The 288,358-nt window shown below is 33.0% G+C and overlaps 8 protein-coding genes across 8 annotated transcripts; all 8 read left to right on the top strand.

Moving 5' to 3' along the window:
- The first annotated feature begins 6,532 nt into the window (after window positions 1–6,532).
- Window positions 6,533–7,272, top strand: LOC145284061 (uncharacterized). Its single transcript, XM_080133136.1, has 2 exons — window positions 6,533–6,773; window positions 7,016–7,272. Exons 1-2 carry the CDS (start codon window positions 6,552–6,554, stop codon window positions 7,226–7,228), a joined length of 435 nt encoding a protein of 144 aa, XP_079989262.1. The 5' UTR covers window positions 6,533–6,551; the 3' UTR covers window positions 7,229–7,272.
- Window positions 7,273–14,746: 7,474 nt separating this feature from the next.
- LOC145284059 (uncharacterized) lies at window positions 14,747–15,486 on the top strand. Its single transcript, XM_080133135.1, has 2 exons — window positions 14,747–14,987; window positions 15,230–15,486. Exons 1-2 carry the CDS (start codon window positions 14,766–14,768, stop codon window positions 15,440–15,442), a joined length of 435 nt encoding a protein of 144 aa, XP_079989261.1. The 5' UTR covers window positions 14,747–14,765; the 3' UTR covers window positions 15,443–15,486.
- A 20,524-nt stretch (window positions 15,487–36,010) lies between these two features.
- Window positions 36,011–36,750, top strand: LOC145283697 (uncharacterized). The gene is made up of 2 exons (XM_080132722.1): window positions 36,011–36,251; window positions 36,494–36,750. Exons 1-2 carry the CDS (start codon window positions 36,030–36,032, stop codon window positions 36,704–36,706), a joined length of 435 nt encoding a protein of 144 aa, XP_079988848.1. The 5' UTR covers window positions 36,011–36,029; the 3' UTR covers window positions 36,707–36,750.
- A 13,041-nt stretch (window positions 36,751–49,791) lies between these two features.
- On the top strand, window positions 49,792–50,531 carry LOC145283696 (uncharacterized). The gene is made up of 2 exons (XM_080132721.1): window positions 49,792–50,032; window positions 50,275–50,531. The coding sequence occupies exons 1-2, from the start codon at window positions 49,811–49,813 to the stop codon at window positions 50,485–50,487; spliced, it is 435 nt and encodes a 144-aa protein (XP_079988847.1). The 5' UTR covers window positions 49,792–49,810; the 3' UTR covers window positions 50,488–50,531.
- An 18,098-nt stretch (window positions 50,532–68,629) lies between these two features.
- On the top strand, window positions 68,630–69,369 carry LOC145283695 (uncharacterized). Its single transcript, XM_080132720.1, has 2 exons — window positions 68,630–68,870; window positions 69,113–69,369. The coding sequence occupies exons 1-2, from the start codon at window positions 68,649–68,651 to the stop codon at window positions 69,323–69,325; spliced, it is 435 nt and encodes a 144-aa protein (XP_079988846.1). The 5' UTR covers window positions 68,630–68,648; the 3' UTR covers window positions 69,326–69,369.
- Window positions 69,370–87,456: 18,087 nt separating this feature from the next.
- LOC145284058 (uncharacterized) lies at window positions 87,457–88,196 on the top strand. The gene is made up of 2 exons (XM_080133134.1): window positions 87,457–87,697; window positions 87,940–88,196. The coding sequence occupies exons 1-2, from the start codon at window positions 87,476–87,478 to the stop codon at window positions 88,150–88,152; spliced, it is 435 nt and encodes a 144-aa protein (XP_079989260.1). The 5' UTR covers window positions 87,457–87,475; the 3' UTR covers window positions 88,153–88,196.
- A 5,127-nt stretch (window positions 88,197–93,323) lies between these two features.
- LOC145283927 (uncharacterized) lies at window positions 93,324–263,563 on the top strand. The gene is made up of 49 exons (XM_080133027.1): window positions 93,324–93,516; window positions 94,629–94,754; window positions 95,656–95,900; window positions 96,143–96,347; window positions 98,369–98,536; window positions 99,374–99,499; window positions 100,398–100,642; window positions 100,885–101,089; window positions 116,267–116,368; window positions 116,715–116,959; window positions 119,920–120,124; window positions 133,302–133,400; window positions 158,617–158,760; window positions 161,614–161,876; window positions 167,359–167,482; window positions 173,895–173,969; window positions 176,901–177,166; window positions 179,596–179,722; window positions 187,936–188,007; window positions 189,675–189,940; window positions 191,846–191,972; window positions 194,840–195,013; window positions 196,170–196,432; window positions 201,448–201,574; window positions 207,210–207,287; window positions 208,593–208,855; window positions 210,123–210,252; window positions 211,654–211,725; window positions 214,681–214,940; window positions 218,763–218,889; window positions 222,847–223,263; window positions 226,884–226,928; window positions 229,323–229,494; window positions 231,094–231,140; window positions 231,237–231,395; window positions 232,616–232,786; window positions 235,247–235,496; window positions 236,575–236,621; window positions 236,999–237,074; window positions 238,576–238,725; window positions 240,104–240,153; window positions 242,045–242,215; window positions 243,718–243,870; window positions 246,124–246,279; window positions 254,497–254,705; window positions 257,147–257,251; window positions 258,535–258,595; window positions 259,470–259,775; window positions 263,475–263,563. Exons 1-48 carry the CDS (start codon window positions 93,324–93,326, stop codon window positions 259,772–259,774), a joined length of 7,866 nt encoding a protein of 2,621 aa, XP_079989153.1. The 3' UTR covers window position 259,775; window positions 263,475–263,563.
- On the top strand, window positions 135,572–151,717 carry LOC145284071 (uncharacterized). The gene is made up of 5 exons (XM_080133142.1): window positions 135,572–139,033; window positions 139,877–140,389; window positions 141,182–141,856; window positions 143,957–144,652; window positions 146,753–151,717. Exons 1-5 carry the CDS (start codon window positions 135,773–135,775, stop codon window positions 151,715–151,717), a joined length of 10,110 nt encoding a protein of 3,369 aa, XP_079989268.1. The 5' UTR covers window positions 135,572–135,772.
- Window positions 263,564–288,358: the final 24,795 nt, after the last annotated feature.

The raw sequence follows: 288,358 nt of genomic DNA, 5'->3' as shown, positions 1-288,358 counted from the left end.
GGTGCAACCACACAACCACCAGGTATATATTTCAATTCCTATGTTTCTGCACACATGTCTCTCTCTGTATATGCCTAAACATCTATTTCGTTTGTTGCCTATAATTTACCTGTTTTTGCCACTGATGCAAATGTATATGTTAATTTCATAAACTCTAAAGGAATCTAACTTTGCAATTTTAGAAATTAATATTCATTTTTTTAATAATTGCACTAAAAAAAAAAAAAATTCTTCGTTTCTTTTTCTCTCTTAGTTTCCCCTCTCTGTCCTGCTCTAAGTAAATCTGTCGACCTAGTCCACAAATTCCAAAATTTCATCATGACAAGTTTCAAGAAAAAATACACAATTAAACCCGGTTCTCCAACTTCCAACGTAGACCCCTACTACCATGTCTCCTTCTCCAACATCAGGGGTCTACGTTCTAACCTTCCAGAGGTTGAAACCCAATTACAGGAGACTAAACCAGACCTTTTATTTTTAAGTGAAACTGGCATTGGACAGGCTATTTCCCTAGATGAGTTTGCAATTACAGGATACTCTAACTTAACTTCTAAATCTGACCCCCAAGATTGCCATGGGCATGGAATATGTGCCTATATTAAAGATAGCTTTCCATGTGGGAGGGACATCTCCAGGGAAGATCCTAACTTACCCTATATGTGCTTCCGGGTTGCTTTAGCTCACACTACTGCATTTATATTTACTCTCTATCGCCCCCACAACAGCGGAGTTACTATCTTTCAAAGCATATCTGAGAAAATTGACCAAGTCCTTTCTACTTATCCTTCAGCTAACATTCACGTATGTGGAGACTTCAATGTTCACAACGTCGAATGGTTGACCCACTCAAACAAGACCGATGATGAGGGGAGATTCTGTCATGATTTCTCCATTGCCTATGACCTCACTCAGATTGTTCAGGAACCTACCCGTGTGCCCGATAATGACGGCCAGTATGCGAGCCTACTAGACCTTTTTCTCACAACTTGCCCTGAACTATGTTCAGTTTCTGTTCTGTCGCCTCTTGGATCTTCCGACCACTCTGTTGTATCAATTAAGATAAAAATGAAATGTAATAAGTCCCCAGACGTACCACTTCATCGTACAGTATATCGATACACTAAGGCTGACTGGGATAGCTTCCGTACATTTATATCTGATCTACCTCTGCATTCCATGTTTAAAAAGGATGTGTCCTCTATAGTATTAGACCTAACTGAATGGTTAATTGTAGGTATTGACCATTTCATACCCTCTAAAAAGTTTCAGCAAAAACCTAACAGCCAGCCATGGTTCTCTCCAGAATGTGCTGCTGCCATTGCGCACAGAAATCACTTTTTCCACTGCTTCAAACGTAATAGATGCATGGAAACTAAAGCCGTTTTCAGGACTGCCAGCAACCATTGTAAGAAAGTAATAAGGAACGCAAGAGAGTTGTATGCTCAATCTGTTAAGTCCAAAGTAGCTGAGCAGCGGCTTGGTTCCCACCAGTTTTGGCAAATAGCAAACAGAATCCTGAACAGAAGCGTGTGCTCCATCCCAACTATTATCAATGGACCTGAGGTAATCTCGTCAGCATCAGACAAAGCCAAACTCTTTGTCAAGAACTTTGCAGCTAATTCTACCCTTTGCGACCAAGACCGCCAACCCCCAATATTTCCTCCTGTATCAGAAAACACGCTATGTGATATACGTATATCTGTACGTGATGTTGCCAAGCTAATCAAAAACCTTGATTCCAGTAAAGCAACTGGCCCTGATGGTATTCCAATTATAGTACTCAAAAAACTTCAACCTGAACTAGCGCCCATACTTACAAAACTGTTTAAACGTTGTCTTAAGGAGAATAGTTTCCCATCTCCCTGGAAAATCTCATCAGTATGCCCTGTATTTAAGAATTCAGGTGATCGCTCATCCCCCTCTCAGTACAGGCCAATAAGTCTCCTGTGCGTCATGAGTAAGTTGCTAGAATCTGTGTTAAATACAGAAGTAATCAAACATCTCAACAAAAATAACCTTCTTAGTGACACTCAATATGGTTTCCGTTCTGCTAGATCTACAGCAGATGTCCTTACAGTTATATCGCATAGGATTAGCAAATCTCTCGACGGTGGCAATCTTTCTAGGGCAATTGCTCTTGACATATCTAAAGCCTTTGATAGGGTATGGCATAAAGGTTTACTTCATAAGATCGCTAGCTATGGTATAGCTGGAAAAGTCTTCTCAATTATTAAATCATTTCTTTCTGATAGGTTCATAAGAGTAGTAGTTGAGGGGCAAAAATCAGAAGCTCACAGTATTAATGCCGGTGTCCCTCAGGGATCCATTCTGGGCCCAACTCTTTTCCTGATCTACATTAATGATCTTCCAAATCATATCCTTACATCATTTGTAGACATTTATGCTGACGACACTACCATTTATGGTACCACATCTAAGACAGTAAACGAGCAAGTACTCTCCAATTCTCTCTCCTCTGATCTTGAGCATGTAGTACAATGGGGAAAGGAGTGGCTGGTTACTTTTAATGCATCTAAAACCAAGCTTCTCTCTTTACATCATCAACATTTTAATCCACATTTGTCATCAATTGAAATGAATGGCTCTCGTCTTCAGGAGGCCTCAAGTTTTGACAAGCTTCTGGGCTTGACCATTACTCCTGATCTTAAATGGAACACGTATATCAAATTTGTTGCCAAGGCCGCTGGAAAAATGGTGGGATCTTTCTATCGATCCAGTAGATATCTCACTGCTGATGCTATTCTCTATCTATATAAGAGCCAGGTACGTCCAAGGATGGAATACTGTTGCCACATCTGGGCAGGAGCTGCTAGAAAGGACTTGTCCTGCCTTGATAGAGTTCAAAATAGACTTCGTAGCCTCGTAGGAGATGTCCTTTTCTCCTCCTTACAACCTCTATCTCACAGAAGAGATGTTGCGAGTTTGTCTCTGATGTATCGTTATTTTCATGGAAAGTGTTCAACTGAGCTTCAATCTATGGTCCCCCCTCGCCAAACTTTCACAAGAAACACTCGTCTAGCTGTAAACACTATCAATAATTTCCCCCACTCTTTATCTGTGCCTAAACCTAAACATAGATTCCATGAACAAAGCTTCTTTCTTAGAACTGCACGCCTGTGGAATTGTCTTCCGTTTTCCTGCTTTCCGGCTGACTACAATATGGTTGTGTTCAAGTCTAAGGTAAATAAGTTCTTGATGAGCCGTTCCATATAAGTTATTAAATTTACCAAATTTTCATTACTAATGATTACTATATTGACCAACTTCTACTGTACACTCTTTAACCCTTATCCTTGAGTGGCCTCTGGGCCTTGATAATGTGGTGATGCCTTTATAAAAAAAAAAAAAAAAAAAAAAATTAAATCAAAAGAATATGCTTGTTGCTATGTGGAACTGTAAATAACTACGTTTATTTTACAAAAATTGAACACTAAATTAGATGACTATTTAAATATATATTTCTTTTTAAATTTTCTTCAATATTCCCTAGCATATATCACAGCAGATTTTTATATTTGAGGGTAATATAAAGATACTAATGAAATTCCTGAGAGCAATAACTTTACACTTCAAACTGTGTATAATGATAAACCATGTATATATTAAACTCATTAATTTACATTTCAGTGTTATCTTTATATTTTTTTTAATATACCAAACTAAATACCTTTGAACTATTTATAATTTGAATTTCCAAAATCTTCTGGATTCTCATATGCATAGATATTGATATTTACATATGCATATACATATGCTGTATACATTTGTGCATTTTCCATGAATCGTTATTAAGTAATTAATTATTATATAATTTGAAATAAGTTGCAAGGCATAAGTTTCTGTAATGAATTTAAGCGTTAGTTCAATCGAATTTTGTGAAAAGCAAAAAATAATGCAAGGATGTCATTATTTAAATGTGGATATCTGTGATTTTTGTCAGATTTTAACAATAAGGATTAGACATGAATAATAAATATTTATTTAGGAGTATATTAAGGAAGTATACAGATACATGTAGCTATACGTTCACTTTGTAAATTCATATATTCTACACCTGCATTTGATTTCTATTTTAGTCATGAGACACTAATTACATATTTCTCTGAGGTTCAATTTCTTGTTAAGATGACTTCAGCATAAGCTATTAATTGACTTTTCTAATAAGAATAACTGTTAATATGCTTAATATAAAAATATTTTGCAGCTATATCAACACCAGGACCAGGTGTAACTACATCAGTACCAGCAAGGTCAACACCAGCACCAGGTGCCACAACGACAGCTGAAGGTATGCCAACGCCACCTTCTATGTCAACAATAAAACCTCCAGTTTTCACAACGCCAGCTCCTGGTGCAACCACACAACCACCAGGTATATATTTCAATTCCTATGTTTCTGCACACATTTCTCTCTGTTTATATGCATAAACATCTATTTCGTTTCTAGCCTATAATTTACCTGTTTTTGCCACGGAAGCCAAAGCATACGTTAATTTCATAAAATCTAAAAGGATCTAACTTTGCAATTTTAGAAATTTATCTTCATTTTTTGGATAATTTCACTAAATTAAATCAAAAGAATATGCTTGTTGCTATATAGAAGTGAAAATAACTACGTTTATCTTATAAAAATTTAACACTACATTAGATGAATATTTAAATATATATATTTTTTTTAATTTTCTTCAATATTCCCTAGGATATATCACAGCAGATTTTTATATTTGAGGGTAATATAAAGATACTAATGAAATTCCTCAGAGCAACAGCTTTTAATTTCAAACTGTGTATATTGATAAACCATATATATATATATTAAACACATTAATTTACATTTCAGTGTTATATTTTTTTTAATATAACGAACTTTAAACTTTTGCAGTATTTATAAGTTGAATTTCCAAAATCTCATGGATTCTCATATGCATAGATATTGATATTTACATATGCATACATCTGTGTACATTTGTGCATTTTCCATGAATCGTTATTAAGAAATTAGTCATTATATAATTTGAAATAAGTTTCAAGTCATAAGTTTCTGCAATGAATTTAACCGTTAGTTCAATCGAATTTTGTGTAAAGCACAAAAGAAAAGGCAAGGATGTCATTGTTTAAATTTGGATATCTGTGATTTTTGTCAGATTTTACCAATAAGGATTAGACATCAATAATAAATATTTTCCAAATTTCAGTTTTTTTTCAGATTTAACAATAATGATTAGACATCAATAATAAATGTTTGCCAAATTTAATTTTATTTAGGAGTATTTTAAGAAAGTATACAGATACATGTAACTATACCTTCACTTTGTAAATTCATATATTCTACACCTGCATTTGATTTCTTTTTTAGTCATGAGACACTAATTACAAGTTTCTCTAAGGTTCAATTTCTTGTTAAGATGACTTCAGCATAAGCCGTCAATTGACTTTTCTAATAAGAATCACTGTTAATATGCTTAATATAAAAATATTTTGCAGCTATATCAACACCAGGACCAGGTGTAACTACATCAGTACCAGCAAGGTCAACACCAGCACCAGGTGCTACAACGACAACTGCAGGTGTTCCACCACCATCTCCTACGGTAACAACACAACCACCAGGTATATATTCCAATTTCCTATGTCTCTACACACATGTCTCTCTGTTTATATGCATAAACATCTATTTCGTTTTTAGCCTATAATTTATCTGTTTTTGCCACTGATGCTAAAGTATATGTCACTGTCATAAACTCTAAAAGGATCTAAATTTGCAATTTTAGAAATTAATCTTCATTTTTATTAATAATTTCACTAAATTAAATCAAAAGAATATGCTAGTTGCTATGTAGAACTGGAAATAACTATGTTTATCTTACAAAAATTGAACACTAAATTAGATGAATATTTAAATGTAATTATTTTGAAATTTTCTTAAATATACCCTAGCATATATCACAGCAGATTTTTATATTTGAGGGTAATATAAAGATACTAATGAAATTCCTGAGAGCAATAACTTTTCACTTCAAACTGTGTATATTGATAAACCATGTATATATTAAACTCATATAATTTACATTTCAATATTATATGTTTATTTTTTTGAATATACCAAACTTAATACAACCACACAACCACCATATATATATTTTGAATAATATATTTCTGCACACATACATCTCTATTTTCTAGGCATAAACATCTATTTCTTTTTTTAGCTCATAATTTATCTGTTATCTAAAGCACAAATATATGTTATTTTCATAAAGTCTAAAAGGCCCTAACTTTGCAATTTTAGAAAAATTTTTCAGTTTGTAATAAGTTCACTAAATTAAATCAAAAGTATATACTTGTTGATATAATCAAATATATTCTCACAGCTTATACGGCATTTTTCAAGTTTCTCTTATCTATTTTTCTCAATGTGCATGTTCCAAGTCAAAATTCTCAATAGACAAATTGACAAAACTACCAGCTTTTGACGATTTTAATTTTTGCTTAACTCTTTCCTCATAGTGACGTGTACACTTTTGGAAGGGATGGATGATGATATTGTATTGCCTGATAGTGCTATTACATTGGAACCGAGTGGAAATCCCGGAGACATCAGACCAAGTGGTACTGGATGGTTAACATATACACAACAAGACAGAGTGGTCACAATCACGGTTGGAGATTCGATGACAGGTGGCGGTGTAATTCAGCTTATCGATACAGATAATGTTCAAAAATACCTTGTTGAATTTCTGACAACTACACAGGTAAATTTTTACATCTCCTAACGTACATAGCACATTTATTACGTTCTTAGTTTAACGCAAGTATGGCATGAAAAATTCTGTTACCTTATTGTTTTTTAGTTTACTCAATGTCACGTCAAACGTGTATTTCACTTGGCTGATTGAAACCGAAAGTAAACGCTATTTTACATCGTCACCTGTGTTTTACTTTATATTTTATATTGACTTCTTATAATTGTACATTATTACTGTGTTTTCTACAGAAAGTGACTACAGGTGTACCTCTGGCAGAAACTACTCCAGCAAGATTAATACCTACACCAACTAAGGTCACAGCAAATTATAACAAACCTGTCAACATTCCAGCTGGTACAGATGAAACAGTACTGAGAATTACAATTATTCCTAGAAATCCTCAGTTTCCTGTTGTAGTGAAAACTTCTGTTAAACTTTGTATCAAAGAAACAAGTGAGTAATAACGTTTCCTTTATTAAACACAAATCCCTCATTGTGTTGGATTTAAAATGCAGAGTATTATCAGCCCAATATAACCCGATAGTTTGCTGCTGGAGGGTAAGCTTGGTATGTTCTTGATATTTCTACTGATGTTACGCCCAGCTCCCTACATTTATCACTTAAAGTTGATAGGCACATCATCTTTAATCAAAATCATTTACATTATGCCACCTGCGTTTTGTTGGGATTTTTCTGAGGTCTCTGTTTTCGTTATTTCTAAAATGCCAAATCTTCTGTCATCAAATGCTATATAAAATGAGCAACATACATTTTCTTATATATTTAGAAATTTTTTTAAGCATGTAAGAACGATTATTTACTCTGAGCTCGAACTTTGTGCTTAGCTAGTGACCACACCATCACGAGGTGCATCTAAACGCTAACTAATTTACAATTCTTCACTTTTAGGCAAAACACGACCGAGATAGAGAAAGATAGAAAGAGGGAGGGAGAGAACGGAGTATCATATTTAAGCCCAAGTGATTGAAATATTTTTCTTTCAAATCCTGATTTTCCCATTTGAAATATCTAACCACTATCTGGCCCAGAACTATCACTCTCCATCAACTGGAGTCGCTTACATTTTGAGATTAAAACAGCACTGCCTGGATTTTTTGTGTCTCCTTTTGAACAAAAAATACAGGTAAAAGGCTTTAAAATGTGTGGCATGCAAGAGTCCCTACCTATATGACTCTTTATTATTTTGACACAATAAGTCAACGATGCAAGTGTGCATTATTTCTTCAATTTCAATGTAAATTCCTAATTGTCAAAACAAATCTGTCACGTCAGAATGAATATTACTACATTACCTTTTTTTAAAATTAAACGCAAATTTTAACAAATATTAAAATTTAATTATTTCTGAAGTTTGCTCCAACATTCTCTTGCATATAATCACTTCACTTTTATTATATTTGAAGATGGTACAAAATACTAAGTAATTTTATGAAAGCAATAACCTAAAACATTTAACTGTGCATATTGATTAAGTATTTTTTCAGGGTAACAGTTGAAATTATTTAAACTTAAACTATGTAGAATCATTTCTCCTAGCGAATTTCCCAGGTATCTTAGCACTATGTGAAACTAACCTTTTTTATCTGATTTTTCACCCCAAATATGCACAGTACCACTAAGACATAAGGGGCTACTATTTGGGACGAAATTTGCACGGACACACTGTAGGGAGTTGGGTAGCGAAATGTCTATTCACATTACACTTGAACTTCTACATATCAATAGAGTCAGGGAAGCAGGGGCCTGGGAGGGAAATAAGTCTAGCAGTTTGAAAGAAGCTATTTGAGTAGAAGGAGTTCTGGCATCTAGGAATCTTTACAATGTTGGGGTGGGATTTTGCTGTTTGTTGCACTATTTATAAGTTGAATTTCCAGTTGGGTTTGTCGCAGGCATTTATGCTGAGGAGACCCAGTAATTTGAGTCTGTCTGAACACTTTCCATTAAAGTACTTGTAAAACAGGCACAGGGATGCCATATTTCTCTGAGATTTCCAGATTTGCTGATGACACCATGCTCTGTAACAGACATGACGGGAAAACAAATGTACACATATCTAAGGAAATGGCTGAAACTTAAGAGGAAGCCATCCAGTCTGTGGTGGACCAAAGTCATAAATGGATGGTAACATTCAATGCTGCTAAGACTAAGCTTATTTCCTTTAATAATTACAAGAAATCTTTTCAGCCACTTATAGCCATGACTAATGATGCGCTACCTGAAATCTTTTCATTCAAATTCCTTGGTTAAATGTTCACAGGGAACATGAATTAGAGCACATATATTGAGGGCATTGCCAAGCTGCTGGGAAGAAGATGAGCTCTCTCTATCATGCTAGAAAATTACTCATGTCCGAGAGTATCCTGTACTTCTACAAGGCCACCATTCGCTTATGCATGGAGTATTGTTGTCACATCTGGGATAGTTAATCTGCTACTATTTTCTCACTCCTATACAGGGTTCAAAATAGAGTCGCCAACCTAATAGGTCCTGCACTGTCAACCAAATTCTAACCTCTGTCCCACTGCCTCAATATTGCCTCCATGTGCCTATTTTACAAGTATTTTAATAGAAAATGCTCTGGCAAACTGCAAGCATATTTAGCAATCGATGTAAATACTCTTGACTAACCCAACAAGCAGAAAAATCCCACTCTTAAACTATAAACATTCATAGATGCTAAAAAGCCTTCTACTCAAATAATTTCTTTTCCCAAACGGTTATATTTGGAAATTCCCTCTCGAGTTCCTGCTATCCTGACTGTAATGACATGCAGAAGTTCAAATGTAATATGAACAGACATTCTGCTGCTCAACTCCCTATTTAGTATCATTGCAAATTTGATCCTACATAGTAGCCCGTTAGGCCCAAGTGGTATTGTGCCTCGTTTAGGGTGAAAAAGCAGTATAAAAAAAGTTATTTGAAAAATAAAAAAAGTTTGAAGGTTTTGCAGTATATATCTTGTATTTCCAAATTCTCATATATTTGTATATGCATAGATGTTGATATTTAAATATGCATATGTCTGTGTATATTTGTATGCTTTTCTATGCATGTCCATAGAAGAATTCCGTTTAAACATTGTATTTGCTGCATAATAATGTTCGATACTAATAAAAAATTATCTTTTCATCGTTATCATATGCCAAACATAATATTATTTACTTTAATTTATCATATTATATAGCAATCGCGACTAAGTTTACCCATTGCATTTCAGTGACATACTGATATTCTCTTTGACATAAGATTAAGCATAACATATTCAGTTATTGTTGTACACAAGAAGGGTCATAAAGAAAGACACAATTTTAGATTTACTTGAAACAAAATATACTAAACAGGAAAATAAATAAAACAAATAAAAAGAATGGTTATACATCAGTCCAACTGCCATGTATGCGTACTTTGTGCATAACGCTGTAAGGTAAGTTCTTCACGTCTTTATAGTAATAGGAAGCATTCATTATTATTTGTAAGATGAGCACTACAACAACCTCCCTCCCAGACCTTAACTTTGCAGGAGTCTCGGTATCATTTTCTCTTTGGGTTGATCCTGATAAGGTCTAACAACTTTTGTTTTTCTTTAGGAGTGTTGCTCTTCTGGGGCTGTTTTAAATATTTCCAGGTCTAAGGTGTCATAAATGGCATCTATTGCTACATGTTCCTGTAACGTACTGTAAGTTTCATCTAAGAGCTGCTTTCTAATTTGATTACTGAGAGCCTCAGATTATGTAGACTATATTTCCGATATTCTTTTCTATAGTAACATATACTCAAAAGAATGTATTGTTTTACATATCTTAAAAAACATCTTTTCACCTGGAATGTACTGATTCTTTGGTACTTTAGATGTTCGCCCATGTTTTGTTTAGGCAGCAATTTTTTAAAATACTGATCTTCATTTTTCGAGCAAACACCAATTCTGCTGGATATAATGAAGATTTATCTTTGTGCTTAGTATCATCCTATACACTCATAAAAATTGCTTTAAGGCCTTTTCTCTAGGCGTGCCGCAATGTTTTAGGAGTTTTTTTAGGGTGTCGATCAAAACGCTTTGCCTGGCCGTTTTAACAGGGATGGTACAGAGAGGTGCTAATGTGTTTTATTTGGAAATTGTTACACAGCACTTCAAAATCAGTCAACGTTAATTGAGTTCTGTTATCAATCATTGATCAAACCCCAAATCAGACCAACAATTCATGCCAGAGGTTTATCATTTCCTATGTAATGTTTTCCATACATCTAAATCATTCTAGCAATTTTATGTAACTATCTACTATAATAAGATAGCAGAACTCTTCTTACGGTCCATCAAAGTTCACATGTATTCTTGAACAATGAGTGTCAATTTCCAACCCTTATTTTTATAAAGTTTTTCAGTAAAAGATGGAGAACTGTGTGGAATAAATGCTTGGTAATAATTTTCTAATCTCAGGAAACTCTTCATAGACGTAACCTTTTAATAGATGACATCTCTTTAATTGTAGTGGTCCATTCAGAATCTGGCCACCTGTCGTCTTTATCTATGATATGACCCAGATATTTGAGTTCTTTCATGAAGAAATCACATTCTTCTTATTTTTATTTTGAGCCCATAGTCCCATATTTGTGAAAACACACTTTGGGCATGTTTCCAGCGTTTCAATACTTTTACTATTTATTAAGATTTCATGTCAGTAAGCGATCGTAAAAATGAAGTTCCTCCAACAAAGTGTCCATAACTTGCTGGAAAATTGTTGGTGCGACTTTGATAGGAAAAGCAAAGATTTCAAACTTTTGTAATCAGCAGCCTGATTACCAAGTGTGCATGACTTGTGCATAATACTGAAAGGTTTAATGTTCCGGTCTTTATAATAAGAGTTTATTTTTCTCCATAAGGCGTACACTACAACAGTTGTTTATAACGTCAAGAGGCACATTCTCCCAGTCTTTATAGTAGGAAGAGTCCATTATTGACCAACAGATAAGCCCCTACAACAGTTAACCATGTTAATTTCCCATCCAAATGATTTTTGCAGATGTGATGATTCAATTTAATCATTCTGGGTTTATCCAACATATAAAGTTGCATTGTCGGATTTTTAAAGTCAGACTCGACTATAATTTATGAAGCAAATGTTGACTTACCTTTTCATTGATAATTTTCATGCTTATTGTTTTTCATGTCCGGGGCAATAAAATAACGTACATAGCTATTTGAAAACTTACTTATACAGATCATACAAATGATTATATAAAATGTTAGCTTATCAATAGCAAATATGAATTAAGAAACGGAAAAAGTATTTTCTAAAATTGAAAAATTAAATAGAATCTGTTTACTTCCAATTTAGATATTTGCAAACAAACTAAAAGTTAAAATAATGCAACTAAATCCCGGACAACACCATAAAGATACCGTTAGTAATTATTAAAGAAGCATTTTATATAACAAAAATTAATTTACTTGAATATTGTCACATATATAAAATATATGTTTCTCTACTATTATATAAAATCAACTTTATCTGTGTCTGGATCGATTTTTATGAAATTTCACACAAATTCACTTTATGTATTCGGCAGTGTTCTTAGATAGTGTTCAGCATAAGCTATTAATTGACTTTTCTAATAAGAATAACTGTTAATATGCTTAATATAAAAATATTTTTCAGCTATATCAACACCAGGACCAGGTGTAACTACATCAGTACCAGCAAGGTCAACACCAGCACCAGGTGCCACAACGACAGCTGAAGGTATGCCAACGCCACCTTCTATGTCAACAATAAAACCTCCAGTTTTCACAACGCCAGCTCCTGGTGCAACCACACAACCACCAGGTATATATTTCAATTCCTATGTTTCTGCACACATTTCTCTCTGTTTATATGCATAAACATCTATTTCGTTTCTAGCCTATAATTTACCTGTTTTTTCCACGGAAGCCAAAGCATATGTTAATTTCATAAAATCTAAAAGGATCTAACTTTGCAATTTTAGAAATTTATCTTCATTTTTTGGATAATTTCACTAAATTAAATCAAAAGAATATGCTTGTTGCTATATAGAAGTGAAAATAACTACGTTTATCTTATAAAAATTTAACACTACATTAGATGAATATTTAAATATATATTTTTTTTTAATTTTCTTCAATATTCCCTAGGATATATCACAGCAGATTTTTATATTTGAGGGTAATATAAAGATACTAATGAAATTCCTCAGAGCAACAGCTTTTAATTTCAAACTGTGTATATTGATAAACCATATATATATATTAAACACATTAATTTACATTTCAGTGTTATATTTTTTTTAATATAACGAACTTTAAACTTTTGCAGTATTTATAAGTTGAATTTCCAAAATCTCATGGATTCTCATATGCATAAATATTGATATTTACATATGCATACATCTGTGTACATTTGTGCATTTTCCATGAATCGTTATTAAGAAATTAGTCATTATATAATTTGAAATACGTTTCAAGTCATAAGTTTCTGCAATGAATTTAACCGTTAGTTCAATCGAATTTTGTGTAAAGCACAAAAGAAAAGGCAAGGATGTCATTGTTTAAATTTGGATATCTGTGATTTTTGTCAGATTTTACCAATAAGGATTAGACATCAATAATAAATATTTTCCAAATTTCAGTTTTTTTTCAGATTTAACAATAATGATTAGACATCAATAATAAATGTTTGCCAAATTTAATTTTATTTAGGAGTATTTTAAGAAAGTATACAGATACATGTAACTATACCTTCACTTTGTAAATTCATATATTCTACACCTGCATTTGATTTCTTTTTTAGTCATGAGACACTAATTACAAGTTTCTCTAAGGTTCAATTTCTTGTTAAGATGACTTCAGCATAAGCCGTCAATTGACTTTTCTAATAAGAATCACTGTTAATATGCTTAATATAAAAATATTTTGCAGCTATATCAACACCAGGACCAGGTGTAACTACATCAGTACCAGCAAGGTCAACACCAGCACCAGGTGCCACAACGACAACTGCAGGTGTTCCACCACCATCTCCTACGGTAACAACACAACCACCAGGTATATATTCCAATTCCTATGTCTCTACACACATGTCTCTCTGTTTATATGCATAAACATCTATTTCGTTTTTAGCCTATAATTTATCTGTTTTTGCCACTGATGCTAAAGTATATGTCACTTTCATAAACTCTAAAAGGATCTAAATTTGCAATTTTAGAAATTAATCTTCATTTTTATTAATAATCTCACTAAATTAAATCAAAAAAATATGCTAGTTGCTATGTAGAACTGGAAATATCTATGTTTATCTTACAAAAATTGAACACTAAATTAGATGAATATTTAAATGTAATTATTTTGAAATTTTCTTAAATATACCCTAGCATATATCACAGCAGATTTTTATATTTGAGGGTAATATAAAGATACTAATGAAATTCCTGAGAGCAATAACTTTTCACTTCAAACTGTGTATATTGATAAACCATGTATATATTAAACTCATATAATTTACATTTCAATATTATATGTTTATTTTTTTGAATATACCAAACTTAATACAACCACACAACCACCATATATATATTTTGAATAATATATTTCTGCACACATACATCTCTATTTTCTAGGCATAAACATCTATTTCTTTTTTTAGCTCATAATTTATCTGTTATCTAAAGCACAAATATATGTTATTTTCATAAAGTCTAAAAGGACCTAACTTTGCAATTTTAGAAAAATTTTTTCAGTTTCTAATAAGTTCACTAAATTAAATCAAAAGTATATACTTGTTGATATAATCAAATATATTCTCACAGCTTATACGGCATTTTTCAAGTTTCTCTTATCTATTTTTCTCAATGTGCATGTTCCAAGTCAAAATTCTCAATAGACAAATTGACAAAACTACCAGCTTTTGACGATTTTAATTTTTGCTTAACTCTTTCCTCATAGTGACGTGTACACTTTTGGAAGGGATGGATGATGATATTGTATTGCCTGATAGTGCTATTACATTGGAACCGAGTGGAAATCCCGGAGACATCAGACCAAGTGGTACTGGATGGTTAACATATACACAACAAGACAGAGTGGTCACAATCACGGTTGGAGATTCGATGACAGGTGGCGGTGTAATTCAGCTTATCGATACAGATAATGTTCAAAAATACCTTGTTGAATTTCTGACAACTACACAGGTAAATTTTTACATCTCCTAACGTACATAGCACATTTATTACGTTCTTAGTTTAACGCAAGTATGGCATGAAAAATTCTGTTACCTTATTGTTTTTTAGTTTACTCAATGTCACGTCAAACGTGTATTTCACTTGGCTGATTGAAACCGAAAGTAAACGCTATTTTACATCGTCACCTGTGTTTTACTTTATATTTTATATTGACTTCTTATAATTGTACATTATTACTGTGTTTTCTACAGAAAGTGACTACAGGTGTACCTCTGGCAGAAACTACTCCAGCAAGATTAATACCTACACCAACTAAGGTCACAGCAAATTATAACAAACCTGTCAACATTCCAGCTGGTACAGATGAAACAGTACTGAGAATTACAATTATTCCTAGAAATCCTCAGTTTCCTGTTGTAGTGAAAACTTCTGTTAAACTTTGTATCAAAGAAACAAGTGAGTAATAACGTTTCCTTTATTAAACACAAATCCCTCATTGTGTTGGATTTAAAATGCAGAGTATTATCAGCCCAATATAACCCGATAGTTTGCTGCTGGAGGGTAAGCTTGGTATGTTCTTGATATTTCTACTGATGTTACGCCCAGCTCCCTACATTTATCACTTAAAGTTGATAGGCACATCATCTTTAATCAAAATCATTTACATTATGCCACCTGCGTTTTGTTGGGATTTTTCTGAGGTCTCTGTTTTCGTTATTTCTAAAATGCCAAATCTTCTGTCATCAAATGCTATATAAAATGAGCAACATACATTTTCTTATATATTTAGAAATTTTTTTAAGCATGTAAGAACGATTATTTACTCTGAGCTCGAACTTTGTGCTTAGCTAGTGACCACACCATCACGAGGTGCATCTAAACGCTAACTAATTTACAATTCTTCACTTTTAGGCAAAACACGACCGAGATAGAGAAAGATAGAAAGAGGGAGGGAGAGAACGGAGTATCATATTTAAGCCCAAGTGATTGAAATATTTTTCTTTCAAATCCTGATTTTCCCATTTGAAATATCTAACCACTATCTGGCCCAGAACTATCACTCTCCATCAACTGGAGTCGCTTACATTTTGAGATTAAAACAGCACTGCCTGGATTTTTTGTGTCTCCTTTTGAACAAAAAATACAGGTAAAAGGCTTTAAAATGTGTGGCATGCAAGAGTCCCTACCTATATGACTCTTTATTATTTTGACACAATAAGTCAACGATGCAAGTGTGCATTATTTCTTCAATTTCAATGTAAATTCCTAATTGTCAAAACAAATCTGTCACGTCAGAATGAATATTACTACATTACCTTTTTTTAAAATTAAACGCAAATTTTAACAAATATTAAAATTTAATTATTTCTGAAGTTTGCTCCAACATTCTCTTGCATATAATCACTTCACTTTTATTATATTTGAAGATGGTACAAAATACTAAGTAATTTTATGAAAGCAATAACCTAAAACATTTAACTGTGCATATTGATTCAGTATTTTTTCAGGGTAACAGTTGAAATTATTTAAACTTAAACTATGTAGAATCATTTCTCCTAGCGAATTTCCCAGGTATCTTAGCACTATGTGAAACTAACCTTTTTTATCTGATTTTTCACCCCAAATATGCACAGTACCACTAAGACATAAGGGGCTACTATTTGGGACGAAATTTGCACGGACACACTGTAGGGAGTTGGGTAGCGAAATGTCTATTCACATTACACTTGAACTTCTACATATCAATAGAGTCAGGGAAGCAGGGGCCTGGGAGGGAAATAAGTCTAGCAGTTTGAAAGAAGCTATTTGAGTAGAAGGAGTTCTGGCATCTAGGAATCTTTACAATGTTGGGGTGGGATTTTGCTGTTTGTTGCACTATTTATAAGTTGAATTTCCAGTTGGGTTTGTCGCAGGCATTTATGCTGAGGAGACCCAGTAATTTGAGTCTGTCTGAACACTTTCCATTAAAGTACTTGTAAAACAGGCACAGGGATGCCATATTTCTCTGAGATTTCCATATTTGCTGATGACACCATGCTCTGTAACAGACATGACGGGAAAACAAATGTACACATATCTAAGGAAATGGCTGAAACTTAAGAGGAAGCCATCCAGTCTGTGGTGGACCAAAGTCATAAATGGATGGTAACATTCAATGCTGCTAAGACTAAGCTTATTTCCTTTAATAATTACAAGAAATCTTTTCAGCCACTTATAGCCATGACTAATGATGCGCTACCTGAAATCTTTTCATTCAAATTCCTTGGTTAAATGTTCACAGGGAACATGAATTAGAGCACATATATTGAGGGCATTGCCAAGCTGCTGGGAAGAAGATGAGCTCTCTCTATCATGCTAGAAAATTACTCATGTCCGAGAGTATCCTGTACTTCTACAAGGCCACCATTCGCTTATGCATGGAGTATTGTTGTCACATCTGCTACTATTTTCTCACTCCTATACAGGGTTCAAAATAGAGTCGCCAACCTAATAGGTCCTGCACTGTCAACCAAATTCTAACCTCTGTCCCACTGCCTCAATATTGCCTCCATGTGCCTATTTTACAAGTATTTTAATAGAAAATGCTCTGGCAAACTGCAAGCATATTTAGCAATCGATGTAAATACTCTTGACTAACCCAACAAGCAGAAAAATCCCACTCTTAAACTATAAACATTCATAGATGCTAAAAAGCCTTCTACTCAAATAATTTCTTTTCCCAAACGGTTATATTTGGAAATTCCCTCTCGAGTTCCTGCTATCCTGACTGTAATGACATGCAGAAGTTCAAATGTAATATGAACAGACATTCTGCTGCTCAACTCCCTATTTAGTATCATTGCAAATTTGATCCTACATAGTAGCCCGTTAGGCCCAAGTGGTATTGTGCCTCGTTTAGGGTGAAAAAGCAGTATAAAAAAAGTTATTTGAAAAATAAAAAAAGTTTGAAGGTTTTGCAGTATATATCTTGTATTTCCAAATTCTCATATATTTGTATATGCATAGATGTTGATATTTAAATATGCATATGTCTGTGTATATTTGTATGCTTTTCTATGCATGTCCATAGAAGAATTCCGTTTAAACATTGTATTTGCTGCATAATAATGTTCGATACTAATAAAAAATTATCTTTTCATCGTTATCATATGCCAAACATAATATTATTTACTTTAATTTATCATATTATATAGCAATCGCGACTAAGTTTACCCATTGCATTTCAGTGACATACTGATATTCTCTTTGACATAAGATTAAGCATAACATATTCAGTTATTGTTGTACACAAGAAGGGTCATAAAGAAAGACACAATTTTAGATTTACTTGAAACAAAATATACTGAACAGGAAAATAAATAAAACAAATAAAAAGAATGGTTATACATCAGTCCAACTGCCATGTATGCGTACTTTGTGCATAACGCTGTAAGGTAAGTTCTTCACGTCTTTATAGTAATAGGAAGCATTCATTATTATTTGTAAGATGAGCACTACAACAACCTCCCTCCCAGACCTTAACTTTGCAGGAGTCTCGGTATCATTTTCTCTTTGGGTTGATCCTGATAAGGTCTAACAACTTTTGTTTTTCTTTAGGAGTGTTGCTCTTCTGGGGCTGTTTTAAATATTTCCAGGTCTAAGGTGTCATAAATGGCATCTATTGCTACATGTTCCTGTAACGTACTGTAAGTTTCATCTAAGAGCTGCTTTCTAATTTGATTACTGAGAGCCTCAGATTATGTAGACTATATTTCCGATATTCTTTTCTATAGTAACATATACTCAAAAGAATGTATTGTTTTACATATCTTAAAAAACATCTTTTCACCTGGAATGTACTGATTCTTTGGTACTTTAGATGTTCGCCCATGCTTTGTTTAGGCAGCAATTTTTTAAAATACTGATCTTCATTTTTCGAGCAAACACCAATTCTGCTGGATATAATGAAGATTTATCTTTGTGCTTAGTATCATCCTATACACTCATAAAAATTGCTTTAAGGCCTTTTCTCTAGGCGTGCCGCAATGTTTTAGGAGTTTTTTTAGGGTGTCGATCAAAACGCTTTGCCTGGCCGTTTTAACAGGGATGGTACAGAGAGGTGCTAATGTGTTTTATTTGGAAATTGTTACACAGCACTTCAAAATCAGTCAACGTTAATTGAGTTCTGTTATCAATCATTGATCAAACCCCAAATCAGACCAACAATTCATGCCAGAGGTTTATCATTTCCTATGTAATGTTTTCCATACATCTAAATCATTCTAGCAATTTTATGTAACTATCTACTATAATAAGATAGCAGAACTCTTCTTACGGTCCATCAAAGTTCACATGTATTCTTGAACAATGAGTGTCAATTTCCAACCCTTATTTTTATAAAGTTTTTCAGTAAAAGATGGAGAACTGTGTGGAATAAATGCTTGGTAATAATTTTCTAATCTCAGGAAACTCTTCATAGACGTAACCTTTTAATAGATGACATCTCTTTAATTGTAGTGGTCCATTCAGAATCTGGCCACCTGTCGTCTTTATCTATGATATGACCCAGATATTTGAGTTCTTTCATGAAGAAATCACATTCTTCTTATTTTTATTTTGAGCCCATAGTCCCATATTTGTGAAAACACACTTTGGGCATGTTTCCAGCGTTTCAATACTTTTACTATTTATTAAGATTTCATGTCAGTAAGCGATCGTAAAAATGAAGTTCCTCCAACAAAGTGTCCATAACTTGCTGGAAAATTGTTGGTGCGACTTTGATAGGAAAAGCAAAGATTTCAAACTTTTGTAATCAGCAGCCTGATTACCAAGTGTGCATGACTTGTGCATAATACTGAAAGGTTTAATGTTCCGGTCTTTATAATAAGAGTTTATTTTTCTCCATAAGGCGTACACTACAACAGTTGTTTATAACGTCAAGAGGCACATTCTCCCAGTCTTTATAGTAGGAAGAGTCCATTATTGACCAACAGATAAGCCCCTACAACAGTTAACCATGTTAATTTCCCATCCAAATGATTTTTGCAGATGTGATGATTCAATTTAATCATTCTGGGTTTATCCAATATATAAAGTTGCATTGTCGGATTTTTAAAGTCAGACTCGACTATAATTTATGAAGCAAATGTTGACTTACCTTTTCATTGATAATTTTCATGCTTATTGTTTTTCATGTCCGGGGCAATAAAATAACGTACATAGCTATTTGAAAACTTACTTATACAGATCATACAAATGATTATATAAAATGTTAGCTTATCAATAGCAAATATGAATTAAGAAACGGAAAAAGTATTTTCTAAAATTGAAAAATTAAATAGAATCTGTTTACTTCCAATTTAGATATTTGCAAACAAACTAAAAGTTAAAATAATGCAACTAAATCTCGGACAACACCATAAAGATACCGTTAGTAATTATTAAAGAAGCATTTTATATAACAAAAATTAATTTACTTGAATATTATCACATATATAAAATATATGTTTCTCTACTATTATATAAAATCAACTTTATCTGTGTCTGGATCGATTTTTATGAAATTTCACACAAATTCACTTTATGTATTCGGCAGTGTTCTTAGATAGTGTTCAGCATAAGCTATTAATTGACTTTTCTAATAAGAATAACTGTTAATATGCTTAATATAAAAATATTTTTCAGCTATATCAACACCAGGACCAGGTGTAACTACATCAGTACCAGCAAGGTCAACACCAGCACCAGGTGCCACAACGACAGCTGAAGGTATGCCAACGCCACCTTCTATGTCAACAATAAAACCTCCAGTTTTCACAACGCCAGCTCCTGGTGCAACCACACAACCACCAGGTATATATTTCAATTCCTATGTTTCTGCACACATTTCTCTCTGTTTATATGCATAAACATCTATTTCGTTTCTAGCCTATAATTTACCTGTTTTTACCACGGAAGCCAAAGCATACGTTAATATCATAAAATCTAAAAGGATCTAACTTTGCAATTTTAGAAATTTATCTTCATTTTTTGGATAATTTCACTAAATTAAATCAAAAGAATATGCTTGTTGCTATATAGAAGTGAAAATAACTACGTTTATCTTATAAAAATTTAACACAACATTAGATGAATATTTAAATATATATTTTTTTTAAATTTTCTTCAATATCTCCTAGGATGTATCACAGCAGATTTTTATATTTGAGGGTAATATAAAGATACTAATGAAATTCCTCAGAGCAACAGCTTTTAATTTCAAACTGTGTATATTGATAAACCATATATATATATAAACACATTAATTTACATTTCAGTGTTATATTTTTTTTAATATAACGAACTTTAAACTTTTGCAGTATTTATAAGTTGAATTTCCAAAATCTCATGGATTCTCATATGCATAGATATTGATATTTACATATGCATACATCTGTGTACATTTGTGCATTTTCCATGAATCGTTATTAAGAAATTAGTCATTATATAATTTGAAATAAGTTTCAAGTCATAAGTTTCTGCAATGAATTTAACCGTTAGTTCAATCGAATTTTGTGTAAAGCACAAAAGAAAAGGCAAGGATGTCATTGTTTAAATTTGGATATCTGTGATTTTTGTCAGATTTTACCAATAAGGATTAGACATCAATAATAAATGTTTGCCAAATTTCATTTTATTTGGGAGTATTTTAAGGAAGTACACAGACACAAGTAGCTATACCTTCAATTTGTAAATTCATATATTCTACACCTGCATTTGATTTCTTTTTTTGTCATTAGACACTAATTACAAGTTTCTCTGAGTTTCAATTTCTTGTGAAGACCACTTCAGCATAAGCCATCAATTCACTTTTCTAATAAGAATCACTGTTAATATGCTTAATATAAAAATATCTTTCAGCTATATCAACACCAGGACCAGGTGTAACTACATCAGTACCAGCAAGGTCAACACCAGCACCAGGTGCCACAAGGACAACTGCAGGTGTTCCACCACCATCTCCTAGCGTAACAACACAACCTCCAGGTATCTCAACGTCAGCTCCTGGTGCAACCACACAACCACCAGGTATATATTTCAATTCCTATGTTTCTGCACACATGTCTCTCTCTGTATATGCCTAAACATCTATTTCGTTTGTTGCCTATAATTTACCTGTTTTTGCCACTGATGCAAATGTATATGTTAATTTCATAAACTCTAAAGGGATCTAACTTTGCAATTTTAGAAATTAATATTCATTTTTTTAATAATTGCACTAAATTAAATCAAAAGAATATGCTTGTTGCTATGTGGAACTGTAAATAACTACGTTTATTTTACAAAAATTGAACACTAAATTAGATGACTATTTAAATATATATTTCTTTTTAAATTTTCTTCAATATTCCCTAGCATATATCACAGCAGATTTTTATATTTGAGGGTAATATAAAGATACTAATGAAATTCCTGAGAGCAATAACTTTACACTTCAAACTGTGTATATTGATAAACCATGTATATATTAAACTCATTAATTTACATTTCAGTGTTATCTTTATATTTTTTTTAATATACCAAACTAAATACCTTTGAACTATTTATAAGTTGAATTTCCAAAATCTTCTGGATTCTCATATGCATAGATATTGATATTTACATATGCATATACATATGCTGTATACATTTGTGCATTTTCCATGAATCGTTATTAAGTAATTAATTATTATATAATTTGAAATAAGTTGCAAGGCATAAGTTTCTGTAATGAATTTAAGCGTTAGTTCAATCGAATTTTGTGAAAAGCAAAAAATAATGCAAGGATGTCATTATTTAAATGTGGATATCTGTGATTTTTGTCAGATTTTAACAATAAGGATTAGACATGAATAATAAATATTTATTTAGGAGTATATTAAGGAAGTATACAGATACATGTAGCTATACGTTCACTTTGTAAATTCATATATTCTACACCTGCATTTGATTTCTATTTTAGTCATGAGACACTAATTACATATTTCTCTGAGGTTCAATTTCTTGTTAAGATGACTTCAGCATAAGCTATTAATTGACTTTTCTAATAAGAATCACTGTTAATATGCTTAATATAAAAATATTTTTCAGCTATTTCAACACCAGGACCAGGTGTAACTACATCAGTACCAGCAAGGTCAACACCAGCACCAGGTGCCACAACGACAGCTGAAGGTATGCCAACGCCACCTTCTATGTCAACAATAAAACCTCCAGTTTTCACAACGCCAGCTCCTGGTGCAACCACACAACCACCAGGTATATATTTCAATTCCTATGTTTCTGCACACATTTCTCTCTGTTTATATGCATAAACATCTATTTCGTTTCTAGCCTATAATTTACCTGTTTTTGCCACGGAAGCCAAAGCATACGTTAATTTCATAAAATCTAAAAGGATCTAACTTTGCAATTTTAGAAATTTATCTTCATTTTTTGGATAATTTCACTAAATTAAATCAAAAGAATATGCTTGTTGCTATATAGAAGTGAAAATAACTACGTTTATCTTATAAAAATTTAACACTACATTAGATGAATATTTAAATATATATTTTTTTTTAATTTTCTTCAATATTCCCTAGGATATATCACAGCAGATTTTTATATTTGAGGGTAATATAAAGATACTAATGAAATTCCTCAGAGCAACAGCTTTTAATTTCAAACTGTGTATATTGATAAACCATATATATATATTAAACACATTAATTTACATTTCAGTGTTATATTTTTTTTAATATAACGAACTTTAAACTTTTGCAGTATTTATAAGTTGAATTTCCAAAATCTCATGGATTCTCATATGCATAGATATTGATATTTACATATGCATACATCTGTGTACATTTGTGCATTTTCCATGAATCGTTATTAAGAAATTAGTCATTATATAATTTGAAATACGTTTCAAGTCATAAGTTTCTGCAATGAATTTAACCGTTAGTTCAATCGAATTTTGTGTAAAGCACAAAAGAAAAGGCAAGGATGTCATTGTTTAAATTTGGATATCTGTGATTTTTGTCAGATTTTACCAATAAGGATTAGACATCAATAATAAATATTTTCAAAATTTCAGTTTTTTTTTCAGATTTAACAATAATGATTAGACATCAATAATAAATGTTTACCAAATTTAATTTTATTTAGGAGTATTTTAAGAAAGTATACAGATACATGTAACTATACCTTCACTTTGTAAATTCATATATTCTACACCTGCATTTGATTTCTTTTTTAGTCATGAGACACTAATTACAAGTTTCTCTAAGGTTCAATTTCTTGTTAAGATGACTTCAGCATAAGCCGTCAATTGACTTTTCTAATAAGAATCACTGTTAATATGCTTAATATAAAAATATCTTTCAGCTATATCAACACCAGGACCAGGTGTAACTACATCAGTACCAGCAAGGTCAACACCAGCACCAGGTGCCACAACGACAACTGCAGGTGTTCCACCACCATCTCCTACGGTAACAACACAACCACCAGGTATATATTCCAATTCCTATGTCTCTACACACATGTCTCTCTGTTTATATGCATAAACATCTATTTCGTTTTTAGCCTATAATTTATCTGTTTTTGCCACTGATGCTAAAGTATATGTCACTTTCATAAACTCTAAAAGGATCTAAATTTGCAATTTTAGAAATTAATCTTCATTTTTATTAATAATCTCACTAAATTAAATCAAAAGAATATGCTAGTTGCTATGTAGAACTGGAAATAACTATGTTTATCTTACAAAAATTGAACACTAAATTAGATGAATATTTAAATGTAATTATTTTGAAATTTTCTTAAATATACCCTAGCATATATCACAGCAGATTTTTATATTTGAGGGTAATATAAAGATACTAATGAAATTCCTGAGAGCAATAACTTTTCACTTCAAACTGTGTATATTGATAAACCATGTATATATTAAACTCATATAATTTACATTTCAATATTATATGTTTATTTTTTTGAATATACCAAACTTAATACAACCACACAACCACCATATATATATTTTGAATAATATATTTCTGCACACATACATCTCTATTTTCTAGGCATAAACATCTATTTCTTTTTTTAGCTCATAATTTATCTGTTATCTAAAGCACAAATATATGTTATTTTCATAAAGTCTAAAAGGACCTAACTTTGCAATTTTAGAAAAATTTTTCAGTTTGTAATAAGTTCACTAAATTAAATCAAAAGTATATACTTGTTGATATAATCAAATATATTCTCACAGCTTATACGGCATTTTTCAAGTTTCTCTTATCTATTTTTCTCAATGTGCATGTTCCAAGTCAAAATTCTCAATAGACAAATTGACAAAACTACCAGCTTTTGACGATTTTAATTTTTGCTTAACTCTTTCCTCATAGTGACGTGTACACTTTTGGAAGGGATGGATGATGATATTGTATTGCCTGATAGTGCTATTACATTGGAACCGAGTGGAAATCCCGGAGACATCAGACCAAGTGGTACTGGATGGTTAACATATACACAACAAGACAGAGTGGTCACAATCACGGTTGGAGATTCGATGACAGGTGGCGGTGTAATTCAGCTTATCGATACAGATAATGTTCAAAAATACCTTGTTGAATTTCTGACAACTACACAGGTAAATTTTTACATCTCCTAACGTACATAGCACATTTATTACGTTCTTAGTTTAACGCAAGTATGGCATGAAAAATTCTGTTACCTTATTGTTTTTTAGTTTACTCAATGTCACGTCAAACGTGTATTTCACTTGGCTGATTGAAACCGAAAGTAAACGCTATTTTACATCGTCACCTGTGTTTTACTTTATATTTTATATTGACTTCTTATAATTGTACATTATTACTGTGTTTTCTACAGAAAGTGACTACAGGTGTACCTCTGGCAGAAACTACTCCAGCAAGATTAATACCTACACCAACTAAGGTCACAGCAAATTATAACAAACCTGTCAACATTCCAGCTGGTACAGATGAAACAGTACTGAGAATTACAATTATTCCTAGAAATCCTCAGTTTCCTGTTGTAGTGAAAACTTCTGTTAAACTTTGTATCAAAGAAACAAGTGAGTAATAACGTTTCCTTTATTAAACACAAATCCCTCATTGTGTTGGATTTAAAATGCAGAGTATTATCAGCCCAATATAACCCGATAGTTTGCTGCTGGAGGGTAAGCTTGGTATGTTCTTGATATTTCTACTGATGTTACGCCCAGCTCCCTACATTTATCACTTAAAGTTGATAGGCACATCATCTTTAATCAAAATCATTTACATTATGCCACCTGCGTTTTGTTGGGATTTTTCTGAGGTCTCTGTTTTCGTTATTTCTAAAATGCCAAATCTTCTGTCATCAAATACTATATAAAATGAGCAACATACATTTTCTTATATATTTAGAAATTTTTTTAAGCATGTAAGAACGATTATTTACTCTGAGCTCGAACTTTGTGCTTAGCTAGTGACCACACCATCACGAGGTGCATCTAAACGCTAACTAATTTACAATTCTTCACTTTTAGGCAAAACACGACCGAGATAGAGAAAGATAGAAAGAGGGAGGGAGAGAACGGAGTATCATATTTAAGCCCAAGTGATTGAAATATTTTTCTTTCAAATCCTGATTTTCCCATTTGAAATATCTAACCACTATCTGGCCCAGAACTATCACTCTCCATCAACTGGAGTCGCTTACATTTTGAGATTAAAACAGCACTGCCTGGATTTTTTGTGTCTCCTTTTGAACAAAAAATACAGGTAAAAGGCTTTAAAATGTGTGGCATGCAAGAGTCCCTACCTATATGACTCTTTATTATTTTGACACAATAAGTCAACGATGCAAGTGTGCATTATTTCTTCAATTTCAATGTAAATTCCTAATTGTCAAAACAAATCTGTCACGTCAGAATGAATATTACTACATTACCTTTTTTTAAAATTAAACGCAAATTTTAACAAATATTAAAATTTAATTATTTCTGAAGTTTGCTCCAACATTCTCTTGCATATAATCACTTCACTTTTATTATATTTGAAGATGGTACAAAATACTAAGTAATTTTATGAAAGCAATAACCTAAAACATTTAACTGTGCATATTGATTCAGTATTTTTTCAGGGTAACAGTTGAAATTATTTAAACTTAAACTATGTAGAATCATTTCTCCTAGCGAATTTCCCAGGTATCTTAGCACTATGTGAAACTAACCTTTTTTATCTGATTTTTCACCCCAAATATGCACAGTACCACTAAGACATAAGGGGCTACTATTTGGGACGAAATTTGCACGGACACACTGTAGGGAGTTGGGTAGCGAAATGTCTATTCACATTACACTTGAACTTCTACATATCAATAGAGTCAGGGAAGCAGGGGCCTGGGAGGGAAATAAGTCTAGCAGTTTGAAAGAAGCTATTTGAGTAGAAGGAGTTCTGGCATCTAGGAATCTTTACAATGTTGGGGTGGGATTTTGCTGTTTGTTGCACTATTTATAAGTTGAATTTCCAGTTGGGTTTGTCGCAGGCATTTATGCTGAGGAGACCCAGTAATTTGAGTCTGTCTGAACACTTTCCATTAAAGTACTTGTAAAACAGGCACAGGGATGCCATATTTCTCTGAGATTTCCATATTTGCTGATGACACCATGCTCTGTAACAGACATGACGGGAAAACAAATGTACACATATCTAAGGAAATGGCTGAAACTTAAGAGGAAGCCATCCAGTCTGTGGTGGACCAAAGTCATAAATGGATGGTAACATTCAATGCTGCTAAGACTAAGCTTATTTCCTTTAATAATTACAAGAAATCTTTTCAGCCACTTATAGCCATGACTAATGATGCGCTACCTGAAATCTTTTCATTCAAATTCCTTGGTTAAATGTTCACAGGGAACATGAATTAGAGCACATATATTGAGGGCATTGCCAAGCTGCTGGGAAGAAGATGAGCTCTCTCTATCATGCTAGAAAATTACTCATGTCCGAGAGTATCCTGTACTTCTACAAGGCCACCATTCGCTTATGCATGGAGTATTGTTGTCACATCTGGGATAGTTAATCTGCTACTATTTTCTCACTCCTATACAGGGTTCAAAATAGAGTCGCCAACCTAATAGGTCCTGCACTGTCAACCAAATTCTAACCTCTGTCTCACTGCCTCAATATTGCCTCCATGTGCCTATTTTACAAGTATTTTAATAGAAAATGCTCTGGCAAACTGCAAGCATATTTAGCAATCGATGTAAATACTCTTGACTAACCCAACAAGCAGAAAAATCCCACTCTTAAACTATAAACATTCATAGATGCTAAAAAGCCTTCTACTCAAATAATTTCTTTTCCCAAACGGTTATATTTGGAAATTCCCTCTCGAGTTCCTGCTATCCTGACTGTAATGACATGCAGAAGTTCAAATGTAATATGAACAGACATTCTGCTGCTCAACTCCCTATTTAGTATCCTTGCAAATTTGATCCTACATAGTAGCCCGTTAGGCCCAAGTGGTATTGTGCCTCGTTTAGGGTGAAAAAGCAGTATAAAAAAAGTTATTTGAAAAATAAAAAAAGTTTGAAGGTTTTGCAGTATATATCTTGTATTTCCAAATTCTCATATATTTGTATATGCATAGATGTTGATATTTAAATATGCATATGTCTGTGTATATTTGTATGCTTTTCTATGCATGTCCATAGAAGAATTCCGTTTAAACATTGTATTTGCTGCATAATAATGTTCGATACTAATAAAAAATTATCTTTTCATCGTTATCATATGCCAAACATAATATTATTTACTTTAATTTATCATATTATATAGCAATCGCGACTAAGTTTACCCATTGCATTTCAGTGACATACTGATATTCTCTTTGACATAAGATTAAGCATAACATATTCAGTTATTGTTGTACACAAGAAGGGTCATAAAGAAAGACACAATTTTAGATTTACTTGAAACAAAATATACTAAACAGGAAAATAAATAAAACAAATAAAAAGAATGGTTATACATCAGTCCAACTGCCATGTATGCGTACTTTGTGCATAACGCTGTAAGGTAAGTTCTTCACGTCTTTATAGTAATAGGAAGCATTCATTATTATTTGTAAGATGAGCACTACAACAACCTCCCTCCCAGACCTTAACTTTGCAGGAGTCTCGGTATCATTTTCTCTTTGGGTTGATCCTGATAAGGTCTAACAACTTTTGTTTTTCTTTAGGAGTGTTGCTCTTCTGGGGCTGTTTTAAATATTTCCAGGTCTAAGGTGTCATAAATGGCATCTATTGCTACATGTTCCTGTAACGTACTGTAAGTTTCATCTAAGAGCTGCTTTCTAATTTGATTACTGAGAGCCTCAGATTATGTAGACTATATTTCCGATATTCTTTTCTATAGTAACATATACTCAAAAGAATGTATTGTTTTACATATCTTAAAAAACATCTTTTCACCTGGAATGTACTGATTCTTTGGTACTTTAGATGTTCGCCCATGTTTTGTTTAGGCAGCAATTTTTTAAAATACTGATCTTCATTTTTCGAGCAAACACCAATTCTGCTGGATATAATGAAGATTTATCTTTGTGCTTAGTATCATCCTATACACTCATAAAAATTGCTTTAAGGCCTTTTCTCTAGGCGTGCCGCAATGTTTTAGGAGTTTTTTTAGGGTGTCGATCAAAACGCTTTGCCTGGCCGTTTTAACAGGGATGGTACAGAGAGGTGCTAATGTGTTTTATTTGGAAATTGTTACACAGCACTTCAAAATCAGTCAACGTTAATTGAGTTCTGTTATCAATCATTGATCAAACCCCAAATCAGACCAACAATTCATGCCAGAGGTTTATCATTTCCTATGTAATGTTTTCCATACATCTAAATCATTCTAGCAATTTTATGTAACTATCTACTATAATAAGATAGCAGAACTCTTCTTACGGTCCATCAAAGTTCACATGTATTCTTGAACAATGAGTGTCAATTTCCAACCCTTATTTTTATAAAGTTTTTCAGTAAAAGATGGAGAACTGTGTGGAATAAATGCTTGGTAATAATTTTCTAATCTCAGGAAACTCTTCATAGACGTAACCTTTTAATAGATGACATCTCTTTAATTGTAGTGGTCCATTCAGAATCTGGCCACCTGTCGTCTTTATCTATGATATGACCCAGATATTTGAGTTCTTTCATGAAGAAATCACATTCTTCTTATTTTTATTTTGAGCCCATAGTCCCATATTTGTGAAAACACACTTTGGGCATGTTTCCAGCGTTTCAATACTTTTACTATTTATTAAGATTTCATGTCAGTAAGCGATCGTAAAAATGAAGTTCCTCCAACAAAGTGTCCATAACTTGCTGGAAAATTGTTGGTGCGACTTTGATAGGAAAAGCAAAGATTTCAAACTTTTGTAATCAGCAGCCTGATTACCAAGTGTGCATGACTTGTGCATAATACTGAAAGGTTTAATGTTCCGGTCTTTATAATAAGAGTTTATTTTTCTCCATAAGGCGTACACTACAACAGTTGTTTATAACGTCAAGAGGCACATTCTCCCAGTCTTTATAGTAGGAAGAGTCCATTATTGACCAACAGATAAGCCCCTACAACAGTTAACCATGTTAATTTCCCATCCAAATGATTTTTGCAGATGTGATGATTCAATTTAATCATTCTGGGTTTATCCAACATATAAAGTTGCATTGTCGGATTTTTAAAGTCAGACTCGACTATAATTTATGAAGCAAATGTTGACTTACCTTTTCATTGATAATTTTCATGCTTATTGTTTTTCATGTCCGGGGCAATAAAATAACGTACATAGCTATTTGAAAACTTACTTATACAGATCATACAAATGATTATATAAAATGTTAGCTTATCAATAGCAAATATGAATTAAGAAACGGAAAAAGTATTTTCTAAAATTGAAAAATTAAATAGAATCTGTTTACTTCCAATTTAGATATTTGCAAACAAACTAAAAGTTAAAATAATGCAACTAAATCTCGGACAACACCATAAAGATACCGTTAGTAATTATTAAAGAAGCATTTTATATAACAAAAATTAATTTACTTGAATATTGTCACATATATAAAATATATGTTTCTCTACTATTATATAAAATCAACTTTATCTGTGTCAGGATCGATTTTTATGAAATTTCACACAAATTCACTTTATGTATTCGGCAGTGTTCTTAGATAGTGTTCAGCATAAGCTGTTAATTGATTTTCTAATAAGAATCACTGTTAATATGCTTAATATAAAAATATTTTTCAGCTATATCAACACCAGGACCAGGTGTAACTACATCAGTACCAGCAAGGTCAACACCAGCACCAGGTGCCACAACGACAGCTGAAGGTATGCCAACGCCACCTTCTATGTCAACAATAAAACCTCCAGTTTTCACAACGCCAGCTCCTGGTGCAACCACACAACCACCAGGTATATATTTCAATTCCTATGTTTCTGCACACATTTCTCTCTGTTTATATGCATAAACATCTATTTCGTTTCTAGCCTATAATTTACCTGTTTTTGCCACGGAAGCCAAAGCATACGTTAATTTCATAAAATCTAAAAGGATCTAACTTTGCAATTTTAGAAATTTATCTTCATTTTTTGGATAATTTCACTAAATTAAATCAAAAGAATATGCTTGTTGCTATATAGAAGTGAAAATAACTACGTTTATCTTATAAAAATTTAACACAACATTAGATGAATATTTAAATATATATTTTTTTTTAATTTTCTTCAATATCTCCTAGGATATATCACAGCAGATTTTTATATTTGAGGGTAATATAAAGATACTAATGAAATTCCTCAGAGCAACAGCTTTTAATTTCAAACTGTGTATATTGATAAACCATATATATATATAAAGATATTAATTTACATTTCAGTGTTATATTTTTTTTAATATAACGAACTTTAAACTTTTGCAGTATTTATAAGTTGAATTTCCAAAATCTCATGGATTCTCATATGCATAGATATTGATATTTACATATGCATACATCTGTTTACATTTGTACATTTTCCATGAATCGTTATTAAGAAATTAGTCATTATATAATTTGAAATAAGTTTCAAGTCATAAGTTTCTGCAATGAATTTAACCGTTAGTTCAATCGAATTTTGTGTAAAGCACAAAAGAAAAGGCAAGGATGTCATTGTTTAAATTTGGATATCTGTGATTTTTGTCAGATTTTACCAATAAGGATTAGACATCAATAATCAATGTTTGCCAAATTTCATTTTATTTGGGAGTATTTTCAGGAAGTACACAGACACAAGTAGCTATACCTTCAATTTGTAAATTCATATATTCTACACCTGCATTTGATTTCTTTTTTTGTCATTAGACACTAATTACAAGTTTCTCTGAGTTTCAATTTCTTGTGAAGACCACTTCAGCATAAGCCATCAATTAACTTTTCTAATAAGAATCACTGTTAATATGCTTAATATAAAAATATCTTTCAGCTATATCAACACCAGGACCAGGTGTAACTACATCAGTACCAGCAAGGTCAACACCAGCACCAGGTGCCACAAGGACAACTGCAGGTGTTCCACCACCATCTCCTAGCGTAACAACACAACCTCCAGGTATCTCAACGTCAGCTCCTGGTGCAACCACACAACCACCAGGTATATATTTCAATTCCTATGTTTCTGCACACATGTCTCTCTCTCTGTATATGCCTAAACATCTATTTCGTTTGTTGCCTATAATTTACCTGTTTTTGCCACTGATGCAAATGTATATGTTAATTTCATAAACTCTAAAGGGATCTAACTTTGCAATTTTAGAAATTAATATTCATTTTTTTAATAATTGCACTAAATTAAATCAAAAGAATATGCTTGTTGCTATGTGGAACTGTAAATAACTACGTTTATTTTACAAAAATTGAACACTAAATTAGATGACTATTTAAATATATATTTCTTTTAAAATTTTCTTCAATATTCCCTAGCATATATCACAGCAGATTTTTATATTTGAGGGTAATATAAAGATACTAATGAAATTCCTGAGAGCAATAACTTTACACTTCAAACTGTGTATATTGATAAACCATGTATATATTAAACTCATTAATTTACATTTCAGTGTTATCTTTATATTTTTTTTAATATACCAAACTAAATACCTTTGAACTATTTATAATTTGAATTTCCAAAATCTTCTGGATTCTCATATGCATAGATATTGATATTTACATATGCATATACATATGATGTATACATTTGTGCATTTTCCATGAATCGTTATTAAGTAATTAATTATTATATAATTTGAAATAAGTTGCAAGGCATAAGTTTCTGTAATGAATTTAAGCGTTAGTTCAATCGAATTTTGTGAAAAGCAAAAAATAATGCAAGGATGTCATTATTTAAATGTGGATATCTGTGATTTTTGTCAGATTTTAACAATAAGGATTAGACATGAATAATAAATATTTATTTAGGAGTATATTAAGGAAGTATACAGATACATGTAGCTATACGTTCACTTTGTAAATTCATATATTCTACACCTGCATTTGATTTCTATTTTAGTCATGAGACACTAATTACATATTTCTCTGAGGTTCAATTTCTTGTTAAGATGACTGCAGCATAAGCTATTAATTGACTTTTCTAATAAGAATCACTGTTAATATGCTTAATATAAAAATATTTTTCAGCTATATCAACACCAGGACCAGGTGTAACTACATCAGTACCAGCAAGGTCAACACCAGCACCAGGTGCCACAACGACAGCTGAAGGTATGCCAACGCCACCTTCTATGTCAACAATAAAACCTCCAGTTTTCACAACGCCAGCTCCTGGTGCAACCACACAACCACCAGGTATATATTTCAATTCCTATGTTTCTGCACACATTTCTCTCTGTTTATATGCATAAACATCTATTTCGTTTCTAGCCTATAATTTACCTGTTTTTTCCACGGAAGCCAAAGCATACGTTAATTTCATAAAATCTAAAAGGATCTAACTTTGCAATTTTAGAAATTTATCTTCATTTTTTGGATAATTTCACTAAATTAAATCAAAAGAATATGCTTGTTGCTATATAGAAGTGAAAATAACTACGTTTATCTTATAAAAATTTAACACTACATTAGATGAATATTTAAATATATATATTTTTTTTAATTTTCTTCAATATTCCCTAGGATATATCACAGCAGATTTTTATATTTGAGGGTAATATAAAGATACTAATGAAATTCCTCACAGCAACAGCTTTTAATTTCAAACTGTGTATATTGATAAACCATATATATATATTAAACATATTAATTTACATTTCAGTGTTATATTTTTTTTAATATAACGAACTTTAAACTTTTGCAGTATTTATAAGTTGAATTTCCAAAATCTCATGGATTCTCATATGCATAGATATTGATATTTACATATGCATACATCTGTGTACATTTGTGCATTTTCCATGAATCGTTATTAAGAAATTAGTCATTATATAATTTGAAATAAGTTTCAAGTCATAAGTTTCTGCAATGAATTTAACCGTTAGTTCAATCGAATTTTGTGTAAAGCACAAAAGAAAAGGCAAGGATGTCATTGTTTAAATTTGGATATCTGTGATTTTTGTCAGATTTTACCAATAAGGATTAGACATCAATAATAAATATTTTCCAAATTTCAGTTTTTTTTCAGATTTAACAATAATGATTAGACATCAATAATAAATGTTTGCCAAATTTAATTTTATTTAGGAGTATTTTAAGAAAGTATACAGATACATGTAACTATACCTTCACTTTGTAAATTCATATATTCTACACCTGCATTTGATTTCTTTTTTAGTCATGAGACACTAATTACAAGTTTCTCTAAGGTTCAATTTCTTGTTAAGATGACTTCAGCATAAGCCGTCAATTGACTTTTCTAATAAGAATCACTGTTAATATGCTTAATATAAAAATATTTTGCAGCTATATCAACACCAGGACCAGGTGTAACTACATCAGTACCAGCAAGGTCAACACCAGCACCAGGTGCTACAACGACAACTGCAGGTGTTCCACCACCATCTCCTACGGTAACAACACAACCACCAGGTATATATTCCAATTTCCTATGTCTCTACACACATGTCTCTCTGTTTATATGCATAAACATCTATTTCGTTTTTAGCCTATAATTTATCTGTTTTTGCCACTGATGCTAAAGTATATGTCACTGTCATAAACTCTAAAAGGATCTAAATTTGCAATTTTAGAAATTAATCTTCATTTTTATTAATAATTTCACTAAATTAAATCAAAAGAATATGCTAGTTGCTATGTAGAACTGGAAATAACTATGTTTATCTTACAAAAATTGAACACTAAATTAGATGAATATTTAAATGTAATTATTTTGAAATTTTCTTAAATATACCCTAGCATATATCACAGCAGATTTTTATATTTGAGGGTAATATAAAGATACTAATGAAATTCCTGAGAGCAATAACTTTTCACTTCAAACTGTGTATATTGATAAACCATGTATATATTAAACTCATATAATTTACATTTCAATATTATATGTTTATTTTTTTGAATATACCAAACTTAATACAACCACACAACCACCATATATATATTTTGAATAATATATTTCTGCACACATACATCTCTATTTTCTAGGCATAAACATCTATTTCTTTTTTTAGCTCATAATTTATCTGTTATCTAAAGCACAAATATATGTTATTTTCATAAAGTCTAAAAGGACCTAACTTTGCAATTTTAGAAAAATTTTTCAGTTTGTAATAAGTTCACTAAATTAAATCAAAAGTATATACTTGTTGATATAATCAAATATATTCTCACAGCTTATACGGCATTTTTCAAGTTTCTCTTATCTATTTTTCTCAATGTGCATGTTCCAAGTCAAAATTCTCAATAGACAAATTGACAAAACTACCAGCTTTTGACGATTTTAATTTTTGCTTAACTCTTTCCTCATAGTGACGTGTACACTTTTGGAAGGGATGGATGATGATATTGTATTGCCTGATAGTGCTATTACATTGGAACCGAGTGGAAATCCCGGAGACATCAGACCAAGTGGTACTGGATGGTTAACATATACACAACAAGACAGAGTGGTCACAATCACGGTTGGAGATTCGATGACAGGTGGCGGTGTAATTCAGCTTATCGATACAGATAATGTTCAAAAATACCTTGTTGAATTTCTGACAACTACACAGGTAAATTTTTACATCTCCTAACGTACATAGCACATTTATTACGTTCTTAGTTTAACGCAAGTATGGCATGAAAAATTCTGTTACCTTATTGTTTTTTAGTTTACTCAATGTCACGTCAAACGTGTATTTCACTTGGCTGATTGAAACCGAAAGTAAACGCTATTTTACATCGTCACCTGTGTTTTACTTTATATTTTATATTGACTTCTTATAATTGTACATTATTACTGTGTTTTCTACAGAAAGTGACTACAGGTGTACCTCTGGCAGAAACTACTCCAGCAAGATTAATACCTACACCAACTAAGGTCACAGCAAATTATAACAAACCTGTCAACATTCCAGCTGGTACAGATGAAACAGTACTGAGAATTACAATTATTCCTAGAAATCCTCAGTTTCCTGTTGTAGTGAAAACTTCTGTTAAACTTTGTATCAAAGAAACAAGTGAGTAATAACGTTTCCTTTATTAAACACAAATCCCTCATTGTGTTGGATTTAAAATGCAGAGTATTATCAGCCCAATATAACCCGATAGTTTGCTGCTGGAGGGTAAGCTTGGTATGTTCTTGATATTTCTACTGATGTTACGCCCAGCTCCCTACATTTATCACTTAAAGTTGATAGGCACATCATCTTTAATCAAAATCATTTACATTATGCCACCTGCGTTTTGTTGGGATTTTTCTGAGGTCTCTGTTTTCGTTATTTCTAAAATGCCAAATCTTCTGTCATCAAATGCTATATAAAATGAGCAACATACATTTTCTTATATATTTAGAAATTTTTTTAAGCATGTAAGAACGATTATTTACTCTGAGCTCGAACTTTGTGCTTAGCTAGTGACCACACCATCACGAGGTGCATCTAAACGCTAACTAATTTACAATTCTTCACTTTTAGGCAAAACACGACCGAGATAGAGAAAGATAGAAAGAGGGAGGGAGAGAACGGAGTATCATATTTAAGCCCAAGTGATTGAAATATTTTTCTTTCAAATCCTGATTTTCCCATTTGAAATATCTAACCACTATCTGGCCCAGAACTATCACTCTCCATCAACTGGAGTCGCTTACATTTTGAGATTAAAACAGCACTGCCTGGATTTTTTGTGTCTCCTTTTGAACAAAAAATACAGGTAAAAGGCTTTAAAATGTGTGGCATGCAAGAGTCCCTACCTATATGACTCTTTATTATTTTGACACAATAAGTCAACGATGCAAGTGTGCATTATTTCTTCAATTTCAATGTAAATTCCTAATTGTCAAAACAAATCTGTCACGTCAGAATGAATATTACTACATTACCTTTTTTTAAAATTAAACGCAAATTTTAACAAATATTAAAATTTAATTATTTCTGAAGTTTGCTCCAACATTCTCTTGCATATAATCACTTCACTTTTATTATATTTGAAGATGGTACAAAATACTAAGTAATTTTATGAAAGCAATAACCTAAAACATTTAACTGTGCATATTGATTCAGTATTTTTTCAGGGTAACAGTTGAAATTATTTAAACTTAAACTATGTAGAATCATTTCTCCTAGCGAATTTCCCAGGTATCTTAGCACTATGTGAAACTAACCTTTTTTATCTGATTTTTCACCCCAAATATGCACAGTACCACTAAGACATAAGGGGCTACTATTTGGGACGAAATTTGCACGGACACACTGTAGGGAGTTGGGTAGCGAAATGTCTATTCACATTACACTTGAACTTCTACATATCAATAGAGTCATGGAAGCAGGGGCCTGGGAGGGAAATAAGTCTAGCAGTTTGAAAGAAGCTATTTGAGTAGAAGGAGTTCTGGCATCTAGGAATCTTTACAATGTTGGGGTGGGATTTTGCTGTTTGTTGCACTATTTATAAGTTGAATTTCCAGTTGGGTTTGTCGCAGGCATTTATGCTGAGGAGACCCAGTAATTTGAGTCTGTCTGAACACTTTCCATTAAAGTACTTGTAAAACAGGCACAGGGATGCCATATTTCTCTGAGATTTCCATATTTGCTGATGACACCATGCTCTGTAACAGACATGACGGGAAAACAAATGTACACATATCTAAGGAAATGGCTGAAACTTAAGAGGAAGCCATCCAGTCTGTGGTGGACCAAAGTCATAAATGGATGGTAACATTCAATGCTGCTAAGACTAAGCTTATTTCCTTTAATAATTACAAGAAATCTTTTCAGCCACTTATAGCCATGACTAATGATGCGCTACCTGAAATCTTTTCATTCAAATTCCTTGGTTAAATGTTCACAGGGAACATGAATTAGAGCACATATATTGAGGGCATTGCCAAGCTGCTGGGAAGAAGATGAGCTCTCTCTATCATGCTAGAAAATTACTCATGTCCGAGAGTATCCTGTACTTCTACAAGGCCACCATTCGCTTATGCATGGAGTATTGTTGTCACATCTGGGATAGTTAATCTGCTACTATTTTCTCACTCCTATACAGGGTTCAAAATAGAGTCGCCAACCTAATAGGTCCTGCACTGTCAACCAAATTCTAACCTCTGTCCCACTGCCTCAATATTGCCTCCATGTGCATATTTTACAAGTATTTTAATAGAAAATGCTCTGGCAAACTGCAAGCATATTTAGCAATCGATGTAAATACTCTTGACTAACCCAACAAGCAGAAAAATCCCACTCTTAAACTATAAACATTCATAGATGCTAAAAAGCCTTCTACTCAAATAATTTCTTTTCCCAAACGGTTATATTTGGAAATTCCCTCTCGAGTTCCTGCTATCCTGACTGTAATGACATGCAGAAGTTCAAATGTAATATGAACAGACATTCTGCTGCTCAACTCCCTATTTAGTATCATTGCAAATTTGATCCTACATAGTAGCCCGTTAGGCCCAAGTGGTATTGTGCCTCGTTTAGGGTGAAAAAGCAGTATAAAAAAAGTTATTTGAAAAATAAAAAAAGTTTGAAGGTTTTGCAGTATATATCTTGTATTTCCAAATTCTCATATATTTGTATATGCATAGATGTTGATATTTAAATATGCATATGTCTGTGTATATTTGTATGCTTTTCTATGCATGTCCATAGAAGAATTCCGTTTAAACATTGTATTTGCTGCATAATAATGTTCGATACTAATAAAAAATTATCTTTTCATCGTTATCATATGCCAAACATAATATTATTTACTTTAATTTATCATATTATATAGCAATCGCGACTAAGTTTACCCATTGCATTTCAGTGACATACTGATATTCTCTTTGACATAAGATTAAGCATAACATATTCAGTTATTGTTGTACACAAGAAGGGTCATAAAGAAAGACACAATTTTAGATTTACTTGAAACAAAATATACTAAACAGGAAAATAAATAAAACAAATAAAAAGAATGGTTATACATCAGTCCAACTGCCATGTATGCGTACTTTGTGCATAACGCTGTAAGGTAAGTAATAGGAAGCATTCATTATTATTTGTAAGATGAGCACTACAACAACCTCCCTCCCAGACCTTAACTTTGCAGGAGTCTCGGTATCATTTTCTCTTTGGGTTGATCCTGATAAGGTCTAACAACTTTTGTTTTTCTTTAGGAGTGTTGCTCTTCTGGGGCTGTTTTAAATATTTCCAGGTCTAAGGTGTCATAAATGGCATCTATTGCTACATGTTCCTGTAACGTACTGTAAGTTTCATCTAAGAGCTGCTTTCTAATTTGATTACTGAGAGCCTCAGATTATGTAGACTATATTTCCGATATTCTTTTCTATAGTAACATATACTCAAAAGAATGTATTGTTTTACATATCTTAAAAAACATCTTTTCACCTGGAATGTACTGATTCTTTGGTACTTTAGATGTTCGCCCATGTTTTGTTTAGGCAGCAATTTTTTAAAATACTGATCTTCATTTTTCGAGCAAACACCAATTCTGCTGGATATAATGAAGATTTATCTTTGTGCTTAGTATCATCCTATACACTCATAAAAATTGCTTTAAGGCCTTTTCTCTAGGCGTGCCGCAATGTTTTAGGAGTTTTTTTAGGGTGTCGATCAAAACGCTTTGCCTGGCCGTTTTAACAGGGATGGTACAGAGAGGTGCTAATGTGTTTTATTTGGAAATTGTTACACAGCACTTCAAAATCAGTCAACGTTAATTGAGTTCTGTTATCAATCATTGATCAAACCCCAAATCAGACCAACAATTCATGCCAGAGGTTTATCATTTCCTATGTAATGTTTTCCATACATCTAAATCATTCTAGCAATTTTATGTAACTATCTACTATAATAAGATAGCAGAACTCTTCTTACGGTCCATCAAAGTTCACATGTATTCTTGAACAATGAGTGTCAATTTCCAACCCTTATTTTTATAAAGTTTTTCAGTAAAAGATGGAGAACTGTGTGGAATAAATGCTTGGTAATAATTTTCTAATCTCAGGAAACTCTTCATAGACGTAACCTTTTAATAGATGACATCTCTTTAATTGTAGTGGTCCATTCAGAATCTGGCCACCTGTCGTCTTTATCTATGATATGACCCAGATATTTGAGTTCTTTCATGAAGAAATCACATTCTTCTTATTTTTATTTTGAGCCCATAGTCCCATATTTGTGAAAACACACTTTGGGCATGTTTCCAGCGTTTCAATACTTTTACTATTTATTAAGATTTCATGTCAGTAAGCGATCGTAAAAATGAAGTTCCTCCAGCAAAGTGTCCATAACTTGCTGGAAAATTGTTGGTGCGACTTTGATAGGAAAAGCAAAGATTTCAAACTTTTGTAATCAGCAGCCTGATTACCAAGTGTGCATGACTTGTGCATAATACTGAAAGGTTTAATATTCCGGTCTTTATAATAAGAGTTTATTTTTCTCCATAAGGCGTACACTACAACAGTTGTTTATAACGTCAAGAGGCACATTTCCCCAGTCTTTATAGTAGGAAGAGTCCATTATTGACCAACAGATAAGCCCCTACAACAGTTAACCATGTTAATTTCCCATCCAAATGATTTTTGCAGATGTGATGATTCAATTTAATCATTCTGGGTTTATCCAACATATAAAGTTGCATTGTCGGATTTTTAAAGTCAGACTCGACTATAATTTATGAAGCAAATGTTGACTTACCTTTTCATTGATAATTTTCATGCTTATTGTTTTTCATGTCCGGGGCAATAAAATAACGTACATAGCTATTTGAAAACTTACTTATACAGATCATACAAATGATTATATAAAATGTTAGCTTATCAATAGCAAATATGAATTAAGAAACGGAAAAAGTATTTTCTAAAATTGAAAAATTAAATAGAATCTGTTTACTTCCAATTTAGATATTTGCAAACAAACTAAAAGTTAAAATAATGCAACTAAATCTCGGACAACACCATAAAGATACCGTTAGTAATTATTAAAGAAGCATTTTATATAACAAAAATTAATTTACTTGAATATTGTCACATATATAAAATATATGTTTCTCTACTATTATATAAAATCAACTTTATCTGTGTCAGGATCGATTTTTATGAAATTTCACACAAATTCACTTTATGTATTCGGCAGTGTTCTTAGATAGTGTTCAGCATAAGCTATTAATTGACTTTTCTAATAAGAATCACTGTTAATATGCTTAATATAAAAATATTTTTCAGCTATATCAACACCAGGACCAGGTGTAACTACATCAGTACCAGCAAGGTCAACACCAGCACCAGGTGCCACAACGACAGCTGAAGGTATGCCAACGCCACCTTCTATGTCAACAATAAAACCTCCAGTTTTCACAACGCCAGCTCCTGGTGCAACCACACAACCACCAGGTATATATTTCAATTCCTATGTTTCTGCACACATTTCTCTCTGTTTATATGCATAAACATCTATTTCGTTTCTAGCCTATAATTTACCTGTTTTTGCCACGGAAGCCAAAGCATACGTTAATATCATAAAATCTAAAAGGATCTAACTTTGCAATTTTAGAAATTTATCTTCATTTTTTGGATAATTTCACTAAATTAAATCAAAAGAATATGCTTGTTGCTATATAGAAGTGAAAATAACTACGTTTATCTTATAAAAATTTAACACTACATTAGATGAATATTTAAATATATAGTTTTTTTAAATTTTCTTCAATATCTCCTAGGATATATCACAGCAGATTTTTATATTTGAGGGTAATATAAAGATACTAATGAAATTCCTCAGAGCAACAGCTTTTAATTTCAAACTGTGTATATTGATAAACCATATATATATATAAACACATTAATTTACATTTCAGTGTTATATTTTTTTTAATATAACGAACTTTAAACTTTTGCAGTATTTATAAGTTGAATTTCCAAAATCTCATGGATTCTCATATGCATAGATATTGATATTTACATATGCATACATCTGTGTACATTTGTGCATTTTCCATGAATCGTTATTAAGAAATTAGTCATTATATAATTTGAAATAAGTTTCAAGTCATAAGTTTCTGCAATGAATTTAACCGTTAGTTCAATCGAATTTTGTGTAAAGCACAAAAGAAAAGGCAAGGATGTCATTGTTTAAATTTGGATATCTGTGATTTTTGTCAGATTTTACCAATAAGGATTAGACATCAATAATAAATGTTTGCCAAATTTCATTTTATTTGGGAGTATTTTAAGGAAGTACACAGACACAAGTAGCTATACCTTCAATTTGTAAATTCATATATTCTACACCTGCATTTGATTTCTTTTTTTGTCATTAGACACTAATTACAAGTTTCTCTGAGTTTCAATTTCTTGTGAAGACCACTTCAGCATAAGCCATCAATTCACTTTTCTAATAAGAATCACTGTTAATATGCTTAATATAAAAATATCTTTCAGCTATATCAACACCAGGACCAGGTGTAACTACATCAGTACCAGCAAGGTCAACACCAGCACCAGGTGCCACAAGGACAACTGCAGGTGTTCCACCACCATCTCCTAGCGTAACAACACAACCTCCAGGTATCTCAACGTCAGCTCCTGGTGCAACCACACAACCACCAGGTATATATTTCAATTCCTATGTTTCTGCACACATGTCTCTCTCTGTATATGCCTAAACATCTATTTCGTTTGTTGCCTATAATTTACCTGTTTTTGCCACTGATGCAAATGTATATGTTAATTTCATAAACTCTAAAGGGATCTAACTTTGCAATTTTAGAAATTAATATTCATTTTTTTAATAATTGCACTAAAAAAAAAAAAAATTCTTCGTTTCTTTTTCTCTCTTAGTTTCCCCTCTCTGTCCTGCTCTAAGTAAATCTGTCGACCTAGTCCACAAATTCCAAAATTTCATCATGACAAGTTTCAAGAAAAAATACACAATTAAACCCGGTTCTCCAACTTCCAACGTAGACCCCTACTACCATGTCTCCTTCTCCAACATCAGGGGTCTACGTTCTAACCTTCCAGAGGTTGAAACCCAATTACAGGAGACTAAACCAGACCTTTTATTTTTAAGTGAAACTGGCATTGGACAGGCTATTTCCCTAGATGAGTTTGCAATTACAGGATACTCTAACTTAACTTCTAAATCTGACCCCCAAGATTGCCATGGGCATGGAATATGTGCCTATATTAAAGATAGCTTTCCATGTGGGAGGGACATCTCCAGGGAAGATCCTAACTTACCCTATATGTGCTTCTGGGTTGCTTTAGCTCACACTACTGCATTTATATTTACTCTCTATCGCCCCCACAACAGCGGAGTTACTATCTTTCAAAACATATCTGAGAAAATTGACCAAGTCCTTTCTACTTATCCTTCAGCTAACATTCACGTATGTGGAGACTTCAATGTTCACAACGTCGAATGGTTGACCCACTCAAACAAGACCGATGATGAGGGGAGATTCTGTCATGATTTCTCCATTGCCTATGACCTCACTCAGATTGTTCAGGAACCTACCCGTGTGCCCGATAATGACGGCCAGTATGCGAGCCTACTAGACCTTTTTCTCACAACTTGCCCTGAACTATGTTCAGTTTCTGTTCTGTCGCCTCTTGGATCTTCCGACCACTCTGTTGTATCAATTAAGATAAAAATGAAATGTAATAAGTCCCCAGACGTACCACTTCATCGTACAGTATATCGATACACTAAGGCTGACTGGGATAGCTTCCGTACATTTATATCTGATCTACCTCTGCATTCCATGTTTAAAAAGGATGTGTCCTCTATAGTATTAGACCTAACTGAATGGTTAATTGTAGGTATTGACCATTTCATACCCTCTAAAAAGTTTCAGCAAAAACCTAACAGCCAGCCATGGTTCTCTCCAGAATGTGCTGCTGCCATTGCGCACAGAAATCACTTTTTCCACTGCTTCAAACGTAATAGATGCATGGAAACTAAAGCCGTTTTCAGGACTGCCAGCAACCATTGTAAGAAAGTAATAAGGAACGCAAGAGAGTTGTATGCTCAATCTGTTAAGTCCAAAGTAGCTGAGCAGCGGCTTGGTTCCCACCAGTTTTGGCAAATAGCAAACAGAATCCTGAACAGAAGCGTGTGCTCCATCCCAACTATTATCAATGGACCTGAGGTAATCTCGTCAGCATCAGACAAAGCCAAACTCTTTGTCAAGAACTTTGCAGCTAATTCTACCCTTTGCGACCAAGACCGCCAACCCCCAATATTTCCTCCTGTATCAGAAAACACGCTATGTGATATACGTATATCTGTACGTGATGTTGCCAAGCTAATCAAAAACCTTGATTCCAGTAAAGCAACTGGCCCTGATGGTATTCCAATTATAGTACTCAAAAAACTTCAACCTGAACTAGCGCCCATACTTACAAAACTGTTTAAACGTTGTCTTAAGGAGAATAGTTTCCCATCTCCCTGGAAAATCTCATCAGTATGCCCTGTATTTAAGAATTCAGGTGATCGCTCATCCCCCTCTCAGTACAGGCCAATAAGTCTCCTGTGCGTCATGAGTAAGTTGCTAGAATCTGTGTTAAATACAGAAGTAATCAAACATCTCAACAAAAATAACCTTCTTAGTGACACTCAATATGGTTTCCGTTCTGCTAGATCTACAGCAGATGTCCTTACAGTTATATCGCATAGGATTAGCAAATCTCTCGACGGTGGCAATCTTTCTAGGGCAATTGCTCTTGACATATCTAAAGCCTTTGATAGGGTATGGCATAAAGTTTTACTTCATAAGATCGCTAGCTATGGTATAGCTGGAAAAGTCTTCTCAATTATTAAATCATTTCTTTCTGATAGGTTCATAAGAGTAGTAGTTGAGGGGCAAAAATCAGAAGCTCACAGTATTAATGCCGGTGTCCCTCAGGGATCCATTCTGGGCCCAACTCTTTTCCTGATCTACATTAATGATCTTCCAAATCATATCCTTACATCATTTGTAGACATTTATGCTGACGACACTACCATTTATGGTACCACATCTAAGACAGTAAACGAGCAAGTACTCTCCAATTCTCTCTCCTCTGATCTTGAGCATGTAGTACAATGGGGAAAGGAGTGGCTGGTTACTTTTAATGCATCTAAAACCAAGCTTCTCTCTTTACATCATCAACATTTTAATCCACATTTGTCATCAATTGAAATGAATGGCTCTCGTCTTCAGGAGGCCTCAAGTTTTGACAAGCTTCTGGGCTTGACCATTACTCCTGATCTTAAATGGAACACGTATATCAAATTTGTTGCCAAGGCCGCTGGAAAAATGGTGGGATCTTTCTATCGATCCAGTAGATATCTCACTGCTGATGCTATTCTCTATCTATATAAGAGCCAGGTACGTCCAAGGATGGAATACTGTTGCCACATCTGGGCAGGAGCTGCTAGAAAGGACTTGTCCTGCCTTGATAGAGTTCAAAATAGACTTCGTAGCCTCGTAGGAGATGTCCTTTTCTCCTCCTTACAACCTCTATCTCACAGAAGAGATGTTGCGAGTTTGTCTCTGATGTATCGTTATTTTCATGGAAAGTGTTCAACTGAGCTTCAATCTATGGTCCCCCCTCGCCAAACTTTCACAAGAAACACTCGTCTAGCTGTAAACACTATCAATAATTTCCCCCACTCTTTATCTGTGCCTAAACCTAAACATAGATTCCATGAACAAAGCTTCTTTCTTAGAACTGCACGCCTGTGGAATTGTCTTCCGTTTTCCTGCTTTCCGGCTGACTACAATATGGTTGTGTTCAAGTCTAAGGTAAATAAGTTCTTGATGAGCCGTTCCATATAAGTTATTAAATTTACCAAATTTTCATTACTAATGATTACTATATTGACCAACTTCTACTGTACACTCTTTAACCCTTATCCTTGAGTGGCCTCTGGGCCTTGATAATGTGGTGATCCCTTTATAAAAAAAAAAAAAAAAAAATTAAATCAAAAGAATATGCTTGTTGCTATGTGGAACTGTAAATAACTACGTTTATTTTACAAAAATTGAACACTAAATTAGATGACTATTTAAATATATATTTCTTTTTAAATTTTCTTCAATATTCCCTAGCATATATCACAGCAGATTTTTATATTTGAGGGTAATATAAAGATACTAATGAAATTCCTGAGAGCAATAACTTTACACTTCAAACTGTGTATATTGATAAACCATGTATATATTAAACTCATTAATTTACATTTCAGTGTTATCTTTATATTTTTTTTAATATACCAAACTAAATACCTTTGAACTATTTATAATTTGAATTTCCAAAATCTTCTGGATTCTCATATGCATAGATATTGATATTTACATATGCATATACATATGCTGTATACATTTGTGCATTTTCCATGAATCGTTATTAAGTAATTAATTATTATATAATTTGAAATAAGTTGCAAGGCATAAGTTTCTGTAATGAATTTAAGCGTTAGTTCAATCGAATTTTGTGAAAAGCAAAAAATAATGCAAGGATGTCATTATTTAAATGTGGATATCTGTGATTTTTGTCAGATTTTAACAATAAGGATTAGACATGAATAATAAATATTTATTTAGGAGTATATTAAGGAAGTATACAGATACATGTAGCTATACGTTCACTTTGTAAATTCATATATTCTACACCTGCATTTGATTTCTATTTTAGTCATGAGACACTAATTACATATTTCTCTGAGGTTCAATTTCTTGTTAAGATGACTTCAGCATAAGCTATTAATTGACTTTTCTAATAAGAATCACTGTTAATATGCTTAATATGAAAATATTTTTCAGCTATATCAACACCAGGACCAGGTGTAACTACATCAGTACCAGCAAGGTCAACACCAGCACCAGGTGCCACAACGACAGCTGAAGGTATGCCAACGCCACCTTCTATGTCAACAATAAAACCTCCAGTTTTCACAACGCCAGCTCCTGGTGCAACCACACAACCACCAGGTATATATTTCAATTCCTATGTTTCTGCACACATTTCTCTCTGTTTATATGCATAAACATCTATTTCGTTTCTAGCCTATAATTTACCTGTTTTTGCCACGGAAGCCAAAGCATACGTTAATTTCATAAAATCTAAAAGGATCTAACTTTGCAATTTTAGAAATTTATCTTCATTTTTTGGATAATTTCACTAAATTAAATCAAAAGAATATGCTTGTTGCTATATAGAAGTGAAAATAACTACGTTTATCTTATAAAAATTTAACACTACATTAGATGAATATTTAAATATATATATTTTTTTTAATTTTCTTCAATATTCCCTAGGATATATCACAGCAGATTTTTATATTTGAGGGTAATATAAAGATACTAATGAAATTCCTCAGAGCAACAGCTTTTAATTTCAAACTGTGTATATTGATAAACCATATATATATATATTAAACACATTAATTTACATTTCAGTGTTATATTTTTTTTAATATAACGAACTTTAAACTTTTGCAGTATTTATAAGTTGAATTTCCAAAATCTCATGGATTCTCATATGCATAGATATTGATATTTACATATGCATACATCTGTGTACATTTGTGCATTTTCCATGAATCGTTATTAAGAAATTAGTCATTATATAATTTGAAATAAGTTTCAAGTCATAAGTTTCTGCAATGAATTTAACCGTTAGTTCAATCGAATTTTGTGTAAAGCACAAAAGAAAAGGCAAGGATGTCATTGTTTAAATTTGGATATCTGTGATTTTTGTCAGATTTTACCAATAAGGATTAGACATCAATAATAAATATTTTCCAAATTTCAGTTTTTTTCAGATTAAACAATAATGATTAGACATCAATAATAAATGTTTGCCAAATTTAATTTTATTTAGGAGTATTTTAAGAAAGTATACAGATACATGTAACTATACCTTCACTTTGTAAATTCATATATTCTACACCTGCATTTGATTTCTTTTTTAGTCATGAGACACTAATTACAAGTTTCTCTAAGGTTCAATTTCTTGTTAAGATGACTTCAGCATAAGCCGTCAATTGACTTTTCTAATAAGAATCACTGTTAATATGCTTAATATAAAAATATTTTGCAGCTATATCAACACCAGGACCAGGTGTAACTACATCAGTACCAGCAAGGTCAACACCAGCACCAGGTGCCACAACGACAACTGCAGGTGTTCCACCACCATCTCCTACGGTAACAACACAACCACCAGGTATATATTCCAATTCCTATGTCTCTACACACATGTCTCTCTGTTTATATGCATAAACATCTATTTCGTTTTTAGCCTATAATTTATCTGTTTTTGCCACTGATGCTAAAGTATATGTCACTTTCATAAACTCTAAAAGGATCTAAATTTGCAATTTTAGAAATTAATCTTCATTTTTATTAATAATTTCACTAAATTAAATCAAAAGAATATGCTAGTTGCTATGTAGAACTGGAAATAACTATGTTTATCTTACAAAAATTGAACACTAAATTAGATGAATATTTAAATGTAATTATTTTGAAATTTTCTTAAATATACTCTAGCATATATCACAGCAGATTTTTATATTTGAGGGTAATATAAAGATACTAATGAAATTCCTGAGAGCAATAACTTTTCACTTCAAACTGTGTATATTGATAAACCACGTATATATTAAACTCATATAATTTACATTTCAATATTATATTTTTATTTTTTTGAATATACCAAACTTAATACAACCACACAACCACCATATATATATATTTTGAATAATATATTTCTGCACACATACATCTCTATTTTCTAGGCATAAATATCTATTTCTTTTTTTAGCTCATAATTTATCTGTTATCTAAAGCACAAATATATGTTATTTTCATAAAGTCTAAAAGGACCTAACTTTGCAATTTTAGAAAAATTTTTCAGTTTGTAATAAGTTCACTAAATTAAATCAAAAGTATATACTTGTTGATATAATCGAATATATTCTCACAGCTTATACGGCATTTTTCAAGTTTCTCTTATCTATTTTTCTCAATGTGCATGTTCCAAGTCAAAATTCTCAATAGACAAATTGACAAAACTACCAGCTTTTGACGATTTTAATTTTTGCTTAACTCTTTCCTCATAGTGACGTGTACACTTTTGGAAGGGATGGATGATGATATTGTATTGCCTGATAGTGCTATTACATTGGAACCGAGTGGAAATCCCGGAGACATCAGACCAAGTGGTACTGGATGGTTAACATATACACAACAAGACAGAGTGGTCACAATCACGGTTGGAGATTCGATGACAGGTGGCGGTGTAATTCAGCTTATCGATACAGATAATGTTCAAAAATACCTTGTTGAATTTCTGACAACTACACAGGTAAATTTTTACATCTCCTAACGTACATAGCACATTTATTACGTTCTTAGTTTAACGCAAGTATGGCATGAAAAATTCTGTTACCTTATTGTTTTTTAGTTTACTCAATGTCACGTCAAACGTGTATTTCACTTGGCTGATTGAAACCGAAAGTAAACGCTATTTTACATCGTCACCTGTGTTTTACTTTATATTTTATATTGACTTCTTATAATTGTACATTATTACTGTGTTTTCTACAGAAAGTGACTACAGGTGTACCTCTGGCAGAAACTACTCCAGCAAGATTAATACCTACACCAACTAAGGTCACAGCAAATTATAACAAACCTGTCAACATTCCAGCTGGTACAGATGAAACAGTACTGAGAATTACAATTATTCCTAGAAATCCTCAGTTTCCTGTTGTAGTGAAAACTTCTGTTAAACTTTGTATCAAAGAAACAAGTGAGTAATAACGTTTCCTTTATTAAACACAAATCCCTCATTGTGTTGGATTTAAAATGCAGAGTATTATCAGCCCAATATAACCCGATAGTTTGCTGCTGGAGGGTAAGCTTGGTATGTTCTTGATATTTCTACTGATGTTACGCCCAGCTCCCTACATTTATCACTTAAAGTTGATAGGCACATCATCTTTAATCAAAATCATTTACATTATGCCACCTGCGTTTTGTTGGGATTTTTCTGAGGTCTCTGTTTTCGTTATTTCTAAAATGCCAAATCTTCTGTCATCAAATGCTATATAAAATGAGCAACATACATTTTCTTATATATTTAGAAATTTTTTTAAGCATGTAAGAACGATTATTTACTCTGAGCTCGAACTTTGTGCTTAGCTAGTGACCACACCATCACGAGGTGCATCTAAACGCTAACTAATTTACAATTCTTCACTTTTAGGCAAAACACGACCGAGATAGAGAAAGATAGAAAGAGGGAGGGAGAGAACGGAGTATCATATTTAAGCCCAAGTGATTGAAATATTTTTCTTTCAAATCCTGATTTTCCCATTTGAAATATCTAACCACTATCTGGCCCAGAACTATCACTCTCCATCAACTGGAGTCGCTTACATTTTGAGATTAAAACAGCACTGCCTGGATTTTTTGTGTCTCCTTTTGAACAAAAAATACAGGTAAAAGGCTTTAAAATGTGTGGCATGCAAGAGTCCCTACCTATATGACTCTTTATTATTTTGACACAATAAGTCAACGATGCAAGTGTGCATTATTTCTTCAATTTCAATGTAAATTCCTAATTGTCAAAACAAATCTGTCACGTCAGAATGAATATTACTACATTACCTTTTTTAAAATTAAACACAAATTTTAACAAATATTAAAATTTAATTATTTCTGAAGTTTGCTCCAACATTCTCTTGCATATAATCACTTCACTTTTATTATATTTGAAGATGGTACAAAATACTAAGTAATTTTATGAAAGCAATAACCTAAAACATTTAACTGTGCATATTGATTCAGTATTTTTTCAGGGTAACAGTTGAAATTATTTAAACTTAAACTATGTAGAATCATTTCTCCTAGCGAATTTCCCAGGTATCTTAGCACTATGTGAAACTAACCTTTTTTATCTGATTTTTCACCCCAAATATGCACAGTACCACTAAGACATAAGGGGCTACTATTTGGGACGAAATTTGCACGGACACACTGTAGGGAGTTGGGTAGCGAAATGTCTATTCACATTACACTTGAACTTCTACATATCAATAGAGTCAGGGAAGCAGGGGCCTGGGAGGGAAATAAGTCTAGCAGTTTGAAAGAAGCTATTTGAGTAGAAGGAGTTCTGGCATCTAGGAATCTTTACAATGTGGGGGTGGGATTTTGCTGTTTGTTGCACTATTTATAAGTTGAATTTCCAGTTGGGTTTGTCGCAGGCATTTATGCTGAGGAGACCCAGTAATTTGAGTCTGTCTGAACACTTTCCATTAAAGTACTTGTAAAACAGGCACAGGGATGCCATATTTCTCTGAGATTTCCATATTTGCTGATGACACCATGCTCTGTAACAGACATGACGGGAAAACAAATGTACACATATCTAAGGAAATGGCTGAAACTTAAGAGGAAGCCATCCAGTCTGTGGTGGACCAAAGTCATAAATGGATGGTAACATTCAATGCTGCTAAGACTAAGCTTATTTCCTTTAATAATTACAAGAAATCTTTTCAGCCACTTATAGCCATGACTAATGATGCGCTACCTGAAATCTTTTCATTCAAATTCCTTGGTTAAATGTTCACAGGGAACATGAATTAGAGCACATATATTGAGGGCATTGCCAAGCTGCTGGGAAGAAGATGAGCTCTCTCTATCATGCTAGAAAATTACTCATGTCCGAGAGTATCCTGTACTTCTACAAGGCCACCATTCGCTTATGCATGGAGTATTGTTGTCACATCTGGGATAGTTAATCTGCTACTATTTTCTCACTCCTATACAGGGTTCAAAATAGAGTCGCCAACCTAATAGTTCCTGCACTGTCAACCAAATTCTAACCTCTGTCCCACTGCCTCAATATTGCCTCCATGTGCCTATTTTACAAGTATTTTAATAGAAAATGCTCTGGCAAACTGCAAGCATATTTAGCAATCGATGTAAATACTCTTGACTAACCCAACAAGCAGAAAAATCCCACTCTTAAACTATAAACATTCATAGATGCTAAAAAGCCTTCTACTCAAATAATTTCTTTTCCCAAACGGTTATATTTTGAAATTCCCTCTCGAGTTCCTGCTATCCTGACTGTAATGACATGCAGAAGTTCAAATGTAATATGAACAGACATTCTGCTGCTCAACTCCCTATTTAGTATCATTGCTAATTTGATCCTACATAGTAGCCCGTTAGGCCCAAGTGGTATTGTGCCTCGTTTAGGGTGAAAAAGCAGTATAAAAAAAGTTATTTGAAAAATAAAAAAAGTTTGAAGGTTTTGCAGTATATATCTTGTATTTCCAAATTCTCATATATTTGTATATGCATAGATGTTGATATTTAAATATGCATATGTCTGTGTATATTTGTATGCTTTTCTATGCATGTCCATAGAAGAATTCCGTTTAAACATTGTATTTGCTGCATAATAATGTTCGATACTAATAAAAAATTATCTTTTCATCGTTATCATATGCCAAACATAATATTATTTACTTTAATTTATCATATTATATAGCAATCGCGACTAAGTTTACCCATTGCATTTCAGTGACATACTGATATTCTCTTTGACATAAGATTAAGCATAACATATTCAGTTATTGTTGTACACAAGAAGGGTCATAAAGAAAGACACAATTTTAGATTTACTTGAAACAAAATATACTGAACAGGAAAATAAATAAAACAAATAAAAAGAATGGTTATACATCAGTCCAACTGCCATGTATGCGTACTTTGTGCATAACGCTGTAAGGTAAGTAATAGGAAGCATTCATTATTATTTGTAAGATGAGCACTACAACAACCTCCCTCCCAGACCTTAACTTTGCAGGAGTCTCGGTATCATTTTCTCTTTGGGTTGATCCTGATAAGGTCTAACAACTTTTGTTTTTCTTTAGGAGTGTTGCTCTTCTGGGGCTGTTTTAAATATTTCCAGGTCTAAGGTGTCATAAATGGCATCTATTGCTACATGTTCCTGTAACGTACTGTAAGTTTCATCTAAGAGCTGCTTTCTAATTTGATTACTGAGAGCCTCAGATTATGTAGACTATATTTCCGATATTCTTTTCTATAGTAACATATACTCAAAAGAATGTATTGTTTTACATATCTTAAAAAACATCTTTTCACCTGGAATGTACTGATTCTTTGGTACTTTAGATGTTCGCCCATGTTTTGTTTAGGCAGCAATTTTTTAAAATACTGATCTTCATTTTTCGAGCAAACACCAATTCTGCTGGATATAATGAAGATTTATCTTTGTGCTTAGTATCATCCTATACACTCATAAAAATTGCTTTAAGGCCTTTTCTCTAGGCGTGCCGCAATGTTTTAGGAGTTTTTTTAGGGTGTCGATCAAAACGCTTTGCCTGGCCGTTTTAACAGGGATGGTACAGAGAGGTGCTAATGTGTTTTATTTGGAAATTGTTACACAGCACTTCAAAATCAGTCAACGTTAATTGAGTTCTGTTATCAATCATTGATCAAACCCCAAATCAGACCAACAATTCATGCCAGAGGTTTATCATTTCCTATGTAATGTTTTCCATACATCTAAATCATTCTAGCAATTTTATGTAACTATCTACTATAATAAGATAGCAGAACTCTTCTTACGGTCCATCAAAGTTCACATGTATTCTTGAACAATGAGTGTCAATTTCCAAACCTTATTTTTATAAAGTTTTTCAGTAAAAGATGGAGAACTGTGTGCAATAAATGCTTGGTAATAATTTTCTAATCTCAGGAAACTCTTCATAGACGTAACCTTTTAATAGATGACATCTCTTTAATTGTAGTGGTCCATTCAGAATCTGGCCACCTGTCGTCTTTATCTATGATATGACCCAGATATTTGAGTTCTTTCATGAAGAAATCACATTCTTCTTATTTTTATTTTGAGCCTATAGTCCCATATTTGTGAAAATACACTTTGGGCATGTTTCCAGCGTTTCAATACTTTTACTATTTATTAAGATTTCATGTCAGTAAGCGATCGTAAAAATGAAGTTCCTCCAACAAAGTGTCCATAACTTGCTGGAAAATTGTTGGTGCGACTTTGATAGGAAAAGCAAAGATTTCAAACTTTTGTAATCAGCAGCCTGATTACCAAGTGTGCATGACTTGTGCATAATACTGAAAGGTTTAATATTCCGGTCTTTATAATAAGAGTTTATTTTTCTCCATAAGGCGTACACTACAACAGTTGTTTATAACGTCAAGAGGCACATTCTCCCAGTCTTTATAGTAGGAAGAGTCCATTATTGACCAACAGATAAGCCCTTACAACAGTTAACCATGTTAATTTCCCATCCAAATGATTTTTGCAGATGTGATGATTCAATTTAATCATTCTGGGTTTATCCAACATATAAAGTTGCATTGTCGGATTTTTAAAGTCAGACTCGACTATAATTTATGAAGCAAATGTTGACTTACCTTTTCATTGATAATTTTCATGCTTATTGTTTTTCATGTCCGGGGCAATAAAATAACGTACATAGCTATTTGAAAACTTACTTATACAGATCATACAAATGATTATATAAAATGTTAGCTTATCAATAGCAAATATGAATTAAGAAACGGAAAAAGTATTTTCTAAAATTGAAAAATTAAATAGAATCTGTTTACTTCCAATTTAGATATTTGCAAACAAACTAAAAGTTAAAATAATGCAACTAAATCTCGGACAACACCATAAAGATACCGTTAGTAATTATTGAAGAAGCATTTTATATAACAAAAATTAATTTACTTGAATATTGTCACATATATAAAATATATGTTTCTCTACTATTATATAAAATCAACTTTATCTGTGTCTGGATCGATTTTTATGAAATTTCACACAAATTCACTTTATGTATTCGGCAGTGTTCTTAGATAGTGTTCAGCATAAGCTATTAATTGACTTTTCTAATAAGAATAACTGTTAATATGCTTAATATAAAAATATTTTTCAGCTATATCAACACCAGGACCAGGTGTAACTACATCAGTACCAGCAAGGTCAACACCAGCACCAGGTGCCACAACGACAGCTGAAGGTATGCCAACGCCACCTTCTATGTCAACAATAAAACCTCCAGTTTTCACAACGCCAGCTCCTGGTGCAACCACACAACCACCAGGTATATATTTCAATTCCTATGTTTCTGCACACATTTCTCTCTGTTTATATGCATAAACATCTATTTCGTTTCTAGCCTATAATTTACCTGTTTTTGCCACGGAAGCCAAAGCATACGTTAATATCATAAAATCTAAAAGGATCTAACTTTGCAATTTTAGAAATTTATCTTCATTTTTTGGATAATTTCACTAAATTAAATCAAAAGAATATGCTTGTTGCTATATAGAAGTGAAAATAACTACGTTTATCTTATAAAAATTTAACACAACATTAGATGAATATTTAAATATATAGTTTTTTTTAATTTTCTTCAATATCTCCTAGGATATATCACAGCAGATTTTTATATTTGAGGGTAATATAAAGATACTAATGAAATTCCTCAGAGCAACAGCTTTTAATTTCAAACTGTGTATATTGATAAACCATATATATATATAAACACATTAATTTACATTTCAGTGTTATATTTTTTTTAATATAACGAACTTTAAACTTTTGCAGTATTTATAAGTTGAATTTCCAAAATCTCATGGATTCTCATATGCATAGATATTGATATTTACATATGCATACATCTGTGTACATTTGTGCATTTTCCATGAATCGTTATTAAGAAATTAGTCATTATATAATTTGAAATAAGTTTCAAGTCATAAGTTTCTGCAATGAATTTAACCGTTAGTTCAATCGAATTTTGTGTAAAGCACAAAAGAAAAGGCAAGGATGTCATTGTTTAAATTTGGATATCTGTGATTTTTGTCAGATTTTACCAATAAGGATTAGACATCAATAATAAATGTTTGCCAAATTTCATTTTATTTGGGAGTATTTTAAGGAAGTACACAGACACAAGTAGCTATACCTTCAATTTGTAAATTCATATATTCTACACCTGCATTTGATTTCTTTTTTTGTCATTAGACACTAATTACAAGTTTCTCTGAGTTTCAATTTCTTGTGAAGACCACTTCAGCATAAGCCATCAATTCACTTTTCTAATAAGAATCACTGTTAATATGCTTAATATAAAAATATCTTTCAGCTATATCAACACCAGGACCAGGTGTAACTACATCAGTACCAGCAAGGTCAACACCAGCACCAGGTGCCACAAGGACAACTGCAGGTGTTCCACCACCATCTCCTAGCGTAACAACACAACCTCCAGGTATCTCAACGTCAGCTCCTGGTGCAACCACACAACCACCAGGTATATATTTCAATTCCTATGTTTCTGCACACATGTCTCTCTCTGTATATGCCTAAACATCTATTTCGTTTGTTGCCTATAATTTACCTGTTTTTGCCACTGATGCAAATGTATATGTTAATTTCATAAACTCTAAAGGGATCTAACTTTGCAATTTTAGAAATTAATATTCATTTTTTTAATAATTGCACTAAATTAAATCAAAAGAATATGCTTGTTGCTATGTGGAACTGTAAATAACTACGTTTATTTTACAAAAATTGAACACTAAATTAGATGACTATTTAAATATATATTTCTTTTTAAATTTTCTTCAATATTCCCTAGCATATATCACAGCAGATTTTTATATTTGAGGGTAATATAAAGATACTAATGAAATTCCTGAGAGCAATAACTTTACACTTCAAACTGTGTATATTGATAAACCATGTATATATTAAACTCATTAATTTACATTTCAGTGTTATCTTTATATTTTTTTTAATATACCAAACTAAATACCTTTGAACTATTTATAAGTTGAATTTCCAAAATCTTCTGGATTCTCATATGCATAGATATTGATATTTACATATGCATATACATATGCTGTATACATTTGTGCATTTTCCATGAATCGTTATTAAGTAATTAATTATTATATAATTTGAAATAAGTTGCAAGGCATAAGTTTCTGTAATGAATTTAAGCGTTAGTTCAATCGAATTTTGTGAAAAGCAAAAAATAATGCAAGGATGTCATTATTTAAATGTGGATATCTGTGATTTTTGTCAGATTTTAACAATAAGGATTAGACATGAATAATAAATATTTATTTAGGAGTATATTAAGGAAGTATACAGATACATGTAGCTATACGTTCACTTTGTAAATTCATATATTCTACACCTGCATTTGATTTCTATTTTAGTCATGAGACACTAATTACATATTTCTCTGAGGTTCAATTTCTTGTTAAGATGACTTCAGCATAAGCTATTAATTGACTTTTCTAATAAGAATCACTGTTAATATGCTTAATATAAAAATATTTTTCAGCTATATCAACACCAGGACCAGGTGTAACTACATCAGTACCAGCAAGGTCAACACCAGCACCAGGTGCCACAACGACAGCTGAAGGTATGCCAACGCCACCTTCTATGTCAACAATAAAACCTCCAGTTTTCACAACGCCAGCTCCTGGTGCAACCACACAACCACCAGGTATATATTTCAATTCCTATGTTTCTGCACACATTTCTCTCTGTTTATATGCATAAACATCTATTTCGTTTCTAGCCTATAATTTACCTGTTTTTGCCACGGAAGCCAAAGCATACGTTAATTTCATAAAATCTAAAAGGATCTAACTTTGCAATTTTAGAAATTTATCTTCATTTTTTGGATAATTTCACTAAATTAAATCAAAAGAATATGCTTGTGGCTATATAGAAGTGAAAATAACTACGTTTATCTTATAAAAATTTAACACTACATTAGATGAATATTTAAATATATATTTTTTTTTAATTTTCTTCAATATTCCCTAGGATATATCACAGCAGATTTTTATATTTGAGGGTAATATAAAGATACTAATGAAATTCCTCAGAGCAACAGCTTTTAATTTCAAACTGTGTATATTGATAAACCGTATATATATATTAAACACATTAATTTACATTTCAGTGTTATATTTTTTTTAATATAACGAACTTTAAACTTTTGCAGTATTTATAAGTTGAATTTCCAAAATCTCATGGATTCTCATATGCATAGATATTGATATTTACATATGCATACATCTGTGTACATTTGTGCATTTTCCATGAATCGTTATTAAGAAATTAGTCATTATATAATTTGAAATACGTTTCAAGTCATAAGTTTCTGCAATGAATTTAACCGTTAGTTCAATCGAATTTTGTGTAAAGCACAAAAGAAAAGGCAAGGATGTCATTGTTTAAATTTGGATATCTGTGATTTTTGTCAGATTTTACCAATAAGGATTAGACATCAATAATAAATATTTTCAAAATTTCAGTTTTTTTTTCAGATTTAACAATAATGATTAGACATCAATAATAAATGTTTGCCAAATTTAATTTTATTTAGGAGTATTTTAAGAAAGTATACAGATACATGTAACTATACCTTCACTTTGTAAATTCATATATTCTACACCTGCATTTGATTTCTTTTTTAGTCATGAGACACTAATTACAAGTTTCTCTAAGGTTCAATTTCTTGTTAAGATGACTTCAGCATAAGCCGTCAATTGACTTTTCTAATAAGAATCACTGTTAATATGCTTAATATAAAAATATTTTGCAGCTATATCAACACCAGGACCAGGTGTAACTACATCAGTACCAGCAAGGTCAACACCAGCACCAGGTGCCACAACGACAACTGCAGGTGTTCCACCACCATCTCCTACGGTAACAACACAACCACCAGGTATATATTCCAATTCCTATGTCTCTACACACATGTCTCTCTGTTTATATGCATAAACATCTATTTCGTTTTTAGCCTATAATTTATCTGTTTTTGCCACTGATGCTAAAGTATATGTCACTTTCATAAACTCTAAAAGGATCTAAATTTGCAATTTTAGAAATTAATCTTCATTTTTATTAATAATTTCACTAAATTAAATCAAAAGAATATGCTAGTTGCTATGTAGAACTGGAAATAACTATGTTTATCTTACAAAAATTGAACACTAAATTAGATGAATATTTAAATGTAATTATTTTGAAATTTTCTTAAATATACCCTAGCATATATCACAGCAGATTTTTATATTTGAGGGTAATATAAAGATACTAATGAAATTCCTGAGAGCAATAACTTTTCACTTCAAACTGTGTATATTGATAAACCATGTATATATTAAACTCATATAATTTACATTTCAATATTATATGTTTATTTTTTTGAATATACCAAACTTAATACAACCACACAACCACCATATATATATTTTGAATAATATATTTCTGCACACATACATCTCTATTTTCTAGGCATAAACATCTATTTCTTTTTTTAGCTCATAATTTATCTGTGTTGGCCACTAAAGCACAAATATATGTTATTTTCATAAAGTCTAAAAGGACCTAACTTTGCAATTTTAGAAAAATTTTTCAGTTTGTAATAAGTTCACTAAATTAAATCAAAAGTATATACTTGTTGATATAATCAAATATATTCTCACAGCTTATACGGCATTTTTCAAGTTTCTCTTATCTATTTTTCTCAATGTGCATGTTCCAAGTCAAAATTCTCAATAGACAAATTGACAAAACTACCAGCTTTTGACGATTTTAATTTTTGCTTAACTCTTTCCTCATAGTGACGTGTACACTTTTGGAAGGGATGGATGATGATATTGTATTGCCTGATAGTGCTATTACATTGGAACCGAGTGGAAATCCCGGAGACATCAGACCAAGTGGTACTGGATGGTTAACATATACACAACAAGACAGAGTGGTCACAATCACGGTTGGAGATTCGATGACAGGTGGCGGTGTAATTCAGCTTATCGATACAGATAATGTTCAAAAATACCTTGTTGAATTTCTGACAACTACACAGGTAAATTTTTACATCTCCTAACGTACATAGCACATTTATTACGTTCTTAGTTTAACGCAAGTATGGCATGAAAAATTCTGTTACCTTATTGTTTTTTAGTTTACTCAATGTCACGTCAAACGTGTATTTCACTTGGCTGATTGAAACCGAAAGTAAACGCTATTTTACATCGTCACCTGTGTTTTACTTTATATTTTATATTGACTTCTTATAATTGTACATTATTACTGTGTTTTCTACAGAAAGTGACTACAGGTGTACCTCTGGCAGAAACTACTCCAGCAAGATTAATACCTACACCAACTAAGGTCACAGCAAATTATAACAAACCTGTCAACATTCCAGCTGGTACAGATGAAACAGTACTGAGAATTACAATTATTCCTAGAAATCCTCAGTTTCCTGTTGTAGTGAAAACTTCTGTTAAACTTTGTATCAAAGAAACAAGTGAGTAATAACGTTTCCTTTATTAAACACAAATCCCTCATTGTGTTGGATTTAAAATGCAGAGTATTATCAGCCCAATATAACCCGATAGTTTGCTGCTGGAGGGTAAGCTTGGTATGTTCTTGATATTTCTACTGATGTTACGCCCAGCTCCTTACATTTATCACTTAAAGTTGATAGGCACATCATCTTTAATCAAAATCATTTACATTATGCCACCTGCGTTTTGTTGGGATTTTTCTGAGGTCTCTGTTTTCGTTATTTCTAAAATGCCAAATCTTCTGTCATCAAATGCTATATAAAATGAGCAACATACATTTTCTTATATATTTAGAAATTTTTTTAAGCATGTAAGAACGATTATTTACTCTGAGCTCGAACTTTGTGCTTAGCTAGTGACCACACCATCACGAGGTGCATCTAAACGCTAACTAATTTACAATTCTTCACTTTTAGGCAAAACACGACCGAGATAGAGAAAGATAGAAAGAGGGAGGGAGAGAACGGAGTATCATATTTAAGCCCAAGTGATTGAAATATTTTTCTTTCAAATCCTGATTTTCCCATTTGAAATATCTAACCACTATCTGGCCCAGAACTATCACTCTCCATCAACTGGAGTCGCTTACATTTTGAGATTAAAACAGCACTGCCTGGATTTTTTGTGTCTCCTTTTGAACAAAAAATACAGGTAAAAGGCTTTAAAATGTGTGGCATGCAAGAGTCCCTACCTATATGACTCTTTATTATTTTGACACAATAAGTCAACGATGCAAGTGTGCATTATTTCTTCAATTTCAATGTAAATTCCTAATTGTCAAAACAAATCTGTCACGTCAGAATGAATATTACTACATTACCTTTTTTTAAAATTAAACGCAAATTTTAACAAATATTAAAATTTAATTATTTCTGAAGTTTGCTCCAACATTCTCTTGCATATAATCACTTCACTTTTATTATATTTGAAGATGGTACAAAATACTAAGTAATTTTATGAAAGCAATAACCTAAAACATTTAACTGTGCATATTGATTCAGTATTTTTTCAGAGTAACAGTTGAAATTATTTAAACTTAAACTATGTAGAATCATTTCTCCTAGCGAATTTCCCAGGTATCTTAGCACTATGTGAAACTAACCTTTTTTATCTGATTTTTCACCCCAAATATGCACAGTACCACTAAGACATAAGGGGCTACTATTTGGGACGAAATTTGCACGGACACACTGTAGGGAGTTGGGTAGCGAAATGTCTATTCACATTACACTTGAACTTCTACATATCAATAGAGTCAGGGAAGCAGGGGCCTGGGAGGGAAATAAGTCTAGCAGTTTGAAAGAAGCTATTTGAGTAGAAGGAGTTCTGGCATCTAGGAATCTTTACAATGTTGGGGTGGGATTTTGCTGTTTGTTGCACTATTTATAAGTTGAATTTCCAGTTGGGTTTGTCGCAGGCATTTATGCTGAGGAGACCCAGTAATTTGAGTCTGTCTGAACACTTTCCATTAAAGTACTTGTAAAACAGGCACAGGGATGCCATATTTCTCTGAGATTTCCATATTTGCTGATGACACCATGCTCTGTAACAGACATGACGGGAAAACAAATGTACACATATCTAAGGAAATGGCTGAAACTTAAGAGGAAGCCATCCAGTCTGTGGTGGACCAAAGTCATAAATGGATGGTAACATTCAATGCTGCTAAGACTAAGCTTATTTCCTTTAATAATTACAAGAAATCTTTTCAGCCACTTATAGCCATGACTAATGATGCGCTACCTGAAATCTTTTCATTCAAATTCCTTGGTTAAATGTTCACAGGGAACATGAATTAGAGCACATATATTGAGGGCATTGCCAAGCTGCTGGGAAGAAGATGAGCTCTCTCTATCATGCTAGAAAATTACTCATGTCCGAGAGTATCCTGTACTTCTACAAGGCCACCATTCGCTTATGCATGGAGTATTGTTGTCACATCTGGGATAGTTAATCTGCTACTATTTTCTCACTCCTATACAGGGTTCAAAATAGAGTCGCCAACCTAATAGGTCCTGCACTGTCAACCAAATTCTAACCTCTGTCCCACTGCCTCAATATTGCCTCCATGTGCCTATTTTACAAGTATTTTAATAGAAAATGCTCTGGCAAACTGCAAGCATATTTAGCAATCGATGTAAATACTCTTGACTAACCCAACAAGCAGAAAAATCCCACTCTTAAACTATAAACATTCATAGATGCTAAAAAGCCTTCTACTCAAATAATTTCTTTTCCCAAACGGTTATATTTGGAAATTCCCTCTCGAGTTCCTGCTATCCTGACTGTAATGACATGCAGAAGTTCAAATGTAATATGAACAGACATTCTGCTGCTCAACTCCCTATTTAGTATCATTGCAAATTTGATCCTACATAGTAGCCCGTTAGGCCCAAGTGGTATTGTGCCTCGTTTAGGGTGAAAAAGCAGTATAAAAAAAGTTATTTGAAAAATAAAAAAAGTTTGAAGGTTTTGCAGTATATATCTTGTATTTCCAAATTCTCATATATTTGTATATGCATAGATGTTGATATTTAAATATGCATATGTCTGTGTATATTTGTATGCTTTTCTATGCATGTCCATAGAAGAATTCCGTTTAAACATTGTATTTGCTGCATAATAATGTTCGATACTAATAAAAAATTATCTTTTCATCGTTATCATATGCCAAACATAATATTATTTACTTTAATTTATCATATTATATAGCAATCGCGACTAAGTTTACCCATTGCATTTCAGTGACATACTGATATTCTCTTTGACATAAGATTAAGCATAACATATTCAGTTATTGTTGTACACAAGAAGGGTCATAAAGAAAGACACAATTTTAGATTTACTTGAAACAAAATATACTAAACAGGAAAATAAATAAAACAAATAAAAAGAATGGTTATACATCAGTCCAACTGCCATGTATGCGTACTTTGTGCATAACGCTGTAAGGTAAGTTCTTCACGTCTTTATAGTAATAGGAAGCATTCATTATTATTTGTAAGATGAGCACTACAACAACCTCCCTCCCAGACCTTAACTTTGCAGAAGTCTCGGTATCATTTTCTCTTTGGGTTGATCCTGATAAGGTCTAACAACTTTTGTTTTTCTTTAGGAGTGTTGCTCTTCTGGGGCTGTTTTAAATATTTCCAGGTCTAAGGTGTCATAAATGGCATCTATTGCTACATGTTCCTGTAACGTACTGTAAGTTTCATCTAAGAGCTGCTTTCTAATTTGATTACTGAGAGCCTCAGATTATGTAGACTATATTTCCGATATTCTTTTCTATAGTAACATATACTCAAAAGAATGTATTGTTTTACATATCTTAAAAAACATCTTTTCACCTGGAATGTACTGATTCTTTGGTACTTTAGATGTTCGCCCATGTTTTGTTTAGGCAGCAATTTTTTAAAATACTGATCTTCATTTTTCGAGCAAACACCAATTCTGCTGGATATAATGAAGATTTATCTTTGTGCTTAGTATCATCCTATACACTCATAAAAATTGCTTTAAGGCCTTTTCTCTAGGCGTGCCGCAATGTTTTAGGAGTTTTTTTAGGGTGTCGATCAAAACGCTTTGCCTGGCCGTTTTAACAGGGATGGTACAGAGAGGTGCTAATGTGTTTTATTTGGAAATTGTTACACAGCACTTCAAAATCAGTCAACGTTAATTGAGTTCTGTTATCAATCATTGATCAAACCCCAAATCAGACCAACAATTCATGCCAGAGGTTTATCATTTCCTATGTAATGTTTTCCATACATCTAAATCATTCTAGCAATTTTATGTAACTATCTACTATAATAAGATAGCAGAACTCTTCTTACGGTCCATCAAAGTTCACATGTATTCTTGAACAATGAGTGTCAATTTCCAACCCTTATTTTTATAAAGTTTTTCAGTAAAAGATGGAGAACTGTGTGGAATAAATGCTTGGTAATAATTTTCTAATCTCAGGAAACTCTTCATAGACGTAACCTTTTAATAGATGACATCTCTTTAATTGTAGTGGTCCATTCAGAATCTGGCCACCTGTCGTCTTTATCTATGATATGACCCAGATATTTGAGTTCTTTCATGAAGAAATCACATTCTTCTTATTTTTATTTTGAGCCCATAGTCCCATATTTGTGAAAACACACTTTGGGCATGTTTCCAGCGTTTCAATACTTTTACTATTTATTAAGATTTCATGTCAGTAAGCGATCGTAAAAATGAAGTTCCTCCAACAAAGTGTCCATAACTTGCTGGAAAATTGTTGGTGCGACTTTGATAGGAAAAGCAAAGATTTCAAACTTTTGTAATCAGCAGCCTGATTACCAAGTGTGCATGACTTGTGCATAATACTGAAAGGTTTAATATTCCAGTCTTTATAATAAGAGTTTATTTTTCTCCATAAGGCGTACACTACAACAGTTGTTTATAACGTCAAGAGGCACATTCTCCCAGTCTTTATAGTAGGAAGAGTCCATTATTGACCAACAGATAAGCCCCTACAACAGTTAACCATGTTAATTTCCCATCCAAATGATTTTTGCAGATGTGATGATTCAATTTAATCATTCTGGGTTTATCCAACATATAAAGTTGCATTGTCGGATTTTTAAAGTCAGACTCGACTATAATTTATGAAGCAAATGTTGACTTACCTTTTCATTGATAATTTTCATGCTTATTGTTTTTCATGTCCGGGGCAATAAAATAACGTACATAGCTATTTGAAAACTTACTTATACAGATCATACAAATGATTATATAAAATGTTAGCTTATCAATAGCAAATATGAATTAAGAAACGGAAAAAGTATTTTCTAAAATTGAAAAATTAAATAGAATCTGTTTACTTCCAATTTAGATATTTGCAAACAAACTAAAAGTTAAAATAATGCAACTAAATCTCGGACAACACCATAAAGATACCGTTAGTAATTATTAAAGAAGCATTTTATATAACAAAAATTAATTTACTTGAATATTGTCACATATATAAAATATATGTTTCTCTACTATTATATAAAATCAACTTTATCTGTGTCTGGATCGATTTTTATGAAATTTCACACAAATTCACTTTATGTATTCGGCAGTGTTCTTAGATAGTGTTCAGCATAAGCTATTAATTGACTTTTCTAATAAGAATAACTGTTAATATGCTTAATATAAAAATATTTTTCAGCTATATCAACACCAGGACCAGGTGTAACTACATCAGTACCAGCAAGGTCAACACCAGCACCAGGTGCCACAACGACAGCTGAAGGTATGCCAACGCCACCTTCTATGTCAACAATAAAACCTCCAGTTTTCACAACGCCAGCTCCTGGTGCAACCACACAACCACCAGGTATATATTTCAATTCCTATGTTTCTGCACACATTTCTCTCTGTTTATATGCATAAACATCTATTTCGTTTCTAGCCTATAATTTACCTGTTTTTGCCACGGAAGCCAAAGCATACGTTAATTTCATAAAATCTAAAAGGATCTAACTTTGCAATTTTAGAAATTTATCTTCATTTTTTGGATAATTTCACTAAATTAAATCAAAAGAATATGCTTGTTGCTATATAGAAGTGAAAATAACTACGTTTATCTTATAAAAATTTAACACAACATTAGATGAATATTTAAATATATATTTCTTTTTAATTTTCTTCAATATTCCCTAGGATATATCACAGCAGATTTTTATATTTGAGGGTAATATAAAGATACTAATGAAATTCCTCAGAGCAACAGCTTTTAATTTCAAACTGTGTATATTGATAAACCATATATATATATTAAACACATTAATTTACATTTCAGTGTTATATTTTTTTTAATATAACGAACTTTAAACTTTTGCAGTATTTATAAGTTGAATTTCCAAAATCTCATGGATTCTCATATGCATAGATATTGATATTTACATATGCATACATCTGTGTACATTTGTGCATTTTCCATGAATCGTTATTAAGAAATTAGTCATTATATAATTTGAAATACGTTTCAAGTCATAAGTTTCTGCAATGAATTTAACCGTTAGTTCAATCGAATTTTGTGTAAAGCACAAAAGAAAAGGCAAGGATGTCATTGTTTAAATTTGGATATCTGTGATTTTTGTCAGATTTTACCAATAAGGATTAGACATCAATAATAAATATTTTCAAAATTTCAGTTTTTTTTTCAGATTTAACAATAATGATTAGACATCAATAATAAATGTTTGCCAAATTTAATTTTATTTAGGAGTATTTTAAGAAAGTATACAGATACATGTAACTATACCTTCACTTTGTAAATTCATATATTCTACACCTGCATTTGATTTCTTTTTTAGTCATGAGACACTAATTACAAGTTTCTCTAAGGTTCAATTTCTTGTTAAGATGACTTCAGCATAAGCCGTCAATTGACTTTTCTAATAAGAATCACTGTTAATATGCTTAATATAAAAATATTTTGCAGCTATATCAACACCAGGACCAGGTGTAACTACATCAGTACCAGCAAGGTCAACACCAGCACCAGGTGCCACAACGACAACTGCAGGTGTTCCACCACCATCTCCTACGGTAACAACACAACCACCAGGTATATATTCCAATTCCTATGTCTCTACACACATGTCTCTCTGTTTATATGCATAAACATCTATTTCGTTTTTAGCCTATAATTTATCTGTTTTTGCCACTGATGCTAAAGTATATGTCACTTTCATAAACTCTAAAAGGATCTAAATTTGCAATTTTAGAAATTAATCTTCATTTTTATTAATAATTTCACTAAATTAAATCAAAAGAATATGCTAGTTGCTATGTAGAACTGGAAATAACTATGTTTATCTTACAAAAATTGAACACTAAATTAGATGAATATTTAAATGTAATTATTTTGAAATTTTCTTAAATATACCCTAGCATATATCACAGCAGATTTTTATATTTGAGGGTAATATAAAGATACTAATGAAATTCCTGTGAGCAATAACTTTTCACTTCAAACTGTGTATATTGATAAACCATGTATATATTAAACTCATATAATTTACATTTCAATATTATATGTTTATTTTTTTGAATATACCAAACTTAATACAACCACACAACCACCATATATATATTTTGAATAATATATTTCTGCACACATACATCTCTATTTTCTAGGCATAAACATCTATTTCTTTTTTTAGCTCATAATTTATCTGTTATCTAAAGCACAAATATATGTTATTTTCATAAAGTCTAAAAGGACCTAACTTTGCAATTTTAGAAAAATTTTTCAGTTTGTTATAAGTTCACTAAATTAAATCAAAAGTATATACTTGTTGATATAATCAAATATATTCTAACAGCTTATACGGTATTTTTCAAGTTTCTCTTATCTATTTTTCTCAATGTGCATGTTCCAAGTCAAAATTCTCAATAGACAAATTGACAAAACTACCAGCTTTTGACGATTTTAATTTTTGCTTAACTCTTTCCTCATAGTGACGTGTACACTTTTGGAAGGGATGGATGATGATATTGTATTGCCTGATAGTGCTATTACATTGGAACCGAGTGGAAATCCCGGAGACATCAGACCAAGTGGTACTGGATGGTTAACATATACACAACAAGACAGAGTGGTCACAATCACGGTTGGAGATTCGATGACAGGTGGCGGTGTAATTCAGCTTATCGATACAGATAATGTTCAAAAATACCTTGTTGAATTTCTGACAACTACACAGGTAAATTTTTACATCTCCTAACGTACATAGCACATTTATTACGTTCTTAGTTTAACGCAAGTATGGCATGAAAAATTCTGTTACCTTATTGTTTTTTAGTTTACTCAATGTCACGTCAAACGTGTATTTCACTTGGCTGATTGAAACCGAAAGTAAACGCTATTTTACATCGTCACCTGTGTTTTACTTTATATTTTATATTGACTTCTTATAATTGTACATTATTACTGTGTTTTCTACAGAAAGTGACTACAGGTGTACCTCTGGCAGAAACTACTCCAGCAAGATTAATACCTACACCAACTAAGGTCACAGCAAATTATAACAAACCTGTCAACATTCCAGCTGGTACAGATGAAACAGTACTGAGAATTACAATTATTCCTAGAAATCCTCAGTTTCCTGTTGTAGTGAAAACTTCTGTTAAACTTTGTATCAAAGAAACAAGTGAGTAATAACGTTTCCTTTATTAAACACAAATCCCTCATTGTGTTGGATTTAAAATGCAGAGTATTATCAGCCCAATATAACCCGATAGTTTGCTGCTGGAGGGTAAGCTTGGTATGTTCTTGATATTTCTACTGATGTTACGCCCAGCTCCCTACATTTATCACTTAAAGTTGATAGGCACATCATCTTTAATCAAAATCATTTACATTATGCCACCTGCGTTTTGTTGGGATTTTTCTGAGGTCTCTGTTTTCGTTATTTCTAAAATGCCAAATCTTCTGTCATCAAATGCTATATAAAATGAGCAACATACATTTTCTTATATATTTAGAAATTTTTTTAAGCATGTAAGAACGATTATTTACTCTGAGCTCGAACTTTGTGCTTAGCTAGTGACCACACCATCACGAGGTGCATCTAAACGCTAACTAATTTACAATTCTTCACTTTTAGGCAAAACACGACCGAGATAGAGAAAGATAGAAAGAGGGAGGGAGAGAACGGAGTATCATATTTAAGCCCAAGTGATTGAAATATTTTTCTTTCAAATCCTGATTTTCCCATTTGAAATATCTAACCACTATCTGGCCCAGAACTATCACTCTCCATCAACTGGAGTCGCTTACATTTTGAGATTAAAACAGCACTGCCTGGATTTTTTGTGTCTCCTTTTGAACAAAAAATACAGGTAAAAGGCTTTAAAATGTGTGGCATGCAAGAGTCCCTACCTATATGACTCTTTATTATTTTGACACAATAAGTCAACGATGCAAGTGTGCATTATTTCTTCAATTTCAATGTAAATTCCTAATTGTCAAAACAAATCTGTCACGTCAGAATGAATATTACTACATTACCTTTTTTTAAAATTAAACGCAAATTTTAACAAATATTAAAATTTAATTATTTCTGAAGTTTGCTCCAACATTCTCTTGCATATAATCACTTCACTTTTATTATATTTGAAGATGGTACAAAATACTAAGTAATTTTATGAAAGCAATAACCTAAAACATTTAACTGTGCATATTGATTCAGTATTTTTTCAGGGTAACAGTTGAAATTATTTAAACTTAAACTATGTAGAATCATTTCTCCTAGCGAATTTCCCAGGTATCTTAGCACTATGTGAAACTAACCTTTTTTATCTGATTTTTCACCCCAAATATGCACAGTACCACTAAGACATAAGGGGCTACTATTTGGGACGAAATTTGCACGGACACACTGTAGGGAGTTGGGTAGCGAAATGTCTATTCACATTACACTTGAACTTCTACATATCAATAGAGTCAGGGAAGCAGGGGCCTGGGAGGGAAATAAGTCTAGCAGTTTGAAAGAAGCTATTTGAGTAGAAGGAGTTCTGGCATCTAGGAATCTTTACAATGTTGGGGTGGGATTTTGCTGTTTGTTGCACTATTTATAAGTTGAATTTCCAGTTGGGTTTGTCGCAGGCATTTATGCTGAGGAGACCCAGTAATTTGAGTCTGTCTGAACACTTTCCATTAAAGTACTTGTAAAACAGGCACAGGGATGCCATATTTCTCTGAGATTTCCATATTTGCTGATGACACCATGCTCTGTAACAGACATGACGGGAAAACAAATGTACACATATCTAAGGAAATGGCTGAAACTTAAGAGGAAGCCATCCAGTCTGTGGTGGACCAAAGTCATAAATGGATGGTAACATTCAATGCTGGTAAGACTAAGCTTATTTCCTTTTATAATTACAAGAAATCTTTTCAGCCACTTATAGCCATGACTAATGATGCGCTACCTGAAATCTTTTCATTCAAATTCCTTGGTTAAATGTTCACAGGGAACATGAATTAGAGCACATATATTGAGGGCATTGCCAAGCTGCTGGGAAGAAGATGAGCTCTCTCTATCATGCTAGAAAATTACTCATGTCCGAGAGTATCCTGTACTTCTACAAGGCCACCATTCGCTTATGCATGGAGTATTGTTGTCACATCTGGGATAGTTAATCTGCTACTATTTTCTCACTCCTATACAGGGTTCAAAATAGAGTCGCCAACCTAATAGGTCCTGCACTGTCAACCAAATTCTAACCTCTGTCCCACTGCCTCAATATTGCCTCCATGTGCCTATTTTACAAGTATTTTAATAGAAAATGCTCTGGCAAACTGCAAGCATATTTAGCAATCGATGTAAATACTCTTGACTAACCCAACAAGCAGAAAAATCCCACTCTTAAACTATAAACATTCATAGATGCTAAAAAGCCTTCTACTCAAATAATTTCTTTTCCCAAACGGTTATATTTGGAAATTCCCTCTCGAGTTCCTGCTATCCTGACTGTAATGACATGCAGAAGTTCAAATGTAATATGAACAGACATTCTGCTGCTCAACTCCCTATTTAGTATCATTGCAAATTTGATCCTACATAGTAGCCCGTTAGGCCCAAGTGGTATTGTGCCTCGTTTAGGGTGAAAAAGCAGTATAAAAAAAGTTATTTGAAAAATAAAAAAAGTTTGAAGGTTTTGCAGTATATATCTTGTATTTCCAAATTCTCATATATTTGTATATGCATAGATGTTGATATTTAAATATGCATATGTCTGTGTATATTTGTATGCTTTTCTATGCATGTCCATAGAAGAATTCCGTTTAAACATTGTATTTGCTGCATAATAATGTTCGATACTAATAAAAAATTATCTTTTCATCGTTATCATATGCCAAACATAATATTATTTACTTTAATTTATCATATTATATAGCAATCGCGACTAAGTTTACCCATTGCATTTCAGTGACATACTGATATTCTCTTTGACATAAGATTAAGCATAACATATTCAGTTATTGTTGTACACAAGAAGGGTCATAAAGAAAGACACAATTTTAGATTTACTTGAAACAAAATATACTAAACAGGAAAATAAATAAAACAAATAAAAAGAATGGTTATACATCAGTCCAACTGCCATGTATGCGTACTTTGTGCATAACGCTGTAAGGTAAGTTCTTCACGTCTTTATAGTAATAGGAAGCATTCATTATTATTTGTAAGATGAGCACTACAACAACCTCCCTCCCAGACCTTAACTTTGCAGGAGTCTCGGTATCATTTTCTCTTTGGGTTGATCCTGATAAGGTCTAACAACTTTTGTTTTTCTTTAGGAGTGTTGCTCTTCTGGGGCTGTTTTAAATATTTCCAGGTCTAAGGTGTCATAAATGGCATCTATTGCTACATGTTCCTGTAACGTACTGTAAGTTTCATCTAAGAGCTGATTTCTAATTTGATTACTGAGAGCCTCAGATTATGTAGACTATATTTCCGATATTCTTTTCTATAGTAACATATACTCAAAAGAATGTATTGTTTTACATATCTTAAAAAACATCTTTTCACCTGGAATGTACTGATTCTTTGGTACTTTAGATGTTCGCCCATGCTTTGTTTAGGCAGCAATTTTTTAAAATACTGATCTTCATTTTTCGAGCAAACACCAATTCTGCTGGATATAATGAAGATTTATCTTTGTGCTTAGTATCATCCTATACACTCATAAAAATTGCTTTAAGGCCTTTTCTCTAGGCGTGCCGCAATGTTTTAGGAGTTTTTTTAGGGTGTCGATCAAAACGCTTTGCCTGGCCGTTTTAACAGGGATGGTACAGAGAGGTGCTAATGTGTTTTATTTGGAAATTGTTACACAGCACTTCAAAATCAGTCAACGTTAATTGAGTTCTGTTATCAATCATTGATCAAACCCCAAATCAGACCAACAATTCATGCCAGAGGTTTATCATTTCCTATGTAATGTTTTCCATACATCTAAATATTCTAGCAATTTTATGTAACTATCTACTATAATAAGATAGCAGAACTCTTCTTACGGTCCATCAAATGTCACATGTATTCTTGAACAATGAGTGTCAATTTCCAAACCTTATTTTTATAAAGTTTTTCAGTAAAAGATGGAGAACTGTGTGCAATAAATGCTTGGTAATAATTTTCTAATCTCAGGAAACTCTTCATAGACGTAACCTTTTAATAGATGACATCTCTTTAATTGTAGTGGTCCATTCAGAATCTGGCCACCTGTCGTCTTTATCTATGATATGACCCAGATATTTGAGTTCTTTCATGAAGAAATCACATTCTTCTTATTTTTATTTTGAGCCCATAGTCCCATATTTGTGAAAACACACTTTGGGCATGTTTCCAGCGTTTCAATACTTTTACTATTTATTAAGATTTCATGTCAGTAAGCGATCGTAAAAATGAAGTTCCTCCAACAAAGTGTCCATAACTTGCTGGAAAATTGTTGGTGCGACTTTGATAGGAAAAGCAAAGATTTCAAACTTTTGTAATCAGCAGCCTGATCACCAAGTGTGCATGACTTGTGCATAATACTGAAAGGTTTAATATTCCGGTCTTTATAATAAGAGTTTATTTTTCTCCATAAGGCGTACACTACAACAGTTGTTTATAACGTCAAGAGGCACATTCTCCCAGTCTTTATAGTAGGAAGAGTCCATTATTGACCAACAGATAAGCCCCTACAACAGTTAACCATGTTAATTTCCCATCCAAATGATTTTTGCAGATGTGATGATTCAATTTAATCATTCTGGGTTTATCCAACATATAAAGTTGCATTGTCGGATTTTTAAAGTCAGACTCGACTATAATTTATGAAGCAAATGTTGACTTACCTTTTCATTGATAATTTTCATGCTTATTGTTTTTCATGTCCGGGGCAATAAAATAACGTACATAGCTATTTGAAAACTTACTTATACAGATCATACAAATGATTATATAAAATGTTAGCTTATCAATAGCAAATATGAATTAAGAAACGGAAAAAGTATTTTCTAAAATTGAAAAATTAAATAGAATCTGTTTACTTCCAATTTAGATATTTGCAAACAAACTAAAAGTTAAAATAATGCAACTAAATCTCGGACAACACCATAAAGATACCGTTAGTAATTATTAAAGAAGCATTTTATATAACAAAAATTAATTTACTTGAATATTGTCACATATATAAAATATATGTTTCTCTACTATTATATAAAATCAACTTTATCTGTGTCAGGATCGATTTTTATGAAATTTCACACAAATTCACTTTATGTATTCGGCAGTGTTCTTAGATAGTGTTCAGCATAAGCTGTTAATTGACTTTTCTAATAAGAATCACTGTTAATATGCTTAATATAAAAATATTTTTCAGCTATATCAACACCAGGACCAGGTGTAACTACATCAGTACCAGCAAGGTCAACACCAGCACCAGGTGCCACAACGACAGCTGAAGGTATGCCAACGCCACCTTCTATGTCAACAATAAAACCTCCAGTTTTCACAACGCCAGCTCCTGGTGCAACCACACAACCACCAGGTATATATTTCAATTCCTATGTTTCTGCACACATTTCTCTCTGTTTATATGCATAAACATCTATTTCGTTTCTAGCCTATAATTTACCTGTTTTTGCCACGGAAGCCAAAGCATACGTTAATTTCATAAAATCTAAAAGGATCTAACTTTGCAATTTTAGAAATTTATCTTCATTTTTTGGATAATTTCACTAAATTAAATCAAAAGAATATGCTTGTTGCTATATAGAAGTGAAAATAACTACGTTTATCTTATAAAAATTTAACACAACATTAGATGAATATTTAAATATATATTTTTTTTAATTTTCTTCAATATTCCCTAGGATATATCACAGCAGATTTTTATATTTGAGGGTAATATAAAGATACTAATGAAATTCTTCAGAGCAACAGCTTTTAATTTCAAACTGTGTATATTGATAAACCATATATATATATTAAACACATTAATTTACATTTCAGTGTTATATTTTTTTTAATATAACGAACTTTAAACTTTTGCAGTATTTATAAGTTGAATTTCCAAAATCTCATGGATTCTCATATGCATAGATATTGATATTTACATATGCATACATCTGTGTACATTTGTGCATTTTCCATGAATCGTTATTAAGAAATTAGTCATTATATAATTTGAAATAAGTTTCAAGTCATAAGTTTCTGCAATGAATTTAACCGTTAGTTCAATCGAATTTTGTGTAAAGCACAAAAGAAAAGGCAAGGATGTCATTGTTTAAATTTGGATATCTGTGATTTTTGTCAGATTTTACCAATAAGGATTAGACATCAATAATAAATATTTTCAAAATTTCAGTTTTTTTTTCAGATTTAACAATAATGATTAGACATCAATAATAAATGTTTGCCAAATTTAATTTTATTTAGGAGTATTTTAAGAAAGTATACAGATACATGTAACTATACCTTCACTTTGTAAATTCATATATTCTACACCTGCATTTGATTTCTTTTTTAGTCATGAGACACTAATTACAAGTTTCTCTAAGGTTCAATTTCTTGTTAAGATGACTTCAGCATAAGCCGTCAATTGACTTTTCTAATAAGAATCACTGTTAATATGCTTAATATAAAAATATTTTGCAGCTATATCAACACCAGGACCAGGTGTAACTACATCAGTACCAGCAAGGTCAACACCAGCACCAGGTGCCACAACGACAACTGCAGGTGTTCCACCACCATCTCCTACGGTAACAACACAACCACCAGGTATATATTCCAATTCCTATGTCTCTACACACATGTCTCTCTGTTTATATGCATAAACATCTATTTCGTTTTTAGCCTATAATTTACCTGTTTTTGCCACTGATGCAAAAGTATATGTTACTTTCGTAAACTCTAAAAGGATATAACTTTGCAATTTTAGAAATTAATCTTCATTTTTTTAATAATTTCACTAAATTTAATCAAAAGAATATGCTAGTTGCTATGTAGAACTGGAAATAACTATGTTTATCTTACAAAAATTGAACACTAAATTAGATGAATATTTAAATGTAATTATTTTGAAATTTTCTTAAATATACCCTAGCATATATCACAGCAGATTTTTATATTTGAGGGTAATATAAAGATACTAATGAAATTCCTTAGAGCAATAACTTTTCACTTCAAAATGTGTATATTGATAAACCATGTATATATTAAACTCATATAATTTACATTTCAATATTATATGTTTATTTTTTTGAATATACCAAACTTAATACAACCACACAACCACCATATATATATTTTAAATAATATATTTCTGCACACATACATCTCTATTTTCTAGGCATACACATCTATTTCTTTTTTTAGCTCATAATTTGTCTGTGTTGGCCACTAAAGCACAAATATATGTTATTTTCATGTAGTCTAAAAGGACCTAACTTTGCAATTTTAGAAAATAATTTTCAGTTTGTTATAAGTTCACTAAATTAAATCAAAAGTATATACTTGTTGATATAATCAAATATATTCTCACAGCTTATACGGCATTTTTCAAGTTTCTCTTATCTATTTTTCTCAATGTGCATGTTCCAAGTCCAAATTCTCAACAGACAAATTGACAAAACTACCAGCTTTTGACGATTTTAATTTTTTCTTAACTCTTTCCTCATAGTGACGTGTACACTTTTGGAAGGGATGGATGATGATATTGTATTGCCTGATAGTGCTATTACATTGGAACCGAGTGGAAATCCCGGAGACATCAGACCAAGTGGTACTGGATGGTTAACATATACACAACAAGACAGAGTGGTCACAATCACGGTTGGAGATTCGATGACAGGTGGCGGTGTAATTCAGCTTATCGATACAGATAATGTTCAAAAATACCTTGTTGAATTTCTGACAACTACACAGGTAAATTTTTACATCTCCTAACGTACATAGCACATTTATTACGTTCTTAGTTTAACGCAAGTATGGCATGAAAAATTCTGTTACCCTATTGTTTTTTAGTTTACTCAATGTCACGTCAAACGTGTATTTCACTTGGCTGATTGAAACCGAAAGTAAACGCTATTTTACATCGTCACCTGTGTTTTACTTTATATTTTATATTGACTTCTTATAATTGTACATTATTACTGTGTTTTCTACAGAAAGTGACTACAGGTGTACCTCTGGCAGAAACTACTCCAGCAAGATTAATACCTACACCAACTAAGGTCACAGCAAATTATAACAAACCTGTCAACATTCCAGCTGGTACAGATGAAACAGTACTGAGAATTACAATTATTCCTAGAAATCCTCAGTTTCCTGTTGAAGTGAAAACTTCTGTTAAACTTTGTATCAAAGAAACAAGTGAGTAATAACGTTTCATTTATTAAACACAAATCCCTCATTGTGTTGGATTTAAAATGCAGAGTATTATCAACCCAATATAACCCGATAGTTTGCTGCTGGAGGGTAAGCTTGGTATGTTCTTGATATTTCTACTGATGTTACGCCCAGCTCCCTACATTTATCACTTAAAGTTGATAGGCACATCATCTTTAATCAAAATCATTTACATTATGCCACCTGCGTTTTGTTGGGATTTTTCTGAGGTCTCTGTTTTCGTTATTTCTGGAATGCCAAATCTTCTGTCATCAAATGCTATATAAAATGAGCAACATACATTTTCTTATATATTTAGAAATTTTTTTAAGCATGTAAGAACGATTATTTACTCTGAGCTCGAACTTTGTGCTTAGCTAGTGACCACACCATCACGAGGTGCATCTAAACGCTAACTAATTTACAATTCTTCACTTTTAGGCAAAACACGACCGAGATAGAGAAAGATAGAAAGAGGGAGGGAGAGAACGGAGTATCATATTTAAGCCCAAGTGATTGAAATATTTTTCTTTCAAATCCTGATTTTCCCATTTGAAATTTCTAACCACTATCTGGCCCAGAACTATCACTCTCCGTCAACTGGAGTCGCTTATATTTTGAGATTAAAACAGCACTGCCTGGATTTTTTGTGTCTCCTTTTGAACAAAAAATACAGGTAAAAGGCTTTAAAATGTGTGGCATGCAAGAGTCCCTACCTATATGACTCTTTATTATTTTGACACAATAAGTCAACGATGCAAGTGTGCATTATTTCTTCAATTTCAATGTAAATTCCTAATTGTCAAAACAAATCTGTCACGTCAGAATGAATATTACTACATTACCTTTTTTTTTTAAATTAAACGCAAATTTTTACAAATATTAAAATTTAATTATTTCTGAAGTTTGCTCAGACATTCTCTTGCATATATACACTTCACTTTTATTATATTTGAAGATGGTACAAAATACTAATTAGTTTTATGAAAGCAACAACCTAAAACATTTAACTGTGCATATTGATTCAGTATTTTTTCAGGGTAACAGTTGAAATTATTTAAACTTAAACTATGTAGAATCATTTCTCCTAGCAAATTTCCCAGGTATCTTAGCACTATGTGAAACTAACCTTTTTTATCTGATTTTTCACCCCAAATATGCACAGTACCACTAAGACGTAAGGGGCTACTATTTGGGACGAAATTTGCACGGACCCAGTGTAGGGAGTTGGGTAGCAAAATGTCTATTCACATTACACTTGAACTTCTACATATCAATAGAGCCAGGGAAGCAGGGGCCTGGGAGGGAAATAAGTCTAGCAGTTTGAAAGCAGCTATTTGAGTAGAAGGCGTTCCGGCATCTAGGAATCTTTACAATGTGGGGGTGGGATTTTGCTGTTTGTTGGGTTTGTCGCAGGCATTTATGCTGAGGGGACCCAGTAATTTGAGTCTGTCTGAACACTTTCCATTAAAGTACTTGTAAAACAGGCACAGGGATGCCATATTTCTCTGAGATTTCCATATTTGCTGATGACACCATGCTCTGTAACAGACATGACGGGAAAACAAATGTACACATATCTAAGGAAATGGCTGAAACTTTAGAGGAAGCCATCCAGTCTGTGGTGGACCAAAGTCATAAATGGATGGTAACATTCAATGCTGCTAAGACTAGGCTTTTTTTCTTTAATAATTACAAGAAATCTTTTCAGCCACTTATAGCCATGACTAATGATGCGCTACCTGAAATCTTTTCATTCAAATTCCTTGGTTAAATGTTCACAGGGAACATTAATTAGAGCACATATATTGAGGGCATTGCCAAGCTGCTGGGAAGAAGATGAGCTCTCTCTATCATGCTAGAAAATTACTCATGTCCGAGAGTATCCTGTACTTCTACAAGGCCACCATTCGCTTATGCATGGAGTATTGTTGTCACATCTGGGATAGTTAATCTGCTACTATTTTCTCACTCCTATACAGGGTTCAAAATAGAGTCGCCAACCTAATAGGTCCTGCACTGTCAGCCAAATTCTAACCTCTGTCCCACTGCCTCAATATTGCCTCCCTGTGCCTATTTTACAAGTATTTTAATAGAAAATGCTCTGGCAAACTGCAAGCATATTTAGCAATCGATGTAAATACTCTTGACTAACCCAACAAGCAGAAAAATCCCACTCTTAAACTATAAACATTCCTAGATGCTAAAAAGCCTTCTACTCAAATAATTTCTTTTCCCAAACGGTTATATTTGGAAATTCCCTCTCGAGTTCCTGCTATCCTGACTGTAATGACATGCAGAAGTTCAAATGTAATATGAACAGACATTCTGCTGCTCAACTCCCTATTTAGTATCATTGCAAATTTGATCCTACATAGTAGCCCGTTAGGCCCAAGTGGTATTGTGCCTCGTTTAGGGTGAAAAAGCAGTATAAAAAAAGTTATTTGAAAAATAAAAAAAGTTTGAAGGTTTTGCAGTATATATCTTGTATTTCCAAATTCTCATATATTTGTATATGCATAGATGTTGATATTTAAATATGCATATGTCTGTGTATATTTGTATGCTTTTCTATGCATGTCCATAGAAGAATTCCGTTTAAATATTGTATTTGCTGCATAATAATGTTCGATACTAATAAAAAATTATCTTTTCATCGTTATCATATGCCAAACATAATATTATTTACTTTAATTTATCATATTATATAGCAATCGCGACTAAGTTTACCCATTGCATTTCAGTGACATACTGATATTCTCTTTGACATAAGATTAAGCATAACATATTCAGTTATTGTTGTACACAAGAAGGGTCATAAAGAAAGACACAATTTTAGATTTACTTGAAACAAAATATACTGAACAGGAAAATAAATAAAACAAATAAAAAGAATGGGTATACATCAGTCCAACTGCCATGTATGCGTACTTTGTGCATAACGCTGTAAGGTAAGTTCTTCACGTCTTTATAGTAATAGGAAGCATTCATTATTATTTGTAAGATGAGCACTACAACAACCTCCCTCCCAGACCTTAACTTTGCAGGAGTCTCGGTATCATTTTCTCTTTGGGTTGATCCTGATAAGGTCTAACAACTTTTGTTTTTCTTTAGGAGTGTTGCTCTTCTGGGGCTGTTTTAAATATTTCCAGGTCTAAGGTGTCATAAATGGCATCTATTGCTACATGTTCCTGTAACGTACTGTAAGTTTCATCTAAGAGCTGCTTTCTAATTTGATTACTGAGAGCCTCAGATTATGTAGACTATATTTCCGATATTCTTTTCTATAGTAACATATACTCAAAAGAATGTATTGTTTTACATATCTTAAAAAAACATCTTTTCACCTGGAATGTACTGATTCTTTGGTACTTTAGATGTTCGCCCATGCTTTGTTTAGGCAGCAATTTTTTAAAATACTGATCTTCATTTTTCGAGCAAACACCAATTCTGCTGGATATAATGAAGATTTATCTTTGTGCTTAGTATCATCCTATACACTCATAAAAATTGCTTTAAGGCCTTTTCTCTAGGCGTGCCGCAATGTTTTAGGAGTTTTTTTAGGGTGTCGATCAAAACGCTTTGCCTGGCCGTTTTAACAGGGATGGTACAGAGAGGTGCTAATGTGTTTTATTTGGAAATTGTTACACAGCACTTCAAAATCAGTCAACGTTAATTGAGTTCTGTTATCAATCATTGATCAAACCCCAAATCAGACCAACAATTCATGCCAGAGGTTTATCATTTCCTATGTAATGTTTTCCATACATCTAAATCATTCTAGCAATTTTATGTAACTATCTACTATAATAAGATAGCAGAACTCTTCTTACGGTCCATCAAAGTTCACATGTATTCTTGAACAATGAGTGTCAATTTCCAACCCTTATTTTTATAAAGTTTTTCAGTAAAAGATGGAGAACTGTGTGGAATAAATGCTTGGTAATAATTTTCTAATCTCAGGAAACTCTTCATAGACGTAACCTTTTAATAGATGACATCTCTTTAATTGTAGTGGTCCATTCAGAATCTGGCCACCTGTCGTCTTTATCTATGATATGACCCAGATATTTGAGTTCTTTCATGAAGAAATCACATTCTTCTTATTTTTATTTTGAGCCCATAGTCCCATATTTGTGAAAACACACTTTGGGCATGTTTCCAGCGTTTCAATACTTTTACTATTTATTAAGATTTCATGTCAGTAAGCGATCGTAAAAATGAAGTTCCTCCAACAAAGTGTCCATAACTTGCTGGAAAATTGTTGGTGCGACTTTGATAGGAAAAGCAAAGATTTCAAACTTTTGTAATCAGCAGCCTGATTACCAAGTGTGCATGACTTGTGCATAATACTGAAAGGTTTAATATTCCGGTCTTTATAATAAGAGTTTATTTTTCTCCATAAGGCGTACACTACAACAGTTGTTTATAACGTCAAGAGGCACATTCTCCCAGTCTTTATAGTAGGAAGAGTCCATTATTGACCAACAGATAAGCCCCTACAACAGTTAACCATGTTAATTTCCCATCCAAATGATTTTTGCAGATGTGATGATTCAATTTAATCATTCTGGGTTTATCCAACATATAAAGTTGCATTGTCGGATTTTTAAAGTCAGACTCGACTATAATTTATGAAGCAAATGTTGACTTACCTTTTCATTGATAATTTTCATGCTTATTGTTTTTCATGTCCGGGGCAATAAAATAACGTACATAGCTATTTGAAAACTTACTTATACAGATCATACAAATGATTATATAAAATGTTAGCTTATCAATAGCAAATATGAATTAAGAAACGGAAAAAGTATTTTCTAAAATTGAAAAATTAAATAGAATCTGTTTACTTCCAATTTAGATATTTGCAAACAAACTAAAAGTTAAAATAATGCAACTAAATCTCGGACAACACCATAAAGATACCGTTAGTAATTATTAAAGAAGCATTTTATATAACAAAAATTAATTTACTTGAATATTGTCACATATATAAAATATATGTTTCTCTACTATTATATAAAATCAACTTTATCTGTGTCTGGATCGATTTTTATGAAATTTCACACAAATTCACTTTATGTATTCGGCAGTGTTCTTAGATAGTGTTCAGCATAAGCTATTAATTGACTTTTCTAATAAGAATAACTGTTAATATGCTTAATATAAAAATATTTTTCAGCTATATCAACACCAGGACCAGGTGTAACTACATCAGTACCAGCAAGGTCAACACCAGCACCAGGTGCCACAACGACAGCTGAAGGTATGCCAACGCCACCTTCTATGTCAACAATAAAACCTCCAGTTTTCACAACGCCAGCTCCTGGTGCAACCACACAACCACCAGGTATATATTTCAATTCCTATGTTTCTGCACACATTTCTCTCTGTTTATATGCATAAACATCTATTTCGTTTCTAGCCTATAATTTACCTGTTTTTGCCACGGAAGCCAAAGCATACGTTAATATCATAAAATCTAAAAGGATCTAACTTTGCAATTTTAGAAATTTATCTTCATTTTTTGGATAATTTCACTAAATTAAATCAAAAGAATATGCTTGTTGCTATATAGAAGTGAAAATAACTACGTTTATCTTATAAAAATTTAACACTACATTAGATGAATATTTAAATATATATTTTTTTTTAACTTTCTTCAATATCTCCTAGGATATATCACAGCAGATTTTTATATTTGAGGGTAATATAAAGATACTAATGAAATTCCTCAGAGCAACAGCTTTTAATTTCAAACTGTGTATATTGATAAACCATATATATATATAAACACATTAATTTACATTTCAGTGTTATATTTTTTTTAATATAACGAACTTTAAACTTTTGCAGTATTTATAAGTTGAATTTCCAAAATCTCATGGATTCTCATATGCATAGATATTGATATTTACATATGCATACATCTGTGTACATTTGTGCATTTTCCATGAATCGTTATTAAGAAATTAGTCATTATATAATTTGAAATAAGTTTCAAGTCATAAGTTTCTGCAATGAATTTAACCGTTAGTTCAATCGAATTTTGTGTAAAGCACAAAAGAAAAGGCAAGGATGTCATTGTTTAAATTTGGATATCTGTGATTTTTGTCAGATTTTACCAATAAGGATTAGACATCAATAATAAATGTTTGCCAAATTTCATTTTATTTGGGAGTATTTTAAGGAAGTACACAGACACAAGTAGCTATACCTTCAATTTGTAAATTCATATATTCTACACCTGCATTTGATTTCTTTTTTTGTCATTAGACACTAATTACAAGTTTCTCTGAGTTTCAATTTCTTGTGAAGACCACTTTAGCATAAGCCATCAATTCACTTTTCTAATAAGAATCACTGTTAATATGCTTAATATAAAAATATCTTTCAGCTATATCAACACCAGGACCAGGTGTAACTACATCAGTACCAGCAAGGTCAACACCAGCACCAGGTGCCACAAGGACAACTGCAGGTGTTCCACCACCATCTCCTAGCGTAACAACACAACCTCCAGGTATCTCAACGTCAGCTCCTGGTGCAACCACACAACCACCAGGTATATATTTCAATTCCTATGTTTCTGCACACATGTCTCTCTCTGTATATGCCTAAACATCTATTTCGTTTGTTGCCTATAATTTACCTGTTTTTGCCACTGATGCAAATGTATATGTTAATTTCATAAACTCTAAAGGGATCTAACTTTGCAATTTTAGAAATTAATATTCATTTTTTTAATAATTGCACTAAATTAAATCAAAAGAATATGCTTGTTGCTATGTGGAACTGTAAATAACTATGTTTATTTTACAAAAATTGAACACTAAATTAGATGACTATTTAAATATATATTTCTTTTTAAATTTTCTTCAATATTCCCTAGCATATATCACAGCAGATTTTTATATTTGAGGGTAATATAAAGATACTAATGAAATTCCTGAGAGCAATAACATTACACTTCAAACTGTGTATATTGATAAACCATGTATATATTAAACTCATTAATTTACATTTCAGTGTTATCTTTATATTTTTTTTAATATACCAAACTAAATACCTTTGAACTATTTATAAGTTGAATTTCCAAAATCTCATGGATTCTCATATGCATAGATATTGATATTTACATATGCATATACATATGCTGTATACATTTGTGCATTTTCCATGAATCGTTATTAAGTAATTAATTATTATATAATTTGAAATAAGTTGCAAGGCATAAGTTTCTGTAATGAATTTAAGCGTTAGTTCAATCGAATTTTGTGAAAAGCAAAAAATAATGCAAGGATGTCATTATTTAAATGTGGATATCTGTGATTTTTGTCAGATTTTAACAATAAGGATTAGACATGAATAATAAATATTTATTTAAGAGTATATTAAGGAAGTATACAGATACATGTAGCTATACGTTCACTTTGTAAATTCATATATTCTACACCTGCATTTGATTTCTATTTTAGTCATGAGACACTAATTACAAGTTTCTCTAAGGTTCAATTTCTTGTTAAGATGACTTCAGCATAAGCTATTAATTGACTTTTCTAATAAGAATCACTGTTAATATGCTTAATATAAAAATATTTTGCAGCTATATCAACACCAGGACCAGGTGTAACTACATCAGTACCAGCAAGGTCAACACCAGCACCAGGTGCCACAACGACAGCTGAAGGTATGCCAACGCCACCTTCTATGTCAACAATAAAACCTCCAGTTTTCACAACGCCAGCTCCTGGTGCAACCACACAACCACCAGGTATATATTTCAATTCCTATGTTTCTGCACACATTTCTCTCTGTTTATATGCATAAACATCTATTTCGTTTCTAGCCTATAATTTACCTGTTTTTGCCACGGAAGCCAAAGCATACGTTAATTTCATAAAATCTAAAAGGATCTAACTTTGCAATTTTAGAAATTTATCTTCATTTTTTGGATAATTTCACTAAATTAAATCAAAAGAATATGCTTGTTGCTATATAGAAGTGAAAATAACTACGTTTATCTTATAAAAATTTAACACAACATTAGATGAATATTTAAATATATATTTTTTTTAAATTTTCTTCAATATCTCCTAGGATATATCACAGCAGATTTTTATATTTGAGGGTAATATAAAGATACTAATGAAATTCCTCAGAGCAACAGCTTTTAATTTCAAACTGTGTATATTGATAAACCATATATATATATTAAACACATTAATTTACATTTCAGTGTTATATTTTTTTTAATATAACGAACTTTAAACTTTTGCAGTATTTATAAGTTGAATTTCCAAAATCTCATGGATTCTCATATGCATAGATATTGATATTTACATATGCATACATCTGTGTACATTTGTGCATTTTCCATGAATCGTTATTAAGAAATTAGTCATTATATAATTTGAAATAAGTTTCAAGTCATAAGTTTCTGCAATGAATTTAACCGTTAGTTCAATCGAATTTTGTGTAAAGCACAAAAGAAAAGGCAAGGATGTCATTGTTTAAATTTGGATATCTGTGATTTTTGTCAGATTTTACCAATAAGGATTAGACATCAATAATAAATATTTTCCAAATTTCAGTTTTTTTTCAGATTTAACAATAATGATTAGACATCAATAATAAATGTTTGCCAAATTTAATTTTATTTAGGAGTATTTTAAGAAAGTATACAGATACATGTAACTATACCTTCACTTTGTAAATTCATATATTCTACACCTGCATTTGATTTCTTTTTTAGTCATGAGACACTAATTACAAGTTTCTCTAAGGTTCAATTTCTTGTTAAGATGACTTCAGCATAAGCCGTCAATTGACTTTTCTAATAAGAATCACTGTTAATATGCTTAATATAAAAATATTTTGCAGCTATATCAACACCAGGACCAGGTGTAACTACATCAGTACCAGCAAGGTCAACACCAGCACCAGGTGCCACAACGACAACTGCAGGTGTTCCACCACCATCTCCTACGGTAACAACACAACCACCAGGTATATATTCCAATTCCTATGTCTCTACACACATGTCTCTCTATTTATATGCATAAACATCTATTTCGTTTTTAGCCTATAATTTATCTGTTTTTGCCACTGATGCTAAAGTATATGTCACTTTCATAAACTCTAAAAGGATCTAAATTTGCAATTTTAGAAATTAATCTTCATTTTTATTAATAATTTCACTAAATTAAATCAAAAGAATATGCTAGTTGCTATGTAGAACTGGAAATAACTATGTTTATCTTACAAAAATTGAACACTAAATTAGATGAATATTTAAATGTAATTATTTTGAAATTTTCTTAAATATACCCTAGCATATATCACAGCAGATTTTTATATTTGAGGGTAATATAAAGATACTAATGAAATTCCTGAGAGCAATAACTTTTCACTTCAAACTGTGTATATTGATAAACCATGTATATATTAAACTCATATAATTTACATTTCAATATTATGTTTATTTTTTTGAATATACCAAACTTAATACAACCACACAACCACCATATATATATTTTGAATAATATATTTCTGCACACATACATCTCTATTTTCTAGGCATAAACATCTATTTCTTTTTTTAGCTCATAATTTATCTGTTATCTAAAGCACAAATATATGTTATTTTCATAAAGTCTAAAAGGACCTAACTTTGCAATTTTAGAAAAATTTTTCAGTTTGTAATAAGTTCACTAAATTAAATCAAAAGTATATACTTGTTGATATAATCAAATATATTCTCACAGCTTATACGGCATTTTTCAAGTTTCTCTTATCTATTTTTCTCAATGTGCATGTTCCAAGTCAAAATTCTCAATAGACAAATTGACAAAACTACCAGCTTTTGACGATTTTAATTTTTGCTTAACTCTTTCCTCATAGTGACGTGTACACTTTTGGAAGGGATGGATGATGATATTGTATTGCCTGATAGTGCTATTACATTGGAACCGAGTGGAAATCCCGGAGACATCAGACCAAGTGGTACTGGATGGTTAACATATACACAACAAGACAGAGTGGTCACAATCACGGTTGGAGATTCGATGACAGGTGGCGGTGTAATTCAGCTTATCGATACAGATAATGTTCAAAAATACCTTGTTGAATTTCTGACAACTACACAGGTAAATTTTTACATCTCCTAACGTACATAGCACATTTATTACGTTCTTAGTTTAACGCAAGTATGGCATGAAAAATTCTGTTACCTTATTGTTTTTTAGTTTACTCAATGTCACGTCAAACGTGTATTTCACTTGGCTGATTGAAACCGAAAGTAAACGCTATTTTACATCGTCACCTGTGTTTTACTTTATATTTTATATTGACTTCTTATAATTGTACATTATTACTGTGTTTTCTACAGAAAGTGACTACAGGTGTACCTCTGGCAGAAACTACTCCAGCAAGATTAATACCTACACCAACTAAGGTCACAGCAAATTATAACAAACCTGTCAACATTCCAGCTGGTACAGATGAAACAGTACTGAGAATTACAATTATTCCTAGAAATCCTCAGTTTCCTGTTGTAGTGAAAACTTCTGTTAAACTTTGTATCAAAGAAACAAGTGAGTAATAACGTTTCCTTTATTAAACACAAATCCCTCATTGTGTTGGATTTAAAATGCAGAGTATTATCAGCCCAATATAACCCGATAGTTTGCTGCTGGAGGGTAAGCTTGGTATGTTCTTGATATTTCTACTGATGTTACGCCCAGCTCCCTACATTTATCACTTAAAGTTGATAGGCACATCATCTTTAATCAAAATCATTTACATTATGCCACCTGCGTTTTGTTGGGATTTTTCTGAGGTCTCTGTTTTCGTTATTTCTAAAATGCCAAATCTTCTGTCATCAAATGCTATATAAAATGAGCAACATACATTTTCTTATATATTTAGAAATTTTTTTAAGCATGTAAGAACGATTATTTACTCTGAGCTCGAACTTTGTGCTTAGCTAGTGACCACACCATCACGAGGTGCATCTAAACGCTAACTAATTTACAATTCTTCACTTTTAGGCAAAACACGACCGAGATAGAGAAAGATAGAAAGAGGGAGGGAGAGAACGGAGTATCATATTTAAGCCCAAGTGATTGAAATATTTTTCTTTCAAATCCTGATTTTCCCATTTGAAATATCTAACCACTATCTGGCCCAGAACTATCACTCTCCATCAACTGGAGTCGCTTACATTTTGAGATTAAAACAGCACTGCCTGGATTTTTTGTGTCTCCTTTTGAACAAAAAATACAGGTAAAAGGCTTTAAAATGTGTGGCATGCAAGAGTCCCTACCTATATGACTCTTTATTATTTTGACACAATAAGTCAACGATGCAAGTGTGCATTATTTCTTCAATTTCAATGTAAATTCCTAATTGTCAAAACAAATCTGTCACGTCAGAATGAATATTACTACATTACCTTTTTTTAAAATTAAACGCAAATTTTAACAAATATTAAAATTTAATTATTTCTGAAGTTTGCTCCAACATTCTCTTGCATATAATCACTTCACTTTTATTATATTTGAAGATGGTACAAAATACTAAGTAATTTTATGAAAGCAATAACCTAAAACATTTAACTGTGCATATTGATTCAGTATTTTTTCAGGGTAACAGTTGAAATTATTTAAACTTAAACTATGTAGAATCATTTCTCCTAGCGAATTTCCCAGGTATCTTAGCACTATGTGAAACTAACCTTTTTTATCTGATTTTTCACCCCAAATATGCACAGTACCACTAAGACATAAGGGGCTACTATTTGGGACGAAATTTGCACGGACACACTGTAGGGAGTTGGGTAGCGAAATGTCTATTCACATTACACTTGAACTTCTACATATCAATAGAGTCATGGAAGCAGGGGCCTGGGAGGGAAATAAGTCTAGCAGTTTGAAAGAAGCTATTTGAGTAGAAGGAGTTCTGGCATCTAGGAATCTTTACAATGTTGGGGTGGGATTTTGCTGTTTGTTGCACTATTTATAAGTTGAATTTCCAGTTGGGTTTGTCGCAGGCATTTATGCTGAGGAGACCCAGTAATTTGAGTCTGTCTGAACACTTTCCATTAAAGTACTTGTAAAACAGGCACAGGGATGCCATATTTCTCTGAGATTTCCATATTTGCTGATGACACCATGCTCTGTAACAGACATGACGGGAAAACAAATGTACACATATCTAAGGAAATGGCTGAAACTTAAGAGGAAGCCATCCAGTCTGTGGTGGACCAAAGTCATAAATGGATGGTAACATTCAATGCTGCTAAGACTAAGCTTATTTCCTTTAATAATTACAAGAAATCTTTTCAGCCACTTATAGCCATGACTAATGATGCGCTACCTGAAATCTTTTCATTCAAATTCCTTGGTTAAATGTTCACAGGGAACATGAATTAGAGCACATATATTGAGGGCATTGCCAAGCTGCTGGGAAGAAGATGAGCTCTCTCTATCATGCTAGAAAATTACTCATGTCCGAGAGTATCCTGTACTTCTACAAGGCCACCATTCGCTTATGCATGGAGTATTGTTGTCACATCTGGGATAGTTAATCTGCTACTATTTTCTCACTCCTATACAGGGTTCAAAATAGAGTCGCCAACCTAATAGGTCCTGCACTGTCAACCAAATTCTAACCTCTGTCCCACTGCCTCAATATTGCCTCCATGTGCATATTTTACAAGTATTTTAATAGAAAATGCTCTGGCAAACTGCAAGCATATTTAGCAATCGATGTAAATACTCTTGACTAACCCAACAAGCAGAAAAATCCCACTCTTAAACTATAAACATTCATAGATGCTAAAAAGCCTTCTACTCAAATAATTTCTTTTCCCAAACGGTTATATTTGGAAATTCCCTCTCGAGTTCCTGCTATCCTGACTGTAATGACATGCAGAAGTTCAAATGTAATATGAACAGACATTCTGCTGCTCAACTCCCTATTTAGTATCATTGCAAATTTGATCCTACATAGTAGCCCGTTAGGCCCAAGTGGTATTGTGCCTCGTTTAGGGTGAAAAAGCAGTATAAAAAAAGTTATTTGAAAAATAAAAAAAGTTTGAAGGTTTTGCAGTATATATCTTGTATTTCCAAATTCTCATATATTTGTATATGCATAGATGTTGATATTTAAATATGCATATGTCTGTGTATATTTGTATGCTTTTCTATGCATGTCCATAGAAGAATTCCGTTTAAACATTGTATTTGCTGCATAATAATGTTCGATACTAATAAAAAATTATCTTTTCATCGTTATCATATGCCAAACATAATATTATTTACTTTAATTTATCATATTATATAGCAATCGCGACTAAGTTTACCCATTGCATTTCAGTGACATACTGATATTCTCTTTGACATAAGATTAAGCATAACATATTCAGTTATTGTTGTACACAAGAAGGGTCATAAAGAAAGACACAATTTTAGATTTACTTGAAACAAAATATACTGAACAGGAAAATAAATAAAACAAATAAAAAGAATGGTTATACATCAGTCCAACTGCCATGTATGCGTACTTTGTGCATAACGCTGTAAGGTAAGTAATAGGAAGCATTCATTATTATTTGTAAGATGAGCACTACAACAACCTCCCTCCCAGACCTTAACTTTGCAGGAGTCTCGGTATCATTTTCTCTTTGGGTTGATCCTGATAAGGTCTAACAACTTTTGTTTTTCTTTAGGAGTGTTGCTCTTCTGGGGCTGTTTTAAATATTTCCAGGTCTAAGGTGTCATAAATGGCATCTATTGCTACATGTTCCTGTAACGTACTGTAAGTTTCATCTAAGAGCTGCTTTCTAATTTGATTACTGAGAGCCTCAGATTATGTAGACTATATTTCCGATATTCTTTTCTATAGTAACATATACTCAAAAGAATGTATTGTTTTACATATCTTAAAAAAACATCTTTTCACCTGGAATGTACTGATTCTTTGGTACTTTAGATGTTCGCCCATGCTTTGTTTAGGCAGCAATTTTTTAAAATACTGATCTTCATTTTTCGAGCAAACACCAATTCTGCTGGATATAATGAAGATTTATCTTTGTGCTTAGTATCATCCTATACACTCATAAAAATTGCTTTAAGGCCTTTTCTCTAGGCGTGCCGCAATGTTTTAGGAGTTTTTTTAGGGTGTCGATCAAAACGCTTTGCCTGGCCGTTTTAACAGGGATGGTACAGAGAGGTGCTAATGTGTTTTATTTGGAAATTGTTACACAGCACTTCAAAATCAGTCAACGTTAATTGAGTTCTGTTATCAATCATTGATCAAACCCCAAATCAGACCAACAATTCATGCCAGAGGTTTATCATTTCCTATGTAATGTTTTCCATACATCTAAATCATTCTAGCAATTTTATGTAACTATCTACTATAATAAGATAGCAGAACTCTTCTTACGGTCCATCAAAGTTCACATGTATTCTTGAACAATGAGTGTCAATTTCCAAACCTTATTTTTATAAAGTTTTTCAGTAAAAGATGGAGAACTGTGTGCAATAAATGCTTGGTAATAATTTTCTAATCTCAGGAAACTCTTCATAGACGTAACCTTTTAATAGATGACATCTCTTTAATTGTAGTGGTCCATTCAGAATCTGGCCACCTGTCGTCTTTATCTATGATATGACCCAGATATTTGAGTTCTTTCATGAAGAAATCACATTCTTCTTATTTTTATTTTGAGCCCATAGTCCCATATTTGTGAAAACACACTTTGGGCATGTTTCCAGCGTTTCAATACTTTTACTATTTATTAAGATTTCATGTCAGTAAGCGATCGTAAAAATGAAGTTCCTCCAACAAAGTGTCCATAACTTGCTGGAAAATTGTTGGTGCGACTTTGATAGGAAAAGCAAAGATTTCAAACTTTTGTAATCAGCAGCCTGATTACCAAGTGTGCATGACTTGTGCATAATACTGAAAGGTTTAATATTCCGGTCTTTATAATAAGAGTTTATTTTTCTCCATAAGGCGTACACTACAACAGTTGTTTATAACGTCAAGAGGCACATTCTCCCAGTCTTTATAGTAGGAAGAGTCCATTATTGACCAACAGATAAGCCCCTACAACAGTTAACCATGTTAATTTCCCATCCAAATGATTTTTGCAGATGTGATGATTCAATTTAATCATTCTGGGTTTATCCAACATATAAAGTTGCATTGTCGGATTTTTAAAGTCAGACTCGACTATAATTTATGAAGCAAATGTTGACTTACCTTTTCATTGATAATTTTCATGCTTATTGTTTTTCATGTCCGGGGCAATAAAATAACGTACATAGCTATTTGAAAACTTACTTATACAGATCATACAAATGATTATATAAAATGTTAGCTTATCAATAGCAAATATGAATTAAGAAACGGAAAAAGTATTTTCTAAAATTGAAAAATTAAATAGAATCTGTTTACTTCCAATTTAGATATTTGCAAACAAACTAAAAGTTAAAATAATGCAACTAAATCTCGGACAACACCATAAAGATACCGTTAGTAATTATTAAAGAAGCATTTTATATAACAAAAATTAATTTACTTGAATATTGTCACATATATAAAATATATGTTTCTCTACTATTATATAAAATCAACTTTATCTGTGTCTGGATCGATTTTTATGAAATTTCACACAAATTCACTTTATGTATTCGGCAGTGTTCTTAGATAGTGTTCAGCATAAGCTATTAATTGACTTTTCTAATAAGAATAACTGTTAATATGCTTAATATAAAAAATTTTTCAGCTATATCAACACCAGGACCAGGTGTAACTACATCAGTACCAGCAAGGTCAACACCAGCACCAGGTGCCACAACGACAGCTGAAGGTATGCCAACGCCACCTTCTATGTCAACAATAAAACCTCCAGTTTTCACAACGCCAGCTCCTGGTGCAACCACACAACCACCAGGTATATATTTCAATTCCTATGTTTCTGCACACATTTCTCTCTGTTTATATGCATAAACATCTATTTCGTTTCTAGCCTATAATTTACCTGTTTTTGCCACGGAAGCCAAAGCATACGTTAATTTCATAAAATCTAAAAGGATCTAACTTTGCAATTTTAGAAATTTATCTTCATTTTTTGGATAATTTCACTAAATTAAATCAAAAGAATATGCTTGTTGCTATATAGAAGTGAAAATAACTACGTTTATCTTATAAAAATTTAACACAACATTAGATGAATATTTAAATATATATATTTTTTTTAATTTTCTTCAATATTCCCTAGGATATATCACAGCAGATTTTTATATTTGAGGGTAATATAAAGATACTAATGAAATTCCTCAGAGCAACAGCTTTTAATTTCAAACTGTGTATATTGATAAACCATATATATATATTAAACACATTAATTTACATTTCAGTGTTATATTTTTTTTAATATAACGAACTTTAAACTTTTGCAGTATTTATAAGTTGAATTTCCAAAATCTCATGGATTCTCATATGCATAGATATTGATATTTACATATGCATACATCTGTGTACATTTGTGCATTTTCCATGAATCGTTATTAAGAAATTAGTCATTATATAATTTGAAATAAGTTTCAAGTCATAAGTTTCTGCAATGAATTTAACCGTTAGTTCAATCGAATTTTGTGTAAAGCACAAAAGAAAAGGCAAGGATGTCATTGTTTAAATTTGGATATCTGTGATTTTTGTCAGATTTTACCAATAAGGATTAGACATCAATAATAAATATTTTCCAAATTTCAGTTTTTTTTTTCAGATTTAACAATAATGATTAGACATCAATAATAAATGTTTGCCAAATTTAATTTTATTTAGGAGTATTTTAAGAAAGTATACAGATACATGTAACTATACCTTCACTTTGTAAATTCATATATTCTACACCTGCATTTGATTTCTTTTTTAGTCATGAGACACTAATTACAAGTTTCTCTAAGGTTCAATTTCTTGTTAAGATGACTTCAGCATAAGCCGTCAATTGACTTTTCTAATAAGAATCACTGTTAATATGCTTAATATAAAAATATTTTGCAGCTATATCAACACCAGGACCAGGTGTAACTACATCAGTACCAGCAAGGTCAACACCAGCACCAGGTGCCACAACGACAACTGCAGGTGTTCCACCACCATCTCCTACGGTAACAACACAACCACCAGGTATATATTCCAATTCCTATGTCTCTACACACATGTCTCTCTGTTTATATGCATAAACATCTATTTCGTTTTTAGCCTATAATTTATCTGTTTTTGCCACTGATGCTAAAGTATATGTCACTTTCATAAACTCTAAAAGGATCTAAATTTGCAATTTTAGAAATTAATCTTCATTTTTATTAATAATTTCACTAAATTAAATCAAAAGAATATGCTAGTTGCTATGTAGAACTGGAAATAACTATGTTTATCTTACAAAAATTGAACACTAAATTAGATGAATATTTAAATGTAATTATTTTGAAATTTTCTTAAATATACCCTAGCATATATCACAGCAGATTTTTATATTTGAGGGTAATATAAAGATACTAATGAAATTCCTGAGAGCAATAACTTTTCACTTCAAACTGTGTATATTGATAAACCATGTATATATTAAACTCATATAATTTACATTTCAATATTATATTTTTATTTTTTTGAATATACCAAACTTAATACAACCGCACAACCACCATATATATATTTTGAATAATATATTTCTGCACACATACATCTCTATTTTCTAGGCATAAACATCTATTTCTTTTTTTAGCTCATAATTTATCTGTGTTGGCCACTAAAGCACAAATATATGTTATTTTCATAAAGTCTAAAAGGACCTAACTTTGCAATTTTAGAAAAATTTTTCAGTTTGTAATAAGTTCACTAAATTAAATCAAAAGTATATACTTGTTGATATAATCAAATATATTCTCACAGCTTATACGGCATTTTTCAAGTTTCTCTTATCTATTTTTCTCAATGTGCATGTTCCAAGTCCAAATTCTCAACAGACAAATTGACAAAACTACCAGCTTTTGACGATTTTAATTTTTGCTTAACTCTTTCCTCATAGTGACGTGTACACTTTTGGAAGGGATGGATGATGATATTGTATTGCCTGATAGTGCTATTACATTGGAACCGAGTGGAAATCCCGGAGACATCAGACCAAGTGGTCCTGGATGGTTAACATATACACAACAAGACAGAGTGGTCACAATCACGGTTGGAGATTCGATGACAGGTGGCGGTGTAATTCAGCTTATCGATACAGATAATGTTCAAAAATACCTTGTTGAATTTCTGACAACTACACAGGTAAATTTTTACATCTCCTAACGTACATAGCACATTTATTACGTTCTTAGTTTAACGCAAGTATGGCATGAAAAATTCTGTTACCCTATTGTTTTTTAGTTTACTCAATGTCACGTCAAACGTGTATTTCACTTGGCTGATTGAAACCGAAAGTAAACGCTATTTTACATCGTCACCTGTGTTTTACTTTATATTTTATATTGACTTCTTATAATTGTACATTATTACTGTGTTTTCTACAGAAAGTGACTACAGGTGTACCTCTGGCAGAAACTACTCCAGCAAGATTAATACCTACACCAACTAAGGTCACAGCAAATTATAACAAACCTGTCAACATTCCAGCTGGTACAGATGAAACAGTACTGAGAATTACAATTATTCCTAGAAATCCTCAGTTTCCTGTTGAAGTGAAAACTTCTGTTAAACTTTGTATCAAAGAAACAAGTGAGTAATAACGTTTCCTTTATTAAACACAAATCCCTCATTGTGTTGGATTTAAAATGCAGAGTATTATCAGCCCAATATAACCCGATAGTTTGCTGCTGGAGGGTAAGCTTGGTATGTTCTTGATATTTCTACTGATGTTACGCCCAGCTCCCTACATTTATTACTTAAAGTTGATAGGCACATCATCTTTAATCAAAATCATTTACATTATGCCACCTGCGTTTTGTTGGGATTTTTCTGAGGTCTCTGTTTTCGTTATTTCTGGAATGCCAAATCTTCTGTCATCAAATGCTATATAAAATGAGCAACATACATTTTCTTATATATTTAGAAAAATTTTTAAGCATGTAAGAACGATTATTTACTCTGAGCTCGAACTTTGTGCTTAGCTAGTGACCACACCATCACGAGGTGCATCTAAACGCTAACTAATTTACAATTCTTCACTTTTAGGCAAAACACGACCGAGATAGAGAAAGATATAAAGAGGGAGGGAGAGAACGGAGTATCATATTTAAGCCCAAGTGATTGAAATATTTTTCTTTCAAATCCTGATTTTCCCATTTGAAATTTCTAACCACTATCTGGCCCAGAACTATCACTCTCCGTCAACTGGAGTCGCTTACATTTTGAGATTAAAACAGCACTGCCTGGATTTTTTGTGTCTCCTTTTGAACAAAAAATACAGGTAAAAGGCTTTAAAATGTGTGGCATGCAAGAGTCCCTACCTATATGACTCTTTATTATTTTGACACAATAAGTCAACGATGCAAGTGTGCATTATTTCTTCAGTTTCAATGTAAATTCCTAATTGTCAAAACAAATCTGTCACGTCAGAATGAATATTACTACATTAACTTTTTTTTTAAATTAAACGCAAATTTTTACAAATATTAAAATTTAATTATTTCTGAAGTTTGCTCCAACATTCTCTTGCATATAATCACTTCACTTTTATTATATTTGAAGATGGTACAAAATACTAATTAGTTTTATGAAAGCAATAACCTAAAACATTTAACTGTGCATATTGATTCAGTATTTTTTCAGGGTAACAGTTGAAATTATTTAAACTTAAACTATGTAGAATCATTTCTCCTAGCAAATTTCCCAGGTATCTTAGCACTATGTGAAACTAACCTTTTTTATCTGATTTTTCACCCCAAATATGCACAGTACCACTAAGACGTAAGGGGCTACTATTTGGGACGAAATTTGCACGGACACAGTGTAGGGAGTTGGGTAGCAAAATATCTATTCACATTACACTTGAACTTCTACATATCAATAGAGCCAGGGAAGCAGGGGCCTGGGAGGGAAATAAGTCTAGCAGTTTGAAAGCAGCTATTTGAGTAGAAGGCGTTCCGGCATCTAGGAGTCTTTATAATGTGGGGGTGGGATTTTGCTGTTTGTTGCACTATTTATAAGTTGAATTTCCAAAATCTCATGGATTCTCATATGCATAGATATTGATATTTACATATGCTTACATCTGTGTACATTTGTGCATTTTCCATGAATCGTTATTAAGAAATTAATCATTATATAATATGAAACAAGTTGCAAGGCATAAGTTTCTGTAATGAATTTAACCGTTAGTCCAATCGAATTGTATGTAAAGCAAAAAAGAAATGCAAGGATGTTATTGTTTAAATGTAGATATCTGTGATTTTTGTCAGATTTTAATAATAAGGATTAGACATCAATAATAAATATTTTCCAAATTTCAGTTTTTTTCAGATTTAACAATAATGATTAGACATCAATAATAAATGTTTGCCAAATTTAATTTTATTTAGGAGTATTTTAAGAAAGTATACAGATACATGTAACTATACCTTCACTTTGTAAATTCATATATTCTACACCTGCATTTGATTTCTTTTTTAGTCATGAGACACTAATTACAAGTTTCTCTAAGGTTCAATTTCTTGTTAAGATGACTTCAGCATAAGCCGTCAATTGACTTTTCTAATAAGAATCACTGTTAATATGCTTAATATAAAAATATTTTGCAGCTATATCAACACAAGGACCAGGTGTAACTACATCAGTACCAGCAAGGTCAACACCAGCACCAGGTGCAACAACGACATCTGGAGGTATCCCAATGCCAACTCCTATGTCAACAATAAAACTTCCAGTTTTCACAACGCCACCTCCTGGTGCAACCACACAACCACCAGGTATATATTTCAAATAACTATGTTTATCTTACAAAAATTGAACACTAAATTAGATGAATATTTAAATGTAATTATTTTGTAAATTTTCTTCAATATTCCCTAGCATATACCACAGCAGATTTTTTTATTTGAGGGTAATATAAAGATACTAATGAAATTCCCAAGAGCAATTACTTTACACTTCAAACTGTGTATATTGATAAACCATGTATATATTAAACTCATTAAGTTACATTTCAGTGTTATATTTATATTTTTTGAATATACCAAACTAAATACCTTTGCGCTATTTATAAGTTGAATTTCAAAAATCTCATGGATTCTCATATGCATAGATATTAATATTTACATATGCATACATCTGTGTAAATTTGTGCATTTTCCATGAATCGTTATTAAGAAATTAATCATTATATAATTTGAAAAAATTTGCAAGTCATAAGTTTCTGCAATGAATTTAACCGTTAGTTCAATCGAATTTTGTGTAAAGCAAAAAAAAAAAGAAAAAAAAGGCAAGGATGTCATTGTTTAAATGTGGATATCTGTGATTTTTGTCAGATTTTAACAATAAGAATTAGACATCAATAATAAATGTTTGAAAAATTTCATTTTATTTAGGAGTATTTTAAGACAGTATACAGACACAAGTAGCTCAGCCTTCAATTTGTAAATTGATGTATTCTACACCTGCATTTGAATTCTTTTTTAGTCATGAGACACGAATTACAAGTTTCTCTGAGTTTCAATTTCTTGTTAAGATGACTTCTGCGTAAGCCGTCAATTGACTTTTCTAATAAGAATCACTGTTAATATGCTTAATATAAAAATATTTTTCAGCTATATCAACACCAGGACCAGGTGTAACTACATCAGTACCAGCAAGGTCAACACCAGCACCAGGTGCCACAACGACAACTGCAGGTGTTCCACCACCATCTCCTACGGTAACAACACAACCTCCAGGTATATATTTCAATCCCTATGTCTCTACACACATGTCTCTCTGTTTATATGCATAAACATCTATTTCGTTTTTAGCCTATAATTTACCTGTTTTTGCCACTGATGCAAAAGTATATGTTACTTTCATAAACTCTAAAAGGATCTAACTTTGCAATTTTAGAAATTAATCTTCATTTTTTTAATAATTTCACTAAATTAAATCAAAAGAATATGCTTGTTGCTATGTAGAACTGGAAATAACTATGTTTATCTTACAAAAATTGAACACTAAATTAGATGAATATTTAAATATTATTATATTGAAATTTTCTTAAATATACCCTAGCATATATCACAGCAGATTTTTATATTTGAGGGTAATATAAAGATACTAATGAAATTCCTGAGAGCAATAACTTTACACTTCAAACTGTGTTTATTGATAAACCATGTATATATTAAACTAATATAATTTACATTTCAATATATTTTTTTTTTGAATATACCAAACGTAATACAACCACACAACAACCATATATATATATTTTAAATAATATATTTCTGCACACATACATCTCTATTTTCTAGGCATAAACATCTATTTCTTTTTTTAGCTCATAATTTATCTGTGTTGGCCACTAAAGCACAAATATATGTTATTTTCATAAAGTCTAAAAGGACCTAACTTTGCAATTTTAGAAAAGTTTTTTCCGTTTGTTATAAGTTCACTAAATTAAATCAAAAGTATATACTTGTTGATATAATCAAATATATTCTCACAGCTTATACGGCATTTTTTCAAGTTTCTCTTATCTATTTTTCTCAATGTGCATGTTCCAAGTCAAAATTCTCAACAGACAAATTGACAAAACTACCAGCTTTTGACGATTTTAATTTTTGCTTAACTCTTTCCTCATAGTGACGTGTACACTTTTGGAAGGGATGGATGATGATGTTGTATTGCCTGATAGTGCTATTACATTGGAACCGAGTGGAAATCCCGGAGACATCAGACCAAGTGGTCCTGGATGGTTAACATATACACAACAAGACAGAGTGGTCACAATCACGGTTGGAGATTCGATGACAGGTGGCGGTGTAATTCAGCTTATCGATACAGATAATGTTCAAAAATACCTTGTTGAATTTCTGACAACTACACAGGTAAATTTTTACATCTCCTAACGTACATAGCACATTTATTACGTTCTTAGTTTAACGCAAGTATGGCATGAAAAATTCTGTTACCTTATTGTTTTTTAGTTTACTCAATGTCACGTCAAACGTGTATTTCACTTGGCTGATTGAAACCGAAAGTAAACGCTATTTTACATCGTCACCTGTGTTTTACTTTATATTTTATATTGACTTCTTATAATTGTACATTATTACTGTGTTTTCTACAGAAAGTGACTACAGGTGTACCTCTGGCAGAAACTACTCCAGCAAGATTAATACCTACACCAACTAAGGTCACAGCAAATTATAACAAACCTGTCAACATTCCAGCTGGTACAGATGAAACAGTACTGAGAATTACAATTATTCCTAGAAATCCTCAGTTTCCTGTTGAAGTGAAAACTTCTGTTAAACTTTGTATCAAAGAAACAAGTGAGTAATAACGTTTCATTTATTAAACACAAATCCCTCATTGTGTTGGATTTAAAATGCAGAGTATTATCAACCCAATATAACTCGATAGTTTGCTGCTGGAGGGTAAGCTTGGTATGTTCTTGATATTTCTACTGATGTTACGCCCAGCTCCCTACATTTATTACTTAAAGTTGATAAGCACATCATCTTTAATCAAAATCATTTACATTATGCCACCTGCGTTTTGTTGGGATTTTTCTGAGGTCTCTGTTTTCGTTATTTCTAAAATGCCAAATCTTCTATCATCAAATGCTATATAAAATGAGCAACATACATTTTCTTATATATTTAGAAATTTTTTTAAGCATGTAAGAACGATTATTTACTCTGAGCTCGAACTTTGTGCTTAGCTAGTGACCACACCATCACGAGGTGCATCTAAACGCTAACTAATTTACAATTCTTCACTTTTAGGCAAAACACGACCGAGATAGAGAAAGATAGAAAGAGGGAGGGAGAGAACGGAGTATCATATTTAAGCCCAAGTGATTGAAATATTTTTCTTTCAAATCCTGATTTTCCCATTTGAAATATCTAACCACTATCTGGCCCAGAACTATCACTCTCCATCAACTGGAGTCGCTTACATTTTGAGATTAAAACAGCACTGCCTGGATTTTTTGTGTCTCCTTTTGAACAAAAAATACAGGTAAAAGGCTTTAAAATGTGTGGCATGCAAGAGTCCCTACCTATATGACTCTTTATTATTTTGACACAATAAGTCAACGATGCAAGTGTGCATTATTTCTTCAATTTCAATGTAAATTCCTAATTGTCAAAACAAATCTGTCACGTCAGAATGAATATTACTACATTACCTTTTTTTAAAATTAAACACAAATTTTAACAAATATTAAAATTTAATTATTTCTGAAGTTTGCTCCAACATTCTCTTGCATATAATCACTTCACTTTTATTATATTTGAAGATGGTACAAAATACTAAGTAATTTTATGAAAGCAATAACCTAAAACATTTAACTGTGCATATTGATTCAGTATTTTTTCAGGGTAACAGTTGAAATTATTTAAACTTAAACTATGTAGAATCATTTCTCCTAGCAAATTTCCCAGGTATCTTAGCACTATGTGAAACTAACCTTTTTTATCTGATTTTTCACCCCAAATATGCACAGTACCACTAAGACGTAAGGGGCTACTATTTGGGACGAAATTTGCACGGACACAGTGTAGGGAGTTGGGTAGCAAAATGTCTATTCACATTACACTTGAACTTCTACATATCAATAGAGCCAGGGAAGCAGGGGCCTGGGAGGGAAATAAGTCTAGCAGTTTGAAAGCAGCTATTTGAGTAGAAGGCGTTCCGGCATCTAGGAATCTTTATAATGTGGGGGTGGGATTTTGCTGTTTGTTGCACTATTTATAAGTTGAATTTCCAGTTGGGTTTGTCGCAGGCATTTATGCTGAGGAGACCCAGTAATTTGAGTCTGTCTGAACACTTTCCATTAAAGTACTTGTAAAACAGGCACAGGGATGCCATATTTCTCTGAGATTTCCATATTTGCTGATGACACCATGCTCTGTAACAGACATGACGGGAAAACAAATGTACACATATCTAAGGAAATGGCTGAAACTTAAGAGGAAGCCATCCAGTCTGTGGTGGACCAAAGTCATAAATGGATGGTAACATTCAATGCTGCTAAGACTAAGCTTATTTCCTTTAATAATTACAAGAAATCTTTTCAGCCACTTATAGCCATGACTAATGATGCGCTACCTGAAATCTTTTCATTCAAATTCCTTGGTTAAATGTTCACAGGGAACATGAATTAGAGCACATATATTGAGGGCATTGCCAAGCTGCTGGGAAGAAGATGAGCTCTCTCTATCATGCTAGAAAATTACTCATGTCCGAGAGTATCCTGTACTTCTACAAGGCCACCATTCGCTTATGCATGGAGTATTGTTGTCACATCTGGGATAGTTAATCTGCTACTATTTTCTCACTCCTATACAGGGTTCAAAATAGAGTCGCCAACCTAATAGGTCCTGCACTGTCAACCAAATTCTAACCTCTGTCCCACTGCCTCAATATTGCCTCCATGTGCCTATTTTACAAGTATTTTAATAGAAAATGCTCTGGCAAACTGCAAGCATATTTAGCAATCGATGTAAATACTCTTGACTAACCCAACAAGCAGAAAAATCCCACTCTTAAACTATAAACATTCCTAGATGCTTAAAAGCCTTCTACTCAAATAATTTATTTTCCCAAACGGTTATATTTTGAAATTTCCTCTCGAGTTCCTGCTATCCTGACTGTAATGACATGCAGAAGTTCAAATGTAATATGAACAGACATTCTGCTGCTCAACTCCCTATTTAGTATCCTTGCAAATTTGATCCTACATAGTAGCCCGTTAGGCCCAAGTGGTATTGTGCCTCGTTTAGGGTGAAAAAGCAGTATAAAAAAAGTTATTTGAAAAATAAAAAAAGTTTGAAGGTTTTGCAGTATATATCTTGTATTTCCAAATTCTCATATATTTGTATATGCATAGATGTTGATATTTAAATATGCATATGTCTGTGTATATTTGTATGCTTTTCTATGCATGTCCATAGAAGAATTCCGTTTAAACATTGTATTTGCTGCATAATAATGTTCGATACTAATAAAAAATTATCTTTTCATCGTTGTCATATGCCAAACATAATATTATTTACTTTAATTTATCATATTATATAGCAATCGCGATTAAGTTTACCCATTGCATTTCAGTGACATACTGATATTCTCTTTGACATAAGATTAAGCATAACATATTCAGTTATTGTTGTACACAAGAAGGGTCATAAAGAAAGACACAATTTTAGATTTACTTGAAACAAAATATACTAAACAGGAAAATAAATAAAACAAATAAAAAGAATGGTTATACATCAGTCCAACTGCCATGTATGCGTACTTTGTGCATAACGCTGTAAGGTAAGTTCTTCATGTCTTTATAGTAATAGGAAGCATTCATTATTATTTGTAAGATGAGCACTACAACAACCTCCCTCCCAGACCTTAACTTTGCAGGAGTCTCGGTATCATTTTCTCTTTGGGTTGATCCTGATAAGGTCTAACAACTTTTGTTTTCTTTAGGAGTGTTGCTCTTCTGGGGCTGTTTTAAATACTTCCAGGTCTAAGGTGTCATAAATGGCATCTATTGCTACATGTTCCTGTAACGTACTGTAAGTTTCATCTAAGGGCTGCTTTCTAATTTGATTACTGAGAGCCTCAGATTATGTAGACTATATTTCCGATATTCTTTTCTATAGTAACATATACTCAAAAGAATGTATTGTTTTACATATCTTAAAAAACATCTTTTCACCTGAAATGTACTGATTCTTTGGTACTTTAGATGTTCGCCCATGTTTTGTTTAGGCAGCAATTTTTTAAAAATACTGATCTTCATTTTTCGAGCAAACACCAATTCTGCTGGATATAATGAAGAGTTATCTTTGTGCTTAGTATCATCCTATACACTCATAAAAATTGCTTTAAGGCCTTTTCTCTAGGCGTGCCGCGATGTTTTAGGAGTTTTTTAGGGTGTCGATCAAAACACTTTGCCTGGCCGTTTTAACAGGGATGGTACAGAGAGGTGCTAATGTGTTTTATTTGGAAATTGTTACACAGCACTTCAAAATCAGTCAACGTTAATTGAGTTCTGTTATCAATCATTGATCAAACCCCAAATCAGACCAACAATTCATGCCAGAGGTTTATCATTTCCTATGTAATGTTTTCCATACATCTAAATCATTCTAGCAATTTTATGTAACTATCTACTATAATAAGATAGCAGAACTCTTCTTACGGTCCATCAAAGTTCACATGTATTCTTGAACAATGAGTGTCAATTTCCAAACCTTATTTTTATAAAGTTTTTCAGTAAAAGATGGAGAACTGTGTGCAATAAATGCTTGGTAATAATTTTCTAATCTCAGGAAACTCTTCATAGACGTAACCTTTTAATAGATGACATCTCTTTAATTGTAGTGGTCCATTCAGAATCTGGCCACCTGTCGTCTTTATCTATGATATGACCCAGATATTTGAGTTCTTTCATGAAGAAATCACATTCTTCTTATTTTTATTTTGAGCCCATAGTCCCATATTTGTGAAAACACACTTTGGGCATGTTTCCAGCGTTTCAATACTTTTACTATTTATTAAGATTTCATGTCAGTAAGCGATCGTAAAAATGAAGTTCCTCCAGCAAAGTGTCCATAACTTGCTGGAAAATTGTTGGTGCGACTTTGATAGGAAAAGTAAAGATTTCAAACTTTTGTAATCAGCAGCCTGATTACCAAGTGTGCATAACTTGTGAATAATGCTGAAAGGTTTAATATTAGTGTCTTTATAATAAGAGTTTATTTTTCTCCATAAGGCTACACTACAACAGTTGTTTATAACGTCAAGAGGCACATTCTCCCAGTCTTTATAGTAGGAAGAGTCCATTATTAACAAACAGATAAGCCCCTACAACAGTTAACCATGTTAATTTCCCATTCAAATGATTTTTGCAGATATGATAATTCAATTTAATCATTCTGGGTTTATCCAACATATAAAGTTGCATTGTCGGATTTTTAAAGTCAGACTCGACTATAATTTATGAAGCAAATGTTGACTTACCTTTTCATTGATAATTTTCATGCTTATTGTTTTTCATGTCCCGAGCAATAAAATAACGTACATAGCTATTTGAAAACTTACTTATACAGTCCATACGAATGATTATATAAAATGTTAGCTTATCAACAGCAAATATGAATTAAGAAACGGAAAAAGTATTTTCTAAAATTGAAAAATTAAATAGAATCTGTTTACTTCCAATTTAGATATTTGCAAACAAACTAAAAGTTAAAATAATGCAACTAAATCTCGGACAACACCATAAAGATACCGTTAGTAATTATTAAAGAAGCATTTTATATAACAAAAATTAATTTACTTGAATATTGTCACATATATAAAATATATGTTTCTCTACTATTATATAAAATCAACTTTATCTGTGTCTGGATCGATTTTTATGAAATTTCACACAAATTCACTTTATGTATTCGGCAGTGTTCTTAGATACATTTTACATCTGAATGTCTTCAATAAGTATCGATAATCGAAAAAAATCCAATGGAAAAAAAGAACAGGCGATTTTGACCAAAGTTAACATTTTATACAGCCTAACAACACAAGGGCAATTGAGAAGTTTTATTAGCACACAAACAGAAACACCCAACATATAAAGTCAATAGTAGGTTCTTTGATATGACAGAAGCACGTTCGCAATGAATGTTTCTTCTTAATGCACAATTGAACAATGATACTTGACATTTTTATTTTAAACTTCCATTATAAAATTAACAGTAGATTCTTTGGTATGACAGTGGCGCATTCAAATCAATGTTTGTGTTAAGAGCACATTGAACCATGATACTTGACTTTTGCATTTTAAACTTTAATTCAAGACGTTATATATAAAAATAATTTTATAAAATAAACAGTAGGTTCTCTACAATGCAATGTAGCCTACAATATATTTTGGACTAAGTCACTGTGGGAAAGCATGTGAAGGTTTCTCCTGGTACACAATATTCCCCAACTTTCAGTTTATTTGGAGTATGTTAAAAGAGTTTAGCAGACACCGATGGAAATAACCTGTGATTTGAATATTCATATATTTAAGAATTTCATGAAATTTTATCCATGGTCATAAGACACCAATCAAGCAAGATTCTCTGGGTTCAATTTCTTCTTAAAGACACCTTAAGCTTAAGCAATAAGTTCTAGACATTTTGAAACATTTCAATTCTTTAATTGAGTTTGACCAAAATTGGAATAAGGATTCTATACATAAGGTTTATTGTCATAATACATTGATTTTAATCTTTGTGAGGAAACATCAAGGCAGGGAAAAATGGTTCTGTTTGGAAAATGAATTTTACCTGTCTTAGGATGCCTATTTATCTAGTAATTTTACTAATCTGCAGAATGGATTGAAATATTTTACAATAACTTAGTAGAGTGAGTGTCTAAAATGTGTTGGTTGCATGAATACAAATCACATCTTATACATAAATATGTTATCATCTGAATCACTTGATCGCTATCAAACAAGAATTTAAAGCACAAAATATATCAGTAAATTAAAATCAACAATTATCAATTGATATACATTTATTTGATTTAGAAATGAGGCAGTTCACAATCTACACACTATCCTAGAAAATGTACAATTCAAGACACAAATACAGTTTTAATAATAGTTTCTTTTAATACTAGTACTTTATCATCACATTTCTAATCAGATTAACTATTAATATGATTGAAATAAAATATTTTTCAGCTGTAACAGCACAAGTATCAGGTTTAACTACACCAGCCCTAACAAAGACAACAACGCCGCCTGCAGGTGTCCCAACAACAGCTCCTCAACAAACAACACAACCTTCAGGTATTCCAATACCAGTACTTGATGCAAAAACTCAGCATCCAGGTGTCCCAACCCCAGCTCCTGGAGCACCAACACAAGCTCCAGGTGCTCCAATCCCAGCTCCTCATGCAACAACACGACTTTCAGTTATCCCAACATCAGCTTCTAGTGCAACAACAAAACCTAAAGATATCCCAACACCAGCTCCTAGACTAACAAAGCATTCAGCTATCCCAACCCAAGCATATAGTGTAACAACAGAATATCCAGGTATCCAAACATCAGCTCCTAATGCAAGAGAACAACCTCCAGGTGTCCCAACACCAGCTCTTGGTGAAAAAACACAACCTCCAGGTGTTTTGACACCAGCTTCTGCTTCAATAACACAACCTCCAAGTATCCCAACATCAGTTTCCTGTGCTACAACACAACTTCTAGGTGTCAAAACCTCAGCTCCTGTTTTAAAAACACAATCTCCATGGGTCCCAACACCATCTCCTAGTGCAACAACACAACATCAAGGTGTATTAACTCAAGCTCCAGGTGTAACAGCACAACCACCAGGTTTCCCAACCCCAGCTGTCAATATAACAATACAAGCTCTTGGTATGCCAACTAAAGTTTCTATTGCAACAAAACAACGTTCAGGTATCCCAACAACTGCTCCCTGTTCAACAGTACAACTTCCAGGTATGCCAACATTAGCTCTTGGTGCAACAACACAGGCTCAAGGTGTGCAAAGACCAACACCTGGTGTAATAACTTTACCCCTGGGTGTCCCAAGTCCAGCTCCTGGTTCAACAACACACCCTCAAGCTGACCCAACACACACTCCTAATGCACTAAAACAACTTTCAGATGAGTCAACATCAACTCTAAGTGCAACACTTCAACCTGCATCTCTCCCAACCATAGTCTTCCATGCAACAACACAACTTCCGGGTATGCAAACGCCAGTTCCTAGAGTAAGAACACAACCCCCAGGTGTCTCAACACAACCCCCAGGTGTCTCAACACGAGCACCTAATGTAAAAACACAGCTTTCAGGTGTGCCAACACCAGCTCCTGTTGCAACAATACAACCTGTAGGAGCACCAACACCAGCAACAATACAAACTTCAGGTATCATAAGACCAACTTCTGGTGCAACAGCACACATTCCAAGTATCCTAACATCAGTTTCTTGTGCAACAACACTATCTCTAGGTGTCAAAACTCTAGCTCCTGCTTCAAAAACACAACCTCTATGGGTCCCAACCCCAGCTCCTAAGGCAACAACACAACATCGAGGTGTCCTAATCCAAGCTCCAGGTGTAACAGTACAATCACCAGGTTTCCCAACACTAGCTGCTGGTGTAACAACACAAGCTCTTGGTATCCTAACACCAGCTCCTGGTTCAACAGCACAACCTCCAGGTATGACAACATCAGCTCATAGTGCAACAACAGAAGTTCTAGGTGTCACAACCCCAGCTCCTAATTCAAAACCACAACCTCCAGATGTCCCACCACTAGTTTCTCATATAAGACAACCTATACATATTTCAACACCAGCTCCTACTTCAGCAACACAAACTCCACGGGTCAGAACCCTGGCTCTTGGTTCAATAAAAAAACCTCCAGATATGCTAACACCAACACTTCCAGGTGTGCCAACACCAGCTCCAGGTGCAATAACTCAACCTCTAACTGTCTCAACCTTAATTCCCCATGCAACTACACAGCCTTCAGATATGCAAACACTAACTTCCAGTGTAACAATTGAACTATCAGTTGTCCCAACTCAAGTTCATAGACTAAAAGTACAATCTCCAGGTGTCCCAACACAAGCACCTGGTGTTAAAACACAATCTTCAGACGTGCCAATACCAGCTTCTAGTTCAACAACACAACTCACAATTATCCCCACATCAGTTTCTTGTGCTACAACAAAACCTCTAGGTGTTAAAATCCTAAATTCTGCTTCAAAAACACAACCTCCATTAATCCCAACGTCAGCTCCTAGTGCCACAAAACAACATCAAGGTGTATTAAGCCAAGCTTCAGATGTAACATCACAACCACCAGGTTTCCCAGCCTCAACTACTGCTGTTATAACACAATCTCTTGGTATCCCAACATCAATTACTCCTGCAACAAAACAACTTCCAGATATCCCAACACCAGTTCCTGGTTCAATAGTACAACCTCCTGATATGCCAACATCAGCTATTAGTGCAACAACACAAGCTCTAAGTGCCCCTAGCCTAGTTCGTGGTTTAACAAAACTACCTCCAGGTGTGCCAACACCTGCACCTGGTGCAATGACACGACCTCCAGGTGTTCTAAACCTAGCTCCTGGTACAAAAACACAATCTCCAGGTGTCCCAACACATGCACCTCATGCAACAAAACAGATTCTAGGTGTGCCAACGCTACTTCCAGGTGCAACAACTCAACTTCCACCTATCCCAACCCTAGCTCTCCATACAACAACACATCCATCGAGTATGCATAGGCCAGCTTCCGATGAAACAACACAACCTCCAGGTGTCCCAACACCAACTACTAGTGTAAGAAAACTAACTCCTGCTAAGCTAATGCCAGGTTCTCGTGCACCAACTGAATGTACATCTGTCTCAACTCCAGCTTCCAAAGTTACAACGCAACCTCCACGAGTCCCAACACTAGCTCCTGGTGCAACAACACAACCTCCAGCTGTTCCAACACATGCACGTCAGGCAACAAAACAGATCTCAGATGTGCTAACAACTCCAGGTGCAACAACTCAACTTTCACTTATCCCAACTCCAGTTCTCTATGCAACAACATTTCCACAAAGTATGCAAATGCCAGCTTCCGATGAACCAACACAACTTCCAGGTGTCTCAATCCCACCTACTCTTGTAAGAAAACCAACTCCTGGGAGTATAATGCCAGGTTCTGGTACATCAACTGAATGTACAGCTGTCTCAAGTCCAGTTTCTAGAGTCACAATGCAACATCCACATGCTCCAACACCAGCTTCTGATACAAAAATACAATCTCAGACTATCCCAACACCAGCTTCTGATACAATAATACAACCTCCAGCTATCCCAACACCAGCTTCTGATACAATAATACAACCTCCAGCTATCCCAACACCAGATTCTGATACAATAATACAACCTCCAGCTATCCCAACACCAGCTTCTGATACAATAATACAACCTCCAGCTATCCAAACACCAGATTCTGATACAATAATACAACCTCCAGCTATCCCAACACCAGCTTCTGATACAATAATACAACCTCCAGCTATCCCAACACCAGCTTCTGATACAATAATACAACCTCCAGCTATCCCAACACCAGCTTCTGATACAATAATACAACCTCCAGCTATCCCAACACCAGCTTCTGATACAATAATACAACCTCCAGCTATCCCAACACCAGCTTCTGATACAATAATACAACCTCCAGCTATCACAACACCAGTGTATGATAAGATAATACAACCTCCAGCTATCCCAACACCAGCTTCTGATACAATAATACAACCTCCAGCTATCCCAACACAAGTTTCTGATACAATAATACAACCTCCAGCTATCCCAACACCAGCGTCTGATAAAATAATACAACCTCCAGCTATCCCAACACCAGCGTCTGATAAAATAATACAACCTCCAGCTATCCCAACACCAGCTTCTGATACAATAATACAATCTCCAGCTATCCCAACACCAGATTCTGATACAATAATACAACCTCCAGCTATCCCAACACCTGATTCTGATAAAATAATACAACCTCCAGCTATCCCAACACCAGCTTCTGATACAATAACACAACCTCCAGCTATCCCAACACCAGCTTCTGATACAATAACACAACCTCCAGCTATCCCAACACCAGCTTCTGATACAATAATACAATCTCCAGCTATCCCAACACCAGATTCTGATACAATAATACAACCTCCAGCTATCCCAACACCAGATTCTGATACAATAATACAACCTCCAGCTATCCCAACACCAGATTCTGATACAATAATACAACCTCCAGCTATCCCAACACCAGCTTCTGATACAATAATACAACCTCCAGCTATCCCAACACCAGCATCTGATAAAATAATACAACCTCCAGCTATCCAAACACCAGCTTCTGATACAATAATACAACCTCCAGGTATCCAAACACCAGCTTCTGATACAATAATACAACCTCCAGCTATCCCAACACCAGCATCTGATAAAATAATACAACCTCCAGCTATCCAAACACCAGCTTCTGATACAATAATACAACCTCCAGCTATCCCAACACCAGCTTCTGATAAGATAATACAACCTCCAGCTATCCCAACACCAGCTTCTGATATAATAATACAACCTCCAGCTATCCCAACACCAGCTTCTGATAAAATAATACAACCTCCAGCTATCCCAACACCAGCTTCTGATAAAATAATACAACCTCCAGCTATCCCAACACCAGCTTCTGATATAATAATACAACCTCCAGCTATCCCAACACCAGCTTCTGATACAATAATACAACCTCCAGCTATCCCAACACCAGCTTCTGATACAATAATACAACCTCCAGCTATCCCAACACCAGATTCTGATACAATAATACAACCTCCAGCTATCCAAACACCAGCTTCTGATACAATAATACAACCTCCAGCTATCACAACACCAGGGTCTGATAAAATAATACAACCTCCAGCTATCCCAACACCAGCGTCTGATAAAATAATACAACCTCCAGCTATCCAAACACCAGCTTCTGATACAATAATACAACCTCCAGCTATCCCAACACCAGCGTCTGATAAAATAATACAACCTCCAGCTATCCCAACACCAGCGTCTGATAAAATAATACAACCTCCAGCTATCCCAACACCAGCGTCTGATAAAATAATGCAACATCCAGCTATCCCAACACCAGCTTCTGATATAATAATACAACCTCCAGCTATCCCAACACCAGCGTCTGATAAAATAATACAACCTCCAGCTATCCCAACACCAGCTTCTGATACAATAATACAACCTCCAGCTATCCCAACACCAGCTTCTGATACAATAATACAACCTCCAGCTATCCCAACACCAGCTTCTGATACAATAACACAACCTCCAGCTATCACAACATCAGCTTCGTATGCAATAATACAACCTCCAGTTATCTCAACATCAGTTTCTGGTGTATCAATTCATACTCCAAGTGTCCCAACCCCAGCCCCTAGAGCTAAACTACAACCTGCAGGTGTCCCAACACCAGGACTTGGTGCAAAAACACAACTTCCAAGTATGCCAACACAAGCTCCTAGTGCAAAGTCGCAACTTGCAGGTGTCCCAATACTATCTTATCGGACAACAACACAACCTCCAAGTATTTTAACACCAACTTCTGGTGCAACAATAATACCTCCATATATCTCCACCCCAGCTCTTGTTTCAAAAACAAAATCTCTATTTATCCCAACACCAAATCTTGGTGTAACAACTCCAGGTGTCCCAGCACAAACTCCTTGTGCAACAGCACAAACTCCAGATATCCGAATTTCAGTTAATGGTGCAACAACACAACTTCCAAGTACCCTAACACCAACTACTGGTATAACAAAATCAACTCCTGATAGATCAATGCTAAGTTCTGGTGCATCAACTGAACATACAGTTGTAACAACTCCAGCATCTGGAGTCACAACGCAACCTCCACATATGCCAACACCAGCTTCTGGTGCAACAACACAACCTCCAGCTATCCCAACACGAGCTTCTGATGCAATAATACAACTCCCAGTTATCTCAACACCTGTTTCTGGTGTAACAAGACAATCTCCAGGTATTTCGACACTAGCTATTGGTGCAACAACACAATCTTCAGCTTTCCCAACATTAGCTCCTGGTCCTACAATACAACATCCAGGTATCGCAACATCAGCTACTGCTATTACAACACAACCTCTAGATGTTTCAACACCACCTCCTGTAGTAGCAACACCACATCCAGGTATTCCAACCCCAGGTCCTGGTTCAACAACACAGCCTCAAAGTGTCCCAACCCAAGCTCCTAGTGCAACACCAGTTCATAGTGCAACAAAACAACCTTCAGCTATCCCAACACCAGCTCCATCATTAGCAACACAACGTGTAGGCATCCCTACGATTGGTCCTGATTCAGCAACACAACCTCCAGCTCTCCGAACACGAGCTCCTGGTGCAACAACACAATATCCAGGTATCCCAAAGGAAGCTCCTGTAGTTACAATACTAGCACCATGTTTATATCTATTTACATATATTTGTGTATTTATTCGTTTATGTTCCAACATTTATTCATCATGTTATAACTTTGTTGTTACTTGTTCTGGCCTGAAACAATAAGCTTATATTTATAGTACAATGATAGTTGCTTTCACTCATCTTTTGAATTTTTTCGTTCGTTTTATAATTATTTATATATTATAATTGTTATTAGGCAAGTTCTTATACACCTTCAACTGTGCTGTTTCATGACAATCTATTTCCACCGAAGTCCATGACATTTCTGTAACACATATTTATTTTTATTTCACAGTACTTTATCAGACGTATTTATGCAAAAATATAAAAACATTGTACCCCACAGAAAGATCTGATTGTCACAGTCGACAGAAGTCTCTTATTGTTGATTATTACAACATATGGATCCCTATGGCATCCTGCGAATGTTCGCCTTTCTCATCTCAACGTAACAGATTACGCTAAAAATAAACGTTAGCACAAATCAAAAGCAGTGGAGGAAACGGACTATAAATAAATAAGGCTAATAATGGCGTGTTATATAATAAAGCCACCGACACACAAAGAAACTCTTACACATAGAAAATTATCTTGAAGTCATGCCATCAATTTTTCAATCACACTATATACGTAAATGCTTGCGCGTTATACACCAAGATACATATGTTTAAATGTTTTCTCCGAGTCATTTATTGTTACCATATAAGAACCATGTGTATCTGTTAGTTTGTGAAAGTTTGTCTGACGAAATGGCTTATTTGACCTTATTAGTAACAATTACTGTTCACTTAATCTATGCTATTTCTTAAACGTTTTTTAAACTAAGTTATTCTGCATATATGATAGTTAAATTTAATTCTTCTCATTTTATAAACGTTATCATTTTTTTTAATTTATTATTTACTAGTCGTAAAATACGCTTAAATACGCTTGTCATATAGAATTTTAAAATTTTATATCAGGAAATGCCAATCAATACTTTCAAAATATTTCATGTCAATTAAACTAACAAACTTTTAAATGGACATTAGACATTAAATTGAATTCACAATAAAATATTACACACCATTTACAAAGACTTCTATAACGGAAATGGCTGTTAGTTTATTAAGATCATCTTATTCATCTTACTCTTGCATAATTTGACCCGGATTCTCGGGAATTCCCGTCCAGCATGGATTGGGAGAGACCGGCAATCATCGGTTTAAATCGAGCGTTGTTCAAATGTTGAAATACTAAATCGACTTTTTATTTTATTTTAATTTTTTTTTTTTTACGTCACCGATAAGAGTTCTTTTTTTGGTGACCGTACTAAATCGCAATGTCGAACCCCTCCTTCCAATTATAAGCAAATACATTCTGCCAGGGACTACAGTCGTATATCCGACTGTTGGAAGGGCCTATAACAAAGTAGGAGGAGAAGGATTCCACCAACCATCTGGCAGTGAATCATAAGTATGCATTTTGTTGACCCCGCGATGAAGGTAACAGCGAGCCACGCCGAAATGTGGGAAGGAAGCAAAACAGTGAAACAAGCAAGAATGCGAGACCATCTTCTGGGTACATATTTACTTGAATTTATGTGGAGACAAAAAATTCGGAAACGATTCTTTTGTCTCCATCATAAATCACATTTCTAAAAGCTACTCGATTCTTGGGGAGCCTCCTTCCATTTCCTCTACTCCATCTCCCTCTCTCTTTGACATCGATGGGCGTTTCAACAGTCGACCGAAGTAAAAGATTCCTAAGGAAATATCCTCATTTCGAGAAAATCCTTCCGCCGGCAATGAACAGCCGTAAAAAAAATGAAATAAAAAATAATAAAAATATTAAGTTTTCTTGAAAAAAAAATTTTTTTTCCTGTACTTTCATCTAACAATTTACGCTTTTTGTAAACATATTTTTATGTATTTTTAAAACAATATATATAAAAAATTTCTGTGGACCCCCCCCCCAAAAAAAATATGACTGAACATAAAGTCTTGAAAAAAAAAACTTGTACATACACCTAACAATTTACGCTTAAAAAATAAAACTTTCATCTTTTCTTGAAGGGAAAAGAAAAAAGCTTTTCATTGATAAATATTTTGCAAAAAAAAATTTTTTTTAAATAAAGAAAATAAGCATATTTTCAGTCCTTTAAAGGTGGGTTTTTATTTTTTTTTATTGTTTGCATTGATATTTTTCCGGTTTGTTTGTTTTTAAATTAGTCTGTGTCTGTTACAACGCTCGGCTTAAACCGGTCTCACCCGATCCATGCTTGATGGGAATCCCCGAGAATCTGGATCAAATTAAGCTAGAGTACCGCATGTTCTAATCTGAAAATTTCGCATTGTAACACATTTGATATTATGTTTAACAACATTATGTTTTGTATAATGTTAACTTTTTATTTTTATTAATAGGTACGCCACCGACAGAGCAACCAATCTCAAAAGTAACAATTTCTTGGACTTCACCCAAAGAAATAACTACATCTGTACCATCTCTGTCAACCACATTAAAACGTATGCTTTTTTTAATCAGAAAGTCGCTGAATTATTTTTTTTCTAAGCCGAAAAGTTTATTGAAAAGTAATACAGTGTGTGATAGATATTTTCAAAGTTTTTGAACATATCTTACTTTTAAATTAGATAAGATTTGTAGTTAAACACATTAAACACTCGAATAACATTATAAAAGTTTTCCTATTAAATGTTTCGCTTCTTTTACAGAAGTTTATAATGTCATATTAAATATTGTATTTACGAAATTCGAGACGTACAATTTTTATTTAATAGGAAAATTAAATCAATTGAAAGACGGTGTCGCTTACAAATTGTCAGGTCTGCAATTCTGCTTATTTCTTTCCAGCGACATGTCAACTAATGGAAAGTATGGGCGATGAGACAGTATTGCCAGATGATTCTATTACACTGAAACCAAGTGGAATTCCAGGAGATATCAGACCAAATGGTTCTGGATGGAGAACAGATACACAAGACGACAGGGTGGTTACAATTACTGTTGGAGATTTGATGAAAGATGGAGGTGTAATTGCGCTGGTCGATGCAACTAATGTCCAAGAATACGTTGTTGAGTTTCTTACAACTGCACAGGTAAATTGTTACTGCTCTTCGTATACATAGTAATGAGATTTTAGTTTCGTCATCTAAATCTGTCTTTTAGTAACAATAAATGAAAAAAGGGAAACAACAAAGGAGCAATAAAAAGGGAGAAACAACAAACTAGACCCAGAAAGTAATTAAGTCCAATTATGTTAAAAAGAAATAAAACACGTTGTTTTATTTTCCAAGGGACGGTTAACAAAGTTAAGTAACAATTAATAAACACAGAAAACATAAAATGCATAAAAAGGGAGTTTCTAAATAAGAGACAATTCTTGAATGAATTATCGCCCAGAACGACAAAAATTGAGGAAAACGAGATTTAATTTCGTTTTTCTACCGAAAAACTAATGACTCCCCCCCCCGCAAAAAACCAACAATATTGGTCTGAAGGCTGAAAATAAAGAACACGCAATAAAAATTTAATATAAAACTGTTTTTCATAAAATGTATTTATAAAAGTCTTTCTTTTCAGTCTTTTCGCTCCAATATTTACTTTTTTTTAAGTAAATCAGTTCTAACTAAATTCTTTTGCTGATTGTAATCGTTAAATATTCATCTTTTTCTCTTCTGATTAAGGTTATTCACTCTTTAAATCATTTCGGGTTTGATTATCTCGTTTTGATTTTCCTTCTTTCTTGAACATAGTATTCTTTTCAATAGATTTCCTATTAATGGCCGATGACCTCGTAAGGCTAGTCGGTCGAATCTTCTGGTTAACCGGTTTAAGTAAATTTAAAATACATTAGGGTTTACTCGCCCTAATATTCTTTTCTTTATTATCTCCTTTTAAAGCTTTTCTTGGGGGGGTTACTTTAAGGAGAGAGTAAAATACGTTGACGAATCGAGTAGACCTACAAACTGAGCCCCAAACCTATCCTATCTACAAGAACAATCTTCTGGAACTGATTTGAAAATGTGCACGAAAGAAATACAAAGGACTTCAATCCCCAAACAACCAACCAACCGTCAGCCTTCTCCTTTTCCCTGGCTGACTACTACAGTGCCTGTAAAACAGCTGGTGAATCAGAGGACAGCCAAGCCCCCACGTGGCGCAAAAAAGGCAGACATTTTGTAACAAAGCCGCTAACACTGCGTTAGCGGTAGCAGCCATATGCAAATGACCAAGCCTCCTGCGCAATGTGACGTCACAACAGAGATAAAAAGGACGCACGTTCAGAGAAGCACGTATTTGAGACGTAGAGGATTTGAGACGTGTTCGAGGCGTAGGAAAACAGAAAAGGATTTGTTCGAGACATAAGTATTCAGAGAAGAGGGATTCGAGACGTGGATGGCGTCAGAGTAGGGACGAAAAGTCATACGCACCGGAAAAGGAGAAATGAACTGTTTAAATATTTAGAAAAAAATGCGTTGGTGGAAACGCTAGATATAAAGGTTTTTGTAAAGAAAAAAAAAAAAAAAAAAAAAAAGAAAGTGCTTCGAGTTTATCCTTTCTTCTGTTTCCTCACGACAGAGTCTACAACGTGTTGGGTCCGTTAACATATAACGACACCGTTCAAAAATAGATGTACAACTTTACACTCCCATTATCATCCTTCACTGCTTAATGGCTTATCAGTCAAGAGTTATCAGTTAAGAAATAAAATTCTCAAATTAGCACCTAATATAAAGTGGTTGTTTCACCCTTACCTTAAGGAAAGCATCGCATTCAATAGATTTTGACTTGAAAGAATAACTTCTTTAATCAATGTCTCATAAAAGGTATATGTAATTATAATAGTCTTGCTTTGTAATATCCGCAACACCCCTCCACTCTACTGCCACAAAAACAAAACACAAAATGTGTATGAATCATTGTCATTATGACAATATAGTTATTATAGTTACGACATACATGTGAACACGATTGCATTTCTGTCCACCGTAAAACTAAAATAAATAAATTATATAAGTTTTTGATACTTATGCAGAACAAGGGCCATGCTATCGTCAGATTTTTCTGAGCAGTCTACATAAAACGCCGAAAAGATTCTGAAAGGTGTCGAAAGGTGTAAAAAGGCTGAGGCAATGAAATCGCAACAGCCAACGTCATTTAAGCAAATACTTATTTTCTCTCATCGGTTATATATATATATATATATATATATATATATATATATATATATATATATATATATATATATAATATTTATCTTCATCTGAACAAAAAATTCCTATTAAAAAAAATAAATCTGTTTGTTCTCTGCTGTTTGTTATTCAAAAAATAAATGTTTATTCATTAAACTTACCTTACAATGATAGTTTTTTGTTTAATTTGAATTGGAATTTTCTTAAATTTTCATAAAAAAATTGTCTAATAATTATGTATTGTGTTTTTTCGTAACAACAAAAAGAATATTGCTTTCATTTTTCAATTAATATTTCATTGATACGTAATGTCAGAAATAATACATTTTTCATTTTTAAAAATTGGCCATCCGTTCGGCACTCTCCGGCGTTTTATGTTAATTGCCAGGAAAATTCCGACGATAACACAGTCCTCAACTACCAAGTTTATTTGTTTGTTTTTTTTTTTTTTTAATATCAAACATGTAAACAAAATATTTCTTCTTTCTGTTAAAATTGTTACTTCAGGTATTTACTATTGTATATTATTCCATTTTGTTAGATGCATTTTTATGCAATAGATTTTATTTTGTCTCCAGAGAATGCTCTAACATATGTTTATTAATGAAAATGTGTTGTTCTGCATGTTTCAAGATTTAAACTGCAAACAAAATTTTAATGATTATATTTGTTTTTTAAACACTAACTGTGATAAGAATAATTCCATTTGTAAAATGGGTAATATATATATATATATTTATAATACTACGCTTTTTCTGTTGTATTTTTGGCTCATAAAATGTAATAGATGTGTTTACCTGAGTTGTATTAATCATTAGATTTGGAATTTGTTTATATTATTTGTCATTTCTGTATTTTCATAGGCAACCACTACAGGTGTACCTGGAGTAGAAACTACTCCAGCAGGACTTCCATTCACACCAACTAAAGTGTCAGTAAAACCTAATAGACTTGTCAACATTCCACCTGATACAGATGCGACAGTATTAAGAATTACAATCGTTCCTAAAAATCCTAATAAACCCGTTGAAGTGAAAACCTCTGTTAAGCTTTGTATCAAAGAAACAAGTGAGTAGCAATGTTTCATTTATTTAAAGACAATTTCCTCATTATTGATGTAAAATTCAGAACATAGTCAAAAGAAAGTTGTCATTTAAGACTGCATACTTATCCTCAGTTCCAATACGAATTATTTCTCCTCTCCTGTTCCAAATTAAACACAGATTCTTACAAATACCGAAATTTAATTAGTTCTGAGATTTCCTTAAATATATCGTTTCACTTCTATGATATTTAAGGTGCTTTAAACAATAATGAATTTCACAGGCATTAATTTTCACATTCAAATCGTATGTATTGCTGAATTATATATATTTTAAAACATTCTCAACAAATACTCGTCTAACTACAACAACTGTCAAGAATTTCCCTTACTCTCTATCTGTATTTAAAACTAAACAAAAATTTTATGAGCAAGGTTCCTTTCCTTGAACTGTCCATCTGTAGAACATAATACCGTGGGGCTGCTTCCCAGCTTACTATAACATGGTCGTTTTAAGTCTAATGTGAATGTACTTGTTGTTGTTATCTTAAATAATTAAACCCTACCGAAATTCCACCATTACTGATCATTATGGGCGAGTAATAAAAAAATTATGTAGTTTCTTTCAGAGGTTAATATTATGAAGTTATTTGAAAATAAAATTTGAAAAATTACTGTTCCACAGCAATTGTACGAGTATTTCTATACGTTCGCATACATTCACCTATGCATATATATTGATATCTAAATATATAAATATACATATTTTTGCGTTTGCTTATGATTGAACATCGATTTAGACAGTTGAAACGTTGCCTTTGCTGAGTGATAGTGTTTTTCATACAAAACATAATCTTTAGAATTCATGAGATTTTTTATGTAGCATATTGTTTATTGCTCCTATTTGTATAACAATCGATATTAACTTAGCCCATAGTATTTCTGAGACATGCAGTTCTTCTCTTCTGCATAAAATTAGGTCAAACAGATTTAGCAGAATATGCTATTTTCCCACCAAATGACTTTTGCAGTTGTTATAAGTTCATTTACTCATTCTAGTTCTATTTACCATATAAAGTTACCTTGTCAGATTTTCAAATTCAGACCAAATATCATTTTCACTGCTTCTGTTTAGCACATTTTCATTTTCTAATGTTGCATCATGTTCTAGACAATATAATAACATTCTTATTGATAATTTATTTAATTAATTACTCATTTCTGGCCAAAGGATCGATAATATTAAGAATTTAAAAATAAAATAATTACCTAAAAATAAAAATTTATCAGGAAATAACGCAGTATGAATTTAACGGTGCAATAGGAGCTGTCTAGTTCAAATTTTAAGAAGTGCAAAGAAATAAAGATTAAAAACTGAAATAACTTCGTTACATCCCGGGAAATGCCGAGTAGGTTCAGCTAGTAATTATTAAAGAATAATTTTGCATAATAAGCATAAATGTGGCTGCATATTTTCACATTGAAAAATATTTTTTTATGAAATGGTAAAATAAATTTTAATATTTCACAACAAATGATGTGGTGTGTTTGTGATATCTGTCAGTTGCACAAATGCAAATGAAATCCTTTCAACCAAAATGTTTTCGTTTGAATCAATCAGCCGGCATCGGACTACAAAACTACACAAAGGACTATGCAAAATGTTTACAAGATATTAGTTAGCTGAGATCATGAATGTTATACATTTGAAATTTTACTGCGAACATTAAGCAGAAAGTGTTCAATGAATGCATCATGTCTCTTATGACATATGCTAGCGAAACATGTTTAGTTGATAATGCAGCAATAGAAACGCTAAAAGCGGCACAATGTAAAATCGAATGCATTGTTGCTCGGCATTAGGCTACGTGAAAGAAAAAAAATACTCGTACCAGACAACGCAAGTAAACAACATTACCACCAGTTTAACAGCAAAATATAAATGGTCAGGTCAGTTTTCGAGATATACTAACAACAGCTGAACGTACGGAGTAACAGAATGGAAAACAATTAGAGGAAGGCCAAAAACTCAATTGGTAGAGGGTCTTGAGAGTCACCTAAGCTCTACTTAACCATACCTAGATAGAGATAGAACAAGGTGGAAAGGGATTCCTCCTCCAAGAGTTATTGAAAACGTTTTTATTATTATTATTATTATTATTATTATTATTATTATTATTATTATTACTACTACTACTACTGCTACTACTACTACTACTATTACTACTATTATTATTATTATTATTATTATTATTATTATTATTATTATTATTATTATTATTCTTCAGCGTTTATTTTATTTAGTAATAGTGCAGCTGTCAATGTACACATTCACCCGGGAAATGTAAAATTAGAGATGCAAATAGACTTATTGATTATATATTAACACCAATATATACCTTTTACTTTCTAAAACAACTACTTCTCTTAATCCCTTGGATCACAACCATTACAATTATTTAATCCATTTTGACTTCATTTTTTACATTTAAATTAGCAATTTTTTTTAGTAATTTTTCCTAACGAGGCCATCCTTAAATATTTTCCTCATTTGTATCATCGGGCATTATTTCTTTATAAAGATAGGCGTTTAGTTTCGCCTATGGGTATAACGAAACTATTTCTGCCTTGATATTAGGGGAGGAGGAAAAGTAATTGAATTTATCCGAAAAAAATCTTTATATTATATAATAAAATAAATACTTCAAATTCGAAGTAATTTATTAATTAATTAATAAATACTGAAATTTTCATTAAGAGCGGAGAATTCTCTGATTTTGATTTTAAAGCAAATTACTTTTAATTCTCATTGCACGTCTTTAGATGTATCAATTCTTCTTGCATAACTAAAATATATCTTTTCTTCTATATTATTTCTGTAATATAAAAGAGAAGAGACGTAATCTTTTTCTAACTAATTTGAAAACAATTTTTTTTCAAATAAACTGCATATATAAACTGGAGAGAAAATCGCTTATACTCTTTAGTGCTCGCTTATACTCTTAGTTGATCTAATGAGAAAGAATAAGATAAATAGACTGTTAAGTGATATACTGATGACTTGTCCAGCTAATTATAATTTGCAGCTAATTATGAGGAATAATATAGATTTATATTCAAATATAACTCAATCCCAAAACTAATGTATATTTTTGTGTATAGTTTCATAAACTCAGCTTAAATGCAATAATAGGCTAATCATTAAAAATGTTTTCAATTAAAATATCTTTTCAACAATTTCAACATCAGCACTAAGTGAAACAACACTTCAAACTGCTAGACCAACTTCTAAAGTAACAATAACAACTCCTGAAGTAACAACACCAGCACCAGTATTCATTATAAATTTTCTTAGCGACCATTTACATTATATGAATTCTTAATAAAGTTATATTTATATTTAAATATATTTGAGTATATTAATTAAGTATTTAAATTTTTGAATTAAGAAAAATATAGCCGTATATCTTAAAATTTTAGGAACTGTTTTATAAAATGTTAGCATTAATTTAAATATTTTAAATGCATGTTTACTGCATGCTTCGTGACACCCTTTTCAGACACTAGATCTAGAGTAATGTACTACCAATATATTAATCCAAAATACAAATAAATAATCATCATAATGGCTGAAAAAGGTGGGACAATTAAAATAATAAACAATAAAAATACCACTAAAGCAGAACTACAATTCCAAGGTTCTTACAAATAAAACAACCTTCCACTCTCTATATATATAGTCTTGGAAGTTTTTTAACCTTTAAAACTATATAAAAAAAATTTATTTAATGTTTATATTTTTATCATTCGTTAGAAAACTATTTAGTCAGTAAGTAATTAAGTCACCTGCAATCAATGTATCAACTTTCTCTCTCGAATTTACTACATTCCTAATATTAATTTAAGAGGTCATCAGTTGTTTACCATAAAACACTGTTTCAGGGATTTAAAAACAAAAGATTAAATTAATCCATGGCTCCTCAGCAGTGTTGATCAAACACCACCTCCCTTAATTACAAGAACAAAAAAAAATGTTACAGATATTAGATCTACTTTCCTACTCGTTATTAATTTAATTAGACTATTTATGTTAATTCAACATGGATATATTTTTTAATTTACCAGTCTTGTATTTATAAGATTAGGATTAATCTATTTTACTACTTATCACCCCCTACTATGATTAGTATTATATATATTTATATTCTTATTTATTTAAAATTAAAAATATATAAAAGTTAAAAATATTCATATATATATATACATTTTTTTTTTTAATAATAGATTTTATACATTACTAATATAGTTTTGGATTTCCTTTATTAATATATTCTGGTTAATTCTATACGATTCAATATATATATATATATATATATATAGATATATATATATATATATATATACCAAACAGATTATATATACCAAACAGATTATATATATACCAAACAGAACTAATCCAATACAAAAACTTTGTCCTCACTAAAAAAATCACTAATTATCTCACTCCTATTCATCAGATAATATTTTATAATACCTCTAAATTACACAAACTTTCAAAACTCACATATGAAAAAATCATCTATACTAAAACTAACCATAACTGCACAAATTACATCTACAAACTCTTAAAATCCTTCCGTTAAAATCCATCCAATTAAAATTGCAGTATCCAAAAGTCGTCAAACTCACAGGATCGATATTGATAACATAAACATTCTATTTACATATATCCGAGTTCATATTCAAGATACCAACCATTTCTTCAACACACTAAAACAAATACTTACACTCCCAGAAGAAGCACATTTAGTTATCATTGATGTATATGTCTTTCTATACAGACATCCTGCATAAGGAAAGTATCCAAGCTTGTACAGAATTCTTACATGCAAGCATTTCCTGAATTAACAAATACGGAACATTTTAGTATTATCATATGCATCAAATTTATTTGCTCGTACTTCCATGATTATATCTATGAAAAATTGACGCAACAAGTCTACTCACTGGACTTCATTAAATCAATCTTAAAAAAGACATAATCCATATGTAGACAATAACTCTTTAAAGAGACGAATTAAACTAAAAAATGACTGCAATGCATGATTTTTCACACATGACGAACATACGAACTTACTCATGCTCTAACTAAAATTATACAATTCTTTAATTAGATGCTAAAAACATTCCCATCTTAAGAAACCACCTATCAATACAAAAAGACAATCTACAAATATATTTGCAATATTCAACATGCAGCATAAGCTTTAAACAGTGTACAGATACAAAATATAAAATTAAAGCGGAGTAGCAAACGACATAAAATATAGCGGATGTGAGTGATAAATAGTAGTTTAATAATAGATAGTTCATTTGTTGACTTAATTGAACATTGCTGCTTATTAGAACGATTAAAATGAAAGTTTATCAAACATAACCCATCTGGCATCAATTGAAATGGATGGCTCTCGTTTAGGAGAAGCCCCGTGTTTTGACAAGCTTCTGGGTTTGACCTTTACTTCTGATCTGAAATGGAACACGTACATCAAGTCTGTTGCCAAGGTCGCTGGAAAGATGGTGGGATCCTTCTACCGCTCCAGAAAATATCTCACTACTGATGCAATTCTCTATCTATATAAAAGCCAAGTACGTCCAAGGATGGAATACTGCTGCCATATCTGGGCAGGAGCTGCTAAAAACAGCCTATCCTGCCTTGACAGAGTACAAAATAGACTTTGTGGCTTAGTGGGGGGGGGGCCCTTTTCTCTACCCTGCAACCTCTCTCCCACAGAAGAGACGTTGCGAGCCTATCCTTGTTTTATCGTTATTTCCATGGCAGGTGCTCGTCTGAACTCCAATCTCTGGTCCCCCCTCGCCAATCTTTCACGAAAAACACCCGTCTAGCTGAATCCACTGTGAAAAATTTCCCCCACTCTTTATCCGTGCCTAAATCAAAAGGTGGATTCAATGAACAAAGCTTCTTTCTTAGAACTGCACGCCTGTTGAACTCTGTTCCGTCTGCCTGCTTCCCACCTGACTACAACTTGGATGTGTTCAAGTCCAACATTAACAAATCCCTAATGAACCGCCCTCTTAAGTAAACACTTCATTAAATCTCCACACTAACGTACTGTACTTGCAATAACCATTATCCCTGAGTGGCTTCCGGGCCTTGATAAGTGGTGACCACCGTGTAAAAAAAAAATTTAAAAAATAACTGAATCTCAAAAGTGATAAATATTTTAGCATATATTTTTTGTGTCATTAAGATAAATATCTACAATAAAACAAGATTTTTAATTTATCAATATTAGTGATATATTTCTTTTTTACAGTTTCAAATACACTCATCCAAATACAATCACCATGCATTACTTATGATATTCCCTAACGATATTTATTATATTTTTGCACTAAATGTGCATTACATGTGTGAGACAAAATTATCTGTTAGATTTAGTAATATACAGTTTACAATAGCCACAAACTTAGTATTAAGTTAGAAACATACTATTCCTAAATTATAAAACAGTTCAACTACAGAACCTACTCTGTTGTATCGTTATTTTTGTGACAGGTGCTCGACTGAGCTTCGATCTATGCCCTCCCCAGTAAAATGTTAGAACAAACACTCGTCTAGCTATAATCACTATCAACAATTTTTCTTACTCTGTATCTGTGTGTAAAACTAAACGAAAATTCCATAAATAAAGTTTCTTTCCTAGAACTTCCAGTCTGTAGAATATAATATTGTATGGCTACTTCTCAACTGATTACAATATGGTCATTTTCAAGTTTATGTAAACAAGTTCTTGTTAAGCCGTCCTCTTTAATAATCAGACCGTACCCAATTTCCATCATTACCAATTATCACTGAGATGTCTAACTATTATCCTCGAGTAGCATCTGAACCTTGATAAGCAGTGACACTCTAATAATAATAATAATAATAATAATAATAATAATAATTCTAGAGAACATCAAATGCGTTTTCATAGACACCACATTTCCTTCCACATATGCATACAGACATAAAGTAAAAAAAATATATTTTACAACTAAACACACAATCAGGTATATTTTGACACGAATGAATTATTACAAACTCTACTCCCTTAGGATCGAAAGATCACGGTTACATAACATCAAAAGAAAAAAAAAATTTTTTGTTCTTGGGTTCCATACATACATGTCCAACAGGAGGAAAAGAGGAAACTCTTCCAGACCTGTAAAATGTGAAGTAGACAGACAACTGTTGCAGCAGGCTGATAGGTGAGGTACCAATCGACCGTACAACTAAGATGAAAAATATAGATGCATAGTTACAGACAATAGAAATCGTGTATTTTATTTACCACAGAAAAAACAATAAATCGTAAGGCAACAAAAACCGTGTATCTGGATCGTTTCAGAGCGAAGATGGGCGCCTCACTAGATTGAAGCTCAGGCGTCCCTAAAGTATGATGACGTGCCTCAAGTTGGTACAAGTCGTATAGATGGGATCTGATGTTGGAATAGGTAGCTGGACCTCAACAGGGTACTGGACGTCGACAGGCACCGAAACTGGCAGCTGGACGTCAGTGGGCACTGGAACAGGTAGCTGGACATCAGTGGGCACTGCAACAAGGAGGTAGACGTCGATGAGCACTGGAGCAAGGAGGCGCACATCGATAGGTAGCTGGAACCACTGGATCTGGTGTTGCAGGAACTGGAGTTACAGGCTGAGAGGGAAGTTTCAGAAGGCAGATAGCAGTAGAATGACGTGTGTATCACATTCAGATCACTTGAATCGTCCTTAAAAAAACGATTTGCATCCCATAGATAGTTTGGTACTTAGTTCTGAAAAGGATCGTCTAGGTACTGCTGCCAGTAATTATGATGATTCCCTAGGCTACTGGGCTTGACAACTTGACAAGAGCGCATCTGTCAAGATTGGGAATCTCCTTGAACTCCCTGGCTGAATTGCTAATTGCTAATAAGTCGCTGGCTTTAAGAAAATGCAAGTTAAAGAGTTCTTTTTTTTCTTTCAGCACACAGAGGTTGTTATAAAACTCGGCTTTTTAAGCGTCATGAAAGAATTTTGACTTTCTTTCAAGAATTTTTGTCACTATCGATTATCGTCCTGCCCCCCCCCTCCACTATTAATACATGGTCAATTTTTGGTGGAGTGTCAACATCATTAATAGATTCATCACTGCTATAGATGTTGTCTATCTCAACATCTAGAAAAGTCCAGCTTTTCTTCAGTTAACATTTCATTACAACGTAGATAGGTTTCGCCATCTTTCCATTTATTCAAGGTCGATCCTAATATGTCATGCCACGCAGTGAGACTGCTGTGGGGTTTTCTTTATTTATTCTCTCGATGTGTTCAGAACTAGTAGCTACTCTTAATTCGACTGAGTCGTGTGCTATTTTGGGGTCAAGGGAACTGGTATAACTTGTGACGATCATGTGCAGAAGCGCACAAGAATTGTGTGCCAGTGTATGAGTCAGGTCTACCTGCAGTAAAAAGCGAACCCGGGACCTTTAGATTGCAAATCAAAAGTCTGCTAATAAGCTACATCCATCTTACCCTAAATGGACGATTGAGTTTCACCCAATAACTATCAAAAAACGGGCTGATGTGTCATTCGGAGGCAATTGAAAAATAATACTCTAATAACGTATTTTGTGTTACTGTATTTCATACCATCGTGTGTCGATTTGACGAAATTTTTCAGTGGTGTATTGATTCGACAAGATTGTTTGGTGGTGTGTCATGTCGGTCGATGGTGTTGCTCGAGAACATGGCATGTCGATTCAATGATATTGTTCGGTGGCATAGCGTGTCGATTCGACGGTATTGCATGGACAAATTTGTTCAGGAGAGTGCCCTCATGTGTGATATAATTATATTTTTTGGCACTCTCTCTTCTCTCATGAAGCAACAAGCTAGTTCGGCCATCATGACCTGTATTTGATGGCAGTGAATCCAGACAGTCAATAGTGGAGTGGTTGGTGACGACGATGACGATGCTTTCGTTCAATCTCAAGAGACAAAGGATACCCCCTGTAAGGGCAATTGTGCATATAATTGTGTGGCAGAGATTGTGCAATTCCCAACCATACCTCTCCTGAATCAACACTATTTGAGTCCAGTGGCAAGGACAAGTTCAGGACGACTGGAAACAATGCCGAGATAAGTAGAGAGTGGTTGGCGAAAGCTAAACTAATATGCCAGCTGAGTGGAGTGAAGTGCATCGAGTGCATTATTCCGATGTGCTTGTCAGGCTGTGCATATGCTGTGTACCAGCAACTAAGTGAGGAAAAGCAGGCTGATTTTGAGTGTATAAAGAAAACACTGTACATAGTCTTTGCTATAGATCCTTTCGCTGCATGGAAGCAGTTTTTGCAGCATGCTGCCTCCAACTAGGTAAAACAGTTGACATATTTTTAGCAGAACTACACAGGTTTGCAATCCTTTTTGGGGGTGTATTGGATCATCGCCTGCAATATGCATTCATTGCTAGATTGCCAAAATATGCGACAGAATTGTTATGAGCATGCTCCCAGATGGATAACCTAGACCTATCACATGTGCTGGCGCACGCTCGTGCCATTTTAAAGAACTGCACAGGAGTTCTAAATCAAGTTGCATTAGCTGCACAATTGACACAAATTACACCTAAAGAGAAGGACACTTCACAGCGTTGTTACAAGTGCAATGGACTCAATTGTAGAGCAAGCGATTGCCTGCTGGCTAGTGTGACAGGAAGAGATATTGGTGTCAAGCCTCGAAAACCTATCACATACTATTGATGTCAGCGGTGAGGGCACATAGCTTGATTTTGTCCAGGACATGAGCAAGGGGGGGGCGAGAATTCAGCGCCAATCTCATCCCCCAAACTGGTGTAAAAGGTGCATTGCCAGTTATCACTGTTCACATCAATGGACTATCACGTACAGCTCTAGTAGATACTGGATGTACACAGTCACTGGTCCGCAAGTCGTGTTGCAAGGAATGGATGAGGAAAACGACCCCAGTGCCCACAGCAGATAAAGCACACTTAGCTGCTCTGGAATAGGAATGGTGCAAGTGAACCTTGATGCAATGCAGAGCATTAGAATAGTTGTGGATGGATACTTACTGAGATTTAAGTTATCACTTGGACTGGGTGCAATCAAGTGACTGGGAGGAGTAGCTGTGTCTAGTGCAGGTGAAGTGACTTTTCCACATTTCAGCAAGACCAATTTTGCTGCTATCACCATTACCAAGCCTGACTTCTCCGCAGAGTATGAACAGAACACTTGAAGGTAGACTACGTCGTGGAAATGGGCTGGCGACCAACCTCCACTTATGTTGAGAAATAGACTTGCAGAATATCCAGCCCCAACACCAATTCGTAACACCAGTTCGATCATGAACTGCAAGTGTGGATCGATACACACTGTTTGAAATAAGATTAACTTACTCATTTGATTGTTAGCATTCTAATATTCTCATCTGGCAGCAGTGGCGTATTGAGTTGTTGTGATTCCCTGGTGATTCGCGGGGCCAACTCTTTCATTTTATGCCCCAAACACTCATTACAAGTCGTAGTACTAATAAATATTATGAGAAAAAGAGGTATGCCTCTCAAAAATGATACGTTCCCGGGGCCACCCTCTATCACCAACCCTCTGCACACCACACCACTGCCTTGTTGACTTGTTTGAGCTGAATAATAAAATGTATACAAATACACGTAATATAAATATAATTAATATGAAAACCAATAACGCTTAGAAAAATTACACTAACAACAAAATTAATAAATATATATACGTGTATGTACGTATGTATGTATGTATGCGTATGTATATGGGCACATGCGCATTAATGTGTTACGTATTGTCTCCCTTTAACCATTTCAAAAAGCTGTTTCTTTTTTAATAAAATCGCAGAAAATAAATTAAATACGTAAACAAATGAGAATCAATTATAAATACAAGAAAAATAAAGATAAAATATTAAAAATAAAATTTTTTAAATAATATTCTTTATCAACACAAATATGGTACATTATAAAGTATTAAAATAAGTTAATATAATAGATTTAAGATAAATAAATTAATTTCCAATTTTTGCGGAATTTTCTCATTTTACAATAACGATATTGTGCACGTTTAAAAATCGAACAGATGCTTGACAAAGAGATACGAAATATTTCAACATGAATTCTCTACTGAATCATGCTGATGCAAGTAAGAACACAATACATGTAAAATATAAATAAATATACGTATATATATATATATATATATATATATATATATATATATATATATATACATAACTCAAATGACCTTGTAATGAGTGATGTAACCCACTTTCCGGTTTACAACATCCGGTTGCGCAAATCGCTTCTTTTGCAGATTTTGACCAGCGCACTGAAATAACGTTATTATTTCGAAATTAGTTGCAAAACACCCCCATTCTTCCCATGTTAAATAAACATGAGAAGAATGGGGGTGTTTTGCAACTATTCTTTATTACAACTATACTGTCGCTGTTTTCTTAAAACTAAACAACTTTAACCCGTTGACAAAACATAAAAACAATTGTAGTAAAGCCAAGACTACTACTACTACTACTCTCTATTGGTCCCTTTTCCTTCCTTCCTTCCTTCCTTCCTTCCTTATTTTTTGTTTACATTTCTAGATACAAAATAGTTGTGAGAAAACGGTGAATATGTTGACACATTTACTAATCTGTTTCAATATTAGTTTTATTTTATTTATTTAGGTTTTATTTTTTTGCTTCAGGTTTTATTAATTTTTTTGTTTTTTAGATTTTAAGTTTCTATAACTTGGTTAAAGGATTCCAATATGGGTTTTTCATTCTTATATTTCTCATCGGTAGGTTCATGTGCGTTTTTGCTGCTAAATGACTTTCGTCGGCGTACAAAAATCATGTTTAATTTTCGATTTTTAGCGATTATTCGGAAAAATAGGTAACTTTACACGAATGGAGAGGATTTTTTTCATGTTTGAGCGATCTGTCCGTGATTTTTCATTTCAATATACTTTCATAGAAATGTTTCTGTTATGTCAAAAAAAAACTATTTTCTTTACGTCACAAGTGTCACGCTCATACATGAATTCCATAGCTAATATAACATACTGACACAACGGGTCACAGGTAGTCTAGTATATATATATATATATATATATATATATATATATATATATATATATATATATATATATATATATATATATTACGCACATTTTATCTTTCTTTTAATAATATTATTGGAATTCTTTCCCCTTTTTCTTGTACCTATTTGTGAATTATTCCACGGATTTCTGCCTTTTGGATTATTTTGCCCATCTTCCAATTACGCGATTCCCTTGGATTTTACTTGTGCGAATGGAAATTTAACTAACTTTCTTGGATTTGCAGTAAACTACATTAATCTCTTAAAATGTTTCCTGCTATGAATAAAAGTTTTCAAGTGGAACTCTTTTTAATATGAATGTATTTCCTTTGGCGCTGTTTAACAATTTGTCATTATATCTCTCTTTTACTAAGAGATTCGTTCATTTTTTCATCTCATAATTTAGGACGCTAATAAATACTGTCAGTAAATTTACACGAGCGGTTTACAAAACATAATGTTTTTTTTTTGGGGGGGGGGGGTATTCAATCATAAAACTTGTATAGTTTTTTTAACAGGTGCATATGCAGTTTAATTGACAGTTTTTCTGTAAGTAACGCGCCGACAAGCCGAAAAGAAGAACCGTTTAATATTTCACAAACATTCTATTTACTAAGGGCGGTGTAGGGGCGTCAGGAAGTATGGTGCCCCCCCCCCCCATGTAAGAAGAATGTTTGTGAAATATTAAACAGTTCTTCTGCTCGGTTAATGTCGGCGCGTTACTTACGGAAAAACGGTTAATTAAACTGCAGAAGCAAGCACCTGTTAAAAAACTATATAATTTCTATAATTGAATGTACCCCTCCAAAAAATAAAAAAGCATAAAAGTATGTTTTTGTAAACCGCTCGTGTAAACTTACTAACAGCATTATTAGCGTCCTAAATTATGAGGTGAACAAATGAACGAGTTGTCTCCCTCAGAACAATGACAAATTGTAAAACAGCGCCTTTCTTTTTGTATTCTGGAATAAATAAAAAAGAACAGTATAATATAATTTTTAATGCTGTGTACGTATTTCAGTGACATCTGGATGGACAACATCTACCCTGGCTTTACCTACAACAACAACAAAAGGTCCACCAACTACAAGTCCTTTCTTCATGACTACTCCACCTGAAAGTAAGATTTATTTTAATGGTGCATTTACGATTAATTTGTTCATTTTTCTCTTACATCATTTTTCTAAAATATATAAAATAGTACAGCTGTTCATATTCAGACAACTGTATATTTGTTAACAGCACAATTAAAATTGTTCAAAAACTAATATATATATATATATATATATATATATATATATATATATATATATATATATATATATATATATATATATTCAAACATGGCGTAACAAATGGAAAAGTAATTGCAACTTCTCTTCCAATTTCGAGTTATGCAATCGTGGCCATATTCCTTTATTTTCTTTTAAAATTGATAAGTTATTTTTTCTTTTGATGAGTTAAGCGCGGAATAAATTTGAAAATTGACATAATAATTACATGAATGATCCTGCGCTACGAAACAGATGCTGTCAAGAATAACACATTTCAATGTACTTAAAGAAATAAGCGGTAAAATGGTCAACATCTTGAAATTTGGAATATAGAGATTTACCTTATATATATATATATATATATATATATATATTAGTGTTGGCCCGATTAATCCGAATCTAGAATCGGAATAATCGGAACTTTGGAGGGGGGAGGTCAGAAAAATGTGTGTCTATTCTTTACCTTTTTGCTTTTTTGTTTAGCTTCTGTCAAAAAAATATTTTTCCATTGCTGATATTAATGATAAACCAATAAATATTGGTTTTAAATTCCCAATAAAATTAGCATCTATAGTTCCCTCCCTCTCCCAGTGAAGTGCATTTTTTGTGTTTGAGAATGGGACGATTAATCGGAATCGGAATCAGGAATCGGAAAAATTGGAACGTTTAGGGTTATCAGAAAAATTGATTTTCCACTGTCACTAAAATTAAAATCTATAGATCTAAAATGTAATTTTTATGTTGGCGAAAATGTATGCATAATTTTTTACGTTAATCTGACAAGAAAACATTATTATTATTATTATTATTATTATTATTATTATTATTATTATTATTATTAATAATAATAATAATAATAATAATAATAATAATAATAATAATAAATAAATAAATAAATAAATAAAACAACTTTACAACTACATATTATGGAATTTTAAAATAATCCAAATCGGTGATTGTATCTGAATCAGGAATTTAAAAAAGAATCTGTAATTGTATCGGATTCGAGAAAATTTTTGGGAGCGTTTCATTATATAATTTTTACGGTAATACAAAAAATTAAAAAAAAAAAAAAAAAAAAAAGAAAAGCAGAATGGGTAAGTAATCAAACCATGTTCTTTTCATTCTCTTTCTTTTGTACTTGTCGAAGGCAATTTTTCTTGTTCAGTGAAAATATCTGCCCAATGTTAAAGGCTCAAGATTAAAAGTCCGTTTGTGATGTACGTTGGCTGCGATTAGAGATTAAAATATAGTTCCACTTTTTAAAATTCTTTTAAATTTAGAAACCTAACAACGAAGTGTTATTTTTCTTAAAAATAAACATATATATATATATATATATATATATATATATATATATATATATATATATATATATATATAAAGTAGTAATAAAATATGGTCAGTAAACTGTTCAGAATGTTTGTTTTACAATCCTTTGGAAAATCAACAGGCCAGTTGCATGGATTTCAGTTTATTTGACGATTATTTTTATAATCAAACAATGCTTGCTCTAGCTACTATTACGCAGAGTTGTTGGTTTTGGTTTTATTACGCCCCAGTATCTATTTATTTCGATCAGCCAAGTTATATCACTTACTATGTTTGAAACCGATTTTATACGTATATACGTGTATGTATCCTCGGAATTTTAAATCGTATAGAATAAACATCATACCATATCCTTAAATTGTATGTGTTCGTTTGATTTTTGGCGTTCTGTGTTTTAGTCCTTCATTTCCCATATAGAATCCCTTGTTATAAATTGAGTCAGACCAGTATATATAAGAAGTATTATAAAAGGTTATCGTTTTCAGCATCATGTGTATACTTTTGTCATGTAACTGTTTTTAATGCTTTCACTCTAGGAATTAATTATGGTTAAACCAGAATATGTTTTCTGTTTTTACTTAAAAGTACATTTCCTACCATGAGAATTTCGAAATTATCTGACGTTAATATATTAAATGCATTGCAATACAAAATTAAAATAAATAATATATTATTTCATGATAAAGTAATATGAAAATAAGGAGGTAAGTGTTATCTCAATTGAACATTCTTTAACTCAGGTACAGAGTTAAGTGTTCCAACAACAAGAGTAGATGAACCAACTGAAACATCGTTTGCGGGTAAGGTAGTGACAAGATCAAGAGCTTTATCATTTTCAACAACATTATTACCACCGTTGAGAACATCAAATGTACACTCAGTTACAATGATGAAAATACCAGGAAAAACACCTGTACCAGGAATGAGATTGCTCTCAGAAGAAAAACCTGCACGGACAAGGACAACATTTGCAGGAAAAAAATCATCAACACAGGAAATAATAACAAGACCAAAAACAATACTAGGGACAACGCTAGTACTAGAAAAAACATCAACACCAGTAACGACACAAGGAGTAACAAGAACAACACTAAAACCAGAAACAACAATGGTGCATATAACAACTCAATCACCGAGAATAACATCGGCAGCAGAAACAACAAGAGAACAAAAGACAATACTAGCACCAGAAGCAACTCAAGCACCAGTAACATCACCAAAACAAAGGACAGCACCAGGAACAGCATTAGCCCCAAAGACAACACAAACAACACCCAAAACAACATTAGCACTAGAAACAATCTCATCACCAAAAACAACACAAGCATCAGGAACTACATCATCACTAGGAACAACACAAGCACCAGGAACAACTTCAGCCTCAAAAACAACACAAGCACTAGGAACAACAACAGCCCCTGAAACAATTGCACAAGAAAAAGCAAAAACAACAATAGTACTAGATACAACAAGGACACAAAATATATCATCATCACCAGAAACAACAACAACAGCACCAGCAACAATTTTGAAACCAGTAACAAAACAAGTATCAGAAACAACCTCAGCACCAGAAATTACACAAGCACCAGGAACAACATCAGTGCCGGCAACAATAAGAACAACAACAACGCAAGAAACAACAAAAGCACCAGAGGCAACAGTACAAAGAAAAACATCATCAAAAGAAACAATAACAGCATCTGAAACAGCACAAAAACCGGGAGCAACACCAACAACAGTAACTACACAAGCAGCAGGAACAACTTCAGCACCAGAAACAAGAACAAGACAAAAAATAATAACAGTACCAGAGACAACGACAGTGCAAGCAACAAGATCAACACAAGTAACAATAACAGAAAAAAAAACAACAAAAGTACTGGAGACAACACAAACACCAGAAACAACAAAAGCACAGGAAACAACAGCAACACAAGAAACAACAACAGCACCAGTGACCGCAATGGTAAGAAAAAACCCATCATCACCAGAAACAACACAAAAACCAGGGACAACACCAGAACTAGAAACAACACAAGTACCAAGAACAACCTCAGCACCAGAAATTACACAAGGTCCTGGGACAACACCAGTACCACAAACAACAAAAGCTCAAGATGCAGCAAAAACATCAAAGACAACAACAATACAAAGAACATTATCATCATCTGAAATAATAACAACATGTAAAACAACACATGAACTAGAAACGACACAAGCACAAGAAACAACACAAGTTAAAGGACCAACACAAGCACAAAAAACAAAAACAATACTTGAAACAACACAGAAACCACGAACAACACAAGCACCAGGAACAACACTAGCGCAGGAAACAACAACAATGCTCAAACACATGAGAACAGCAGTACAAATGATACTATCATCACCCAAAACATCAACAGCAGCAGAAACAACACAGAAATCAAGAAAAACACCAGCATCTGAAATAATACTAGCACTAGCAACAACAGCACAAGAAACAAAAAAAACACCAGAAACATCTCAGAGACCACAAACAACACTGGCACCAAAAACATCACAGGTAGCAGTAACAACCTTAACCCTAGAAACAACACAAGCATCTGAAACAACAATAGCCAAAGTAACAACAACAAAATCAACAATGGCACATAGAACAACCCTATCACGAAAATCAACAACAGCAGCAGAAATAACACCAGCACCAGTAACCACACAAGCACCAGGAACAAGACTGGCACCGGAAACAACAACAAAAGAATCTATGACAAAACCCGAGACAACAGCATTACAAAGAACAACAAAAACAGTACAAGTAACAACACAGAAACCAAGGACATCGTCACCAGAAAAGACAGCACGAAAAACAACTGCAACACTAGAGACAACAACACTAAAAAGAACAACACTAACACCAGAAACGACTATACCAACAGAAACAACACCAGCACCAGAGACAAGAAGAGCACCAGCAACAACACTAGTGCCGAAAACAACCACAGCACAAAAGTCAACAACAGTAAAAACAATAACATCACCAGAAACAACACCAGCACAAGTAACAACACAGAATGTGGGAACAAAATCAACACCAGAAACAATACAAACACCAGGAACAACACCAGCACCAGAAACAGCAGAACCATTGAAAACACCAGCACGAGAAAGAACAACAAAAACAGAGGACACACATGAACCAGTATCATCATCACCAGAAACGACAGAACCAGAAACAATAATAGCACCAAAGGCAAGTACAATGCCAAGCTCATCATCACCAGAAATGACATACAAACAAGGAACAACAAAAAGACAAGTAACAACAACAGCAAACAAGTCCACAACAATAGCACCAGTCACAACACAAGCACCTGGAACAACATTGGTGCCTAAATCCACAGAAGAACATAAAACAACAAGAGCACAAAAGACAACAACGCTACAAAAAACATCATTATCAGAAACAAAAACAGCTCATAAAAAAACCACAGAACCAGAGACAACAACAGAACCGCAAACAACATATGGACCAACAACAATTCTTGCACCAGAAATAACACAAGCACAAAGAACCAGAACAACCTCAATACCAGAAACAACACAACCACCTGGAACAACATCAGCAACTGAATTCACAACAGCAGAAGAAACAACAACAGCACTTAAATTAACAACAGCAGAAGAAACAACAACAGCACCAGAAACAACAATGCTACAAACAATAATATCATCACCAGAAACAACAACAGCTCAACAAACAACAACAGAACCACAAACAACACAGGTACAAACAACATCACTGGCACCAGAAATAACACACGCACCAGAAACAACCTCAATACCAGAAACAACACAACAACCTGGGACAACATCAGCAACTGAATTCACAACAGCAGAAGAAACAACAACAGCACTTAAATTTACAACAGAAGAAAAAACAACACCAGCACCAGAAACAACAATGCTACAAACAACAATATCATCACCAGAAACAACAACAGTTCAACAAACAACAACAGAACCACAAACAACACGGGTTCTAACAACAACACTTGCACCAGAAACAACACTTGCACCAGAAACAACCTCAATACCAGAAACAACACAACCACCTGGGACAACATCAGCAACTGAATTAACAACAGCAGAAGAAACAACAACAGCACTTAAATTTACAACAGCAGAAGAAACAACAACAGCACCAGAGACAACAATGCTACAAACAACAATATCATCACCAGAAACAACGACAGCACTTAAATTTACAACAGCAGAAGAAACAACAACAGCACTTAAATTTACAACAGCAGAAGAAACAACAACAGCACCAGAGACAACAATGCTACAAACAACAATATCATCAGCAGAAACAACGACAGCTCAACAAACAACAGAACCCCAAACCACACAGGTACTAACAACAACAACAACAACACTATCACCAGAAACAACACTTGCACCAGTAACAACCTCAATACCAGAAACAACACAACCACCTGAGACAACATCAGCAACTGAATTCACAACAGCAGAAGAAACAACAACAGCACTTACATTAACAACAGCAGAAGAAACAACAACAGCACCAGAAACAACAATGCTACAAACAACAATATCATCACCAGAAACAACAACAGCTCAACAAACAACAACAGAACCACAAACAACACAGGTACTAACAACAACACTTGCACCAGAAACAACACTTGTACCAGAAATCACCTCAATGCCAGAAACAACACAACCACCTGAGACAACATCAGCAACTGAATTCACAACAGCAGAAGAAACAACAACAGCACTTAAATTAACAACAGCAGAAGAAACAACAACAGCACCAGAAACAACAATGCTACAAACAAAAATATCATCACCAGAAACAACAACAGCTCAACAAACAACAACAGAACCACAAACAACACGGGTTCTAACGACAACATATGCACCAGAAACCACACACGCACCAGAAACAACCTCGATACCAGAAACAACACAACCACCTGAGACAACATCAGCAACTGAATTCACAACAGCAGAAGAAACTACAACAGCCCTTAAATTTACAACAGAAGACGAAACAACAACAGCACCAGAAACAACAATGCTACAAAAAACAATATCATCTCCAGAAACAACAACAGCTCAACAAACAACAACCGAATCACAAACAACACAGGTACTTACAACAACACTTGCACCAGAAACAACACTTGCACCAGAAACAACTTCAATACCAGAAACTACAGAACCACCTGAGACAACATCAGCAACTGAATTCACAACAGCAGAAGAAACAACAACAGCACTAAAATTAACAACACCAGGAGAAACAACAACAGCACCAGAAACAACAATGCTACAAACAACAATATTATCACCAGAAACAACAACATCTCAACAAACAACAACACAACCACAAACCACACACGTACTAACAACAACACTTGCACCAGAAACAACACTTGCACCAGAAACAACCTCAATACCAGAAACAACACAACCACCTGAGACAACATCAGCAACTGAATTCACAACAGCAGAAGAAACAACAACAGCACTTAAATTTACAACAGCAGAAGAAACAACAACAGCACCAGAAATAACAATGCTACAAACAACAATATCATCACCAGAAACAACAACAGCTCAACAAACAACAACAGAACCACAAACAACACAGGTACTAACAACAGCAACACTATCACCAGAAACAACACACGCACCAGAAACAACCTCAATAGCAGAAACAACACAACCACCTGAGACAACATCAGCAACTGAATTCACAACAGCAGAAGAAACAACAACAGCACTTAAATTTACAACAGCAGAAGAAACAACAACAGCACCAGAAACAACAATGCTACAAACAACAATATCATCACCAGAAACAACAACAGCTCAACAAACAACAACAGAACCACAAACAACACGGGTTCTAACGACAACATATGCACCAGAAACAACACTTGCACCAGAAACAACCTCAATACCAGAAACAACACAACCACCTGGGACAACATCAGTTACTGAATTTACAACAGCAGAAGAAACAACAACAGCACTTAAATTTACAACAGCAGAAGAAACAACAACAGCACCAGAGACAACAATGCTACAAACAACAATATCATCACCAGAAACAACGACAGCACTTAAATTTACAACAGCAGAAGAAACAACAACAGCACTTAAATTTACAACAGCAGAAGAAACAACAACAGCACCAGAGACAACAACGCTACAAAAAACAATATCATCACCAGAAACAACGACAGCTCAACAAACAACAGAACCCCAAACCACACAGGTACTAACAACAACAACAACAACACTATCACCAGAAACAACACTTGCACCAGTAACAACCTCAATACCAGAAACAACACAACCACCTGAGACAACATCAGCAACTGAATTCACAACAGCAGAAGAAACAACAACAGCACTTACATTAACAACAGCAGAAGAAACAACAACAGCACCAGAAACAACAATGCTACAAACAACAATATCATCACCTGAAACAACAACAGCTCAACAAACAACAACAGAACCACAAACAACACAGGTACTAACAACAACACTTGCACCAGAAACAACACTTGTACCAGAAATCACCTCAATGCCAGAAACAACACAACCACCTGAGACAACATCAGCAACTGAATTCACAACAGCAGAAGAAACTACAACAGCCCTTAAATTTACAACAGAAGACGAAACAACAACAGCACCAGAAACAACAATGCTACAAACAAAAATATCATCTCCAGAAACAACAACAGCTCAACAAACAACAACCGAATCACAAACAACACAGGTACTAACAACAACACTTGCACCAGAAACAACACTTGCACAAGAAACAACTTCAATACCAGAAACTACAGAACCACCTGAGACAACATCAGCAACTGAATTCACAACAGCAGAAGAAACAACAACAGCACTAAAATTAACAACACCAGGAGAAACAACAACAGCACCAGAAACGACAATGCTACAAACAACAATATCATCACCAGAAACAACAACAGCTCAACAAACAACAACACAACCACAAACCACACACGTACTAACAACAGCACTTGCACCAGAAACAACACTTGCACCAGAAACAACCTCAATACCAGAAACAACACAACAACCTGAGACAACATCAGCAACTGAATTCACAACAGCAGAAGAAACAACAACAGCACTTAAATTTACAACAGCAGAAGAAACAACAACAGCACCAGAAATAACAATGCTACAAACAACAATATCGTCACCAGAAACAACAACAGCTCAACAAACAACAACAGAACCACAAACAACACAGGTACTAACAACAACAACACTATCACCAGAAACAACACACGCACCAGAAACAACCTCAATACCAGAAACAACACAACCACCTGAGACAACATCAGCAACTGAATTCACAACAGCAGAAGAAACAACAACAGCACTTAAATTTACAACAGCAGAAGAAACAACAACAGCACCAGAAACAACAATGCTACAAACAACAATATCATCACCAGAAACAACAACAGCTCAACAAACAACAACAGAACCTCAAACAACACGGTTTCTAACAACAAAACTTGCACCAGAAACAACCTTAATACCAGAAACAACACAACCACCTGGAACAACATCAGCAACTGAATTCATAACAGCAGAAGAAACAACAACTGCACTTAAATTAACAACAGCAGAAGAAACAACAACAGCACCAAAAACAACAATGCTACAAACAACAATATCATCACCAGAAACAACAACAGCTCAACAAACAACAACAGAACCACAAACAACACAGGTACTAACAACAACACTTGCACCAGAAACAACCTCAATACCAGAAACAACACAACCACCTGAGACAACATCAGCAACTGAATTCACAACAGCAGAAGAAACAACAACAGCACTTACATTAACAACAGCAGAAGAAACAACAACAGCACCAGAAACAACAATGCTACAAACAACAATATCATCACCAGAAACAACAACAGCTCAACAAACAACAACAGAACCACAAACAACACAGGTACTAACAACAACACTTGCACCAGAAACAACACTTGTACCAGAAATCACCTCAATGCCAGAAACAACACAACCACCTGAGACAACATCAGCAACTGAATTCACAACAGCAGAAGAAACAACAACAGCACTTAAATTAACAACAGCAGAAGAAACAACAACAGCACCAGAAACAACAATGCTACAAACAAAAATATCATCACCAGAAACAACAACAGCTCAACAAACAACAACAGAACCACAAACAACACGGGTTCTAACGACAACATATGCATCAGAAACAACACACGCACCAGAAGCAACCTCGATACCAGAAACAACACAACCACCTGAGACAACATCAGCAACTGAATTCACAACAGCAGAAGAAACAACAACAGCACTTAAATTAACAACAGCAGAAGAAACAACAACAGCACCAGAAACAACAATGCTACAAACAACAATATCATCAACAGAAACAACAACAGCTCAACAAACAACAACAGAACCACAAACAACACGGGTTCTAACGACAACATATGCACCAGATACCACACACGCACCAGAAACAACCTCGATACCAGAAACAACACAACCACCTGAGACAACATCAGCAACTGAATTCACAACAGCAGAAGAAACTACAACAGCCCTTAAATTTACAACAGAAGACGAAACAAAAGCAGCACCAGAAACAACAATGCTACAAACAACAATATCATCTCCAGAAACAACAACAGCTCAACAAACAACAACCGAATCCCAAACAACACAGGTACTAACAACAACACTTGCACCAGAAACAACACATGCACCAGAAACAACTTCAATACCAGAAACAACACAACCACCTGAGACAACATCAGCAACTGAATTCACAACAGCAGAAGAAACAACAACAGCACCAGAAACAACAATGCTACAAACAACAATATCCTCACCAGAAACAACAACAGCTCAACAAACAACAACAGAACCACAAACAACACAAGTACAAACTACAACACTTGCACCAGAAACAACCTCAATACCAGAAACAACACAACCACCTGAGACAACATCAGCAACTGAATTCACAACAGCAGAAGAAACAATAACAGCACTTAAACTAACAACAGCTCAACAAACAACAACAGCACCAGAAACAACAATGCTACAAACAACAATATCATCACCAGAAACAACAACAGCTCAACAAACAACAACACAACCACAAACAACAAAGCTACTAACAACAACAACACTTGCACCAGAAACAACACAATCACCAGAAACAACCTCAATACCAGAAACAACACAACAACCTGAGACAACATCAGCAACTGAATTCACAACAGCAGAAGAAACAACAACAGCACTTAAATTTACAACAGCAGAAGAAACAACAACAGCACCAGAAACAACAATGCTACAAACAACAATATCATCACCAGAAACAACAACAGCTCAACAAACAACAACAGAATCCCAAACAACACAGGTACTAACAACAACACTTGCACCAGAAACAACACATACACCAGAAACAACACATACACCAGAAACAACCCCAATACCAGAAACAACACAACCACCTGAGACAACATCAGCAACTGAATTCACAACAGCAGAAGAAACAACAACGGCACAAGAAACAACAATTCTACAAACAACAATATCATCACCAGAAACAACAATGCTACAAACAACAATATCATCACCAGAAACAACAACAGCTCAACAAACAAACACAGAACCACAAACAACACAGGTACTAACAACAACAACAGTTGCACCAGAAACAACACACGCACCAGAAACAACCTCAATACCAGAAACAACAGAACTACCTGAGACAACATCAGCAACTGAATTCACAACAGCAGAAGAAACAACAACAGCACTTAAATTAACAACAGCAGAAGAAACAACAACAGCACCAGTAACAACAATGCTACAAACAACAATATCATCACCAAAAACAACAACAGTTCAACAAACAACAACAGAACCAAAAACAACACAGGTACTAACAACAACAACACTTGCACCAGAAACAACACACGCACCAGAAACAACCTCAATACCAGAAACAACAGAACTACTGGAGACAACATCAGCAACTGAATTCACAACAGCAGAAGAAACAACAACAGCACTTAAATTAACAACAGAAGAAAAAACGATAACAGAACCAGAAACAACAATGCTACAAACAACAATATCATCACCAGAAATAACAACAGCTCAACAAACAACAACAGAACCACACACAACACACATAACCACAACAACACTTGCACCTGAAACAACACTTGCACCAGAAACAACCTCAATACCAGAAACAACACAACCACCTGGGACAACATCAGCAACTGAATTCACAACAGCAGAAGAAACAACAACAGCACCAGAAACAACAATGCTACAAACAACAATATCATCACCAGAAACAACAACAGCTCAACAAACAATAATAGACCTACAAACCACACAGGTACTTACAACAACACTTGCACCAGAAACAACACTTGCACCAGAAACAACCTCAATACCAGAAACAACACAACAAGCTGAGACAACATCAGCAACTGAATTCACAACAGCAAAAGAAAAAACAACAACACTTAAATTAACAGCAGAAGAAAAAACAACAACAGTACCAGAAACAACAATGCTACAAACAACAATATCATCACCAGAAACAACAACAGCTATACAATCAACAACAGAACCACAAACAACACACATAATCACAACAACACTTGCACCTGAAACAACACTTGCACCAGAAACAACCTCAATACCAGAAACAACACAACCACCTGGGACAACATCAGCAGCTGAATTCACAACAGCAGAGGAAACAACAACAGCACCAGAAATAACAATGCTACAAACAACAATATCATCACCAGAAACAACAACAGCTCAACAAACAACAACAGAACCACAAACAACACAGGTACTAACAACAATTACAGTTGCACCAGAAACAACACACGTACCAGAAACAACCTCAACACCAGAAACAACAGAACTACCTGAGACAACATCAGCAACTGAATTCACAACAGCAGAAGAAACAACAACAGCACTTAAATTAACAACAGCAGAAGAAACAACAACAGCACCAGAAACAACAATGCTACAAACAACAATATCATCACCAGAAACAACAACAGCTCAACAAACAACAACAGAACCAAAAACAACACAGGTACAAACAACAACACTTACACCAGAAACAACATATGCACCAGAAACAACCTCAATACCAGAAACAACACAACCACCTGGGACAACATCAGCAACTAAATTCACAACAGCAGAAGAAACAACAACAGCACCAGAAACAACAATGCTACAAACAACAATATCATCACCAGAAACAACAATGCTACAAACAACAATATCATCACCAGAAACAACAACAGCTCAACAAACAACAACAGAACCACAAACAACACAGGTACTTACAACAACAACACTTGCACGAGAAACAACACACACACCAGAAACAACCTCAATACCAGAAACAACAGAACTACCTGAGACAACATCAGCAACTGAATTCACAACAGCAGAAGAAACAACAACGGCACTTAAACTAACAACAGCTCAACAATCAACAACAGAACCCCACACAACACACATACTCACAACAACACTTGCACCTGAAACAACACTTGCACCAGAAACAACCTCAATACCAGAAACAACACAACCACCTGGGACAACATCAGCAACTGAATTCACAACAGCAGAAGAAACAACAACAGCACCAGAAACAACAATGCTACAAACAACAATATCATCACCAGAAACAACAACAGCTAAACAAACAACAACAGAACAACAAACAACACAGGTACTAACAACAACAACACTTGAACCAGAAACAACACATGCACCTGAAACAACCTCAATACCAGAAACAACAGAACTACCTGAGACAACATCAGCAACTGAATTCACAACAGCAGAAGAAACAACAACAGCACCAGAAACAACTATGCTACATACAACAATATCATCACCAGAAACAACAACATCTCAACAAACAACAACAGAACCAAAAACAACACAGGTACTAACAACAACAACACTTGCACCAGAAACAACACATGCACCAGAAACAACCTCAATACCAGAAACAACAGAACTACCGGAGACAACATCAGCAACTGAATTAACAACAGCAGACGAAACAACAACAGCACCAGAAACAACTATGCTACATACAACAATAGCATCACCAGAAACAACAACAGCTCAACAAACAACAACAGAACCAAAAACAACACAGGTACTAACAACAACACTTGCACCAGAAACAACACTTGCACCAGAAACAACCTCAATACCAGAAACAACAGAACTACCTCAGACAACATCAGCAACTGAATTCACAACAGCAGAAGAAACAACAGCAGCACTTACATTAACAACAGCAGAGGAAACAACAACAGCACCAGAAACAACAATGCTACAAACAACAATATCATCACCAGAAACAACAACAGCTCAACAAACAACAACAGAACCAAAAACAACACGGGTACTAACAACAACACTTGCACCAGAAACAACACACGCACCAGAAATAACCTCAATACCAGAAACAACACAATTACCTGAGACAACATCAGCAACTGAATTCACAACAGCAGAAGAAACAACAACAACACTTAAATCAACAACAGCAGAAAAAACAACAGCAGCACCAGAAACAACAATGCTACAAACAACAATATCATCACCAGAAACAACAACAGCTCAACAAACAACAACAGAACCACAAACAACACACATACGTACAACAACACTTGCACCTGAAACAACAAACGCACCAGAAACAACCTCAATACCAGAAACAACACAACCACCTGGGACAACATCAGCAACTGAATTCACAACAGCAGAAGAAACAACAACAGCACTTGAATTAATAACAGCAGAAGAAACTACAACAGCACCAGGAACAACAATGCTACAAACAACAATATCATCACCAGAAACAACAACAGCTCAACAAACAACAACACAACCACAAACAACACAGGTACTAACAACAACACTTACACCAGAAACAACAAACGCAGCAGAAATAACCTCAATACCAGAAACAACACAACCACCTGAGACAACATCAGCAACTGAATTCACAACAGCAGAAGAAACAACAACAGCACCAGAAACAACAATGCTACAAACAACAATATCATCTCCAGAAACAACAACAGCTCAACAAACAATAACAGAACCTCAAACAACACAGATACTAACAACAACATTTGCACCAGAAACAACAAACGCACCAGAAACAACCTCAATACCAGAAATAACACAACCACCTGGGACAACATCAGCAACTGAATTCACAACAGCAGAAGAAACACCAACAGCACTTAAATTAACAACAGCATCAGAAACAACAATGCTACAAACAACAATACCATCACCAGAAACAACAACAGCTCAACAAACAACAACAGAATCCCAAACAACACAGGTACTAACAACATCACTTGCACCAGAACCAACCTCGATACCAGAAACAACACAACCACCTCGGACAATATCAGCAACTGAATTCACAACAGCAGAAGAAACAACAACAACACTTAAATTAACAACAGCAGAAGAAACAACAACAGCACCAGGAACAACAATGCTACAAACAACAATATCATCACCAGAAACAACAACAGCTCAACAAACAACAACAGAACCCCAAACAACGCAGGTACTAACAACAACACTGACACCAGAAACAACACAAGCACGTGGAACAGCATCATTTCCAGAAATTACAACAACTCTACAAATAACCAAAGAACCAGAGACAACAGTTTTTTTAACCACACAGGAATCAACAACACTTTCACCAAAAACAACAAAACCAACAGGTACAATGTCCGTGCCAGAAACCTCCGAATCACCTGAAACAAGATCAGCACCAGAAACAACAACAGCTAAACAAACAACTACAGAACCAAACATAACAACAGCACCCCAAACAATACAAGTGCACACAACAACTCTTGCACCAGAAACTACACAAGCATCTGGAACAACATCATTACCAGAAATAACAACAGCACCAAAAACAACAATAACAGCTCAACAAACAACAACAGAACCAGAGACAACAACAGTACATCTACTAGCACAGGAACCAACGACAACACGTTCACCAGAAACAACTAAATCACCAGGTACAACGTCAGCACTAGAAACCTCACTAGAACTTGAAACATCTTCAGCAACAGAAACCACAACAGCAGCAATGATAACAACATCACTAGAAACAAAAATAACTCAACAAACAACAACAGAACCAGAGACAACAACCACACTTGCACTAGAAACAACAAAAGTGCTTGAAACAACAACAAAACCCGAGACAACAGCTGTACAAATAACAACATCATCACCAACAGCAATCCAAACAACACAGGAACCAATGACAAGATTGGCGCCAGAAACCACAAAAGCATCAGGAGAAACCTCAGAACCAGAAACAAAAATGGAACCAGAAACAACAGCATCACTAGAAACAACAACTACTCAAAAAACAATAAAAAAAACAAAGACATCAGCACCCCAAACAACACAGGAAACAACTACAATACTTGTGCCAGAAACCTCAAAAACACCAGGAACAACATTAGCACCAGAAACAGCACAAGAACCTGAAACAACATCAACACCAGAAACAACAAAAGCTGAAGAGTCAACATCAGAATCAAAGACATCAATAGCACCTCAAACAACACAGGAACCAGAGACAACAACAGCACCTCAAACAACATGGAAACCAGCAACAACACTTGCACCAGAAACCACAAAAATATCTGGAACAACATCAGTACCAGAAACAAAAGCAAAACTAAAAACAACAACAACACAAGAAACAGCAACAGCTCAAGAAACAATAACAGAACTGGAGACAACAATAGCACCCCAAATAACACAGGAAACACTAACAACAGTTGTACGAAACCCCACAAAAGCACCAGGAATAATCTTAGCACCAGAAAAAACACAAATACCTGGAACAACATCAGCACCAGACACAACAATAGCACTACAGAAAACAACAGTACAAAAAACATCATCACCTGAGACAACAACACTTCTAGAAACAACAACAGAACCAGAAACACCAACAGCGTCTCCAACAACACTGGAACCAACAACAACCCTTGTACAAGAAACAACACAAGGACCTGAAATAACAATGGTACAAAGAACAACATCATCACCAGAAACAACAACAGTTAAAAAAACAACCGTAGCACCAGAGACAACCACAGCACCTCAAACAACATGGGAAGCAACAACAATACTTGCCCCAGAAACAACACATGCACCTGAAACAACATTAGCATTTAAATCAACCACATCAGCAGAAACAATAACAGTACCAGATACAACAACAGTCCAAAAAACAATATCGTATCAAGAAACGACAAGAGCTCAAGAAATAACAGAACTTCAGATAACAATACTTCAAACAATACAGGAACCAACAACAACATTTGCACCAAAACCCACACAGGAACCAGCAAAAACCTTACCACCAGAAACAACAACAGCACCTGGAATGACATCAGCACCAGAAACAATGATAAAACCAGAAACAACAACATCACAGGAAACAACAACAGCTCAAAAAGCAACAGAACCAGAGACAATGACAGCACCCCAACCAACAACAATGCTAGCAACAATAACAGCACCAATAACAACTACCATACAAAGAATGACATCATCTCCAGAAACAACAACAGCTCAAGGAACAACAACTGAACCGGAGACAACAACAGCACCTCAAACAACACAGCAACTAATAACACATGCACCAAAAACTACACAAGCACCAGAAATTACACAAGCACCTGGAACAACATCAGTACCCAAATCAACAACAGTACAAGTTACAAAAACAGAACCAGAGACAACATCAGTACAAAGAACATCATCATCAACAGAAACAACAGCTACAGAAACCACAGCAGCACCAAAGACAACAACAGCACATCAAACAACACAGAAACTAACAACAACATTTGCACCAGAAATAACACAACCACCAGGTTCAACATCAGCACCAAGAACCACACAAGTTTTTGGAACAGCATTACCACCTGAATCAACAATGGCACAAGAAACAATAACAACATCAGAAACAACAATGCTACAAAAAACAGCATATTCACCAGAAACAACAACGGCTCAAGAAACAACAACAGAACCAGAGACAACAACAGCATCTCAAACAACACAGGAACCAACGACCACACTTGTACTAGAAACCACACAACTTGTACTAAAAACAACGCAATCATCAGGAACAACACCAGCACCAGAAGCAACAACATTACAAGAGACAACAACACTAGAGTCAACCAAGGTACCAAGATCAACATCACTACCAGAAACAACTATGCTAGAAACAATACAAGAACCAGCAATAACACTAGCTCATGAAATAACACCAGAACTGAGACAAACACCAGCTTCCAAAACAATACCAGCCTTAACAATGCCATTATCAGGAATTAAATCAACAGAAATATTACCTGAATTCAACACAACATTAGCATTCGAAATAACATCAGTTCCAAGAACACTAGCACAAGAAACAACACCATCACCCGCAATAATTCCTAAACCAGAAGCAACTCTAGCGACGGAAATTCATTTTGTACTTTGGGCATCGACAACACCTGAGAGAACATCATTTTTAAGTACAACTCGACCTCATGTCACACAATTTATTTCAGGTAGAATATTAGTTCATAGTTGCCACAACTTGGTGTGGTAAATCACTATGAGGATACATTTGGTACTATAATATTTCCTACTATAACATACACCTTATAGATAAACCTTACTTCCTCTAATTAAAGGTTTCTGTATAATTCCGTCTGCAACACAAATTATTAATCTTATATTGTGAAATTTAATCCACATTTTATATACCATTTCTTTGAATTATGAAAAAAATATTAAACATGTTACTAATATAATAATGATTAAATTAGTATCTATTACAAAAACAGTTATTTATTAAAATTATCAAAAGCTATCATAAGACTAGCAATTCCTACAATGGAGTATTATAACACTCCATGTTTTAACGAATATGCAAAAAATCAAAAGTAGAGAAAACATAAAAATATAGACACTACTTTTTCTCACCATGCTATCTTTGAAATTGTTTCAGTGACAGGCATATGATTAGCTTCATTATATACCATATTTCATCTTGCTACAAAACGAATAGCAAATAAAAAAGTGAAGCATGCATGGTCCTCCGTAAGTGCACAGTGAACGAGGCATAAAAAAATGACTAAGTTCAGCATTTGCACCCACCCCCCGTCATTTAACTCCAATAGTCCTTAGGGGACGTCAAATCCTGGTGAAAATGAACAAACGGTGCAGTTTTAAGCCTTAACATATGTAAATTTGAGTTTTTCACCATGCAAAAAAAGAAATGACTAAGTCCATAATTTGCCCCTCCACCATTTAGCCCAAGAATCCCCAAGATTAATCAAACTACTGTTATCTATCAGCCATGACTGGTTAAAAGTTTTAATTCGTAATTATATTTTTAGTATCCTCCATAAGATTGTCACTTAAAACTGATTATTGCTTAACATGTACATCTGTTGGCTGACAGAATTAGAGCAAGCTGCCACCATGGATTAAGTAGTGTTCCATTCGAAATTCCATACTGATTCCCGAGTTCAACACAACATTCTAGAGTTTGGCGAGATGCACCTGAAAAAGGCTGATGGTTTCACCTGTTAAAATGTTGTGAGAATAATATTCAAGATGAGAACAGTATTCTGAATAATCCAAATAATATTAGAATAGCTATTACAGAAAACTTAGTTCATCATGAGATACCATCTCTTTGTACAAACCTAACTTTTATAACAACATCATCATAGTTTTGAGATCCACATTGTAGACCGCCGCATAAGAATTGTTGTTGTTTTTTTTTTTGTTGTTTTATTTTGTTTTTCTGGGGGGAGGGGTACAAGGAACCCTAATAAAGCGGCTATGTCATCTGTTTTCCCTGTTTAGTTAAATTTAAACGTTGATATTGTTGATCGCATCTTTCTGGTTGGAACAACTCAAAAGGATTTTTGTTGTACAATTTGCTTAGGTTAGATAGAAATACCCTAATTTTGATAGGATTTACCGTGAAGCTGCAGTGGCTATTGTTATTAGTTCCTGTTATGTATTATTATAAAGGCTACGACAACAGCATATTCTTTTCATTGTTTTGACTCTCAAGTGTGTATCCGGTGATATCTTATATACTGTTATATAGAGTGATGTGGTTCTCGGTTGATTAACTGTATCTAACTGTGTTGGATATATAATCGAGAGTCAAAACAATGAAAAGAATATGCTGTTGTCGTAGCCCTGATTATTATTGATTTATATATGCGAGTTTATTATGAAGCAAATAAAAAAGAGACACGCTCTAATTTAACATATTTGTAGGTATGTAGATACTACGGAGCGCTTATTCTCTTCCCCTTTATATTTTATAGTCTTTGTTCGCTCTTGGCAACGAGGCACTTAAAATGTTTTTTATCTTGGTGTTTTAAATCTTGGGGAAAAGGCTACCTTTTCCTTTTGTAAAAGAGTGATGATATCACAATAAAACACTGGTTTTTGATCAGCTGCATAACCAATTTTAGGGTGTACTTTTCATCAGCCAGCCCAATAATCTCTTCCCTTCCTATTTAACACTTGAAGGATTTTTTTTAGCCAGCTTGTTTGAAGTTCATGGTGGTCTTTTTCAAGCTTGGTTTGTCTTGAAGTGATTCTACCTGTTTCTCTCTTTTTATTATCATGACTTCTATAAATCCTCACAACAATCACCTTACTATTTCTTATACTAACATCGGATGTCCGAGGACGAACTTTCCCAATGTTTAGTCTTTTCTCTTTAGCAAATCTCATCTTTGTGATTCAAATCAAATTTTTTCTATTGACAACAACTTCGATGTGGATGATTATTTGCCTCTTGTCTGCCTAGACTCTTCCACACATCTACATAGCCTTGGTCTTTTTCTTCACAAGAATATCCCCATTTCACGTGTTCTCAGCCTTGAATCTCATGGGTGTCCTTTTATCTGTCTTATATCTTTGATACACTCCACTTCATATTAATTCTTTATGTATGGTTCACCTTCTGAGAATGACTGCTCAATTGTTGATATTATATTCATAATGCATTGCAACTTCATTCATAAATCTCCATCTTTGTTTATTGGTGACTATAATGTCTATCATTCTCTCTGTCTCCTCCACTCTAATCACACAGATGTAGCTATTGAAATCTGTTTTAACTTTTCTTTGTTTCATGGCTTGTCTCAAATTGGCACCTTCCCTCTACTCTTTCCTGATAATGATCATCATCAACCATCCTTATTTGATCTTTTGTTCCTGAATCATATTCTATTCTGTTTTTCTTCCATTGGGTTCTTCTGATCATTCTGTTATTGATTTGAGACTGATTTTTGTGAAGTTTTTTTTATTGATATTGGGATGGACTTTGCAGCTTCCTATGTGGCGTTCCATGTGGTCATATTTTTTGTATGTCTCTGAATGCTGCTGCTAAATAGATTATTGACTTGTTTCTTGTTGGAATTGACACTTTCATTTCTAATCTAAAGGTTCACTCCAAACCTCATTCTCCTCCCTAATTTTCATCTGTTTGTGCTTTTGCCATTACCCATTGTGATCATTAATTCAGTCAGTATTGTCAGGATGGTTTTGAAGCTACTAGACAATCTTACAGAAGAGCTAGCAATAAGTGAAAGAGGGCAATTTCTAGGGCTAAGTCTATCTATTCTCAAAGGATTCATGGTTCTACCTCATCTTAAAACGTTTGGTCTGGTGACTTTCGAAGAATCTACAATAGTGTGGTTAATTGTGACAAGTCTGCTGTTCCTTCTCTATTTAATGATCTTCAGGTTATTTCAATTTGTAAGGGCAAAACTGATCACTTTGCTTGTCTTTTTGATGACAGTTCTTCTATTCTCGTTCTGATTTTCCTTTGAAATCTGATAAATTTCCTGTATTCTGTAATTATCACTCAGAAGATAATTGCTAGGGTTCTTGCTGATATTGACCAGCCTAAGGCTTCCGATCCTGCTTCAATTACTGTTGTCATTCTTATACGTTATGTTCCTGTACTTTTTTCAATCTTCTCAAAGTTATGTTTCTCTTCATGTTGGAAGGGTCCTCTGTTGTTCCTATCTTTACAAATGCTGGTGATCAGTCTGACTCAATTAAGTATCGTCCTGTTAGTCTCTCCTCTGTTATTAGCAAAGTTTTTGAAAAGTCAGTCAACGACAAGCTTGTTAGTGTTCTGGAAAATCTTAATCTCTTTAGTGATGTTCAGTATTGCTTTTATGGTTTCCCTTCAACTGCTGATTTTTTAACTATTGTAACTGAGTACATCCGTCGGTTTATGGATCATTCAGGAAAGTGTAGGACTATTGCACTTGACATTTCGAAAGCATTCGACAGAGTGTGGCATTCTGGTCTTCTACATAAATTTTAGGGTTATAGTATCAGTGGTGATGTTCTTGGCATCATTAGGTCTTTTCTTTCCGATCGAAGCTCGCAAATAACTCTGAATGGTATCTCTTCACTCTCTTTTCCTATCAATGTTTATGTTCCTCAGGTCTCTATTCTAGATCCAACTCTGTTTCTTTTCTATATCAATGATCTTCCATAGAATATTATTCAGAAGATTAACGTCTCTGCTGATACCACTCTCTATTCTGATGTTGCTTCTCAACCATTTTCCTCCGATCAATTAAAATATGCAGCTAGTCTAGAAGTTGACTTGGATTTATGTTGTAGATTGGGGTGTGAAATAGCTTGTTTGGTTTAATTTTGTTAAGATTCAGCTTTTGTCTTTTAATCATAGATATGTCCCTTTTCTTCTTGAGACTCTCATGGATGGCTTTGCTCTTGGGGAGAAATCAACTCTGAAACTTCTTGTTCTTTCTTTCTTATCAAATCTTTTTTGGATTTCATATCCATTGCTCTTTTTGCATCTCTCAAAGTAAGTTCTCTCTATCGTTCTAAAAACTTTCTCTCTATCGTTCTAAAAACTTTCTCTTTATCGTTCTAAAAACTTTCTCACACCTCTATCCCTACAAATCTGCTATGAAACCATGCATGGAGTATTGTTGTTATATTTGTGCTGGTGAGTCTCTGCCCCATTTAAAGGTTCTTGAAAAGGTGCAGAAACGTATTTACAATTTTATTAGCTCTACCTTTTCTTCTTTTCAACCTCTTTCTCACAGATATGATGTTGGTAGCCTCAATAATATATAAATACTCTTATGGCATGTGTCCTTCAGAATTGTCTGATATATTCCCTGCGTCTTTTGTTCTAGCTCGTTTGACTCGCTGGTCTAGTGGTCACAATTAATTTGCTGTTCTGATACCTCATTGTAATACAGGTTCTTATTCCAGTAATTTCTTTCCAAGAATTGCAAGCTTGTGGAACTCTCTTGCGACTGACTGTTTTTCTCCTACATTTAACCTCGATCTTTTCAAGACTCATGTCAATATGCATCTTCTCTCTTTGCAATAATCATCTTTTGTTCTTGTTAGCTCTTTACATTAATTAGTTTCGCGTCTTTTCTGAAGCGATTTCTATAAAAAATAAAAAGTAATCAAACGAAATACATATCTTTGATTGATGCTGGTACTCTCATATTATTCTCTAATGATAATCATGTCGTTTTTTTTTACCCTTATCCTCAGGTGGATTTCTCTTGGTTTTGATAATTGATGACAAAATTTTAATAAACATTTCTTACCAACATGTTATATAGGATGTTTTGAAACTTAAAGATTATATTCTGTATATGTACATAGATCCAGAAACGCGTGATTAATCAGTTATAAACAATTGAAACAAATACTACTCAACATTATTTATTGCAAACATCCAATGTATACGATGTGTATGGTAGTTCAATGTTATTTTTACATATGGGATAGGTAAACAGTATTCTCATGAAAGGATCATAAGAAAAATAAGACTGGCCTTAGTGTAAGTACCCGATGTCTTTCTAGAAAGAATTCTAACGAATGCCAACTGGTTTATTCGAAATGAATGATGTTCAAAAAAAAACAGCACAAGAAACAGCATGAGTTACCAAGAACTACACCAGGACTCAAAACAACACCAGGACTCAAAATGACACCATGACAAAGAACAACACCAGGACTCAAAATAACACCATGACAAAGAACAACACCAGGACTCAAAACAACACCATGACAAAGAACAACACCAGGACTCAAAATAACACCATGACAAAGAACAACACCAGGACTCAAAATGACACCATGACAAAGAACAACACCAGGACTCAAAACAACACCATGACAAAGAACAACACCAGGACTCAAAATAACACCATGACAAAGAACAACACCAGGACTCAAAACAACACCATGACAAAGAACAACACACGGACTCAAAATAACACCATAACCAAGAACAACACCAGGACTCAAAACAACACTATGTGAAAATGGCACCAAACAAATCATGTACAAATGACATCAAAGAAATATTTAAGCTGTGAGACTCGAAAGGAAGATTTGAGCATCATAATTGTCAAGGGTTCCTTTGATAGCCAACATGGGGAACCTTATCAGCATCCTAAAAATGTTGGCCTTTCTTATTTAAATTAGCAGAATAAAACAATAACAGTAAATAAATATGATCAGCACAAAAGAAGGATCACACAGAGGCAAAAACGGACTGCAATGGAAATCACATTAATAATGAGGTGCTATTATAAAATCAACTCCCATACAAGGAGGCTCCGTTATATATCCATTTAATTTCTCTCTCTCTCTCTCTCTCTCTCTCTCTCTCTCTATATATATATATATATATATATATATATATATATATATATATATATATATATATATATATATATATATAATGCAAAATTATCCGTATGTGTTGTTGCGGCATCACAGTGTGACGATTGATCTCAGAGCTACACTAACAGCAGATTTGGAATCAGTACTTTCAATCTGATGTCCTTATCAAGTTCTTGTAACTTGTTTGCAAATCTTATTATCCAGAATTGAAAGCACATAAAAATATTAGAAACACATGTCTAGACATATTAGCGTTTTCTTTTAGCCGGCTACGTATTGTTTATTTTGAAGAGGAAGCATTTATCTTTTTTTTTATTATTAGAAATGAATAAAATATATTTAATAAATGTTCACTAATAGATTTTTACTTTATTAAGACATTTTTCCTATTTTATATTTACGTTTATTTATGTCTATTTATTTTGGGCAGTCGAACTATTTTAGATCCATGTTGAGTGATATCTACTCTGAATTCATAAACACTATAAGAAGGTTAAAAAGACAAAATATTTCGTCCGTTTGGTTGCCGGATGGATAAATCGTTTACCTTGTTATTTGCAATTGTCATAATGTCTAACTAATAAATCTTCCTATGAACTTGAAGAAATAGCGATGATGGCACATGCTATTGACCCACGTGTATAACCTAATTTATACATAGCGCAGACTACTGATATGTGACCCATTTACTAGAATCGGTTTATTTTGTTTGATTTTGTTTGTATTTTTTAACCAGTTCAGCTTTTTCTTTTCTTTTCTTTTAATCAGCACCAGAAACAACACCAGCACCAGAAACAACAACAGTACCAGAAACAACAACAGTACCAGAAACAACAACAATACCAGAAACAACACCAGTACCAGAAACAACACCAGCACCAGAAACAACACCAGTACCAGAAACAACACCAGGTAAAATACTAGTTTATACTTAGCATAGCTTCGTCTGAAGAGATCATATATGAATACCGTTTTTACTACAGCATCTCCTAATATATTTATTTATCTCCTCTTTGCCACGTTAGACAAAAGATTAGGTAGGGTTTTGAAAATTCAGTGCATTAGATAAATTTCACTCTCGCCTATGAAAAGCGTCTGAGTAGCTGCATCGCCATTCCCGGTGATTAATCATAGAAAAACTAAAATCTTGAGGATGTACCTTCTAGAATTGAACAGAATCTTATCTCAGCCCAACAGCAACAAAGCCATAAGCATTTCCCAGTAGTATGAGGTTAGAGTCATGCAACTTAAACCTTACTCCCACTACTTTAGTTTCCAACACAATTAGAACTTTCAACACAATGTATTAATGCAAGATAAGTTATATACAGTAGCGTCCAAAACTAAGGGACAAAATTTTTAAACCTAATATTTCTAATAACAACTGTGAAAAGCTGAAATTTTGACAACTGGTAGTCGTTATCATTCATAATAACATGCTAAAATTTGAATCATTTGCAAAGGATAGAAAAAGAATTATAACAATTATTTATTTATTTTCAAAATAGGAATGTCCAAAAGTAAGGGACAAAATTGAGAAAAAATAATGTAAAACAGTATGTTATATTCAATTTTTTTGATTTCCTCTAAAGAATAAATCTTACTTAGTCATTTGTAAACGTTGCATCAGCCGGCACCATGGTGAAACACCAAAAACTTGATTACTCTGTGAGACAAGTTATTTTGGAGCTACACAATGAAAACCACACCATTAGAGAGATTTCAGAGAAAGTGAAACGTTCCAAGAGTGTTGTAGGCAAGGTTGTTAAATCCTACAATGATACTGGCAAAACAGTTGCTTTTAAAAGCGGTAAACCCCCGTAAAACTTTGGCAAGAGAAGATTGAATAATGCAGCGTATGTCATTAAAGGACCGTTTTAAGTCTTGCACAGAAATTAAAAGGGTTAAGAATATAACCTCATGTGTAAATGTGTCAAGACAAACTGTTTCTAGACGACTGCAAGAAACAGGGCTTTTTAATCGAACTCCAGGGAAGAAACCACTTGTTAGTTTGAAGAATAAGAAGAGATTAGAGTTTGCAAACACGTATGTAATTTGGACATATGAAAATTGGGCAAAAGTATTTTTCAATGATGAAAGTAAGTTTAATTTATTTGGAAATGATGGAAAAAAACAATGTAAAGAGACATATTGGTGAAAGATCAAGTGCAAAGTGTACTAAGAAAACTGTCAAGTTTGGAAGCGGAAGCGTCATGGTATTTGGAATGTTTTCTAGCCTCTTGTCCGGTTACAAACTCATGTAAACGCGCAGATCTATAAAAACATTTTCAAAATCATGTTGTGCGAACAATACAGAATTCAGGTTTCGATAGGGCTACCTTTGTGCAAGATAATGCCCCATGTCACAAGGCGAAAGTAGTAATGAGTTACCTTAGCAAGCAAGATTTTGAAATTATAGATTGGCTACCAACAAAGTTCTGACTTAAATCGAATAGAAAATCTTTGGAAGACTTAGGAGTGAAAGTTATGGAAAGAAATCCCACTAACACGGAGGATTTGTGGGTGAAGCTTCAAGAAGAATGGTCTAAAATTAGTATCGAGGATTGTCAAGAACTGATTCGTTCTTGTAGTTGAAGATGTGCAGCTGTCATTGAGAGCAAGGGCTCATTTACTAATTATTGATTGTACATGTATTTTTATTGTTTGTTTTTTGTTTACATTGTTTTTCTCAATTTTGTCCCTTACTTTTGGACGTTCCTATTTTGAAAATAAATAAATAATTGTCATAATTCTTTTTCTATCCTTTGCAAATGATTCAAATTTTAGTATGTTATTATGGATGATAACGACTACCAGTTGTCAAAATTTCAGCTTTTAACAAATATTAGGTTTTAAAATTTTGTCCCTTAATTTTGGACGCCACTATATATCATTCGTTTTTACTAATTTGAAACCAAAGACAGTCATCAGCAATGGCATTCAGATCGATGACAGCCATACCATCCCTGCTGGTTGCCCCATGGGCCTCATTTGTGTTGTAGGACTTGCTTATAAAATAATAATAATAATAATAACAATAACAACAATAATATTAATAAATTTCTTAACATCGGACGAGAAATATGGAAATGGTTATGAAATAGAACTGAGAAATAAAATCCAATCCAAAATAAAAAAAAAATCAGAACCAAGATAAAAAAGGATGAAGGATAATCATAATAACTGATAATTCTTATCATTATAATAATAACTCCAGCCATGGATCAAAAGGAAGTAAAACATCAAGATGACACAGAATTAATCAGAGATATCGAAAAAGAGGTATTCTCTAGAATAGAGCTACAAATTAATATAAGAGTCACTATTTAGATGTTGAAGGCGAACGTTGAGGAACTTGCAAATTGAAAAGTGACTGGATCTGAGAGAATCCAGTGATACTGGTTTTAAAACTTTCCATCTCTTCTTACAGCAACACTAAATGACTGACGACAGGTAGCTTACAAAGGGCATTACATTTTTGATCATGAAAGATGGGACAAAAGAGGTTGAAGTAAAAAACTTTAGACCAATCACTTGCTTCTCAGCTATGTGGAAGCTTTTCGCTAGCATATTCTCTGAAAGTATCGGGTTAGGGTTAGGGTTATTCTCTGAAAGTATCTATGATCATTTGGACCAAAACACGTTAGTATTAGTTGGTGTGTATAGTTACATTTATTCACGTCGTTGACCACTGCATATCTGTTTATTTTGTTTGATTGATTTTTGATTATATTTTTAACCAGTTCAACTTTTTCTTTTCACCAGTACCTTGTACCCTTGTCGATGGCATGTTAGATGAAACTCTTATCCCGAATAGTGCGATCTTACTCGTCCCTCCGATTGGCGATACTAATGATATTCGTCCCGGCAACAAAGGATGGGTCACCTCAATCGATGGTGTTCGCAAGATTATCATAGAAGTTGATGATAAGTTGCAGAACGGTGGTCTTCTCAAACTCATTGAACCTTTCAATGTGAAGAATTTTACTGCAGAATTATCTATTCCTTCGGCACCAATCAAGTTAAAGGTAAACAAGCCAATGTTATTAATGGGTTAAACATATTATAAGTTATTGTTTTAATACTCTTAAATTATTTAATTTTGGTGATCCAAATTCTGGGGTGAGACATAATAGTCACTTGGAAGAAGGATGGTAGTTACGACAGGTATTTTAAAATATTGTTACTGGTTTGAAAGGAGATATTGTTGATTCCAAGTTTAGGGGCCTTGGTATAGATGGCTTCAAGTATTGTTAACTTTTTAAAATTTGTTTTATGTTTGCCTTACAATTATGTTTTTTGGTAGATGTTGATAGAATGCACTGAAATCTACAGTATGCATGGTGAGATGGTATGATAAGGTGGTGGTTGATTTACCAATGTAACTATTTGTTTCAAAGTTGTTATAAGAGTTAATTATAAATAACTGAGCAAATTTAAAGGTAATTTTAACTTATGGATAACATTACTTATTTCTAATGATTTTAGGGTTGGGAAAATATTGTTGTTTTTGGATGGGCAATTTCTTATAGTAAATAATGGGTCTAATTTTATTGTTATTGTCAATTGGGGATATAAATCTGCATAAAATATTTTTAATAGTTTTTTTCTAATTTAAAGTTTTGTTGCATTTAATTGCAGTAGAATATGTTAATAGTGTTTGTAGTAGATGATTTGACGGCAGATCAAAAACGTTCATGAGACATTTTATTTCCAAACGAAAATGATAATAAGAAAACTTGAAAAAATAAAATATTATAATTAAACATAAGCTCTCTGTTATTTTTAATAGTTGTTGATATATATATATATATATATATATATATATATATATATATATATATATATACTAGCAAAAGTATCTGTCGTTGACTGGGTTCGAAATCAACCTACAGAAAATGCACTCTGATTTATGAAAGTATGATAGGTTATGAAAAGGAAGGGTTCGAATTTGGGGGTATCAAAACCAAAGCAAAATATGATGAAAGTAAAAATAAAATAAAATAGATAAACCCCATAATTTATTATACCATACCTGTTCACATATTCTATATTAAAAAACATTGTTAAACTTTGTGACATATTTCCATTCTATGGAGGTCAGGTGCGAATGAACACCCCATAATTTTATTATGCCATATTTCTTCAAGCTCAAACATAATTATCAAAGTATACTTACGCAGATAGATATGAAAAGTCTTTATAAAAGTTTGTGCCTATTTCTATTCCATGGAGGCCAGGCGCGAACGCAGACCCCACAATTTTATTATACCATCCCTGTTTAAGTTAAAACATACTTATCAAAATATTCTTATGTACATCTATATCAAAAACACTTGTAAACGTTTTCTTTTTAATTTTTAATTTTTTTATTTCCATACTTTGTGGACCAGGCGCGAACGCAGACCCCACAATTTTAATGAACCACCGTTCTGCCAGATCAAACATACCCATTCCTGTGTCTCGATACATATTCTATCATTATATGTAATCAGTTTTTAAAATAGTCAACCATATAGGAGCCTATTCGTGACCACATACACACGCGCATGCGCGCGCACACACAGACATTCAGCTTTATATATATATATATATATATATATATATATATATATATATATATATATATATATATATATATATATATTGCATGTGTGTTTAGGCAGCATGTTTTTCATTTACGCAAACATTGTTAAAAACAGAGAGTTTCTATATAAGTATACAATTTTAACATTTTTTGGATTTTCTCATCTTTTTTTGATTAAAAGATTAATGTAAATTCAGTTAGTGTCACAAACGTTTTTGAGTCTTCATCGAATCATGAAAAAGGCAACAAATATATATATATATATATATATATATATAATTTGAGGTTGCTATTTTCCTAAAGTAGGGTAACCAGTGAAATATAACGAGGTTCATACAAGAGTGCTCAATACAGAAGTAGAGCAGGTTACATTTGTCTTTACATAAGCAGTAGTTTGTTGCTACACAGTCATGAGCATGTTTCGGTCTACTAGTATTTACTAACTAGAGACTTCATCAGGCAACAACCCTTATTTCCGAAAACGGAATTCTAAAAGGTTTTAGAATTCCGTTTTCGAAAATAAGGGTTGTTGCCTGATGAAGTCTCTAGTTAGTAAATACTAGTAGACAAAAACATACTCATGACTGTGTAGCAACAAACTACTGCTTATGTAAAGACAAATATATATATATATATATATATATATATATATATATATCTGTGGTAATATTTTTTATTCACTTATATTTCCTTTTTATAAATACCGATCCTTATTTAAGAAGCTTAATGTAATTCATTCTCATCTATCAAAAGCGTTTAAGCAGCTGCATTGCCACTCCCGGCGATTCACAATAAAGAATCAGAAGAAAAGAAGAAAAGATCAGAACAGTCAATTATAAATAAAAGAGAATATCACCAGCGGAGTAATATTATTTAACCCATAAGAAGTTTAAAACGTAGCTCAATCAGTCACATTTTTTTCTACCAGACATGCATATATAAAAATAAATTATTTTCGATTTCGACAATTCCATATTGCTTAAACTAATTGTTTATTTTAGTCCTAAAATCATTTAACCCTTTTTTTTTTTTTTACTCTTTTGACAAACTTTTGAATTTTACCTCAACTCCTGAAATGGAACATGTACTTCAAATCCGTTGCCAAGACTGCTGGAAAAATGGTGGGATCGTTCTACCGCTCCAGTAGATATCTAACTACTGATGCAATTCTTTACATGTATAAGAGCCAAGTACACCCAACATGGAGTACTGTTACCACATCTGGACAGGAGTTGCTAGAAGACTTATCCTGCTTTGAAAGAGTTCAAAATAGACTTTGTAGTCTAGTGGGAGGTGTGTTTTTCTCTTCCCTGCAACCTTTTTCCCACAGAAGAGACGTTGTATGTCTGTGCTTTATCGTTATGTTCATGGCAAGTGCTCATCTGAGCTTTAATCTATTGATTCCCCTGGCCTGACTTTCAGGAAAAACACTTGTCTGGCTAAAACCACTATCAATATTTTCCGCACACTCTTTATCTGTGTCTAAACCTAAACGTAAATTCCATGAACAAAGCTTATTTCTTAGAACTGCACGCCTGTGGAACTCTCTCCGATTTTCCTACTTTTAACTGACTACAATATGGTCATCTTCAGTTCACTGTGAACAAGTTCTTGATGAGCCATCCCCTTCGGTAATCCAATTTACCGAATTTCCACTATTAACGATTATTACGATATTTTCCCATTGACTACCATACACTCATTAACCTTTATCCTCGCGTGACCTCCAAACCTTGATAGGTGGTGACTCCTTTATATAAAAAAGGGGAATTTCAAAGTCTAGCAATCCCAAGGAAGACATTATTAGAATAGAAGGTTTTCCAGCACCTAGGGACCTCAATAATGAAGGAGTGGGATTGTGCTGCTTGTAGGGAGTATGTACGTCGTTGGAAAGAACTATATAATCATACAGAGTCTGTATTTTACTGTTCACACAGGTTGTTGTTTCTACACTGCGTGTCAAATCATTAACAAGATAACATTTCTTTACCAGTTTCAGAAACTTACCAGTAGTTTCGTATCAAAAGCTTTGGAAACGTTAGAAATGCTGAACTGCGCGTACTGTGAAATTTTCGTACTGTTCTGCACAATGTAAACAACTTGCTATCGTAATTGTTGAATGCACAGTACTTGATGTGTGTCAAATTATTAACAAGGCAATTTGTTTCGTCAATAAAATGGGTCGTAAAAGTTGTTTGTGTAGCTCTGAAAAGAGTACTATTACAGAACAGCTAGCAAAAGGTAAAACTACCCTCGAAATATCGAAAATGATAGAAAGGTACTATCAAACTGTGAAGAACTTTGTCAAGGACCCTACAAAGGTACGTAAAATAGCTGATAAAGGTAAATCAAGAGTTGTTTCACGCTGTTCTCTACTCCAAATTAAAGGTGAAATTGTTAAGAATCCTGGGCAGACAAGTCGAGAAGTCTTTGACCAAGCCGGATTGAAGAATGTCTCAAAAAGTACTCGATATCGCCTTCTGAAAAAAGTGGCAAAGTCTGTTGAAATGGGCAGAGGACAACATGAAAACGATTTTTTCAAAGTTTTGTTCACGGATGAAGTGCATGTCATTCTTGATGGCCCAGATGGCTGGAGCAAAGGATGGGTCCTAGATGAACGACATCATCATCAGCTTTTAAGGCGCCAACAAAGTGGTGGTGGGATAATGATTTGGGCAGGGATTATCGCAGGTACTTTATTTGGCCCATGGAGAGTCCCAAAATGTGTAAAAATGATATCAAATGCTTACATAGCTTTTCTGAAGGAGTACTTTGAACCATGGTTGAAGAAGCAAAGGTTGACGTTCAGAAGAAGCATTATGCTCCCTCGTGTGTAGCAAACAAAAGCAAAGTGTATTTGCAACAACTGGGGTTCTCTGAGCTACAGAAGATGGAGTGGCCTGCGAATTCACCAGATTTGAACCCAATTGAGAACCTTTGGAGTATCATGAAGCGACGCCTCCATGCACGTGGACGCCAAATTAAGAGCGAAAGTAAATTGTGGGATGCTCTCCAAGAGGTATCACGAGGAATAACTGTTGACGAAATCACAAATTTGACAAATTCTGTGGACCAACGTCTTTTACAAGTCATTCATAAAAAAGGATCGCATATCCATTACTAATTATGTCAACGTAGAAATTGTTATGTAGTTATTGTGTTCTAAGCATTTTTCCTAGTTCATTTAATGTTTGAAAATTATTTCAATAAACAAGTTATGGGTATATTATGTTTTTTTCTCAACCTGGTTAATAACTTGACACACAGAAATCAACAGATATTCCTATCTTCTGCCATAGTTTCGCTAATACTGCTTTAAATACTTTTATTTTCTGACTGCAGTAGCTGAATAGTACTGTAAGCACTTTCTCAAAGTTTCATGGATTTTTAGGCACTCGTTCCTTAAATATTTAAAACAATGTAAACTCATTAATAATTTGGTACGCAGTGTATATGACAAGTCAATACTATCCATTTTTCTTAACTGTATAAAATTCAAAGTCTGTCAATTTATATAGTCGTTTTCAAGATGAAATGGTTGTAAAACGAAAATAAGCGATTACTTTGATACAGTTTGGAATTGGCGAAACTCCTTAGTGGATGAATCAAAATGTTTAACTTTAATTCTTGGAACTAAAATTTACAAATCTGAGCTTACCTTGATTGAAATTTGATTATATAATATATACAAGATGTTTAAAAAATGTACTCAAACTTCGAACGACAATGAAACCTTTATGAACAAAGAGTAAAATTGAATAACTTTGAATAAAGAAAACAAATGTAAATGAAGAATTGTGTTTACAAATATTCAAATTGATGACCATTATTGTCCGGATAACACTGATAACGCACACAAAGGGATTTGCAAACATCATGAAGCAGGTCATTATATATTTTTTTTTTCTTTCTTTTCTTTTCAGTCTTCACCTTCTGATGGAACCATAGTTATCCCAGCCAATTCACAGACGACTTTAACAATACTGATTGCACCTAAGAATCCCAAACAAGATGTCATTATCACTATTTCTCTCAAAGTGTGTCTTCGTAAGTAAAATTTCTCTTGTCTTTTATTCCAACAAAGAATAAATCTATGCACGCCTCAGTCACCTCGTAAGATTGTCCTTTTCACCTAAAACAATTTTCCTTCAGATTTTCTATCATTTTCACCCTTTGGAGTTACAGTTATTTTTGTACTTTTAAACTTTCTTGACTAGAGCATTTTTATCATGGTTAATTTAGGTTTTCATATTACCTATTACTATGATGTTAACATTATTTTTCTTTACCTTTAAAAAATGATGTTGTAGCCAAGAAAGATTTTCTGTGTATTTGTAGATTAAAACCGTTGACTGAATCATCCTCACCTCCTGCCTCGAAAAATAATGTATTTGAAATAGTTTTAAAATAATTTATTGGAATGATTTGAAAAAAAGAATTTATTGGAATTATTTAGAAAAATATTTTATTGGAATGGTTTAAAAAATAATTTATTGGACTTGTTTAGAAAAAAAAAAGAAAAGATTTTTAGAATGGTTTAAAAATAATTTATTGTAGAGAAAAATGTTTTGAAAATAATTAGTGGGAAAAAAATTCAAAAAATTATTTGTAAAATGATATTGAAATGCAGTTATATTACTGCAAATTTAATCGAAATTATCTTATCTTTATGATTTTGTCACACACAAAAAATCACTAAGAGTCTAGCATCTGTGATGGAATGCCATGCTGATTTTTTATATATATTTTCATATAAATCATCATCATCATCATCATCATCATCATCATCATCATCATCATCATTGACTTAACATCCATTTTATATGCAGGAAAGTATTGGACGATTTTAGAAATTGATTTCTAAACTAACCTATATCTGTCCAGGGTTTTATTTATCACTCTGTCTCACAAGACCACCCTTATCATTTCCTCCTATGTTTACTTTTGTCTTTTGCTGTGGACTGATTTTTCTATCTCAATTGTTATGCGTCATCTAACACAGAGATTCTCATCCATTCTTTCAATATGGCCATGCTAGTGAAGTCTACTGTTTTGCAAGCATCTCCCTATGCTGTCCAGATTTAATCTTCCTTTGAGCTCATCAAATATGAGCCCGTTTTCAGGTTCACATTATGCATTCATCGTATCATTCATATCATCTTTCTGCATGCAATTCATAATTAAAAAAATAAGAAGAACAAAAACGCCCAGTAAGAAAGAATTTAAAATATCTGAAAGAGTTAATATTAGGCACAAAATTGACTTACCATCCGTAAGAAGAAACAATACACAACAGAGAATAACTGAACCTAGATTGCACCAATCAAGAAAGTTCAGTAACACTGTGATTTTAATTTATATGGATAAGGTTTAGGAATATTTATCTCCATCTCACAGCAGAAAGATATCACTCAAATGTCAGGAAAGTGGGATTTTAAGCCAGCGCTCTTGAGGAAAAGCACTTTGCTGAACAAAAATTGCTTTGGCAGCCCCACCGGCATTCCATGCCTCAGACAATTAGCAATAAACTAACCCTTTATTAAAGGGTAAGAAGGTAAGACCTAGGAGTGTTGACGTCCTAGAACTGCACAACACCATACCAACAGTGAGCCAGGTCATTACCTACATGACCCAAACTGTGTGAGATCTTTATGAACCGTGTAAATGTAAGTTTATACCTCTGATAAATCTTTTTGAACAGTAAAATACACACTCTTTATGTTTGTACAGTTTTTTCCAAGAACATACATACTCCCTATAAGAACCAAAATTCCACTCCTTCATTATTGAGGTCTCTAGATCGAAGTTGTATTTATTATAATCTGTTTAAATGATTTATTGACATTTTTTCATCAGATGAGAACATACTTGATCTTTGCATGTTTCCTATTTAGAAATATTTCTTCAGTTTTACAAATCTCAGTTTTAACATTATTTTTGTTTTAATTTTCTAATAATTTTGCTTTAGCTGGGGATGGTGCATTCTGCCGGGTGCCAGACATTCACCCGCTATCTCAGATATTCTAACCGAATTTTAATGAACCACCGTTCTGCCAGATCAAACATACCCATTCCTGTGTCTCGATACATCTTATATCATTATATGTAATCAGTTTTTTAAAATAGTCAACCATATAGGAGCCTATTCGTGACCAGACACACACACACACACACACACACACACACACACACACACACACACACAAACACACACACACATTCAGTTTTATATTATAGAAGATATATATATATATATATATATATATATATATATATATAGCTCTTATGCGTAGATCATCGTATAACGATTAGATCACTCTCTGACTGATGTAAATGAACATTTAAAGTTAAAATGTTTAAAATTCAACGTTATTTCAAGCGGTTAACGGTAGCCGAATGGATTAGGTTTCCGCTAATCGAGCCAGAGATATCTCGTGATACGGGGTTCGAATCGTTCGACTGGTATTAATCGTGACACCCTGCACTGAAGATTCCCGAAAGGATGAAACACTAGTGTCTGTAGGTATTTAATTATTATAGTAGAAAATAATTAATAAAAAAAATAATAAATAAATAAATATATATATATATATATATATATATATATATATATATATATATATATATATAAACGACATTATTTTTGCCCCAACCTTATAGTTTTTTAAATTCTTTTTCATGAGTCTGCTTGCTCCTGTAAATACTTGAATGAAGGAGATCATCCTTAGATTCCAGCATCACTGAAGATACTAAGTTCTACTAGGATTGCGATGTAACACAATTAGTATACAACTCTAGGATACAGTAAATACAAATAAATGACAAATTGCAGCAACAATAAAGTTTATTAAATAAATTATAAAAAACTGATAGATAGATAGATAGATAGATAGATAGATAGATAACTCTGGATTTAGATTTAGCATATAGATCAGTGTGTTTATAGTGCCTACTTTTATTTCTCCAATAATGCAATGCTGCAAAAGAAAGTTTGATATATCAAGGGATATAACTTTTAAAGCTTAAGGTTGAAAAAAGAGTTGTCTTCCGTTCCTGGTTTATTCAGTTTTCCTAACTTGTAAAACGTCTAATATCAACCAAAACATTTCGTAAATTATAAACTTTACCAACATATATGTATTATTTAATTGGAATTTATTATTGAGATGAGTATTATTCATTAATTTATTTATTGCGGACTATTATTCTCATCTTTTTAGTTGTTGTTTCACAACCTTTTGGCCAACTAGTCCTCTGGCCTTCGTCAGGTGGTAACCGCAACAGGATAGGAACTCTGAATCTCCTAACTGGCTTCTCAGCAATTACTGCCATCCATAGTTGTTGTCGTTTCACTACGTTTTGGGCCAAGTAAGCATCTGGCCGGCTTTGAGTAGGATTGAAACTGCTATCTTCGGACAGTTCTCACTTGGAATCATAGAGATTCAATGTCTCTATCTTCTGCGCTACGGGCCCCAATGCCGGCCAGAGGTTTACTTGGCCAAAAACGGAGTGAGACGACAACAACTATGGATGGCAGTAATTGCTGAGAAGGCAGTTAGGAGATTCGGAGTTCCTATCCTGTTGTGGTTACCACCTGACGAAGGCCAGAGGAATAGTTGGCTGAAATATCGTGAAACAGCAACTAAAAAGATAAGGATAATAGTCCACAATAAATAAAATTAATTCATCAACATAACACTAATTTTCTATAAAATTACTTAATTTTAATAATTTTGACATAATCTCTTTTAAAAAATTAAACTTTATTTTTAAAACCAAGTAAAATTGAATTCCTTAACGAAATATTCATGTCTCTAGAATACCGAAATGAACCGAAAAAAAAAACGGGATAGTATTTGCAAATTAATTCTTCTTTGTCAAATTCTTGAGCAATTCATACTGTTCATCAAGGAGTTTTTATTCACACCCACACACACAAAAAAAATCTCAACTCAGATGAAAAAAAATTAACATAATTAACCAATATCACATGCCTATTATATAAAATGTAAACAGAACGAAAGCAGATAGTTGTTGTATCAGTTTATTATTTATTTTTCCTTTACTGGCAAGGCAAAATATCTTGTGAACCAATGTATTAGCTGTGAAAATATAATTTTCAGAGCAAGGTAAGTGAAGGACCAAACTAGGCACGGCCAAAAAATTGAAAAATAAACAAATAGTTGGTTTTTTTTTAAACGAATTAAAATCTATTAAAATCCATTATTCTTGAGCAATTTTTTTCCAGAAATATAAATACATGAATTTTATCATATAAAAAGCAGAATAATATAAAACTTTTTCTACTATTTTTAATGGAATTTTAAATTAAAATATTTCCAAAACCTCACCATTCACTACCATTTTTGTCTCGATCGATTAAACATTTAAATATTTTTTTAAGGTTTTTGAACCAATTATTTTTTTTTTTTACCAATTAATTTTTTTTTGTCTAAATAGGATTTAAGATGATTTGCTATAAGAATATACAAAAATATTATAAGTGCCTGAATTTCAAATAATTCCAACTTTTTATATCACTCACTCGATTTGTGTCACGAAATTAAAAAAGCAAAATTTAATGATAGTTTAAAATAAATTACAGAGGACTGGATAGGGTTAAATAAACTTCATTTAGCCATGAACGTTTGATTTGATGATTAAGTAATGGGTTTAATTCTTCTTTAATAAGATATATATATATATATATATATATATATATATATATATATATATATATATATCGTATGTGTTAAAAACAACTTCTGCATCTCGTATCACACTTGGTCCACCATACGTGAATTAACAAGAAATTGCCGAAAGAAATGATCGTATTTTTAGCAAAATGCACAGTTATTTATTTATCGATTTTTTCTTTTTTCGTATGGATTCTTCAAAGCATTTCCTATTTAATGGTATATTAGCACTATTGGGCTCACTAAAAGAAAATTATTAACTTATTTTTCAAAGATTTAAAATAGCGTTTTTCGCAAAAATAATGAAAAATATAATTTACTTTCCTAATCTGAAAGATAATAATTACTATTTACATATTCAACGAATTTCACACTTGATACACAAAAGATGAAAAATTAAAAACATTCAAAATTCAGATTATCAGCCTTAAAATCTGCTACGTGCGCAGTCGTTTGTTTGTTTGTTTGTTTGTTTGTTTGTTTTATATACAATCTCACCATTCCCACAATACAATATATTTTGTTCAGTTTCGGCTGATTATTTAAGCATATTCGTACCCACAAATAAAGAAGCGAGGTTGTAGGCACAAAATTTATACATAAATATCGATTATGAAAAAAAAAAATACACCATTATAAAGTTCATTCATCACTTAATAATCGGTGAAAAATTCGTATTAATTGGATAATTACTTGATTTTGGTAGATTTTTAAAGAGAGACTCTATTAAAAAATACTTACTCCTTCCTTCCGTTTGGCCGTGTCTAGACTATACATATGGGCCAGGAACTATGGAAAAGATCCTGATTCTATTTATTTGCACAAAAAGTACAAGAATAATAATACAGAAGAAAAATTAAACCTGGTAATAGGACCATGAACCACGAAAACGACTGATGTAGACTATGCATGCACCTTTTACTGAATGAGTCACTTAATACATGAATCAGTCACATACTGATCCTGTCTATTGCCAAGTGAGAGCGATTTCACACTAGTGTGATATAGATATGACTAAATATATTCCTATTTATCTTTTTTCAATAAGATAATAGGTAAGATATAATCATTTCTCTATTACAATATTACAATAACTACGAATATATTGTTTATGTTTAGTAATATTACGCATATGAAATTAAATTTTAAAAAGTTAAGAGGGTATTAGCTTATCTCATCTCACTTATTCTTGCAAAGCCCTTCGGGATCTTTTTCTGTAGCTTAGAGTTCCAAGGAACCTGGGTTGAGAAATGTTGGTCCAGATTGATGGCTTCTAAAATGAACCAATCAAAATAAATGTATATTTTTCTGGTTATTTTAACATCTTAAATTTTTATTTGATATAAAATTATTGTTATTAAAATATTCTATTGTTGCAGGACCGATCATTGATGATCGGCCTTAAGATTAAGATTTGAAATGCAGGAAAAAAAAAGGTAACAGCAATGGTAACAAAGATATGAAAAACGTATATGAATGGTGTAAAAGATAGAGATCATATTTATTTGTACCAAAGGAACAAGAGTAATAACAGGCAAAATAAAAAAAAGGTTTAATGACGTTACTGGAACCTACATAGCAAGGGAAGGTTTGGTGACATCTCTGGAACCTGGATAGCAGAGAGGACGTCTCTGGAACCTAGACAGCGAGAGTAGGTTTAGTGACGTTTTGAATCTGGACAACAATGATCGGTCCTACAACACTATGTTGAAGTAACTGAATATTTTGTAGTTCAGTTTAAAGTATTTTCTCTTTCCTTTCAGTCCCTTCCACAAGTGAAGCAACAACAGAAGAAATCAGCACAGTTCAACTACCAACCATTTCAAGCATATTACCACGTAAGATTTTAAAATAAAATCGTTTTCTTTTTGTTTCACTCTCTTAGTTCTCCAAATTATCATTTCTTTTTAGAAAACAAAAGTTGGTGGAGATATTTTTGACCACTAATAAGGAATTCCTTCAAAGCCGTTTCTTTATGTTTGTATCATATTTCATTTTTTGCCAGCTTACATTCCAACCTTCCTCAAGCGTCTGTAATTCTCAAGAAATGTTCTGTTAAATGCTCTTTTTAATCAATGTTCTGACGCAATGGCTGTTCTTATTGCATAAAGTTATTTTCTACTACGCATGTTTGTACTGACTACTCAAATAGTAGTAGCAGGCCTCACTCGTTCAGGGTCAACCATGGGTGATGAATCTGTTGCCTACATTGTAGGCTGAGGGTTTGTTGAGTGTTGTTGAATGCTAGCCTGGGTGGTGTCATATGGAGAATAGACTGTTGCTCACATAGCATATCCCTCTTCTCCACGTCGCTTCTGCATTCAAAGGAACACTAAGTTGTTACACTTTGGCCTAAATGCCATCGCAGTAGCTGGTAGAACAAAGTTGTAGGCTCCACGCTGAATGTTTCCTCGGAGTTTTTTCCTGAAACCTTTTCCTATGGTGTGGATATTCCACAAGGCAATGGAGGTTTCAAATCAAGGTTTTATCTTCTTCCCCTAAATTGACTGCCTTCCAAGGCTGACGAGTTTTTCCTGAAGCAACTCAAATACCAGTAAGAGAATCAACGCGAATCTCAGTTAACTAACAGATTAAATTTACTACTTTTAGATGACAATAGAAAAAATGTTATCTGTTTGGTCACTCATGGGTAGTTTCAATTCCCGTAAAATCGTTTAATGTTCTTTCTATATTCTTTGTTTTATTTCTGTTTTAACTTGCCTGTAGTTGTTAGATGTTAGCTGGTTATATCGTTTGGTTTCCACTCTCAAAGATTTTCTTAATATTTTTCAGCTGTTTTCATCAATGCCGTGCATTATTATCCTCCCTTATTACTATTTATTTACTAGTTTTCACCTGATATTCAATAGTCAAGTTACCATTAATTATTTACACATTGTTTTATAATCATTCACCACATATCAAAGTTAAAAGCGACTTGAGGATAAGGGTCAATTGAATGATGAAAAATATTATTAAAGGATTGAAAATGATGAATAGAATGAACAAAGTTTGATTACTTATGAGAATAATGGATCAGTTAGAATACTTTGTTACTTCCAATCTATAATCAAAGATGGCAGCATACTCCTTCATCTTTGCTACTAAGACAAATCTCATTTCCTTTAACAATTATAAGAAACTATTTCAACCACCGATTGTCATGGCTAATAGCACCGTATCTGAGAGCTCAGCATCCAAACTAATCGGCCTGACATTTACAGACAACACGAATTCAAACAAATACATAGAAGACACTGCCAAGGCTGTTGCAAGACAGATGTACTCTCTGCCGAGCTAGAAAACTTATCACACTTACCAGTATCCTATGTATCTACAAAATCACATGCGTAAAGTACTGTTGTCATATCTGACCTGGTGCATTAAGCACTAAGCTCTACTTTTTGGATATGGTCTAACACAGAGTCTATAATTTAATATGTCGCACACTATCTAAGAATCTCCAGTCTCTGTTCTGTCACCGTAATGCTGCATTCTTGTGCTTGATTTACAAGTACTTTGATGGAATGTGCTCTGATGAGTGTGCTACACTCGTGCCCCTTTATATGAATACCCCTGATCGATGCGTCAGTAAGAAAGATCCCACCCAGTCACTGTAGAGGTCCCCAGGTACCGGAAGATGTTCTTCTCTAATAATTTCCTTCCTAGAACTGCTAGCTTTTGGAATTCCCTCCTGATTACTTTTCGCTGCTGTACTAACACACAGAAGTTTAAATATAATGTAAACAAGCATTTAACAGCATAAATCTCCTTTAGAATGCCGCTATTTCACAATATCCCTTTATGCCTTGGTGTGCATTAAGGTGAACAAAATTTTAAATAAATAAAAAATAATAATAATAAATTGTGATACAATCTTTCATCCTATTATAATGTAGAATACTTGTGCAGTTTACGAACCATGCTGAAATAATAACCTTATTATTCAAAAAGACATTTTATACATGGGAAGAATGAGGGTTTTTCAACTATTTTGTACTTTCATCTAACAATTTAATAAATAAAAATAAATAAACATTGAATTTAACTTGAAAATCCTATCCAAAATATAGCAGGCTCCATAAACTGCACATGCACCTAAGGTACATTTAATGTGCATCTATAACCAAAAATATGTCAGGATTCTCAAAGATGATACACCCTATTGTCAAAGATATTTTAAAATGTATAATTAACCTTGATAACTTCTGCTTCATTTCAGTTATCTACGTACACAACATATTTTTTTAAATTAATTTTACTAAGTTTTTGAAAAGAAACTATGCTAATGGAAATGATAGGCATACGGAAAAAGAAAGTTTTTCTTCATTGTAGTAAGAAGACGAGTTCTTGCTGTGGATTTTTTTTATGAGGAGGAACCAGAGACTAGTGCTTAGTTGAATGCTTTCCGGGGAAATAATGATAGAATAGAGAAAGACTAACAACGGTTCTTCTATGAGAAAGAAGCTGCATAAAAGAGGAAATTACAAAGTCGATTTTGTACTTTGTTAAAGTAAGAAAGAGTATCCTGAAAGGCACCTCCTCAGAAGTGGCAACAGTACTTCGTCTTAGGACTTATCTGAATCTTATATAAACAGAGGATTGGATCAAGAGTCAGGTACTTTAAGGAGCAGCAGAATGAGCTTACCATTTTTCTCGCGACTTCAATGATCAGATAAATATTTTGTTGTTTGTTTGTTTGTTTGTATGTTTGTTTGTTTGTTTTTTTGCTGTACTTTTTTTTACATTTTTTTCTTATTGTTTTTTAGCCGTCTGTAATTCATGGGATGACGGTATGTTGGATGAGACTATCATTCCTGACACAGCAATTTTGTTGGTTCCACCCGGAGACGATTCTGATGCCATTCGACCTGGAAACAGCTGGGCAACATCAACAACTAAAAATCGAGAAATAACTTTACAAGTTGGAGACGATCTCAACCGTGGGGGGTTTGTGGCGCTTATAGAAAAATACAACGTTAAAACGTTTACAGTGATTTTGTCAAATCCTACAGGTGACGAGAAAACATTCCCGGTAATTAATTTGTTTCTTTTACTTTTATTCCACAAATGAAATTTGCCCATTGATTGCATGAGCATTCTAACCAATATATCTTAAATATGCCTTATATAGGTAGTTTTAAAAAAATGTATACCCATTTTGAACATTTACACAATAAAAAAAGACATGTTGTTTTGTTAGAACACTACCAATGTAATTCATTTTTAATAGAATAATTTGAATCCCGGTTTTAATGATAGCAGAATGACGAAACTTTAAAGATATTAGATCCCTCTTTTTCTTTTTGCAATCTAACCAAGCAGGTAAATTGGAAGAAGGGGTTTTATTGAATACTGTCCATACCCACCTAACCTAAAAACTCTGGGCTTTTTTAATACACACATCTAAATGTTGGTAATTGTCTGTATTTTTGAGATGAGGTGTTTTCATTGATTGAGATTGTCGGACTGACTTCCTCATCTTGGTTGTTATTGTCACAAGACTCTTAACAAACGGTTCCCCAGTTCGATATAAAACACCTGACGAAGGCCGGAGGGCAAAACGGCCAAAACGTTGTGACAATAACAATCAAGATGAGGAAGTCAGTCCGACAATCTCAATCACATCTAAAAGTTGTTTTGTGTTATAAAATTTGAGACGGTCACCGAACTAAAGACATTAATTGGATGTGAATATGTGTAAATAACAAAAGAATTATTCAACATTGTATGCGATTCCATTGCTTCATCGTGGCAGCAGTGCTTGGATCATTACGGACTCCATTTTGAGGACATAAGGTTATAATACAAAATTGTGATTTACTACATTTTGAAACTTAAATTAATTTTAGCAAATATCTACTTTATAACAACTCAAAATGTGTATATCTGTTTTTGAGACATTCTATATTTATCATACGCTGCTATAATCTGTACACTCATTGACGCACTGATTATACTAATTGTCAGCTTCTTAACTAGCTGATTCAGTTATAAGATGAACAGTACATACAAGTTCTAAATTCATTTTTTTTTATCCACAAGATTTTATTTGTAAAACTGGATCAATTTTACCATTCTGTAGTGCTTAAATAATGTCAAATTATTTAGAAAATTTTCAAAACATGCTATTACGACAAATCCCGGTTCTATTCTAGAATAGCGATGGTTGAGAAGAAAGAAAATTCACCGATCACTGACTATCGATCCAAAGTGGAAAAAATATTTACAAACTATTTTGCAGAGCAAAGAGAAGGGTGTTGTGGGGACTCACCGATGCATAAGAGGCGAACTCTTCTGAACTGTATGAGTAAACCAAGAGGTACGACTCTCGGAGTAGCCTGTGTACTTTGTAGTTTGCCGTCCTGGTAGTACGTGCTACAACTGTTGCTCTTTGTGTATTCTGTTCTGTTCAACATATTTTACCTTTCTAACCCATATCCGTGTCCGTGTTTTTCCTTAATGACCTTCCCAGGCCACAACACACATCAAGTGGTTTTTGCATATCAAATTGTTGAAAATATGTAATTACTTTTTTGAACAAGTGAAACATTTTGCATTACAAAATAAATTAACGTTCATAGAATGTGCTAATAACATGACCCAGACCAAGGGCTATCTCTTATATATTGTTCACTGCTGAGCTCTGATATCATCCAAGGGAAACAGAAAAAAGATAATAAAAAAGGATGCATCTGATTAGATAAATTAAATAACATAGAATCTCTTTAAGAATAAATTCTGGTTGTTAGGAAATATTCTGTTGTCACAAGAAAATGTACATGCGTATTATCTGATAAAACAAACATCTTCATTAACCACAACTGAATAGAAAAGAAAATACAGCAGCAAAACTTGGCATCATCATACCAACCAAATCTGAGAGACAACTTTTAAAAACAATGACCTGCACAAAACAGAAAGCAAGACGGTGACAAAGTATAAAGCCCCCATATATGATACAAAAAGAAAATCATCATCATTCCAATTATATAATAGGAGCCAAATGTTTCATAATGACGAATTTAGAAAGTATTCCGGGAGAACCAGGTGATAAAGAACCCCAAATTATTACACTTAAGGAAACGACTAAAATTCTAACAAAAAACAAAAAAAAACGCCCTGTTGGCGCCTGTAAATAGCATATGATTGTCTTCCATTTGGAAGAATATGTAATCACTGTGCTAATAAAAAGAATAAGAAATAAAGCAATTGATTAAAAAGAGGAATAAAAGCGTATGTGCTTCCATTTATTTCAGAGAGGGTCTGGTTTTTCTTTTTTCCTTCTTCTCGTTCCTTATTCCTGATCACTGCACTAGCCAGTAATTTTACAGGCTTTCTTTCTGCTCCAGGAAGATGCCGTGTTGATAAAAACATCAAACAGTTTTTCTTTTTACTTTTTTGTAGTACATGCCACAATCAATGTGCCAGCATGAATTCATAAGTATTGCTTTATTTTTACAGCCAGCAAATGCTCAGGCAAAGGTACAATTCAATAAAGACCTTGGATTTACAACTATGAAACTCATTATTAAACCATTACGCAAAGATCAAGTTGTTATAACTGCTGTTTCACTCAAACTCTGCACTGGTAAGATCCAATTATCATTTTAATTATGTGATATTTTCTTTGTTTTACTTTGTTAATTTAACGGGAACCCAGGTTATTGAAACGAGAAAAAAAAACACTGATTTATTTGCATTCTACGTTTTTTATTTTTACTGATATATTTATATTATTTCATGTTATTGTTTTGATAAATTGTTACCTTTTATTATTATTTTTATTTTGTTGTAATAATTATCGTATTCTAGTGTTACTTTTTTTTCAGTCACGTGGATATTTTATTTGTTGCTTTTTTATTATTTTGTTGATGCGAAAAGTAAATTCGTATGAATCAGCATAGTAATATTCATTCTGTTATTGACATTGGAAGGGACTACGTAAATGTTACCAATATCCATGTGTAAGTAGAGGAGTATCAGACATAAATAGACTTGTTTTCTCTATCGGAGAAATTTCGCTGTTATCCTATTTGGTCACATACTGACCATTCAGCTTGCAGGACATTCATTTCATCTGTCTCCTGAAGAACTAATTCAGCCCCTTTGAAAATCATGGTCGGTTAACATAGAGATTCCTGAAAACAACGATGAAAGACGCCCCCCCCCCTCCCCCCTCTCTCTCTCTCTCTCTCTCTCTCTCTCTCTCTCTCTCTCTCTCTCTCTCTTGTTCCTGTCCACTGGACGCTTTAGCATTGACTATTTTCGTCTGAAGATAACTGCTTACAGACTTTGCCAAAAGAACTTTTTATTTTCCTTGAACACTGTCCTACTTTCTTCGATGTACAAAACAAACGGTGCAGGTAATTGAATAAACCCTTTCGTTGTTGTTATAAAAATTGTTTTGTATTTTTTCTTTTGTGCAAGATAAATGACGTTGAACCTGGTCAGAACTAAAATGGGTGACCATTTATGAATATCAGGTCCTATACGTGTTCTCTACTTATCTTATCATTATTTCAAGTTGGCTTGGACTGTTTCTTGCCACAAGAATTAAGCAGTGCCAATTCAGAAGAGGTGTAGTTGGAGATTTCACAACCTTTACTTTACAATTACATGTGCAGTTACTCTTATAGTGAATATTATTATGAACGGGGGCCATGAACTGGTGCTATGGAAACGATTGGATTAGAACCAAACTTTCCGTTCATATGGTTCAATGCCACATGGTTACCCATATTATTGTTACTCCCCTCCCTCACAAAATACAGGAGTATTCAACAATTTATGAAAAAAATAATGTTTGTGTGACTAAATAAATAATACTACTATTACATAAATTAAAAAAAATAATAAAAAGCAACAAATTACAAAAATATACAACTCAACAATGTAAAGTGGAATGAACCTCGGATAGAGAGCTAAACAGCAGAGGCAGTCATCAGAGGAGACAACCCCTTCAATCTAGTGTTTCGGCCCTTAACTATATTTATCCAAATAAAAAAGATGAGTTTAATCTAGAAAAGTGCTGAAAAAAGTTTTAAAAATTCAATGTGGAAATTTGTTGATATCAAAAGAAAAAGTTAATCCCCTGAAGAACAACCATTAACAAATCGTTCAATTGTAACAAAATTTAATATTACGTGTTATAAATAAACAACGTTGTAATTATTAAAGTATACAAAAATGTGGTTTGATGAGAAAGCACGAACCCATAATTCAAATGAATAAACTTTGTTTTTTTTTATCATTTATTATACCTATATTATCATCAAAATGGCGTGCTGTTAATAAACCGATAATAGAGCATAGTAATTTGAAATGCTGTATATATATATAAGGGTAGGTCGATTTTTCACTTTTCTCAAAATATTAAAAATGGCACTTACCGAAAGTTGCATCTGGACTTATTAAGTACTCATGAAAAAAATTAGATCCAATGCTTGAGCGGTTTTTTTAGCGTTTTATATCAAAGTTGTAGACAAAAATATACTGAAAATTCTTTGTTTTTGCAAGGTTTGTCTCGAATATTCGTGTGAATACCAAAGAATTTCAGTATTTCAAATCAGGAGATTTTTATAAAAAATAATGTTACTTTAACAAATCATAAATAATCTTCAAATTGAAAATCTGCAACCCCCTTTTCATTTTTTTACTTTGAGAGTCAAAACTCATCAAGGCTCTGTGGCAATTTTAGGATAAGGGTTAAGTAATGAGTAGATGTTCTGCACTCTGTCAAGACAGGAAAGGGTATTTTTTAGAGCTCCACCCCAGATGTGGCAGGAGTACTCCCTCTTAGAACAAAATTGTTTTTTGCACAAGTAGAGGATCGCGGTGGAAGTGAGATACCTCCTGAAGTGGTTAGGGATCTGATGTAGGTATTTCATTTTAGATTCAGGGTAAAAATGAGTCCCAGAAGTTTATCAAAACAGGGTGCTTCATCAAGGCACGAGATGTTCGTTTCATTTGGGATAAACTGGGGATATAAGCGTTAGTGGTGAACAGATAGCAGTTTGATTTTGGATGTATTAAAGCTGACCAGCTATTCCTTGCCCCATTGCAGCACATGTTTAAGGTCAGAGGAGAGAGAATCAGAAAACTTCTGATCTTTGTCGGCTTTTGTAGTGTTGCCATAGATGGTAGTATTGTCTGCATAGATGTCGACAAATGATCGAAGAATATGATTTGTGAGGTCCTTGGTAAAGATAAGGAAGTGAGTTGAGCTCAATATGGATCCTTGGGGCATGCCAGCATTAATACTGTGACCTACGTATTTCTGCCCATTAATGACCACTTTAATAGACCTATCAGGACGAAAAGATTTAGTGATTGAGACGACATTTCCAGCTATTCCATTGCTAGAGATTTTATGAAGTAAACCTTTGTGTCAGACCCTATCAAATGCCTTAGATATGCTAAGAGCTACTGCTCTAGAAATGAAATCTTTATCAATAAATTCACTGAGTCTGTGTGATGTCACAATTAGCGCATCAGCTGTTGATATCACAGAGCGGAAACCATATTGTATGTCACTGAAAAGGTTATTTTTGTTGAGATGATTGACAAGTTCTCCATTTATCATAGAGTTGCATTAGCAAACTGTCTTTTCATGTTATGAATTAAGCGGTAAAATTTCAATATCTTAAAATTGATTTTTTTCTGTTATAAGTGAAAATATAACACACAAACAAATAAGAAAAAGACGAAAAATTATTTTGATAGATATGTAGTCAAATTGCTCCATATAAGAGCCCTTAGACAAAAATGATGGTCTCAATTTTTGACTACAAACTTTGGCTGTAATGTGTTTATGTCTTGATTGAAAACCATCTACAGTTTGTGATGCTTCTGTTGTTAACTTGACTGCCCATTCCACACCGTGAGAATGTGAGAGCAAATCTGGCAAGTCAAGCTTGTTCCCATTAAATAATGATTCTCGAAGTTCAGAATCAGAAAAATCTTCCGTCATTGATGGTTCAAAAATACCACATAATGTCAAATCTATTATGTCCCATGAGTTGTATTAAAATTAGTATTTGGTATTCTTTTTAATCGTTTCTTGGTTGACTCCCCACTCCTGAAAGAATATAAAATTAATTGAATATTAAAAAATTTCAATGTGTACTGCTTTAATAATTATGGTGAAATTAGATAAAATCTTAAAAATGTTTGTATAAATTGGAATAAATAATTGAGTCATTGATATATGAATAAATGTTTACTTACCTAATGGCCAAAATTCTTTTTAAAGCTTCTTCTCTTACTTCAACTTCCTATGTTTTCATGCAGTAAACAAAATGCATTGCCTTGTATGTTTTTAATGCAATCTGCTGGATTTCACGAGGCTGCTCCTTAATCCTCTGGATCATATGAAAAATGTGCAATTGCTGATTGTGGAATTTATTATTTTTTTAAATTTCAAACCAACAAATGACATACACGTTTACAATAAAATTTATTTACCTCTGGAGTTTTGTTGTGAGGCTTTGTGGGTATGCACCACGAGCCCATAAACACATGAGTCTGATAGCTAAAGTTAGCCATCTTGCCTAGTTTAAAGGGCCAATTTTCCATGGAGCATATCTAGAGTCAACCTACCTCTAGAAATACCTACTGTGTATTCATGCAGTAATCTTTGGCCACAACAGAGGTAATTTATTTCATCAATTTTCAAAATTGAATCCAGAGGACTGCTGATAGTGGAAAATGATATTTGGGGTAAATCATGACAATCATTTCAACATAATTTCCATAGGGGCCCACAGAATGTTGTAAGGCCTTTTGCACAACCATCCATGTTTTTAAAAAGAGCCCTGAAAGGTTGTTCATTATGGTGCAAAGAGCAACCAATTGTATGAAGATTTCTTTTTAATTTTTTTTTTCTAAAATTGCAACCATTCCACCTTCACAACCTGTGTTGGCATTAGTGTTGTCAACAAGGATAGCCTTGATAGTATTTTCCCTGTTGAATTCATGCAAAACATCCATCACTTGCTCTGCATGAACAGCACTTGTTGCACCACTGTTAGGAAGAACTCTGTGTGTCAGATATTTACTTTCATATGTTGTCTCTATTGTAAAAGTTAAATGATGTTCTGGTCCCTTAGATTTTTCATAGTTTTATGTCCATTTCCCTCCATAATTTCTTTATAAAACAATGTATCCTTATCTATTCTCCCATCAACTCCAATGCATATCAGATTTTCCACAATTTCATTATGGTTTTGGGGGCAGTTGTTTTCACTTTAGTTTTTGTCATGTCCACTTTACTTTTATCAATAAGAATATTTCTTACATTAATATTGGGTATAATAAAGCCCATAGCCTGCAAATCAAAGAGCAAGGCATTGGCAAGACTGGCTCCAAGATTAGAAGATATACCCCCCACTGACTAACTCAAGAGCATTTTTGGGAAATTTGATAAGGCTATAAGGCCCTTTTGGATAACTCTTTGGCTACAAATATTCTTCTTCTGTTTCTTCACTTTGAGAAGACGAGTAAGAGGGGGAGGAAATATTACTCTGGAAATTTGAAGTTGAACGTGTTGGTGATGAATGTACATTTTTTATTTACCCCTCTCGTTCCTTTTTACTTTTTTATATCACTTTTATCAAGTGGACAAAGCTGAAAAGTTCCTTTCGGTCCTATTTTACTCCTCTGATCCTTTAGGTATTTACATTCCTCAACTGGAACCTGAAAAATCAGATTTTACTTATATTAAAATACATCTAAACAGATTAATATAAAAATTAGTTTGCATTAAAATATGGAAATTGGTTTGGATATAAGATTATCTCACAAAGACATTGGAAAAAAATAGAAAACAACTTACCTTTTGTTGAAGAGGACAGGTGCAAATAATGTGCCAATCTGGCAATTTTCTTTATTGCATTTTACATGAGGGCCGTCACAACTTAAAACTGTCAGATTGCAAGAACAGGATGAAATATCAAATAGCGAATCCAGTTTTTCTATCCAGAATTTCTTTTGGTAAGGGGGGAGAGATTTTCGATTCATTTGTTTGGCCTTCTGTAAATATAGTATAGTCACCTTTTTTAAAATAGTCATTTGACTTCAAAGAGATAAATATGGATTAATCGCTTTCCAAATATCCATGACTTCCTTTGTTATTAATTTGAAAATAGCAAAAGTTGAAAGGTGAGGATAAGTATTTATTAAATAGTAACTATATTGAATAATTTGTCTGTAAATTAGAGATTCGTTTTATTTAATGGTATAGGTAGATCGGAAAATTTCATTACATTTTTACTGCGAGTTGAAATTGTAGATTTTCGGGACATTTTGAATAAAATATCTGGAAAAAATACACTCAGAAATTAAATTATACAAATAATTTTAAAATAAATTTGATTTAAAAATTTGGTGTCTCTGCACTTATGTTACTTTGCTATTTTTAAAAATCGTATTTTCAAGTTAAATTCGATGTAAAAATAGTTTCCTAAATAATAATGTTATTATTTCAGCACGGTAACATAAGTGCACCAGTACCAAATTTAAAAAAAATAAATTTGATAAAATTTGAAATAAATACAAAAATAAACACTATCTTTTTAAAATAGAAACAAATTAGAATAATTATATACGTTGTCTTTTTTTATATTTAAGTCAATTTTAATGAAAAATTGAAACGATATTTAAAGACAAAAATTAGGTGCAGATATAATTCAACAGTTTATTAAAAATGTAAACACGAACACGCATGCAATAAAGTTTTATTTTTTTTAATGAATAAACACTATCTTTTTAAAATAGAAACAAATCAGAATAATTATATACGTTGTATTTTTTATATGTAAGTCTATTTTAATGAAAAATTGAAGCAAGATTTAAAGAGAAAATTAGGTGCAGAAATAATTCAACCGTTTATTAAAAGCGTAAACAGCAAAGATAAAACCGCACGGGGGTCGTAATTTCAACTGGTGGTTCCGTATACTTACTCAACAAATAAAACTTCCATATATAGAGATATTTATATATTAAATGAAATATTATAACGTTTTAATTCCTTTTTATTTTGGATATTTTCGTTTAATCTATAAAAACACAGAATTAATAAACTTTAAAATATTTATTATTATAATGTATTGTATTTTGTTTTGTTTTGTTAATACTTGGATTTTATTTAAGCGATATGTACCCGATATGTATATATATATATATATATGTTTTATTTTTTTATTACCGTTTTATCTGTTTGGCTACATATGTTTCAGATGTTGGACCATGTTTACGATCCAACAGCCTCGTCAGAGGCTGTTGGATCGTAAACATGGTCCAACATCTGAAACGTGGTCTAACATCTGAAATATATGTAACCAAACAGATAAAACGATAATAAAAAAAATAAAACACATATTTACTCTGTAATAGTATTGAGCACTCTCTTCAAGTTTTTACTAATTACCAGTTATACCAATATATATATATATATATATATATATATATATATATATATATATATATATGAGAGACAAAGCAACAATCACAACTCTTTGCATAACTAATTTGCATGACTATTTTTTGAACAGTTCATAGTAAACAAATATTCATTTGTAATTGTACTATCTTCTTTTATATATATATATATATATATATATATATATATATATATATATATATATATATATATATATGCAAAAGATTACTCGATATTAATAGTAATTAAAGTGATTTAATATAAAATGGGTAAATGGATAAATTCTTGGCCTTCGGGCCGGGATCAAAGTGTAGTATCTGTTCCGGCAGATACTACACTTAAGATAATTTGTACCAGTCAATGGAGGGGAAACCCTCTATACTGGGACAATTATTATTTTTGGTAACCAGAGTGCCCCCCTTTTTGCCTACTTTTAGGGGAGCTGGTTTTTACCTCACATTAAAAACGGCCTTGTGCCTAATTTGCTCAGTGGGGGAGCAAATAAATACCATCTGTTCCGGCAGATGCTGCACTTAAGATAATTTGTACCAGTCAATGGAGGGGAAACCCTCTATACTGGGAACCGCCTGGGTAATACCTAGGAGGTCCACTCTCCCAGGCCTTGCCACCGGGCTTTCCGGTGGGGCAAGTTTATTGCTTGCTGCCTGAGGCGCCCCGACCGGGGAATGCCGACGGGGTTACTCAGGCAATTTTTAAAATTGCAGGAGTGCCCCTCCTTTAGGGGAGCCTGCGGGGTTCCCACTTTCCGGCCTTGTGCCACATAATGCTGATGTGGGCAGCATTTAAATAAAAACCCTCTATACTGGGACAATTATTATTTTTGGTAACCAGAGTGCCTCCTTTTTGCCTACTTTTAGGGGAGCTGGTTTTTACCTCACATTAAAAACGGCCTTGTGCCTAATTTGCTCAGTGGGGGAGCAAATAAATACGATCTGTTCTTCAGATGCTGCACTTCTATTTCTTGTTCTCTTTCGGTGGAGGAGAAATCCTTCACGACTGAGACAATTTTTATTTTTGTACCTTTTCTCCACGTTAAAAAACGACCCTGGTGTCTAACTCTGTCCCGTGGGGAGGCATAGTAAATAGGTACTTTTATAAATAAATGTAGAAGTTTTTGTCTCGTATTTACAACAAACTAATAAATGAAATGTTTATTATTCATTTTTTTTTTTTTCAAGTGTTTCAAGTAGCGAACTTTGTGAAGTGATAGTGATCAATTAAATTTATGAATGTGTTCAAACAATAACCAAAATAGCTATTATCAATTTTTGGATCAATCTTATTCGTAACTCATTGGATTAAATTAATTTCAAAGAAAAAAACATTGTTTATTTTATTTTCAGTGCCAGTCACCACACCTACTTCAACCTTGCCAACAACAACAATAACTACGACGCCAGTGCCAACTTCAGAAAGTAAGTTACAAATTGTTAAAGTAGAAATTAAATTACGAAAATTAACTGTTTTGCATTGTGAACTTTTACTTACTTTTGCATTTTACTTATGAGTAACCACTTATCAAGGCTAAATAACCAATTGAGTATAAGAGGTAATGAGATGAATAGATTGTCAGTTGAATGATGAAGAATATTTGAAGAGTATTGAAAATTCTGAATGGAATGAACAAATTCATGAAGGCGGTTTATATCAAGTATTTGTTAATATTTTATTTGAAGACGACCATGATGTAGCCTGCAAGGAAACGATCCCTTAGTAATGTGTTCCACACACCATGTATGTTCATCTAAACTTTACTGCAATACAAAATATTTGAATATACCTTCCCTTGTTTAAGTTCAGTCATAAAAATTAATTCTTCTCACTGACCATATGGGTCAAATTTATTTATTTTGCTACCATATACTAAAGCAGTACAACAAAATAATTCTGTTTCTATCTGAATGTCCACTTAACTGTTATATTGATTTTTGTTGCCTTTTCTTGGTTTTGTCAGATTCCAGGATAATAATTTATCTAGTCTGGTGTAATATCCAACTTAGCATCCTTACGTGTGGTAACATTACTAGAAGATGCAGCATTCCTTGTATGAGCCAATGTGTATCTATGGAAAGGAGATCTCATTTGAACTATGACTACAATGTTATTTTGAATATTTGGTTAGAGTTTACTCGCAGCATGAAGTATACTCTCATCAGGTTGTCCTGACAAATCCCTGTACAGAGAGACCGAAGACATTTGATAATAGTGGTTTTTCTTTTACAAGGGAATCACCACTCACCAAGGTCTGAAAGACACTAGGGGATAAGGGTTCCTATTTACAATGCCTCCCCACGGGACAGAGTTAGACACCAGGGTAAGGGGGTAAGGGTTAATCATTACCAGGAAAATGGTATGACAACACTCTAATGGTGGGTAGTGGTGGGAATTGGGTAGAGTTTAATTATTTGAGAGTACGACTCAACAAGAACTAGTTTACATTGGACTTGAAAACGGTCATGTTATAGTCAGCTGGAAAGCAACCCTGCAGTATAGAGTTTTGCAAGTGGGCAGTTCTAGGAAAGATACTTTGTTCACAAAATTAACATATAGTTGAAGGCACAGATAAAGCGTAGGCAAAATTATTGACTCTGGTTGTAGGTAGACGAGTGTTCGTTGTGAATGCTTTGCGAGGGAACCATAGATTGAATCTCAGCCGAGCACTTGCCATGAAAATAAAGATAGAGCAAAGATAGTCTAACAACGTCTCTTCTATAAGAAGGAGGTTACAAAGAGATGAAAAATACAATGCCTACTAGATAATGAAGCTGGTTTTGAACCCTGTTAAGGCAAGAAAGGGTGTCCATATATTACAACAGTACTCCATCCTGGGATGCACTTTGTTCTCATACAGGTCTAATAGGTATTCAAATTCTGTAAACTATTGTGAAATTTCAAGGAAAAGATACTTTGCCACTATAGTTTTTTTTCATGTGATACAGTGCAAAAATAAGTGGGTTCATAATTTTCCTAATGTTTTTACATTTCCATAACTAGAATATATGTTTTATGATGTACATTCCCATATATAACATAAACATTGTTATATCACTAATATTTATTGAATTCTGATTGAAATTTTCAGTTGAACGATGTCCTTATACAGTTGATGAGATGAAGAATCCCGCCCTTATTCCAAACAGTGCAATATTATTAGACCCCACTGTTGGAAAATCAGACGATATCAGACCTGGAAAAGGATGGACTTCAAAAACTTCAACGGATAGAGAAATTACCTTGATGGTTGGAGACGAACTTGATAGGGGAGGCTATGTGAAATTACCTATTAATTTTAATGTGAAGAAATTCATAGTCACCTTAACAAGCCCTACACCTGTTATTCAGTTACCAGTAAGTAGTTAATTTTCCTCAGTTTTGTGAATTCTATTTACCACTTGGTGATTAATATTTAATTTCATTTTGATGGAAGAAACCCATCTTGAATTATTTATGATGAATCAAAATTGATTTTAAACTCACCTTATATATGTATAAGTAATGAATAAGTAATAAACAAATTGGAATTGATGACATTTAATCTAATTTAACATATGAAGTTATTTGTCAGAGTTTCAAAGTCAGGCCTAAATAACATTTAAGCCGAGAAATCAAACCTTTTTTTTCTGACTAGGCAATTTTTGATACTTATGCAGAATACGGATCGAGTTATCATCAGCATATTCTGAACAGGTTGCATAAACCACTGGAAGGTGCCAAACGAAAACTTTGTGTTTGTTTTGGGAGGAAGAGAGAATGAAAACGCTGGTCAATTTTTAAGGTGCCAAATGAAAACTTCATGCTTTTTTTATCATGACTAATGACAGATTCTAGGATAAGAATTCATCTAGTCTGGTGGAGTATTCAACTTAGTATTCTTACTTACTCCTACTTAACCAAACAAGAAAAACATATCATTATAATAGAAAACAGTCAACATATCGAAAATTTTCATGAAAACTCAAGGTACTTGTGCTGTTCACAGACCGTGTTGAAATAATAACATTATTATTTAGAAAGCCATTCTTTACATGAGAGGTGGGCTTTTAACTATTCTGTGCTTTCACCTAAAAATTTGGTAAACAAAAGATGCCTTAAAGTTTAATTTAACTTTAAAATCCTAAAAAATAGCAGGCGGCATAAACTGGACAAGCATTGAAAAAATGATTTTTGTTGCTATAAAGAAAATGCAATGAAAGTGAAATCATTGACTAAGCATTTCGGCAACTTCCGGCAATTTACATAACCTGCTCAGAATACGTTGATGATAGTGCAGCCCAAATCCTGCATATGTACCCAATTTTTCTTTGTTGTTGTCATACCATGTTATTAGCAATATAATAACATAGTGGGCTACAAACCATTTAAAGAATTGTTTAGTCTAGCCTACACGATACTTAATATAAAACTTTTTAAATAATCACTGAAAAATAAAATTAGCAATGGGAGTAACCATATTTAGATTCAAGAAGATTTTATGTAAAGATATTTTGATCTCAAATTACATGAATAAATAACTTGATCTTTAACCTGATCTATATATTTTGATAATATATTCAATTGTTTGTACAATATAAATGAATAATAACTATTTTTTTCTTTGATAAGTAATGAAAAATTTTAATGTAAAAAACTTTTTTGATTGATCATTGAAATGCAACTAATCACACACACACGCAGACACACATGAATTGTGTGTATTTAAGCATCATTTTTTTTTTCATTTAAACAAACACTATTAAAGATAAGAGAGCTTCTATTTAATTATACATTTTTTGGTACTTACATCGTTTTTATGTCATTCTAGTACCGTTTAGGAGTATTACATATTCACTACATTAAAATAATTATAGCATGAGTATCTGCCCATGAAATTTATTAATTTGTCCTTTACAACACATGGTGAATTTTTGTAAGTTTCTATTATTTAAATAGTTATTGGAGTGAGAAAAATATGTAAAAGATAAAAGCGATTGGAATTTAAAAAGTTTTTGGCAAGTGACATGCAGTGACAAATGTAAAACATGGCTGACTAGAGTCAATTTGGTCGATTCATTTCTATTTAAGTTTTACTTTGGAAATCTGCCTAATATGTTTTTTTTTTATAGATATAGAATTACGTTGTGATTACAAAATTGAAAAAGAAGAGAATGATGTTGTCTTTTGATAAGAGTAAACTAATTTGTAAAAAAATATTAGTGTTCTCTCAAATTATGTTCTATTTCATTTTTCTTTTCTTTTCTTTTCTTTCGAATTTAGCCTGCAGGACAAAATGGAACAGTTTATATTCCAATAAATAACCAGAAAGAAACTATGAAAATCAGAATCGTTCCTGACAAAATCAATCTTCCCATAATCATGACAGTATCCGTTCATATTTGCACATGTGAGTTTTTAATTGTTATATTTTCATTTTTTGTTTAGTTCATCCCAGTGGTGTGTAGGGGGGAGCAACGATGACCCCTGAGCATGCAAATTGGGGGAAAAGGGACATCCAATCATATTAAAGCAATCTCTCTTTCTTATAATATCTCTTAGTACTAGGACTTATACTTGAGTCTTGGGATATTCAACCAAGAAGTTAGTCCCAATTATTACTAGTGCATCACCAGACCTCTGTCTGGCACTGGTTCATCCTGAAGTCATTTCTATAACATGAGATAATTCAGGTGAGAAATTAATCTTTTAGTCAACGAAAAAGTTTACCAGTAAAGCTATATCTTATAAAATTTTTAGAAATATTTACTTGTGTGTTGCATGTTCAAATAACGTTGAGGTTCATCAACGTAGAGTTTATGGTTGCTTCAGGAGCGTCCCTCCATGTATCATGTTTTATCATACAAGAAAATACATGGAATAAAGGATCAAAAAACAAAAGCGATATGGTTGAAATAAGTTTTATTTTTCTAAAATCCAAACTGTTCGCTCCCAATTGGATTGTGTGCATACAAATAGATCCAAGAAAGGCTTAAAAGAATGTGTGTGAAGAATGTGTCGGAAATACATTGGTTTTTGTGTGTCTGTTACACGCATAGAAATATTACATGTTACAGGCAAGAAATCTCTTTTTGTTTCCGCTTTTTTTAGCATGACAAATGTTTCATTTTAATTTCTTAGCATGATAAAAAGAGAGTTGATTAGGTCTTGTCACCCTCTGGTTTATGTCTGTGTAAATGAGTGCATAGAAAGAGTAGGTATAAAATATTATATGTACACTTAAATACTGAACACTTAAAAACAATTTCAGATATATCTAAAATCAGGGTGACATTTGAAACTTTCACCTAAATAAAAGCAATGCAAGAAGACATTCACAGCAAGAATTCGTCTTATGACAACTGCATAGAGCTTCCCTTTCTTTCTCTGTGTATTTGATGTCAAATAGAATTTCGATAGAGTTTCTTTCCAAAAGCTTTCTCTCTATAAAACCTATTATCATGGGAAGTGCCTCCCTGCAAACTACAACATGGTCGTCTTCAAATACTTTGTTAACAAACATGTGCCAAAAACCGTCCTCATAAGTAATACAATTTTGTTCTTTCCATTCATCATATTCAATCCTCTTAAATATTCCTCATGATTCAATTAACAATCTATCAATCTCATTAATCTTTATCCTCGAGTGGCTTTTAACCTTAATAAGTTGGTATTCATCATCATCATCATCATAATAATAATAATAATAATAATAATAATAATAATAATAATAATAATAATATAATCAAGCTGAGTTGGTGTTATCCATACTAGTCACGGATACACAATTGACAATCCATTTGACAGAATCTGGAAAATCTTGGAATAGAGCAGAACAGTTCTAAGTGGTTTACCCTCCCAAGTTTTACCTTCTCTATTTGAGAAGGGGTTAGTTTATTGCTAATTATCTGAAGTACTTCTTAGCAAGGAATGTTAATTCGTGTATATAAGTAAAAATTGTGAAAACATGTTTCAATATCGAATACCACTTAATTAATTGAATACTATTTGTAACAAATGCCTAAAGAAATGTGTAAGCTCGCGTGATAGAAATGTTCTTTTTTAATAACTTTATTTCAACATTTTTTCTGATATACAAATCCAGGAGTAACAAAGTAAACTTGTTATAAAATATCTTTTTCTTTCAATAAATAGTGTTTACTTTAAAAAAAAAGAGTAAAAAAAAAATAATTAAATTGCAGATTTTTTTAAATTTCTTTTTTTACGAGTGGGATCACTGCTTATCTAGTCCTAAAGGCCACTCGGAGATAAGGGTTAATGAGGTAGCCGATGAGACAACTCTGGGATGATCAGTAATTGTGGAACTTGGGTAGTTTTTGATTATTTAAGAGGATGGCTCAACAAGAACTTGTTTATATTAAACTTGAAAATTATTACATTATAGCCACCTGAGAAGCAGCCTAATGGTATTCCATTCTGCAGACGAATAGTTCTAGGAAATAAACTTTGCTCAAAAGTTGTTTGATTTTCAAAATGTTAATATATTTTAGAAAGAGCAGTTTTCATTTATTATTTTGCATTTATTATCTACTTGTTATATAAAGTTGAGTTGATCAACCTTGATTTCCATAAGGCTTTTTTAATCACAAAATCTATACTAAAACATTATACAGTACTAGGGCTTAGTTATGCTTGTAAAAGCTTCTACATTAATTGTCTTAGTTAGCCAAAATATGCAATTAACTCATTAAATGATTAATGAATATTGAGGATATGTGTTGCATAGAGATAAATGATATGAGAATGATACAATGAATGTGTAAGGTCATCTTAAAGACAGGCTTATATCTGATAACCTCAGAGGAAAATTATAGTGAGATGTGTGCAGAACAGGAGACTTAATTGGTTTGGTCACATCGAGGGAATGGAGAACAGTTGAGGTGACAAAGTCAATTAACAGGGGAAATCCATAGAAAACACAAAAAGGGGTGATAAGAATGGATTTGTGAGAAAGCGGGATAAATAAAAAAAAAACCTGTTCAGAAATAGGTTAGTTTTAAAGTTAATAATTAAATCTGTCTAGCACAACATCTGCCAGTATGTGGAATAGACGTTAGATCGATGATGATGATGATGATGATGATGATGATGATGATGATGATGATGATGATGATGATGATGTATATCATTGAAAATATTACGTTCAAACATTTTTAAAAACATTATGTTTTGCTATTTTGTATTTTCTAAAATCTTAGAGAAAGGTTGTTCGAAAATAAACTGATTCATTGTTTCACAATTAATATTTTCCAACAGCTCCGACCACTACTCCAGTTCCAACAATTTTATCTACTGCACCATCAACTACACCTAGGGTACCAACCACAGCACTCACTCTTCCTCGAACACCTAAAACAACATTGCGGGTTACAACAATTCCAAGAACTCCTGCTCCAACAACTGGTAGACAGCCAACAATGACTACTCTGTGTAAGTATTGAACTACTTTTTGTATCCGTTCTCCTAACTGAAAAACATTTTCTTTGAACAAAGTAACGTTTTCAATTGAGTATGGTATTAAAGGTTGCTCTAATTACCGCTTCTAGTAAACAAAAATATCTATAAATATCTTGTAGCCATAATATGGTCACAATGATGGTCTAAACGTCAGGAAGAATTACTACTCATATAGTACCACACTAATAATTACCAAAACCAATGCTTCTTACATCGTTTTGCCAGTCTGCATTTATTCTGTTTTCTTAAAGGTCAGTTAGTTGGTGCATACAAATTAGTTCGAACTATAAAAAGCTATAATTCTAGAGGCAAATTTTTATTTCCCTCTCATAAATGGTTGATCAACAAGCAGAACATCTGACATGCTTTGAAGCCAACAAGTTTTCGTTTATGCTGTAACACTTCTCTTTAGTATAACTCTTTAATTTATGCATTATTTGAATTCTTTGCAAGGACCCATGGCGTACTGAATAGTGTACTTAGTAAAAATCAGTTGTAAATTACACTCTTCCGGAGGTTTAAGGTTCAGTGCTCAGTGTGAACTACACTCAAAATACAATTGCGAATTACTTAGAACTTCTACTCAGTAATGGCTGACGGAACAAGAGCATGATAACCCAGGATTAAATAAAATGTTCCATTAGAAATTCTGTGCTGATTTACGAGTTTGATAGAAAGATTTCCAATTTTGATTCGAGTTTTAAAGAAGGTTGGAAGTTACATTGACTGAAATGTGAAAATAACACTGAAGATGAGTACAGTAGTTTGAAGAATCCAAATAAAACGAATAATCAATCTTATCTAAAAAAAAAATCTGAAATATAGTATCTTTAATTTATCTCTCAAAGTTTGTATAATTACATTCTCTTTTTCTCTAAAGTGCTATTTATAGTGCAGAATATGTTTTCTTTGTAAATGAATACTAATTTGCAAATTTTATATGACTTAAAAGATTGTAATCTTTTTAATATCAATTTTTTTAATAATTTTTTTCCTATGGCTTCTTGCGTGTGTTTGATGATGATTTTTTAATTATAATTTTGTTGATCAGAAAAGGAAAGTACATGTCAATATAAAAATGTTATAATCTGAATTACTTTTTTTATTTTATTTTTTTTTTTTTTTGCAGTGCCCTGTTTCTTGGTTGAAAGCATGAAAGATGAAAGAATTATTCCAGACAGCGCCATTTTATTGGATCCACCAATTGGAGACTCTGGTGACATTAGAGTATCCAATAAAGGATGGTTCACTTCCGTCAATAAGGATAGAATAATAGTCTTGCAAATTGGTGACCCTCTCAAGAAAGGCGGATTAGTTAAACTTGTTGATTCTTACAACATAAAAGAATTTATTGTAGAAGTAGCTAATCGTACAACTGTTTTTACAAAAAAGGTAATTCAGTAAATTATTTTTTTAAATCTAAATTGAAATGCTTTTTATAGTAATAAGTGTTAGTGCTGATATACATTTCTTTTTCAGTCATCATTTCTATCATCATATTCGGTTTAACCTCCATTGGCATGCATTGGACTGTTTTTAGAAATTGATTTTAAACTATTTTTGGACAGGTCTTTATTTATTAACCTTTCTCTCAAGTCTATACTTATCAATTCCTTCGATATTTCCTTGGCCTTTTTTTGTAAATTGAATCTGCTACCTCAACTGCTTTGTATTTACTAACCCAACATTCTTTCAACATGGTCATAAGAATGAAATGTCTTGTTCTGCCACACATCTCCCTATAATATCGAAATTTAATCTTCCTTTGATATTATCAAATCTAAGCATGTCTTTAGGACTCATGTTACACACCCATCTTATAATTCTCGTATTATGTCTATTTCAATCTAATACTGAAGTAGCTTAATCAGTTTGGAAAAATAGATACAATCAGTGGTATACAAATAGAAGAGGGACGACAGAGAAGTATCATTTGGGAATCCAAATTGGGGAGGGGCATCTATTCATATTAAAACTCTCTTTCTTTCTAGTAATATTTCTCAATATTAGGACTTATACTTGAGTCCTTGTGGTACAAAATCTGCAACCCCAGGTGTAACCAAAGCATCACAAGACCTTTGCACGCCATTGATTTCAATGTTCACCAATGTTATATTGCCATCATTGGGCAAGACCTTTGCTACCACAAAGGAAAAAAGAATTTCCTTTCTCCTTCCATTTGCTTAACATTATCTTAAACTTTCTTGGATAGAGCTACTTTGGAAGGGCTTCCCACTTGTGAAACATATTAATAGAGGGTGACCCCCCCCAAAAAAAAGCTAAATGGAGGCCATCTAGGACATATGCTGTAGAACGGAGAAAAAAGGCCAAAGGCCCTAGTGTTTTAATGTGATGTTTTGGATATAATAAACTGGTTATGACCAAAGTTTCATTTCATTTCATCCGGACAAAACACTAAGAAACAGGGCCTAATTAGAGTTGGGGGCGTTTCTTTGGGTCACCCAGTATATGGGTTATATATATATATATATATATATATATATATATATATATATATATATATATATATATATAAACAATACCTGTTTTTGTCTTTTAAGGAAGGTGCTGGTTGATCAACACTGCTTTGTCTTTTAAAACCCTTAAACAGTTTTTCATGGTAAACAATTGCTGATTCCATAAGAATATTAAAACCGCAATAAATTCTTGGAAGCAAACTAATACAGTGATTGAAAGTAATTAGTTGACTTAAAAACAAAAAAATTTTTCAAAGGAGGACTTAAAATTAAGAGTTTTCATATATATATATATATATATAACATTGTCCAGGAACAAACACGTTGTAGCCTCAGGTGCAGGGCAGACATAGAATAGGAAAGAACTTCAAGTCACGTTTTTTATTGTACGACGTTTATTTCCCCATTCTCTCCTTACTGCTGTGACGTCTTTCATGTGATTGTCTTCTCGAACGTGCTCTCGAACGTCATCCACACCTTTAACGTGTTCTTCCTCTCTAACATGCTTTCTTTTTCCTTTTTATAGTTTTTCTTTACTCGTGTCATCATTTCACATGCATTTGCATACACGCATCTGCGCTCTGATATATAACTGTATACAGCTATGGTGTGGCCATACTTATAATTAATATGATCAGTCCGAAACCTTCATATTTGTCAGAATATCCTCCTTTAGACACCTAATATATTTTGAACACCTTGCATCCCTAGGCTTGTATTCAATGTCTAGCAACTAACTTAGTAAAAACTAATAAAATTATTAACTATCTCGCCAACAACAAACCAGAGTAACTTCTTAATCTCCGTGTGTGTAATATGCATGGCTTGTCTACAAAATTAGAAAACAGCATGCTTCACCCTCCATACACATGCACACGTGTACATGCAATTTTAATGGGTTATAATGCACCTGAGCAGTGTACACAGTGATTTCATTTTTATTATTATCAGCATTTTCTACTAATAATACTTATATCGATTTCAATTGTTTGTAGATTGAAAAAGACAAAACATTCACTGAAGATATTTTAGCTTTGTCATATTTACAAAGTTACAAAGTCCTTTTGATACAAGTTCCTATTTAGTTGACTCCTCCTCCTCCTCCTCCTCCTCCTCCTTGTGAAGGAAGAAATAAACAAAATGGAAAAAAAATCTCCAGTTCCTCAAAAAGGGGGGAGCTATAAAAATTGACTTAATGTAGGAAGCCGTTTGAGGTGTATCAAAAACTCAAAAGTTATACTTGAAGTCTCTTTGCTAAACACCCAGCATTATAATGTGAGGATCAAAGGTAATTATAACAATCCAGGGAAAAGAATGGTATCCTCCCCCACATCTCAGTGTAATAGCTAATATAAGTGATCAATTTATTTCTTTTATGAAAATTTTTCTCTCCTTTGAAAAAGGTCACAAGAAATAGTCTAGCCCAAAAGCAGGATGAAAATGAAATATCAGAAGGCATTGTTTATTCGTCAACATTTCTGCCTACTTTGAAAATTAGCATTCTGAATTCTGGCTGTTTCTTCTTGTGATTGAACCCTTAACCCTTGGCAATAAGCACAAAGTTGGTAACCCGTGATAGCCGAGTTCATAACATTACTAAACTGACCAATCAAATAAAATAACTAACCGAAACAATATTTTCGAACACACATTTATTAATCTTAAAATAAGGCCAACATGATGCCAAAATTGGGAGTAGATATAAGCAGTGATTTTGAAATTCTAATTTATTCTTGGATTTAAAATTTGACCATTTAAACAAGAATAAGCATGCAGTTAGCCTCACCACCAAAGCAGGCTATAGAACATATTATCACACGATTGCCTCCTTGTAGACCACATACAAAAATAATGTATACTTTGATATTGAATGCATAAAAACAATTTATCTTATTTGGATTCTTCAGACTACTGTTCTGATTTTGAATGCTATTTTTACAACGTTTTGGTTGATGAACCCTTCGATCTTCTTTGGATGTATCTTGTCAAACTCGTAAATATTTCTGTCAAACTCGGGAACACTCGTGAATCTACACAAATTTTTGAATAGGACTTTTTATTTACTCCATGGCGGTAGCATACTATTGTTCCATCATCCACGACTAAGTAAAAGTCCTAAGTAATTCATAATTCTCTTTTGAGTGTTATCCACACTGAGGATTGAACCTTCAATCTCCAGAAGAGTTTACCAAGTACTTTATTCACTGTGCCATTGGTCCTTATGGAAAGTTCAGAAATACCTACAAACAATTTCAGATAACCCTAAAATCAGGATGAAATTAACAAAAAGTGAAACCGATGCATAAAGATATTCGCTGGAAGAACTCATCTTATTATCGCAGCTGCAAATAACTTTTTTCTTTCTTCATATGCCTAACATCAAAAGAAATTTCTATGAAAAGAGTCTCTTTCTAAGACCTCTCTATCTGTGGAACACATTACTATGAGAATGCTTCTCTGTAGGCTACAAGATAGTTGCCTTCAAATTCAATGTTAACAATTCTTTGTCATAAACCGTCCTTAAATTTTGTTCATTCGTTTAGTCATTTTTAATCCCTCTCATAATATTCTTCATTGATCATTAACCCTTTATGCTTGAGTGAGGTTTTATCTTTGATAATGGTACGAGTAATTACTAAAATAAATATATAGTATTTATCAGAAAATACATTTCATTAAACTGATTATATAAAAATGTTGTATGTTGTGTTTTAATGTATTAACTAAATTCAACTGTTCTTTGATAAATTGGAATTCCTGCAGATTATTTAAATGCTAGTAGAACACCATGGAAATTCTGCAGTGCTTTCTATGTCAATCTCTATAATTTACTATTGATAGTAATATTCCTTTTAAAATAATAAAAGTCGGCTAGGTTCAATACTATTAAGAAAAAATCATTGTAGTTGTTTTTAAATAAAAAAGGAGGTCTTTTCTTTAAGTATTTAAAAGTGTGGCAATTTAATGATTTTTAAAACAATGTATATGATCTGTATTTTTTACATTAAAATAATTGTCGGTTAACATATGCTTCACATCAATGAAACGAATGTCATTTTTTAAAGATGTATTATAAATAAATATATAAATGTACTTATTACATTTGCAGATCACCCCTCCGTATCAACCAGCACGTTCCCTTTAAGAGTAGACAGGGAAAGACAAGATCCTTGAGTCTCTCTCTGCAACTTTAGACTCTGCTATTGGCTAGTATTTGATTGAAAATCCATGCTGTGCCAGTAACTATAGAATAGAGTGGTTTGATTCCAGAAACCTTTTAATAATTTTGGAAGCTGTCTTTATTGCTATACACAAACTTTTATTGTGTCGACAGAAGGAGTGCATAAAGGCGTTAAATCTCTTTGGAGAATTTTAACTAACCCCCCCCTCTCCTCTGTTTTTTTCCCCTCAAGTTGTGCTATTTTAATTGATTTTTAATTAAATTATTCAGTTTTCTGTGCTGGTATTTCAATTTCCCTCATTGCTCTTAATTTTCTTCCGTTTTATTTTCATTTTGACTATTAGTCTCTTCTGATAAAATTAAATTTTCTGCTAATTCTTTTTAAGATTATTCACAAATTTCATACCAGAAAACATTTGTTTATTTAAAAATGTGATATGGAACATCACTTTGATTTTGGAACAATTCATTTTAAAATGGATAAAGTCGAATTTGCTGATAGAACGACCTTATTTTTTTAATGTGTGTGAAAGGTGATAACAATCATACAAACATGAAATGTCTTAGGAATTTTATGTTTTTATGTACGTTATAAATAATACCAAAAAGAACGCATATAGATAAGAAAATATAGCATAAACGTTATAAAACGTTATAAATAATAATAAAAAGAAAGTAATCTGATGTCTTACATGTAAAATGTTCTTTGTACATTTGAAAAGACATTGATCATGTTATTTTTCTTGTAGACTTATTCTGGCAGTGACACAGCAATCATTGAACCAAATGACAAACAAAGCATACTAAAAATAATTGTGAAAGCTGAAAATACAAATAAAGCTGTTATTATAAAAGTTTCACTAAAACTTTGTGTTGGTGAGTGTTTCGCTTTTAAATATTGATAATTAAGTATTTTAATACTGGTTTAGTTATGAAATTCAATCGATTTTTGATTTTTTAAATATCGCCTTGTTGGTTTTATAAGCTTAGGTTAATCTGACACAGATAAACAAATAAAATGTGTTTGAATCACATGAGATTCAAATTCATTTTATTTGTTATATGGGGATATTTCTTATTTCTATAACGTTTTCATTTATTTTTTTCAGCAAGTTATCTAATATATATATATATATATATATATATATATATATATATATATATATATATATATATATTACTGAGCATTGTTAATAACCTCGTTAAATTCGTTGTTTTTCACTTTTGAATATCTTTAACTTGGAATAATATATACATACTAATGTCTATAATTTTTGTTTATTGTTTTACCCCTCGCATTCCCCCATAATATTTTCTGTTTTTAATCTTTTTACCATTATCCTTACATAAATGGGAGATTATGCACTAAAATCTTTTTAAAAAATATACCAAGGTAACTGAAATTTGGAGAATATCTATTAATTAATTTCTAATATTAATTGTTAAAAATTACCTACCTACCTACCTACCTACCTACCTATATATATATAAATATAAATATATATATATATATATATATTATTATTATTATTATTATTATTATTATTATTATCAGGACCCGTTAACTTGTGTTAGTATGCCCCACACACCCCTGCTTATAAAATTAAAGTACTTCTTCTGTAATAATAGTAGTAGTAGTAGTAGTAGTAGTGGTAATAACCCAACCACCAACCTCCTCACGCTAAGAACTGCTTTTAAAATGGACACCACCAACCTCCTTATATTAAGAACGGCTTTCGGAATAAATACCCCATTTTGTGAGGGTGGGTGTGGGTGTGGTTGGCGAAAAATTTTCCCAAAATGTAATTTTGTTAATCGGGGTAACGATTGCCACATGCAAATACTATGAACGAACCAAAACATTTGGTGGATCCAGTGCCGGTCAGCCCGTGCATACTAATCTGGCGGGTAAGGGGTATGATATTTATGCTGGCAAGACTGGGTTTAGGTGGCAAATGACTTTTATTTCACCTAAAACAAACTGAATTCCAGTTGTCACGGGTACCTTACCATGTAAACATGTAAACATGTAAACGGTATTGAAGAAAAGGAACACTATATGCATGATGTTTTATTTAAATGATTAACAATTATTAATTCTTTTGAACAATATGTACAGAATTGTGTTTATAGTATAAACAATAGAAATAGAACAGTTTATAAATTGCAACCAAGTAAACCTATACAAATTTTAATCTTATACAGAAATTTTATGTATTTTTGAAAGAAACATTGTTCACAGTAAGTTAATTAGGTTTGACGTATTTGCATTTAAACATAAATAAAAAATATCTAAATTAGACTCAGGTATTTTTCATATATACGTAAATGCAAAGTACAATTGTATTTTGGTTTGTGACCTACGTGGGTTTATAAATAGAAGCAAAACATTTAATATTAGTTATTATCCTTGCCAGCTTGCAGGAAAATAAAGGTTAAAAACTAAAGCGACCCCCTCACGTCGAGCTTAAAGAAAAGGGGGGGAAATAGTTATTAGCAGTCCCAAGCCTCGAACGTGGAACGCTAAGTAGAAAAGTAGGTAAAGAAAAAGTAAACACTTTTTCCGCCTTGGCCATGGTAAAGGTATCACTTTACTGGTCTTCAGAATAACGGTTATAAAACGTAATCGTGAATGAATTAGTGACACAAATAAAATGAGTACAGAAGTTTAAGTGTAAAACGGCTGATCTCTCTGTATCTCTCTATCTCTATCTGTCCCTCCTATTCTCTCTCTCTCTCTCTCTCTCTCTCTCTCTCTCTCTCTCTCTCTCTCTCTCTCTCTCTCTGTCCTTTTATCTCTATGTATATAAATATGTATATATCTCCGCGTATATTTGCTTCATTGTTATCTTGTATGCTGAGGGGAAAATAGCAGCTACTTCCACTGTAGGTGTTTGCAACAGTGATGATGCTTCTCTTATGATGTAATCTAGGATAATATAATATAGAGAATAAATGTGAGTAAGGTGGCGTTCAAAGGTTACATAATATAATGGCTGATAATGTAAATTTGTATGTGGCCTCTGTTGAAGCAAACTTGGTCTTGAGGGGAATTTCTGCAATCAAATTATTATATATATAGGATTATTATTAAACTGTAGAAAATATATTTTGTACTATTTGACGAGCTTTTAATCTTACCAGAACATATTACTTTATACGATAAAACTGATATCAATTTCTGTCTGTCAATGAAATGCTCTTTTCAGACTTACGAATCTCTTCATATAAACTGAAGTTATTTCCCCTGCATTAATCAGCGCTAAAAAGAGGTCTTCAATATAAGCTTGTTTTTTTTTTTATGACAGAGAAAACACAGCGCTATTAAAATAAATTTTTAAAAAAACTTAGAATTCAGAGGCTCAAGAACCAAATTTTGTAATTTTTTTTTATTTCTCACAATATAAATATCACCAAAAGTAGAAAGAATCTTAGTTTTATTTTATTTGCAAAGCTAGAAATAAAATGTATATTTTCTTGAAAAAATGCTGTCATCATTAAATGTGTTGTTAAATGAATTTAATTAATAAAGATAATTTCTCAACAATTATGCATTTTCCTGATATTTAATACAAACAAATCATTTGTCCACGCATGAAGCATCGTTACCACATTCGGGCTGGTGTACAAAAGAATTTCTAACCTAATATGCCTTGCACTGTCTGCCAAACTCAAACTACTGTTGCATATCTGTAGTCTTGCATCCTTGTGTTGTTTTACAAGTACTTACAAGGAATGTGCTCTAATGAACTTATTACATGTGTACTCTCTCAATGTAAATATCTCGAACAACCCAAATAGCAACAAAATTCCACTTCTTATATAGGTATCAAGATAGGTTTCTCCCTATAAATCTGAACCATATCACAGAAGATTCTTCTGCTTAAGTAGCAATATATCTTGTGTCAGGGGGTGAACAAAAGTTTTTAAAAAAAGATTTCTTCCTATTCAATTAATCACATCTGGGCAGGAACTGCTAAAAACAGTCTATCCTGCCTTGACAGAGTACAAAATAGACTTTGTGTTTTAGTGGGGGATGCCCTTTTCTCTTTCCTGCAACCTCTCTCCCACAGAAGAGACGTTGCGAGCCTGTCTTTGTTTTATTGGTATTTCCATGGCAGGTGCTGATCTGAGCTCCAATCCCTCGTCCCCTCCTCGCCAATCTTTCACGAGAAACATCCGTCTGGCTGAAACTACTGTCAATAATTTTCCCCACTCTTTATCTGTGCCTAAATCCAAACGTAGATTCCATGAGCAAAGCTTCTTTCTTAGAACTGCACGCCAGTGGAACTCTCTGCCGCTTGTCTGTTTCCCACCTGACTACAACTTGGATGTCTTCAAGTCCAACATAAACAAACTCCTGACAAACCGCCCCCTTAAGTAAGACATTCTATGAAAACTCCCAATGCTAATGATTACTACAATACTATCTCATTGATTACTGTACACGCAATAACCCTTATCCCTGAGGGGCCTTCGGGCCTTGATAAGTGGTGACCCCCATGTAAAAAAAAAAAAATCTGAAAAGGAACGGGACAAGAGTCAAACTAAGTATTTGTACCAATAAGAAAAATCATTTATGTGTATAGCCTTGAAGAGATGATCCATCCTCAATGTTAGTTAAATATGCAAAAATAAGAGAATATGGAAAGCAGAAATAAACAATGCAGTATTTTTATATAGATTCAAACACAAAATCCAGATATATACTTGGAAGAAAGTAGAAAACTGTTCTGTATGGAAACTTTGCGATGATAAAACTTTGTTGCTAATTTTAGTGAAGCGAATGTGATATGTGACTGCAACTGTCTATAGCAAGACAAAAGTGTGTGTGTGTGTGTGTGTGTGTGTGTGTGTGTGTGTGTGTGTGTGTGTGTGTGTAAAAAGCTTAATAGTAGTCAACATAAGGTGTGATCAAGGCAGAAGTAGAAGAAAAGATAAGTGTTCTTTCAAGGGAGATGTCTGGGTTGGGGCGATGAGTGTGTGAACGTGTGACGCTGCATTGACAGAGGGTTTTGAATTAAGGTGTTGTGAATTCTGGAACAGACTCTCATCTCGATAATCCTACAAGTTTGATTTAGGGATTTTATCGATTTTTATAATCTTAGCAAAATCTCAAGGATTTGTGAATGCACATAACTTTCCATTTACGTGTGGGGATATTTTACTGGGTTAAAATAAACATATTTTATTAATTGATTTTACCAAAAAATACTGTGTGTAACCATCTGCATGCAGAGTATTTAAAAATAACTTTTATTTGAATATCACAGGGTAATATCTGATTCTCTCTATATCACTGCACCAATATCAATCCCATATTCAGTATTGAAAATATATGCTCGAACATCAGTGGTTAACCACAGATGTTCAAGATCTTAATTTGTATTATTTAAGTATATTTCAGTAAAGAAAAAAGAAATCAGTGAAATAATTTTAATAATGAGTCTCTCACCCACTTTTCTCTCGACTCACTGCAGCATAATGGCAAATCTATGATTAGATGTATTTGCAATGTGAAATCTGATCAAACTCAACAAATTGAGTCAAAGGATTTGATGAATGCACCATATTTACTTAGAATAAATGAATTGATTACACTGATATGGTTATTTGGGGTGTTCATCTTCCTAGATAAACCGTTGCAGAAGCATGAATATCTTCAACTACAGAAAAGCTTATTGCCCAAGAAAGAGTTGCAGGCAAGTAGAAAGTGGATTTTGGTGACAGTTGACGCATTGAACTGTGAGAACTAATATCAAAGTTAGACATTCGAATAATGGAAAAGGGGAAAATAAATAAACTGAACATTATCCATTTTCAAAACACAGTTGCTAAGACTAAAGGGTTGAAATATGAGCTATACTTTGTTTAATTTAGTTCTATGAGACTGAAAAACAGAGGATGGAAGTTTTTCATAAAAATTCAAATACATCTGATTTTTGTGAAATTTTAACAATACGTATTAATAAATATTCTCAAATTTCAGTTTTCATCTAAGTATTCTAAAAAGATTTTAGGGAATATAATATGGACACAACCACCCATTTGAAAAAGTAAATATTTCAAATTTTATGAAAATTTGATCCATAGTCAATAGGCACCAATTAAATAAAATTTCCTGAATTAGGCCTAAGATTTTATACATTTTCTAGAATTAAAATCATATACTGGATTTCGATGAAAATTGGAATAAGGATCCTAGATATAAGAATTAGTGGCATTATAAGTTGATTTTAACTTTTGAAAGGGTATATAAAAGTGGTTTAAAAACCGTTTCTGTTCAGGGAATAAATTTTAACCGTCCTGAGACGTGTATTCTCCTAGTTCTTTACAAAATTGTAAATAACGTTAGTATGAAAAGATAAAGACTTTCCTTAATGATTTTCTGGTGTCCTAAAAAGGTTCTCTGCTGTGCATGCGTGGGTTTCTCCAGACGCTTGTTTATTTTGTTATTATTTCTATGTTTGTTTTTAGATTTGTTTTCATTTCATATATTTTCAATTTTTAGAAAAGGTGTTAACAACTCCAGTAATTACATCAACAACCACTGCTTTATTGCCAACGACAGTTCCAACACCTGAAGAATGTAAGTTACGCTTTTTAAAGTGCGTCAATTATTTTTTTATGTCAAAATATCAGTTTTACGCATGCCAAACATTTGTTAAAATTTTCAATACATGATTAAATGTTATTTATGAATAGGCATTTTACTAGCATATCGTTTATAACAGTATCAACTTAGAACGTGTTAGAATTTATAATTTAGACCCAAATAACATTCCATTTGATACATTGATACTTGAATCTACTTAACCATTTTGTTTTTGTTTTATTCCGGTTTGTTGTTGCTTTTTTTGTTTTTGTTTTTTGTTTTTTCTTACAATATAAAAACGTCTTTGTCTTCAGTTGGTTTGAAAAACAATTATTTCAGTGAGAATGATTGTTAGGGCGATGACAATAATCTTCTATTATATAAATTTCACCTATCTGTTAGTGTGTGTGTATGTATGTATGTATGTATGTATGTATGTATGTATGTATGTATGTATGTATGTGTGTATGTATGCATGTATGTCTGCCTAAAACTTCGGCAGAAGCGACGGATTTTCACGAGTTCGGTATCGTTTTGAAGATCGACTTTTCGGACGACAGATAATGAAAAATTGTCCTAAAACATTAATTCCTTCATCCTCAACTGGGCACTTTTCTACAGGGAGCGGTCGCTTTTTGATATTTTCAAAAGTCATCGCCTCTTTTCGATTGTCCAGCTTTAAGTTAAACTTACCTCACTTCCGGTTTAGCGATGGGCGCAACGGCTAACGCGTCACTTTTTTTTCACTTTCTTTTCCTCCTTTGCGGTACAGGTTCGAGCCTGCCTGCTTACTACCACTTTTTCTTTGCTCAACACACACCTCCAGACACCTGGGGAACGCCCGGCACCCAGGCTAGTCTTAAATAAAGAATCAAATAATACAAGAGAGATAAATCTTTACAGCTTTAAATAGGTTTTATCTCCTTTAGATTATTAGATAAATTATTGAAAATTTATTTCAATCTCTTCTTCTCTTCTCTGTCTCTTAAATATCAATAACATTTCATCATTACTCTGCGTTTTTCTATGTGTGCGTGTGTTTCTCGCCTACAAATGACATACATATTATCATTTTTTATTTTCCTTTGTTCATTACATATTTTTTTAAATTTAATTTTAATCTAATTTAACTTTAAACTTTGTAACTTGTGAATCTTAAGCTACATCGGGTATGTACAGCTTGTTAATTAAAAACTGATGACATACTATTCCTTTATTTATTATATAATGTTTATTTTGGCCTAATTTTGATGATCTATTTATGTAATCTTTTTGACTTTTCCTCACTTTTTTTTATAGTGCCCTGCACTTTGATGAATGCTTTGTCTGATATTAGTATCATTCCTGACAGTGCGATTATGTTATATCCTTCATCGGGTAGTGTTTCTGATATACGACCGTCTAATGTCGGATGGTCGACATCAAGTTTGGAAGATAGAGAAATATTTATACAAGTTGGAGACAATCTGAATAATGGAGCCTTTGTCAGACTTGGTCTGCGGTACAATGTAAAAAAAGTATCTGTTGAGTTAACGTATCCTGCCTTCAAAATTCCCATTGAGGTAATTTGCAACATTCACTTTTCATATTCACCAACTTATGTAAAATTAAACGATAATTTACATATATTTTCCATTTTATGGTGTTTACAATGGATAGAACTAAAATACTAAACTTAATAAGAGATATGTCTGCTAAAACTGTGATTGTTGTACTAAATGATATCCTGAGATCTTTATCTTTCAAGTAGAGCGTTAATCACATGTGATGAAACGCAATAACTTTAATTCACAACATTATTATGACTATTCAACGACTATTCTCTTGGTTGTTATTTTCATAACGTTTCTATCAATGTAACCTTCGAATTTCCTGGAATTCATTTTTTCGAACTCGGAAATCTTCATGTCAAATTGATGAACATATACGTAATTTTAAATCTGAACTCTTTATTTAGTGGTAGATTTTCTCGTTCGGTCAGCCCCGAACGGATAGAAGTGCTAATTAATTATTATATTATTCTTAGTTTTTATCGCTTGTAAAAAAGATTAAACTTTCAACATTCAGAACATATAACTTATAGCTGATTAACAATGTAAGGATTTCATTCCATATATTATATTATAATAATTTATGTTCAACAAAAAGAAAGAATATTGGGCAAAAAAAAATACAAACTATAAATATAAAATGAAATATTAATAATATATGTATCAGCCAATCAGTAGCTTGAAAAATATACGTCTTTGCAATGTTCAGAGAAAATACGTTGTTGAAATAATTCCAGGCAGCAATCAAACTTATTAAATTTGATAATTGAAAAGAAAAATCAGTCCTTCAAAATTTTGTATGAGTATGGACACACAATCAGTTGTTATGGCAACCAATCCTAACTCTTATCCACACAATCAAGACAATTAACTGTTGAACAGAGTGACAGAAAAATTTACGCGTTAACAATTGCATGCACATAGTGTTATCTACTGCTAGTACAATAATTCTCTTTTAGGATCGGTAAATCAAGATTCATTTTCCCTTTTCTATCAAGCATTGTAACTTTTGGGATTATTCCAAAGTTACTTACATATTGTAAATAAAGCTTCTACGGATTGTTTTATAATTTATTTAATTATATGTGCATCCTCTAATGCTGCTGCAATTTTCAATTTGACTTAAATTCTAGCATCTAGATTGTTATGTGAAAAAAGGTCTTAGAAGACAATGTACTAAAAAAATGAACATGTTTTTAATAGCTGTGGCACCTGTTTTTTATTATTAAACAGTAAAATGATCGATTGGTCTGGAAATTATTATTTTTCTTTACTGCAGACAACTCATCAATTAGGAAAATGGATACGGATTGATCCCAACCAAGGACAACAATTCGTGATAATCACAATCACACCATTGCAACCAGAACGAAACATGGTTGTAACTGTTGACTTGAGAGTTTGCAAAGGTAATTCTTAGAGGATCTTAAGGAAGATTATGTTATTTTATTTAAACTTTTTACCATCCAGTATTTCCTCTCCAATTTAAATCTTTAATCTTGTTTGTTATTAGTTTTTTGTTTGCTTGTCTTTTGTACGCTTCTAAAAAAATTCATTCAAATTCTCTTTTCCATTATTACCCTTACCATTTCTCTTTCAGTAATTCCATTGTTTTAATAATCATAGAGCAAGTTCCTGTTTTTATTTCTAAATGTTCTTTTCCTTATATATTCATCATATTTTCAACTTGGTTTATTACAAATTGACACGTCCTGCCTACATTGTTTATGACTTTCAAATATGTTATTTAATCTGATACCACATGAGACCCAGATCACCATGTTGGTTATAGTAAATTTTTATTTCTATTTAAAAGTTGTTGTTTCTTGTTTGAGGTAAAATACTATAAAATCTTAAGTAAATGGCACATTTTGCAGATTAAATTTCGCCAATTATATTGTCTATTCGAATTATTATCTTAAGTTTTTCAAAATAGGGCAATTTAATTCCTATAAAAATATTTTTTAATTTAATATCTTTTACAGAGATTTGTTTTTAAACATTTTATTTAAATTGTGCAGTTTTCTCGTTTTAGCTTTTCTAAGAAAAATTGTTGTTCGCATTTTAAATTGCAATCATTGTCAAATATGAATAAATCTTAAAAGCATTAATTCGACATTTAAATGATAAATAATTGTATGTGGCATTTTAGATTATCCTCTGCGTAACCTTGTAAAATTATTATTATTAGGTTGTTACATAAGTTCCAACCGTTTTTTTTAAGAAAATCAAAGAATGTTAACAGAAAAAATAAGTTCGTGTGGGATCCAAGCTCCAAGTTTTTGTATGAATCCCATCGACTGAAGGTGGTGTGAAATTGTCGGAAAATTACACTTCATTTTTTAACCCAATTCTCTACATGTCTGATGGCCATCTTCCTTCAAAAGAACCCTGAGTTGGTCTTCGACTATCTTGATCGGTCTTCTGAAACGAGGAGCGTCATTGAGGTCAAAATAACTGTATAAACCAATCTCAAACAGTTATCTCAGCTATAGCGTTTTCTCCATATACGGCACAAATATCCTTGATCACTTCACTCGCTTTTTAACCTCGATTAAAGGCGAAAAGAAGGAGGTGTTGAAAATGTGATTTTTTTATCTACTTGACAATCCATTTGGCGGTTCTAAAAAACGATAAAAATTACCTGAGCAAAAAACGATGATAATTATCTTGTAGAACAGAACATGTGCTTTCTAATGATATATAATACTTTGCCAAATATCAAAACATGTTTAAGAACAAAAAAAAATTATGAAACGGTGGGAACTTATGCAACAACCTGATATTATTATTATTGTTCTATTTGACAGAGGTTTCTTCAACTCTACCAACAACAACTTTTGGTATGACTACAATAACTCAGACAGAAGAAATTACACCAAGTAAGTAATTGAAACCTAATCTTGAGCATGACATATTTTATATGAAAATATTCCTTATAAGAAAAGATAATTTGTTGTGATATTTTCAGCTCTGCAAAAACAACAGTGATCTTTAAAACAATAATCGTCATTTTAGAACAGAATTACTGATTTCCGTTTACTTTGTGAATATTATTATACATTATTAAAACTATTGTATACATATTTGTTTATTTAAACTTAGAAATTAATGCCCATAAAAGACAAAATAAGAAGGTCACAACTTTAAATAAATAAATTTTAATTTTAATAATAGAGATTTGATACTTGCCTGCGTGAAGCCGAAAATTATGTTATTACTGTCTTTCAATGCTAAATTCAGGAGTGGGGATAGTGTAGTTTCTGTTCTGTTGTCATAATACTATCTGAACAGGGATTACCTCCTCCATTTTTTATGGGAATAGTGTGCTGTCTGTTCTGTTGTCATGAGACTACCTTTATAGGCATTACCTTATTCACTTCTGAGGTAGATAGTGTAGTATATGCTCGTTCGTCATCATATCCTTCCCTTGCATTACCTCCTTCTTTAGGAATAGAGTAGTATATATTTGTCACATATACTTGCAGAGATATACGACCAAGGGGAGCATATTTTTCCTAGTTTATAATAAATTATTTTCAGATAGAAAACTGTCATTAATGAGATTGATCATTAGAACCATGTGGAAATTACCATAAAATTCTTTGTCAACTAGATATATTTTACATAAATAAAACGAACTTATTGTTTGTAACGATTTAAGACTTTTTGAATATGTATTATCTTTCTTACCATAAACATAATTGTCAGATAAATATAATTTGAATAAATTAAACCAATCTCACTTTTAAGACAACAGAATTCTATGTATGACTGTTTATTTGATTTGGAAACAATTCATTTTGAAATGTGTAAAACCTTTATTTTTGGAACTCAGCATCACTAGATATTTAATTATCATTGGCGATCAAACGATCTCATATTTTTAAATGGGTATGGAAGGTGATAATATTCTTATAAACAAAAGTACATATAGATTATTATACAGATTTTTTGTTTTTCATTCATTTTTTTTTTCATATCCTTGTTCTTAGATTGTCGCTTTGATCTAAACAAATATGTGCAAGTCACTACTAGTAATATATGCCAAAAGTGTCTATCACTGATCCAGTTTTATTCTCATCTGTTGGTCCAGATTTTAAATAAATAAATAAAATTTCATTTGCATTATTTAGGGAGATTTTTCTTGTTAGATCATATATATTTTAATATGTAATAATTTTTAAGTGTATCAGACTTCTGCATAGAGGTCATGATTGTCTGGTTTGCATGAATTCCTCCTCACTGGTCGCAGCTATTTGTTAACCTTCAAGAATACAAATTTTTACCATTGATACTCATAACAAGATTCTGTTGTTACATGCAAAGGTGGGGAAGGTTTGACCCAGAAAACACAAAGGAATAGTACAGAAGCAACGTTGTGATTTTCACTCGATTGATATGTGGTTTCATGCCTGACATATCTGTGCTTACCACATGCAGTGTCAGAGATATCCAATGAATGGAATGTGGGATCCTGATGCTGAATCTTTCTTGATTTTTACCGGGGACCTGTTAACCAGGTAGCAGCACTATACTACTTGGTGTCAAATTGTGGATGGCCCTACCAGGAGCCGAAGTTCCTATCAGCATAATTCTGACATTACCATGTTTCTACAGAGAGGAATTTGGGGAGTCAATATATTATGGATATACATGTTAGTCTACTAACAAAATGATTTAAATATAACAGTTATTCTCCAGTGTTCCATATCTATTACTCACACCTTTTGTCTTGTATATTGGTGACACCCCACCTCTCTCTCTCTCTCTCTCTCTCTCTCTCTCTCTCTCTCTCTCTCTCTCTCTCTCTCTCTCTCCCTCTCTTCATAGGATTAGATATATATGATTAAAATATTTCCTAACAGATTGCTGTTTTCCAATGTTTTTCAAGCATGGCATCCGTCGAGATGTTTTAGATGAGCATTGATAATTTGTATTGTTTGGATTATTCGAATTGCTGTTTGATGTTCCATACAGATTTGTGGTTCGAATAATGCAAAAAATTTAAAGTATTTGTGTTGGAAATCATTATATATGTAAAGATAACAGTAAAAATTATTTCATTTTAAATCAAATAACTAGGTATGTTTTCGGTCATGCAATGCATGGAGTAAACAAAACTGTTTTGATAATGTTATTAAAATAGACATTAATCGGCGCTTCTACACAAGTGGGACGAACTTTCGGAAATCGTAAAACTGAATTTCAAACAAGAACAATGGTATCTACGCATCTCTCATATTTTTAAGATGATTATATCCAAAAATTACGAAAATCGATAAGGTAGAAAATTGTTTATTAAAGAAAATAAAAAATAGAATTCGATGAAAATGAGCGTAAGACACAGGAGAGTTCAAAAAGGAGGTAATTTTCCGTTTTAATTTAAACAAGATTGCAGCAATTTTCCACCTGCTAACACGATTAAAGTTGTTTTGTTTAATTATTCAGTAATATTCAGGTAATTTCGACTGCATAATTTGGAAGCTATCATTGTAACTTATTAGAATTGACAAAAAATATCAGTTGAAACCATTGTTTTTTTTTATCTGAAAACTTCATTTATCGACAACAAAATATCGTCCCAATTCTGTAGAAGCGCCCGTTAATCAAAACAAAATAATTTTAACTACAATATTTCAATGCCAAATAACTAATAAGTTACTTCCCTTGAATTATTATACAAAAAGTGAAGACTATTTAAGGCAAGCATGATGACTATTTAGGAAGCATTAACGTAATGCAAGTCAGGTTCATGAAAATGACGGTCAGTAAACGAAAATATTGTAAACAATATTCACTCTGGGATATCCAAACTAATGTTATATTTTCTTTAGTATATTGCAGTAACATTGAGGAAATGACCGACGAAAGTATAATAAGTGATACAGCAATTCTACTGAATCCTCCCTTGGGAGATTCTAGAGATATTCGACCTGGAAGAGGTTGGTCAACAATAACAGATGCAGATAGAGAAATTATTATTCAAGTTGGTGCAGATCTGAATCGAGAAGGTTACGTCAGTCTTCCTACACATTTTAATGTCAAACGATTTACAGTGACATTACAAAGTCCATCGACTGGTATTGAATTACCGGTAATTGAGTTTTATTTATTTTTTCTTTCTTTTTTTTCACATATAAATATTTTTATTTTGTTATTCATGAATAACTCTGTGTCATTTTGTTTTGTTGTCTGATGCAAGGGTATGTCTACCATGAAGCTCAAGTTTCAGAACCCCTCATCTCAAAGTCATCTTCAAACCGGACATATAAAAGTGAAGAGTTTAATAGGTTAATATCCTTAATGCAAGATAATAAAAGAGAGATCCATATGCAGAGTTTTGAAAAATCGATGACATAACTTCGAGATAAAGTTCTTTATGTGTAAAGGAGCGTTTTGTGTGGTGATTTCTTTTGCAATAGCGCTCTATTATTTATCTAATTTCCGCGTAATCCATTTCTTTAACTGTACGATCCATTTCTTTAACTGTATGATCCATTTCTTTAACTGTACGATCCATTTCTTTAACTGTATGATCTTAGTTTTGTACTGATATTTTTTACCTGTACTTTGTTTTACATGTATTTATTCTGTTGTATTATGTTGCTTGAAATAAGAAGGGCTAACATTCGCAGGATGCCAACCTAGTCTACCATTTTTGCATATCAAAAAAGAAATCCTGCTGCTCAAACACTCAGACCTTTCTTTTTACGAACATTTATATTTGATTGGTGTCATATTTTCATGTTTTTTAATGTATTAGAGAACACCAGATGAAGGTTTATTTTATTTATGATTCTGTCACAATCATAGTGTTTATCACTCCCATATGTAGAACTAATAGTACACTATGGCATTCATTGTAGATGTTATGTATTTACAATAAAGAATATTGATTAATAATTGTTTTAATAGCCTATATATACACAGACATGACAGAAAAGAATAGACACTAAGGTAAATGCTTTTCCTAAGATTAATATATACTTATTTATATTTAAAGATAAGAATAGTGCTGAAATAACTTAGACTATCTCGTTAAAATTGTGTCTAACAGTATTGAACCATGCTATGAACCAAAGGCGCATCAGACATATCTGAATTTCTGCGAGAAAGAATCGTGGGTCAACATGAAGGTGGCCTTAGTCAACACAAAATAACAGGAAATCTTTCAATATATTTTCCTATTGTTAATAGAGCGATCGTACAATTCCCAAGAGAGGACAAAGAGTGCACAAAATCTCATTCAGGTCGCTTCATGCCCTCTGAAAGAACCTTGCATCTTGTGAAAAGAAATGTTTAAGAGGATGCTCGGTGCAAAGCCTCTGACATTGCAACACAAGCTAGTGTCAGTCCCAGAACAGCTATCAGGTATCTTCACAAGCTGGGTTACTATGGTAGAGCTGCCAGAAGGAAACCCATTCTTTGTCCTGCCCATACCAAGTGCAGAAAAGATTGAGCTCATGAGATGGTGGAGAGACATATGACTTTTGGACCAATGTTATTTTCTTTGATGAGTCATGATTTACATTATTTCCCGACTGTAGAAATGTATAAGTATGGAGGCTCCCTCATCAAGAGTTTGACTTAAATAGACTGAAACATGGGAGTTTCTCGATTATAGTATTGGCTTCTATTTGGAGTTATGGTCGCTCAAACCTGATGGAGCGTGAAGGAAACATCAATTCTGTTAAATATGTTTCAATATTACATGAAGGACTGCTATCAATATTCTTAAGTGATAAAATGAACCAAGTTAACCTCTTTTTATAGAAGACAGAGCTCCTTGTCACTCTGCTATGGCGACACAACATTGGTTGAGCCAAAATAGGATTAATAAACTTTCATAACCAAGTCAGTCCCCAGATATAAACCCAATTGTAAACCTTTGGGACATATCAGACCGGAACCCTCACAAAAAGAAAAGGAAGTTATCTTTTGAGCCTAAACTTTTAGCATTATTGTGTCAGACATTTTCCAAGATGCTATTCGTCAACTGATCAATGCCATGCCTAAAAGGATCCTAGCATTAAAAACAGCAAAGAGAATGTCAATCAAGTATTATTATTATTTGTGACTCCGGGGTGCCCAACATCAGGCAACGACTCATACCTGCTCTCCATACGTTGATATCAGTGAATTTGCATAAAGTTATATTATTTCTTCAGCCAGGTTTTACTCAGTTTATTTGTGTCTAGGATATCCAGGCCTGTTATGAAGTTGATGCAGGAGGTGGCACATTGTATGAGGCTGAAACATTTGAGATGCTGAGCGCATAAGTCACTGATAGCATCTACCTATACCAAATATCTGGTGAAACATGGTTGAAGGGATCTTTTCCTGTATTTTAAAGACATACATCCACGTGAATGACGTAAACAACCATGAATCACAAATTTTTGTTGGATTTTGGGAGGAAACCAATGCTTTTTTGTAAAAAGCATTTTTCCCAATTTTTTAGAGTTTACAGTCATTTTTTTAGTAAATTTTAGTAATTAACCATTAATCCGAAATTTTTCAAGACATTTATGAAGTAAATTTTAGATATTTGCATAATATTGCCATATTGGGTATCTTTGAAGTTTAACCCACTAAAAAGTTATTCTATAGTTCCCAAAGGTCAAGCAATGTACAGGGAGCCCCTATATTACAATCAAATACACTTCTGGATAAGAATATTAACCTCTCGAGATTGGAGCGTCAGGCTGCAAAAGTAAGCAATCATCATGGTTTACGAGCTTCATAAATTGCTGAAAGATTCAAGAATAAGAAGAATTTTTTAAAAGTCAGTATAGAATATTTCCTTGATTATTCTGTTTATATGTATTTGGTACATATATAATAAGTATATCGCCTCATGTCTAAAACTGTTAAATAAAGCTTTAGTTCATGATATTAAATCAAAATATAAAAACAGAAGGAATTATTGTATGATTAACTTACAGTATAAATAGTCACTTGCTAAGAAAGTATAAAATTCACTCTGGAAAACAAACTAGTTTTCCAAAATAAGTTTGGTCCAGTTACTTTTATGTATTTATGATTATATAATTGCATGCAAAATTTTGTGAATAACTAATTTAACCAAATTTTTATAAAATCAGAATAACAGAGAAATGAAAAAGTTATTTAATTAGGGATCAAAGCAATGTGATATTTCCTATTTTTTATTTCCTTATTTTGTGATATATATACCTCTATTTATCTATAGTTATGTATGTATGTATGTATGTACATTTATATATTTCTATGTATAGGGCGAATTCCAAAATTTTAACAATAGTTATTAAACATCAATTCTTTAAATTCTAGTTTATTCAGAGTATTTTTAAGGGGCATAATATCGGCACAACATATCATTTGAAATCTGAAATATTTCAGATTCTCATTGAATTTGACCCATAAAATCATTAGGCATCAATTAATAAAATTATCTTCTAAATTTTAATTTCTTCTTAAGACCAAATACACCTAAGCCTTAATCAAAAATCATGTATTACATTTTGATCAAAACTCGAATAAGGAGGCTAGTATCATTACATATTGATTTAAATTTTCATAAGGGGACATAAAAGCGATTTAAGGCATTAATTTTACCCGTTGTGAAACGGATATTCTTTTAGTGGAGTATAATAATAGGATTGTTTGCTGACTTCAAAATTTTCCATTAGAAAACTACTTTTTAACTCTGCACTTAGTTTCTAGTTTTATTATATTTTATTTTACTATTGTTGTGAACACCTAATATAAAAAATAGAGTATTTTCTTTTTTGCATATATATATATATATATATATATATATATATATATATATATATATATATTAGATATTGATGTTGTTGAGCTCTAAAACACCACTGAACAATCTGTTGTTTTCGTTACTAGTGATTTATGAAGAGTAATTTTGATTTTATAGCCAGCAACATCTTCCACTGTTGTTCATATCAAACCGAATCAAGGACAAAGTGCTTTAAAAATTACCATCACTCCTACGAAGAAAACAATTCCAATTGTTGTAACAGTTTCTATAAAACTTTGCACAGGTTAGTAATCTCTATCTCTATTTCTACCTCTACTATAATATAAAAATAACTTTGTCTGTGTGTGAGTTAGTTTCCTATGGACTCGAAAACGGAAAGAAGTTAGATGCATACAAGAACTAAAGGCTCCCTCAACTTGTAAAACAATTTTTTTGGTCTTCATTGGTTGGTATAGTATTTATAAGAAGATGCTAATAAGTATAATTGTATAAATATTAAAATTTTATTCAATTATGATTGACTTTTACTAATAAGAAAGCGAAATAATTAGATAAGATTGAGATTATAAAAACTCAACTAAAATGTCATTAACATATATTCAGCTCTTTAATATTCTATTAAAATGAATTTGAATTCCTTTTTATAAAACTTATCTCAACAGTTGTCTATCCAATTACATGACTCCAAAGTTTCAACGACTATGAGAATTTACCCCAAATATCTCTTGACAAATTACGATAATTTAAGGCTAACTACATAATTCTTAACAAAATAAGATTGATTATACATAGTCGATATTAAAAATGTTACAAGAAAAATGTCGCTGAGTCATCCATTTAGCTCGGCTTTAATTATTTGAACAGGAAAAAGAGAGTTTGTAAAACCATTTCTCTCTCTTTCTCTCTCTTTTTCTCTTTCTCTCTTTCTCTCTCTCTCTCTCTCTCTCTCTCTCTCTCTCTCTTAATTAATAGTCAAAGGTATTAAAACTAACTATAAAACAGAAGATTGGAATAGTTCATTATTAACAATAAGCGATATCAGCACAAGTATATGGAAATATTTTGATGGAGAAAATGATTTTGGTCATAAATGCAATAACTCTGGATTTGTAATGAGAACCACCTTCGACACTTCTCTATACAGACGAACTCATGCTGGCCTCAACAGACAATGATATCCAGCATCAGGAGTAAACATGGAGCGATTGTCTTGCATAACTTGGTCTACCACTCAAAATCAATAAAGCAGAACATTTAACAACTAATGTAAGGGTGCGGGATTCCATTATTGCTGACAATGTTGAGCTTTCCTGAACAGATGCCTTCAAGTACCTGAGATCAGGATGGAAGCTTAAAACCGATGGAAGCTTAAAACATCATAGCATGCATAAATGCAGTGACCGACTGAAATACAAGATATATTGCTTAGTCATCCAACCAGTCACAATTTATTGTACTAAATGTTGACCAGCGACAAAGGAGCTGGAGAACTGTCTTAGTGACATGGAGACGAAGACGCTACATTGGATATAAGATATTACCCTACTCGACCACATCACCAGTGACAGCATTCATCAACAATATGGAATGGCATCAATCGGCAACAAGATCTGTGAATCACAATTGAGGTGGTACAGTCATGTTCTGCAAGTCAACAACAGTCTTGGCAAATAGGTGTATGAACTCATAGTTCAGAGGATGTACAGTACAATCACATTGACACATTGGTTCTCGACAGATCACTGAAGTTAAGCAACATCGAGCCTGGCCAGTACTAGATGGGTGACCATTTGCGAAGGCGGGGCGCTGTACGTACCGTGAGGTAAAATACCAGGTTGGGAAACTGGTGCAATCTATCCTTTTTTCGAGGGCAGATTGACCTCTCTTAAACTGTGGTAGGCAACCCATCTAGTGATGGCGTCATGATAAAAAATACACTTGATAGCCCTGGTGAAGCATCAAGTATTTTTTTTTTACATAGTATCACCACATTATCAAGGCCAAGAGACCACTCAAGGATAAGGGTTAAAGAGTGTACAGTAGAAATTGGACAATATAGTAATCATTAGTAATGAAAATTTGGTAAATTTGATAACTTATATGGAACGGCTCATCAAGAACTTATTTACGTTAGACTTGAAGACAACCATATTGTAGTCAGCCGGAAAGCAGGAAAACGGAAGACAATTCCACAGGCGTGCAGTTCTAAGAAAGAAGCTTTGTTCATGGAATCTACGTTTAGGTTTAGGCACAGATAAAGAGTGGGGGGAATTATTGATAGTGTTTACAGCTAGACGAGTGTTTCTTGTGAAAGTTTGGCGAGGGGGGACCATAGATTGAAGCTCAGTTGAACACTTTCCATAAAAATAACGATACATCAGAGACAAACTCGCAACATCTCTTCTGTGAGATAGAGGTTGCAAGAAAGAGAAAAGGACATCTCCTACGAGGCTACGAAGTCTATTTTGAACTCTATCAAGGCAGGCCAAGTCCTTTCTAGCAGCTCCTGCCCATATGTGGCAACAGTATTCCATCCTTGGACGTACCTGGCTCTTATATAGATAGATTCAGGTACAAACAAGATTTGAATTACACTACAAACTCGTGTAGTGAGTTCAATATCGGTTACACCCACATGTTACGTTTACGTTTTTTAAGAGGATAGCCAAAACAGCTTGACATGCTTCACCAGGCACACAAACGAAAGAAAATAGAGGGACAAAATAACACCTGCGAACCTTGCAGTGTGTACGTAAGAAAGACGTCTGAATGAGGAAAAGATTATTATGCGTCCATTTGATTTGTGTAATTTAGACTTCCATTGCAAGTCGATTTCACATTTGGAAATGTAGAAAATGTAACTAATTAAAAGGTTTCATTTAGTATAACATTTAGAATGCCACGTATGATTTTTATGAATACTGTTAGAATAAATTTATTGTTTACATTTTCATTATTGATTTCTTTTCAAGGATACGAATTTCAAAATAGATATAACTATTTTTGTAATTAATGATATCTGAAAGTGTTAATTTTAGATTGACGAGTTTATTTATATACTTTAGTGAACATGTATGCTGGATAACGATATGATGCCATCAAACGCCAAAAATCGACTAGCTTGAATGGTCACCCTCTTTCTTTGTCCGGGTCATTTGGATATGCTCTCCTTTTCACTTACAAAAACAAATTAGTTTTCAACGGAACGTGTTAACCCAATATTTTCAATGGATGAAATTCGTTTTAAATCCAGAATATAATAAGCTGATGCGAACCTATAAAAAAAACAAGAAAATAATCATCCAAAAGCACAGATCCCAAGAACATATGTAAACGTCCCCTGTCCTGTGCCTTTCACTAGAGTGAGAGAGTAGAGAAAGAAGAGGACACCTCAAAACTCATATACAAGCTATTCTTATCTCATGCACATCCACAAACAATAAGTGGTCAAGCGAATAGAAACGAATCCCCACTCTTCATTCACTCACATGCACTAACCGAACAAAGTAAACCTATACACACACTTATTTACGTACACTGCCTATTACTCACACACACATATTCACACTAATAAATATATAAGTAGACGCTGCTCAGCCCCTCGTGTCTGGTATTTACTGAACATTTCCTACCAAAAGATGAGATACATAAACCCTTTTTTATTATTCAATTTTCACCGCAAACAAGGCACAGTGCCACTTTGAAGTAGAGGCTACTATCTGAGACATAAGTTGCAGGGATATTATGAAGGAAGGTGGGCAGGAAGATGTCTGTTCACATTACACTTGAACTTCTGCATGTCAGTAGAGTTGGGAAAGCAGAATCCCGGAAGGGAGTTCCAAAGTCTAGCAGTTCTTGGGAAGAAACTATTGGAATAGAAGGCTTTCTTACACCTAAAGATCTCTACTGTATAGGGGTGGGATTTAGCTGCTTGTCGGGATATTTACGTCGAGAGGGGAAAGTGCTTTCCCAAATTAACATTTCTAACCAAAATATTATTTCTTTTCTTGTAAACTTCTAGTTATATAAATGTTTTTTGTTATTTAATCATGTTTTCCTTGATTTTTCATTGACAAAATTGCTCATGTTTGTAGTTAGCATTTGCTAGCTGTTAAATATTCTACACTCTCTCAAATATTTCATTGATGTCCATGCACGCGCGTAGATATCCCCATTTCCATCCCTTTGCCATACATGCTATCATTTTCTTTTCTCAATAACACATAAAAATGTTTTCTAGAGCAAACAACAATAACTCCAACTTCCATGGTTTCAACTTTAATAACTGAAAGAACAACAATGAGATCCACAGCAATAAAATCCACCTCAATGCCATCTACATCAATCTTCACTAAACCTGCAACCACTGTGGTCCCAAGTACGCTACCTATAACTAATGCAACTAAAACAACAATGGCTCCAACTACTATAACTCCAACTATTATTGTTCCAACTTCCGAAGTTACAGGCACTATACCTCAATCTACTGTGGCTATAAGTAGCGTGGCTTTATCAACTCGACTGCCATCTACTGTGGTACCATCTATCATAACTACAACTGCTGTTGTTCCGACTACTACTACAGCCCCGATTCGTGTGTCTGCCACAACTAAAAAAAAAACAACAGAATCTGTTTCAATAGCTTCAACAGTTTGGGGTAAGTAAAATTCAAAATTAATTTCTAAAAAATATTTTATCATATTTTTTGTACAATATATATATATATATATATATATATATATATATATATATATATATTATTATTATTATTATTATTATTATTATTATTATTATTATTATTATTATAGTCAGTTATTGATTAGTGTAACCATTTTATTTAGCATGCTAATAATAATTTGAGTGTAAAAGAAAATTGTTATAGTTGGTTAAGTCAAACGAATATTGTAATTTATAATTAAACGATATCAATATTAACTGAAAACTAAGCTTTTTGCCGCTAAACCTGGCCAAAAGTTATAATCCATAAGAATGAGTGTTTTATGTTAAATTGATGGTGAATAGTGTGGTGACTTAATCCCCATTAATCCCCATTAATCCATATTAATCCATATTAATTCCTATTAATCCCTAACTGTGCATCCAACAGATAGAAAATACGTAGTTCGCTGCATATTATATGACAAAGGTTCAATAAAAAAGTTCAACCAGATCGGTCCAACAGTTTCTGAGAAAACTTTTAGAGAAAATGTGGTATGGGGTGACTAATTCCTATTAATCTCTATTAATATCTAACTATACATCTGATGAATACCAAAATATTTAATTTTCTGCACCTTATCATAACAAAGGCGCATACAAACTTTCAGCCAGATCGCCTCAATAGTTTCCAAGAAAAGGTGGAATAGACAGACAGACAGACAGACAGACAAAGAGAAATATGAGACTATGCATAGCGAACTATTTATGTGTAATTTTTATACCAAATAAATATTTCACCCAAAATTTGTATTTAATTTTTAATTCTCTTCCCTACAACCTTTTTCGCACAGAAGAAACGTTGCTAGCCGCTTTCTACTCTATTGCTATTTCTATAAAGGTTCTTGACTGAGCTCCAATCTCTGATTCCTCCTTGTAAGACACTTGTTAAGAAACTCGTTTTCCTACCACAATGGAAAGTGACTTTCCTTTCATTCTCCAGGTGCCTAGCGCTAGGAGGAATTTCTGTAGGCAAAACTTTTTTTCGAGGGTTTCCCAGCTGTCAAACACGTTAGTGCATGACTGCTTTCCTGGCAATTACAACTTAAATTAAATCAAACGTCAACAAATTTTTGTCATAAACTGGCCCATAAGTAATCAAGAAATTCTATCTTTGATCATTGTTAATACAACCATAATGTAAATAGTCTACTCATGACAACTAGTTAATAATCAATATAACTATTATTGCAATATATCCATGGTAAACTATTTATATTTTTTATACTAAATGAATATTTTAATAAAATGGCTATTCATTTTTAAATAGTAAAAAAAAACAATAACGAACATTAGAAGCTTATATTATACTAGCGGGTGTGCCCGGCGTTGCCCGGGTGTTTGCCGGTGTAAAAAAATGTGGTAGTAGGCAGGCAGGCTGGAACCTGTACCGCAAAGGAGGAAAAGAGCATGAATAAAACAGTTCATAATTAAAGACGAAAAATAAAAATAAAAAAAAAAGATAGAGAGAGAAAGAGATTAATTGTAGAAGTTTGGCAAAAAAAAGATAGAGAGAGAAAGAAATTAATTGTAGAAGTTTGGCATAAATCTCATCTCCGTCGTCTTTCAGGATGCTTCACCATTAAATCTACATGACTGCTCCAGTTCTCTCGATCTCGCATGACAGGTGAGATCGAACTCAAAAACGTGGAGTGGTTGGTCTTTCTCACTAACCATTACGCCATAGCGAATAGTTAAATGAATGAGTTCGTAATTAAGTTAAGAATCACACAGGCGCAGAAATGAACGTTGCTTTTTAAATCTGGTTGAAGGCCAGTTAAGCTTTCCGCTTTCTGCCGTATTTGTTTCCCCACAGTATTGGGGAAAACCAGCTCCCCCCAAAAAGGGGGAATTCTGGCAGTGTCAAAATGAATAGCAATTGTCTGGTATGAAGGGTTTCTCCCACATTGATCAAAGTTAATTGCATTCAAAACGTCCCAGTCAGGAAGGCCTTTGCTTCGATCAGTTTTGCTTTATTTATACGAGAAAGACAAACAAACACTGGAAACGGGAAATTTTTAAAACTCAATCAAAATAAAGATAGAGACGATGTCTACTCGCAAATCGGAGATATTATGATCTAGGAAGTATAAGGAAAGTTCTCCATAAATGTAACCAACGCAAGAAGGCTGACGAAGAACGCCTTTTTCGGACATACATGAATGCGCGCCCCCATTTTGCCTTTTATATTATATATTTATCTTAGTCTGTAAGTTTTTCTGTTTGTTTACTCCACTTTTTTCTCGGAAACTACTGGGCCGATCTGGCTGAAATTGTGTATAGACTTTTGTTATGATATGGTGCAGTGAACAAGTATTAAGGTATCCATTCGATCCCGATTAATAGGGATTAGTCACCAAAATACCAAATTAATTGTAGAAGTTTGGCATAAATCTCATCTCCGTCGTCTTTCAGGATGCTTCACCATTAAATCTACACGACTTCTCCAGTTCTCTCGATCTCGCATGACAGTTTTCAGGTCCCAAACACTTTCCTGGCCCTGTCGGTGGGCATTAGAATACGCCGACTGCCCCCCTGCAGAGGGTAAAAGTCCCTCAATGGGGGTCCTGGATATGACCTTAAACTATATCCAGTGGTGAGGCCCCCAGCTTGTGGGCTTTAGGGAGTGTGGAGCCACCCTTTAATTACCATTGCTCCCAGGTCCACTCTGACCCGGAGTGGTAGTACCTGTTAGGGTCCCAACTATGGGTTGAATAGAAACCGACGTGAAAACAACAAATATATTCTTTTAAAAAAATTTTTCTTCAAAACTTTTTGGATTCGGCATTAAATAACCCGAAAAGGTATGCCGTAATACAAAAACAACTAACCAACCAACCAAACACTTTCCAATCCTGTGTCCTGTAGCAGATTATCGATGTAGGTCATTCTTCTTCTACCACAGTTTGGGTGTCCATCTGTTGGCATCCAGTGAACTAGCTTGCTTGCTTCCTCTTCACTGTGTCTCATGCAGTGACCGCTACTCTCATCCTCTCACTGTACTTTCAGTGATACTGGTGGTAGGTCATCATAAAGCTGTTGGTTTGTTGCGTGGCTTCTCCATGATGTATTGAGGGCCATCCTGAGCATCCGTGTCTCTTCTTCAGCGCATTTATAAGAGTTTATGCCTCGGCACCATAGCATAAAACACTCATTTTAATTCAACGTGTTATAACTTTTGCACATTTTTAATAAGTTAAAAAGTCTGGTTTCATCTATAGATGTGTAATTTATGTAATTTATTATCAAACAATATTAAGATTATTGATAATTATTTTAGGATTAACTATTATATTTAGTGTAAAACTAAATAAATACTATAATAAAATAGGTTTCCATGTTTTAATAGTATAAACTTTTTGGAATTTCACTTATAAATATGTTACTTAACATAACGTTGCTTAGATATTGTTCATAATTTTATATATGTATTAATTAGATTTAAACAATCCTAATGAACCATTGGAACTCAAGTGGGTTATTTTTTTATCTTTTCCATAAATCCAGGATTAAATTACTTGAAATTTCTCTTGTTTATACAATATATTTTTTAATTTACAGAAGGAACACCCACAATACGTGCAAGTACATCTTTAGTTCCAAAGGGTAAATAATTTTTAATCTCTCTATATGTACATACGCATATCAAAAAGAAATTTTGAGTGTCTGTTAGTAAACTACATAGCTATACTAGCTGAAGTACACATTTATGCCGGGTTGTTCAATTTTCTTTGAATTTTAAAGAAGTTAGGAGTATCTATTAAATTTTTTCATCTAATTTTAATAGAAAAAAAAAGAAAAATATTATTCAGGTTTATGATTATGATTAATATCGATTAGAAAATAACTGAAATCAACAATATCTTGAAAACATATAAGAAATGCCATTAATTTTATTCCCATGGTTCAATTATTTTTTATTCATATAACTCAATTTTATTTTATTGACATTATTTTATTCACATGACTCAATTACTGATGCCTCCAAGAAAACTTATGATTTTCTCCAGCAGATGCCACCAAATAGACTAATTTTGTATTTCATCACACATATACAAGAGTAAAGTCTTTTATTTTTTACCTTCAAATGTTGAAGAGTTACAAAGACGGGAGGAATTACCTTTTTGTGAAAGTCTCAAGTAATTCGTAACTGTATTCTTAGTACCGTCGATACTGAGGATTGAACCTAAAATCTGAAAAGAGTGTCGCTTAGAACTGAATTTTACTTACTATTCTATTCATTATATAGACAATTCTAGTATGAACTTTGGGACTCTAAACCTATTTTTTTGTTTTTGTTTTTTTTTTGTTTTCCTTTTGTATCATTCTATCCACACACTTTGATAAATGTATGCAAACGTTTGGAAATACAATTGCTATGAAATACAAATCTTTCAAGTTTTTATTTTCAAGTAACTTACAAATATTAATCTGCAAAAGAATTTAAAAGATATGTAGTAAATCAATGAATTTGAAAGTTAATTCTCCGCGAAATTCATTAGTGTTTATAACTATCTTAAATATCATGGAAAGATGAAGTGATATATTTCAAATCTCAGAACTAATCAGATTTTCGTATTTGTCAGAATCTACGTTTAATTTGAAACAAGATAAAAGAAGTGATTCGTATTTAAACAGAAGATAAATATGCAGCATTAAATGAGCGACTTGTTTTGATTATGTTCTGAATTTTACAATGAAAATAATGTGGGATCTTTTTATTTTTTTGGAATAAATGAATCGTTATGACTCACTTGTTGCTTTGATACGAAGTTTAACAGGTTTCAATGTTTTTATTTTTAATTTTAAGTTGGGATATTGATAGGCGTTATATGCTTTGCTGTCACATTAGTTGGTGTTAATAACCGGGTAGAAGTCTTTAGTAATTTGGCATTGTAGTCTTAGTATTGCCTATGTTGAAGTTTAAACCTCAGCCTCCAGAAAACTGTCACACGTTTCTATTTATTTAAAACAAAAAAAATAATAAATATTTATTAATGAAACTTATGGTAGGTTGTTGTTATATTTTATTTTATCGTTCTCCTTTTTTAATTTAATTAATTTTTAATTAATTTAATTAATTTAAAATATTTAATTTTTTATTAATTAAATTAATTTAATTTAAAAAAATAATTTTTAATTAATTTAATTAATTTTAATTTTACCCGATAAGTGTTTTATTTTTTTGTTTCATAGCGTTTTTACATTTGATCGGTGCTCGGCATATTTCAGTGATTTACGTCAGCTGCCGGTCGAATACGAGGCAACATCATGAAAATCCGGTGCACAAAATGCAAAAGTACCGAAAGTAGAAGAATGCCTGATTCCATGTAAAAAAAAAAGAGATAGTTGTAATAAAAAGAAAGTTTTATACAAATATACACATCCTCAAAACAGCCGATTTTATAAAGTAGCAATGCAGACAAAGTAATGTTTTCTCACCTCTTAGGCCAAAAGAGTCAACCATACAACCTGTATCATTGTTTTTGTCTTTAATGAAACTTTAAACTCATTCTCTCGTCAAATTTAACAATTAGAATGTGCCTATTTTACTGAAAAATCACTCAAGTGAATTTGTTTATTTTGGGGGTGATTTATTTTTTTATTTTATTTTTTATTTTATTTATTTATTTATTTATTTATTTTTTTTTTTTTTTGCTTTTGTATTGTTTGCTGTTTTGGATCTTTAACAAAATGAAACTATCATGAAGATATTGTAATTTTAAAAATTATATATTTCCCAATCTTAAATTTCTTTTCTCCTAGTCACTTTTCACAGCCACACAATTACATGTTCATATAAATCTCCATGTATATTCGATCAAGGAGTTGAAAAGTAAAAAGTAATATGGTCACATTCTGATATCCTTGCATCGGTTGTAATGACTAAGTTTCAGACATTATTTTACATGTTTTGTTTCAATTGCATTAATGGGGTCGTTTTTACGATTATAAATCTCTCCTACATATTTCTAATTATGTTAAATTGAATTTTTTCAGTTTGTATACTTCGGCCATGTGATATTGATGCAATGCTCGGCTACATGCCAGGAGACGTGATTGGCTGGGTTGAGAAAGATGGCAAAGTTGGAGTCTCCAGCGACCAAGAAGTCGCTCATGCACTTGATGAAATTGAAACTGGGGTTACCGTCCACGTTTCATGCAATAACTGGTAAGGAAAAAAAACGAAGATTGTTTCAAATAATCAACAACATCAAATTTCAACATAATGAAATGTGTTGGCTATACAAGTATTCAGAAACAGACAGTCAAAATAACGATTTGGAATCATTCAAAGAGTTACGCACTTGTCTGATTCCATATCTAAACACAGGATCAACCAAGTTCGTAAATATGATACAGGAGCAATAACCAAGTCAGTTTTAATTTTCCATATTTTAGTGCAAGAAAATGGTTGATGAAAATTGTTCAAGCAATGTGCAGCAATGCTCAAAATCGTGCTCGAATTAATATAACATCTAGTCACATTTTGAATGTTAAAATAAGAGTATATCAAAGAGTCTGTTGCTTTACATTTGTATTTTAGAAGCCTTGTTTTAAAGTGCTATCCAGATATTTTCTCCAGAAAAGCTGTTTAATGTTGGTGATTTAGTGCTTACCTGTGAAATAATGTAAAGTCTACCGTGTAAAGTTGAAGATTTGTAGGAATGCCATGGAAAGTAAGGATCTGGGAGTGAATGTTACCAAGATCAAAGTGATGATCAGTGGTTGTAATGTTGGAAAGGTCTCATCAAGAGGAAAGTTCAGTTTATTTTATTGAAAGAGAATTGGGTACAACTCAGTTTCTGTGGTACTTTGGGTACACAAGAAGTTCAGTTAAACTTCAGATAGCTTGAAAGATGATAATAATTTTGTGTGCAAAAAGTGCCAGATGTGTAAGATAATGGAGACGGATGAGAACTCAGAAGTGGAGAAAGTATATTTGCATGGCTAGTTGTTAAGAAGTTCTGTTACCTTGGTGATGCCATTAAAACACCGGAATGAGCTGGTTCTGGTGGGATTGTAAAAAGTAGGTGCAGATGGAGTAAGTTCAAAAAACTTCTATTACTATAACTAAGTAAATGAGTGTTACGATTGGCAAACAATGGAAATATCTATCAGGCATGTGTGCATACTGTGATGATGTATAGAAGTGAAAACTGACCAATGAAGGCTGGGAACAAGAGTTGCATGGAGATAAATGATATGAGTATGATATGATAGAAATGTAAGTCTTAAGGACAGGCTTAGATCTGATGATCTCAGCAGGATTAAATATGGACAGTATAGGGATACGTGTGCAGAGAAAGAGACTTTATTAGTTTTGTCAAATTGAATTAATGGATCAGAGTTATTGGGTTTGTAGAAAATAGAGATACTAGCATTATTTGGGATGGGAAAACAAGGAAAACATGGGAGGCCGTTATAAAAATTAATTTATAAGAAAGAGGGATGGATAAAGACCTAATTTGGAATTCAATTTATAAAAAGCCATTCAACACATGCCAGTAATGTAAAACAGTGTTAAACCGAATATGATAATGATCATCATCATCACCATGATCATCATCATCACCATCATCATCATCATCATCATCATCATCATCATCATCATAATGAATGTTTTCTGCACATTAAACTATTTTAATGTTTAATTAGCAAATATTTTTATAGATTGTGATAAATGTTTCAACAAATTGTTTTATTAAAACTTTATGATTTAATTCATTTTTTAAAATTAATCGAATGTGTTCAATTTTATATTTTCCAGCACATGCATCAGCGGACATCTATTGTGTACCAGTGAAGTGTGCCATGGTAAGGAATCTCTGAGAAATTTATTTCTACTTGAATTTCTTGCTGAATGAAACCAGGTTTTACATGATTTTAAAATACAATTTTACTTGCTTGCAGGATGTGCATATTCGCAGTGGTCTACATGGACTGGTTGCAGTAAAAGCTGTGATGCCGGCAATAGGATTCGATCTAGGAAACGAGTTACTGGCTCGGGTGACAAGAGTTGCAATTTGGCCACTGAAGAATCAGAAGATTGTAACTTTATACCTTGCGGTGGTAAAAATGGTTTTAATTTTCATCAGATTTTAATTACAAAAATTATTTCATTATTAGAAAAGATTCAAAACGAGGAACTAATAAATAGTTATTTTTATAAGTTTAGTTTGATACAGTTTTCAGACTAGGATCAAATTGATTTATTTGGTTATAGGAAGACTACAGCTCTGCCATTACGTCCTCCTTTTGGACATTTAGGTTTATTGCCTGTAGTCTGGGCGGTCTCATTTGTGACAGCAGACAAGATTATACAGCTGTTTCTGTTCCGATCCAGACTATTATTTGATATTCCTTTTGAAAAAATAAATGTCTGTCAGGGTCAATACTATTAAGAATAAATGACCTTTTCATCTTATGTAGATTAACAGCAAAATATTCTTTAAATAAATAAAACGTATACTTTTCTTGCTTATTTACATATAACTGCAAAAATGTAATTATTTTTCAAGGAATAAATATTCTCTGTCTTTAACCATAAAAATCAATTTCTTCAAATCAATAAAACGGCTTTCATTTTTTAAATATATTTATTTCAAACTGTACTGTTTTATTCGATGGGACGACGTAATTTGATTATCAAACAATTCATTTTAAGGTCGGAATTGTTTACCTTAGCGACATCAAATTAATCAAAACTATGAAGATGTATTGACTAAGAGTATTATATACATTACTTCCTATGACTGCTGAGAAAGGTTATGCTCAGATCGGTCAAGCTGTTTCATAGCTTTGATCGAAATATCTCTGTAAATGTGTAGCCAAATAATATTTGTAAAAATAAATAAAAATTTATCAATATATATATATATATATATATATATATATATATATATATATATATAACTACTTCATTTACTCACATAAATTTAATATACGAAAGTATAGATTTATGCGTAAACTTTAAGTATTTACTTCAAAAATGCTCAATACGTAGGTAGTTAGTAATTTATAAAATATATATGGCGATTAAGCTACACTGAATATTCTGCGTTTCATCCTATAGTGGATGAAACACAGAATATTCAGTGTAGCTTAATCGCCATATATATTTTATAAATTACTATATATATATATATATATATATATATATATATATATATATATATATATATAATAGTGTCTAAATATTTTTTATAATTATTGGTTCTTATATTGTACTCCCCATAAAGAAGATAATATATTTATTTCCAAAGAAAATGACAACATAATTTATTTTCTAGAAACACTATTGTGGTCTTCTTGGGGTTTTTGGCAAGATTGTACAGCAGAGTGTGGAATTGGTCATCAAGTCAGGACGAGAACTTGCAACAATGAGGAAACTTATAAAAAATGTGCTGGAAAAGGGCACCAAATACGTTCCTGCAAAAAGAAATCTTGTCCGAATGAAAAAGGTTATATTTTATTTTTAATTTTTATTCAATATAGTTTTCAATTATTCGTTTAATGTCTGTTTTTATGATTTAATAAAATTAACTAGAAATTGTGTTTTTCTTAGACCTATGTTTTCTGCTTTAAAAATAAATGCATTATATATATATATATATATATATATATATATATATATATATATATATATATATATATATATATATATATATATATCTTCTCTTCTCTTCTCTTTTCTATATAAATAAAATGAACTCATTTTTTTCCCGTCGGATTTTGACCTTAATAGGATTAAAAATCAAGATATTTCATGCAAATATAATATGCACAAACGGCAGAACAATATCTGAGGTGTGTTATAGGCTTATTTCTCAAATTCCTCGATAATATTAGATTTCTATACTTTTTCTGCTGAGAAGTCACGGCCAAAATCGGTTAAGAAAAATGGAAGTGGTAAAATATTTTCTCTCTAATAAATTCCTCCTCCCCCTGCCACCACTTAACACCGTTTGGGGATCGTTCACAACGAACAGTTGAGAAGAGAACACCGGTTTGGCTTCGTAGTTCTTTCATGTGAAGTTATTTAAAATCACTAAACTAAGCTGCAGTGCTCTGTGGCGTAGTGGTTAGCGTGCTGGACAATTCACATTATATTTTCACGTTCGCGCCGACCTACCGTAGTCGTTTTTTTTTTTTGTTTTTTTTTTCCTAAACAACTGGAATGGACTTTTTCTTGGTGGCCGAACTGTTAACGTTGCAGATATTTTTTTTTTTCACACTTTATTTTCCTACTTTTATTCATGACTCCGGGTTTGATCCTTCCTACTTACCTACCATAACATTTTTTAAAAATCCCCCCCCCCGTCCCGGAAACAAACACTCGGGCAACGCCGGGTACCCCCGCTAGTATATATATATATATATATATATATATATATATATATATATATATATATATTTGTGTGTATATGTATATATATGTATATATATATATGTATGTATATATATATGTGTGTGTGTGTGTGTGTGTGTGTGTGTGTGTGTGTGTGTGTGTGTGTGTGTGTGTGTGTGTGTGTGTGTGTGTGTGTGTGTGTAAAAGGGATACAGAGATTCCAACAAAAGAAAAAAATGTATATTTAAACGAGTGGGGTCATCAACTATATAATTGGAAAAATGAAAATATCAAATAATAAAACAAGTATATAAAAAACATAACAATTGTTCGTCACTGATTTAAATATATATATATATATATATATATATATATATATATATATATATATATATATATATATATATAAAAGGTATCAGGAGAGGCAGTTTCTCATTCACATTGTGAAGAGAATCCTAACATTGTTAGAAATACTCAATATTACAAATAGTGCGTCATTATTTTATGTGTATTTTTATATAGTTTAATATATTATATATTTTTATATATTTCTTAACTATATATAGATAGACTGTGTTTGCTTGTTTGTCTATTATATAAATCTATGGAAAAAATATGCCTCATGATCAGTATGAGTCCATTTTTTTTTTCAAAAAGAAATAACAAAGCAGTTCCAAATATGTTTCCTTTCAAACCTTAACATTGTTCTTTAAGACAAATGTTCATTTATTTCGAAATAACATAACATACAAAAAAGTACAATAATAACAAACACATGGTGTTATTTTTTATGGTTTCACAAGAAGTCTTAACATTTTTAATCCAGATATCTCCATCCATATTTAATGGTATCCTCTATTTAAATAATACATTTATATTAAATTATATTCTAATATTTGGTCGACGTGTTTAGAATTCGCTATCACTGCTTGCTGTTCTGTTTCATGGGAAAGGTTAAAACGATTTTGCTAATCTAGGTGCATTTCCTTCAAGCTTCGGTCTGTGATCGCTTTCTCATCTTATATGTCAGTGAGACATAGGCATCAAATATTTCTGATCTACAACGGCTTCAATATAATGATCTTACTTTTATGCAGCTGAAAATTGGAATAACCGATCTCATAAAACGTGCTTCATCAAAAACTTAGTATTAGTGAGATTACGAATGCTTTATTCACTCTGTGTCTCGAATGGCTCTACCATGTACAGTATACCACCTTTTGCATCACTTTTAAAACACATGTGGTTATCTCGGGAGCTAGGAAGCATGGTAGACAAAGGAAGACATGACATGGCTTGAGTGTGTAAGAAGCGAGATTACTGTATGCAACCTGACTGATGTCAATCCTTTGAACTGGATTGCATGGATTGCATGGATTGTATTGCCAACCCTAGAATCTGGGACACCTTCAGCATCATCAAGACTAAAACCGGATGAATAAGTAACGATAGTAACAATAGCATAAAATTCAGTTATTTACAAAATAATTATGTTTCCTATAATAAAAACATCAATCAATTTTCTATATCGTTTTTTTTTTTTTTTTTTTTTTTTTATTATTATTCCTCACAGAAAGCTGCACAGGAGGCAAAGTATGGTCAGATTGTGCCAACAAATGTCCATTAAGTTGTGTTGATTTCCGACTTGGAACTGACATTTGCCAAGAAGATGATAGTTGCAAACCAGGATGTCGTTGCCCTGATGGAATGAGAGAACAAAATGGCGAGTGTGTTGAAGATGAAAAGTGTTACTGCTATGATGAATATGGAGCCACTGTCCTGGAACATTTTGAAACCAAAACACATGATCTTTGTCAAAGATGGTAAGCTTAAATATAACACTAGAATCTTTCGTATAGTTTTGGTTAAAGAAAACCATTTATGGAGAAGAATCCCGATTAACTATTTGTTTTTCATCGGTTGTGATATACCAGAAACCCAGCCTAAGTAATTTAATGACAACATTGAATACATTGAATATATGTGTTCAAGAGAAGAGTCTATCAGACATGTGTACACAGCTTAATGATGTATGGAAGTGAAACCTGAGAAGTGAGGGTTGAAGATATGTGTTGTATGGAAAAATTGATATGAAAATTATACAATGGATGCGTAATATGAGTCTTAAAGATTATCTTAGATTTAATGACCTGACATAAATATTAAATCTAGACAGTATAGGGAGATGTGTGCACAAAAGAGACTTTGTTAGCATGGTCACCAGAGTTTAGGACATTGTTTAGATCGTTTGCTTTTTGTTGGCTCAGATCTATGTTTTTTTGTCTTGTTGTGCAGTTCTAGGAGGTCCACCCTACCAGGCTTTGCCTTCTCACCTATTGAGAAGTAGTTAGTTTATTGTTAATCACCTGATTAATTCCTTACTAAGAAATGCCAATGGGAATGTCTGAGCATTTTTGCAGATTCTTCCTCTAGGTCGATGCCTTTTCAAATCCCACTTTCCCTACTTTGTGTCACATTTTCCCACGGTGGGAGTGGGAGTGAAGAGATTAACATCCACAAGCTATTATAAAGGGGATGAATATGGAAAAATAAATATAACTATTTTTCTCTTTTTAACCTCATTTGTTGTGAATGAAACGACCAAAGAAAAGCAAGAGGTGCGATGTTTGTCTTCCTGTAAAGTCTAGAGTTAAAATTAGCCAACCAACTTTGAGACACCATCTAATTTATTTTCATATTATGTTTTTAACCTCTTTAAACATCGAAACTAATTCATTGAACTCTTGAAATTCTTGATTTATAAGGACGAAGGAAATTATTAAACAGTTTGAAACTTTAAACCGTTCTAATCTTTAATCAATCCTAAAATTAACTGACTAATTTTTGTTGTTGTTTTTAATTAAAATAATAATAAATATTTGTTTTCTCAATTAATTTCAGTACCTGCGAAAAAGGCGACATCGTTTGTGTTAATATCACCGAAAATTGTTAGTATCTTTCAAGACATGATTGTTTCTTTTCGTGTTAAGAATAATTAAATTCATCATCACAAAACAGAATATGCCAAATCCTATTTTACAAGTATAATATTTTTGTGAATAACAAAATTTTAAAACAAGATAATTTTCAATTTTACTCTTATCTTTAATCTTTATGCTGTTCATCTTGTTATAAATATTCAAGAATACTTTTTAATCTAATAATACAAATGTCAATGTCATTAAATTCGTCTTTCCTCTTGATTAATTAAAGTCGCTTATAAATAATTTATAAAAAAAAATTACCATTAATTTTGCTCATCTATTTTTTTATTGGATAATCTTTCTCATTTCAAATCGTCTTAATAAAATGATGTTCGTTACAGGTTGTGTTTATGCAGAATGGACTGCATGGGGCGCTTGCAGTCAAACGTGTGGAGCTGGTATACAACATCGATACAGGTAGAAAGCTTTAATATTTATGTATGCCCAAATTAATCTTGGGTTTGTTTCATTGAAAATAGTGTCTTTTGTACAATTAAAAGAATATTCATCACAGCATGAGTAAAATTAATTCCTCAAATAGAACAGCTTTTCATCATTTTTATGTCCCCTTTCACAGATTAAAATCAAGATATAGTTATACTAGACCGCATATAGAAAATGCTTATTTGAATTATGATCAAAATCCATTACATGATTTTGATTCTAGGAAATGTCTAATATGTAAGGCTTAAGGGAAGTAAGAATAAATTGAAATTCACGGAACTTTGTTTAATCGGTGTCTAATGCCTATGGACAAAATTCATTGCAAATTTGATACATTTGAATTTTTCAATGGAAGCTTATACCCATATTATGACCCCTAAAAATGGGAGGCATCTGAATTTTCACAACGCGTTCAACCGCCTTTTTGCTTTCTATCCATAAAACTAAATCAAACTAAATATAGTTCACGTTTGGAACACTTACCTGTTTAATCTTTATCCTCGAGTGACCTTGGACCTTGAGAATCGGTGAGTTATCTGTAAAAATGGAAAAAAAAATACAAATAACATTAAAGAAATATTAAGATTATGCAGTATAATTTTTGTTCATCATAGTGGTTTTATAAGATCTAATGCATTAATTTAATAAAAAGAGATATATAAGTATGTAGTTGCATGTTATTAAATAAAAGTGAAACAAATTTTTATGAGACTCGCATGCACGTCTCCAATATAAATTAAAATTGAAAAGTATGAGTTTGCATAAGCATAACAAAGGCATTAATCAGTGCATGCTATATCTTATATAGTCTTATTTTTATGTATTTTTTTTATTCAATTTTCGCCCCAAACAAGGCACAGTGCCACTTTGAAGCAGGGGGCTACTATTAGGGACTTAATTAGCGGGGTCATTATGAAGGGAGAAGAGTAGAAAGATGACTGTAATATCTATCTATTTATTAATGACGACAAATATGACTAATAAATATTCATAGTTTGCTTTAACTTAAAAGTTCCAATATAACAAAAAAAATGTGAATGATTATTACATATTCAAGCACCGACAGAGTTTATTGGTAGTGAGGTTAAAAGTTAGGTCTCCAATAAATATTGGAACACAATGATGCTGGTAGCAGTAAACGAACTTGACACGACAAGAATGTTATCTCTTTTGGCTACTCTATAACATTAGTAATTATGGCAGGATCTGGTGAATGTATCTAAATGTTGAAAACGATTAGAAATTTTTTTTGTTTTGTTTTGTTTTTAAAAACACAGACCAATAGATCTTGATAATGAATATGAAAAGAGAATTTTTATTGTGTAGTTTGTTTATTAGCCTATTCCAGGAATTGAAATAGCAAAAAGTAGAAAATCATATTATAAACAAAATGTGTTATTGGATCTTGTTCATTATTCGGCACAACGATTCATGGCGAAAGTTTAATCAAATATTTCACACTTTGTCATTTCAGAAAACTTATTTCTAAAGGATCTATTTGTGAAAACGAATACCTCATTGACAATCGAACCTGCACAATGGGAAGGTGTCCATTTGATTGTGTTATTGATAATCTAGGTTATAATAACAATGATTTGATACGAGAAAATTCCTGTGAAGTTTGGTAAGTTATTTTCAATGCAAACTATTCTTCAAAAAGTACATTTTGAATTTTAGGAAAAAATCATTTAGCTGGTAAAATTCAGTATTTGATACAAAAACTTAAATTGTTATTTATTTCATATTGAATATAAAATCTGAAGTCTTAATTTATTTCAATATTTCAATATTTAATATAAAAATTAAGCTTTTATTTATTTCAATATTTAAAAAAAAATGAAACCGTTATTTATTTCAATATTCAATATAAACAGTGAAACCGTTATTTATCTCAATATTGAATATAAAACTGAAGCCGTTATTTATTTCAACATTTGTTTTTAGATCTGAAACTTTTATTTATTTCAATATTGAATCTAAAAACGGAACTCTTAATTTATTTCAATGTTTAATATAAATACCGAAACCACCATAAATTTCAATATTTAATATAAAATCTGAAACAGTTAATTTTTTTAACATTTAATATAAAAACTGAAATATTTATGTATTTCAATATTTAATATAAAACCTTAAACAGTTATTTATTTCAATATTTCAATATTTAATATATGCACTATCACTATTTATAAAACATTAAAACTTGAACTAACACTGTAGATATATACATGTGTGTATTCTGTAGATATAAACCTGTGTGTATTCTGTTTAATTTGGTTAGTTTACTCATTAACTTAACGTGCATTCATTATTTGACTTCAATCAAAGTTTTATTTAACTTTCACTTACTTTTGATCTCATTCGTTTACAGTGAAGTTTGAAATCATTAACTTAAAAGAATTTCTATTTAAATTTTATTATTTGTATTATACAAACTACTATTCTCGTCTTGGTTGTTATTTTCATAACGTTTCGACTAATGTAATCACCAATCTTGTTCAGATGAATTTTTCCATTTCAGAAGTCTTTATCTATAAACAATTTCAAACTGAACCATTCATTTAATCCCCAGTGTAGATTGAATTCGTTCCATCAGCCATAACTAGGTAGACGTGTTCAGTAATTTTATTTTTTTTATTCTTAGTTATTATTGCCTCTAGTGATGGTTGAACCTTCAACTTCTAGAAAAATATCATTTAGAACTGATTGTTATTCAACACTTTTATCTCTTGCGTCACGGATATGACTTCGCCAGTTAAACATAAACATTCCTGAGTTTGAAAAGATGGTTGGAGATTATACGACTGAAACGTTGTGAAAACAACAAAAAATATGTGAATACTGATAATACAAATTATAAACCCTCATCTAAAAATATAGAAAAATTACATTTAATTGACTAAACCTTCAGTACTATTATGGATAAACAGATTAAATTCATTAAAATTTGATATGTGTACTTTGTTTTTTCTGACTTACAAATTATTTACTTTTTCTTTTAGCTATTGTCAGTCAGCATCATTGAAGTGTTATCCACAACCCCGAGCAAAAGGTAAAGAAATTTTCTTCCTCACGCAAAGTGTTTAAAAATATAAAGTGTTATGCTTATAGCGAGTAGAAATTGCACCTTGTGTGTATATCATTTAATCTTAAAAGTGAAATAGTCACAAATAGTAAACATAGAATAAACTTTATTTTGAGATAGTCAATTACAAACCTTACACTTTTAGAAAAAGGAAATAAGTCGATGATTTGATTAAATAAAAAAAATGTATCTCCATGCTGAATAGTGTGAAAGGCCAGTGCAGGCATTAGAGCATTTGTCCCGATGTGGAAACAACATTATAATCCCCACTCTCCCCAATGGTTCACTTCGACTTGTGCAGCTAATATTGTGTACTTTCACAGAAGCTATTGTTTGAAGAATTGCATTCCTCGTTAAATTTCGTATCCCATGACATCTGTGAAGATTAATTTGATTAACTGACCAGGTTTTCGATAGAGTTTATGACTAATATTCTTCAATCTCTGTTATGAGAGTCTTAGATATTTAAGCGTCTGATTGTCTCTCCATTGGAAAAGAGTCTTTCAGAAATCTTTTTAATCGAAAAGACGATTTATTATCAGGCAATTATACCAAGGTCGCTTTGACCGTTTCCTTTAATATAATTTCTTCCCTTCCCTAAGTTTCTGCCCATTGCTGTTAAGAAGTAAAAAAGTTATATTATCATTGGACACACTGAAATAAGAAATAACTTTAATGTCTGTATAAACTATTCACAGCAAGATTTAAATCAATCAAATGTTATCATAATGTACCAGAATTTCCGTAAAACAAAACATTGGTTAAAAGAATGATGCGTGAATTAACTTTTTATCAGAAAGCAATTATCACTGATGGCAGTATATATATATATATATATATATATATATATATATATATATATATATGACAGCCCCTTTAAAAAATTCATTTCTTATCGTTGAGCACTTTCAGTTGAGTTAAAGTCGGTCAATTTAGCTATTATGCATAGATCATCGTATAACGATAGGATCACTCTCTGACTGACGTAATGAACATTTAAAAAATGTTTAAAATTCAACGCTATTTCACGCGGTTAATGGTAGCCGAATGGATACGGTCTCCGCTAATCGAGCCAGAGATGTCTCGTGGTGCGGGGTTCGAATCGTTCGGCTGGTGTTAATCGTGACACCCTGCACTGAAGAATCCCGAAAGGACGAAACACTAGTGTCTGTAGGTATTTAATTATTATAGTAAAAAATAATTATATATATATATATATATATATAATAAAAAAAAATTTTTTAACTTTTGTATTCCATGTCGAATAATAAATTGTTGGAATTTTCAATTTGACGAGTTTATACTGAATTCTTAAATATATATATATATAAAAACCTTAAAAATTTATTTTTATTTTTTTATAAAGGTAATATATGTGTGAGTGTGCGTGCGTGTGTGTGTATGTTTTTTAAGATTTAAATTATTTTCAAACCATATTTCAAAAAAGTGTACACAGAACAATATTTAAATCGTTTACAGCTGTTTCCAGACAGTTTTTGTTTATCGTGATACAAAATAATGCACAATTTGTTTAAACTGTGTCTTTCTTTAGAACAGGATTTCGTATTCCATAAGTCATGTTTTAAATAAATGAGAAAGAATTCCTGTTTTCTGAGTCGGCTGTTCTTTTGAATGAGTGGTACACCAAGATTTTCAATGCTCTTATAGTATTTACCATCATACAACTGTCAATCTTTCCATCTCGTTAACCCTTAACTTTGAGCGTTTTTTAGCCTTGTTAAGTGGTGACTCATTAGTAAGAAAAAGTCCAAACATCTCACCATAAAACAACTTTATTGCTATATCATCATGTTTCATAGTTTTTATTTTCTAAATCTTTTTTGTCTTTTTCTTCTAGCTGATGGGAATTGGGCAGAATGGTCTAATTGGGGTGTCTGTAGCCGATCATGTGCTCCTGGTGGAATCAGACAACGGACTCGTTCGTGTTCGAAACCACTTCCACGTTGTGGTGGCAAAGTATGTGAAGGAAAATCAGTTGAATTCGAAAAATGCAATCAAAATGGAACATGTGAGTGACATCTGGAGAATTGTTATATTCTGAAAGTTAATTAGCTTTGTCCAATTTATGTAACATAGAGAGGATTTTTATACTTAAAAAATTGTTAAAATTTATTCATAGACAAATTAAAGTTAATCAATAAAACGTCATTTTTAAAAACTAATATGAAAATTTTCTTTGGATGTTTTACTGGCTTGGCAAGTCAAGATCAGAGCCAAACTCCTCCCTCGAATAATGGCAACGAAGGGGCGATTGTAAATCCAAATTACTATGGTTCCTGGTATGACACGTCATTAATAGACAGAGAATGCTTAGAAAATCTTGCATGACGGGACCTATCGCTTAATTCGTCTGTTTCGATTGGTTGAAATACAAATCTTCCATGAAGAACAGAGAGCGTATATTGATCGTTTGTGGTTCTCTCCTGATGCTGCTACATGTTCGGAGTTTGTTGCCAATAATAGGTGTTCCCTTGAATGATATCGATAGGGAGCCGCTTATAGAGTCAAGTCAATTTATTACATTTGTCAAAGAAGAGATTATTTTTTCAGCCAGGTTTGTTTACAGCATAGTGTCTGCATCACTTGACCAATCGTCATTAAACTTAGTCAAAATATCACCCGTGGTTTGATTTAGAACTGATTTGATTTTGGGATATCTAGATCAAATGTTAAGGTCACAGAAAAGTGAGCGTCACACTTTTTTAGGTAACTTCGATTTTTAATAATAAACAATTATTCGAATATTTGAACTGAAAATTTTTTATAACTATGCAGAATTTCAACCTGACTAAATAGTTTTTAGTTTTTAGTTTTCAACATTTGTATCGCATAATTTCTACAATACTTCATACAATATTGAGAATTACGGCCCTTGATAAAACTTGGGCCTATCCTGTAAGACATTAACTCTTATCCTTGAATGGATTATGGTCTTTGATACGCGGAATAAAAAGATAGTTTGAAAATTACTGGTTATGTCCATCAATTTGGGTGCTGCATCGTCGCCCCACCTCACTGTACGCTACTGCACGTACTTGAAAAAATCGGAGGTTACATCAACCAAAACCTTGCAATACTTAGAAGCAAGATTTAAAAAAATAATCTGAATATTCCAAATAATGCACATATGAATCTATTTATGAAACATTGCAATCGATCGATAATTAATAATACTCAGAAGTATATGAAATTGTTTACAAATTGTAGATCACATTATTCCATTAAATTGATTTCGAAATAGGATGAAAGAATGAATAGTTCATCAATAAAGGTACTTTAAAATGGAATTTGTGACGATTAAAGCAAAAATGATATAATCAAAATAGTTTGTCATATTAACGTAGTATTTATTTAAAACAGGTAATGTTATTTTGCGAATAGTATATTCTAAACTTTTTTTTCTCTCAAAGTAGAGAGCTAAGTGTATGGTGGTTTAATTGAAACTATTGAACTGAGAACAAAGATGTTTTGAAATTTGAATTATTTTTACTTTTTATTTCTAAAATTCAGGCTGTATGTATAAACCTTGGTCAAGTTGGTCAGCGTGCAGCAAAACCTGTAATGCAGGTCTTCAAAGTCGAAGACGGGAAGAATACACGTTATCTACATGTTCCAACCCACAATTATCCATGAAACGGACTTGTGAAATTCATCCTTGTAATGGTATGTATGGATTACGATTAAAGGATCAAACCAGCTATTTTTTTTTTTAAATTTCATCGTCGATGTAAAATTTGCTTTAAACATAATAATTGCTGATTAGAAATTAATAAAATTTCGCATGTAATATAATACAATGTCGAAACAGTTTGAAGCACCACTAGACAAATCGTGACCGTCCATCATTATTTAATATGAATTCAAATATTTTATTGTTTACATTGGTTTCCTCGATTATTTTCTAGTCATAATTCTTTCGAGAAAAACATCGAGTATTTACGGGAGGGACAATGAGAAGGTTGCCAACATCCTAAGTTAAAGTGATGTTTTGTGAAACGAATTGGATTCGAACTTGGAACACCCAGGTCGTTAACCACTAGACTACCCTTATCTCCTATCGTGACTGTCGATCTTTCATAACTCTTCCATCTTTTTTACATATCTATAGCTCAGTGCTATGCTTTGCCAACATATCGAAATAGAATACTCGTCTCAGGACGGTCTAAATTAATTCCTCGAACAGAACACTTTTACACCACTTTTATGTCTTCCTCATTAAGATTCAAGTCAAGATATAAAGATACTAAACCTTATGTTTAGAACCATTGTTTCAATGTTGATGAAAATTACGTGATTTAGATTGTAGATTGCTAATTTGATTACGGTTAAAGAGGTCTCAAGAATAAATGACAATTCAGAGAATATTGTTAAATTATTGTCTATTGACTATGTGTCGAATTCAATGCAATTTCAAATGAGAGGTCTCTATTACGTTCCTGAAATCCATTTAAAATACTCTAAAGAAACTAAATTTTTTCGGATTAATTGATGTCTAACACCGATTGTTAAATTTTAAAATAAAATTGAAGTATTTGAATTTTCACGAAAAGCTTCCACCACCCTCTGTATAAAACGCAATTAAATATATCCCACATTTGAACCTCTTATGTCTTGTAGCTCTTTTTCAAAAATAATAATGATGGATTAATTAGTTTAGACATGAACCCTGCACATACAAGTATATAAACAGACAAACATATCTGTCTCTATATAGATTAAGATCGACGTGAATTGTTGAATTGAATTGAATAAACGGAAACATACCAACCAAATTGAATTTGAATTCTGTCTGAAACGATGTATATTTCACTATAATGCCATAAAGAAAGACTAAAATCTAGTTTTCTCACAAACGCTTTTGAATATTGTTTACATTCTAGCTGGAGAAACTGTCTATGTCAGGTTTCTTAACTTTTCTTAAATTTTGTAATCAAGATTAGAAGCTACAAGCATCCATTAAATATTTTCCATCGATTTTTTTATCAAACAAAATATTGTTCAGGTTTACAATGTGGAATGCTAAAGCAAAAAGCAAGAAAACAATTGTATAGTGTTAGATTCGAACCTACTATAGCATAAAATATTCGCACTGAAAGCGATCGCGTTATCCATAAGATCACTGATCTAATCAAAATATTTTGTCATATTAACGTAGTATTTATGATTTTGGCACAGGAATTTTTCTTCACATGAATCTAAAATAGCTTGATTGTCAGAAATAAGAAAGAAACATGAAGAAACATATATATCAAATAAAACATCCTTACCAAAGTAAAATATATTAAATATTCATTAAATATTTAATACTGAAGTAATATATATATATATATATATATATATATATATATATATATATATATATATATATATATATATATATATATATATATATATATATTCGTTAAATATTTCTTATCGCTTTTTACTTAAAAAAATATATTTGCTCTTCCATGTAAACTATACGTCAAATATGTACAATAATTTAACATATGGGGCGCTAAAAATGTCGGAACAGTTATTTTTAATGTCATTTTTACGTGCGTTTTATTAATAATTTTTTTTTTTGTAAAAAAAAGATTCAAAAACTTATGACATCAATAAGGATATCAGATCAGATCGACGGCATTGATGCGAAATCTGCGGTTAATTTTGCTTTTAGAACAACTATTTAACTGTGATGCCGCGACACATATACAGGCAAGTTTGATTTATATGTGGGAACTTGTATGATATGCGTAGCTTATACACTTTAAATAGTCTATTGAAAAAGCAATATGACGGTCCATTTATAAATATTTATGTTGATGAAGTTACTTTGCAAAATGTGTTTCTTGCTTTTGAAATTAATTGATGATTTTATAAGTATATAATGATGAAAAAATTACATTACTTGTTTTTTTTTATTCTCGAATTCAGTGAATTGTGGTGAATGGTCTACTTGGTCTCCTTGTCAAGGCGTCTGCACTAAAGGAATAAGCAAACGAGTTTTCAGAGTTAATCCAGCTCATATCAACAACTTATTATGCAAAGAGGTAGAAGAAGTCAAGACTTGCAATCTGCCGAAATTATGTCGTATGTAGAAACATTTTTTGTAATTCTTTTAAAATTGTATTATTCGTAGGCGTAAATGCTTATATCACGAGTACGTCACGATTGTAAATTTCTAGATACCTATTCCAAAAAAGTAACGAATAAGGAAAATAAAAGAGAGAGGATGTTTCGTCGGCAAGAAGAAATAGAAATAATCTTATCTCCTACACACATTCAAGATTAAAATGTAAATTTTTTTAGCCATTAAAAATAGAAATTTATTGGTCTCCCGACAAAAAGAGGATGGGCCTGTAAATTAACCCTTGTCCGTTCGTTCGTTCGTTCGTTCGTTCGTCTGTCCACACGTTTCTCAATAACTACGCCTTGCAATTTTTGAAATTTTGCACAAACATTAAACATGATATGAGTAAAAAAAAAGTAACAGAACGGATTTTCGGAAAAACTCCGGTTGCCCCCCCCCAAGGGGTGCATTTCAGGTTATAATGGCTAAAATTGACACTTTTGTGCTTATTAAAAATAAAATTGATGCCTTGGATTTTTATAAAACTTCCTGAAAAGTTGTAACTAACTGATTTCTATATAATTTTGTTTCTCTATACTTCGCGATAACTCTAACGTGTGCTCCAGGGGCTCTTTTAGGGCTAATAAAAACACTCCATTTTTGGGACTATTTTACCATACTTGTCCAAAATTTTCTGTGTATGTCTATTTGGCAGTTTTGCATGGTGCTGAACTCAAATTTAAATATGTTACGGCCTTGGGAACTTTTCGGGCTAAATGGGGGGGGGGCAAATGATGGACTTAGTCATTTCTTTTTTTACTTGGTGCAGAACTCAAATTTACATATGTTAAAGCCTAAAACTGCACCGTTTGTTCATTTTTGCCAGGATTTGATTCCCCTGGGGAGTTTTGTGGCTAAATAAAGTGGGTAAATGCTGAACTTAGTCATTTTTTATGCCTCGGTCACTGTGTACTAATGAGGGACTATGCATGCTTCACTTGCTTCAATTAGGTATTCAGTTCAATAAACATTAGTAAAGTTATATGACTTCAGCAGGAATATAAAACGAGATAATTTTTTTTTTAATTAATGGATGATCTAGGATGACTTGAACGTGTCCTTTTCATTGATTACTATGCCACTACTTTCCGTAGATTGCTTCACTTACCGTTGATCTTCTCCTTATAATGCTGAGTGTTTAAAAAATAAAGCATCAAGTATCAGTTAATTTGCAAAATGTGTTTTTTTTTGCTTTTGAAATGCTTGATGTTGTTTACAAGTATACACTGATAAAATACATCACTTTGATGTTTCTTTTAAGTTTGAATTCAGTGAATTGTGGCGAATGGTAAATAAGTAAAATAAAAGAGAGTGTGTATTTTGTGTCAAAGATAAAAAGAAATAGCCTCATGTTTTACTCGCTAAAATTTAAAATGTAAAAAATGTGTTTTGGAGTTATTAGAAATAGAAATCAATGTCAGTTAAGTATTCAGGCTTTGTTTAAAAGAAGAAGCTGTAGAATGAGAGTTAGAAAACATTCTAAGCGATAGTAAAGCTTTGGAAGCTTTATAAAACGAGATTAAATTTTTTTAAATATAAATGGATATACCACACTCAAGGTCGACCCGAAGGCTCCCTTTTCGATGACTACTATGTCGATATGTAGAAGATGCCAATCCTTTCTCGGAATTGCTCCACTTACTTTTGATTATCTCTTTATAATGCTGAGAACTTAGCAGAAAAGCATCAAATACCATTTTTGGAGTTTTGAGTATTACTTCAGAGTGGATTGAACGTCGTTTTCTCGGATTATCAGCAAATACTAAATAATAAGCGAAATGGGATGGTTGAACAAGGTAAAATGACATAATCCTTTATATAAGGTAATATGTGTTTATTGTATGAAAAATCAAACATTTCGAAGTGTTCTCACACTGAATTATTTCCAAAGTCTGTGTGAAAGAATATTTAATTTCGCCAGCCAGTATAAGTTCAGCAGTAATATTCGTGTATGCATGAGTCACCAAAGTAAAGGTTTGTAGCAATTTCATATTTCTTCTGAGCTAAGGGGGCCTAGCGTATGACTTGTCCGGTTGCTTGCTGTATAATTTTCCCTGTGTCTATTCTGTACTTTCTATGTATAAAAAAAAACATTGGTAACTTGTATTACAATGCTAAAAGAGCTAATTGGCTGCTACACAACCAAATCATTTTGACCGTATGAGGCCAATGTGAAACGACCACCATGCTTTTTAGCCTCGAGTATCCAAGGAAAAAAAACCAAAGCTAAGTAAAATTCCTAACTGTTCGCATATAATTTAAAGCTAATATTCTTTCCATTTTCAGGCATATTGTAACCGATAACTTTTCTTCACTTAAATAGACTATTTCGCCGCTTACAATGCCATGTCACTTAATTAATAAGTCAATGATATAGTAAAGACAAACTCGGTAAAAAAAGAAATTATGCTAAGTTATTTAGAGGACATGAAAACTTTATTTAAGTACGATACTTAATATAATCAGCCATCGAAAAAAAAATAAATAAATAAAAAAAAAATAAAAAGTTAATAAACATCAGTGACCCCCCCCCTTGCTTGTACACTGCCATTTCCTTTCCGGATCCCTGCTCCGAACTTATGCTCGTGATCCATCATCTCATCTGAAGATGAGGGGCTCTTATGCCTTACACAACAATTTATCAGTCTGTACTATTGTCTATAAACTGATATCATCAACAATTAGATAAGCTGTTTTTAAATTTCCCCTCTTGACAAAATTGCAAACCGGAATGCAAACGGATTTTCCTTTGCGTTAGAGGATTGAACTGAAGCAGTATACTTAATATGTACAATACGTGCGTACTAAACTAAACAACCTTTGTTACCTATATACAATCGCCTATACTGAATCCTCATCGGCTCAAAGCTCTCTGTATCCCCAGACTCTTAATTTCTCAAATCTTATATCACCAAGACATCCTTCTTAATTGATACAAGAATCCTCCTGAGCAGTTCAACATCCAGTGATCATATATCCAATCCTCATGAAACTGCTTATATCACCCTGAATATTACCTTAAATCTTTATTCTATCCCTAAGCTAAGTAGAACACCTAATAACACTCTAGTCAACTACTTTTAAAATTAGATAAACCCAGTTTCAATATTAGAAGTACATCGTCCCTCACCTTGACTACGGACTTGTGCAATAAGTCATGAAACTATTGTACCTAAAATTCCTCTCCAAACTACAAAATACTGCTGCTTGTATACTAAGCAAGTACCTCCTATAGATACTTTACCTCCAAGATGACTGCCTTGTCTGTTTTGCATGACAAACCTTATTATTTTTTACTTAAATTCTCTTTCTCCTGATCACTAACAAATCAAATCTGCTCTACTTCCTAAGTTGATACTAAACAAATCCGTCTCACGTAACTTAGATGGGTCCTTGCTCTCCGCCCTTGACCTTAACAAACTCGTAAATCGATACCCATTAACACCTAAAATTTCCTAGGCATGCTCCCGATTATAACTCCCAACCCATAACCAAGCTTCTAAGTAAATACTTACTAGCCTTAGTCCAATACATTGACTTAAAGTAATCTATAATGAACAGTAACCGTTAATATCTCTTTATTAAGAGATAGTATTGCAATAATTATTACACAAACTAAACCGGTACTCATTGAAATAAAAACTTCCGGATATTAAGAGAAAGGCGAAGTCATTCTCCTTAGTTGTAGTCTAAAGGCAACTTGCTCAAATTGTCTAAAATTCCATGCATTCGTATACAATACTACTTATCCATCCATCTATACTTTAACTATACTTACAGAATATGCAATAACCTATATCTATCAGGTATAACTGTACTCCATATCAAATGTTCTCTTGTCTCTATACTGAGCATATCTAATCTTTCAGTCTTACTAAATGTCCGGTTTGGGCACCAAATCAGAATTTCTAATAGAAAGTAGATCATACTCTAACACTTTATCCTAATCCTAAACCTACTAAACCATATCTAACCATACATTCCTAAACCTACTAAACCATATCTAACCATACATTGCTAAACTTACAAAACTATATCTAACCATACATCAACTCGACTCTCTCGATCCAATACTGTAGCAAATTTAACTGCTTCCACTGCATGAATTTTACGTATACCCTCTCTCAGTATAAATGAAAATGGACAGCATAATAATGCCCTTTTTAACCCACACTTGAGGAGTGAAAATCTTCTGTAGAAGCTAACCTAAATGCCCGATTTTTCCAGGAGATATTAACCTAAATAACCAATAAATATTAACTACCCATGCGGGGTTGCAGAAATACCTGGATTAGGACCCAGGCGCCGGGCGAACCCCCTCGGAGCTGATGGACCCGTAGGTCTTCCCAGGCCATCCGTCTAGGAGAAGGAAAACTCTGAAACTAAACCTAGGGGAGGGAGGTCTCTTCAGTCCTGGACGACAACCTTCCTAGAGCTGGTGACTCAAACAAATCACCGGTTGGCAAACCTAAACTGCTTAAGGAGGAGATAGACTCTGTCTATCGCTCGGCTTTCATACTCCTTCTTTGCCTATTGGCCAGGCGTAGAGGTACTATCACAGGGACTCGCTTGAATCACCCAGTGGTTGACCTTGTTTCCTGACTAGGGTAATGAACGCCGCTTTTCCCCACTCCTGCCACATCCCATCCCCCTTAACTGGACACAGTGGGGTGCTTCAGTGCCATATATGTCAGTGCAGTTGGACTGGGCTGGCTTTGCCTAATGGATTGAGGGTACCGGATTGACAGTTCCTGGCTGCTGTTTCCGACTGATAGTACAGGAGCCCTAACTCTTTGGTAGCGCTTAGAGCGGCTGCTCCATCAACAGTTGTAAAATATCGGGATGTTTGTAGTGCCATGTCGCGCATGGAAAGGGACCCTGCACTCATCCCCGGTGGGCTTTCCTGAGGCCACAATCCTGTGGGTGAGGACAGCTGATGGTCTACTTGTATTGCATGTCTGGTATTCTGCACAACTACTTGTCCAGCACCCCCTCACTCATCCACCCTAACTGAAACTTTTAAATAAAATAAAATGAAATGACAGCTCAAGCAAAAGTTACGTTTAAACCAGGACCAAACTCAAAGAAAACCAACCTGCCTCCTCCCTTGAGGCTTGCATTTACTAATATCCGCGGGCTTAGAACTAACTTAGATGATGTTGAGTCATTTCTCCTTGTAAACACCCCGGATATCTTAGCATTAAGTGAAACTAACCTTCACTCCTCCATACCCTCTAACCACTTTAACATGCCTGGTTATCTCCCACTCTACCGTAAGGACTCGGACAGACATATGCATGGACTTGGAGTCTATATTCGAAACACCCTCCCCCTAACTAGAGAAATAAAACTAGAATCAGAGGGCCAGGCCTTTATGTGCTTCAGACTAAATATGCAACACAATATTAGCTACTTATATTTTCTCTACCGCTCTCCCTCAAACCAAGACTGTACCCTAATAAACAAAGTCTCAGACAGCATAGATATAGCACTCTCCCTCGATACTAGCGCACAAATACATGTATTTGGTGACTTCAATGTCCACCACAGTAACTGGCTAGGATTCTCAAATCACACAGACGTAGCTGGTAGCGCCACATATAGCTTCTCTATATCTCATTCCCTATCTCAGATGGTTACATTTCCGACACGTTTCCCAGACCAGCACGATCAACATGCCTCACTTCTAGATCTCTTTCTGACAACAGTTCCCAATGACTGTACAACAAATGCCCATAGCCCACTCGGGAATGCTGATCACGTTGTGATAATGGTAGAAATCAGCCTAAATTCTCGCCCTAAAACTGAAGACCCACTACTCAAAACAACGAGGTATTACAAAAAGGCTGATTGGGAAGCCATCAGGGAGCTCATCAGAGATGCCCCATGGCAAAATATCTTTACTCTTCCAGCGGAACAGTGTGCAAATGAGACAACTGAATGGTTCAAAACTGCTATTGAAGCACATGTTCCCGCACGGAAATACTATAGCAAGCCCCACTCCCCCCAATGGTTTACTTCTGCTTGTGCAGCTGCCATTTGTCAAAGGCAGCATGCGTTCCGCAGATTCAACCGACATAAGTCCAGCTCAAATAAACAGAAGTTTATAGAAGCTAGAAATAATTGTAAGAGAGTGATAGACACAGCTAAGTCAGATTACTCTGAAACCACCAGAAAGCGCATCGAAGCACAGAAATTAGGAACCCGGGATTTTTGGAAAATCTACAACAGCGTAGTTAATAATGGACAGTCAATTATTCCCCCACTAACAAACAATCATGAGGTTGCTTGCACGGCAACTGACAAGGCTAATCTGCTTGCCAGTCGGTTTGCCTCAAACTCCACACTGAACTCGGTACACCACTCACTCCCTGATTTTCCTCTGCGAACAGACGCCACACTTGACGACTTAAAAATCACCCCTTCTCAGGTACATGCTATTATAAAAAACCTAGACACCTCTAAAGCATGTGGACCAGATCTCATCCCGGCTGTGCTATTAAAAAAATGCTCTGCCGAGGTTGCTCCAGTTCTGTCCAAACTTTACAATAAATGCCTTAACGAATCTTGTTTTCCCGACTGCTGGAAAACCGCCTCTGTGGTACCAGTCTTCAAGAATTCTGGTGAAAGAACTGACCCACTAAATTATCGCCCCATTAGCCTCCTCCCGCTTTTCGCCAAAATATTTGAGTCCTTAGTTAATAAAGCCCTAGTCCAGCACCTAACAGCTGCTAAACTCTTGACTGACAAACAATATGGATTCAGGCAAGCCCGTTCAACAGCAGATATCTTAACTGTAGTTTCTGAACGTATATACCGTTCATTGGATAAAACAGGGGAGGGTAGAGCGGTGGCCCTTGATATATCTAAGGCTTTTGACAGGGTATGGCACGATGGTCTTCTAAGGAAAATTAGATCATATGGAATCACTGGAAGAATTCATAACGTAATTAAATCCTTCTTAAGTAATAGAAAAATCAAAGTTGTCCTCGACGGACGTACATCCAAACAATATGACATAAATGCGGGAGTGCCTCAGGGGTCTATCCTTGGACCTCTATTGTTCCTGATATTCATAAACGACCTCCCTGATAATATTGTTTCGGAGATGGGTATATTTGCCGATGACACCACTCTCTATAACAGATATGAGGGGAAAACAAATGAACACATATCCAAGAAAATGGCAGAAACACTAGAGGATGACCTCCAATCCGTAGTGGAATGGGGACAAAAATGGTTGGTCTCATTCAATGCTGCTAAGACTAAGCTTGTTTCCTTCAATAACTACAAGAAACCTTCTCTACCACCAATAGCAATGGCCAAGAACACATTGCCTGAAAGTACTTCTTTTAAACTCCTCAGGCTAACGTTTACAGGGAATATGAACTGGAATAGATACATTGAGAGCATTGCCAAGGCTGCTGCAAGGAAGGTTGGCTCCCTCTACCGTGCTAGAAAACTACTTACGCCTGCCAGTATCCTATACCTCTATAAGGCAACCATTCGCCCATGTATGGAGTACTGTTGTCACATCTGGGCTGGTGCATCTGCTGCTTGTCTCTCGCTCCTGGACAGGGTTCAAAAAAGAGTCGCAAACCTGATAGGTCCTGAACTGTCATCTGGGCTTCAACCTCTGTCCCATCGACGAGATGTTGCATCCCTCTGCCTGTTCTACAAATACTTTAATGGTGAATGCTCTGACGAACTGCAAACACTTGTACCTCCCCGACGTAACTACCCCCGACAAACCCGACAAGCTACTAAGTCTCATCCCTTTACAGTGGAGATCCCTAGGTGCAAGAAAGCCTTTTACTCCAATAGTTTCTTCCCCAGAACTGCGGGTCTTTGGAACTCCCTTCCGGGATTCTGCTTTCCCAACTGCAATGATATGCAGAAGTTCAAGTGTAATGTTAACAAACATCTTTCTACTCTTCTCCCTTCATAATGACCCCGCTAATTAATTCCCTAATAGTAGCCCCCTGCTACAAAGTGGCACTGTGCCTTGTTTGGGGTAAAAATTGAATAAAAAAAAAAATAAAAAAAAAAAAAAATCATCACTATACAATATCTATTCCGGCAAAAAAAATCTACCATGCTAGAATTAGAAACTTTTATATACCCTTAAATGTTAATTGTAAAACTATGAACTTTTCTCCTCCGCCTTTTTTTTATAGAATGTGCTGATTATGAAGAATGGTCAGAGGCGGCAGATTGTGAAAACAAATGCGAAGAGGGAGTGGTGCAATTAAATAGTAAGGCATGTGAAACACGCAAGTATGGCTGCAGATGTAAAGCTGGCTTATTTAGATCTGCTATCAATAACACATGTGTCAAACCGAATCAATGCAAACTCACATGTAAGGTTGGAGGAGAGATTAAAACTGTGAGTATCTGATTGCTACAGGCGTTTATTGTTTGTTTTTTTCTAATTATTTTTTTCGTTGAATCTGTAAATCCTATGAAATGCATAAATGTGTTTGTTTTTGTATTTTTCTTTCCAAATTGGCATATTCTATTACAAATGTATTCGTTGAGAGGATGATACTCCAGAGTTTAGACGGTATTTATTTTCTTTGTAGTCATTTTTAGTTAACGACCTTCGATATAATCTGGGTACGATCATAATTATCATCATATTCAGTTTAACGTCTGTTTTACATGCTGACATGTGTTGGACGGCTTTTCCTTACTAATCTCTGGCCAGGATATTAGTATGCCTCTTGTAAATTAACCTTTATCTGTTGTTTTTTGTCTTCACCTGCCAATTGATCCTGATACCTTAACTGTTCTACAAACCCAAGAACTCTCACCCATTCTTTCAATGTGATCAAACCAACGAAGAGTTCTATTCTTCACACATCTCTTTGTACACCTTTACACACGCGTTAGCATGTAGACACCTGGGACTCACAGACTTAATTGCAAAGGAAACAGAAGAGAAGTAATAACCCAACTCATTTTTTCTTGTAATAACAACATTTATTTTTTCATTCTCCCACCACGCGTGACTTCTCGTTACAGCCGTAATGTTGCTTCTGCTGATCGTCTTCTCTAACGTCATCTCTCTCCTTTTTATAGTCTTTCTTTTTCTTTACCGTGACGTCATTTCGCACATGGTTCAATATTTACCAATAGCCATCATGCATACTCTGTAACATGCCTTACCTACTGGAAAAAATTCTTTACAGAAATTTAATACATGCTCTGAGGTAAATAAAAATCAAGAAAATAAAAACTCAAAAATCCACACAAAAACATTAATACACATAAAATGTCCCAGTGCATCCCTTTCACTTTACTTATTTTCTTTTTCATCGTTAGAACTTCATTCCTTTCTTTTAATTTTTTTTTTATTTTTTATTTGTAAACAAACAAAGTAAACAAAAAGGAAGTCCAAACCTTTAAAGACACGTTTTAATACGTTGAAAGGAAAAATCTCAGTTTCCAGTTTCAATAGTAAGAATGCAATTTTTTTATATATATATAGCCTGAATCAGTTGTTTAAGATTAAAGTTTTAAATGTTAACAATATGTTACAAAACCAAGCAAATTGAGGCAAAAATAAAACCACCTGACATTGAATAGTCTTTGATGTTTGCTGGTATTGCACATTTAAATTCACCCAAAATGAAAGAGGATATTTTTATTTTTACCAATGAAACCAGTTTATTGCTTATAGGAAGTCTATATGACAGATATGTTATACTGTTAATCGTATACACAGATTTCTTTGTTACTTTTTTGGCGTGCATGTTTTTTTCTCATTTTCTTAAACAGCCCTCAAATTTCCTCTACCCATCTAATCAGTCATATTACTACTTCTCTCCTTGTGCTTTCACACTGATTGCCCAAATATTTTTAACTTCCTCTTTGAAATTTTTGGACTAAATTAGTTATCATAACCTCTTGCCTAGTCCTTAGACTTATGTGTCTTAATTGTTCAGTTCTATATAGCGAGATTATTCGACACAGCACTAATTAATCTAACTTTTGTTTTAGTCTACAGCCTCCTTTAGTCTCTTAACTGTTCAGATGTTTTTAACGAGATTACTCGAGACAATTACAGCCCATTTTGTCTCTTAACTGTTCAGCCCCGTTTTGGCATGATTATACGAAACAGTTGCGGCTGACACCTGACCCTAAGGGTCAAAACCATTATCCGTACTCTCGACTTAATTGGATTTCAACATATTACGCAACAATTATTACAATTCCCTTTTTTATCAGAATACGGTGTGACCTGATCATTTTTTATTTTCGGCAGCTCTTCTATCTAACACGAGTACTGTTTATTCACCTATCATTTCTAATTTCCACTATTTTCTAAGCTACTTTTGTTCGCAACCCAAGCCTCAAATGTCCAGTCACTAACTTCTGATGGCTAGGTTATGTTCCATACCCGAGAAATTTTGAATTCTTTCAGCAGCTTTAAAACTGTCTCTACACCCTCCATTTCTGAATCAGAGGATTGTAAGTACCTTAAACACTTAGTAGACACTTATATTTCTATCACAGTAGTAATGCAACCGCTGCATCTTTTTTCTCATAAAAAGCTCTAGTTTTTGAATCAACGGATAAATTTCTTTTAACGGAATGCTAAAAACGTCGGAATATTTGTTTTTAATGTGATTTTACATACTTTCAAGTTTCAATAGTAAGTTTTAACAATGGTTTAAGAACTGACATTGAATCAAAGATACTAATTCTGAATCTCTGGTTCTCAGATCAATTGTTTAACTATGATTCCGTGACACACATACACAGATACAGTTAAACCGTATTAATTAATGTTTAAATGATGAAACTGCTCTTTTCATATCACAGGCTAATGAAATATGGACGCACACCAGTGACAATTGTTCAAAATGCCAATGCAACGGAGGCGAAGTGAAATGTACACGTATATGCAATGTACCTTCATGTTCAGATGTAAGTGTATTCTCACAACTATAGCATCCATCGTCTATATAAAGCAAACACTTTTTTCGGCGTGCATACTTGCAAAACATTTAGTTACTATTCCTATAACTTTGATTAATTTATTTAATGTTCTTGCCATAAAATAAATTCATCAGTTAACATCTAAAAAGATTTTCTCCTTCATTATTGAAATAGTTAAGAAAGTGTTGCATTTTGTCTGAAGCAAGTTTTGACAGGTTGTGAAGTGATAGCATAATAATCTTTTATACTTTATCTTATTAGTTGATACAAGAGGTATTTCGAGTATATAGACAAATTTAAAGTTTATAAGACTGTAACAATGTAATATAAGGTTATGGACACATGATCAATTAAATGAGTATCTAAGTGAAAAACGCGATTATAATAGACATATAGAAACAATATGTAATATAATAATTCATTTTTATTTTCAACTTAATGTTTTTTTTATCTTCGACCAACAGTCTCCAAACTTTTCTTATAATTTGACATTGATCACCTCCTTTTAAAGTAAATTCATATCGGGTCTACATGTATATAATTAGGTATTCATTGAATTAATTTGCTTCAAAAATATTTCTTCCTTGTTAGTTTTAAGAAAAACAAAAATTTATTTATTTAAATGGACTTTATTTGCTGTAGTAAAATATTTCCTCTGAAAATAGTTTTTATTGATTATAAATTATAGCTTTTAGTAGTATTCGCTTTCGTTTATAATGAACCATTTCAGTCTATTTATTCTTTCCTCTCTTTATTACTTTAAACCTGATAAAGGCCTTCTGCTCTAACCAACGTTGCTGGAGATGCAATGAATTCAATTTGTAATCCTTTTTGTGTGTGGATGTAAAAATTGTACTTATAAGGGAGGCAACTCGTCATTAAAAAATAAAACATACACAGTAATTACCAGTGATCTCTTATTGATAAAACAGATGGTATTCCCTGGAATCTGAGTGAGAACAAGTTTTCTATACTCTCGTCTTCTTTTGGCGATCAATGCAATAGACTTTGCGTTCTTGCAACAGTCGTTTGTCATTTCAGTTTTCAGTGATAATGGTCGACGGCTGACCGACGCGGATTTATTTGTCTACCATTTCGAAGATTTTTTTAAGAATAATCTGTCTTATTTTTTGCTGTCTGCTTTGTTTATAAATCCAAAAGTGTCGTATAAAAAGCGTAAAACATATAGTTTTCACATTGTATCATATTGCTTCAGATTAAAATATACTTAAATATAAAAATAATTCTGTCCTTTTTTTTTCTTTTTTAAGAGTGAAGAATTATTTTATCTTGACTCGGATCCATGTTGTCCAGTTTGCAGGCCGAAATCAAGTAAGTTTTGTTATTTTTATTTCAATTTATCTGCTATTTTTTTCCCAATATCGAAACATTTCTTTAGATCTCATCTTGAAAGAAAATCGAAAAGAATGTATATAAACCAATATTAACAGATATAAAAGTGTCCATTAACAGGATAAAAATAATTACAATATTTTTTATAAATTGTTATTCCATTGTATTAAAACAAGAATTCTTAGGATATTAATGCCGCTTCAATAGACCCTGAAGTTTAAAAAAATAAAAAAACAGATACAAAATAGTTTATTTATATAATGTACTAAAAAAAGGTGACGCATTAAGTTACCTACTAGTTTTAATACAAAAATGGTTTTCCAAAGCCATTTAAATATGAAAATAAATAAAAACGACAAAATCTAAAATTAGTCTCTTTCTGTTCGCTATATGTCTCTTGCTTTCTTTCTGATCTCTTTTCTTCTTCAAGTACGGGTGAAGTACTTGTATAGCTTTTAGTAGTATTCGCTTTCGTTTATAATGAACCATTTCAGTCTATTTATTCTTTCCTCTCTTTATTACTTTAAACCTGATAAACAAAGAAAGAAAAGGGAGGTAAGAGGAGCTAGATGTATAGAATAAAATCTGATAATAAACTAACATACAGTGAGAGAGGGTGGAATGAAAGTTAGTAAGAGTTGAACCACTTGATCAGTTAATTGGAAAATTATTTTTTTCAAACATAATTCAATCTCAAAATTGAAGAATATTTTAGCATGTATTTTGTCTGATTAAAATATATAGAAAAAGTTCTAGAGAAAACAAACGTTGAAGTTACATTATATTTTGTATAATAAGAGATTCTTAAGTGTTTCCATTCTTGTGTTATAAAATTGTATCCTTGTCTTTTCAGAGGGTCAGTGTCAGTTAAAATCAAAGTTTATAAGCCTGGAAAACATAACGAGTAACTGTCGATCTGTAGAAAAAGTGAGAATCAATTACTGCTCTGGAAAATGTGGTGATAGCATTTCCATGCCGGCCTTGTTATCTGAAAAGCCAGACTCCGATACCAACATTATGTTCGACAATCGTTGCTTATGTTGTCAAGGGAAAGCAACGAAAATGAAGGAAGTAATTGCTTTGTGTGGACCGGAACAGACAGAGTCAGTTATGTACTATCCTCATATTTGCAGTTGTGAATGTAATCAATGCTCTTAAGGTAAGCACAAAATTCGAATCTTTACAATAATTAAATGTTTTCGTTTTAGCACGAATATTCATTCATATTCTCAGTTTGTTTCTCGGAATATTTTCTTTCACAATGTGAAGTCAAATATCCTTTACCTCTACAAGGCCACCATTCGCCCATGTATGGAGTATTATTATCACATTTGGGCTGGTGCACCTGCTACTAGTCTCTCGCTCCTGGACAGTCTTCAAAAGAGACTCGCCATCATCTAAGCTTCAACCACTGTCCCATCGACGAAAAGTTGCATCCCTCTACTTGTTTTACAAGTATTTTAATGGTGGATGTTCTGACGAACTACAAGCCCTTGTACCCCTTCGACGTAAATACCCCCGACAAACTCGACAAGCAGCCAAGTCCCACCCCTACACAGTAGAGATCCTTAGATGCAAGAAGGCCTTCTGCTCTAATAGCTTCTTTCCCAGAACTGCTAGACTCTGGAGCTTTCTTCCAGGTTCATGTTTTCCCAACTGTACTGACATGCAGAAGTTGAAGTATAATGTGAATAGACATCTTGCTGCTCGACTCCCTACATAGTATCCCTCCAACTACTATCCTCGATAGCAGCCCCCTACATCAAAGTGGCACTGTGCCTTGTTTGGGGTGAAAATGGAATTTAAAAAATGACATCCTTATTTTATTATCAACTTGTATAAAGTATGTACATTTAAAATCGTGATTTCTTTTATAACGAATTAATTTAGTTTGTAGTTGGGTCATTACATAAAAGGTACATTGACATTAGTCAAGTGTTTAGATGTACCATGACTTGCGTTAGTCGTTAATATCTGCAAATATTAGAATAGATATAAAACGGTTGTTTGAACTGAAACATATTTCCATATATAAAAATTTTCATGTCTGGATGTTTTAAGTGAAATGTTTTCTTGTTTGTTGAATTGAAAAGACTGAATTGGCTTTTTAAAATAATTTTTATTTGTTTTTGTTCATCTCAAACACTGAATTGTAAGAGTAAAGAGGTAGATAGCAAGACATTTGTTATCATTACATTTAAATTTCTGCATGTCGGTACTGTGAGAAAAAAAGATCAGAAAGGGTTTTCCAAGGGTAAGTGGTCTAAGAAAAGAATCTTTCTTTTTACTCACCTTCACCCCCAAACAAGGCGTATTGCCACTTGGACATAAGGAGCTACTAATTGGACCATGCCTAAGAAAGATTAAGATGTTGGTTTACGTTGCATCTGAACTTCTACATATTAGTTTGGGAAGCAGATAACAGAAATTCCAAAGTCTAGCTGTTCCAGGGAAGAAGCTATTAGCGTAGAAAACTTTCTGGCATTTAGGAACTTCAACAGTGAATGGGTATGATTTTGTTGCTAAGCAGGTTTGTCGTGGATATGTACATCCAGGGGCACAATGTAATGAGTTCATCAGAGTACATTCCATTAAAATACTTGTAAAACTGGCACAGAGATGCAACATTGTGGCGATGGAACAGGGGTTGGAGCCTAGTTGACAAAGTGGAACCTATTAGATTGGAAACCTTTTTGTGAAAACTATCCAAGAGAGAAAGGCTAATGGTAGATGCACCAACCCAGAAGTGGCAGCAATGCTCCATGCATGGGAGAATGGTGGCCTTGTAGATGTACAGGATACTCTTAGATGTGAGCAGTTTTCTAGCATGAGAGAGGGAGCTCGCCTTCCTTGCAGCAACCTTCGCAATGTCCTCAATGTATTTATTCCAGTTCATATTTCTTGTGAATGTTAAGCTGAGGAGTTTGAAGGAAGAATTCTCAGGTAGGGAGTTATTCATCATGGGTATCGATGGTTGGAGAGGTTTCTTGTAATTGTTAAAGGAGAGCAGCTTAGTCTTACTAGCATTAAATGTCAACTTCCATTTATGTCTCCATTCAACTACAGTCTGGAGGTCATTTTCTAAGGATTAAGCCATTGTCTTGGATTTGTGTACATCTGTTCTTCCCTCATGCATGTTATAGAGCGTTATATCATCAGCAAATATACCCATCTCGGGCTCAATATTATCGGGGGGGGGGGGTAATGTATGAATATCAGGAATAATAGTGGGCCAAGGATCGACCCCTGAAGCACTCCTGTATTAATATTACGCTGCTTGGATGAATGTCCATCAATGACAACCTGGATGGTCCTATATTCTTAGAAGGATCTAATTATATTTAGTATTCGTCCAGTTATACCATATTATTTGATTAGAGTAGAAAATCTATCATCTAGGGATCTTTACCGTGGAGAGGTGGGATTTTACTGCTAATCTGGTTCAGGGTAGGAGTGCAGTAAGTTTCATTCGATGAAAGTACTTATAAAGCAATCACAATGATTCAACTCTGCAGTGATGTGACAGGATTTGGGGTTTGGTAGATCTATTAGGTTAGAAAATTATTTTTTGCACCCTCTTCTAGTGCTTGATGCAGTAAAATGCTCTTTTATTTGTAGAATATTCGAATGAGAAAACTGAATCTGTTTGATTAACAACTGTGGATATACATGCTTTTCTGTATTTAATCAATGTGAAAGTATACAATGTGTGAACTTACGTGTAATAATGATCAGTAGGCAGTGTGCGTGTATATATGCTGCTTTTTGTCAGTATGTAAATGTGTGTGAATAATTTATAAATATATAAATTTATAATAGTCACTTGTTACCCCTTGCCTTCCCAGGAAAGGGGGCAGAACATAAGTCTCCTTACTGTCTATCTGCTTTCGGCTCATTGTATTTTCTGTCTGAAGGAACGTTGAAATTCTTATTTCTGTAACTCAGCTATTGGATTGCAGGAGTGAATTTGTTTTCTGGGCATGAAAAAGTTTTCCACATTAACGTAGTTGATGGCAGATCACCTGACCCCTTCTTTTGCAAAATTGACTTCGGAGCCTAGTCGGGGATGCCCTTTTATCTTCCCTGCAATCTCATTCTCACAGAAGAGACGTTGCGAGCCTGTCTCTGCTTTATCGTTATTTTCATGGAAAGTTGCTCGTCTGAGCTTTAGTCTATGGTCTTCTCTCGCCAAACATTCACGAGAGACACCCATCTAGCTGAAACCACTATTAGTAATTTCCCCCACTCTTTATCTGTGCCTAAACCTAAACGCAGATTCCATGAACAAAGATTCTTTCTTAGAACTGCACACCCGTGGAACTCTCTTCCGTTTGCCTGCTTTCCAGCTGATTACAATATGGTTGTCTTCAAGTCCAACGTAAACAAGTTCGTTATGAGCCGTTCTCCTTAAGTAATCCAATTTACCGATTTTACACTTCTATCACTTCTTTGATTACTGTACGCTCTTTAATCCTTATCCTCGAGTGACCTCTGAGCCTTGATAAGTGGTGATTCCTTTGTAAAAAAAAATCCTCCTGGAGCCTCATTTTGTACCAAAATTTAATAATCTTTTTTCAGATATTATTTTGAAGGCATGACTTGTGTGTTTTCACATACATTGGTAAATAAACACATAAAATTGAAAAACGTTAATCATATAAATCATGTGAGGTATTCTCCCCATCATTATCCTGTTTACCCTATTTAAACCATATTAAATTATTCCATGCAATCATTCCAGCTTATTTTCATTAATTTTAATTCTAATTTTAATTTCTGCAAATAGATTTATCGATTTCTGAGAAAAAAACTTTTTATTGTTATTTTTAAAAATGCTTATAATTTTTTTATTTTTCAGGTGTTCTGTTTTTTAATTGCAAGGAATTAACAAGAATCAAATGTATTTTTCATGACTAAATAATCTTAATAAAGTAATTTCGAATTTCATCTGCGTTTCAAGACTTTTTATTACTTTTATCTTGTTTTATTGTTTTAATTATTAAAACTAACTTTAATGCATCTAAAAGGCATATTTTAACATGAGTTAAATGCCAAGGAAGGAACTTTACCAGCATTTCTCAACCTTGTGGAAGTCACAAAAAACTGACAAGACTCATGGAAATATATATATATATATATATATATATATATATATATATATATATATATATATATATATATATATATATATATATATATATATATATATAATTTAAAGGAGATTAGAATAATAGTCTAAAGAGCTAAGTGTATTTTAATGTAATAGTGAAATTACTTGTTTAATTAAAATACAGGAAATGCTCGTTGTAATTTAGATATATAATAAGCTCGATAGTTAAATGTCCTAGAGCTAATTCAATATTAAGTAATGTGATTTATAATTTAAAAGTTTTAAAATTTTTTAAATTTAACAATCAAAATTTAATTAAATTAAAAATCAGTTTCATAAGAAAGAACAACAACAAAGTCAATTATCTGTACGATCGTTTCGGAAATCCGTGCTTTTTATTTGTGGTATACATGAAGTCACGTAGAATAATTATACATAGTTTTTTTGGTAAGCACGGTCTCCTCATCAGCAAATTTAGGAGGATTTCTATTGAATTGAAAAGACACCAAAAATAAACCTAGCATTAAAAGTAAGGCAGATGAATCTGAAAAATTGAAGTAAAAGGTTTGGATATAAAATTTATAAGAAAATTAATAAGAAAATTTGTATAGGTTAGAGATAGAAATGAGTAGAAAAAATATATATATTTTTGAATTTACATAATAAATTTGATTTAAAAATATATAGATATATAATTACCTTTTGGTTTTTCTTTTTTTGAAATCAGGAACTGTATTTAAAGTAGTCATTTAGATGTTTGCTATAGCTTTTTATTTTATTGAATGATGAATTTTAAAAGGGCGACGCTCGTGCAGTAAATTGTTTCCGTTAGCGTATTTTGATTTAGAGACGCTACAGTTAATATCTATAGAGAGAGAGTTTTTTTTTTTTTTTTTTTTTGCAAGTTTTTAAGGGGAGATAATTGTCATGGCTTTATTTATTATTTGATTTACGAGTCTAAGGGCGGTAATTGGTTTAACTTAATTTATTAAAAAAAAAAAAAAAAAAATCTATTTTTACTAATGAGTAATTTTTAATAATTTAAGGTGGTTTATATTTATTAAATTTAAACCAACGTTTATGATTACACGATAGAAGCTCGTGTCTTGAATTTACTAGTTTGGTTGTGCTTTTTATATCCTCATATTTTAAAATTTTTAGGGTTTCTTTTGTACATAATGTACAAAATTTATCTCCTGGTTTATATGATTTGCAAGTCTCAATTATTTGCCATTTTAAGTTGAAAGAAATATTGCTATTTTTTAGTTGCCAAATATAGTTGGATAGAGTAGTTTGGTTTGATAGAGAGTTATTTTTAAAAGAATGTTTGTGCGTTGAAATTCTATGTTTTATTGGGCCAGATGTGGAACCAATATATATTACCTCTTGATTATTATGATTATTTTCCGTTAGGTCTATTGTTGGATTATAATGTGGTGGGTTGGTTAATAATTGATCGGTAGATTGATTTAAGTTGGTGTTATTATTTAATCTGGTAGTTGAGTTATGGCTGTTGATAGGTTCTTGTATATTTGGAGTTTTTGATACTGTGCAGCTATAGATAACATTTTTAATTTTACATGAGCCTTGTAGGGGACATTTATTTTTTCTTCTACAGTTACAGTCCGATGTATTTTGTATAGTTGCATTTTGTAGTTTATTAATTTTATTATTATTAGAGCTAATTATTTTCTGATGAAGGTTAGGCATAGTAGAGTAAGAGACTTTAATTGTGTTCTTATTGAAAATCTTATTATATCTATGGGGGGCTTTAAAGTTCTTATCTAATATTTTAAAAAATTCTCTAGCTATGTTTGTTTCTAGGTTTTTGGAATACGGGGGGTTGAACCATAGGATCTCCTTGTGTCTATTCTTACGTTTGCGGGTTTTAGTTTGTTGTTTATTTATATTATTATCTAATATTTGTAGTTTGGTTTTATCTTTTTTTGTCTCCTGGTTATTTTTCTTAACTCGTATACGGGAAGACATTGCCATATTATATGTTATTACGCTCTTAATAGGTTTATTTTTAATGCAGTTTATGTTTCTAAAACTCTGGATATAATTCACAAATTAAATTCATAAATGAAAATGATAGAAACATAAACTGCATTAAAAATAAACCTATTAAGAGCGTAATAACATATAATATGGCAATGTCTTCCCGTATACGAGTTAAGAAAAATAACCAGGAGACAAAAAAAGATAAAACCAAACTACAAATATTAGATAATAATATAAATAAACAACAAACTAAAACCCGCAAACGTAAGAATAGACACAAGGAGATCCTATGGTTCAACCCCCCGTATTCCAAAAACCTAGAAACAAACATAGCTAGAGAATTTTTTAAAATATTAGATAAGAACTTTAAAGCCCCCCATAGATATAATAAGATTTTCAATAAGAACACAATTAAAGTCTCTTACTCTACTATGCCTAACCTTCATCAGAAAATAATTAGCTCTAATAATAATAAAATTAATAAACTACAAAATGCAACTATACAAAATACATTGGACTGTAACTGTAGAAGAAAAAATAAATGTCCCCTACAAGGCTCATGTAAAATTAAAAATGTTATCTATAGCTGCACAGTATCAAAAACTCCAAATATACAAGAACCTATCAACAGCCATAACTCAACTACCAGATTAAATAATAACACCAACTTAAATCAATCTACCGATCAATTATTAACCAACCCACCACATTATAATCCAACAATAGACCTAACGGAAAATAATCATAATAATCAAGAGGTAATATATATTGGTTCCACATCTGGCCCAATAAAACATAGAATTTCAACGCACAAACATTCTTTTAAAAATAACTCTCTATCAAACCAAACTACTCTATCCAACTATATTTGGCAACTAAAAAATAGCAATATTTCTTTCAACTTAAAATGGCAAATAATTGAGACTTGCAAATCATATAAACCAGGAGATAAATTTTGTACATTATGTACAAAAGAAACCCTAAAAATTTTAAAATATGAGGATATAAAAAGCACAACCAAACTAGTAAATTCAAGACACGAGCTTCTATCGTGTAATCATAAACGTTGGTTTAAATTTAATAAATATAAACCACCTTAAATTATTAAAAATTACTCATTAGTAAAAATAGATTTTTTTTTTTTTTTTTTTTTTAATAAATTAAGTTAAACCAATTACCGCCCTTAGACTCGTAAATCAAATAATAAATAAAGCCATGACAATTATCTCCCCTTAAAAACTTGCAAAAAAAAAAAAAAAAAAAAAAACTCTCTCTCTATAGATATTAACTGTAGCGTCTCTAAATCAAAATACGCTAACGGAAACAATTTACTGCACGAGCGTCGCCCTTTTAAAATTCATCATTCAATAAAATAAAAAGCTATAGCAAACATCTAAATGACTACTTTAAATACAGTTCCTGATTTCAAAAAAAGAAAAACCAAAAGGTAATTATATATCTATATATTTTTAAATCAAATTTATTATGTAAATTCAAAAATATATATATTTTTTCTACTCATTTCTATCTCTAACCTATACAAATTTTCTTATTAATTTTCTTATAAATTTTATATCCAAACCTTTTACTTCAATTTTTCAGATTCATCTGCCTTACTTTTAATGCTAGGTTTATTTTTGGTGTCTTTTCAATTCAATAGAAATCCTCCTAAATTTGCTGATGAGGAGACCGTGCTTACCAAAAAAACTATGTATACCACAAATAAAAAGCACGGATTTCCGAAACGATCGTACAGATAATTGACTTTGTTGTTGTTCCTTCTTATGAAACTGATTTTTAATTTAATTAAATTTTGATTGTTAAATTTAAAAAATTTTAAAACTTTTAAATTATAAATCACATTACTTAATATATATATATATATATATATATATATATATATATATATATATATATATATATATATATATATATATATATATATATATATAATAAAAATCTTGATATTGAAAATTTATTTAAATTTTTAAAAAAAGCCTAGAAACCTATAAGGAAGGTATACAAAATTTTAATTATTCGACAAGAAATACAAATAAAATAAGAAAAACCTTATTCCATGGAGTTTCGAAGAATGCATTTCTTTTCATCAGAGGAAAGAGGTTTACAAAATATACGATAAATTTTGCAGGCTAATGCATCACAGGAAACAAATAATATGAACTTTATAATATTTGCATTAAAAAAAAGTCATTTTACAGTTTGGAGGGATTCTAGGGAGTAAGAAAGCAAGAAACGGGAAAAAGGGAGAAAAAGGATATGATAAAAATTCAATGGGAAAGGTGGTAAAATCCACATATATATATATATATATATTTCTGTAAGGTCTGACGAGGCTGTTAGATCGTAAACACGGTCCAACATCCGAAACATATGTAACCAAACAGATAAAACAGTAATAAAAAAAATAAAACACATATTTGCTCTGTAATAGTATTGAGCACTCTCTTCAGGATTTTTATTAATAACCAGTTTTACCAAATATATATATATATATATATATATATATATATATATATATATATATATATATATATATATATATATATATATATATATACTTTTATTTTCATCATAATTCACATGGTAAATATCGTAAAGTGTATTTTTTAATAACTGGAAAAATGAATATTTTTTTCAATATATCTTCGTAAAAGTTCACACTGGTGGGTGTGTGTTTGAAACGGCACTAACCCTATTCGGGTTTAACCGGTGTGTCAACGTGATTATGGCGTATATACACTGGTGCCATACATCACTAAATATATGATAATGATTGCTACATTTTTTAATAAAATAATGGATTAGATATAATTATGTCTATAGTATCATATTACAATAACAAAAATATATTATGCATGTTTATTAATATTACGTATATGAAATTAAATAAAAGAATTTATTAATCCATCCCACCTGTTCTTGGTGCCCTTTTTGGTAGCTTAGGGGTTCTAGAGATTCCAGGTTGAGAAATGTCAATCCAGATTGACGGCTTCTGAAATGTATATTTTTCTCATTATTCTTGTTACTTAACTTTTTTATTTGATATAGCTACTGTATTTTTAAATTATATTAATATAATAAGTAAATTTTCTACATATTCTATTGTTGCAAGACCGATCAATGATGATCGGCCTTACAAGTTCGAATAGAGACACAGACAAAAAAGGTAACGGTAATGGCAAAAAATAGATGACAAACACAGATGAACAGTGTAAAAGACCGAGATCTTATTTACACCCAAAGTACAAAAGTAATGTTAGAGAAGAAAACACGAAGACTGATAATAAGACAGTGAACTGACGTTGACTATGCACGCACTTTGAATTGGATGAGTCGCTGGATATATGAATCAGTCACGTACTGGCCCTGTTTATTATGTGCGCACTGACGATTGAAGGCGGTTTCACACTAGTTCCATGCAGACATCATTAATATATTCTAAACGATAGTTCTATTTTTTAATAACATAATAGGTTTGATATGATTATGTCCACATTACAATATTACAATAACCCAGAATGTATTGAGTATGTTTAGTAATGTTACATTTATGAAATCAAAGAACGGCAAACGGTTTTAGTTTATTCTATTTGTTCTGATAGAACCCTTAGGAATCGTTTTGTGGAACCGGGTTTAGAAATGCTACTCTAGGCGTTAAAAACGATCTTCAGAATGTACATTTCAAAGTCATTCTTTTTATTTTGTTAAAATATTATCTTTTTATTTGATTTATATAAGCATTTATATGTCGCTACACATTCATGAGCATGTTTCGGTCAGCCAGTTACAAGTACATAGAGACCTCTTCAGGCGATGTATAAGAAATAATAGGTCTTAAAAGAGAAAGTTTTTTTTTCTTATTTGATGAAAAGTCAATTCGGATATTTTCTACTGGTGTAAAATATAATTTTCTCAAAATGAATATAATTTAATCGATGGTAAAATCGGCTTTTGAAATTGCAATCATTAATAAAGTTCATAAAACACCTACACAAAAATATTATTTCAAACACATATTATTCTAAAATGCTTTTGGACAAAATATAAAAAATAATGATTTTATTGGCATCCTTCCATCTGTTACCATAAAATCTATTCATTATAAATACATAGTTTAAACAGTTGGATTTGATTTCGATTATTCTCAGTATCTATGATTCACTTTCACTGAAAAGTATTGAATACCAAATATATTTTTCACAACTTTAAACATTATTAGATACAAAGAAATATTTATATTCATGTAATAATCGTCTTGTAATAAATGTTTTTTTTTCAAAACTCTCTGATGTGATTTGATCTTTGACACAGAGTTTTAGCCAGGGCATTGCGTTCCACTACTTTTAGAACTGCATTGGCTCCTCTCACACTTTCTATAAAAAAAAGGAGCCATCCCAATAGACATTCATTTTTCTACTTTTGTTTTTTTCTTTAATTTAGACAATCAAAGTATTTGAGATCTATATGGGCGTTTCTTGTATTCTTAGGTCGAACTAATAAACTACTTAAATAAAATAGGAAAACAATATTTTCATTTGATCAGTGATTATATGGTCCTCAGGTCACAATATTTTATGACATTTTCGGTGTTCGAATTTGACAATTTTTTTTATTTCCTTGCTGATATTGATCAGCGTCATAAACGTGAATAATGCACTTGGTTTTATTTTAATGACTAAAAAGTTTTGTTTTGTTTTCTTTTTGTTTTTGTTTTTTTTTTGTTTTGTTTTTTTGTTTGTTTGGGTTTTTTTTTTTCAAATTTTATATTGCGAAAAAAGTTTCTTCGTTTGAATTTATGCGCAGAAAAAAGAAATTTGAGATACCTACTCTTGATAGGTACTTCATCTAATAGATATATGACATGTTATTTGCTATCGAACTAGAATATTCAGTTAAACATAAAGAATATAAAAAGTAAAGAAAGAACAAAACAATCAAACAAATACAATACATTTTTATATAACTGTTATGGCCCTGAATTAGCCACAATAAAACAGAGCAACGGTGTAACACAAGACGTGTACTAATAAAAGACAAACAAATGGTTACAGAATGAAAAGAGTGTTTGCGTTCCACCGAGCTGCGAGGTTATCTCCGGAACTAGAGCCCTTCCTGGGATCGTTAAGAGTTCCGGTGGTTGAGTCCATTCAGAAGGTGGTTCCCCCACAACAATAACATAATCACGTTGACTCACAGGCTCTCATTGAAACACCAAAATTAAACAACGTTGGGTTTGGTGTGACAATTTGGGAAGACCTGTGCTGTATGTTGAAGGACGCAGCATCTTTCGCAAAAAGTGTAAAATATAAAGAGATCGAAGCGAACAATGAGCTCTCTAAAATCTGTAGCCATATATGGCATAATTATGTTAACACACCCGCTCCCATTAGATAATAGAAGTTAAGCTCCGTTGAGCCTGGTCAATACTAAATCGGGTGATCACTTGGAAAAACTTGAAACAATGCCGAGATAAGCCATTCGATTATCTCGGCATTGTTTCAAGTCGCTTGGATTTATAAAAGTAATTGTTAAGCAAAGTACATAAAAAAGCAGTAGTACATATAATAAACGCCGGTATGTCTCAACGGATTCTTATAGCGCCAACACTCTCCCTGGTCTTTATAGACGACTGCCACACCGTATTTTAAGATCATTTGTTGACATTTATGTAGACGATTCAACTGTATGTGACAACAGCCCGAAGGCTGGTGGTCAAGATCTCACTGATTCTCTTTCTTTCGGACCTGGGGAATGTAATGCATCGGGAAAAATTGACTTGTTGCTTTTAATACTTCTAAATCTCAAACTCCTCTCCTTTCACCAACAACACTTGGATTTCTTTTTTGTTTCAACCTAAATAAATATCTCTCTCTTTGAAGAGGCTCTTTTTTTAATCAGCTCTTAGGACTGATTTTCATTCCAGAACTAAAATGATATCTATATATTTAGTCTTCGGTTGAAATCAGCATGGTTTGGCAATTGACATTTTGCTAGAAAACTAAGGCATATCCAAACTAGACAAATACCATAATTTCAGGCATTACCTCCTTCTTTTCTTTTTCGGGGGAGTGGAATCATCTCCGGTATTAGCATCTATTCTGTTGTCGTGATACAATTCTACTGGGAATTGGTTCATTTTCTTTACTTTCTAGAGCTCTTTCTAGAACAAGGTACTTTCTAGAACAAGGTACTTATACGAAGGATCACTTTATTTGTACAGGGGAATTGTATCACGACATCAGAACAGATGCTATACATACCTGGGATGATTACACTACCCAAAAGGGAGGAGGTAATGCCTGGAATTATGGTATGATGACTAAAGAAAAAAAATGATTTTCCACATGAAAACGCGTTTGATATTAGTGCGAAAAATGTTAATCTTAAGACAAGACGTATCTTAAGAAACATGGTCTTATTTTTATGAGAAAACTTTCAAGTTTAATGATAAAATCGATTCAAAAACATTATTGCATATTAATGAGGCATATCGACCGAGACATAGTATATATATATATATATATATATATATATATATATATATATATATATATATATATATATATATACACACACTCTGTCTCGGTCGATATGCCTTATTAATATGTAGCAATGTTTTTGCATGGATTCTATCATTAGATTAGACGACGAAATATATATTGTTTTTAAAATATAATTATCCACTGAAACGTGTTTCGTCGTCTATATCAGTGGATAATTATATTTTAAAAATAATACATATATATATATATATATATATATATATATATATATATATATATTGTTTTTAAAATATAATTATCCACTGAAACGTGCTTCGTCGTCTATATCAGTGGATAATTATATTTTAAAAACAATACATATATATATTGATTTTGAAATATAATTATCCACTGAAACGTGTTTCGTCGTCTACGATTCATCAGAATGGCTGAATCTAGCTAGATTCGAAATTGGGACCCCCATGGAAAGAAGCCTAGGCTTCTACCACTAGACTATCTCACACGACTACTTGGGTATATCGCGATTTACGTAGTTGTTATTTATTTATTTTTGTTTTTGCGATACTTTGGGGGTACCAAATTGGTACAAGGGAAAACTATTCCCAACGCGCATTTAGGTAAAAATGCACTTTCGTATAAATAATTGATTTCATTCAAAAAGTATCGCAAAAACAAAAACTAATAAATGATATCTATCTATTTAACGATATATATATATGTGTGTGTGTGTGTGTGTGTGTGTGTGTGTGTGTGTGTATAATATATATATATATATATGTATATATATATATGTATATATATGTTAGATAATTAACATTGTTAAAAGTTAATTAATTATTATCGATCTATCTGTCTATTTATCTATTTATCTATCTATTCAATGATATTCTTAAAATAGTTTGTATTGGAAGTTATTTATTGTTTATAGAATAAAGTGTATCAATAGGTTTAAGCTGAAGATTTCATATAAATTAGCTAGTTAAAATAAACAAAATAATCTTGGGCAGGCAGACGTGGAAAGATCACACGTTAGAGATACGTGTGCTTTTTGAATAATGACGTAACGGAACTGAGGTCAGGAGGTCGGGAAGTTTAGAGTCGAGTTGGAGTTTGATCACAGCAGTGAACACACGTACTTCAAGCCAGGAAGCGAGGCTGTGGATAGCAAACATGTAGACTTGAAATGCAGACTTTGTGAAAACCATTTGAGACAGCTGAAATAAATTTATATTTTAAAAGAAGGAAGAACAGAGGTTTCAATTGGTTATGGTGTTGGTCATTTCATGTTTCATCATGGAGCTCAGCAGTGAAGATAGAAGAACTCATGAAGAAAAAAAGGTATGGAGCATATATTATTCTTCTTATAAAAAAATGATACCTTATGTAAATATGAATTGTAATAATATACCAGTGTCATAAGTCTCTGATACAACATAACTTAGTTTATACGTCGATATCATATCCCCTACACAATACATGCAATTTATACGTTTATAACAAGTGTTATACGAACAATATAAACCCACGTCTCAATACAATATAAGTGCTTTAATATCTCTCCTGTAATATAATTGTTTTGGTGCCACCACACCACTCTATATAACATATCACTGTTTCGGGGCCAATCCACCTCCCTATACAATATATATATATATATATATATATATATATATATATATATATATAGTGCCCCGCAAAAGTTTACACATTTAAAACTGTCAGTTTTTGTATTTCTAGCTTTCAAATGGTAATGAAACTTTTTATAAACATAGAAAATGTATTGAAACTAAGATAGGAACAGTGGGAAAAATAAAAAATAACAATTTAACACAACGCGAAGAGAAAACTCAATAATTAGCAAGGCAAAAGTTTACAACACATACCAAATTCATTAGCACGAACATGCTTTGGCTTAAGAAGGGGGTTTTCCTTGCTGATCTAGACAAGATGTCTTTAACGTGAAAAGTTCTACTGATTGTGTCCTTGCTAACTTTAATTTCACTGCTTTGTTTGTGCTGGGCTTGATTTTGCAAATCAGTATGCAAGCAAGATACTAGAGTTTTGGCATAACGTGTTTTGATCAGATGAGACCAAAATTGACTTATTTGGCACTCCAAAAACACTGAAAGTTTGGAGAAAAAAACTACTGAATACCAGCCGAAAAACACTTTTCCAACAGTAAAATTTGTAAGGAGGATCCATATGATCTGGGGTTGTTTTAGTACAGGAGGTGTAGGAAAAGTGGAAATAATAAAAGGAAAAATGAATGGAGCCTTTTATAGGAGTATCTTGAAAAAAAAACCTGAAAGAAAATGTTAAGTTGCCCAAATTGAAATCAAACTGGATCTTTAAACAAGACAACGATCAAAAAAAAAAAACACTGCGAAACTAACACAAAATTGGTTTAATTAAAATAAAGTAAATGTTTTAAAACGGCCTAGTCAATCTCCCGCTCTGAACCCTATAAAGAATTCATAGGGAGAATTGAAATTACAGGTGCATAGAAGAGAATCCTCGAATCTACAAGAATTGGAGAGAATTTGTGTGGAAGAATGGAATAAAATAACACAAGACACGTGTAAGAAGTTCGCAGGAAATTACTCAAAACGTCTGCATGCTGTAATTAACAAAAATGATTATGCTATAAAATACTAAATATTATTTTGTAAATTGTAAAACTGTTTGTAAACTTTTGTGTTGATAATTATTGAGTTTTCTTTTCGCGTTGTGTTAAATTATTATATTTTTTCATTTTTCCCACTAGGTTACGGTTACTATATATATATATATATAGTGGGAAAAATGAAAAATATAATAATTTAACACAATGCGAAAAGAAAACTCAATAATAAAAATATATAATTTGCTCTGTTGTTTCTTGACTGAGCACGATCAACGACCCTTGTTGAAATTCAATTATTCTTAATTTTTGAATATTTTTCTACCCGTAATATATATTAGGTTAGGTTACTATATATATATATATATATATATATATATATATATATATATATATATATATATATATATATATATATATATATACCCAAAGGACGATATTGACAGGCTCTACGTGAAAAGGAAAGACGGCGGGAGAGGACTGATCTGTATAGAAGACTGTGTGGAGGACACGAAAAAAGAACTAGAAAAATACATAATGCAAAACACTGAAAGGATAATTATGGCAGTGAGAGACACGGAAAAAAATCAGAAAACAGAGAGACAAATGACAAAACGAGAAAAGAGAAATGGGAAGAGAAACAACTCCACGGAAGATTCATAAGAATGACAAAAGATGAGAATAACGAAAACACGTGGACATGGATGCGAAAAGGACATATAAACCGAGAAACTGAATCTCTAATAACTGCAGCACAAGATAACTCAAGAAGAACCAACCATATCAAAGCAAGAATCGATAAAACACAAGAAAACAGCAAATGCAGACTCTGTGGACAAAGAGACGAAACGATAAACCATATAGTAAGTGAATGCAGCAAACTGGCCCAAAAGGAATACAAAAACAAGCATGACCAAGTGGGGAGAGCGGTGCACTTGGAATTGTGCAAACGACTACATTTTGAGCGTACAGACAAATGGTACAAGCATAAACCCGCAATAGCACTTGTAAACGAGGACCACAAAATCCTATGGGACATGGACATACAGACGGAAAAACTTATCCAAGCAAGAAGACCAGATGTCGTAATAATTAACAAGAAAGAAAAATCCTGTCAAATCGTAGACTTTGCTGTCCCAGCTGACCACAGGGTGAGTATGAAAGAAAAGGAGAAACGAAGCAAATACACAGAGCTAGCCAGAGAGTTAAAGGGGATTTGGATGATGAAGAAAATCAAAATAGTACCGATAATAGTAGGAGCACTAGGAACATTTCCGAAAAACTTCGAAAAAAGAATGTCAGAAATTGGAATCAGAGGAATAACTGCAAAGTACAACGACTAACGATAATGAAAACGACTGAAATATTAAGGAAAACCCTTGAATGCGGAGAATAATATAAGACAATATAACGAATAAGCGTTACAGGGAATGAAGAACACCGAAGCTCCATATCTAGAAGTTATACACCCCATCATGCATCCTCCCCATAGTTTCACCACCGCTCCTCCCAATAAAAAAGTGACGACCAAATAGCTGAGAAGGGTCAAGAAGGACTGAAAGACCGAGGAGAGAGCGCCAGCCAGACCTCGGTTGGACAAGAGCAAAGAGAACTGGGACTTTGAAGAGGCTTAGTGCCACTCAAATTCCAGTATAAACCAATGGCCACTACCGGCGAGAAATCAATGGTAAGAGGCTGTTGCGGTGATGCAAATTCATTTGCAAATGCTATCGAAGTAGGTGTAGAGAACTGGACGTCTGGGGAAACTTGTTGTCACTCAGCCTCCAGAGAACACCACAGGTTTCCAATCAGATCGTTTGTTGACTTGTGTGAAAGCTCCATGTGAGCCAATAATAATAATAATAATAATAATAATAATAATAATAATAATATATCTATCTATCCATATATATATATGTGTATATATATATATATATAAGTGAATGTGTTTGTGTGTGTGTGTGTGTCTGTGTGTTTACATTTCCCTACGCAATAACTTTGTCAATTTTCAGTCTACAGACTCGAAATTTTGATATAAAGGGTACTGAGATTTTGGAAAATATTTGTAATCCGTTTTTAGCCAGAGATTTGGCTATTAAGGTGTCAAAGTTCAACGATTTGACCTTTGAGAACTCTACCAAACTCCTCCGACAATTTTGGGTCTGAACACTTGAAATTTTCCTTGGACATGGATCACACTTGATAACTTGATTTGAGCCCCAAACAATAAATGTAAAGGGGTCATAATAGGGGTCAAAGTAAAATAAAATTGACCTCTGCGGTCTCTACCAAATTACTCAGACAATTCCTGGTCTAAATATTTGAAATTTTACATAAAGGGTATTCAGAGATAGGCAAGCTTTTTAATCGGTTTGGGTCGAAAATTTTTAGTTACCAATATACAAATGTATGTATGTATGTTTACATGTCTGCCTAAAACTTTCGACAGAGGCGACGGATTTTTACCAGATTAGTATCATTTTAAAGTTGTACCCTTTAGACGACAAATATCGAAAATTAGGCTAAAATCATTAATATCTTCACCTTCAACTGGGCATTTTTCTAAAGGGGGGTCGCTTTTTTCGCCGATATTTTCGAAAGTCATCCTCTCCTTTCGATTGTCTAACCTTAATTTAAACCTACCTCACTTCCGGTTTCGCAGTGGTCGTAACAGCAAAGACGTAAAGTTTTTTCCCCGTTCTTTTCCTCCTTTGCAGTACGGGTTCGAGCCTGCCTTCCTACTACCAGTTTTTTTTTTTTTTGCTCAATATGCACCTCCAAAAACCCGGGCAACGCCGGGCTGAAACGCCGGGCTGAAACGCCGGGCTGAAACGCCGGGCTGAAACGCCGGGCTGAAACGCCGGGTAGAAATTTGGCTGTTAAGGGGTCAAAACTCAACGATTTGACCTTTGAGAACTCTACCAAACTCCTCCGACAAATTTGGGGGTAAACACTTGAAATTTTAGATAGAGGTTCCTTGCACATTTGAGCCCCAAACAATGAATGTAAAGGGGTCATAATAGGGGTCAAATTTAAAAAAAAATTTAGCGTGGATGAAACGCAGAATATTATGTGTAGCTTAATTGCTATATATATTTTATAAATTACTACCTAGCTCTACCTACGTATTGAGCATTATTGAAGTAAATAGTTAAATTTTACGCATAAATTTATTCTTTCGTATATTAATTTACGTGATTAAATGAAGTAGTCATATCTATCTATCAATCTATCTATCTATCTATACTCCTATAAATTCAGTTTGTGTGTGTGTGTGTGTGTGTGTATTGATATCCGTATTAAACCCCCTTTTTCTGTTTTATCTAAAAAGAAAATAAAACTTGCATATATATGGGTAGTCGAATTGCATTCACTAGCAAAAGATCTAGCTGATTTGCGTATTGTTTTAAACATTCATTTTAATTAATTCCCTATTAGTTTTTTCGGTTTTCTTATGGGATGATCATCTTTAGTTAACTATTACGTGTAATTATATTCATGCAGATATTCTAAATGATTTATGCTCGCATAATATTTGCGTAAAAAGTTTATAGTAAACACAAAATCGTTTCCATATATATTTATTTATACGTATATATTTTTGTTTAAACAATTTTGCTTACCAAACTCCTCCTAGGGTTTTTGGTCTACAGACATGAAACTTCATATATAAGGCATTTGAATCCATGTGAAACTTTATATTTGGGCTTTAGCCCGGAAAAATCGGTGCAAAAGTGTGAAAAATGAAAAAAAAAAAAATTTACCAAGTGTAACTCTTCTTTCATGTCTTTCAGCCATTCGGCATTTCTATTATGATCTCGTCGCTCTTCCCATATATGACTCCAGTAGAGTTTTGTTTCTGTCGGATTTGTTTTTTTGTTTTTGTTTTTCCTCCATTCACATTTTGGTAGAATTGGCTTTCATTAGTTTCAAATGTTCTGTTTTGTTTGCGTTGTTCAGATTTATATCTATATCGTCTCAATCTCGTTTCTTTTGCTTTTATTTTTTGGTCCAGTTCTTCATGTTTCTTGTTTAGTCTCTCCCTGCCAGTTACATTTCCAATATTCCGTTTTCTCCACATTGCTTTCTTCCTGTTGATCATTTTGGTTTCTTTTTTATGTTTGTGTATTTGGGTTTCTAGTCTTATTTCCCATCCAGATTTTGTCGGTCCGCTTGTCCCCGGTTGTTTTTCTGATTTGAACTTCATACTTACCATTTGGGCACCTGCATAAATGAGGTTGTTTAAGTCTGTGATAGTGTTTGTTGGAATGTGTGGGAGGAGATTGTTAACCTTCTCTGTTTCTGCTTTTAATTTCTTCTGCTCTTGGTTCCTTAACGATGGGAGCTTTATTTTTTCTTCGTTCATGAACTGTGTTATTTTATTTATTTCATTTGCTTCATTCTCTGTTAGTTCTGTTTCATTGTTCTCGGTTTCAACGTTTGTATACTTCGGTCTTCGTAGGTCCTGGGCCTTTGGTGTTTTTACTTGTGAGGCTTCAACTTGTGGGGTTTCTCTACGTACACTTTGCCCACTTCAAAATAAATGTCAAACCAAAAGCATAGTTTACCAGGCCACAATATTTGCGAAAGAAAACCCGAACAACAAGAAATATTACGTAGGTATGACTTCCTTAGATTTCAAAACCCGATATTAAGACCACAAAAGTACATTCAAAAATAAAAAAAAAACGCCGAATGAAAACAACTCTAGCAAAACAAAAATACTGGGAACTCAACGAAACGGATGTTCGCCGGTAGTCAAATGGAAAATAGTAAGACAAGCAAACACATGTAGAGACCTAGACGATCCATGTAGATTATGCCTTCATGAAAAATTTGCTATCCTATACTTTAAAGAACCCCAACATCTATTAAACTTTGGGAGAAAAATAGCTTACAATTGTGTTCACAGGATAAACTTTACTCTAGGGTAGCGATACAAAATAATTTTAAAATTAACAATAACAATAGAAAATAAATAAAATAAACGTACATATACATAAATTATCATATATATATATATATATATATATATATATATATATATATATATATAAAATAACATGATATTAAAAAAATACACATATTTAACTACACCTAGGTTTAAAATAGGTCAAAACACTAGATATCTACGCTCCCCGCTAAAATAGCACACACAAAGAAAGGGATGAACCGGAGGTCAACTGGGCCCGTCTCCTGTAAGTGCCTGCTTATTGGCTGATTAGGAAGGATGCGGTGAAAACTAGAAAGCTTATTGGCTAACCAAAAATTCAATAGAAACTAGAAAGCTTATTGGCTAACCAAAAATTCAATAGAAACGCGAGACAACCACATCTCCTCGCATAAGCCTGACGAATCTTAGCGTGGATGAAACGCGGAATATTCTGTGTAACTTAATTGCTATATATATTTATAAATTTCTATACACATACACACACGCACACACACGCATATATATATATATATATATATATATATATATATATATATATATATATATATATGTATATATACTTAAGGACCACGTGATTGTTGCAAACATCCAAAGTAATAGTAGTGCTTAGTGGATTCAGACTTGACACCGAGGTTGTTACTTCACTAATACAACCTCCCAATGTACACAGATAATGAACAACAGGAGAACTGTATCACGACATTTTAAAAAATGTAAAATTCAATTTGATATACTGAAATTATTCTACTTACGAATGTATCTCAGTCATGTTTGTAATTATATTGAAGTTTTGCTCAACTGGATTACACAATTTACATTATTTATATACAAGGAAATTATGTAAACTGAGATCTGGCAAATGCACCATAATTTTGTATGTATAATTGTATGGTGGCACAATTGAAGCTGACGCTACTTAATCCAGTGATCAATATTTCAACCAGTATACAATTTTAAATATTATCAGCTGATTTGGAACAGATTATTTCATTAAACCTCTCTTTTATATACAAAATTTTCTCATAAAAATGAGACCATGTTTTTTTTTAGGTACGTGTTGTTTTAAGATTCACGAATATCAAACACGTTTTCACGTAGAAAATCATTATTTTCCCTTAGAAACAACGTAAAAACATATTCCGCATGTATAGAAATAAATAGCGGTTATGCTTTTTTATGTATCATTACTATTTACTTTGTCCGGCTTTTATATATATATATATATATATATATATATATATATATATATATATATATATATATATATATATATGGAAAAGGTAATCCAGTAGAGTGCTCAATTATAGGGAAAATCCGAAAGTAAGGGTGTATTTATATTTTATATTTTGTTTACAGAAAGTTTTTAGATAAGACAAGTCATTGGTACCGTCGAAATTGATGGTACCAATGACTTTTAAACAATATATATATATATATATATATATATATATATATATATATATATATATATATATATATATATATGCAGAGAGAGAGGGGGGAGCGATCGAAATCTATAAATTAAATAATAAACAAGCTGAGTATTAAAACAAAAGTATTAGTTTTGTAAAATAAGAATATAAGATATATTTCAAGGAGTTGTATGACAGAGTTAGTTCATCATAAAATCTTAATTTTTAATGTAAACCACTTGCAAAATAAACGCAGATATTCTATGATTTATTTAAATGATTATTGGTATCAGCATATTATTGAAATGGTTAGGAAGCGATCAATTTAGCAGGTAGCAGCTGTCATTAGGAACGCTTGACCTCAATTAATTTTCTCATTGATTTGAACGATCTGCGTTAGAAAGCAAGAATCTGAAAACCCGACTGACCGGAACAATACATTCTATATCTATCTTACCAACAAATTACGTTTTTCTTAACTTTTACTCTCAAGAGAAATTAATTTCAAAATTGAAATTTTTCTATTCTTCCATATTATTGCACCGTAAGTTTTGATCTATAAATATTAAGAATAATTTAACTTAAATAATCATACTATCACTATTCTGTATAAAATGTCATTAGAAACAAAGTCTAGTATTTAATACTTTTGTACAGTAGAACCCCGGAACTCGGTGGCCCAAGGATACGGTTTTTTCAGGTTACGGTTTGGAATACGATGTTTTTCCGGCCCCTTGTTACGGTTTTTGTGTCCCGCCTTGCGGTGGTATTTATAATATTATTTGATTATAGACATGTATATTATATACTGTACTGTATTTTGATACTAATTTTTAATTCCGTATTCCAGGGTTCTACTGTATTTAATTTTTTAAAATAGCACGATTTTTTTCACGTACTATTTTAAAGACATCAGCATTATTTTATTACGCAATCATTAACTGATGTTGAAACCTGGGAATCTAAAATTTGGATTCAGTTTATATCTCATTAATCCTTTTCTATTTTCTTCTATTTTAACCAAAATTTATTTGAAAAGAAAAGTGTAAAACCAACTAACTCTAATATTCAATAATTTATGCGTCGTAATTATTAAACTAATAAGAATATAATAGATATTTATAATATTAATAAATAAAATTGTGAGAAAATACACACGTTGATACACTAAATATGTACTTTCTCATCCTGAAATGTTTATTTACTTACATTATAAGAGCTCTAATATAGAATTCACATAATTTTGTTAATAGGTGTAAGACTGAAGGTGGTTAGTATTTTTGAGACGGTGGCATCTTATTAATAAAAAATTATGGGATGTATCAAAATGGTTGCAATGATCCACGATTGGCTAGGCAAGTTGGCGCTATGAGTAATAAATATAGCATTACTTGGAAATCATTAGAAAACTAACAGAAATGCCCCTCCCTAAAAGAACAATTGGGTTCTAATGTACGACTTCCACTTGAAAAAGTAAAGAAATGTGAGATATTCCATTTCTAAATTTGTGCAAATACGAATATTTCAACCCAAATCAAATTGAGAAATTATGAAGGCAAAATAATATATTTATGTTTTTTTTTCTTAATCTGAAGTAGATAAAACTTCGCATATGGTTTTAATTTTTTTTTACAAGGTCCGAAGACTACTCGAGGATAAGGGTTAATGTTAGTGGTCGAAATTGGGTAGACTTTTACTATTTAAGGGGACGGCTCAACACGAACTTGTTTACATTAGATTTGAAGACGACCATATTTAAAGTCAATTGGAAAGCAGGTCAGCGGAACAGAATACCACGGGAGGGAAATTCTAGGGTAAAAAAACGTTTTTATGGAATTTGCATTGAGTTTTAGCCACAGATATAGAGTGGGGAAATTTGTTGATAGTGGTTGGAGTGAAACGAGTATTTTTGAGAGAGTTTGGAGGGAGGACCATAGATTGGAGCTCAGATGAGCGCTTGCCATGCAAAATAGATCAGAGTCAGACTCGCAACACTTCTTCTATGAGAAAGAAGTTGGTAGGAGGAAAAACGCATTACCTACGAGATTTCGAAGCCGCTTTTGAACTCTGTCAAGACAGGTTAGGATACTGCCAGCGATTCCTCCCCGGATGTTGCAACAGTACTCCATTTTAGGACTATTTGGCTCTAATAAAGGTAGAGGATTGCGTCAGGAGTAAGATACCGTCTGGAGCGGTAAAATGACACAACCACACCAGCGACTTTGGCAACTGATTTGTCTTCTACTTCAGGTTAGGAGTGAAGGTCAGTCGCAGAAGCGTGTTAAAGTAGGGTGTTTCGTTGTGAAAAGAGCCATTAATATAATAATTGTGGCCAAGTGGTGATCAGAGTGTTTATAGTGAAAACATAGAAGATTGGTTTCGGGTGCATTAAATTTAACAAGCTATCCCATTGCATGCGTACTCAATATCAGAAGGGAAAGATTTAGGGAGATCTTGCTCGTAGCTGGCCTTCGAAGTGTTGCCATAGATGGTAGTGCTAATGAAAGAACTTAGAATGTGGTTTTGGGGAGTCATAGATAAAGATAAGGAAGAGAGTTGAGCCCAGGATAGATTCTTGAGGCATGCCGGTGTTGATACTTTGAGCTTCAGATTTCTGCTCCTCGACTATTACTTGTATGGAAAAAGGATTCGATTCTTGAGAAGACATTTCCAAATATTCAATAGCTGGAAATCTTGTGAAGTAAGTCTTTATGCCAAACCCTATCAAACGCTTTTTATGTCAACTGATCCTATGTGATATTACAGTCAGTATATCAGCTTTAGAACTCGCAGGACGCAAATGATATTGCTTGTCGCTGAGTAGGTTGTTTTCGCTGAGGTGGTTGACAATTTCTTTATTTAACACGAATTCAAACAACTTACTCATGACACACATAACACTAACTGATCGTTAATGATCTGTAATAGTATTTTTAAATCTTGGCAGGTTAATGAGATGTGCAAGTCTTCTAATGTGAAAACCATCAAGCAAAACTATAACCCACTGGATGTATTAAAGGCTCGCCTCATCTAATGTTTTGTTTATTGTAAGAATTGAAGTACTCAAATGCGTTGAACTTCCTATTAGACTCGTAAAATCATTGCCTATGGGCTCTATTATATAAAGGAGATTGTCTATGTGTGTGTATCTATATTATCTAAAATAAAAATAAATACACTGCAAGACAAGAAGCCGCAAAGTTGGTATTTTCTCGATTGGCGTTGCCCTGGATTTATAATATGTAAACTTCAAAAAATACATTCAATCTTTGAGGAGTCAACTAGAAGAGATTTCTCCAGAGGGTCGGTTTTTTCAGCCACTTTATGTACTAATTTGAAAAGAAAGATGTAAGCATGTATGTGTGTCCAAGTCGAGAGAGGAATATGCTGGACGGAGGAAAAAAAGGATTGAGAAGAGGAAGAGTTGAATGGGAGACGAGGAAAGTAGAAATATAGAGAGGCAGATGGAGAGAGGTAGAGAGATAAAAGTTTTAATGCTAATATATTACACTATTGCCCCGAACAACGCCGAGTAGCCCTGCTAGTATTAAGATAGAATAAATAATGCTTTGTATATGGTGAAAGTACACGTTTTCGAATTAATGATTTAAATGTTTAAGAAAAGAACTTCTCAAAAATTAAGTGGTAACTTTTTGGGGTTAACACTTGATCTCCCTGTGAGATACATAGAACACTTGATCTCTCTATGAGATACATAGATAGATTGAGTGTTTCATTAAAATCTCATTTACATCTGAAATGTTGAGTCAGTAAAGAAGTGAAAAACGTTAATTTTCCTCTATTCAATTGATCAATTAACTATATTATAACATAGGTCACTTGTGGTCTCTTGGTCTTACTAGATTCCAAGATAAGAATTTATCTAGTCTGGTGGAGCATCCAGGTAAGCGTTGTTACTTGAGGTAACATCACTAGAAAGCGCAAAATTTGGTCATATGAACTAGTGCACAGCTGTAATAAGAAGGTTTTATTCCGGTTTAGAATACTATGTTATTTTGAATATTTAACCATTGTTTACTTGTAGAGTTAATTATCCTTATGTCAGTTTGTCATAACAAACCCTCATACTGATACCTAAGACACTCGATGATTGTATCTAATAGGTAACTGAAACTCTGCAGTTAATGTGAATGTCTTCCATCACGAAAAGACAAATTATACATCATCGTATATATTAACGCATGATCTTTATCTCAAGTAGACAATGTTTCGTAAATTATTAGAATGTACATATTCTACTGTTAGAGCCACTAGATTAGACATATTGAAATTAGCGATAAGTGTAATTGTCTGTCCAAGACAAGCATGAAGCTACTTGATGTAAAGCTGACAAAAACGAAAGATGGTTATTGCAAAGACATGGGGATGCCTATTGACCATAGTCTTGAAAAGACCAAGGCTGTAGGTAGAAGGAAAACAGTGAACAGGATGAAAGTTTCAAAATCTTGCAATTCTTGGAAAAGGCTACTAGAATAAGAAGCTGTATTACAATAATGTATTAAAACAGCGAATTGATAGAGACTTCTACACCAACGAATCTAACGAGCTGGAACAAAGAAAGCATAGAATATATCAAACAATTCTGAGGAACACATACCATAATAGTATTTGTAGGAAAGACTGAGACTAGCAACATCACGTCTGTGAGAGAGAGGTTGTAGAGAAGAAGAAAAAGGGAGGGGCTAATCAAATTACAGATACGTTTCTGCAATTTATCAAGAACCTTCAAATATAACAGAGAATTCCCAACCTAAATATGACAACTTTATCCAGAGCATTTCTTACCATAATCCATAGCAACCAAGATCATCTTCTCTATAAACTGCATATTTCAACGGAACCGATGAAGATGGGCGAGAAATAATACTAGAACTGAGGGTGGTGTCATCAGCAAATAATGGTAATTTCCTTAATAATATTCTCAGGAAGATCATTTATGTAGAAAAAAACAGTGCTGGACCTGGAAGAGAGCCTTGAGGTACACCGACATTGATAGGAAAATGAAATGAAGATACTCCATTAAGCTTCAATCAGAAAGAAAAGACCTAACAATGTCAAGAAATTTATCACTAATACCATAACCTCGAAGTTTATGTAGAAGACCAGGATGCCACATTCTATTGAACAACTTCAAAATGTCAAGCGCAATGACTCTACCCTCTCCTTAATTATCCATCAACCAACAATTACAAGCGTTAATAGATCAACTATTGAACAAAACCCACGAAAGCCATACTGAACATTACTAAAATGGTTCAGATTTTTCCAGAAAATGAACAAGCCAACTGTTGACTAAACTCTCAAAAATATTGCTAATAACAGAGGGAAAACTAACAGGGCGATAGTTTGTTAGGCCAGGCTGATCACAAGCATATATATATTATTGTGTTATTCATTTTTGTGTCACGCTTACATCCAGTGACTGTTGTTTAATTGTTATGGACTTCTATTTCTTGTAATAAATAATGTTAGCAATTTTATTATAGCTAATGGCACTTAAGTCATCTATATTTTATAAATAATTTTGCCAAGAATTCTTAATATACTTTGGTTTCGCTCCAGTAATCTACTTTTTTTTAATAAATAATTTTATCAAAAATTCTTCATAAGTTTTGGTTTCGGTTTCGATTATTGCTGAAGGAACTCAAGTTATATATATATATATATATATATATATATATATATATATATATATATATATATATATATATGTGTGTGTGTGTGTGTGTGTGTGTGTGTGTGTGTGTGTGTGTGTGTGTAAGAGCAAATAGTTAATAAAACATGTTAAAACACTTTGAAAAGGAGTTAAAAACATATTTAATCTGTAAAAGAAACACTTAATAAGTGGATAGCCCTTAATCCGCGGAGTTTCGAAGAAATACTTTCCTTCTCATCAGAGAGTAGGAATTAGCAAAATGCGGGATTGGATTTTGCATACAAAAGTATTTGATGAAACTGCAAGTAAGTCAAAGATCTTACTTGATAACAAAAAGTGAAGCAGAGGGAATATGGTGAAGAAAAAAGTGATTAAACGTGAATGGATAGTTTTGTAAAAGGTAAATTATCCAATGACGGTAAAATCCAAAAATATAAATCCAAGAAAGTTAATTGAATTCCCATTCGCACAAGTAAAATCGCGTAATTGGAAGATGGTTCAAAATAATCCAAAAGGCCGAAATCCATGGAATAATTCACAAATATGTACAAGGGAAAGGGGAAAAAATTCCAATAAAATTAATAAAAGAAAAATAAGATGTGCGTTTGACACGGCTGCCGAGACAAAATGTAATTATATATATATATATATATATATATATATATATATATATATATATATATATATATATATATATATATATATATATAGCAACCATCTTTGGAGTGATAATTACAGAATCAAGAGTCTTATCAGTTTTTGGAAAAAAATCCAGAAGAACAGCACCAGAATCATCGATAGAATTGTCAGCAAAAAACGAACAAAAAGATCCTTATCCTTAGAAGATAAAATGACCTGGAAACTATAAAAAAGAGAAGGGATATAAGGAATAATAAGAGGAATAATATTCTTCAAAACTCATAAGAGCTAACTTTTTAAGATGAAATAGAATCACAAATTCTTTAAGAATAGCTAGACTTAGCCCCAGAAATTGCTCTCTTGCAAGCATTTCTATCTCTTCTGTGGGATTGTGTTGAAGCCTCAGAACCATTTCGACGATACTGACTGAAGTAATGATTAGGGCTATGACAATTGCATATTCTTTTCATTGGGTTTACTCTCGAACGTGTATCCGTTATATCTTTTATGCTTTTATATAGAGTGATGTGGTTCTCGGTTGATTAACTGTGTCTAACTGTGACGGATATATACTCGAGTGTCAAAACAATGAAAAGGATATGCTGTTGTCATAGCTCTAGTAATAATTACGATGGAGAATAGCAGAAACACAAACAGATGAAAACCAGGGAGGAGAATGGGATAATTTACTATTATTTGACTCGGATATTTCTATTCATGAGCCTATAACACAATTTTGCACAAATTTATACTATGTATTTCGAATATGACAGATATGGAGATTAAGGTCAGGTTATTAAAA

The sequence above is a fragment of the Euprymna scolopes genome, chromosome 8 (assembly GCF_053919585.1).
Source record: "Euprymna scolopes isolate OS-2025 chromosome 8, ASM5391958v1, whole genome shotgun sequence".
In the NCBI taxonomy this organism is placed as follows: Eukaryota; Metazoa; Mollusca; class Cephalopoda; order Sepiida; family Sepiolidae; genus Euprymna; species Euprymna scolopes.
The sequence above is the reverse complement of the archived record's forward strand: the minus strand, read 5'-3'. Positions and strand labels throughout refer to the sequence as shown.

Coding starts and splice junctions, on each gene's coding strand:
- LOC145284061 (XM_080133136.1), top strand. CDS start 6,552: ATGGATGATGATATTGTATTGCCTGATAGTGCTATTACATTGGAACCG. Junction 6,774..7,015: donor AATTTCTGACAACTACACAG/GTAAATTTTTAC, acceptor TGTTTTCTACAG/AAAGTGACTACAGGTGTACC.
- LOC145284059 (XM_080133135.1), top strand. CDS start 14,766: ATGGATGATGATATTGTATTGCCTGATAGTGCTATTACATTGGAACCG. Junction 14,988..15,229: donor AATTTCTGACAACTACACAG/GTAAATTTTTAC, acceptor TGTTTTCTACAG/AAAGTGACTACAGGTGTACC.
- LOC145283697 (XM_080132722.1), top strand. CDS start 36,030: ATGGATGATGATATTGTATTGCCTGATAGTGCTATTACATTGGAACCG. Junction 36,252..36,493: donor AATTTCTGACAACTACACAG/GTAAATTTTTAC, acceptor TGTTTTCTACAG/AAAGTGACTACAGGTGTACC.
- LOC145283696 (XM_080132721.1), top strand. CDS start 49,811: ATGGATGATGATATTGTATTGCCTGATAGTGCTATTACATTGGAACCG. Junction 50,033..50,274: donor AATTTCTGACAACTACACAG/GTAAATTTTTAC, acceptor TGTTTTCTACAG/AAAGTGACTACAGGTGTACC.
- LOC145283695 (XM_080132720.1), top strand. CDS start 68,649: ATGGATGATGATATTGTATTGCCTGATAGTGCTATTACATTGGAACCG. Junction 68,871..69,112: donor AATTTCTGACAACTACACAG/GTAAATTTTTAC, acceptor TGTTTTCTACAG/AAAGTGACTACAGGTGTACC.
- LOC145284058 (XM_080133134.1), top strand. CDS start 87,476: ATGGATGATGATATTGTATTGCCTGATAGTGCTATTACATTGGAACCG. Junction 87,698..87,939: donor AATTTCTGACAACTACACAG/GTAAATTTTTAC, acceptor TGTTTTCTACAG/AAAGTGACTACAGGTGTACC.
- LOC145283927 (XM_080133027.1), top strand. CDS start 93,324: ATGCTTAATATAAAAAATTTTTCAGCTATATCAACACCAGGACCAGGT. Junction 94,755..95,655: donor GGTAACAACACAACCACCAG/GTATATATTCCA, acceptor CTTTCCTCATAG/TGACGTGTACACTTTTGGAA. Junction 207,288..208,592: donor AGTTCCAACACCTGAAGAAT/GTAAGTTACGCT, acceptor TTTTTTTTATAG/TGCCCTGCACTTTGATGAAT.
- LOC145284071 (XM_080133142.1), top strand. CDS start 135,773: ATGATGAAAATACCAGGAAAAACACCTGTACCAGGAATGAGATTGCTC. Junction 140,390..141,181: donor AACCACCTGAGACAACATCA/GCAACTGAATTC, acceptor CAAACCACACAG/GTACTAACAACAACAACAAC. Junction 144,653..146,752: donor CAGAACCACAAACAACACAG/GTACTAACAACA, acceptor CAAACAACACAG/GTACTAACAACAACAACACT.